The sequence below is a fragment of the Mobula hypostoma genome, chromosome 3 (assembly GCF_963921235.1).
Source record: "Mobula hypostoma chromosome 3, sMobHyp1.1, whole genome shotgun sequence".
In the NCBI taxonomy this organism is placed as follows: domain Eukaryota; kingdom Metazoa; phylum Chordata; class Chondrichthyes; order Myliobatiformes; family Myliobatidae; genus Mobula; species Mobula hypostoma.
Window position 1 is genome coordinate 168299543 of NC_086099.1, and position 288358 is coordinate 168587900.

General features: G+C 39.9%; 1 protein-coding gene across 6 annotated transcripts; it reads right to left on the minus strand.

Moving 5' to 3' along the window:
- Positions 1–15539: 15539 nt before the first annotated feature.
- Positions 15540–176535, minus strand: LOC134344378 (DNA-binding protein SATB1-like). 6 transcript variants are annotated; one of them, XM_063044067.1, is made up of 11 exons: positions 160243–160977; positions 159176–159400; positions 157490–157666; positions 156327–156453; positions 155831–155954; positions 129744–129855; positions 121417–121880; positions 104215–104424; positions 101876–102031; positions 17634–17837; positions 15540–17319 (listed from the first exon to the last, which is right to left on the minus strand). In XM_063044067.1, the coding sequence occupies exons 2-11, from the start codon at positions 159381–159383 to the stop codon at positions 16861–16863; spliced, it is 2241 nt and encodes a 746-aa protein (XP_062900137.1). In that variant the 5' UTR covers positions 159384–159400; positions 160243–160977; the 3' UTR covers positions 15540–16860. The 6 variants fall into 6 exon arrangements, with proteins under 6 accessions (XP_062900137.1, XP_062900140.1, XP_062900136.1 ...); XM_063044066.1 differs by lacking the exon at positions 160243–160977 and adding an exon at positions 175986–176535 and having other exon boundaries at positions 15541–17319; positions 159164–159400; XM_063044068.1 differs by having other exon boundaries at positions 15541–17319; positions 159164–159301.
- Positions 176536–288358: the final 111823 nt, after the last annotated feature.

Consider the following 288358-nt stretch of genomic DNA (forward strand, 5'->3'; position numbering starts at 1 on the left):
TTTCGTTGCTTCAGGTATGATAGGAGGGACAAGAGGGGGAAGTGTTGCATTGCTTGTCAGAGAAAATATTACAGCAGTGCTCTGGCAGGATAGATTATAGAGCTTGTCTAGGGAGGCTATTTGGGTGGAATTGAGGAATGGGAACGATGTAGTAACACTCATAGGGGTGTATTATAGACCGCCTAATAGGGAGCGTGAATTGGAGGAGCAAATTTGTAAGGAGATAGCAGATATTTGTAGTAAGCACAAGATTGTCATTGTGGGACATTTTAATTTTCCACACATAGACTGGGAAGCCCATACTGTAAAAGGGCTGGACGGTTTGGAGTTTGTAAAGTGTGTGCAGGATAGTTTTTTGTAGCAACACATAAAGGTACCAACTAGAGAAGGGGCAGTGTTGGATCTCCTGTTAGAGAATGGGATAGGTCAGGTGACGGAGGTATGTGTTGGGGAGCACTTCGGGTCCAGTGATCACGATGCCATTAGTTTCAATGTAATTATGGAGAAGGATAGGTTGAGATTTTTGATTGGAGAAAGGCTAACTTTAAGGAGATGTGAAATGATTTAGAAGGAGTGGATTGGGACAAATTGTTTTATGGGAAGGATGTAATAGAGAAATGGAGGTCATTTAAAGGTGAAATTTTGAGGGTACAGAATCTTTATGTTCCTGTTAGGTTGAAAGGAAAGGTTAAAAGTTTGAGAGAGCCATGGTTTTCAAGGGATATTGGAAACTTGGTTTGGAAAAAGAGAAAGATCTACAATAAATATAGGCAGCATGGAGTAAATGAGGTGCTAGAGGAATATAAAGAATGTAAAAAGAATCTTAAGAAAGAAATTAGAAAAGCTAAAAGAAGATATGAGGTTGCTTTGGCAAGTAAGGTGAAAATAAATCCAAAGGGATTCTACAGTTATATTAATAGCAAAAGGATAGTGCGAGATAAAATTGGTCCCTTAGAGAATCAGAGTGGACAGCTATGTGTGGAACCAAAAGAGATGGGGGAGATTTTGAACAATTTCTTTTCTTCGGTATTCACTAAGGAGCAGGATATTGAATTGTGTAAGGTAAGGGAAACAGGTAGAGAAGATATGGAAACTATGATGATTAAAGAAGAGGAAGCTTTGGCACTTTTAAGGAATATAAAAGTGGATAAGTCTCCGGGTCCTGACAGGATATTCCCTAGGACCTTGAGGAAGTTTGTGTAGAAATAGCAGGGGCTCTGACAGAAATATTTCAAATGTCATTAGAAACGGGGATGGTGCCGGAGGATTGGCGTGTTGCTCATGTTGTTCCATTGTTTAAATAGGGTTCTCAGAGTAAACCTAGCAATTATCGGCCTAAGTTTGACGTCAGTGGTGGGTAAATTAATGGAAAGTATTCTTAGAGATGGTATATATAATTATCTGGATAGACAGGGTCTGATTAGGAACAGTCAACATGGATTTGTGTGTGGAAGCTCACGTTTGACAAATCTTATTGAATTTTTTGAAGAGGTTACTAGGAAAGTTGACGAGGGTAAAGCGGTGGATGTTGTCTATATGGTCTTCAGTAAGGCCTTTGACAAGGTTCCACATGGAAGGTTAGTTAGGAAGGTTCAATCGTTAGGTATTAATATTGAAGTAGTAAAATGGATTCAACAGTGTCTGGATGGGAGATGCCAGAGAGTAGTGGTGAAAAACTGTTTGTCAGGTTGGAGGCCGGTGACTAGTGGTGTGCCTCAGGGATCTGTACTGGGTCCGATGATGTTTGTCATATACATTAATGTTCTGGATGATGGGGTGGTAAATTGGATTAGTAAGTATGCAGATGATACTAAGATAGGTGGCGTTGTGGATAATGAAGTAAGTTTTCAAAGCTTGCAGAGAGATTCAGGCCAGTTAGAAGAGTGGGCTGAAAGATGGCAGATGGAGTTTAATGCTGATAAATGTGAGGTGCTACATTTTGGTAGGACTAATCAAAATAGGACATACATGGTAAATGGTAGGGCATGGAAGAATGCAGTAGAACAGAGGGATCTAGGAATAATGGTGCATAGTTTCCTGAAGGTGGAATCTCATGTGGATAGGGTGGTGAAGAAATATTTTGGTATGCTGGCCTTTATAAATCAGAGCATTGGGTATAGGAGTTGGGATGTAATGTTAAAATTGTACACGGCATTGGTAAGGTCAAATTTGGAGTATTGTGTACAGTTTTGGTCACTAAATTATAGGAAAGATGTCAACAAAATGGCAAGAGTACAGAGAAGATTTACTAGAATGTTACCTGGGTTTCATCACCTAAGTTACAGAGAAAGGTTGAACAAGTTGGGTCTTTATTCTTTGGAGCGTAGAAGTTTGAGGGGGGCTTGATCGAGGTATTTAAAATTATGAGAGGGATAAATAGAGTTGACGTGGATAGGCTTTTTCCATTGAGAGTAGGGGAGATTCAAACAAGAGGACGTGAGTTGAGAGTTAGGGGGCAAAAGTTTAGGGGTAACACGAGGGGGAACTTCCTTACTCAGAGAGTGGTATCTGTGTGGAACGAGCTTCCAGTAGAAGTGGTAGAGGCAGGCTAGATATTGACATTTAAAGTAAAATTGGATAGCTATATGGACAGGAAAGGAATGGAGGGTTATGGGCTGAGTGCAGGTTGGTGGGACTAGGTGAGAGTAAGCATTCGGAACGGACTAGAAGGGCCAAGATGGCCTGTTTCCGTGCTGTAATTGTTATATGGTTATACCTTCCCCTCCTTCACCTTCTTATTTTGGCATCTTTCCCCTTCCTTTCCAGTCCTGAAGAAGGGTCTTGGCCCAAAACGTCAACTCTTTATTGATTTCCAAAGATAATGCCTGACCTTTTGAGTTCCTCCAGCATTTTGTGTGTTATATGGATAGAAATGGTTTAGAGGGATATGAGCCAAATGTAGGCAAATTAGATTAGATCAAGAAGACATCTTGTTTGGCATGAATGATTAGGCCAAAGGGCTTGTTTTTATGCTGCGTACCACAGTGACCATATGACTATAATGACCAATGTGCATTGGGCAAAATTATGAAAGTTTTCTTCTTCCTCTATGAAGAAAGGTAGGGCTTTTCTTTAAAAAAACAAAATCTAAACTTATTGCTTTAGTTTCACTGATGATTCAAAGAAAACACCTGGATGAACAATTCTGTCAATCAGTTCTGCAATTATTTCACTCATCCATACAAGATCCCAGTCTATTAGTTTGTACGTGGGTGGTTATTTTGAAACACATTTATCAGGCAGACTAATCTATTGTCCTGTTGATAAAATTTAAGACATTCAAAAATATAGCAATACTTTGATCAACAGCAACACAGAGTAGATTCATTATATACAAAATGGATAATACTAGTTACTACATAAATCATGTACCTTTTTCATATACAAGGAATGAATACTACTGATTTGGCCAGTATTTATTGTCTGTCCTTGAGATGATGGTGGATCAACTTCTTGATCCGCAGCAGACATAGATCGCTTCATTTTCTAAAGAACCGCAAAGGAATTTGAATATTGAGAAAAATATCAGTGAACATTTCCACCTTAGACCTATTGTTGCAAGGAAGGTATATGATGTCAAATTTGATGCTGATTAGGTCTAGAATACTGCCCTCAGGAACTCCTGCAGCAATGCTCTGATCTGGGATGATTGACTTCCAACAATAATCTTCCTTTGTGTAATTCTAATCAGCAGAATGGTTTTCTCTTGAATTGAATTGACATTCTTTCTTGCATCCTTTACATCAGTGGTCACCAACCACCGGGCCGCAAAGCATGTGCTACCGGGCAGTGGGCCGCAAGGAAATGATATGATTTGGCGATATGAAACGATATGTGTCAGCTGCACCTTTCCTCATTCTTTGTCACGCCCACTTTTGAACTTCAACGCACGCGAGGTCATTACCCACGTGAGGTCATCAGTGACCCAAGACGTGCAAAGGAATGGGTCCGTGACCCATTTGTGAATGTTTCCGGTGAATCTTCCATGTCAGCGTGGGAAGAAGATCAACAACTCGAGCTTGTAAATGACGGCGGGCTGAAAAGTATGTTTGACGTAACATCTCTGCCGGCATTCTGGATCAAAGTCAAGGCTGAATATCCTGAGATAGCCACAAAAGCACTGAAAATGTTGCTTCCATTTCCAACGTCATATCTCTGCGAAGCGGGGTTTTTTGCAATGAATGCAACAAAAACTAAATTGCGGAATAGACTGGACATAAGGAACCCCCTTCGAGTATCATTGTCTCCCATCACCCCTTGATGGGACCGTCTTGTTGCAGGGAAACAAGCCCAGGGCTCCCACTGATTCAGAGATATTGGTATGTTGCAATGATTTTATATGTTCATATGAGGAAAATATGCGCTGTGTGTTTAATATCCAAATATTACTTAAAATGTTATGATGCTATTGACTTAAAAGTGACTTATAATTCAGTGGTCCCCAACCTCCGGGCCGTGAAGAATGCAGTAGTACAGCAGTGGCCGGAACGCACCCAGCACATCTTTAAGAAAAAAGCCGAAATAAACAAGCTAATTGATTAGGTGCCGCCTGGCATGTAAATGTCGGCCCAGATCAGAGGCGACGCAAATCACCTCTGATCTAGGCAGACATTTATGTGCCGGGTGGCACCTAATCAATTAGCTTGTTTATTTCGGCTTTTTTCTTAAAGATGTGCTGGGTGCGTTCCGGCCACTGCTGTACGCTGCATTCTTCGCGGCAATGTATTGGCCCGCGGCCTGGAGGTTTGAGACCACTGTTATAATTGACTTATCAATATATTCATGCGAGGAAAATATGCGCTGTGTTTAATATTAAATTCGTTAGATAAACCCATTTAGAAACAAAATTGAGTGTATTAGCCACTTATAAGTGACTTATAGTTGACTTATCACCTATATTCCAGTCGTGATTAACACCCACCACTCCTCCCCACTCCCCCCCCCACCAGTCGGCCGGTCCGCAAGAATATTGTCAATATTAAACTGGTCCACGGTGCACAAAAGGTTGGGGACCCCTGCTTTACATACATGAGGAGTAAAAGTCTTTATGTATGTCTCCTTCTATAATGTGCAATGTGTCATTTATAGTAATTTGTCATAAATAGTATGTACAACAGGACAGTCAATATAGCATAGAAATACAATTGTACCAGAGTGAATTAATCAGTCTGATGGCCTGGTGGAAGAAGATGTCCTGGAGCCTGTTGGTCCTGGCTTTAATGCAGTTGTACCATTTCCCAGATGGTAGCAGTTGAAACAGTTTGTGGTGACTCAGGTCCCCAATGATCCTTCGGACCCTTTTTACGTACCTGTCTCTGTAAACGTCCTGATTAGTGGGAAGTTCACATCTATAAGTGTGCTGGGCTGTCCACGCCACTCTCTGCAGAGTCCTGCGATTGAGGGAAGTACAGTTCCCGTACCAGACAGTGATGCAGCCAGTCAGAATGCTCTCAATTGTGTCTCTGTAGAAAGTCCTTAGGATTTGGGGACTCATACCAAACTTCTTCAAATGCTTGATCAAATGCAATTTTAATGTCAGGGGCTGGCACTCACTTCTCCTCAAGAATTCAGGTTACTCGGCAATGCTTAGTCCTATGTGGAAATGAAGTCTGAATTTGAGTAGATTGTGGTGAAAGTTAATCCTAACCAATGAGTCTTACAACAGAGATGGGAAGTTATTTTCGTAAACTCTTAGGAACGGGACTCTGCACATTTGGAAAGGCAGGAATTGATTTGTGATAGTCGGCATGGCTTTGTATGGGGTAATCCAGCTTCACTAATTGAGGTTCTTGAGGAGATAACAAAGAAAACTGATGAAGGCAGATGGTGAACTTTATTTTATATATGTTTTGGTAGGAACATAGAACAGTACTGCACAATGCAAACTCTTCGGCCCACAATGCTGTGCTGACACTTTTAGCATACACCAAGATCAATCTTACCCTTCCCTTCCACTTCTTTCTTTCATCCATGTGCCTAGTTAAGAATTCTTTAAATGTCCCTTTTGTATCTGCCTCGACCACAAGTCCTGGCAGCATATTCCAAGCACCTACCATTCTCTGTGTAAACACTTACCTCTGACAGTTCTTTTATACTTTCCTCCCAACTCTTTAAAGTTATGCCCCATTGTACTAGCCATTTCCACCCTGGTAAAAAAAAAATTTCTAGCTGTCTATTCTTTCAATGTCTCTTATCTTTTTGTATACTTCTATCGTCACCTCTCATCCTCCTCCTCACCAAAGAAAACCCCTTGCTTGCTTAGTCTTTCCTCATAAAAGATGTTTTCTGATCCAGGCAGCAACCTGGTAAATCTCCTGTGCACATTCCCTGAAGCTTCCACATCTTTCCCATAATGAGATGAAGAAAACTGAACACAAAACTCCTTTCCATAGCAGTCCTGCTGAAGGATCTCAGCCCGAAACGTCGACTGTACTCTTTTCCATAGATGTTGCCTGGCCTGCTGAGTTCCTCCAGCATTTTGTGTGTGTTGCTTGGATTTCCAGCATCTGCAGATTTTCTTTTTTGTGTTTAACTTGTCCTGCCTTGTTTTAATCTTGATGGATCCAACCTGATGGCATGAACATTGACTTCTCTAACTTCCGCTAAGGCCCCACCTCCCCCTCGTACCCCATCTGTTACTCATTTTTATGCACACATTCTTTCTCTCACTCTCCTTTTTCTCCCTCTGTCCCTCTGAATATACCTCTTGCCCATCCTCTGGGTCACCTCCCCCCCTTGTCTTTCTTCCCGGACCTCCTGTCCCATGATCCTCTCGTATCCCCTTTTGTCTATCACCTGTCCAGCTCTCGGCTCTATCCCTCCCCCTCCTGTCTTCTCCTATCATTTTGCATCTCCCCCTCCCCCTCCAGCTTTCAAATCCCTTACTCACTCTTCCTTCAGTTAGTCCTGACGAAGGGTCTCGGCCTGAAACGTCGACTGCACCTCTTCCTATAGATGCTGCTTGGCCTGCTGCGTTCACCAGCAACTTTGATGTATGTTGTTGGTATTTAAGCATTTGGCCACATTGAAGATTTTTGTTAAACTCTATAATAATTTATCAAATAAAATCAAATAATAATAAATAACATGAGACCAAACAAGGTCCATAAATCAAAATTTGGACTGCTCTTTAATCACAAAAACAAGAAATTCTGCCGAAGCCTGAAATCCAAAATAACACACACAAAATGCCAGATTGGATTTCCGGTATTTGCAGATCATCTCTTGTTCACAATACTCCAAGTGTGGTCTAATCAGAGTTTTGTGGTTTTACATGGTTATTTCTTCAGTGGTTTAACGAGGCACGACTGCGCAAGCGCGTGGAGGTCGGCCAGTGAGAACAGTGATTAGAGTTTAAAAAGAGACTGCTTTATACAGCAGGTGTCAGAGGAGCGGGTGTTGGAGTAGAGGAAGACAGAGTAGGAAGACTTTGGCTCAACGGGGCTTTGGTGATAAAGGGTCAAGGTGAGGTAGGTTATCTGTTTAGAATACAGACAGAACGTATGCGTGTGAGGCCAGTTTTCTGTGCTCGGTGTCAGACGTGGGAAGTCCTGGAGACTCCCAGCCTCCTGGACGGCCACATCTGCACCAGGTGTGTCGAGCGGCAGCTCCTTAGAGTCCATGTTAGGGAACTGGAGCTGCAGCTTGATGACCTTTGTCTGGTCAGGGAGAGTGAGGAGGTGATAGAGAGGAGCTATAGGCAGGTAGTCACACCATGGTCTTGGGAGACAGATAAGTGGGTAACAGTCAGGAGAGGGAAGGGTAAGAGTCAGATACTAGAGAGTACCCCAGTGGCTGTCCCTCTTAACAATAAGTACTCCTGTCTGAGTACTGTTGGGGGAGTACCTGGGGGAAGCAACAATGGTCATGCCTCTAGCACAGAGTCTGGCCCTGTGGCTCAGAAGGGTAGGGAAAGGAAGAGGATGGCAGCAGTAATAGGGAACTCTATAGTTAGGGGGTCAGACAGACGATTCTGTGCATGCAGGAAAGAAGTGCGGATGGTAGTTTGCCTCCCAGGTGCCAGGGTCCGGGATGTTTCTGATCACGTCCACGATATCTTGAATTGGGAAGGAGAACAGCCAGAGGTCATGTTACATATTGGTACCAACGACATAGGTAGGAAAAAGGAGAAGGTCCTGAAAACAGACTACAGGGAGTTAGGAAGGAAGTTGAGAAGCAGGACCTCAAAGGTAGTCATCTCAGGAGTACTGCCTGTGCCATGTGACAGTGAGTATAGGAATAGAATGAAGTGGAGGATAAATGAGTGGCTGAGGAATTGGAGCAGGGGGCAGGAATTCAGATTTCTGGATCATTGGGACCTCTTCTGGGGCAGGTGTGACCTGTACAAAAAGGACGGGTTGTACTTGAATCCCAAGGGGACCAATATCCTGGCAGGGAGGTTTGCTAAGGCTACAGGGGAGAACTGAACTGAAGTGACGGAGGAAAGGGTGGTTGGCTCACAAATAGAGAAAGCTTGGAGACAGTGTGAGAGGGAGGATAGGCGGGTGATGGAGAAGGGACACGCTCAGTCTGATGGTTTGAGGTGTGTCTATTTTAATGTGAGGAGTATCATGAGTAAAGTGGATGAGCTTAGAGTGTGGATCAGCATTTGGAGCTATGATGTTGTGGTCATTACAAAGACTTGGATGGTACAGGGGCAGAAATGGCTACTTCAAGTGCCAGGCGTTAGATGTTTCAGAAAGGACAAGGAGAGAGGCAAAAGATGTGGGGGTGTGGCACTGTTGACTAGAGATAGTGTCATGGCTACAGAAAAAGAGGAAGTCATGGAGGGGTTGTCTACGGAGTCTCTGTGGGTGGAAGTTGGGAATAGGAAGGAGTCAATAACTCTACTGGGTGTTTTTTATACACCACCCAATAGTAACAGGGACATCGAGGAGCAGATAGGGAGACAGATTTTGGAAAGGAGTAATAATAACAGGGTTATTGTGGTGGGAGAATTTAATTTCCCAAATATTGATAGGCATCTCCCTAGAGTGAGAGGTTTAGATGGGGTGGAGTTTGTTAGGTGTATTCAGGAAGTTTTCTTAACACAGTATGTAGATAACCCTACAAGAGGAGAGGCTGTACTTGATGTGGTATTGGGAAATGAACCTGGTCAGGTGTCAGGTCTCTCAGTGGAAGAGCATTTTGGAGACAGTGATCACAATTCTATCTCCTTTACCATAACATTGGAGAGGGAAAGGGACAGACAAGTTAGGAAAGTGTTTAATTGGAGTAAAGGGAAATATGAGCCTATCAGGCAGGAACTTGGAAGCATATATTGGAAACAGATGTTCTCAGGGAAATGTACGGAAGAAATGTGGCAAATGTTCAGGGGATACTTGCTTGGGTTTCTGCATAGGTACGTTCCAATGAGACAGGGAAAAGATGGGAGGGTACAGGTACGGTGGTGTACAAGGTCTGTTGTAAATCTAGTCCAGAAGAAAAGAAGAGCTTACAAAAGGTTCAAAAAACTAGGTGATGATAGAGATCTAGAAGATTATAAGGCTAGCAGGAAGGAGCTTAAGAATGAAATGAGGAGAGCCAGAAGGAGCCATGAGAAGGCTTTGGCAGAGAGGATTAAGGAAAACCCCAAGGCACTCTACATTCTGTGGGAAGCAAGGGAGGAGATTGCTGAGCCTCTGGTGATGATCTTTGCATCATCAATGGGACGGCAGAGGTTCCGGAGGATTGGAGGTTTGCGGATGCTGTTCCCTTATTCAAGAAAGGGAGTAGGGATAGCCCAGGAAATTATAGACCAGTGAGTCTTACTTCAGTGGTTGGTAAGATGATGGAGAAGATCCTGAGAGGCAGGATTTATGAACTTTTGGAGAGGCATAATATTAGGAATAGTCAGCATGGCTTTGTCAAAGGCAGGTCATGCCTTACGAGCCTGATTGAATTTTTTGAGGGTGTGACTAAACACATTGATGAAAGTAGAGCTGTAGATGTAGTGTATATGGATTTTAGCAAGGCATTTGATAAGGTACCCAATAGATTATTGAGAAAGTAAGGAGGCATGGGATCCAAGGTGATATTACTTTGTGGATTCAGAACTGGCTTGCCCACAGAAGGCAAAGAGTGGTTGTAGATGGGTCATATTCTGCATGGAGGCCAGTGACTAGTGGTGTGCCTCAGGGATCTGTTCTGGGACCCCCACTCTTGTGATTTTTATACATGACCTGGATGAGAAAGTGGAGGGATGGGTTAGTAAGTTTGCTGATGACACAAAGGTTGGAGGTGTTGTGGACAGTGTGGAGGGCTGTCAGAGGTTACAACAGGGCATTGATAGGATACAAAACTGGGTTGAGAAGTGGCAGATGGAGTTCAACCCAGGTAAGTGTGAGGTGGTACATTTTGTTAGGTCAAATATGATGGCAGAATATAGTATTAATGGCAGTGTGGAGGATCAAAGGGATCTCGGGGTCCGAGTCCATAGGACACTCAAAGCTGCTGCGCAGGTTGACTCTGTGGTTAAGAAGGCATACAGTGCATTGACCTTCATCAATTGTGGGATTGAGTTTAAGAGCCGACAGGGAATGTTGCAGCTATATAGGACCCAGGTCAGACCCCACTTGGAGTATTGTGCTCAATTCTGGTCGCTTCATTACAGGAAGGACGTGGAAACCATAGAAAGGGTTCAGGGGAGATTTACAAGGATGTTGCCTGGATTGGGGAGCATGCCTTATGAGAATAGGTTGAGTGAACTCAGCCTTTTCTCCTTCGAACGATGGAGGATGAGAGGTGGCCCGATAGAGGGGTACAAGATAATGAGAGGCATTGATTGTGTGGATAGTTAGAGGCATTTTTCCCAGGGCTGAAATGGCTAATATGAGAGGGCATAGTTTTAAGATGCCTGGAAGGAGGTATAGAGGAGATGTTAGGGTTAGGTTTTTTTATGCAGAGTGGTGAGTGCATGGAATGGGCTGCTGGTGGCAGTGGTAATGATAGGGTCTTTTAAGGAACTGCTGTCTGGGTATATGGAGCTTAGAAAAATAGAGGGCTATGGGTAAGCCTAGGTAGTTCTAAGGTAAGGCCATGTTCGGCACAGCTTTGTGGGCTGAAGGGCCTGTATTGTGCTGTAGGTTTTCTATGTTTCTTCGTAACGTTACCTAATAGCCTTTGAACTCAATGCCTCAGTAAATGAAGGGCAACACACCAGGCGCCATCTTAACAACTATATCAATGTGCTGCAACTTTGAGGGATCAATGGGTGTGAATCCTATCATCCCTCTATTTCTCCACACTGTTAGAGAACCCTGACATTAACCCTGCTTTCTGTCTTCAAGTTTGACCTTCCAAAGTGAATCACTTCATACTTTTCTAGACGCCATATGACATGGTCTTGAATGGCAAGCTGATCCAGAAGGTTAAGGTACATGGGATCCAAGGTGAAATGGCTAATTGAATCCAAAAATGGTTTGGTTTGGTGATAGGAAGCAGAGGTAGAGTTGAACATTGTGGAGTCAAAAGTCTTTTTCTCCTCTGCTGGGTTTTCAAAAGTATGGCAACATGATTGAAAGTTGAGGGGAACTCTTTTAAACACTGAGGGTTTGAAATCTGAAACGTGCTGCTAGAGGAGCTGATAGAATCAGAAACAATTATGTTAAAGAGGCATTTAAATGGATACTTAAATTGGAAGGCATAGAAGAATACAGTCCATATGCAGGCAATTGGGATTAGTGTGGACATGGTGGGCTGAAGGATTTACAGAACTTAGAAAGTATTCAACCAACCCCCACCCCCCACCCGGAAATGTTCATGTTTTATTGTTTTACAACATTGAGTCACAGTGGATTTAATTTGGCCTTTTTGACACTGATCAACAGACAAGACCCTATCATGTCAAAGTGAAAATAAATTTGTCTGAATTTATTACAATTATTAAACACAAAATATTTGATTGCATAACTATTCACCCCCTTCAAGTCAGTATTTAGTAGATGCGTCTTTGGCACCGACTACAGCCTTGAGTCTGTGTGGATAGGTCTCGGTCAGCTTTGCACATCCGGACACTGCAATTTTTCCCCATTCTTCTTACAAGCTCTATCAGATTGCATGGGGATCATGAGTGAACAGCCTTTTACAAGTTCAGCCACAAATTCTCAATTTGATTAAGATCTGGACTCTGACTTGGCCACTCCAGCATGTTAACTTTGTTGTTGTTAACCATTCCTGTGTAGCTTTAGCTTTATGCTTGGGGTCATTGTCTTGCTGGAAAACAAATCTTCTCCTAAGTCGCAGTCCTCTTGCAGACTGCATCAGGTTTTCCTCCAGGATTTCCCTGTATTTTGCTGCTTTCACTTTACCCTCTACCTTCACAAGCCTTCCAGGGCCTGCTGCAGTGAAGCATCCCCACAGCATGATGCAGCCACCACCATGCTTCATGGTAGGGATGGTGTGTTTTTGATTATGTGCAGTGGTTGGCTTACACAAACATAGCATTTAGTCTGACGGCCAAAAAGCTCAATTCTGGTTTCATCAGACCATAGAACCTTCTTCTGGCTGACTAGAGGCTCCCACATGCCTTATGGCACACTCTTGCTGAGATTTCATGTGAGTGTTTTTCCAAAGTGTTTTCTCTTTGCCACTCTCCCATGAAGCTACGACTGATGAAGCACCCCAGGCAATAGTTGTTGTATGTGCAGTCTCTTCCATCTTAGCCACTGAAGCTTGTAACTCCTCCAGAGTTAACATGGGTATCATGGTGGCCTCCCTCACTAGTCCACTTCTTGCACAGTCACTCAGTTTTTGAGGATGGCCTGTTCAAGGTGGATTTACAGCTGTGCCATATTCTTTCCACTTCTTGAAGATTGACTTAACTGTGCTCAAAGGGATATTCAGTGAGTTGGAAATTTTCTTGTATCCATCTCTTGACATATGCTTTTCAATAACCTTTTCGCAGAGTTGCTTGGAGTGTTCTTTTGTTTTCATGGTGTAGTTTTTGCCAGGATACTGACTTACCAATGGTTGGACCTTCCAGATACAGGCAATTGAAGCACTCTGAATGCACACAGGTGATCTCCATTTAACCAATTACATGATATCTAAAATTAATTGGCTGCACCAGTGATGATTTGCTATGTCATATTAAAGGGGGAAAATACTTTTGCATTCAATTATTTTGTGTTTTATATTTGTAATTAATTTTGATCACTTTGTAGAGATGTTTTCACATTGACACGACAGAGTCTTTTACAGTTGATTGATGTCAAAAAAAGCCAAATTAAATCCACTGTGATACAATGTTGTAAAACAATAAAACATGAAAACTTCCAAGGGGAGTGAATACTTTTTATAAGCACTGTACATCACTATGATGATGAACATATTACTAAAGGGCAAGTACCACTTCAGGGCACAATTGCCAAAACCTTTCATCGCTTACTAATGACTAAGAATACACTAATTGGATGGGAATTATCTGGAATGATTAAGTCTGGCATTTTATGGACTGGACAATTTTGGACAATCTTTCAAATTGTTAGGTGGATGCCAAAGTTGTAATTGTACTAGATTAGCTTGCCTAGGCACAGTTCTGTCTATCTGTCTGTGTCTTGTTTTATGGCGGTACACAGACAGACAGACAGAACTGTGCCTAGTTATTCTGGATTTCTTTAACAGCCTTGTTATGATATGTGGCAATTATAAATCAGTCAATCATTCACCAAGCTTCAAAACCTCCCTCTGCAACTAGATCCTCGACGTTCTTATTGGAAAACCACAGTCAGTGCAGGATAATATTAACATCTCCTCCTCACTACCAAATCACATAGGCACACCTCAAGGATGTGCACATAGCCCGCTGCTTACAATCTCTACCCTCATGACTAAGTAGCTTAGCACAGCTCAAACACCATCTATATATTTGCTGATGACACCACTGTTGTTGGCATTTCCAGTGCACAGAATACAAGAGGGTTCTGGACTCAGCCAGTTCAATCATGGGCACAAGTCTCCTAGCTATCGCGGACATTTTGAAGAACCGCAGCCCCATCCATTACTAAAGGGGGTTATAAGGTTAAAGGTTAAAGGTTTATACACCTTTGTGTTACACACTTCAGGGAGGTTGTACACTTTTGCAGTACATGCTAGGAGGATGCAGGGTGACTTGGATAGGTTGGGTGAGTGGGCAAACTCATGGCAGATGCAATTTAATGTGGATAAATGTGAAGTTATCCACTTTGGTGGCAAAAATAGGAAAACAGATTATTATCTGAATGGTGGCCGATTAGGAAAAGGGGAGGTGCAACGGGACCTGGGTGTCATTATACACCAGTCATTGAAAGTGGGCATGCAGGTACAGCAGGCGGTGAAAAAGGCGAACGGTATGCTGGCATTTATAGCGAGAGGATTTGAGTACAGGAGCAGGGAGGTACTACTGCAGTTGTACAAGGCCTTGGTGAGACCACACCTGGAGTATTGTGTGCAGTTTTGGTCCCCTAATCTGAGGAAAGACATCTTTGCCATAGAGGGAGTACAAAGAAGGTTCACCAGATTGATTCCTGGGATGGCAGGTCTTTCATATGAAGAAAGACTGGATGAACTGGGCTTGTACTCGTTGGAATTTAGAAGATTGAGGGGGGATCTGATTGAAACGTATAAGATTCTAAAGGGATTGAACAGGCTAGATGCGGGAAGATTGTTCCCGATGTTGGGGAGGTCCAGAACGAGGGGTCACAGTTTGAGGATAGAGGGGAAGCCTTTTAGGACCGAGATTAGGAAAAACTTCTTCACACAGAGGGTGGTGAATCTGTGGAATTCTCTGCCACAGCAAACTGTTGAGGCCAGTTCATTGGCTATGTTTAAGAAGGAGTTAGATATGGCCCTTGTGGCTACAGGGGTCAGGGGGTATGGAGGGAAGGCTGGGTTCTGAGTTGGATGATCAGCCATGATCATAATAAATGGCGGTGCAGGCTCGAAGGGCCGAATGGCCTACTCCTGCACCTATTTTCTATGTTTCTATGTTTCTATTTATTTACCTCAAAACTTACAGTAATATTTATCTTGCCCTGTACTGCTGCTGCTGCAATTTCATGATATATGTTAGCGATAATAAACCTGATTCTGAATTCACATGAATACCGCATTCTAAATCACACATCATTCGTCTTAAATGTTTAACATGCAATCTCAGTCATAGGTACTCAAAGTTTAAGCTTCATTGGGAATGGTAATGCAGTGCAAGTTGTCTACTGGAAACAATGCACAAATCCCACCTTGATTTGCAGTCAACACTCAGTAAAATTTGTTATCCTTAATTAGCATCAGCTTGAGTCCATGGTCTGAATTTCTCTTTTTGTGGACTGATCCTGCAGTCAGATTTAGAAACGCCTCAAGCTTTGGAAGTGCATTATATACTTACTGTATAACATTATTTTAAGATGGAAGTATTCTTTCAATTAGTTATGTTAGGGGATAAAACAATGTAAACACACAAAGATTGACACAGAACAGCAGAACATGTGTAATCAAACAATTATACTTAAAATATAATAAATAATGAAGAAAGATGCAATAAATATGCTTTGTTATTATACAAAGATAGTTTAATTGTGCGATTAACAATTAATAACCATCCCCTTCTGAACATTTTTGCATAAAGAAAAACCGTGATATGCTTTAAAAAAACATGGTCAGATTTAACAAAATAATTTGTGATCTCATAGTTCCACATAGCAAGATAACTCAGAGAAACAGATACACGTAATCTTCTTACAGAAATTTATACTGAAAAAAGCTTCAATCCATTGTAAACTGAAGGAAGACACATTGCAAAACATCTATTTTTGTGTTAATTTTATAAGTTATCTAATGTATTTTATTTTATTGACCTATGTTCATTTGCATGATGGTTTAACATTGATATAGAAAATTGCATACACCATAAAGAGTGAAGCCCATGGTATGAATTGCTTTGATAACATACAGCAGTTTTAGGCAAATTTTAAAGCACAATTTTTCAATTGAAACTTTTAAGACACTTTGTATCACTGCCCATCAAAACACATTTATAAATAGAAAAAGTCAGTATGAAAAAGCACAATGTTACATGTAACAGAAACTTCAAAAAATTAATTACATCATGAGGCTAAGTTTTCCGAAAATAAATAGTCTAAATTACACAATTTTTTCTCAAAAAAAAGTCGTGTTTCACATTTTAAAATCAGGTAATGACAAGACTCAAAGTTACAGTGATTGCTCTCTTGCAGAATAATTGAATGATGGCAGTGCCATATTACACAAGGCAATTATTGGCATATTTTCCATTAACACTGCATTTTGCAGTGAGCAGTTTCTTCCTTTTATTTGTAACTTTTGCAATATATAGATAAGCACGAAGTTTCCTCATTCACAAATTTGTTATTTCTAAAAGGCCAGATTTTTTGTGTGAGTAGCAAAACATAGACTGGTTTAATGGAGAACTGAATCCGGAGTGTTTTATCCATTCAGAACTGGTTAATCTGTGATTATTGGTGGAAAGCTCCTGAATCAGCAATTTACGTCTGACAGCCAATACAGTTACAAACATGAGACAGTACCAGTTTCCTCTCTTGGTACTTTGTACAGAAACTGCCACTAATCAGTAAACAGCAGTTACAAAAATGTTCAAGGCAATCCCAAATGCTTCATATGTAGCTGTTAGTTTGCTTGAACAAAGTGAAAATTTCTAGTGCAGTCTGCATTATCCACAAGAGAATTGTTCAGTCTTTCAATGGGATTCTTTATCAGTTTTTTGTGCAAGTTTGTAAAGACAAATTGGTCTTTCTGATGAATAATGCAGGGAACAAGATGATTTTTTTTTCAAATAATTATACATCAGTGGCACAGTTTCAAAAAGAAGCTTTTGTGATATCAGGGTCAGTCTTTTGGCTCCTGATCAGAATCTAGGTTATTTGTAGTCCCTTCTCCTGGTAAGGTCTCTTCTACTTTAACCGAATATATTTCTTTCGAACTTTTGCCTCCCTCGCTTTCTTCTGAGTCCTCAGAGTCCTCCAGCAACTCCTCTTTTTCATACTCTGCCACATCTACCTCCAGACCTGCATGGTCTTTCAGTTTGCCATGATGCTTTAGATGATAGCGTTGGTTCTGAAAGAACTTGATAATTGTATACTTGGGCAGGTCAAGTTGAGCTGACAGAGTCTGAATTGCCTCTTCATCAGGATACAAACCCACATCCTGTATAAAGCTCTGCAAGATGCCCAGGGCTTCTACGGAAATCTTAGTGCGAGACCTGGGCTTGTGGCGACTGTCATCTTCTGCTTCTGCTGGTGTTGACGTTGGCTGTTTTGGTGCAAGTCGTGGCGCTGCTGGTTGCGGCTGTAGGCACAAAATAATCAGTAATCCCGATTTGCCATTGCACCTTAGTATATGGTTACATTTTAAATAACAATCAAGAAAATTTGGTACAGATACAATTACTACTCATGCAAAGTGTAATGGCATGTTTTTAGAGACTCGTTTGTTAAATAGAAATTCAGTATATTACCAATGATTTCTACACAAAGATATTTACCTGAAATAGTGAGCCTCATAAGGATACACAAGCAACCTTCATGAAAAAAAACTACCTTTATATGATATCCCTCTTAATTTGTCGAACTATATGCTGCAATTGTACAAGGTATACCAACCTGAACTGGTTCTGCAGAAACATGCATGATGTGAGATGGTCGGTCTCCATGATGATGAAGCACATTGCTTTCCTGCTCGTAAATGGTATCTCTCTCAGCCTGAGGAAGGCTCAAGAACCTCCTAATCATTGATAGGTTTTCCCAAAGAGTCCGATTGTCTGGTGAAGGGTCTTCTTTCCAACGCAGAAGCTCACATAGCCATCCCTTGTGAATGAAGTGAAAATATAACTTCACAAAACATACCAGAGAGCAAGCAATCATACAGCATGGTACTTAAATACAAGACTTAGATTTATAGAGAATCTTTCAATTTCTTAGAATCTCCTGAAACATTTTAGAGCTTAAAGTGCTTGTTTGGAGTATACTTATGACTGTGATATAGATAAATGAGTTAGATAACATATAAAAAGGAAGTTCCCAGGAGAAACCAATTACATGATGTAGAAAGAGAAAATGCTGGAAATATTTTCTACAGGTCAGGCAGCATCAGTAGATAGAGAAACAAAGTTAATATTTCAGGCCTGATACACTTCATCAGACCTGCTGTTTCCAGCACCTTCTGTTTTTCTTTCAGATTTCCAGTTTTTTTTGTCAACTCCAATAATGATTATGGGCTTAAGATATTGCTTCATGCTGCTTGTTTATTTACACGACTGCTGTTTGGCAGCTAGCACTGACCATGGAACCCAATGGTTACATACTTCTGCAGGTAACAAGATTGTAACTAATTAGTATCATTTAAAGTTAGTTTGCACGAAGCTAAAACAGACTGCGGGTCCTCAAAATGAAGTTCATTGTTGCATGCAGGTTCACAAAATCTGGAACTCACAGAATCATAGAAAATTCATGACACAGACGAAAGAGGACATTTGGCCCATTATGTCAATGGTAGATAGAAAGGAGCTATTTAAACTAATTTTGCCTTCCAGCACTAGCTTAATAGGCATACAGGTCATTAATGGCCATTTTTAAAAGCTTTTGCCTCCAACATCCTTTCAGAAGCTGAGTTCCAGAGCCATCACTCTAGTTTAAAAGTGAAAACTTTGAAATTTGTTTTCCCACTAATTGCTCTACCAATTATTTTAAGTCCATGTCTTTGAGATCTGGTTCGATTTATTCTAGTGCAGTCACCCCGTAATTTATGCACCTCAGTTATGTCTCCCCTCAACTTTCTCTTTTCCATAGTAAACAGCCTAAACTCATCCAGTTTTTCCTCATTAATACAATTTTCTATTCTTGGCCATTTCTTCTAAATTTCAGACTCTCCACTGCAGTCACATCTTTTCACTGGGGCTTATTGAGGAACAGCTCTAAATTGGAGACAGAAAGCTCTAAGAATGTCTGACTGAATTCTAAGGTAAAATCCCTTTTCTGATCTAAGAAAAAAAAAGATGATGTTGGAAATTTGAAACAAATCAACAATATTGTGATTAGTTAATTGGTCCAGGTTTAGTACTTCAGGCTGCAAACTTCGTATCAATTCTGGGAAAAATTAGAGGTGAAATATGTTTTAAATTGTGGGAAGTGGGAGAAACAAAACATAGGAAGACTTGCGATGAGGAGGTAGGCATGAAAAGTTAAATGACAAAAGGGAGCGGGCGGTGTTAGTACCTGGTCAGCAATTGCTTCCAATGGAGGCCACCGGGTGTGAGTTCTGAGTCACGGAAGGACTACTCGATATTCTGAGATTTATGTGATTGGATTGTACTTTATATCAGTCTCCTTTGGTTTTTCAGCATTTTATTTCTTGTGGCCAATTGGCGGGTGGGTGATCTGTTAGTTCTTTGTGTGTGTAGGGGGGTGTCATGGATTTTGATGATACTGTCGCTGTCCTTTTATGTGACTGAGGGGGTCGGTGATTGTTATTGTTGCTGTTTTTTTCTGCATGGAAGGGGTTGGGGATTTGTTGCTTTTGTCACTTTTTTCTGTGGGAAAGGGGTGGGGGATTTTGGTGTTTGCGAGCTTTGTTTCTTTTTCTTTTCATGCTGAGGGGAGTATGGTCTTTCTGTATTTTATGGCTATCTGAAGAAGACAAATATCAGAGTTGTATTGTATATGCACACTTTGAACCTTTGAGTGATTGTAAACATGGGAAAGAAGATGGTAAAGGGATTAGAGGAAGGTAAATTCAAAGAGAAGTAAATTGGAGAAGCCAAGTAATACCTTAGATCCTCATTAGAAAAAGCCATGAATGCTGAAAATAAGAAATACAGAACTTGCAATCGCTGATTATCTGAAATTATTGAACTCACTGCTGAATTGGGAAGGCTGCAATGTGCCCAGTTGGAGAAGGAGACGTTTGATCTATTTTCTGATACTGGTCGTGGTTAAAAAGTTTTATTTGGTGCAATTCTGTAGAACTAGCCTAAATTTGTGCTCATATTTCAGGATTTAATCCCTGCAATACTGATTCACTGCAACTTGGAATTATTGCTAATTGCTCAACATCAAGCAACAACCAATAGTGAAGTTGAAATATTCCAAACAAAGTTAAGTTTGCTATGATTAGAATTTAAAAATTCTGAAGAAAGTAAATATTTTTTCATATAAGAACAGAGCAATAAATGAACACCAGCCCAAAAAATCTTGATAGACAAACCAGAATATTTTATGATCTGGCTAGACAGCTGAATTTCCTCAGGAATGTGCCTTCAGAGATTTACTCTGTCCCAAAGGGAAATTTCAGAATACTGAGTCTTAGACCAATTGTTCTGTGTTTCCATAATGAAAACACTTGAGGAATCAAACAAGTTGCAGAACATTTGACATTTATTATGAACAGATTCTCGTTCCATCCCTGCAACATTACCTCCAAAGTCCTTTTAGTGTGTTTTTCTGATGCTGAAATAAGTCTCTCGTTGAATTCATTTGGAAGAACACGAGGCCAATTGGGAGTATCTGGGTGGAAATAATATCACGCTAATTGCTTCAATCAAGAAGACTGCAACCAGTTTTGGTCACCCTATAGGACATTTGTCAAGATTTTACACAGGATTACATTCTAGTAAATCTATTCTGCACCTCCCCACAGTTTTGTAATCAGTCCCACACAAAACAGTACAGAAGTTGTAGATGCTCTCCAAATGTCATATGGACACAAGTCAAGCTCAGATAAGGAGAAACTAAAATCATGTAGTTAAGTGAAAGGCTGACATATTCTCAAACAAAAGAAAGGCTAAGCTGCTGTATCACTGCATTCTCTTTCAGATGCAGTCTTGTAAAATTTGATTATTTTCAGTTTCTCGTTATCTTTGTAGATCAGGCATTTGGAGACCAACAACATAGATGGAAAAGCATGTTTGATTCTCGGCATCAGTCTGGGAAAGAATGCCAAGGTTGAAAATCGGGGAAAGACTGCAGAAAAAATCTATTAGATTGGGATCCACTGTAAGATTTCAACAATCTTACGATCGTACGGTACCCAGAACTGGGTAGACGTCAGGATGACAGTAGTTGCATAGTGTAACTTCATCAGTTGATATTCCCAACTGGCCTGGTTTTATTTCAGATGAGTTCAACTACAGAACTATTCCAACATCAGAAAAAAACTTAAAATTGTTTGTAATAAACAACATTACAGAATAGGAAAGGAATAGAAAAATAAACTTAATATTTAAGGCCAAATGTAGGTTTTAAAAGTTAATATTTCTATTTTAAATGTTTATAGAATGAATGACTTTCTGTGAACTACTGAGCAGAGATCAATGTCCTCAGCAATAATTACTTGTTAAGATGTATAATGTCCAGCTGAGTTTTCTGTTTCCCAATATTTTGTCAAGTTCCATCATATAGTTTTAGTAAAGAGAAGTTTTTCAAAATTACAAGGAGAATAACAGCACATTATATAGGAAATAAACTTCAATGTAGCAGAACCAACCTAAGTACTTCTTCAATGGATGAGGAAAGGATCCAAAGGAAATACTAAAACAAATGCACAGCTTGCTCAGAGAATTGCTTCAAGAAGGATATTAAAACAGGAAAAAAATATGGCAAAAGACCAATATTTATGAAAGGAATTCCAGAGGGATGGACTTAAGAAGCTGGTGCAGACGAGGTGATAGTGGATTGGAATGCTGTACAGGAGTGTGGAGTCAGGTGTTGGGTGTTATGTTAGTGATGGGGACAGGGCCATTTTGGGGTTGTGGTAATGCTTAAGAGATTACAAAGATGTGGAAGAGTGAGGTTACTGAGCTACTTGAAACAAGGGTAAACATTTTATATTTGAACTATGAAGGAACTTTTGTCAATGTAGTTCAGCAAGGAAAGTCATGGATCAGCACAATTGGGATTAAAGGTGAAATAATATGAGCGGAGTTTTGAATGAGGAAAAATCATCTTGGGTTTAAGAAGTGTAATCCCACCATAAGGGGTGCTGTAGTTGTAGTGAAGGTGATGGAGGCATCATAAATTATAGAAAATTTGGGACAATGGTTGACAAGGGTGATGTTACAGAGATGAAGGTTGACCAGTGACGTTATGGAGACAGAGGATCAGTTTAAGTTTGAAGGTAATTTAAACTCTTGTCCAGCTGATGCAGAGGGAAAGGAATGAAAACATTTATGTGGATGAGGACTGACGATAACGGCTTCAGTCTTTCTAATGCTTATCATGAAACTGCAATTCAACCAAGACATTTTGTAACTCAGGCTTGGAGCCTGACAGCCAGAGGCAGTGACAAAATTACTGCAGTCCTGAGGAGATTCAGTTTAACAGAATTAACATTAGAATGGAGTGTTTATATATCCTCTATCCATAGATACTGCCTGGCTTGCTGAGTTCCTCCAGCATTTTGTGAGTGTTGTGTGAGTAAAATTCTCCCCACCACTGAGCACACCTACATGAAACGTTGTCTCAGGAAGCAGCATCCATCATCATGGACCCCCACCACCCAGGGCAAGCTCTCTTCCTGCTGCCTGCATCAGGAAGAAGGTACAGCAGCCTTAGGACTCTCACCACCAGGTTCAGTAACAGTAATTACCCCCGACCATCAGGATCTTGAACCAAAAGGGTTAACTTCACTTGCCCCAAAATTGAAATATTCCCACAGCCAATGGATTCACTTTCAAGGACTCTTCATCTCATGTTCATGATATTTATTACTTGCTTGCTTGCTTATTTATCTATCTATCTATCTTTTTTATTTGCACAGTCTGTTGTCTTTTTCACACTGGTTGGATCGCCCAAGTTAGTGAGGTGTTCATTAATTCTATTATGGATTTATTGAGTATGCCCACAAGAAAATGAATCTCTGCGTTGTATATGGTGACATACATGTACTTTGATAATAAATCTACTTTGAACCTCAGAGTTTAATACAGACAAGTGTAAGGTGTTACACATTGGAAGGTCAAATGCCAAAGGAAAATATACAGTACAATAGATGGTAGGACCCTTAGGAGTACTGATGAATAGAGGAATCTTGGGGTGCAAATCCATTGCTCCCCAAGAGCAGCAACACAAATGGATAAGGTAGCAAAGCATGCTTACCTTCATTAATCAGAACATTGAGTATAAAAGCTGGCAAGTCATGATGCAGCTGTATAAAACTTCGGTTAGACTACAGTTGAAGTTGTGTGCAGCTCTGGTTGCCACACTGCAGGAAGGAGAAGGTGCAAGAAAGGTTCACATGGACATTGCTTAGATTGGAGAGTATTAACCATAAGGAGAAGATGGACAAACTTGAATTGTTTTCTCTGGTTCATTGCAGTCTGAGGGGAGACCAGACAGAAGTACTGTATATAAAATTATTAGAGGCATCGATAGGGTGGATAGTCAGAGCCCTTTTCCCAAGTCGGACATATCAAACAGTAGGGGGCAGCTCTTTAAGGCGAGGAGTGGGGAAAGTTTAAAGGAGATCTACAAGGCAAATTTTTTTTAACACAGAGTGGCAGATGCTAGGAACACCCTGCCAGGTAGGTGGTGGAAGTATATACAACTGCAATGATTGGGGCACTTAGAAAGGGATATGAATAGGCAAAAGATGAAATCAATATTAAGCTGTAAGGTTAATCTGAGATATTGTAGGAGAACACTGACAAATTTAGGTAATGACAGGAATGTGGTAGGTGCAATTAATAAAAGAGGAATATGCTGTTGAGCCCTTTATGCTATTTTAGTAGATCACAGCTAATCTCTACCTCAGTTCTTTTTACTCGTCTGTTTTCCTTATCCAGTGCTTATCACGGACAAGACATGAATAGAACACCTTAGAGAAGGAATGGAAATAAAAAGTAAATTTCTCAGAGATGGAAGAGAAACAAACAGATCATAGGTCAAAAAAGGACATTGTAAAAGTAAACGCAACTGTTCATTTTTTAAAAAATGGGCTATTTGTTAGATAATGAAAGAACTGAAAAGATATTGGCTGTTGACAATTAGTGTTCTGTGCAATCCTGCACAGAAGAATTACCAGCATTGAGTAGAAAATGTAAAGTAAATTTGTTGGTACAACATCACAGTATGTTGTACATCAGAGCAGCCATTATTATAAGAATATTCCTCAAACACTAAGATGTATTTTCTGGAATAAAACAGCAGTGTTAAGAGAAAGGTCCAAAGTCAAGAAAGGGCCTAAGTGGTAAATAGTGAAACTTGGTGAAATAACAAGTAACAGACGGACACCAGTGCAGGATTAAGTATATTGCTGCCGTGAGAGATGAGGATTATACTTCCAAACAAATAGTTAATTAGGGGAAAATTTACACCAATCATAATACTTAAGAGGAATTAAATGTTGCTGTAAAGCATGAACTTTCAAAATACCAAGAGCAACCAATTACAGTTGATAGCAGTTCAATAACAAAATGATAGAATTTTTTACTGAAATACTTATAATTCTATAAATATCAAATGCTTTCACCTACTGTATTATTCATTTAAAAAATCTTTAAATCTTATGTTGAGGAACTTTTCAAGATTAGCAATAAATTATATTATTTAACACTATAACCACTTATCCTTTTAATTTCAAATGCTTGTTCTACTGCATGATACATTTGACAGAAGTGCAGAGCTACAAATGAAAACATCACACAAAGCTTATACATCTTAATAAAAGGCATTCATAGGACAATTGTGAGGCCATTAATAACCGTGATGTAAATCCAGGTTCAATAATTCCTTTCAGGAGGCCAGACAACAGAAGAGCACCCAGTTCAACGGATTGTATAATTAATACATCCCCTCAAAGGAGAATTATCCTCCTCCCTAGAAAATAACTTACAGAATGCACAATGTACAGTCTGTCCTCAACAGTGATTAGTGGAATAAAGTAATCAAAATCAAAATGGCATATTTAATTATTTACAATTCATTTTCTTTTGTTGTGTATAGTGAAACCTTTAACCACTGCATTTGAAATATGCTATCTAAATATTAAGTCTCCCAACTTTAACCTACATTGGGAATTGAGGAATTGGCGGTTCAACTATGAAGCTGTCACAACATTGACAGCTGGAGGCCAGAAAAGTTAACTCTTATGCGTCAGTATTACATGATTGCTGGTCTGGCCATGCATTCAAAAGAATCTAATCTCTTTGGCAGGCAGTCAACACCTTCCTTGAAGTGTGGTTGTAATTCTTGAAACTAGATTTCAATGTCAAAGTAATTATTCTCAGTAATAAATTACTGAGATTCTATTAAATTTGCTGATGGTTTGCTGAAGATCTACAGGGAGCTGGTTCAGGAGAGGATGGAGTTTCAGTACTAGTCTCCAACATCTGTATCCTTGGGACAACAACCTAGTAGACCAGGCTAGCACCTAGAGAACTCAAATTAACCATAGGCTAAGACCTAGTACTATTGAAAGTTGCAAAATTGTAAGGAAAGCAAACACTGTAATTGGTAGTTACCAACATCCAAGAGTGGATTGATTCCTTTAAAATGACATGGTGTTCCTTCAGTTCTTTAATATACAAGGGGATATTAACAACAAATTACTCAAGAATACTTCATAACTCCTTTTTTTTTACATGGAGCCAGTTCATCCAGCATGGTCTCATTCAAAATTTGGCCACAAGTTTTTCTTGTCTCTGTCATATGCATGTGGATTGCTTTTAATGTAGGAACATGTTTAATAATTTTATAAGAACAACAATGATGAGTATCAATACTTTTCCACTCAGCTTCGTTCAACACTTACTTCACCTGTCGTTACTACTCTTCTTAATTTCATATCCCTCAACATATAAATGTGAGGAGAATAGAATAGACGGTCGGTGCAGTCTTTAGAATGCAGACCCAACAAAGCAGCAAGAATATTTAAAATTAAATAATTAAACAAATCTGGAATATAACAGAGCTTTACTATTATTAATGGTGAATATGAATCTAGCACAAATTTCCTATCCAGCTCAATAAGGTTAAAGTGAGTACCAGAACAGAGGGCATACTGAGTACAGTATAAACTCACACAGAACAGTAAAAACCCATCCAGAATCCAACCTGCCCACAACTTTGCTGGTGCTAGATGGGTTGACTTTGGTAACCATTGGATGGTAGCCCACTTAATACTCCAACACTATCTTAATTCACATTTTGTAACTGTTACAGAGCAACAGTTCCTGAAGGTTGTCATAGCCTAGGGTGGGCTGGGGTGGGGGGGGGGAGGGGGATGTTGGTGAAGGTAGGCTCCGACTCCCTACAAAATCCTCCCAATGGCGTAGCCTTTGACAACCAAGTCCAGTCCGGCTTCTAGCCTTCATGTACAGCTTAGCAATAAAACTTGGTAGAACCGTTTCTACTAAATGGAGGATGGGCAGAGGCAGACTACTGACACTTTAAAACTAGTCACTTTGGGGAGATGGGGTTTGTCAGCTGTGGTTGGCAGCTTATCTAGGAGAAAGAAAGCTCTGATCCAAAACCTTTGCTGCCTTGTGGCTATACCCACTCATGGGGAAGGAAAGTTTCGGGAGTAAACCCTGAGGAAAAATCCAAAGCTGGAGTCCCTAAGGCAGCCCTACGTTGAATTCAGTGCTGATAGGCAACTTCTGCGATGCCACTGGTGCAAAACTGTATTGGTCTCTGCCATTCATCAGCTCCATAGAGAGGGGAATCCTGCTATATGGGCAACAACTTGCTCTCCATATTGCACTGCCCTGGCTTGCATATTGACCACATAAACAGCTAGGTTGAAATATCCATGGTTAACCCTGGCCAACAGAGGGTCTACATAGTAGTACAACAAGTTTTCAAGCAAACACTATAAGGTTAAAGGGAGCACCAGAATAGGAAACCCAGTGAGTTTAATGGGATCACAGGAAGCAAAGCCATACTCTATGCAAGAAAATATGGCAATCAGAATCCCAGTGTGTTATAAAGAGTACAGGAATCAGAGCTCTGGTAAGGCTGTGCAGGAACTATGGTCTGGAATATTAAAATGAACACAGGAATAAGTACATAGAAAACCTACAGCACAATACAGGCCCTTTAGCCCACAGAGTTGTGCTGAACATGTCCCTACCTTAGAAATTACTAGGCTTACCTACAGCCCTCTATTTTACTAAGCTCCATGTACCTATCTAAAAGTCTCTTCAAATACCCCATCGTATCCGCCTCCATCACCATTGACAGCATCCCATTCCACGCACTCACCTCTCTCTGAGTAAAAAACTTACCCCTGACATCTCCTCTGTACCTACTCCCAAGCACCTTAAACCTGTGTCCTCTTGTGGCAACCATTTCAGCCCTGGGAAAAAGCCTCTGACTATCCACACAATCAATGCCTCTTATCATCTTATACACCTCTATCAGGTCACCTCTCATCCTCCGTCACTCCAAGGAGAAAAGGCCAAGTTTACTCAACCTATTCGCATAAAGCATGCTCCCCAATCCAGGCAACATCCTTGTAAATCTCCTCTGCACCCTTTCTATAGTTTCCACATCCTTCCTGTAGTGAGGTGACCAGAACTGAGCACAGAACTCCAAGTGGGGTCTGACCAGGGTCCTATATAGCTGCAACATTACCTCTCGGCTCCTAAATACCTGGTGAACCAAGTCCTGAATCACTGTGATTTGCAATCAATTGATTAACAAATGATTGTTGTTTTACTATATTTCATCCTTGTCTTTTTGGAAGTAAAATTTGCTGTACTCACACAATATGGCCTTTATTTGATTCAAAACTCTATAGCCATGTGCTGACCCTCTACTGTCATCTGAAATGGCCCAGCATATCATAGCTGTACAATTGTAAAATTGTACGTAGCTGTAAAATTGTATAATGAACAATTGGTAATGAATGTGGTAACTGGCTTCAGATTCATCAAATACAAAAATATACCAAGTAAAACCAGAACAACAGGAATTCTGCAGATGCTGGAAATTCAAGCAACACACATCAAAGTTGCTGGTGAACGTTCACCAGCAACTTTGATGTGTGTCCAAGTAAAACCAGATTGGGGCCATGTGAGAGTTTGAGCAAATCACAAAGGCAGACTATTTCTTGCATTCAACTGGTGTTCAAACTCTCTACCATTGGTTCTTCATGCCTCATAAATCTGACAGCCCAAGCAGAGATGATTGTTTACACTCAAGGAGTGATGGGGCTGGGAAGTCCTCAACAAATGATTGTAGACTACATGAAACCTTCTTCCCATTATCTCTGGCCCTCAGCTGATAAGTCACTAATCGTTGCTCTGGATATCTTGGAACCAAAGGTTGTATAAGCACAAAGCATGCAGTGGTGAAAAGATCCATCAGCAAGTGTAGCCTTTTAGAACCACTCCAGGTGAAGCTGGCAAACTGCTGGAGGTCACTGCTGCCAGACTGTGAGGGAAAACTGACATAGCCTTACACTCACCAACCTAGTGACTCAGAAGCATCTGCCCATGACAGTACTGGCAGAAATATTTGCATTCATCTTCAAACACAAGTGATGAGTGGATATATCCGGGCCTAAAACCAGCCTTCAGCTAATTTGGTTCAGCCCTTGCTTCGAGAAGCAGTCGAGCACACTGAATAGAGCAAAGGCTATGGGCCCTAGAGCATCCCATCTGTAGTGCTCCATGTTTGTGCCCTAGAACTAGCTGTACCTCCAGCAAAACTGTTAGTCAGTTACAGCACTGACATCCACTCAACAGAGCTGAAAAGCACCCAGTGAGAAACATAATTGGTCAAGGCTTGGCTTGTTCTCTGAGTGAAGACGTGAGATTTTTAACATCCAAATGGGAAGTCAGAAAGGGCTTTGGTTTAACACTGCATTAGAGAGACAACACTTCTTTTGTACTGTATTGCAGAGTTAGCCTAGATTTTTGTGCCAAAGTTGCTAGAATGGCAAAGCAGGAATCTGACTCAGGTAAGAATGTAACTAGCCGAACCACAGCTGATTCTCAAAAAAAGGGACCAAGCAGCAACAAATTAATAGCTCTCCTGCCTACTCTCAATAATCAGAAAGGGATGAAGGGTGTCATGACACCCGAAGGTGACAACCAAAGAAAGTGGTGCTTATTCCTTAATAACTAGCTGTTTGGATTTGACTGATGAGCTCATGCTTTATGTCCTACTCTTTTCAGCTCCTTGGTAAACAATACTTTCTACGTCATAAGGTCTTTGGTGGAGACGTTTACTGATGATTGCAAACTGTTCAGCGATCTTCACGCTTTCATGGACAATTAAACAATTTGTTGCCATTTAAGTGCCATCAAATGCCCATCTCCACCAACTTGTCTTGACATTCAATGACATCAATCATATGCTATCAATAAACTGAGTATTACCATTGACAAGAAACTACTGGACAGTTTTATATAAATATAAAAACAGGCCAATAGCTTTCAACCTGCAATGAAAATCTCATCTCTGACGTCCTTAAGCTACAAAGTAAAAACTAGGAGTTCAATTAGTCTGATGAAGAGTCTGGAGCAAAACATCGACTGTTGTTTTATTTCCAAAGACGCTGCCTGAGCTACTGACCTCCTCACCTCCTCCAGCATCCTGTGTGTATTACTCTATGATAGAATACTTCCAAATGCCTATATAAATGTACTTCCATAACACTTCAGATATTTAATACCATTCACAACACTTACTATACTTCATAGATCAGGAGATGCATATTTAGACCCCACTATAAATTTTAAATGAAATTACTGGAATTGAAAACACTGGAATTAAATATCTGGTCTCAATAATGCTGGTATGGAGTTGTGGTAAAACACCATCAGGTCCATTAGGAAAAGGAATTTACACAGCAGACTCGTATCTGATTTGAGACCAATGTGGTTGATTTTTAACTTTGTTTCTCTTTGTGCCCCATTCAGAGAACCTAAGTGCCCACTCAGTTCATGTCCATTTAAAGATGGGCAATAACTGGTGGTCCGGCAACCCTATAGATAACAAAAACTCTACTTGAATGGCATTCTGAGAATATCTCCATAAATGGCTCCAGTATCTGACATTTAAAAGATATGTTCCAGAGACTACCAAGTTCTTGGCCTTCTCAAAGGACAAAGCAACTCAGCAGGTCAGGCAGCAGCTATGGAAGGAAGCAAACAGTCAATGTCTCGGCCTGAGGTACTGACTGATTATCTCCCTCTGTAGATACTGCCTGACTTGCTGAGTTCCTCCAGCATTTGGTGTGTTGCTCAGTATTTCCAGCATCTGTGAATTACAGGAGTTCAAGGATGCACCATGCCCCAATATCCTCTTAAGACAATGAAAAGTAGATAGTAAATGCTGAGCATGCCACCAAAGCAAACATTACATAAAAGAAATTCAAATTCTAGATTATTCATACATAACGACATGCTAAGAATATCAAGTTTGAAAGTTTTGGTTCTCTAGCATTGTGAGGAAGAAATACTTCCTGATTCCATCAACACAAGAGATTCTGCAGATGCTGGAAAATCTTGAGCACAACACACACAAGATGCTGGAGGAACTCAGCAAGTCAGGCAGTATCAATTGAGAGCAATAAACTGTTGACATTTTGCGCATAGACCCCGAAAAAAAACTAAAAAGGGGGCAGAACAAGAAAGAGAAGGTGGGGGAGGGGGTGCAAAGTGGCAGGTAATAGGTGAGACCATGTGAGGGGTAGTGGGTGGAGGTGTAATGCCTTATATTCTGTCTGCATAGCCTTCAACCTATCAACAAGTGAAATAGCATTATAGTTGGCTCACCAAAATGCCTTCATTGATTCCTTTTCAACTATTGTTCAGCTAATCATTATGGCTGGATCAAATAAAACAATTTAAGGCCACAAATATCTCTGCCAAACTCCTCACTAATCTAGGATGAAGCTGGAATGCAATTATAGCTCTTAAACCCTCCATCATAAATAAATGTGATCAGTCACTAAAAATGAAATAACCCCATCAAATACCTCGAGCTTCCCTGATTTAAAATGATGACCTCCAGCTGGCCAATGACATATCCTTTGTGATTCTTTCGTTGCTTGTGTCATAATATTCTCTGTGCAACATCCAGCAGTAAATTTTATTTAGAAAATGTTAATTATGGTTAGGTGGAGAATACCATTCATTCATTCATTTATTTATTTTAACAAACCTCACCCATTGTCTTTACTACAGAATACAAGATAGGCAGAACTCAGCATGGATTCCTTAAAGGAAAATCCTGCCTGACAAACCCATTACAATGTTTTGAGGAAATTACCGGTAGGCTAGACAAGGGAGATGCAGTGGATGTTGTATATTTGGATTTTCAGAAGGCCTTTGACAAGGTGCCACACATGAGGCTACTTAACAAGATAAGAGCACATGGAATTACGGGAAAGTTACATACGTGGATAGAGCATTGGCTGATTGGCAGGAAACAGAGAGTGGGAATAAAGGGATCCTATTCTGGTTGGCTGCCGGTTACCAGTGGTATTCCACAGGGATCAGTGTTGGGGCCGCTTCTTTTTACATTGTACATCAACCATTTGGATTATGGAATAGATGGCTTTGTGGCTAAGTTTGCTGATGATACGAAGATAGGTGGAGGGGCCAGTTGTGCTGAGGAAACGGAGAGTCTGCAGAGAGACTTGGATAGATTGGAAGAATGGGCAGAGAAGTGGCAAATGAAGTACAATGTTGGAAAGTGTATGGTTATGCACTTTGGCAGAAAAAATAAACGGGCAGACTATTATTTAAATGGGGAAAGAATTCAAAGTTCTGAGATGCAACGGGACTTGGGAGTCCTCGTACAGGATTCCCTTAAAGTTAACCTCCAGGTTGAGTCGGTAGTGAAGAAGGCAAATGCAATGTTGGCATTCATTTCTAGAGGAATAGAGTATAGGAGCAGGGATGTGATGTTGAGGCTCTATAAGGCACTGGTGAGACCTCACTTGGAGTACTGTGGGCAGTTTTGGTCTCCTTATTTAAGAAAGGATGTGCTGACGTTGGAGAGGGTACAGAGAAGATTCACTAGAATAATTCCGGGAATGAGAGGGTTAACATATGAGGAACGTTTGTCTGCTCTTGGACTGTATTCCTTGGAGTTTAGAAGAATGAGGGGAGACCTCATAGAAACATTTCGAATGTTAAAAGGCATGGACAGAGTGGATGTGGCAAAGTTGTTTCCCATGATGGGGGAGTCTAGTACAAGAGGGCATGACTTCAGGATTGAAGGGCGCCCTTTCAGAACAGAAATGCAAAGAAATTTTTTTAATCAGAGGGTGGTGAATCTATGGAATTTGTTGCCACGGGCAGCAGTGGAGGCCAAGTCATTGGGTGTATTTAAGGCAGAGATTGATAGGTATCTGAGTAGCCAGGGCATCAAAGGTTATGGTGAGAAGGCGGGGCAGTGGGACTAAATAGGATAAAATGGATCAGCTCATGATAAAATGGCGGAGCAGACTCGATGGGCCGAATGGCCTACTTCTGCTCCTCTAACTTATGGTCTTATGGTCTAATACAAATTCCATTTTCTATCCACTTCTGTGTGACAACTCTCTGGAGCTGTTTCAGCTTTATGGCTTTGAAGAAAACCCGACTAAAATTCCTTTGCGACAACTATTGACTACTTGCCTACTTGTCCCCTATCTAAACCTTTGTGGTAACGCAATGGTCATTCTTAACACAAGCGCTTTCTTCCTTCTGCTTTGAATGTACGTATCCCTACCTTGTTCCACCTCTCAAACGGTATCCTGCTTGCAATCTTGTTTTCATACTGCCCTTTTTCACTTCTATACCACTTGATACTGCCCTCTCTTAAGGAAATCTGCTACTGAAATACTTGCCCATGTTTATGTTGACTATTCTAAGGTAAACCTGGTTAGTTTCTATTCCATGACTTTGTGGAAGTTTGAGGTCATCCAGATCTCTCTTGCTCTGGTCCTAACTCAATCAAAGATCTGCTCATCCATCACACCAGTGTTTGCTGTCCTTCACTGGCTTTTGACTAATCAATTTTGAGTTCTTATCCTTGTTTTTAAACCCCTCCATGATCTTACCTATCCCCATATCCGTAATCTCTTCCAGCCCTATAACTCTCCAGGAAAACAAATTTCCTCTAATTTTGTCCTCTTGATCAGCCCTGAATTTTACTGTTTCATTATTGGAACTCAGCCTGGAGTAACTAAGGTCCCAGTTCTGGAATGCCTAACTTAACTCATAACTCCTCGGTTGCTTTTCTCTCTCCATTTAACTACACCCTTATTTCTTAACTCTTTGAACAAGATTTTAGTCACCTGCTCCTTATATCCTTGATATCAAACATGTTTCATAATAGTAACAGGCAGCACCTTGCATCCATAAATCATGTTTTTGGCATTAAAGGTGCTATATCAGTACAAACTGATATTTTGATAATCTGTCTGTGTGTATATAATTTTCTGGTTCCAGGAAAATAATTTACCATGTCTCCTAACTTAATTTTAACTACAAACTTAGACACAGACCACGTCAACAGAGTTAGTAATACATTTTGGCTCAAACTAGCTACTCAGATGCCCCGAAAGAATTTTAAGAATGCATTTTGATAATGTCTGAATAAGAGGCACAAAATTAATTGATCCTGACTCTTAATTCTTTTACTACTACAATCTTCACAATGGCAAATAGTGCCTAGAATTCAATTGATTTAGACTTTTCAACATTCCCTGGAGTCTTCATTAGATTAGAAAAAAAAACAAATTGGAGGGAAATAGGAAGGAGACAAAATATCAGCTGAACATCTGTCATAGGAAAAACATTGAAGACTATTATTAAAGATGTTGTACAGAGCACTTTAGGAAGTTCTACCTAATCAAAGTCAACGTGGTTTTATGGAAGGGAAATTGTTTTTGACCACTTTATTGGAGTTTTTTGAAATAACATGTGCAGAGTTAGGAACCAGAATCAGAATCAGGTTTATTATCGTTGGCAGGTGACGTGAAATTTGTTAACTTAGCAGCAGCAGTTCAATGCAATATATAATCTAGCAGAGAAGAAAGAATAATAGTAAATAAAATAATAATAATAAACAAGTAAATCAATTACGAATATTGAATAGATTTTTAAAAATGTGCAAAAACAAAAGCACTGTATATCAAAAGAAAGCAAGGTAGTGCCCAAGGATTCAATGTCCATTTAGGAATCAGATGGCAGAGGGGAAGAAGCTGTTCCTGAGTCACTGACTGTGTGCCTTCAGGCTTCTGTATCTCCTACCTGATGGTAACAGTGAGAAAAGGGTACTGGAGGTCCTTAATAATGGACGCTGACTTTCTGAGACACCGCTCCCTAAAGATGTCCTGGGTATTTTGTAGGATAGTACCCAAGATGGAACTGACTACATTTACAACCTTCTGGAGCTTCTTTCGGTCCTGTGCAGTAGCCCCTCCATACCAGACAGTGATGCAGCCTGTCAGAATGCTCTCCACTGTACAACTATAGAAGTTTTTGAGTGTATTTGTTGACATGCTAAATCTCTTCAAACTCCTAATGAAGTATAGCTGCTGTCTTGCCTTCTTTATAACTACATCAATATGTTGGGACCAGGTTAGATCCTCAGGGATCATGACACCCAGGAACTTGAAGCTGCTCACTCTCTCCACTTCTGATTGCTCTATGAGGATTGGTATGTGTTCCTTTGTCTTACCCTTTCAGAAGTCCACAATCAGCTCTTTTATCTTACTGACGTTGAGTGCCAGGTTGTTGCTACGGCTTCCACTAGTTGGCATATCTCACTCCTGTACACTCTCTCGTCTCCATCTGAGATTTAACCAACAAGGGTTGTATCGTCAGCAAATTTGTAGATGGTATTTGAGCTATGCCCAGCCACACAGTCATGGGTATATAGAGAGTAGAGCAGTGGGCTAAGCACACACCCCTGAGGTGCGCTAGTGTTGATCATCAGCGAGGAGGATATGTTATCACCAATCCGTACAGATTGTGGTCTTCCAGTTATGAAGTTGAGGATCCAATTGCAGAGGGAGGTACAGAGACCCAGGTTCTGTAACTTCTTAATCAGGATTGTGGGAATGATGGTATTAAATGCTGAGCTGTAGTCGATGAACAGCATCCCAAAATAGGTGTTTCTGTGGAGAGCCACTGAGATTGCATCTGCCATTGACCTATTGCGGCGATAGGCAAATTGCAATGGGACCAGGTCCTTGTCGAGGCAGGAGTTCAGTCGAGTCATGACCAGCCTCTCAAAGCATTTCATCATTGTAGATGTGAGTGCTACTGGGCAATAGTCATTAATGCAGCCCACATTATTCTTCTTAGTCACTGGCATAATTGTTGCCTTTTTGAATCAAGTGGGAACTTCTGCCCGTAGCAGTGAGAGGCTGAAAATGTCCTTGAATATTCCCGCTAGTTGGTTGACACAGGTTTTCAGAGCGTTACCAGGTACTCCATTGGGACCTTCTGCCTTGCGAGGGTTCACTCTCTTTAAAGATAGTCTAACATCAGCCTCTGAGATGGAGATCACAGGGTCATCAGGTGCAGAAGGGATCTTCACAGCTGTAGTTGTGTTCTCCCTTTTTAAGTGAGCATAGAAGGCATTGAGTTCATCTGGTAGTGAAGCATTGCTGCCATTCATGCTATTGGGTTTCGCTTTGTAGGAAGTAATGTCTTGCAGACCCTGCCAGAGTTGCCGTGCATCTGATGTTGTCTCCAACCTCCTTTGAAATTGTCTCTTTGACCTTGAAATAGCACTCTGCAAATCATACCAGGTTTCCTGATACAGACCTGGTTTCCCAGACTTGAATGCCACAGATCTAGCCTACAGCAGATGACGTACCTCCTAGTTCATCCATGGCTTCTGGTTTGAGAATGTACAGTAAGTCTTTGTAGGCACACACTCATCCACACAGGTTTTAATGAAGTCGGTAACAACTGCAGCATACTCATCCAGGTTCAAAGATGAATCCCTGAATACAGTCCGGTCCACCGATTCAAAGCAGTCCTGTAGGTGCTCCTGTGCTTCCCTTGTCCATACCTTCTTAGTCCTCACTGCTGGTGCTGCAGTCTTCAGTCTCTGCCTATACTCAGGGAGTAGAAGTACAGCCAGGTGATCAGACTTCCCGAAGTGAGGCCGTGGTATAGCACGGTATGCATTCTTGATGATGGTGTAACAATAGTCCAGTGTGTTGTTTCCTCTGGTATTGCAAGTGATCTGTTGATGGTAATTGCTTAGGGATTTTTTCAGACTGGCCTGGTTAAAATCTCCCAAAACGATGGTGAAGGCGTTAGGGTGCGCTGTTTCGTGCATGTTGATCCCCTTGCGCAGATCATCTGAAGCCTGGCTGACATTGGCCTGAGGTGGAACGTATACCGCTACCAAAATGACCCCAGAGAACTCCCGTGGTAGGTAAAAAGGATGGCACTTTACTGCTAGATATTCCAGGTCTGGTGAGCAGACCTGGAACAGCACTGATATATTCGTGCACCAAGAAGAGTTGATCATGAGGCATACTCTTCCCTCTCTGCTTTTGAGAGACTCTATAGACCTATCCTGACGGTTCACTGTATCCGGTACAGAAGGGGTTAACCAGGATTCTGTGAAACAAAGGACATACGCAGAGACTGCACGTTCGCCAGCAAGGTAGTTGGTTTCGGGAGTTTAAAACCCCGTTTCCTTAAACACACTGTATCCCTGATCTACACCCGCGCTTCCTCCGAGGTGTCCTCTGTGGGCACTTCCCACCACATCGGTGTTGTTTCCACCGCAGCAATAGTTCATTTGAACACATTAAGACATCTTTGTTGATTGTATTGACCTTGGAAGCAGTTGTGCTTTTTATCTCTATCAGGCGGAAACAGGAATATTTAATCGTATCCATTGAGAGTACTGCTGCTACTCGAGTCGTGCCTAGGCACCCCAGAAGTAAAACCAGAGGATGCTCTATACTTAGTGCTCTGGAAGGCATTTAGTATGGTGCTGTTACAGAAAATAAAATCTCATAATGCAACAGGTAATATTTTGGCATGAATACAAAACTGAAGGCTAACAAGAAATAAAGCTTAAGTGTAAATGGTCGTCTAGTTTTGAATAGTATGTCACAGTGATCAGTGCTTGAACCACAATTTCTTTACAATTATATAAACAACTTGGCTGTAGCAGCCATGAGGATAGTTGCTACTTTAGTGATGTCACAAAGATAGACAGAAAAATAACTCAAGAAGGGGACATAGGGAGGTTACAAAGGGATGCAGACAGGTTAAATGAGGGTACAAAGATCTGGCAAATTGATCCAAGCATGGGAAAATATAAAATTGTCCACTAAGGCAGAAGCCTTCTTTAAGGAAGAATGTTAAATGGATTGGAAACAGTTCACAGAAGATTTACTGGACAAATACTTGGAATCATGAGGAAAGGCTGGAGTGTAGACGAGGGAGGAGGGACATTAATGAAGCGTTTAATGAAGACTTTAATGAAGTCTTTCCTACCACACATACTTCCATCATCAGGAATCCCCATTGCGCAGAAGATGCACTCTTCGTGATACTGCCATCAGGAAGAAAGTACAAGAGTCTCAAGACTCACACCACCAGGTTCAGGAACAGTTACTACCCTTAACCATAAGACTCTTTGAATCACAGAGAACAGCTTCACTCAACCTCGCTTGCCCCATCATTGAAAAGTTCCCACAACTAATGGACTCACTTTCAAGGGCTCTTCATCTCATGTTCTCAATATTTATTGCTAATTAATTAATTATCATTATTTGTTCTGTTACGTACCCCGTAACTGGGTTGCCAAACCAGCAGAAATGGATCACTCAGTTGGAGTCTGGAGTACTAGAACTAAGAAAGTTTTATTAAAGAAACAAGCAACACAGTAATCGAAAGGATAATAAATGCAACAGTTCAGCGATGATAAACACACATGTGCACAGAATTAAGATAACAGCATCAATCAAGCTCTATCGTTGTCTAGGGGTAAATGACCAAATTTAAAAGTGACTCAAAGTTCAGTCCAGTTAGTAGTTCAGTCCGCAGTAATCGTTGCCATGGCGATGGACGTGGGGGGAAGAGAGAGATAGAACAGGAACAACTGATCATTCAGAACGGCTTCACTCACAGACCGGCGAGATGGCTCACAAGCAACTTTTGGGCGGGTCCTTGGTGATGTCACCTGAGGTCACCGACTGTGACCCCTCCTCCAGATGTGGTCGATCCTCTGCAGTGAACCCGGCACCCAGGCAAGGGCGGACACACACCGGGTTCCCGCTGATCGTACCTTTCCACCCTGGTCATTGTCTGGTACTTCTCACCCACTCGTGAGAGGCGCACCGCTTCCAGGGTCTCGTTACCTCGGGTGGCGTGTGTCTTAGCGAACCGGTCCCTTTTTATCCCCCTGCTGGGGTATCGCCTGTCCATCACTTCAAACAGTTCAGGGTTCAAAGGGGGAGCCGCTCCAGACAGCTCTCTCTCTCCCACGTCCCTTCATTACACATCTCCAGACGCTGCTCCATTGTTCCTTATCTCTCCTTCCCCTGAGGGCAGGTGGCAGACCACTTGCTGATGTCACTGATGCTAACCCAGGCCAGCAAACATCTTAATTTTATGTGTATTCTCATCACAGTTCCTTTTCTATTTGCACACTTTGTTGTATTCTGCACTCTGGTTGAATGCCCTAGCTGGGTGGTCTTCCATTGATGCTGTTACGGTTATTATAATATAGACTTATTGAGCACGCCCAGAAGAAAATGAATCTCAGGGTTGTATATGGTGACAAGTCAGGTAGCATCTGAGAAAGGTCCCAGCCTGAAACGTTATCTGTTTACTGCCCCCAATAGGCGGAACCTGTTTGGTTGCCTTCCTCCAGCATTTTGTGTGTGTTTCAGATGAAATGATGTTTTTTCTCTCTCATATGTTCAAGAATCTTCAGAATACTCTTCCTTAGAGCGGAAGTGGATGCCACATCTTTAAATATTTTTCAGTCAAACCAGGTGTGTACATGATAAGCAAAGGGTGATGAGGTTGTGGGTTGTGGATTGTAGGTTGATGGAAATGGAGTATTGATGTTAGAATCAGATCAGGCATGTTTCTGTTAAATGGTGGAGCTTCCCTTAAGGGTCTTTTCCTGTATGTAAATCATACATTTATTTGTGTTTTTGAAAACGGAACAAAAACCTTTAAGTAGTGAGAAACCAATCTTGGCATACTGTAGTTTTGTCATAAACAGCATTTGAGTCCTAATGTGTCACAAACACCTACTTGGTGTAATCACATTGGTAACTCGTGTCAAGAGTTTCCAATGCTTGAACTATGCAGTCAGATTGCCAGCAGACAGAAATGCAGTGGTAAATACTTTGCAGTGATTTTAATTACCTGCCTACCACATTCTTATTAGATAGGCAGAGTTAAAATAACCCCTTTAGTATGCAAAATATATGGGTTAATGCTACTGAAAAACTGGCAAAGAAATTGCAAACATTTTATGCTAATTATTATGTCATGAAATTTCAAGGTCTATAAATTTTCTGTTTGTAGTTGGTCAAGAATAACACTGGCATATTATGGAGTTTATATTGCTGCTGCTGATGAAGATTTTTTAATATCGTTAAGAAAACCAGCTAACAATGTACAGACCAATATCAGAATCAGAATTAGGTTTATTATCACTGACATTAGTCAAAAAATTGCAGGTTTTGTGGCAACAGTACAGTACAGGCATAACATATTACTATAAGTTACAATAAATAAATACTGCAAAAGAGTGGACTAATCTGAAATCTGATGGCAGAGAGGAAGATGCTGCTCCTAAACATAGAATTTGGGTCTTCAAGCTCCTATATCTCCTCTCAATTGGCAATAATGAGAAGAGGGATTGTTCTTGATGGCAAGGATCCTTAATGATGGATGCCACCTTCTTGAGACACCAACTTTTAATACATCCATAATGGTGGAGTCTTATGCCTATGATAGAGCTGCTCAGACTACAACCCCCTGGAGCCTCTTATGATCCTGTGCATTGCACTTCCATACCAGGTGGTGATGCAACCCATCAGAATGGTACATCTGTCAAAATTTGCTAAAGTCTTGGACAACATACTAATCTCTTCAGATTCCTCATGAAGTGTAGCCACTGGCATGTCTTCATCATGATTGTATCAATATGGTGGGACCAGGTTAGATCCAGACATGGTAACATCTAGGAACTGCTCACCCTTTCAACCTCTGACCTCTAAGTGAGAATTGGTGTGTGTTCTCATGACTTCTCCTTCCCGCAATGTTACGGGAAACCTGGTTTACAGGTTTGGTGAGTGGGGGCAGAAAACCCTCACTAACAGTAAGTAGGTTAGCTATCTATTTACATGACAAAACATACACTAATATTCAGTAAACCCTTCAAGCTAAACTCCATTACAAATATTCATCTAAGCTGAGTGCTCGAAGTGGCAAGACAAAACAGACACTAAGCATACACACAGTGGCAAATACTTACCTAAAGTATGCACCTGGGCCCTATGCACTGCAGCACATGTCCCCCTGTCTACTGTATCCACACACCCTCGTCTACCTGGTCCACAACGACCCGAATGAAAAATAGAATTCACAGCTACTGTGCGCTAGATTTAAACCCTACTGGCGCTGTGATGTCATCAGCCAAACATAAGCTAGTGGGAGGGGCTGCAATGCTTCTTACAAGGGCTAGTCCCTGCCTCCCACAGGGAAGTGGATTTTGATGAGCAGTTAAGTTAAGACACTTACTGCAACATGCAATCCACAATCAGTCCCTTGGTCCAGCTAATGTTGAGTGTGAGGCTGATTGTCTGACACTACACAACCAGAGGATCTATTTTCCTCTTGTATGCCTCTGTATCACCATTTGAGACAGTGGTGTCATTGGCAAATTCATAAACGCCATTTCAGCTGTGACTTGCCATACAGTCGTGTGTAGAGAAAGTAGAACAGGGGGTTAAGCACGCATCCTTGAGGTGTGCCTGTGTTGACTGTCACTGAGGAGGGACGACAGCAATGCAGGATTAATATGTACAATATGAAGCAAGAAAGCATATTCCAAAGCTAATGGATGATGGGGGAGAGTGTTTGGGAAAAGGGACTTCACAATGTGAATTTTAGTAAATAAATTAATTCTAGAAGAAATAATTATTTCAGTTTACCATTGCCATTGTTTCAAAAATGATTATGAAAGCAGTATAATAGGAAAGCAATATGTGAAATGTTCTAACTGATAGCACTAAACATATCTCAGCACAATGTTCTCAACATGCCGTAGTCCATTAGAGTCAAAGGAACTAAATTTCAGAAACGGAGTCAACTTGTTGCCATTGTCACACCACACATTTTATTCTATTCATTGAGAAATAGTTTAAGAAGTGGGGTATCCTCAATGTATTAATATGTGAAATGTGCAGAGAAAAATCACAGAGTTTGCTCAGTGTCCATGCAGTTCATGAGTTTCCATTATATTCATCGTTCCTATTGTGTAATCCTCTAAACTGTTACATTATGTGATTCAATCACATGAAAGCAGGAAATCGTTTGCTGGAAAGGAAGTGTTCCTGGGCTAAAGGCCTGGATGCCTGATATTTTGACATTTTATGATATTTTTCAGTCCCTTTATAATGGAGCTGATTCAATTTTTTGACTTCAGAAATGGGTGAGTACCGTAACCTGCATGCTTCCAGTTCAGGATATTTCCAAAGGTGATCAACAACGAGGTGGCAAATGAATTTGTGGGTCTATATCCACAAGGACACCTGAAGGGTTAGTTCAGGATGATGGGCTGAATAGTCTACTCTTTTTCTTTTGCTTGAATTATACATTCAGTGGCCACTTTATTAAGTACACCTATACACTGGCTCGTTAATGCAAATATCTAATCAGCCAATAACGTGGCAGCAACTCAATGCATAAAAGCATGCAGACATGGTCATGGGGTTCAGTTGTTGTTCAGACCAAACATCAGAATGGGGCAGAAATGTGATCTAAGTGACTAACCGTGGTGTCAGATGGGGTTGTTTAAGTACCTCAGAAACTGTTGGTCCCCTGGGATTTTCACGCACTAACAGTCTTTAGTTTACAGAGAATGGTGCAAATTACAAACAAAAATCATCCAGTGAGCGGTAGTTCTGTGGGTGAAAACACTTTCTGAATGGGACAGGTCAGAGGAGAATGACCAGACTGGTTCAAGCTGACAGGAAGGCAACAGTTACAGAAACAACCATGCGTGACACCAGTGTACAGAAGAAGTGGATGGGCTACAGCAGCAGAGGACCTCAAACATACACTTAGTAGCCACTATATTAGGTACAGGAGGTGCCTAATAAAGTGGCCACTGGGTGTATGTGAACAAACAGCAAGGAAATCTGTTACTCATAGGTAATACACTGTGAAATGAAAATAAAAACTTTGCAGTCAAAGAAAATGTTTTGTTGTGTGGAGAATAGTATTCTTAACATCCCAATCCCAAGAACAGTTTCCACATAAACTATGGCTCAATAAAATTGAGCCTGAGTTGTCCCAATCTGGTCCTCAGCCACTATTTATCAAAACCCTGGATTTTTGGGGCCATGCTGCTCGAGCTCCATGTCAATGCTAGTGTGTGAAATATTTGTTATCATTTGATGAATTTTAGGACCAAAGACAAAACAAATACAAATGTAATGAACAAATGTATATCATTTATCAAGTGACATGATGTTAAGTTTTGGTTTCTTTGGCCTTTCCATCACAGCATCTTTTACATTTTACCTTAGACTCAATGTTTTCCAGTAAAAACTCTTATTTACTTATCAAGATAAAACCCATTGAAGTTGGTATTTTTATAACAAGCCCAATGTAGATTTTACAGTCTATGATCATTTTAATCTGATAGGTAATATAAGCCTACAGTTCCCACCCTTGAAGTACACAACCGCACAACTTTAGCATCAATATTTACTCAAAAATGTTCAGCAAATAAATAACTGGATGTAATTTAATCTGCCTCTAGACTGGCTCATTGGGATATATGCAATCATTTTGTTTTAAACTGGTATTTGGAAGAGAACAAATGCACTCTTCTTTGTATCATGGACAATATTTATCTTTCCATCAATACCAATATTACTGGAGTCATAGGGTTGAGGATGGGCAGTTGATATACAAATTGATGCAGTGTGCAGTGAGACTGTAAAGATGATAACATGGGAAATTGGTTAGTCTTGGATCCTAAGACAGGGAATTGTAGAATGCCTGCGAGATGGCTTTTTAGAGCAGATTATGATTGAGCCCATTACGGGAAAGGCAATTCTAGATTTGGTGTTGTATAATGAACATGATTTGATGATGGTATTAATCCATTATTTCTTCAGGATCCTGGCGATCCTTCCAGAAACCGTGGAAATATAGGGAAGACAGGTGGTAGTGATGGGTTCCTCCTTGTTGTTAGGTTTCCTGTTTTTTTTGTTGGCCCTTTTAAGGACCCGATTGATCTCCTTCACCTTGTAGCCATTCTGTAAAAACATTGTGCATATCGTCTTACTTCCTCATGTAGACTCTCTGGGCCTGAAATAGCTTTCACATGGTTAATCAAAGTAGAAAGAACTGCTCTGTGTTGGAAGACATGATTGTGGCTCTTATTGTTGAGGTATAAGTCCTTGTGAGTGGGTTTCCGAAAGACACCATGTCCGAGGCACCATGTTTCCGTCATGTTAAAATGTCCGGGAGGCAACCATTCTTCTCCATTTCCATTGTAAATTGAAAGTTTGGATGTATGCTGTTCAGATGGTCGTGGAACTGTTGGAGTGCCTGGAGTTCATAAAGCCACACCACGAGGGCGTTGAACTCAAAGCCCTCTCCTCAAAGTCCTTCATGTAGAAATTAGCAAAAGTCGATGACAAGGGCGATCCCATGGCCACTCCGTCCATTTGTTCAAAGTAGATTTCCTTATAGAGAAAGTATACTGATGTCAAGATGTGTTCAAAAAGGTCAATGGTACCCTTCTCAAACCTTGACTAGAAGAGGACCAAGCTTTCCTTAAAGGGAACTCTCGTGCACATGGACTCCACATCAGCACTGACCATTATGTCCTCTAGAGTCAGCTGGATGTTGGTTATTGGTTATCATAGGTATAAATAGCATCGGCCTAGACATGCTCAGGCTTCATCCCTGATGAAGATGCCAGAGTTCATCATCGAAAAGCTGGTTATAGTCGATACCTGTATCCTGCTGGAAACCCGAGAAGAGTTTTTCCATCAAACATGCTGGGAAAGCACTAGATCCTTTTTCAGAAAGACACCCATTTAGAACAGAGATGAGGAGGAATTTCTTTAGCTATTGGGTGGTGAATCTGTGGAACTCATTGCCATGGACAGATGTGCAGGCCAAGACATTGAGTATACTTAAAGCTGAGGTTGATAGGTTCTTGATTAGTCAGGGCGTCTAAGGTTACGGGGAGAAGACAGGAGAATGGATTAAGAGGGATAATAAATCAGACAGTGCAGACTCGATGGCCCAAATGGCTTAACTCTGCATCTATGTCTTACAGTCTTATTATGTACATCCATCATTAACTTTTGTGTTGTTACTGAGGTTTTACTTGAGTAGATATTTGTGTCTGTTCCTTTCATAAAAATGCACTGATTTTTTATTAGATACATAATTTTCTACTGTATATTCAAGAGCTAAAGTTATGCATTTACTTTCAACAGCATGTTCTTTGTGATTTGCTACTTTTTTTCACATCTTTCATTAGAACATAACAGTATCTGAAATAGCTCCTTCAGCCAGCTCTCCCTTGGCCAAGAGTACGGCTGGCTGACCTGCTTTTAGTCTTAGCTCCAAATGTTGATTTTAGTCTAATCCAAAAATGTCTTGAATAGATTTAATGAATCAGCATCTTGAGTAAAGACCCCAACCATTCACAGCACTTTGAGAGAAGAAATTTTGTCTCATCTTTATTGTAAGTGTTTGACCCCCTTCTCCTCATTTTAATACAAATCTTCCTGTTCTGGACATCCTTGCCAGGATAAGCATTTAACTTTTCAAGCCACGTTAGAATCGTCAACGATTCAGTGAGATGACCTCTTAGTCTTCTGAACTCCAATGTATGAGATCCCATTCTCTTTAATGATTCCTCATGAAGACTGATCTCCCACATCCCAGAGTGCTTAAGGAAGTGGCCCAAGAAATAGTGGATGCATTAGTGATAATTTTTCAAAACTCGTTAGATTCTGGACTAGTTCCTGAGGATTGGAGGGTGGCTAATGTAACCCCACTTTTTAAAAAAGGAGGGAGAGAGAAACCGGGGAATTATAGGCCGGTTAGCCTAACGTCGGTGGTGGGGAAACTGCTGGAGTCAGTTATCAAGGATGTGATAACAGCACATTTGGAAAGCGGTGAAATGATCGGACAAAGTCAGCATGGATTTGTGAAAGGAAAATCATGTCTGACGAATCTCATAGAATTTTTTGAGGATGTAACTAGTAGAGTGGATAGGGGAGAACCAGTGGATGTGGTATATTTGGATTTTCAAAAGGCTTTTGACAAGGTCCCACATAGGAGATTAGTGTGCAAACTTAAAGGTCATTATACACCAGTCATTGAAAGTGGGCATGCAGGTACAGCAGGCGGTGAAAAAGGCGAACGGTATGCTGGCATTTATAGCGAGAGGATTCGAGTACAGGAGCAGGGAGGTACTACTGCAGTTGTACAAGGCCTTGGTGAGACCACACCTGGAGTATTGTGTGCAGTTTTGGTCCCCTAATCTGAGGAAAGACATCTTTGCCATAGAGGGAGTACAAAGAAGGTTCACCAGATTGATTCCTGGGATGGCAGGTCTTTCATATGAAGAAAGACTGGATGAACTGGGCTTGTACTCGTTGGAATTTAGAAGATTGAGGGGGGATCTGATTGAAACGTATAAGATCCTAAAGGGATTGGACAGGCTAGATGCAGGAAGATTGTTCCCGATGTTGGGGAGGTCTAGAACGAGGGGTCACAGTTTGAGGATAGAGGGGAAGCCTTTTAGGACCGAGGTTAGGAAAAACTTCTTCACACAGAGAGTGGTGAATCTGTGGAATTCTCTGCCACAGCAAACTGTTGAGGCCAGTTCATTAGCTATGTTTAAAAGGAAGTTAGATATGGCCCTTGTGGCTACAGGGGTCAGGGGGTATGGAGGGAAGGCTGGGTTCTGAGTTGGATGATCAGCCATGATCATAATAAATGGCGGTGCAGGCTCGAAGGGCCGAATGGCCTACTCCTGCACCTATTTTCTATGTTTCTATGTTTCTATTACAGGAATTAACCTAATGAACCTGCACCACAGCTAAGGTAGGAATATATTTCTACAACCCATCTATTTTTTACAATCATTTTTATTCTATAAAGGATACAAATGGATTGCTCACTCTGTCCTCTTGCAATAAAGGTCAATAGTTCATTTGCCCTCTAAATTACTTGATGTTCTTGCATGCTAATTTTGTTTATTGTATGGGTAAGAGTGACCATAATATGGTGGAATTCTTCATTAACATGGAGAGTGACATAGTTAATTCAGAAACAAAGGTTCTGAACTTAAAGAGGGGTAACTTTGAAGGTATGAGACGTGAATTAGCTAAGATAGACTGGCAAATGACACTTAAAGGATTGACGGTGGATATGCAATGGCAAGCATTTAAAGGTTGCATGGATGAACTACAACAATTGTTCATCCCACTTTGGCAAAAGAATAAATCAAGGAAGGTAGTGCACCCGTGGCTGACAAGAGAAATTAGGGATAGTATCAATTCCAAAGAAGAAGCATACAAATTAGCCAGAGAAAGTGGCTCACCTGAGGACTGGGAGAAATTCAGAGTTCAGCAGAGGAGGACAAAGGGCTTAATTAGGAAGGGGAAAAAGGTTATGAGAGAAAACTGGCAGAGAACATAAAAACGGACTGTAAAAGCTTTTATAGATATGTAAAAAGGAAAAGACTGGTAAAGACAAATGTAGGTCCCCTGCAGACAGAAACAGGTGAATTGATTATGGGGAGCAAGGACATGGCAGACCAATTGAATAATTACTTTGGTTCTGTCTTCACTAAGGAGGACATAAATAATCTTCCAGAAATAGTAAGGGACAGAGGGTCCAGTGAGATGGAGGAACTGAGTGAAATACATGTTAGTAGGGAAGTGGTGTTAGGTAAATTGAAGGGATTGAAGGCAGATAAATCCCCAGGGCCAGATGATCTGCATCCTAGAGTGCTTAAGGAAGTAGCCCAAGAAATAGTGGATGCATTAGTGATAATTTTTCAAAACTCGTTAGATTCTGGACTAGTTCCTGAGGATTGGAGGGTGGCTAATGTAACCCCACTTTTTAAAAAAGGAGGGAGAGAGAAACCGGGGAATTATAGGCCGGTTAGCCTAACGTCGGTGGTGGGGAAACTGCTGGAGTCAGTTATCAAGGATGTGATAACAGCACATTTGGAAAGCAGTGAAATGATCGGACAAAGTCAGCATGGATTTGTGAAAGGAAAATCATGTCTGACGAATCTCATAGAATTTTTTGAGGATGTAACTAGTAGAGTGGATAGGGGAGAACCAGTGGATGTGGTATATTTGGATTTTCAAAAGGCTTTTGACAAGGTCCCACACAGGAGATTAGTGTGCAAACTTAAAGCACACGGTATTGGGGGTAAGGTATTGGTGTGGGTGGAGAATTGGTTAGCAGACAGGAAGCAAAGAGTGGGAATAAATGGGACCTTTTCAGAATGGCAGGTGGTAACTAGTGGGGTACCGCAAAGCTCAGTGCTGGGACCCCAGTTGTTTACAATATATATTAATGACTTGGATGAGGGAATTAAATGCAGCATCTCCAAGTTTGCGGATGACACGAAGCTGGGTGGCAGTGTTAGCAGTGAGGAGGATGCTAAGAGGATGCAGGGTGAGTTGGATAGGTTGGGTGAGTGGGCAAACTCATGGCAGATGCAATTTAATGTGGATAAATGTGAAGTTATCCACTTTGGTGGCAAAAATAGGAAAACAGATTATTATCTGAATGGTGGCCGATTAGGAAAAGGGGAGGTGCAACGAGACCTGGGTGTCATTATACACCAGTCATTGAAAGTGGGCATGCAGGTACAGCAGGCGGTGAAAAAGGCGAACGGTATGCTGGCATTTATAGCGAGAGGATTCGAGTACAGGAGCAGGGAGGTACTACTGTAGTTGTACAAGGCCTTGGTGAGACCACACCTGGAGTATTGTGTGCAGTTTTGGTCCCCTAATCTGAGGAAAGACATCTTTGCCATAGAGGGAGTACAAAGAAGGTTCACCAGATTGATTCCTGGGATGGCAGGTCTTTCATATGAAGAAAGACTGGATGAACTGGGCTTGTACTCGTTGGAATTTAGAAGATTGAGGGGGGATCTGATTGAAACGTATAAGATCCTAAAGGGATTGGACAGGCTAGATGCGGGAAGATTTTTCCCGATGTTGGGGAGGTCCAGAACGAGGGGTCACAGTTTGAGGATAGAGGGGAAGCCTTTTAGGACCGAGATTAGGAAAAACTTCTTCACACAGAGAGTGGTGAATCTGTGGAATTCTCTGCCACAGCAAACTGTTGAGGCCAGTTCATTGGCTATGTTTAAGAGGGAGTTAGATATGGCCCTTGTGGCTACAGGGATCAGGGGGTATGGAGGGAAGGCTGGGTTCTGAGTTGGATGATCAGCTATGATCATAATAAATGGCGGTGCAGGCTCGAAGGGCCGAATGGCCTACTCCTGCACCTATTTTCTATGTTTCTATGTTTCTATGTATGACACCCAGATCTCTCTGGACACCCAAATTTAAAAAATAATGATATGCTGCTCTTACTCTCATAATACTCTGCCCAAATTTAGTTTGCATCATTTAGATTCTAGCTGTTCATCAGCAAATAACACCTGGTTTAAATTGGAAGTGAAATTGTCAATCTGTAGTTTGTTTTAAAATATTAGATACTGATGTGAGATCATTCTGCAAAGGCTTCCTTTGCAATTCTTTCAGTACAACTTAAATAAAATAAAAATGTCTGCCTCAGAAGGGTAAACAAACTATTTGAGCACTTTAATGCAAGCAAAAGAGCTAAGTTTAGTGACCTGCATCGCAGATCATCAACCTGTATCAGCATGTTGCCATGAATGTTCTGTGTATGTGCGTAAGCAAGCATGCATAAAGATTCAAATTGAACAGTGCAGGGAGCTGGCAGAATGGTATAGCTCTGCAGTTTGACGAGATATTGGTTATTGTCCAATTTTATTGAATAACCAAATCTATGCAAACAATCAACTTGTTGCTTTCAATCAGCACTTGATTTAAACCAAATTAAAGTGTTTTAATGGCTTCAAGCCCTTCTTACAGTTTCTGCTGCAATTATAAGATTGCAGAGAAACAAAAATTTTGATATTTTGCATAATGCTAGAATAAAATTCTTCTCCAATCACACAGTTTAGCTACTATTTTGTTGTCCACCATTTGTTTTCCATTGTAGTATGTCCAACGTGGCAAGCTGCATCATTGAGAAATATTTGTTGTGGACTGTGATTTCTGGCATCACACAACATGCAGGTAAAATCTTTTTTAATACTACATTCAAAAGAGAAAAAATATGCATCCCATATGTTTATTCAAGTACCAGAGATGGCAAAAAAAGTGTTATAATTGGTCCTGCTTACAGTATCTCAGAGGACTGGATTTCCTTCACTGAATTTATCACCAGGATTTCTATTTTTCAGTTCATTGATGTTATGGTACAAAGTCTGCCTAATTTTCCTCATAATATTTTCATTGCATAAGATCTGCCAGCTTAATTCAGGGCTTAGATAAAATCTGGGCCAGGATTCACAATCAGAAGGTAACTTTCATGCAATATAATGCCTGATACCGATCACCTGAGAAAAGTAAAGGTCCAATCATCACACTTAGGTTTAAAGTTTTATCATTTATTCTGATAAAACATGCAAATTCCCACTCTGAGTGGGCTGGGCTGTTTAAATCAGAATTATTTGTATGTTATTATTTATTTATTTAGAGATATAACAGTTACAGGCCCTTCTGGTCCATGAGCACGTGCTGCCCTGTTACACCCACGTGACAAATGAACCTACTAACCTGTACGTCTTTGGGTTAGAAAGTTAATTAGTCACATTTTGTATGTGCCCTCTGATTTTAATGCAGCACAGAGAAGCTGCTTTTCTGCCAGTACCTCCAGGCCAGCTCAGGAATGGAAAATAAATAGTGAGCCCGCAAGTTCAGCTTGGCTGGCTGAGCAGTTCCCCTAGTCTGCACGCTGACAACAAGGGGCCCAGATTTTAGGCCCTGATGATGTGAGGAAGTGTACTGGAAGCAGGCTGGCCTTGCAGTAATTACGAGTTATCCACCTTTGAGGACCGTCCCCTGATACATGATGTGCACTCCAAAAGCAGAGTGGTTTCAAACATGATTCTTAAAGGGGAAATACATCACGACTAAGGCAAATTCCCCTAAAGTTTCTCCACAAATCATCAGCTCATAATTTCTATCCATAGTAACAGCTTCAACCTGCCACAGATTTATCATTGATCGCATGATTTCTCACTGACAGCAATGAGAAATCATAGTTATTCAATCTATTCCATGTAACATCAAGAAAGGCTGAGTAGACTGAACATTTAAAGTTAAAGTCTGTCCCGAGCCTTCTGGCCCATCAGGCTGGTGCTTATGCCGGTTTCTGTGGCGTGAAGCAACTGAGAGTACGAGACTCCCCCCCGCCCCCACGGATAGGACGCCAGTCTATTGCGAGGTTAACCCCCAGCATTTGCCGGTACCCATTTTTAGTTGGGTGGACTGGAGCAGTGTGTGGTTAAGTGCCTTGCTCAAAGACACAACACGAGACTCGAACTCATGACCTTCAGATCGTGAGCCCAACGCCCTAACCACCTGGCCACGCGCTACACAGACTGAACATAGTGACGACTAAAAACATTACCCTACTTACAGTACTAAGAATTAGTGCACCAGAAATACATGAGCTTCCAGCCAGTCTGTTCCAGTACTGGCATCAATTTGGCAACGTGGAAAATTGCCTGGAAATGTCTTTCCCACGAAAAGCAAAGCAAATTCAGTCTGGTCATTACAGTTCGATTAATCTACATTCAATCAAAGTGAAAGAAGGTGGCATGAAAAGAGCAATTACACACAAATAACCTGCCCAGCAATGTTTGATTTGGGTTGCCAGGACCACTCATTTCCTGACCTCATTAAAACATAAAGCTGAACTCCAGACGTGAGGTCAAAATGAGCTGCCTTGACACCAGAACCACATTTGACTAGATATGACATCACAGGGCATCGGAAATTGGTGAAAAACTTCATTTTCTGGTAACATAATTAGCACAAAGAAAGGCAGAGGTTATTGGAAACCCAGCTCCCAGTCATCTCTATAGTTGCTGTTCAGAGCCGTGATATGAGTCTGCTTTTCTGATGATCATCACTCCAGGAGACAGTTGCTGATGATTATACGTTGTATATTTCCACTTGCAAAGCTGATTAAGTAGTCTGTACCAGCATGGACCCAGACCATGATGTCATCCAGGCTTGTGCAGATAGAAGGCATGCAATATTCAAGTCACACAGATGTTGTGCCGCAAGGAGAATCTAATCACATCCCCTTGAAATGCAATGGCATTCCAGTCACTAAATTCTCCACTCTTAACAGCCTGGAGACTATTGTTGACCAGTGACTTAATTTGATGGCTGCAGGAGAGTATCAGAGGCTGGGTATCCTCAGGGTAACTGATGACCCACGTACTGGTTTGCCAAGATCTTCCCATTGACACTTAACAAATGTAGCACCAATGATACTCAAGTCCTAACACCAACCGAGTGCACAGCAACCCTATCTTGATTGGTGCTTTAATCATTCCTATTTTCCACCAGTGGATCACTGTACCTACAACTTTATGTATAATCTACAGGATGGGCTGTAGCAACTTGCCAAGGCTTCTTCAACATCCACTCCTGGTGATGTAAATCCTAGGACAAGGACAACATGTACATGGGAAAACATGGCCCTACAGGTTCCTGACCAGTTACATAGCACTCTTTTGGGGCATACATTAGCACTCCTTCAGTATTACTAGGTCAAGATCCTGGTGTTAGTATTGCAGTATCCTGAATGTCACTTTGGGAGCAACTTCACCAGTTTAAAGTTACTGAGACACAAGGTAATGCTAATTAAAATGTGTCTGTATATATGCTAATCAAGATCCACATATTTCCTATAATTCAGCAGTTTTAGTTTCATATTGACACACATGATGAAACAGATTTCATAACACCATGCTTTTCACAACCATTTTAGGAGCCACTAATATAGAAGTTTCCTCAATAGGTTTTAGATCCTGCAGGATTTGTCTGCACTGGATCCTAATCACCAAGTTCAGAAAAGTAGTTATGAAGTAATGCAATGACACTACATTTCCCATCTGTAATTTAAAGTTCTCTTCTGGAACTTAGCAGAACAGCTACACTGGATACTCTACCATTATCTGTGCACTCGAGAGTCTAGTCAATCTTCTGGTGGGTTTATAGCAGGCTACAAAGTTTTACTTTAATTTCCAAACTTTTTGCTCCAATCAATCGGATCAGCCCAAGTTCTTCACCTTCTTCCCTATGAAATTTCTGATTGTCCTGATGGATTGTTTGGGGAGCATCAGACACAAAAGCATGATCCTGAAGAAGGCTTTTTGATCGGGGATGACATTATTAAGCAATAGAGTTTAAAATTATTTTTACTGTGGTTGTAGAACCTTGCAAAAAAACTAAGCTATTGATGCCACTTCAGTTCCCTAATAGTCTCCTGACCCCACGGCTCACTTCATCATATCCTCTCTCAGCAGAAGCTTGCTCCTGGAGAGAGGCACCAAGTGCTGCTGCTTGTCCACCTGCAGATGCTGTAGCAGAGCTCAGCACAGTAAATAAATAGATCAAGTTATTTGATTGCTTTGAAATTTCTGCTGATATAAGCTAATGAAATGGAGGAAAAGAAGGAAACAAAATTCCTAATAATTCTTTTCATTGACTTAAAAATTCAGATTGCAAAGCGTAATTTTACAAGAATATTAAAAACCCAGAATTTAAAGCACAATCCAGAATGCCAGTGCCAGGTCTTTGAAAAACCTATCTGATTAATACCATTCCTCCAGTCTTTCACCCACATCCTTTTACATTTTTCTTTTTAAAATATTTATTCACTTCCCTGTTAAAAGCTATTATGACTGCTGCTACCATCACTATTTTTGGCAGGACATTTCATGTCTTAACAACTCGGCATGTAAGACTGCTTCTTTGTTCTTTTGCTGATAATTTATGCCCTCAAGTTATGTACATAAGGACAAATGGAAAGAGTTCATTAAAAATTCTCCTTAATTTTAAATAACTTTTCTAGATCATCTTTTTCTCATTTGATAAAGAAAACTCATATATTTAGAATGTTTTCATTACTATAACTCCAAATAATACTATAAACCTACTTTCTTACCTGATCAACCCACACAAAATGCTGGAGGAACTCAGCAGATCAGGTAGTTATCTAGGGAAATGAATAAAGAATCGACTTTTCGGGCCTAATCCATGGTTTGACATGCTTGTTATGTACACCACTCTAAACTGGGCACAATATTCTAGCTGTAGCCCAATCAATAATTTATGTGGGTTTAGTAGCCTCTCTGTCTTTTTGTGTTTAACTGTCTTGTTTTTCACAAACTCAGACACCAAAATTGTACGTCTGCAGTTGCCCAAGATTGCTGAAACTTGACAATAATTACAGGGGTGAATGGACAACTGCCAGCAAAACCTGAAACCTCTGGGTCATTGACTTATCAAAATGCTAATCACTACTGTAACTGCTTGTTGAGACACTGAAATCATTTTTTTGTTCATGGCATGCGGACATCACTGGCAAGGACTACATTTAGTATCCACCCAGCATGACACTGACTTGCTTTCTAAGTGCTCAACAGTGAATGGGCCTGGAGCTGATGAACTACCAGAGGAGCTTCTATTTGCTGTGTGCGATGGGCTGGGTGGATACAATATAAATTAGGATTACTGGTTGACCCAGTTGTTCTAATGCCTGGCTGCTTAAGATTGAAATCCTGCAAGAATCGGTCTTGAGGTGACTCCCTTGTCCACTTATCCCTCCCCAAGTACTTTACCCTGCAACGATGACAGGTGCTACACCTTCCCCTACATCGCCTCCCTCACCACCATTCAGAGCTCAAGTAGTCTTTCCAGCTGAGGCAGCAGTTCACCTGTTAGGGTCATCTATTGTATCAGGCACAGCCTCCTCTACATCGGTGAGACCCAATGGAGATTGGGGGACCACCTTGTCGAGCACCTTCACTGTCCTCCACAGTAGGCTGGATCTCCCACTGGCTACCCATCTTAATTCAACTCTTTTTACATTCTGACCTGCCTGTCCACGGGCTCTTCTACTGCCATGATGAGGCTAAACATCAGTCGGAGGAGCAACGCCTCATACTCCGTCTGGGTAACCTCCAACCTGATGACATGAACATCAATTTTCTAACTTCTGGTAATTACTGTTCCCCTCCCTCCTTCTCTCCTTTATCCATTCCCTAGTTTGGTTATCCCCTCATCCCTTCTCTTCTCCTTACCTGCTCATCACCTCCTTCTTTCTTTCTTCCATGGACCACTGTCATCTCTTATTAGATTCCTTTCTCTTCGGCCTTTAACTTCTACCACCTTTCACCTTCCAGCTTCTTACTTCATCCTCCCTGCCCACTCCCCCCCCCCTCCTGGTCCTACCTATCATCTGCCAGCTTGTACACCTTCCCCTCCCCATCATCTTCTTATTTTAGCTTCTACTCTCTTCGTTCTGAGTTTGGACAAAGTGTCAGCCCAGAAACTGTTCATCCTCCTCCATGGATGCTGCCTGATTTGCTGAGTGTGTTGCTCAATATTCCCAGCATCTGTAGAAACTCTTTGTGTTTAAAATTGGAAGTGCTGGGATTTTGGGATCTCAAAGTTTCATGTAATAGTACATTTTTGAAATTGTATTTCTCTGTACACATAGTTGCAGGGCATGGTGATAATATGTTATCTTTGGTAACACAGCAGCACGATTGACAGAACTCTTCCAGGTGCTGCTAATTAGTCTAATGATCATACAACTTTTATGCTTGATAAGACTAGCATCACACCATTTGCTTCTAGAAAATTAGAATCAGCTTAAATACCAGAAACTGTCGGCAATTACAGAACTTTAACTGTTACAGTACTTAAGTAGTTAAATATAGATTTAGGCAGTTAACTGAAAAACAGAACAGAGTGTTTTTTTCCAACTGGAGGAAGATGAGTAATGATCTCTCGATATTGGTGCCAGGGCCATTGCCTTTTTAAAAATTCTATAATAATGACCAAGACTTATTTCTAATCATGCAGATAACTTAAAAGTTGCCAGCATTGTGAACAGTGGTGAGGATGGTGGAACAAAATGTAAACAAGCTGGAAGCATGGGCAGATGTATGGCAAATGAAGTTAAAACACTGTCTCAGCCTAAAATACAATGTTATGCACTATTGTTAAAACAGTGGGAGAATGTTCCCTTTGGTGAGGGGATGGAGGATTTGAAATCACAGGTATAAAAGATTGGGGAAAGAGAACAGAGATGGAATGAGAAAACAAAACATTTTAATGCAACATTAATGTTAGAAGTTGGAACGTACTACCTGAGATGTGATGAAAGCGAGTTATATCATGGCATTAAAAGGGTGAATGAGTATATTACAAAGAAATTTGTAAGGCCACAGATAACGGGCTGGTAGGTCAGCTAGAGAGCTGTTCTTGTTGAGAGCTAGTGAGTTTGAATGATTTCCTGTGTTGTAACTACTAGTTATATGAATTTTGTGTGGCTGGAAATCTATGGTATTTTGGTGCAATCCTGCTGTAATACTGATGGGAATTCACCAGTGAGGTCCCAAAATAAGGCCTAGTCCTGGACACTTCACTGTACATTTAATTTGCTTTTTAAGAAAAAAGTACCAGATTAAATATATTTCACTGCCTGAAAAAGCTAAGTTTCAATTTAGTAACTTGTAATGTATAAATATTTTAATAATACTGCCTATTTATAGACTATCCCTACTTTATGCCACAGCCCAAGCCATTCCTCCTCCTTGCACTGGAAGCTGAAGACCATTTTATTTTTATCAAAAAAAATGTGTCACATGTACATTGAAATAATAAAACAGCGAAGGAAATGTGTCATTTGTATCAATGACCAACACAGTCCAAGGATGTGCTGGGGACAGCCCCCAAATGTCACCATGCTTCTGGCCCCAACATAACACACCTACAAATTACTAACCCTGATCGAGACACTTTGGAACGTGGGAGGAAACCCGTGGTGTCATGAAGAGAATGTATAACTCCTTACAGTGGCAGGAACTGAACCCTGGCCGTTGATCGCTGGCACAGTACAGTATTACACTAACCACTATGCTACCACGCCACCCAAAATTACTATCATAGTTAATAGTCACTCCACAAACAGGTAATAAAGTCACGCAATTAGCAAATTTTCTTTGCCCTCTCCATTCTCCTTAAGTATAGGGCTTGACATCTAAAATATTAGTGCAGAACTACTGAAACTAATTTACAGTGCTGACTTATGATCCACCTCTTTGTCTAACCAAAGTGATCAGTAATTAATTGTGACTGATTCTTAATCACTATCATTCTGTTGGACGAACAGCAATTAATTACTGATCACTTTGGTTAAACAAAGAGGTGGATCATCTTTTTAAAGGCTTATCTGAAAATTTGAATGACACAAAAATTGGCTGACATTTTGACATTTGTCCTAGCAAAGAATTCTGTTTTTAACTTGTTCATTTTTCTTGATTAGTGAATTGTTGGCAAGGCCATTAATTATAAGCCATCCCTAACTGAAAAGCCGGTGTGAACTGGTGCCTTTACAGCCACTGCAGTCCTTCTGGGAAGGGTACCTTCCGCAGTGTTGTTACTTAGGGAGTTCCAGGATTTAAACACAGCAATGATAAAGGGCCTGCTATATATTTCCAAATGCAGATGGTGGACAACTTGAAGAAGATTTCTGATTGAATAGGAGGTTTAGTTCAAAAATAGAATAATGGTAATGAGGGAGTTATCTGATGGTTCATGTTACACTTCATTATGGTTTATAGTCTGTATCAAATACAAAATGTTGGGGAAATGTTCTATTTATTTTTCAAAATCTTGATTGAGCAGAAGCACTCCATTAGAAAAATTGATTAAGATCATTAGGCTATGTGTTGTGGTGTATTAAATTTTGTAAAATATTGCATGAAAGTCTGAATAGCTCCAAGTGACGCTTTAACCCTGTGTATGCTCGCAGCAGGTAAGATGTCAAGGTGGCTCTACCAGTTAAACACTGTAGGATTAGTTTAATGTGGAATGTTTGCTGATGGCAGCTGGAGTCTCTCTTGGCCTCAGGCACCGGTGGCATGAGACCAAAAGATCAAAGGCTTTGTCTTTTGTGTCTCGCAATGCTTGCAGATTGAACCCCTATTTATTGAGGCACCTTTCACTCGGTTCTTGGGACTCCACCTCGACCGAGGGAGCATGATCGGTGCCTAGGATGGCCCCAGGGTGATTTCACAAGTCGGAATCCAGAGTTCTCCTAACAGCAACAATTGAGTCCTCTGACGACAGCAACAATGACGTGAAGACTATAAATTGTGAGTCTTGAAGTTGTTGTGACTTACTACATAGTATTTTGTGTGGTTTATTTGTGCTTTCTTTTTTATGATAATAAATTAGGCTTAAGTTACTTTGTTGTTGTTCTACGTTTATTTCCCTATTTCCTGGATACTTGTGTTGCTTGGGGCTTTTGGATCTGATCAACCCAGCCCATTACAGGCTAAAAACAAAGTAGTCCTAGATTCATGTTTCTGACAAAAAAAAAAATACATGCCAGTTACTAAGCGCCCTTGTGTCTCATTTGCAAGTTATTTGCATTTATGTAGAAAGTTATAACTTCAGTTTCAGGTTCCTTAAGGTTGTTGTAGCCAGGGGTGGCAATGGGGACAAGCTCCCACTACCTATTAAATACTTCCAATGGCATCCACCTCAAATAGCCTCTGACAACCATGTCCAGCTCCTGGCCTTCATGTATAGTTTAGCTACTAAGCCCGGTAGAACCGTTTCTACTGATAAAAGAAGGGGCAAAGGTGGGGTACTGGCGCCTTAAAACCAGATGCTTCGGGCAGATGGGCCTTGTTAGCCATGGTTGGCAGCTCATCTAGGAGAAGGAAAACTCTGATCTCAAACCTCCACTGCCTTGCGGCTATACCCACACATGGGGAAGGCTTCAGACGTCAACCCCAGCGGAAAAATCTGGAGCTGGAGTCGCTAAGGCAGTCCTACGCTGAGTTCAATGTTGACTGGCAACTCCTGTGATGCTCCTGGTACCAAACTGTATTGGTCTTCACCGTTCCTTTGGGTTCATCAGACGCAAGGAGAGGAGCAACAGCTTGCTCTCCATATTGGACTGCCCAGGCAGTATCTAGACAGCTAGTATCGGCCGCAGTATCTATGATCAACTCAGACCAATGGTGGCCCTCACCTCACCATAACTTCAGTAACATGTTTCAATGTAATTCATTTGATTAACTTTTCTGAAGTGTCGTATCTATAGCTATGCAGGCAAATAAACAGCTTTATCACATCAGTATTATGGTGCATCAGGAGTGAACTTATAGGAGCACATACTTACAAATGCAATAATTTTAGGGAAAATGATGAATAGACAGTATTAAAGGCTCTTTGTCTGAATGCATACAGTATCTGTAACTAGAAAGATAAACGGTTGACACGACAGACACACTGAAATAAATGGCTGTGATCCAATGATAACTACCAAGAGGTGGTTATGATGTGTCCAAGGCAGGGAATTAACAACCTAGAAGGGCAGGCATAAGAAAAGGAGGTGGTTTCTTTTTCTTAACAAAGGATGAGATTAGTACAGTTATAAAATGGAAATCAAATACAGTTATAAAATGGAAATCAAGATGCAAAATCAGTTTGTGGAGAGCAGCTACAAAATGTCAAGAGAAAGAGGCTGCTTGTGGGCCCATCATTAGCTATGCTGTAAGATTGAATATAAATATAAATCAAGAAATATTGGGAATGTGAGAAAAGTACTGCTATAATCATGGGAATTTTTTTATTATGTAGCCTGGTCATCAAGTTAGCAAAGACATGCTTGAATATATGTTGAGAGATTATATTTGGGATGGGACAAAATATTGTGGACGCAATGAGGGAACGGGCTACAGACCATCCCTGGGTAACAAAACGGGTTTGTGTTTTTTTTTTCCAGATGCCCATAAGTTGAAAATTACGCAAAAGTTACTTGATGTGCTGACTATACCTCTACAGTATTGCAATGAATGGCATCAAAAGCACAGAAAACAAGTAACAAAGAAAAATTATTAAAAGGCGGGGGGGGGGGGAGGAGAGGAGAGTGATATATATACACACATAATAAAACAAACTAGTTCTCACAATTCCCAGAAATAGTCAGATGTACATACACAAAGCTTCTGAATTTATAGTCTATATGGCTGTCCATAAATTGGGCATTCTTAACCCAGTTCAATCTAGATGTATGTAATGTGACAGGTTTAATCAGTTTACTGACCTACTATGCTTTTGGCCCATCAGATCCCTGCTAGTTCCCAACAGAGCAATTCTCTCCGTACTATTTTTCTTTTCTTTCTTCCCCTGTAGCCCTGCAGCTTACACTTCTCAGTTACATGTCCATCAATTCCTGTTGGAATGTTCTTTTTCTTTACTAATAGCAAGGGGGGCAAATTACAATACCCTCAGGCACATTTTAAGATGCAGGAGGAAACAGGAACATGTGGCAAAAACTCATATGTTTTGAAGGAAAATGTTGTAAATTCCACACAAACAACACTCAAAATGAGCACTGAACATTGATCCCCAGAGTAGTGAGGCAGGATTTTAAAGTAAACTATCTTTTACCCTTGGGAAAGATTGATCATACCATGACAAAAGTTCACATTGAGTGTGAAGCTAGTACCTTAACCCTGAGTATAGACTATTACAATAACAAGATAGAGCTAAGGTGGACTGGGAAAATACATTGAAAGGTAAAACTGTAGAAAGGCAGTGGCAGTAGATGAAACTTAAATAAACATTTAATAACACTTGGTTAAGAAATATTCAAAAGAAAAATAAAGACTATGAGAATGATAATCCATCTGTTGCTAACAAAAATATTGAGATGGTACCAAATTGAATGAAATGCTCTGAAGATTAACAGTATGCCAGAAGATTAGGAATAGTTTAGAACCAGCACAAGATGAGTACAAAAGAGAAAATGAAATAATGAGAATAAACTAGTAAGTATACATAGAAAAAGAATATGGACTTTATTAAAAGAGGAAGAGAGTAGAAAAAGTAAGCCTTGACCCTTAGTAGATGAGACTAGAGAATTATTGATGGGAAATAAAGAAATAGCAGAGATATTATACAAACATCAGGGGGCAAAGGGAGTATGAAACTTAAAGTAATAATAATGCTAATAAAAATATTAAGCAAAGTAATGGGATGCGTATCCTAAAATAAGTATCAATAGAGACAGTGGATACAATGGTTATGATCTTTTAAAATTTCCTTCATTCTTGGAAGTCCCAGTGTATTGAAATAAATATTCCAGAAAGATAACTTAATTGAAGCATGTAAAATCCTGAGGGGTCTTTAAAAGAAACCACCAAGTTCAGAAACAGTTACTACCCGAAAACTATCAGGCTCCTGAACTGGTGTGGATAACTTCACTGACCACAACTCCAAACTGATTCTGCAACCTGCAGAGATCTCTTTTACAGTTCATGTTTTCATTATTATTATTATCACACAGTTCATCTTCTTTTTCACATTGGTTGTGTGACTTTACTCAAGTACATTTTTTTGTAGATTCTTTTGTATTTCCTTACTTTTCCTGTAAATGTCTGCAAGAAATGAGATAGCAATGTATTAGGAAGACCTCCTCTCCTTGACCAATAATTATTGGCTTGAAGGTAGGCATTCCTAGGATAATGTAATGCCAGCTTCCATATGATACTAGAAATGGAGAACAGCATGTACGGTACATAGAACAAAATTATCCTGTGTGGGACAAGTGAAGAAGTGGTGTTCAGGCACTAGGTAGATTCATGACTGGAAGTGCCTCATCTAACTTCTGGAGTGACATCAATGACCTAGAAATAGTCATAACTGCACTTTATTTCAAGGCTAAAAATAGACTGTCAGTTGTATAATGCAGAAAAAGCAGAATTAAGCGATTAGAGACAAAAGTTTTCTGTTTTACTTGGATTTGCAGGGATTTTTAGGTCACTGCTACAAGCAATGAAGAATATTATGCTTCAAGGGTCTCTGGCACTGAGCCTGGCGCTGTTGTGCAGGAGGGAAGGAGGGAGAAGAAGAATGCAGTGGTCATAGGGGATTCCATAGTCAGGGGAACAGACAGGAGATTCTGTGAGCCTGATAGAGATACCCGCCTGATGTGCTGCCTCCCAGGTGCCAGGGTACGGGATGTCTCGGATTGGGTCCAGAATATTCTGAAGGGAGAGGGTGAGCAGCCAGTTGTCTTGGTACATATTGGTACCAACGAGGAGAAGGGAGGAGGTCCTGAAGAGAGATTTCCGGGAGTTAGGAAGGAAGCTGAGAAGCAGGACCTCCAGGGTAGTAATCTCAGGATTGCTACCTGTGCTACGTGCTAGCAAGGGCAAGAATAGTCGGATCAGGCAGATGAATGCGTGGCTGAGAGACTGGTGTAGGGGGCAGGGCTTCAGATTCTTGGATCATTGGGATCTGTTCTGGGAGAAGTATGACCTGTTCAAAAAGGACAGGTTACACCTGAACCCGAAGGGGACCAATATCCTGGCGGGAAGGTTTAATAGAGCTGTTAGGGAGGGTTTAAACTAATTTGGCAGGGGGATGGGAACCGGAATGATGGAGCTGAGGAAGGGGAAAACAGAAATAAATCTAAGATAGTGAGCAGTAAAGATGTCAGGAAAGACAGGCAGGTGATGGGGCAAATTTGTAGCCATTGGGATGAGTTGCAGTGCAATCAAAGCGAAAAGTACCAAATACTGATCTTAAGGTGTTATACTTAAATGCACACAGCATAAGGAATAAGGTGGATGATCTTGTTGTACAGCTACAGATTGGCAGGTATGATATTGTGGCCATCACTGAGATGTGGCTAAAAGATGCATGTCTCTGGGAGCTGAACGTCCAAAGATACACGGTGTATCGGAAGGATAGGAAGGTAGGCAGAGCAGGTGGCGTGGCTTTATTGGTAAGAAATGATATTAAATCATTAGAAAGAGGTGACATAGGATCGGAAAGTGTAGAATCTTTATGGGTTGAGCTAAGAAATAGCAGGGGTAAAAGGACTCTGATGGCAGTTATTTATAGGCCTCCAAACAGCTGCAGTGATGTGGACTACAAATTACAACTGGAAATAGAAAAGGCTTGTCAGAAGGGCAGTGTTATGATAATTGTGGGGGATTTTAACATGCGAGTGGATTGGGAAAATCAGGTCGGCACTGGATCTCAAGAGAGAGAATTTGTAGAATGTCTGCAAGATGGCTTTTTAGAACAGCTTGTTGTTGAGCCCACTAGGGGATCGGCTGTACTGGATTGGGTATTGTGTAATGAACCGGAGGTGATTACAGAGATTGAGGTGAAGGAAACCTTAGGAGGTAGTGACCATAACATGATTGAGTTCACTGTGAAACTTGAAAAAGAGAAGCTGAAATCCGATGTGTCGGTATTTCAGTGGAGTAAAGGAAATTATAGTGGCATGAGAGAGGAACTGGCCAAAGTTGACTGGAAAGGGACACTGGCGGGAAGGATGGCAGAGCAGCAGTGGCTGGAGTTTATGTGAGAAATGAGGAATGTGCAAGACAGGTATATTCCAAAAACAAAGAAATTTTCGAATGGAAAAAGGATGCAACCGTGGCTGACAAGAGAAGTCAAAGCCAAAGTTAAAGCAAAGGAGAGGACATACAAGGAAGCAAAAATTAGTGGGAAGACAGAGGATTGGGAAGTTTTTAAAACCTTACAAAAGGAAACTAAGAAGGTCATTAAGAGGGAAAAGATTAACTATGAAAGGAAGCTAGCAAATAATATCAAAGATGATACTGAAAGCTTTTTCAAGTATATAAAGAGTAAAAGACAGGTGAAAGTAGATATAGGACAGATAGAAAATGATGCTGGAGAAATTGTAATAGGAGATAAGGATATGGCGGAGGAACTGAACGAGTATTTTGCATCAGTCTTCACTGAGGAAGACATCAGCAGTATACCGGACACTCAAGGGTGGCAGGGAAGAGAAGTCTGAACACAAAATACTCTGCAGATGCTGGGGTCAAAGCAACACTCACAACATGCTGGAGGAACTCAGCAGGTCGGGCAGCATCAGTGGAAAAGATCGGTCGACGTTTCGGGCCGGAACCCTTCATCAGGACTGTAGGGGGAAGGGGCAGAGGCCCTATAAAGAAGGTGGGGGGAGGGTGGGAAGGAGAAGGCTGGTAGGTTCCAGGAGAAAAACCAGTAAGGGGAAAGATAAAGGGGTGGGGGAAGGGAGGCAGGGAGGTGATAGGCAGGAAAGGTGAAGAAAGAATAGGGGAAAACACAAGGGGTAGTAGAAGGAGGCGGAGCCAAGAGGGAGGTGGTAGGCAGCTGGGGGAGGAGGCAGAGTGACATAGGGATAGGGGAAGGGAGGGGGAGTGAATTACCGGAAGTTGCAGAATTCTATGTTGATACCAAGGGGCTGGAGACTACCTAGACGGTATATGAGGTGTTGCTCCTCCAACCTGAGTTTAGCCTCATCATAGCAGTAGAGGAGGCCATGTATGGACATATCTGAATGGGAGTGGGAAGCAGAGTTGAAGTGGGTAGCTACAGGGAGATCCTGTCTGTTTTGGCGGACGGAGCGGAGGTGCTCGATGAAGCGGTCCCCCAATCTGCGTCGGGTTTCACCGATGTAGAGGAGGCCGCACTGGGAGCACCGGATGCAATAGATGACTTCAACAGACTCACAAGTGAAGTGTTGCCTCACTTGGAAGTACTGTTTGGGGCCCTGAATGGTGGCAAGAGAAGTGTGCACAGTCACAATTACAACAGAGAAATTACTCAGGAAGCTGAATAGTCTCAGGGTAGATAAATCTCCCAGACCAGATGGAATGCACCCTTGTGTTTTGAAGGAAGTAGCTGTGGAGTTTGCAGAGGCATTAGCGATGATCTTTCAAAAGTCGATAGATTCTGGCATGGTTCCGGAGGACTGGAAGTTTGCAAGTGTCACTCCGCTATTTAAGAAGGGGGCAAGGAAGCAAAAAGGAAATTGACATCGGTGGTAGGGAAGTTGTTGGAGTCAATTGTTAAAGATGAGGTTACGGAGTACCTGGAGTAAAATCCTGCCTGACAAACCTATTACAATTTTTTGAGGAAATTACAAGTAGGCTAGACAAGGGAGATGTAGTGGATGTTGTATATTTGGATTTTCAGAAGGCCTTTGACAAGGTGCCACACATGAGGCTGCTTAACAAGATAAGGGCCCCTGGAATTATGGGAAAGTTACATATGTGGATAGAGCGTTGGCTGATTGGCAGGGAACAGAGAGTGGGAATAAAGGGATCTTATTCTGGTTGGCTGCCGGTTACCAGTGGTGTTCCACAGGGGTCCCTGTTGGGGCTGCTTCTTTTCACGTTGTACATCGACGATTTGGATTATGGAATAGATGGCTCTGTGGCTAAGTTTGCTGATGATACGAAGATAGGTGGAGGGGCCGGTAGTGCTGAGGAAACAGAGAGTCTGCAGGGAGACTTGGATAGATTGGAAGAATGGGCAGAGAAGTGGCAAATGAAATACAATGTTGGAAAGTGTATGGTTATGCACTTTGGCAGAAGAAATAAACGGGCAGACTATTATTTAAATGGGGAGAGAATTCAAAGTTCTGAGATGCAACACGACTTGGGAGTCCTTGTGCAGGATACCCTTAAAGTTAAGACCATAAGACCATAAGACCATAAGACAAAGGAGCAGAAGTCGGCTATTCGGCCCATCGAGTCTGCTCCGCCATTTTATCATGAGCTGATCCATTCTCCCATTTAGTCCCACTCCCCCGCCTTCTCACCATAACCTTTGATGCCCTGGCTACTCAGATACCTATCAATCTCTGCCTTAAATACACCCAATGACTTGGCCTCCACTGCTGCCCGTGGCAACAAATTCCATAGATTCACCACCCTCTGACTAGAAAAATTAATTTGTATTTCTGTTCTGAAAGGGCGCCCTTCAATCCTTAAGTCATGCCCTCTCGTACTAGACTCCCCCATCATGGGAAACAACTTTGCCACGTCCACTCTGTCCATGCCTTTTAACATTCGAAATGTTTCTATGAGGTCTCCCCTCATTCTTCTAAACTCCAAGGAATATAGTCCAAGAGCGGACAAACGTTCCTCATATGTTAACCCTCTCATTCCCGGAATCATTCTAGTGAATCTTCTCTGTACCCTCTTCAACATCAGCACATCCTTTCTTAAATAAGGAGACCAAAACTGCCCACAGTACTCCAAGTGAGGTCTCACCAGTGCCTTATAGAGCCTCAACATCACATCCCTGCTCCTATACTCTATTCCTCTAGAAATGAATGCCAATATTGCATTCACCTTCTTCACTACTGACTCAACCTGGAGGTTAACTTTAAGGGAATCCTGTATGAGGACTCCCAAGTCCCGTTGCATCTCAGAACTTTGAATTCTTTCCCCATTTAAATAATAGTCTGCCCGTTTATTTTTTCTGCCAAAGTGCATAACCATACACTTTCCAACATTGTACTTCATTTGCCACTTCTCTGCCCATTCTTCCAATCTATCCAAGTCTCTCTGCAGACTCTCCGTTTCCTCAGCACAACTGGCCCCTCCACCTATCTTCGTATCATCAGCAAACTTAGCCACAAAGCCATCTATTCCATAATCCAAATCGTTGATGTACAATGTAAAAAGAAGCGGCTCCAACACCGATCCCTGTGGAACACCACTGGTAACCGGCAGCCAACCAGAATAGGATCCCTTTATTCCCACTCTCTGTTTCCTGCCAATCAGCCAACGCTCTATCCACGTATGTAACTTTCCCGTAATTCCATGGGCTCTTATCTTGTTAAGTAGCCTCATGTGTGGCACCTTGTCAAAGGCCTTCTGAAAATCCAAATATACAACATCCACTGCATCTCCTTTGTCTAGCTGACTGGTAATTTCCTCAAAAGATTGTAATAGGTTTGTCAGGCAGAAATTTCCTTTAAGGAATCCATGCTGAGTTCTGCCTATCTTGTGATATGCCTCCAGGTACTCTGTAACCTCATCCTTGACAATCGACTCCAACAACTTCCCAACCACCGATGTCAAGCTAACAGGTCTATAATTTCCTTTTTGCTTCCTTGCCCTCTTCTTAAATAGCGGAGTGACATTTGCAATCTTCCAGTCTTCCGGAACCATGCCAGAATCTATCGACTTTTGAAAGATCATCGCTAATGCCTCTGCAATCTCCACAGCTACTTCCTTCAGAACACGAGGGTGCATTCCATCTGGTCCAGGAGATTTATCTACCTTTAGACTATTCAGCTTCCTGAGTACTTTCTATGTCGTAATTGTGACTGCGCACACTTCTCTTCCCTGCCACCCTTGAGTGTCCGGTATACTGCTGATGTCTTCCTCAGTGAAGACTGATGCAAAATACTCGTTCAGTTCCTCCGCCATATCCTTATCTCCTATTACAATTTCTCCAGCATCATTTTCTATCTGTCCTATATCTACTTTCACCTGTCTTTTACTCTTTATATACTTGAAAAAGCTTTCAGTATCATCTTTGATATTATTTGCTAGCTTCCTTTCATAGTTAATCTTTTCCCTCTTAATGACCTTCTTAGTTTCCTTTTGTAAGGTTTTAAAAACTTCCCAATCCTCTGTCTTCCCACTAATTTTTGCTTCCTTGTATGTCCTCTCCTTTGCTTTAACTTTGGCTTTGACTTCTCTTGTCAGCCACGGTTGCATCCTTTTTCCATTCGAAAATTTCTTTGTTTTTGGAATATACCTGTCTTGCACATTCCTCATTTCTCGCATAAACTCCAGCCACTGCTGCTCTGCCATCCTTCCCGCCAGTGTCCCTTTCCAGTCAACTTTGGCCAGTTCCTCTCTCATGCCACTATAATTTCCTTTACTCCACTGAAATACCGACACATCGGATTTCAGCTTCTCTTTTTCAAGTTTCACAGTGAACTCAATCATGTTATGATCACTACCTCCTAAGGGTTCCTTCACCTCAATCTCTGTAATCACCTCCGGTTCATTACACAATACCCAATCCAGTACAGCCGATCCCCTAGTGGGCTCAACAACAAGCTGTTCTAAAAAGCCATCTTGCAGACATTCTACAAATTCTCTCTCTTGAGATCCAGTGCCAACCTGATTTTCCCAATCCACTCGCATGTTAAAATCCCCCACAATTATCATAACACTGCCCTTCTGACAAGCCTTTTCTATTTCCTGTTGTAATTTGTAGTCCACATCACAGCAGCTGTTTAGAGGCCTATAAATAACTGCCATCAGGGTCCTTTTACCCCTGCTATTTCTTAGCTCAACCAATAAAGATTCTGTACCTTCCAATCCTATATCACCTCTTTCTAATGATTTAATATCATTTCTTACCAATAAAGCCACGCCTCCCCCTCTGCCTACCTTCCTATCCTTCCGATACACCGTGTATCCTTGGATGTTCAGCTCCCAGAGACATGCATCCTTTAGCCACATCTCAGTGATGGCCACAATATCATACTTGCCAATCTGTAGCTGTACAACAAGACCATCCATCTTATTCCTTATGCTGCGTGCATTTAAGTACAACACCTTACGACCAGTATTTGATACTTTTTGCTTTGATTTCACTGCAACTTTATTGCACTGCAACTCATCCCAATGGCTACAAATTTGCCCCATCACCTGCCTGTCTTTCCTGACATCTTTACTGCTCACTATCTTAGATTTATTTCTGTTTTTCCCTTCCTCCGCTCTGTCATTCCGGTTCCCATCCCCCTGCCAAATTAGTTTAAGCCCTCCCTAACAGCTCTATTAAACTTTCCCACCAGGATATTGGTCCCCTTCGGGTTCAGGTGTAACCTGTCCTTTTTGAACAGGTCATACTTCCCCCAGAACAGATCCCAATGATCCAAGAATCTGAAGCCCTGCCCCCTACACCAGTCTCTCAGCCACGCATTCATCTGCTTGATCCGACTATTCTTGCCCTCGCTAGCATGTGGCACAGGTAGCAATCCTGAGATTACTACCCTGGAGGTCCTGCTTCTCAGCTTCCTTCCTAACTCCTGGAAATCTCTCTTCAGGACCTCCTCCTTTGTCCATCATTGGTACCAACATCCAGGTTGAGTCAGTGGTGAAGAAGATGAATGCAATGTTGGCATTCATTTCTAGAGAAATAGAGTATAGGAGCAGGGATGTGATGTTGAGGCTCTAAAAGGTGCTGGTGAGACCTCACTTGGAGTACTGTGGGCAGTTTTGGTCTCCTTATTTAAGAAAGGATGTGCTGACGTTGGAGAGGGTACATTCACTAGAATGATTCTGGAAATGAGAGGGTTAACATATGAGGAACGTTCGTCCGCTCTTGGACTGTATTCCTTGGGAGTTCAGAAGGATGAGGGGGGACCTTATAGAAACATTTCGAAAGTTGAAAGGCATGGACAGAGAAGATGTGGCAAAGTTGTTTCCCATGATGGGGGAGTCTAGTACAAGAGGGCATGACTTAAGGATTGAAGGGTGCTCATTCAGAACAGAGATGTGAAGAAATTTTTTTAGCCAGAGAGTGGTGAATGTATGGAATTTGTTGCCATGGATGGCAGTGGTGGCCAAGTCATTGGGTGTATTTAGGCAGAGATTGATAGGTATCTGAGTAGCCAGGGCATCAAAGGTTATGGTGAGAAGATGAGGGAGTGGGACTAAAATGGGAGAATGGATCAGCTCATGATAAAATGGTGGAGCAGACTCGATGGGCCGAATGGCCGACTTCTGCTCCTTTGTCTTATGGTCTTATTTATTGAGTCACAGTGAAGGACAGGCCCCTCCGGCCCTTTGAGCCGGACCATCCAGCAACCCCTGATCTAACCCTAGCCTAATCACAGGACATTTCACAAGGACAAATTAACATACTGAGTGGTATGTCTTTGGACTGTGGGAGGAAACCAGAGCACCCAGAGAAAACCCACACATTCTACAGAGAATGTTCTACGTTCAGAATCCTTCCAGATGACCGGAATTAAACTCCGTACTCTGAGAACATTGGAAATTAAATGGGACAGCTGTATTTTCCCAGTGCATGACAACTTATGTGTGTTTAAACATGTCCTGGTTTAGCAGGTGCACCGCAATGTCAAAAGGAAAATGTCAAAAAGAAGTTTTACAGTATATAGGAAACAGAATTCAATTACAACAAAAGTAATCCTAAAATATGGGTACACTGATGAACCATGGAAATAATTAAATCCTATGATGGGAAGTAAACCAACCACATTGATTACATACAAGAAAAAGATGACTAAAAAATTCCAGTCAAACAAAGAAACCATGTAAAAGAAAAAATGAAATTGTTATGTGTGATAATAATTTACAAGGAATATATTGTGAATCAATGAACACCAGAATATGAATGAAAATAATATCTTGCCATATTACTGAACAGCCACATGATTGCACCCAATATTAAATAACCTACAAGAGATTGGTCAGAGAAAAATACTTCAATATTATTCTGCCGGTCCTTATTTCAAGAATGAGTGAAATTATAAAATTTACTTCTGACGTTCTCCTCAGGAACTTTGTCTTGAAGATGGTACTTTAACTTCTTGTGATGTTAAATGTTAACATTCCAAAGATGTTTGAAAAACTATTTTTACCTGATATTAATATCTTAACTCATGCAAAATAAATGTTTATGGATAGATATGCAGATTCTTGGTTTTCATATTTGTACATTATAACTGACTTGTATTTGGAGCCCTATGACCAGATTGGATGTTCTTCCACATATATCGCAGGAAGAGCGATCTAATAACCTTTTTGCCATGAGCTAGCAATTATTAGCTAGACCTTCCTGTGATATATGCAGAGTGGATAGCTGTTGTCTTCAGGCAGCCTGCCAAGACATGGCCTCCTTAATGGATAAATTTAAATTTTATACACTGAAATAAAACTCAAATGGCATTGTGACAACTAATATTATGCTCAGACATTCTCTCATGCACAAAAAAGGGTTATAAATAGGTCTCTTTAGAGGAGTCACTAAAAAGTACACGGCACATAATGGAAAATAACACAGCAAATTGAAAATCCAAGAATGCATAACTAAATTTAAGCTTGAAAAGCTACACTGAAATATAAAATAATTTCTGCCATGATTCCTGCAGTGAACCTTAGGATTACAGTTAGTTGATTTTGGTTAGAAACAAAGAGGTTTTCCAAAATGCCCAAATTTTCTGGAATTGGACCAAAAGAAGAAAAGATGATGACTCTAAATATTAGCTGATGAAACCATTCATCGGGAGTATGTCATTTGCTATGTTGAGGTGGATTTTTTTTTATACCTGGGATGATTCAATTGACTTACACCAAAATTTCTCAGAGGCCCAATATTGAACTGACAGCATTTTAAAAGAGCTCAAGTTTAATGACAATCTGACAAAATATTTTAAAATGTACTAAAATTTGCTAACATTTATAAATGTACAAAATGATACACACTTGCCAATGAGCACATTTCAAAGAGATCAGAGTCAAATGATATGAAGCAACTTAACAACTTTGACAAGTAGTGCAACCATCTAACTTACATGTTCTGAATCTCTTTAAAATTTACATTCAGAGGCACTTAATTTATCCTCTCAGGGTTGAAGGTTGTTGTTAAATATTAGACGCCCAAGACTGGTGGTATATTGCAAGAATTGGTTTTGGGACTTTTGTTGGGACTGAATGAGACTGAAGAGGTAGGATTAGTTGAGTTTGCAGATAACATTAAAACCATCAACTTTAATAGTGAAGAGAATCATCTTCTGTACAAAATGATATTAATCAGTTGGTAAGGTGGGTCGAAAAATGGCATATGAAATTAACCTTGAAAAATGTGAGGTGATGAATTTAGACGTAACTCGTCATGTTTATATATAAAAAATGAATGGTACGTTTCTCGTTAGTACTGAGGGACAAAGGAATCTCAGCATATATGTCCAGAATCGCTGAAGTGGATAAAGGTGTTTAGGAAGACGTGTGGACACTTCCTTCTATTAGTCTGGGTGTAGAATGTAAGAGCAGGGAAGTTTTGATACAACTCTATAAAATATTAATTAGGCTACAGCTGGAGTATTATTTGCAGTCCTGGTCACCACACTAATGATTTCACTAATTAGGCTGCAGAGGTAATTCACCAGAAAGTTGCCTGGGAAGGAGTGTTTCAGTTGAGTGTTTCCCTTGGTGGATGCATCTATAACATGAGGCAAAGGTTTAAGGTAAGGGGTACGGGAATTAAAGGGAATTTGAAGAGGAATTTTTTTCATCTTGTGTGTGGTTAAAATCTGGTACACACTAACTGAGGTGTTAGAGGCAGTTTTTTTACAGCCTTTAAGTTATATTTAATGAGCACTTGAAACACCTTGCATAGAAAACCATGGGGGTGATGGTAGGTGGGGCTGAGGGTCTACTTGACTCTCTGACAATATGAATTTATCACGAATGACAGTGGATGCCATGCTATTGACCTGGATTTTCAAAACAAAAGACTAAACACGAGAGGGCTGTTGTAATGCAAACAACAGGAATTCTGCAGATGCTGGAAATTCAAGCAACATACATCAAAGTTGCTGGTGAACGCAGCAGGCCAGGCAGCATCTGTAGGAAGAGGTGCAGTCGACGTTTCAGGCTGAGACCCTTCGTCAGTACTAACTTATGATCTCCCTCCTGGCACTTATCCGTGTAAGCGGAACAAGTGCTACACATGTCCTTACACTTCCTCCCTCACCACCATTCAGGGCCCCAAACAGTCCTTCCAGGTGAGGCAATACTTCATCTGTGAGTCGGCTGGGGTGATATACTGCGTCCAGTGCTCCCGATGTGGCCTTTTATATATTGGTGAGACCCGACGCAGACTGAGAGACCGCTTTGCTGAACACCTACGCTCTGTCCGCCAGAGAAAGCAGGAACTCCCAGTGGCCACACATTTTAATTCCGCATCCCATTCCCATTCTGACACGTCTATCCATGGCCTCCTCTACTGTAAAGATGAAGCCACACTCAGGTTGGAGGAACAACACCTTATATTCCATCTGAGTAGCCTCCAAACTGATGGCATGAACATCGACTTCTCTAACTTCCGCTAATGCCCCACCTCCCCCTCGTACCCCATCTGTTACTTATTTTTATACACACATTCTTTCTCTCACTCTCCTTTTTCTCCCTCTGTCCCTCTGAATATACCTCTTGCCCATCCTCTGGGTCCCCCCCCACCACTCCTTGTCTTTCTTCCCGGACCTCCTGTCCCATGATCCTCTCGTATCCCTTTTGCCTATCACCTGTCCAGCTCTTGGCTCTATCCCTCCCCCTCCTGTCTTCTCCTATCATTTTGGATCTCCCCCTCCCCCTCCAGCTTTCAAATCCCTTACTCACTCTTCCTTCAGTTAGTCCTGACGAAGGGTCTCGGCCTGAAACGTCGACTGCACCTCTTCCTACAGATGCTGCTTGACCTGCTGCGTTCACCAGCAACTTTGGTGAGGGCTGTTGTAATGTTTGGGATTTCTGAAAACTCAGTCAGTTTAAAAAAACACAATGATTAGACAAGCTGTACTGTACTCCACAAATTTGTCTGCTTTAAAGCAAACACGCTGCTTATCTGCCTTTGTCTGTCAGTATCTTGCAATACTGGCTTTTGCACAAAAGTCATTAGTAAGGCAATAAGGTAGGTAATCTGGTTAGGAACAGTTTATGCACCTGGAAATACACAACTTCTCATCAGAAATACCCTGTTTCTTCACAGGATATGCCATGGGTGTCCTTGCCTATAGATATGCCACTGAAATCAGTGCAGTGCCAACAAGTCTTTGCTCAAGAATTCACCACTACTAGCATCAGAAGATGTGGCTGGTGAATTGAATTTATAATACCATGATAACTAATAATTATTGCTAACATCTCTGGTTTTGAAAATTTAATTTTTATAAATGTCTCTTTACTTCAGAAGCTAATTAGCAATGAAGATTAAAAAGAATTCCATTTCTGTTCTTTCTGTATAGTTATAGATTAACACATAAATATAGTGTAGAAATAGGCTCTTCAGCCCATTGCGTTCGCACTTACCATCAAATACCCGTTTTAAACTTGATCACCTTTTTGAAAAATTCTCCCCACATTCTCTAAACTCTCCACAAATTCTTCCACTCACCTTCACCTGAAGAACAATTTACAGTTGCCAGTGAACCTACCAACCCAAACGTTTTTGGGAAATGAGAAGAAACTAGAGTCTCCATAGGAGACTAGTGCAGTCACAGGGAGAATGCGGAAACTCCACACTGATAGTACCCGAGGTCAAGACTGAACGCGGTGACTCTGAAAGCTACACCGCTATGCCACACCTAAGCTTTCCCAATCTTTATAATGTTAGACTTCATAATTTATTACTTTTTTTTTGATACTGCCTGTTGCTTGGGTACAGTTGGTATCTTTTGAGGACTGAAATGCAATCTGATATCCATATTGATGAATAAGTTACTGGGCTTCAGCTAATCTACTCCAAAGATGATTGGAACAGGCAGCGCTAACAATATTGTTTTGGTGTCTGCGTAGTCTGTTTGAATCGAAAGTTTCACCTCTCTTTATGTCTGAAAGCTGAACATGCATAAGTAATTTTGTCCGTGCTTTTTAACGAATTGTCAAATCCATGCACATATGTTGCTGACTTAGTTATTCAAATAGTTAGGAGATCCTATTGATCACAGATAACTTATGACATAGATGGAAGCACCCAGGCTATCGCAGTCACACTGGGGGAACAAAGTACAACCCACCCCAGATTCAACTTTCAGCATTGGGTTTACAATCTAGCAGCTCCTTAAGTACACATCCAAGTAGAGGATTCCAGTTAACTGGCATACATCAGTACATTTTAACCCAATAAAGCGGCAGCCCCATGATAGCTGAAATATCACGGAAATAGGTTAAAAGATATAAAAAGATAAACTACTATTTAACTGAGTAACAAATTATGCATTTAAATGAAATACAGAATAAATTAGATCAGTCCCAATAATTTTTCAGTTCTATCAAACTGTGTACTAGTTCCTAATAGTCATTGATGGAGAAATTCATTCAGCATGCACTGACATTTTTATTTTGATTAACTGTATGTAAGGGGGTTTCAACTTTTATGTTACTGCGGAGGCTAATTAAAATAGTGTCTTTGTTATGTTAATGCGGGGAATGCGGCTTTGTTGTGTTAAACGCTGAGAAAGTTTGTGCTAGCTGCTTGTTTTGGTTTAGAGGGTGATAAGAGGGTGCTATTAACCAATTGGGATAGTTGTTATGGTTTTGGTGTATTTGAAGATACTGTATGCGCGGGGTTTTGGGGCAGAAGGCGGGAGAATGAGACAGAGGATGGACGATGTGCTGTGATGTCCGCCAATGGGGTTGGACCCCGAGGAGGGCGTTCGGCGAGGAGACGGAGACGGACTCGTGTTGAGTGTCTGGTCGACCACCGTTGTTGGTCCCAGGCGGCCGGTCGAAGTGGTCCGAGGAGTCGCGGGGTGAAGAAGGTGGTCCTTGAGCTCCAACTGTTTTTGTGCACGAAGAGATTGAACTTTGATAAGTGTGGCGCCTTTTATTTTCCTTTTATATTTTATTCTCTCTTAATTATATAGTTCCAGTAATATCTATAAACTGTAAATCATTTAATCGTATCTGGTGTATTGTCTGTTATTTGGGTGGGGTGGGGTACATCACACAGCATCCACACATACGAATTACCCAGTTTGCCGGGGCCGAGGGCTGTTTTCCTAGACGACAGTGAGCCGAGCGACCCTGAGGGTGGTCGGGGGGGGGGGGGGGCTACATGTAAATGATCAAAATAAGCGCAGACACCTAGTGCAAATAGTGGACTGCCTTAAAACAATGCTTTCTCTAATGACCTCCTTCAAATCTTCACTTTCATTGTAACATTCAGGATGACGGTCAATCCTTCAAATTTTTTAGTTTCAACTTGTTGAAGTGCTAAATTGTTTTAATTTCACTCCCTGTACTCAAGCCTGAATGCTTGAAACCACAGTGAGCAAATCAGTTCCAAATTGCTTACTGTTTGTCACCCACCAACTATCAGTGACAAAATCACCGCTTTTTGTATACACATACGCAAATGACACTATTTAAAAATTGTTTGCTCTAACAAGCACATGACATGCACCCAACTAACACTGGTTAAGAAATGTTTGGTAACAGTCTCCTAACCGAATTAAGAAGCATGATGTCCCAAATAAACAACGGGAATCCTGGCTAATCTCTTGATTTGCTTTTGTTCTTTGAGAATTGTCCCAAATAGGTGGCTGCATTGATTAACTGATAGTCCAATTAACTAGAATCCATTTCTTTATTTCGCTTCTAATTTTTTGATCAATGATTAAAATTTAAGTCTGCTTATTTTTGACTGTTCTGCTAAAGAAACCAGCCCTTTATTAGTTTACCTAGGCCCCTAGATTAACTCTCCACTCAGCATTCTTCATTCCAAAGAACATCACCTGCAGTCTATCCAATCTTTTCTTGGGACTAAATTTTCCATTCCCTACCACATTCTCAGAAATACTGTTGTGCATCTTCCCCAATGTAATTATAGGTGTCACAAATACTCAAGCTGTGGTAATAACTGTGGAATAATAAAATATTCCTATTGTATGCTGTGTTACTAAAGGAAAGTAATATTGTGTCTCCTTTAACCACCTTATTGACTACTCCTGCAGAGGTCCATGGTTATAGTCCCCAGTTCATCTGTCCCTCCACACTATTCTACATCCAGATAAACTGTGACTAATAAACAGTTCCTCCAAATCCATGAGATTAATGGAGTTCGGATTCGTTTTTCCTGACCAAAAAGGTCTAGGTGTGTAACTTAGTTGCATCGTCTGAGAAACTTATAAAAAGTTAATTGGAAAATAATTTGGCATATATGTAAATGTAATAAAAACTGAAAATAAAAATAGGAAAACTACTTTTCATCAGAGCATATTGTTTTTCTACCATCTTCTGTTTTTATTTCAGATTTCCAACTTCTTCAGATTGTATCTTTAAGAATATTGTCTGTGTATAAATAATATCAAAATAAAAAGATTCAGCAAAGTTATAAATGGGTTACTGTAAGGCAAAAAGATGATTCCTGGTATTTTAAATTCTGAAATACATGCAGATCCAAAGGATAAAAAAAAACATTTTGAAGTCTGATAAAATGAATTAAAAATTGAGCCAGATAATTTATTACTTTGAGCAAATGGGCACGTGCACCCTAATTCCAATGATGTGAAAATAAAGAAAACAATTTTTCTTATTCTGTGCTTAGGGAACAGGAGACTACCTACTAGGATTTTGAGATAAATAGTTCTTTTTTTAATGAAGAACAACGAGCCATATTGTACATAACTGACATACCATCTCTATACTGATTCTACTGAAAACCACGACTTCTGGACCACGACTTTTCATGAACTGGAGATTGGGTATTAGGCAGTAAAAGCTGAGGTCCTGCACCCAGCATTGACTTGATGTCACCTGACTGTTCACTGCTCTAAAAAGCATCTTGCACAGTTTTTTAAAATTATTATTATATTCATAGCTATTTAAGAATAGTCTGATTGACTAAAAAAAATCAAGATGTTTTAAATTATGTAAAAATCAAACAACAAATTAGGCCAAAAATATTACATTATATTCAAATAAAGACAATTAAATAATGAACTTAAAAATAGCCACCTTTCTTGTGCAAATCAATGATTCAATTCACATCAGACATAGCTGTCATAGTGCTTATGGATTAGAAGTGACGTGCATTCAGTCCTTTACCTGTGTCCAGACCATTTTAAAATTGTCACAGCCAGTGTGTTGTGTGTTAAATTCATCTGCAGTAAACGTGCTAATTAGCTGACAGTGTTTGTATGATTTTAAACCAATATTATCACGTAACATTGCAGCAATTTCAATATTAGGCATTCAAAGTAAAAAAATAATAATTTAGGTTTTTATTAGTTGGGGGGCAGGTATGAAATATTCAAACCAAATAATTCAAACAGCTACATTTAAAAATAAAATTGTAACTCTGGAAGTCAATATTTCAGATGATTGCAGTTACAATTTTCTGATCTCACTGTCTATGAATTTCTGTAATCATTATCCACCTGCTTAAATTAACATGATGCCTTTAAAATGAGCTGATTTATTACAATGGAACTATAGATAAACTTTACATGCCCCCTAAGGTACCCTTTACATTAAATTATTTTAAGATTTTAAAGCCTTTTCAGCTTTGAAATCTTATCAGAGCATCAAATCCAAAATTCATTTGCCTTTTAATACTGTGCAATGATTTTCTGTTGCTGCGTCTTAGTACCTCCACAGAAATTCTAAAATAGTCAGAATTAATGGCAAGACCATATGAACCACCCATAAATGTTTGATTAAGAGTTGATTTATAATCTCCACTGGGTTTCAGTTACTACTTATATTCTTAAAGCCAGCACTTTGATGAAATAATATTTATTGAGAACAGTATTACTCCAGTATAATTTTAACATGCACCTAGGGATACAGCTAGGCTTGAAAAGTCAAGACCGCTCATACTACTGAATATAGTGAATTCCAGTTAATTTGCCCATCAGTTAATTGGGACAGGCTCTTTTTTGAGAAACCTTTTAAAGAACAAACACTAAATTGAGAAGATAACCGGAATTCCCTTTGTTTATTTTGTCACACTGTGCTGCTTAATTGGGGCTGGAGACTGTTGCCGAACAGTTTCTAACTAGCATCAGTAGCGTGTGCTTGCATAGCCACTGGACACCACACCGTGCTTAGAGTGAACAGTTTTTTAATAGTATCAGTTGTGTGTGTTTGTGTTCAGGAAGCAGCAATTTTTGTCACTGATAGTTAATGAGAAATTAGCAGTAAAGCAATTCAGAAGAGTTTTGCTCACCACAATTTCAAGCATACAGGTCAGCAGTGAAAATGAACAATTTCAGTACTTTGACAAGTTGAAACTGAGAAAAATTTAAAGGTATCAACAATCATCCTGAACGTCATAATGAAAATGAAAATTTGGAGAATGCAATTGTCGACAGCATTGGATGAAGGCAGTTTATTACCTGCACTAGGTGTCTGCACTGATCTTGTTCATTTATATTCAAAAGATCGTGGTGCAGATTAATTCTTCCGTTGTTAAGTATTAGGAACTAACACACAGTTTTATAGTTCTGCAGCCATATTGGGAGTATTCTCATTTGTTCCATATTTCATTTTAATACATAGTTTGTTATTCAGTTTGTCTTTTTTTTGGTGAACGCAGCAGGCCAGGCAGCATCTATTGGAAGAGGTACAGTCGACGTTTCGGGCCCAGACCCTTCGGCAGGAATAACTGAAGGAAGGGTCTCGGCCCGAAACGTCGACTGTACCTCTTCCTAGAGATGCTGCCTGGCCTGCTGCGTTCACCAGCAACTTTGATGTGTGTTGCTTGAATTTCCAGCATCTGCAGAATTCCTCGTGTTTGTCTTTTTTTAATACCTTTTTAACTATTTCCATGAATCTTTGTCTAATTGAAGCAGCCACTAAATTGGGCCAAAATGTACTGGTCTGATGTGTCCCAGTTAAATGGAATCCACTGTATGTGGAGTCCACTATTTGTAGATTCTTTGGTAGTAGAAATCAATGTGCCAACTATTTACTAAACGGGGAGAAAATCCAAAAATCTGAGCTGCAAAGGGACTTGGGAGTCCTAGTGCAGAACACCCTAAAGGTTAACTTGCAGGTAGAGTTGGTGGTGAGGAAGGCAAATGTAATGCTAGCATTAATTTCAAGAGGTCTAGAATATAAGAGCAGGGATGTGATACTGAGGCTTTATATGGCACTGGTGAGGCCTCGCCTTGAGTATTGTGAACAGTTTTGGGCTCCTCATCTTAGAAATGATGTGCTGGCATTGGAAAGTGTTCAGAGGAGGATCACAAGGATGATTCTGATAATGAAAGTGTTATCATATGAGGAACATTTGATAGCTCTGGGTCTGTACTTGCTGAAATTCAGAAGGATGGCGGGGGGGATCTCATTAAGAACTTTCAAATGTTGAAAGGCCTAGACAGAGCAGATGTGGAAAGGATGTTTCCCCTGGTGGGACAGTCTACGACAAGAGGGCACAGCCTCAGCATAGAGGGGTGCCCTTTCAAAACAGAGATGCGGAGAAATTTGTTTAGCCAGAGGGTGGTGAATTTGTGGAATCCATTACCACAGGCGGCTGTGGGGCCAGTTCGTTGGGTGTATTTAAGGCAGAGCTTTAAATAGGTTCTTGATTGAACACAGCATCAAAGGTTACAGTAGAAGGCTGTGAAGTGGAGTGAAGGAGGGGAAAAAAGTTTCTGAATGGTCCATGAACTTGGGAACACAATCTCATGATTTTTGCTCTCCTTTTACACTAATGTTTATTATTGTAATTTATTGTGTATTTATATATTGCACTGTGCTGCTACCACACTAAAAAACAAAATTCACAACATGTCTCAGCAATAATAAACCTGATTCTGATTCAGTGAATATAAAGATGAGGCAGACTGATTAACTAATGAGGCAATGTACTCTAATTACTTGTGCTCTGAATTTCCTGTGATAGTAAAGAAAAATCCTGTCCTTATCTTGACTATTTAAAGGGGAACACCAAATGTATTTGAAGAACCCAGATTTAGTAGTTAAAAGCTGTTTTGGAAAACAAACAATTGATTGTTAATGTTATTAGTACACACATTTAGCGGCCAGAGTGATCTCCAGGAACAAATGGAACCTGCGTGAAAAAGGTCATTGTACTCGCAGAGGCGCGTTACTGACAGCAGCACTGTCCTGAACCTCTGCCCTCCTGTTGCTGTTTGCTGTTCTGTTGTGAAGCTGGGTGCCTGGAACCTGTCATGCATCCAGTAACAAATCACCCATGGCTGCAGATGGACAGGCCAGCTCTGTGGGCTGGTGTTGTGTAGGGTGAGGGTTGCTGCCATTACTCAGTGCTGAGATGTGGCCTCGGGATAGTACAGCTGGCCAGCATGTTGACTGGCCTGCACAGGTTTTTCTGTGGTAGCAAACTGAGTAGTCAGTGACCACCACAGCCATTGTTACCATTGAACAATCTCTGGGCTGAGGACAACAGGTGAGATGGCAACTTCCAACTTCCAACAGGAGGCCTTAACAGACTGTAGGATTCGGGCTGTCTGCAACATGTGGGGGTTCAGCCCCAGGAATGGTCTATGGTCAGAGTGTAACTGTGAGCCCCACATCCCAATACTGAGCAGCTGCCCTACTAATCACCAGCCTTCACTGGCAACTGGTCCACACCAAGCCACTGGGCAATTCACTGGAACACCAGGCTTTGCTCCAGCGCAGCAGCAGGGAGAACAGGGATTCCCGCGGGGCTCGAGGCACAGCACCAGGCAGCTTAAGTGCATCTTTTTAAAGTACAGCAGGGGGAAATTATCCATGAGTATTTGGAGTAGAAGATGAAGAACAGTGATCTGTGTGTGGTGTCAGATGTGGCACCGGTGTACTGAGAAATAGAAACTTCTCCATTTCCTGCGGCGAGATAAAGTATGATACAAATAGATGCAGAACAAAGAAAACATTTTTCTTTAGGTTCTACACAAGAAGGAACTTGAGCCACATGTTATTAAAAGCAAACTGGCAATTGGTGGGCATTATGCTTATACCCATGCCATTCGTTCAAAACCACAGGAAAATGTGGTCCTTGACTATGTATGAAACAACTCTGCAGACCTGTAAGTGGGACTTTGTAAACATCTTTAAAACACATGCTACAGCTGTCCCCTGCTTTTCGAATGTTTGCTTTATAAAACCTCACTGTTACGAAAGACCTATATTAGTTACCTGTTTTTGCTAACAGAAGGAGTTTTCACTGTTATGAAAAAAGGCAGCACGTGCCCCGAGCAGCCAAGCTCCTCCCCCGGAACTGCATTCTAGCCGGCATTGCTTAAACACGTGCCTGTGAGGAGCTGTTAGCAAGATGAGTTCTAAGGTATCGGAAAAGCCTAAAAGAGCTCGTAAGGGTGTTACACTTAGCGTAAAACTAGACATAATTAAGTGTTTTAATCGTGGTGAACGAAGTAAAGACAAAGTGAGTTTGGCTCGTGGAAGCTGACGAAGATGATGTTGAAGAGGTTTTGGCATCCTATGACCAAAAACTGATAGAAGAAGAGCTGATGCAATTGGAAAGGAAAGGATAACAATTGAAACCGAATGCAGTAGTGAACAGACCAAAAGTGAAGTCATTCCAGGAACTGAAAGTGAAGCAACTGCATGAGATTTTCCCTGCAATGATTGCAGAAAAGTACGACTTTAATTTTGAAAGGGTACGTAGGTTTAGCATATTTGCAAGATGGTTTGAGTGCTTACAAAGAACAGTATGATAGAAAAATGCGCGAGGCTAAGCAGTCAAGTATACTGTCGTTTTTCAAGCCTTCCACATCAGCCACAGCAGATGACGAACCTCGACCTTCGACATCGAGGCAGGCAGACGTAGAAGAAGATGACCTGCCTGCCCTGATGGAAACAGACGACGATGAGATGACACCTCAGTGACCCACCACCCCAACCTCCAGGCCGCGGACTGATGCTGATCCACAGAGAATGCAACGGTAGCTGGGACGCACCCAACTCATCTTTAAGAAAAAAGCCGAAATAAACAAGCTAATTAATGAGGTGCCGCCCGGCACGTAAGTGTCGGCCCAGATCAGAGGCGATGCTCTGGGCAGACATTTACATGCCGGGTGGCACCTAATTAATTAGCTTGTTTATTTTGGCTTTTTTCTTAAGGATGTGCTGGGTGCGTCCCAGCCACCGCTGCATCCCTGCATGCTTCGCGGATCGCTATCGGTCAGCGGCCCGGAGGGTGGGGACCACTGCACCACCCCAACCTCCGATGACTCAGCCTAACACACCATCCTCGGCGTGCTCAGCCCTGTCTTCCCGATTCTGGTAAGTGGTATTACACTGTACATACATTATTTCTACTTTATATAGGCTGTGTATTTTTGTGTTATTTGGTATGATTTGGCAGCTTCATAGCTTAAAGGTTATTGGAGAGAGTGTTTCTGCCGAGAGCGCTTGCATGAGATTTTCGCTATGGAGAAGAGTGCGGCAATGATTGTAGGAAAGTATTTCTACTTTATATAAGCTGTGTATTTATCATATCATTCCTACCTTTACTATATGTTACTGCTATTTTAGGTTTTATGTGTTATTTGGCATGATGTGGTAGGTTTTTTTGAGGTCTGCGAAAGCTCACAAATTTTTCCCATATAAATGGTAATTGCTTCTTCACTTTACGATATTCCGGCTTACGAACTGTTTCACAGGAACCCTCTACCTTCGGATGGCAGGGGAAACCTGTAGCTATCTCAATATTTTTATTAATATTGATAACCGAACATACAGAACTCACCAACAGCTATTTCACTAGTTTTTCATGGCTTTTTCTAACTTGGGTCGTGATCCAGGAGCAGATTCTGGGAAAGCTGCACTGTACTATTGGATTTAACGTTAACACCCAGTGGTGGAGTGTTGTGAAAGAGTTGCTGGCAGGAATCTTGGGACCTCCACATTCTGATAGATACAGCATGAGTCTATCTTGAACACAGAAGAATGCCTACAGCTTGTCATGGAATTAGGCATATATGCTTGATATTTATTGTAGGCAAAAATGTGAGAATGATTCATTTCTTTACCTAGACAAGATTATCTCATTAAATAGGGATATACTTTCTAGTTACATTTATCACTGCATTTAAAAGATGAAATGTAAGGATATTTTTCATTCAATGGTATTTTAGTTCACAGACCCTTCACATTTGATAATTGGTCTGGAAAATAAAAAGAGTATGTTGAGAAACAATTTTAATTCAATGTTCATGATGCTAGATCCAATACATTGATCCAACCAATTTACATTAAATTAATATTATACAATATTGAGTAATTGCCATCTATTTGGGAATGTTTCATATTCATAATCAAATAGTATCTTTGTTATCCTTATTCTTCCATTTGTGTGTATTTTACAATGAACTGTTTATCAATTTTATTTAGGTTAATATACAAAAAGGACACATTTTCCATTATATACCATGATAGTGGATACAAAACAGCCTCAGTTGAAGGGAATTTGGGCTATGTGGAATGATTTTCTTAAAAGAAAACTAGCTTCGAGAAGTTCAATTAAACATCTATGGAATGCCAGATACAAAGATATAGAAAGACTTAACAGATTGCAATCCTTCTTTAGTAAATGCAATAATTCACATTTCAATGTGAATAATATCTAAATGCAAATTTTCAAAACATTTGGCAAACTGAAAGCAGCTATTCTAAAAGTTTGACTTTATTTATACTATTTCAGACTTCAAATCATACAATGTCAGATTAAACCTGTACTTGAGGAAGTTGCTCACTGAGACAGAGTTGGAACTTTATTTTGACTTTTAGTACTTTTTTTTTCTCTTTACTTGATACACCTTTCCAATACACAAGAAAAGGACCATCATGTCATAACAGTGCCAATCTATGCTGACTGCTTATTGACCCCAACTGTAAAAATAAAAGTTCGTGTTGCTATGGCACAAAAACAGCTTTACATTGATACTAAACTTGGTGCTGCAAGTACCCTTGGTTAGATTGTGCCGGAGCTGGACATTTTGAGTGTTTAAAAAATTCCTGACAAAATTTCAAAATGATAAAACATCATGACAAAGGCATGATACAGCTGGAAGTCTGCGGAACAGCAGGGGCAATGTTTTTCCTTTTCTGTTCAGATACAGCAGCAGTCCCCAACCACCGGGCCGTGGACCGATACCGGGCCGCAAAGCATGCGCTACCGGGCCGCGAGGAAATGATATGATTTGGCGATAGGAGTCAGCTGCACCTTTCTTCATTCCTTGTCATGCCCACCGTTGAGACATTACGCATGCGAGGTCATTACCCGCGCGTCATCCATGTCAGCGTGGGAAGAAGATCAACTCCTCAAGCTTGCAAATGACGGCGGGCTGAAAAGTATGTTTGACATAACATCTCTGCCGGCATTCTGGATCAAAGTCAAGGCTAAATATCCTGAGATAGCCACGAAAGCACTGAAAACGTTGCTTCCATTTCCAACATATCTCTGCAATGAATGCAACCAAAACCAAATTGCTGGACATAAGGAACCCCCTTCGAGTATCGCTGTCTCCCATCACCCCTCGATGGGACCATCTCATTGCAGGGAAACAAGCCCAGGGCGCCCACTGATTCAGCGATATTGGTGTGTTGCAATGGTTTTATATGTTCATACTGGGAAAATATGTGCTGTGTGTTTAATATCCAAATGTTACTTAAAATGTTATGATGCTATTGACTTACTTATATAACCATATAACAATTACAGCACGGAAACAGGCCATCTCTGCCCTTCTAGTCCGTGCCGAACGCTACTCTCACCTAGTCCCACCGACCTGCACTCAGCCCACAACCCTCCATTCCTTTCCTGTCCATATACCTATCCAATTTTTCTTTAAATGATAATATCGAACCTGCCTCTACCACTTCTACTGGAATTTCATTCAACACTTACTTCAAGCTCCCCTGTCCTTCCCTGATAATTGACTTATCACTATATTCATGTCAGGAAAATATGCGCTGTGTGTTTAATGTTAAATTCTTTAGATAAACCCTTTTAGAAATGAAATTGTGTGTATTAGCCACTTTGAGAGTGACATAGTTAATTCAGAAACAAAGGTTCTGAACTTTAAGAGGGGTAACTTTGAAGGTATGAGACGTGAATTAGCTGAGATAGACTGGCAAATGACACGAAGGGTTGACAGTGGATATGCAATGGCAAGCATTTAAAGATCGCATGGATGAACTACAACAATTGTTCATCCCAGTTTGAGGGAATTAAATGCAGCATCTCCAAGTTTGCAGATGACACGAAGCTGGGCGGCAGTGTTAGCTGTGAGGAGGATGCTAAGAGGATGCAGGGTGAGTTGGATAGGTTGGGTGAGTGGGCAAATTCATGGCAGATGCAATTTAATGTGGATAAATGTGAAGTTATCCACTTTGGTGGCAAAAATAGGAAAACGGATTATTATCTGAATGGTGGCCGATTAGGAAAAGGGGAGGTGCAACGAGACCTGGGTGTCATTATACACCAGTCATTGAAAGTGGGCATGCAGGTACAGCAGGCGGTGAAAAAGGCGAATGGTATGCTGGCATTTATAGCGAGAGGATTCGAGTACAGGAGCAGGGAGGTGCTACTGCAGTTGTACAAGGCCTTGGTGAGACCGCACCTGGAGTATTGTGTGCAGTTTTGGTCCCCTAATCTGAGGAAAGACATCCTTGCCATAGAGGGAGTACAAAGAAGGTTCACCAGATTGATTCCTGGGATGGCAGGACTTTCATATGAAGAAAGACTGGATGAACTGGGCTTGTACTCGTTGGAATTTAGAAGATTGAGGGGGGATCTGATTGAAACGTATAAAATCCTAAAGGGATTGGACAGGCTAGATGCAGGAAGATTGTTCCCGATGTTGGGCAAGTCCAGAACGAGGGGTCACAGTTTGAGGATAAAGGGGAAGCCTTTTAGGACCGAGATTAGGAAAAACTTCTTCACACAGAGAGTGGTGAATCTGTGGAATTCTCTGCCACAGGAAACAGTTGAGGCCAGTTCATTGGCTATATTTAAGCGGGAGTTAGATATGGCCCTTGTGGCTATGGGGATCAGGGGGTATGGAGGGAAGGCTGGTGCAGGGTTCTGAGTTGGATGATCAGCCATGATCATAATAAATGGCGGTGCAGGCTCGAAGGACCGAATGGCCTACTCCTGCACCTATTTTCTATGTTTCTATGTTTCTATGTTTATCACCTATATTCCGGTCATGATTAACACAACTCCCCACCCCCCAACCCGCACTCCCAACAGAACCGCCAAAAACGATCTGTAGAAAAAATCGGCACGTACACGCATGCGCACTGGTTACTGCACAAGGCTTCATGGTCATTGTAGTCTCTCTGTGTAAACAACATATTTACCCCTACTCCTGTCCGTTGGCAACCCTACCTCCCCCCAACTCCGGCCCCCGCCGGGTTGGCCGGTCCGCAAGAATATTGTCAATATGAAACCGGTCCGCAGTGCAAAAAAGGTTGGGGACCCCTGAGATACAGGATAGAGAAATAAGCAGAACAATGAGGAAATGATGGGTACAAGTGTTCTCTTGAATTTTCAGAAGTATTTAGGTATTTCAAGGTCCATGGCATAGTAAGCTAAAAGTATTAAAGGAAAAAAAAATTGATATTTTTAATTTTTTTAAAAAACAATTTACCTTATAATGAAATGCAACTCCCATTTTCACTTTCTAGGCAAGTTTATTAGACAACAATAGAAGAAATACTCACAAGAGTTGGGCATTTAGTCCTGAAGAAGAATCCTGCACTTTAAAAAAAAATGTCACGCTTATTGGATTCCTCAAGCACCAATTTCCTAGCCCAATGCACATATCCCTTGTTTGAATATCCAAATTTGGTTGATCTGCTTTAAAAACAATTATTGATTGAGGCTCAACAGTCCTTTGCAGTGGAGAATTCCAAAAATTTGCCACCTCTGGCTGAGGAAAAACAATCCTAAATAATGTCCTGCCTCTTATCCTCAGAATCAGAATCCTGGTTTTATGTTCCCCAGTCAGGGGTCACATTACTTTAAATTCTAGAGAACAGAACCTAGCTAACTAATCTCTCCTCTTATAGCAGATGCATTCTCCCAGGAACCAGGTTGGTAAATCATCATGCACGCTCTCTATACCAAAAATACATTCTCTTTTAGATACTCTATGGCCTCACTAAAATCTTATATGATTGTTGTAAGATATTTTTATTTCATACTCAAATTAGTTTGTAATAAAGGTGAACACAGCATGTTATGTCTTAATTGTCTGCTCCATCTGCATGTTTGCTTTCAGTGACTTCTGTTCAAGGATACTCAGATCCCTTTAATCATTAATACTTACCAATCTCTCACCACTTAAAAAAAATACTCAACATTTCTGTTTTTCTGCTGAAGTGGTTAATCCCACATTCATTTATGCTGTACTTAATCTGTTATTTGTGGCCCAATCCCTCAGCTTCTTTCAGTCCTCCTGTATTGCTTTGCATTTTCATCACCACTCACATTCCCACTTAGTTTCACGTCGTCTGCAAACTATGGAATATTACGATTTGTTCCCCTAGTCAAACTGCTGATTTAAATAATCGGTGGCAAGCACTGATCTCTGTGCTACCCACTAGTCAAAGACTGCCAAACTGAGAACTTACTTATGCATGGTCTTTGTACATTATCTATTAACTAATTTATGTAACATATCACTCTTGGTTTCATGTTCTCTAATCTTGTTAATCAACTTCCAGTTTTGAATTTATCAAAAGTTTTCTGAAAATCCAAATATACCATTTCCATTGGGTCCTCCTCATCTATTTTGCTGGCTACATTTTCAAAGAATTCCATTAAATTACTTGAACATGATCAATATTGATCAGATTCCTGCAAATCTGCTGGGGTCGCCTATTATGTCCGGTGCTCCCAATGCTGCCTCCTCCAATTTGGTAAGACCCATCATAAATTGTGGGACCGCCTTGTCGAGTATTCCCGCTCCATCTACCAGAAATGGAACTTCCCAGTTGCCAAACAGCTTTATTCTGATTCCCATTCTGACATGTCAGTCCACGGACTCCTCTTGTGCCACGTTGAGGCCACCCTCAGGGTGGAAGAGCAACACCTCATATTCCATCAGGGTAGACTACAACCTGACGGTATGAACATCGATTTCTCCTTCCAGTTAAGAAATATATTTCCCCTTTTCCTTTTCTTCTATTTCCTACTCTGGCCTCTTACCTCTTCTGACATGCGGATCACCTCCTCCTTGGCCCCCTCCTCTTCCCCTTTCTCATATGGTCCACTCTCCTCTCCTATCAGATTCCTTCCTCTCCAACCCTCTCACATTCCTACCTACCTGGCTTCACTTATCACCTTCTAGCTTTCTTCCTTCTCTTCTCTCCACCTGTTTACCCTGGCATCTTCCCACTTTATTTTCAGTTCTGATGAAAGGTCTCAGCCCGAAATGTTGGCTGTTTAATCACTTCCTTTTCTTTTTAAATCTTTTTATTAAATTTTCAAAATTATAAACTCAATAACAAAGTTGGTACAAAGAGATTGGAAAAATGTTCATCAGCATATATAAAATGAATTTTAAGTAACATAGATATAAAAGACTTCCAAACTCATAATGAGATTAAGTATTAAAAAAGAAATAAAAAGAAAAAAATATATAAACAAAAATAATCACTTCCATAGATACTGCCTGACCTGCTGAGTTCCTCCAGCATTTATTGTGTGTTGCTTTGGATTTCCAGCATCTGCAGAATTTCTCGTGTTTTCAATATTGATTCTGCCCAAATATATTATTATTTTCTAAGTGTCTTGAAATCACATTCTTTAATATAGAGTTCACCATTTTCAATTCTACTGATGTATGGCCAAAAGATCAGCAGCTCCCCATTTTCTCTCTCTCTCCTCTTTCTTAAGCAGAAGGGTCTCATCTGCTATTCTGCAGAAATCATTTAAGGATCAGTGGAATTTTAGAAGCTGATGACCAGCATCCACTTTCTCTATAGCTCTGTCTTTTAAAACTGCGACTCAGATAAGTAAGTAAATGGAGATTATGTCCTTAGGCTCAGTAAATTTTCTAGAAGTTTTTCTTTCTCCACTCATTTCATTTATTTGTCTCTTTGCTCCAGAGCTTGGCTTCTCCAGTATTACAGATTTTTTTTGTGTCTCCTTCCATAGCTAACACCCGGACCTGCTGTAATTGCCTTCCGCCACAACAGGTCTGCAGCAGATGCAATCTCACTGGCTCTTCGTTCTGCTTTGGAACACTGCAGTAACCGCAAAACATACATCAAGGCTGCTATTTATCGACTCCAGCTCGGTGATCAACACCATCATTGCCTAATCATCAAGCCCTGTACCTCCCCGTGCAACTGGATCCTTGATTTCCTTACTGGGAGACCATAGTCAGTGCAAGTTGGTAAGAACATCTCTTCCTTGCTGACAATCAACACATGCACACCTCAAGAATGGGTGCTTAGCCCACAGCTCTACTCTTTCTACACTCATGACTGTGTGGTTAGACATAACCCAATTCCATTAATAAATTTGCTGATGACCCCACTGTTGTTGCTAGAGGTTCAAATGACAAGGAGGTGTACAGAAAGAGAGACAGATCAGTTGGTCGAATGGTATTACAACTATTTCCTTGAATTCAACACCATCAAGACCAAGAGAATTCAGGAAGAGGAACACACACAAAATGCTGGAAGGGGAAGTTGGGAGAACACACACTGGGCCTCACTGAGGATTCAATTGTAGAAAAGGTGAGCAGTTTCAAGTTCCTGGGTGTCAACATCTCAGAGAATCTATTCTGAGCCCAACATATTGATGCAATTATGAAGAAGCCATGCCAAAGGCTTTACTTCATGAGGAACTTCAGATCTGGTTCATTACCAAAGGCTTGTGCAAAATGCTGCAGATGAATGGAGGAGAGCATTCTGACTAGTTACAATACGGTCTGGTGGAGAGGCCCCAATGAAAGGATTGCATTTGGTTGTAAACTCAGTCAGCTCCATCATGGCCACAACCCTCCAATGAAGACATCTTCAGAGCCAGTGACTCAAGGAGGTGACATCCATCACTAAGGGCTCACACCATCTGGGACATGCCCTTTTCTTGCTATCACCACTGCACAGAAGGTAGCACAAGAGCCTGGAGACCAACACAATGATTCGGAAGCAGCTTCTTCCCCTCCATCATCAGTTTCTGAACTATCTGTTAACATTTTGCACCATTTATTTATCTTCTGTCACTTATGTCTTTGCATAGTACTCCTGCTGAAAAACAACACAGTTGAAGTCATACAAGTCTGTGATAATAAATCAGATTCTGATAACAACAGACATGAAATTCTTCTACCATCTTCTTTCTTCCCCTGACAATTTCTCCCATTGGTCCCTCCTTTTCACATGCTTACAGAAAATCTTACGATCTTTTTACGTTTGTTACTCAAATGTTACTGCAGAGTGCATGGCATTTTGTGCACTATTCAACAGTACTGAAAAGTAATATCAACTGTTCAAGGTGGAGGTCCCTCTGTGGTGTGGAATTCTATTGCACTCTCCCATCCATTGGATGCACTAATGATCAGAAGCAGTAAAGTCAGACAAAATGCAATACGTGTTCTGCATTTTTGCTGCAATAATTGACAATGCACATAATCGATAGCCTCATATGCAGGAAAGGGTCATAATGATTGAATGCAGTCTACCCGAGTGATTCCTGTGAGCCACTCTCATGAGTCAGTCGTGGTTCCAGTTTCTTGAAATAAAAGTAAGGCCACTGTATTTCTTTGGGGAGAATGGTGAGGGATCTGTTATCTCAGCTTCTTATCCTGGCTACCCAATTCTGACAGCACAATGTACCATTATTTGTTGGAAGGGAAAAGTGCATACTTCCATATCTGATCTTCTCATAGTCAAATCACCTCTACTATTTCTAGTGATAGTACCCATTGACAGCTGTCACTTTAAGAGATACAGCTATGACAAAATATCAAGCTCTCAAGTTTGCACAGTTGATAAAACTTGAAGTGTATGATACCTTGCAATATGCATGGGGAAATCGCACCCATGTGTATTCAAGTACATTGAATTTCTAGGCCATTTTGCTGTTTCAAAAAGTTCTTGTACAGTTAATTAATGTGTAATTAACAGATAATTAATATGCAAATCCATCAAATTATTGAATACCATGGAGTGGTTCAGTGTTTGAGATAGTCTTCACATGAAGTGAACAGTAGAGAGTCAAAGGCTAATCAGCAATTGTGGTTGCAGGTCGCGGGGTACTTCTTTATCCGTACATCACTGATAATGTACACAATAACAAGGGTGTGCACCGTTCACATACTTTTTCTCAGAAATATCTGGGCCTAGCTTGCTATGAACAATACCTTACATTTCTGAAGTAACTTTAATACAGAAAACATTTCAAGACACTTTTCATAAAGAGAGGAAGAAAGGTAAAAGAGTAAATACTAGGCCATGGAAGGACATAATTGATAAGTAGTGGTAATACAGAGACAGGGAAATGGTAATGTTTTTGGAAAAGTGGCAATGTTTTGAAGGGGGGGCAAACAAAACAAAAATGAGGCATATGACAACAGTTTTGCCAGTTCAATAGAGAGTGATGAAATTTGGTGAGATCCAGAATCAGAGGAATTGAAGCTGCAACCGAAGATTTAAGACTGGAGATGACAGAACTAGGGCTGCAAATGCCTTCCTCTTAGAAGGGATCTAAGTGTCTGGACTGAATATTCTATGATAGGAAACCTGTGAGGTTCCTGAGGAGGTGAATGGTAGGTAGGCAACATTTCATGCAGGAAAGCATTTGTCTCTTGGGATTTTTCTAATTTTCTGCCATAGTTATAGAGAGGCTATGAAACTAAATATTTATCATGAATTTAGTTTAATTACACAATCATTTGTAGAATCCAAACCAAAAGATGGCAGTATCATGTGTAAATAAATTTATTGCAAATTTGTGCATTTCTACTGAGAATTATTACATAGAAAATCAATGGGTTAAACCACAAAGTCAACTTCTCATCACAGATTTCGTTAAGTCTAAATCATTAAAAGGAAAAGGAAAAAAAAAAGTTTCAAGTATTCAAAGGGTTAACTGAGATTGTCAGCTTTTGTTCTCACTATCCAAGAATTTTGCAAGATAATTTATCAAAAACAAGCAAGGGTAAAGAAAACAGTAGCATAGAAAGCAAAAGTTATAAAAACTCAGGAAACATAATTATTTGGAACATGTGGTTTGCATTTCTGAAAAATGTACAAGTTGTTTGTGGTTAAACTGTCTAATCGGCTGTTATCAACCTACTCTGCTTTCTAGATCATAATTTACTGGATATTTTAGCTACTGTGGCACATTAACTACAGAGGAAAGGGAAAGCTTATCTTTAGGAATAATATTTCCAGTACTGCTGTACTCACAGTACATCTGGTTCTTCTGTTAGCAGCAGTTAAATTGAAATATTTCACAGCATGTGTCAGAAACATGCATAATGGTAATAATGACAGATCTGATTAAACCCGAGTGCCACCAGCTCCCTGGTTGACTTGGGTTGTGCAGGTGTGACCTTCTGAGTCTGTGTGTGTAAATAAAATTAATTACAAGAAGGGGCTATGACTCTGTGACATCACAAAGCAGAGGAACTCCCAAGAGGGAAACCTAATGGAATATTTTCCCTCAGACTAATAATATAGTTCATATTGACTTGTGGTAATTAGTGGATCATTAAAGCAGTTTTCCCGAAGTATTTGGCTGACTGATCAGATTAGTGAAAATGCTCTTCAGAACAAGCCCCTGTGTGGTCTGCTAGAGGAAAAAAATATGCAACACAGCTTTTGCAAAGATGAAGATAAGCCACTGGTTCATCACACTCTAGCGAGCATGCTCAAGCCTGTAATTTTAACATGCCGGGCCTGCATAGGACTTGTCACAGATGGCAGGCTTGACAGTTCCTGTCTGTGGCCTTGATACACAACAGTTCAGCACAGGATCAGTGATATTCTGTCTCATTAGACCCATGCTAATTATCACAGCTAGTTTCAGGAGAAACCATGTGTTGAAATGGTCAATTTAAAGGAGTTTTTGCATCAACAAACTGATAATAAGGATTAGACACCTTATTATACAGCAACATGCTGCCTAAAAACTAATTTATTTTGTTAGAAGCATAGATGTTACATTAGATAATATTCAATGGAACACATATTTTGAAGCTTAAAACACGAAACCATTTTCAGCCAATATTATCTGTTTTACTAACTGCTCAGGGTACTCACCAGTTTATCTATGCCTATGCATGGAATCTGTACATTTCAGTCCAGTTCTATCTATACATTTCCCCATGAGTGTAATGCAAGACATCTTTTCTACTGAAAGAGGGAGATGTACTTGCAAACATATATGTTGGAAATCCAAGCAACATACACAAAATGCTAGAGGAACTCAGCAGATCAGAAAGCATCTATGGAAAAGAGTAGTCGATGTTTGGGGCTGAGACCCTGCATCAGGACTTGCAACATTGGAGACTGCCATGCCAGGTCTTCTTACTACCTGATGTAGTGCAAAGCTAATTTGACTCCCTTCTCTGGCAACACAGTAGAGAACTGACTAAATTTTTCCAAACTTTGTCAGTTGATATTGTGAGAAACACCCCCTGGGATCAGAATTCATGCTACTCTTCTATGGAGGCCACAGATCTGTAGTATAAGCTACAAGGACATCTACACATCAAGAATATTTATGCAAAATTAAAGACAACCATTTGCACTAATAGACGATGGACAAGTGATTCCCCTATGTAGATGCCTGAACCTCATGTCCAAATATAGCAATATCCCTTCTGGGTCCTGGAAATGAGGCTGTGGGCTTCAGCAGTATGTGGCTTACAGAAAACTCCTTACCCACACCATCAGAAATTTAAGTTTTGAAAAGCTGGAAGCTTGCAGAAAAGAGAAAATGGAGAATGCAGGTTTCTCTAGATCCAATGTAAATTTTAGCTGAGTCATTTTTGTTATCGCAATAACATCACGTTTGTGAAGCCCTTATGAAACTTCTCCTGTCAGCTAAATGTCAGACCGCAGACCAACTCTTTGGCCTACAATTCATTAGGCCCTTAACTATCATTGCGCAGTTCACCCATGCTGATTCATGCTGCTGCAATAGTACTGCGGTTTCGAAATAATTCTAGTGAAACAGCAAAAGTGTATTCACAAACATTGTTCACTAATAAAGAAAGCAGTGTTCATGATCTTCAACTCACCCTGACACAGTTGCTCATGCAGCAGGGGAGAGTAGAGGCTAAGGTATCTCTCTAACTAAGTAGTTGAGCTATAGTGTGCACACTGTCAAAAGAAGAGCTTCAAGTCACTGTCTATTCATACACTAAAGTCAACAAGAAAAAGTCCTTTATCCTCAATATCTACAAGACAAACTTGCCCCATCAATCTGCCTTCATTAAGATCCATGGCGAGCTTCCTGGAAGACTTGGACCATTTCTCAAATGTCAGGAGCCACTTCAGCACTGCCATCTTAGCGAAGAGTTCATGATGAGATTCACCATCACCATCATTAAATCAGCATTGCAGTTCTATTGCATTTGTATTTATCACTGCAATAAGTGTGTATTCGTGTGAGATACAGACAATGCATTGTAAAGAGTTGAAATGCTGTCCCTCATTGTATCTTCAAGCATTCGATTAGTTTTAATACCATGGACGGAGCACGGAAGTCATTTAGATACATTGCTAAGGCGCTTCCCTTTAATCAGTAAATTGCACATTCCTATCTTTGAGGGCCATCTACAGAGTGCCTATTGATGGAGATATTCACTACTGTCTTATCACCTAATGACCTTCAAAACTGATGCATATATTATCATTCACACTTGAGTCAAAAACATAAACGAAGACGATGTTAATTCTGAGTTGCCATTGACCACAGACGATAACGATGTACAAAACTGCTAAGGAGGGTGTTTTTTCATTGCTGGCCCAATTACTTTCCTTCTAACAATGTTGAGTAAAAAAGACAGGAACTAGCAACCCAGGTAGGAAGCACCAAGTTCTATCTAACAGGACAGTGATGTCCCCAAACTTCAATGGGCTAGATGGACTCCTTCAGATGGGGGGTCACGTGAGCCCAGGAAGGCACCTTTGTCGGCACAGATACATTGGGCCAAAGAGCCTGAAGCTGTGCTGTACAACTTTACAAGTTTATAAAAGATCAGTTGAGGTATAGGGGGCTCTGGATAGAGGTAGTACCTTTGATGTCTGGGATGCTGCTCCCTACTAGACAGGGTGGACGGGCATCACTGGTCCTCATCCGTCTCCTAAATCTCTCACGTGTTGGCTCCAAGCGCCATACCCTGGTAAACCGTTTCAGCTGGCGGGCTAAACCACGTGAGGGGGTGGTGTTAACATGGCACCACTGGGCGAATGACTTCCATGATGAAGTCACTGGCCGGGGCGGAAAGGTTCTTAGATGAACTATAACGGCCATGTGTTCATGACCAAGGCGAGCCACCTAGTTGGAGGAAATCGGCTGTGGTCAAACCTGGAGAGGGATGGGCTCCACCAGGTTTCAGATGCCCAAGACACGCCACATGATGAGCACAACAAAAAGCAACTTCATACTGGATCAGTCGCAGCCCGGGTTACCAATGACCGTGTTATCCGTCTCACACCTGGGCGGACGTGATAAATGTGCTACCGGTGATTCAACACAGAAGATCCATGGCAGAGAGAACATCACAATCGCCACATGGAATGTAAGAACGCTGAACCAAGCAGGAAAACTCAAGGAACTCACGCGTGAGATGGAAAGATACAAGTGGCACCTCCTCGGGCTCTTGAAGCCAGATGGAAGAACGCTGGAGAAGTGCATACTGAGGAAGGACATGTCCTCTATTATAGTGGAGAAGAGAACAGACATGAAAATGGCATAGGGTTCCTAGTCAACAAATCCATCAAGAATGCAGTCCTAGGATGCCAACCAGTGTCAAGCAGGCTCATGACCATCCGCCTGTGAGTAAAGCCATTCACCATCACAGTGGCACAAGTCTATGCCCCAACAACAGACTACGACAGTGAACACATTGAAGAATTCTGTAAGAAACTACAAGATGTCATCGACAAGGTGGACAAAAAAGATAATTTTGATCATTCAGGGTGACTGGAATGCCAAGGTGGGCAGAGACACACAAGATGAGTAGGGGGATCTCATCGGCCCCTCATGCAATGACACCTCCAGTGAGAGGGGACTACGCATGCTGGAATTTGCCAGTTATAACAACATGGTGCTGTTGAACACACTTGGAGAGCACAAAGCACTCCGAAGATGGACCTGGCATGCCCCCACTGGTCAACATCACCAGATTGACTACATCATGGTGCAAGGACGGCACAAATCTGGTGTGAACAGACCGAAGACCAGAACATTCCCAGGGCAGTGACCATGACCTTGTCATGATGAACAGAGTGCGCTTCAGGAGAATCAACAAGCCAGAAAACAGCCGGCTGAGGTTCGACCTTGATGAAGACCTGGAGACCACCACAAATAACTTTAGCACAGTGATGACAGAAACAGCAAGCAAGATCCTGGGGAAAAGCTGCTGCAAGTCTAAACCATGGGTCACTAACAAGATATTGGATATGTGTGACACAAGTAGGAAATTAAAGAAAGATAAAAACACAGCAGAGGGAAGAACAGAATACAGGAAAATCAACAAGGAAATCAGGAGGGAAATGAAGGAACTAAAGCAAAGATAGATAGCCATACAATGTGTGGACATTGAAGACAGCCTCTCCAACAACAACACAAAGAAGGCATTCCAACTGGTGAAAGATCTTACCAAAGAAAAACAAGCCAAAGTGAACATCATCCAAGACGAAAATAGCAAAAGTCTCAAAGAAGAAAAGGAAATAATGGAAAGGTGGACAGAGTACTGTTCAGAACTGTACAACTACCAGAGCAAAGGAGATCCAAGTGTGCTGAATGTGCAGGAATCTTCCAATGAGGAAGACTACCCAATCATGCGTGAAGAAGTTGAAGCCGTAATACGATCACTGAAGTGCGGGAAGTCAGCAGGAGTTGACAATATCCATGCTGAACTGCTGAAGCATGGAGGAGAGGCCACGATAGACATGCTTACCACCATCTGCAGTAAGATCTGGCAGACAGGTGAATGGCCAACACCTTGGACACAGTCACTGAACACTGTGCTTCCCAAGAAAGGCAATCTCCAACTTTGCCAGAATTACCGTACCATCAACTTGATCAGCCATGTAAGCAAGGTAATGCTCAGAATCATCTTGAACAGACTGAGAATTAGGCAGAAGACATCATTGCCGAGGAACAAGCAGGCCTCCGTAAGGGCAGAAGCACCACTGAGCAGAATTTCAACCTCCGCACCCTCTGTGAGAAACACCTTCAGCACCAGAGAGAGTTCTACCATGTCTTCATAGATTTCAAGAAGGCATTTGACAGAGTCTGGCATGATGCCTTATGGGCCACCATGAAGAGATTCAACATGGGGCAGAAGCTGATTCATACAATCCATCAGCTTTATGCCTAGGCAACCAGTGCAGTACTCGCTCAGGGCACCATCGGGGAGTGATTCTGTACCTCTGTAGGAGTCTGTCAGGGTTGCCCCCTCTCCCCCACTCTCTTCAACGTCTCCTTGGAACGGATCATGAGTGTTACCCTTGAAGATCATGAGGGCAGAGTCAGCATTGGAGGGAGGAACATCACAAACCTCAGATTTGCTGATGACATTGACGGACTTGCAGGAAAAGAGGACGAACTGGCCAACCTGGTCAGCCATCTTGACAGAGCCTCCACAAAGTTTGGAATGGAAATAAGTGCCGAGAAAACCAAGCTCATTGCAAATGCCAATGGTGCCATCAAAAAGACATCTCAGTCCATGGTCAGAAACTTGAGACAGTGCAGCAGTTCAAATACCTGGAGGCAATCATCAGTGATGAAGGATCAAGACCAGAAGTCCTGGCAAGAACCGCACAGACAATGACTGCACTATCCAAACACAAGACAATATGGAGGGACAGCAACATCACCATGAAGTACAGGATCAGACTCCTACGTGCATTGATGTTCTCCATCTTCCTGTACACGTGAGACATGGACCCTCACAGTAGAGCTACAGAGCAAGATACAGGCATTGGAAATGAGATCCTATCACAACATCTTGGGCATCTCATACTTGGACCACATCACAAACGAGCAGGTCAGCAAGCCCATCCAGCACTACATTGGCCCCCATGAAGATCTTCTCACAACGGTGAAGAAAAGAAAGCTGAGATGGTATGGCCACGTAACAAGATCCAGTGGCCTTGCAAAGACCGTTCTACAAGGGACCATGGAGGGGAAAAGAAGGAGAGGTTGACAGAGGAAAAGATAGATGGACAACATTAAAGGATGGACAGGGAAAACATTTGCGGTGACCCAGGCTCTGGCACACAACCACGACAGATGGAACAGACTGGTGCAAAACTTGTCATGATGGCGCCCCGACGACTCCACCAGGAGATACGGGTGCAAAGCAAGGCAAGGCAAGGCAAAAGATTAATTAGTCTGACACTTGTAAAGGAAAATAAGTGTTTTAATGTGTTGTTGAGAAAATGGTGGGATTTCACTGAAAGTTCTGACTGGGTGAGATAGGTAGGAAGTACATTCTGCCTGGCTGCAGTGTTGAGGACAAAGGTCTCAATCATAGGATGTGGTGTAATACGTACAGTACCAAAATTTGGAGAAATTTCAGCACTCCAAGAATGTTCTATCAGTGAAAGCCTGTTGAATGTACTTATGAAGGGAAATAAATATACAGCCACAAAAGATATTAGGGAATATTGTACAAAAAAAGGATCAGCAAATATTGCATCAGATGGTGGGAGACATTCAAAGGGGTTAATAGCCTACTCCTGCTTGCTTCTACTTCCTATATTTCTATATCTAAATGGTAAAGGACAGCTAGAAAATAAAAATAGGACTGTGTCAAGTCAACCTGCAGTTATAAAAGGGAAATCACAGTTGACAAATCTGTCAGAGACTTTTGGAGTATTGTAAGTATGGGAAAAACGGTGGATTTTTGGAACATTGCTTCGACTTTCAAAAAGTCTTCAATAAGTTAACACTGGAAGCTATTAAATAAAATTATAACATAATGGAAGGTGGTTAAATAATGGTTGAAATTAGGATTGTTGCAGACAGGAAAGAGAGAGTAGGAATAAATATTCACAAACAAGCGAAAATCTGCAGATGCTGGAAATCCGAGCAACATATACATTGCTGGAGCAACAGGTATATGGAGGAATTTAAGGTGGGGCATTATACAGGAGGCAGGGTTTGAGGGTTGGCACAACATTGTGGGCCGAAGGGCCTGTAATGTGCTGTACTATTCTATGTTCTATTAACTCAGCAGGCCAGGCAGCATCTATGGAATAAAATTACAGTTGATAGTTTGGCCAAAACTGGCCTGGCCTGTTGAGTTCCACTAGCATTTTGTAGGAATGAACAACTTTTCTACGCTTCCAGCCAGGTACGGGTATCAAATTTAACCAACATTTCAATGATAAACACTGCCACCTTCATCCCAGATCATGCCTGGGTATGTCTCATCTGATGGTGTTTATCCCCTTGTTGTCCATCCCTCCTGATTGGTTAGTCCTCATCCAATCAGGTTTCCACTGTCCCAGCTTGTTTACCATCGAATTCCAATCTTTACTTAGAGCAAGGCCTTTATCTTTGTTAAAATTCTTTTCCCCTAGTTTTATTTCAATGGCTTCCTTACCAGTTGGTCCCAAAAGCCACTGGTGTGGCACAATAGTTTTGTGCCGTTGAAGGCAATCCTATGGCCATTGCAAATGCAATGTTTAGCTACCACCAGTTTCTCTAGGTAACCCAAATGGAAGCATCTCTTGTGCTCCTTGATGCCAAATGTCCTAATTCTGCTCCTATGTCTTATGTTCTTATGGACTCCTGGGATGGAGGATGTCCTTGGAGGAACTATTAAGGAGACCAGACTATCCTCTCATGCGTGCTGGCATGAAGTCACGAATGTAAAATTACACAAGTCGCCGGGAAGGTTTCTGGGCAATGTACAGGTCTCTGCACACCAGAGACAGTTCTAAGAAGTGGCCTCACATCTGTAATAAATAGAAGTTAATAAAAAATACATCAACACTACATAAAGCGAAAAGTGAAGATCTCAAATATGTACTGAAAGAGTGGATTCATCAACATGTACTGAAAGAGTGGATTCATCAGCTTCGGAGCAAACATATGCTGTGTAACAACATGTTGATCATGAAACAAGCAAAGATCTATCAAGACAAACTGAAAATTGAAAGTAATTGTGAATAATCAGCAGGTCGGTTGCAGAAAATTCAGAAAAGGCACGGCATTAAATTGGCACAGATGAAAATCTAACACACTGAATCGTGTCAGTACACATACATACTGCTCACCAGTAGCAATAAATTCAGTGGAAATGATGACAATTCCAAGCTACCTCATTATATATTGCAAAATCTGAAAAATTCCAAAATCCGAAAAACTTTCAGCCCCGAGCATTTCGAATAAGGGGTGCTCACCCTGTTTGCACATTTTTAAGGAACTTGACGGGTTGCATGCAGGGATAATGCTTCCCTTTACTGGGATATCTATAACCAGGAGTTAGAGTTAAAATTTAGACCTGATATTGATGAAATCTCTTTGCACCCAAAGTCTTTTCAATTCTCATCCCAAGAGGGCTGAGGGAGCTCATTTGCTGATTATATTCAAGTTAAAGATCAACAGATTTTTAAATATTAAATGTATCAAAGGATATGGGGTTGGTACAGTAAAGAGTTGCTGGGGTCAGCTACGATCTCATTAAATGACAGAGCAAGTGCTAGAGGCTGAATGTTCAGGACAACTTTCAGCTCCCTCAACTTTTACATCCAATTAAATAAGCAAGAAGCTCTGAGAATAGATAGAAAAACTTCACTCATTCCCCTGAAGACAAAAGGTCAGCAATTCAGCAAAAATGAGCTGAAGTGTCACTTTAATTTCAAACCCAAGTCCTAAATGAAAGATTAGAATGCCACCAAGTGACCCTCCTGAATATTTTTATACACTGAGCACCAACAGTTAAGAAAAGAAAATACAAAGGCAAGGAGCATGAGATCCAAATGTTGTACTTGAGCAAGTCTCACAACTCTGAACTCAGTGAAGAGAGTCAGTGAAAAAAATTGCCATTTTCATTTAGGTTCTGATGTCAACTTAAACGCAGTCATAAATTGTACTTTAATCAAACACAAATATGGACAAAATTCAACTGGACATTGATATCAACTAATCAAGGGCATTTAACAAAGCACAGAAACTATTCATTATTCTCAGAGGAAAATGTGAAATGAAATTTACTTCTATTATGGAATAATAATCAAAAGGAGGTCATACAAAGCAATTAAATACCTTTACTCTAACATCATCAATTGTAATTCCTACTTTGTACAAGAATTACCAGTAACAGCATTGAAACATAAAAATAAAATTGAACCAAAGTTGACTTTAACGAACTACTGCTCTCTATAACTAGGGCAGAGTACTTGGCTGAACTGGTTTATCAAACTTACACAGCATGCATTTTCTGCTGGAAAACAAATGCAGAGTAAACAAATTATCTTGCTGGTTACACATGTTGGTCAACTAACCAGTTCAAACTATAACCCATCAAAAATTCTCTGTCTCATGTTAGCATTCTTCATAAGTTTTTCCTTACCTGGCTCTTTGTTGCTGCAACTTTAGCGAACAGTGCTTGGGACACTTTGGCCCTCTTCATTTCCTGCTGAATCTCATCGTAAATGGAAGCATTAATATTAAGTGCACAGCCTTCCGATTTGCCATTCCATTCAGTTGTAATGGAGGATGCTTTGACCTAGATAAAGTTTTAATCCGAGTTAATAATGTACAGGAAAGAAGTTTAAATGCAAATACAGATATTTCCCTGTGCTACTGGAGTTCTTTCACTAAGGTACAATAATAATAACTTTACAGATTTACAGGCTGAAACTCAGCATTTAGTCTACTATAATTCAGATTTTTAGGAATCTTACTGACTTGTTAAAATATTTCAGATTGTAATGTCAACTGCACACAGGCAATCACGTATGTGAATACACTTTCTGTATGACACTGGTGTGAATTACCCATGCTTGTGCTCTTCAATTACTTCTCACCCAACAGTTATTACTGAAGTTCTCAAAGTTTTACCACACAAGCCTTGGCATTATTATCACTGAAGTTTTAAAGTGATAGCTCTAGAACAATGGATTTCTTCCATTAAATAACAATGAAATTAAGTTAAATTAAAGGGCCAAAATCTACTTGAAGAAATTGAGAAGCTAATTCTATTGAAACAATGCATCAGGTAACATCTTAAAAAAAAACATAGCTAATCACTTTAACAAGGTTAATTCCCTCTTCTTTCCTCTGCCCATATTGTTGAACAATTCCCAAGTGACTTGAAGAAACTATTACATCTCAGTGTCCACTTAGAGTCATAAAAAACTTATAAGCTGATAGGCCACCAATAACCAATTACTTGTTTTATTATTAATTTTCTCCCCCCTCCTCTTGTTCTTAAGATGATGAACTTCATGACTTCCTGAATTCTCAGCAAATTAGCTTGTCTGTACATTCATGAAATGCTGAGGGAGAGCATTAGCAGATCTTCATCTGAACTCTAATTACCCACCCTTCCAGTAGAAACCAGGGAACAGTATTCAGAAATACTAAACTAACCTTTTTACCCTCTGTCTAAAGTGACAAGATCGATGCTACCACTTCCTCCACCAGTCCAGCTGAGATCAGTTCGGTAAACAGATATAGAATTAAATTTCAGATCATAGAATGATTGAGGAAATAATACTCTTTAATGTTACCAACTAGTAATGTCATGAAAATGAACGTTGACAGGGTTTAACTTCAAGAACCTCTACAATGATCACCTTTATTATCATGCATTTCAATCAGCCCATTTATCAACCTTTATATGTTTCTTCTTGTGGCTTATTTTCATACACACAGTTGTTTTAATAGAAATAAAAATATCAAAATTAAAATTTTAGAACCACCTTCATAAGTTATTTACAAGCTTGTATAAAATTTCTAATATGTGCAAAAATTGTAAAGTGTTTCTCAAAATAAGAAAAGCATACAAATTTTATATTTCCCTTATAGTAAAAATATGCTGGTTGAGATAATTATCAGTGCTGATAAAAATATGCCTATTCTCTACGATAACCCAGAACACAGAGTTAATATGTAGTGTAAGCAGAAACAAGACTACAAATCATTTGCACTGTCTTCAGAATGGTCTGAAAACAGTCATAACAATGTGGGTTTTCTCACCATTTGTCTATGAATGAATCTATCACACTGACTCCAATTTTTTTTGTTATGGAAAGTTTCATTTCTACAACTTTGGAAGCCAAGATGCTGTATCTAGATATTTTATCACGCTGGTGCAATGCAGTTTTGACTGGAGGCTCTGGCTGGATCAAACTGTGGGTCCCCTGATGCAACGGATCAAAATTTATTAATATATAGGCTGAGATGAGTAAATTGTGTTTAATGAGCTCATGGTCAGCAGATTAGGAAGCCTTTTCGTGAATATTTAATTCAGAGATGAAAGTTCACGGGGTAATCACATTTGTTAAACATCACTTCCACACCTCAGTTTCCAGTGACTCTAATTTTTAGTGCATTTCTATCCCTGATTGGTCTTTAATTCTACTGTACTGTAATAAAAAAAGTAGCAAATATTTCGAAGCTCCATTTACAATGGAGAAACTTGCGTACTGAGAGAAGGCATCAGATAATCAGGCATGGGCATTCACATACCAAGTATGTGTCATTCTTAGTTTTATGGCCATTAAAGTAATCATTGAAAATTATAGCACTCTGCAGATAAAGCACGTTGGCTTACATGCTTGCTTTACTAATTATTTCCAAGATTCAACTTTGGGAGTGGAAGATCAAAAAACTCCATATGACAGAAAAACAAAAATAGTTAAATCTATGTAAGTTTTCCTATTAATAACTTTATTTATTATTTACCTGCTGAGTACGGCTAGGAGAACTTATCAAAGGTGCAGTTCCAATCCCTGAGGCTGCGTTGAGGCTTCTCTCCCTTTCATCCTGGTAAATACGGTCCCTTTCTGCTTCAGGCAGGTTCAGAAAATTCTGCATTGCTCTCAGGTTGACCAACAAAGACTGTGAGGCAGTCTTTGGATCCTCTTCTTTTCTGAGTATTTCAGATAGTAGACCCTACACAAAGGCAAAAACCAGAACCAACATTGTTTTTGAGAACTGAACTTGACAAGAGGCAGCTACTTATTCATGCTGGAGTTACACAGTCAACCTTCAATGACAGTAAGAATACATTAATGCTCAGTTAGATACTTTGGAAGAAAGACTCAATGGTAATTCTAATTTTATAACTCTTTTCTTGCAGTACATTCCCATTTTTGACACAACAGCATACAGGAGGTCACTACACAAAACTTAAATAAAGCATGCTGTGGTGAATCTACTACTGGATATTGTGGCAAGCTAAATACAAAGGATATTACAGCAGTAATGGATGAATGATTCTGCAGTCAATCCGTCAGGAGTTCTATAAATATTATACAGAACTTCCTTTATCCAAGCAGAACTCCCAATTTATTTTAATTTACATTGTATTTTCAATTTTCAAGCAGTAAAGATATTTACCATAGATGTCACATGAAAATGTATGACAGAAGTTAAAATAACTGCTTATCAATATTTCAGAACTATCTGTACAAGATGAAGCTTCACAGATCTGGTGACTATGAAGTACTCACAATGTAAATGTTAATGTGCATTTCATTGCTATCTGTTAACAGGTGCTGTGCTATCTGTAATATCCATGCAAAAAGGAAGGCATAACTTCCATTGGGTTAATAAAAGCAAAAAAATATTTCTATACTTCAGATTTTGATACTGCCAGTGCTTGTTTTTCATCTGAATATTATTAGCCAGGAGAAAAATTCTGAAGCATTTTCTTAACAAAACATTATTTGTACTTTTATAAAGTTATCAACTTTTCTTAAGGCACAGGTATCCTATTGCTGCAAAAGTAATGCCAAGCTACTTCGAATACACTTCAGTAACTCCTAAGCAGATGCCAAATAAACCACAGAGTACTGAATCGGCAAAAAAAAGGATATGCTCCCTACAGGCCTGACTGTGAATAAAATGGCTGACTACCTTTAATGTTTATTTTGCAACAATCACTGTGCTTTCAAGCACTTTATGGATGGTTGCAGCTGAATGTATAACTATGATCAGATTTAGAATAACAGGAGAATGGTGAGGCACAGAATTTGAGTAATACCTCCAACTTATTAAAAATACAATTCATTCCCATTTGCTCTCTTGTCAATTTCATAAAATTGAAAATAACCAGCAGTGATTTCTTTGTGTACTCAAACTGATTTACAAATCAGACTCCCAGTACAGAGACTGCTGCAATCAAATTTAAATGAAAGAAAAATTACCATGATGAAACCAACTACGCAAATTCAAACATTGGATAATAGTTTTATTCCACTGTGGATTTAAACAGCTGCCCAGGCAAACAGATCCTCACACTTCACCCAAGCTTGACAATCTTTCATACAGGGTTGTGCCAATCGATTTTTAACAAACTGTAATCAATTAATCTATTTGTCCTCAAGCCAACTAGTCTGGCCATGACATCATGTGATACTGTAAGTCTTCTATTAGGTAGTTCAAACCTATTTTTACAGATCACTTACAATTCTGCGGCAACACCAATCATTCTGAAACATGTTTCAACCAGTAGATTATAAGTTTCAAAAGTAAAAAATTAGGTTAGTTGGACAATGTAATCTCTGGTAGCTAGCCTTCAGTTCAACATGAAGTATCAATAAATTGATGTACAATATATTTATCATATATTTAATTAGTTATTATGCAAATAATCCATTCCAGGATTTAATTATCAAAATTAACCATTGATACACTCCTATTTTTTTAAACAGAGACCAACCATATTCTTTCCATCATAACCTACAACTTCTCGACGTATGAATTGAGAAAAGTATATTATATCAATTTATATAATAATTTGTTAGAAAAAAATCTAAGTGCAGCATTTTGTACTGATTTTCTGATATTTTGCTTTAGAGCTGGCCAGTAAGTTAGCACAGTAACCTGAGGGGTTACTTTTGTATTTATTAGGTAGGTTTAATATTGAAGAGTATCAAAAGTAGAATTGTTGCAAGGGCTAAATTCACGTTAAAGGAGAACAGATTTCAGAATGTACTGTGACACCAGAAATCAGCATGTCAGCTCCACGCATCACTATCGAATTGCACTTGCACTGGTTTTGTTCAGATTGCTCTCTGAAATGCTTTATAAAAAGATCTTCCACATGGTTTCAATAACAACAAAATCAGTGGTTATGTTAAAAATAAATACAAAATTTCACAAGTTTGAGTACATAGTTTCAATTGCATGCATCATTTCATACAGAAACCAGTTCATGATTTCAAAATGTTTATAATAACCAGTGATTTTCCATATTTTAAACCTGGAATAAAATCAGAAATCTGTTCCACCTTTCCAGTTTTGTTTTGTCTTTATTAGTATATTTCTAGTTATCTTCCAACAAGGTGATATTACATTATTGCAAGTTGAAGGAGGAAAGTTTTAGAGGCATTCTCCCACATTACTCCAAAAATATTTTGTGAACATATCTATACTAGAAAAACCTCTGAGGTGAAGATAACTTCTGATGAATTTATTACATATGACTATTAAAATAAACTTGAGGATCTTAAAAATGATGAAAAATTCTGAACTACTAATGTCATTGAGGAAGAATTTGAAAATGCCCTCAGATTTGAAAAGAAGAATGGTATAATCACGTGAACAAATTACAGTAAATCACATGCATGAAAGCCAGAACATTGCAAAGGATTATTGACAGATTAAATGAGAGTGTAAAACTTTGGCTGATGAGGTTTAAAGATGGGGTGATGGCTCATTTGTTTTAAGTTAAAGCAAATGAAACTGGAGAATGATTCTTCCTAACTCTATGTTGCACATCTCCAACCTCCTAGATTAAGTGAGGAAGAAATATGATCAGTTTTCACTTATGTCCAAGCAACAGCACACATTTAGAAGATATGTTTGTATTCTAACCACTGAACCTACAGTTATTTATTTACGATTAGATTAGATGCATGAATCATAGGAACATACCAAGCCTAACATTACTCTGAACACATGGACAAGTGCCAGTTGAGATGTGTTCATGTGTTGAAGGGTAAATACAATGAAGCTGACTCTCTCTGAGCATATAGTTCTTTCTGGAAAGTCAAAAAATATTGAAATGTTAGCATAGTTTTGTGCACTGCACCCAGAAATAAACTGGTTCATGCTTCCTCAATCAACTCTGCATGCCTGAGCTTTTGGACTGATTTAAACATCTTGTTTGCTTTTTTATCAACTCTGACACAAACACAGACCATTAATAAACACAGTAGTATTTCTTTGGAATACATAAAACTAATTAAAACAAAATCTTTATAATAGAATAGTATAAGACTACGCTTGGGTCTACTAAAGAGAAGTTAAAGCATGTAGTGAATTAAATAACCAGTAAACTTTTTTTCCCATCTGGCGTCACATGACAGGCAGCAAGCCTATATTGGATAACTATTGATGCATGGTATGCAGATTTACTTTAAAATATGTGAAAATCAATAGCATGAAAAAATGCAAATTGTTAGTAGCCTAAATTTACTAGGCACGTACAGTGTGCCCTTTCTAAAATGTACTTCTTGGAAGCCATCCAAACTGTGTGTTATGGTAAGGTACATGTTCTAACAAGAATCAGTAGGGCAGATTTGGATCGGGATGCCTTATAATAAAGTAATGTCATTGTTTTTTTTAATTAAATACTTCTCTATTCAAGCTTCTCATTAATTACTTAGCAGTATTTTTTACTTTTATTAGTTGTTTTGGAAGACTTTTAATCTCGATAAATCGATGCTATATACAGCAGCGGTTCTAATATACTATTTTGCAAAAAAAAAGTTCCTCGAAAAGTTTCAACTTTTGGTTTATAGATATTCCTTTAAAATTGCTGAGGGCAAAATACTGAAAAGTAATCAACATAACAAAAAAAAACCCAGCAGAAACTACCAGCAAATCAGGCTGCCTCAGAAAAGTGAGTGTGTGCTAATGCTTCCAATCAAAGATCCTTCATCAGAATTGGGAAATTGAGAAAATAAGCCAGTTTTAAGATACAGCAAGGATGGAACAGGAATGTCAGTGATAGGCTGCACCAAGGTTGGTGTGCTACATGTTTCTTGAGGAATTGTCTTGTTGATAGATTAATGAAAACTATTGAAGAGAGAGAAAACCGGAGGATACATAACATCTGTGAGTTACAGGTCTGTGCAGTTAAGTCCTGGAATCTAACAGAGAATGACTGAAGTGCTCAGCCTACCAGATACTGTCCGTGGAGAGAGAGCAAAATGAATAATGATAACTCTTCAGCACACTCCTGCTTTGACCACTCTGTTCACGGCCTCTCATGCTGCTCCAGTGAAACGCAGGAACAGCAGTTCAGCTTCTATATACACACATTGCAAGTCAGTTTGTATCACCACCAAACAGTTTTGTTAATTCAGTTTACCCCTTTCCATAAATTCTGATCTGCTGAGCGTTTCCAGCATTCTCCCACTGCCTTGAGCTCTGACGCACATTTCACAGAATTAACATGTCTCTTTTTCTCTGGTTCTCCCAATTAACCTACCAACTAGATAGCTCCATCAATAGCAGAAGCACCCTGGTAAGTCTGGTCTCACCTGATCAGAATTATTCCCTTAATACTGTCCGTCCCATCCCCACCTGCTCTACAATTTTTAACAACTTTTCTTATTTTTACTAGTTTTCAACCTGAAGCACTATCTCTGTTCCTCCTTTCACAATGCTGCCTGTTTTGCTGAGTATTTCCTAGCATTTCCTGCTTTTATTTCAGATTTTCAACATTTGCATTTGCCTATAATTCTAAGCAACAGAGTCGTTTGCCATTTTGTCTATAGAAGGTTGAGGAATTTTAACGGATATATATCACTCATACTGAAATCACTTATTTTGGAAAAGCAAACCAGTGGAACACATTGAACCCAATAAGAAGTCACACTATTTGAATATTGACGAGGGAAATGGAAATGAGTGCTTCAAGTTCACTAGCAGGTGAAGGTGCCATAGCAATTACATCAGTCACTCCAAAGCCTGAAAATATTAATGTGATTTAACATGATCTTAGCACTTAACTTGGACATATTTGACTAGTGCAGTTGGCAAATAGTAACAGCGCAATTTTGCAGTCCACTCAGATCTTCGACATAAAAGAATTAACTTTGCCTCTTACTGCAGCAAAATTGGGAGTTTATCGAAAACATCTTGCCTTATCTAAATAGTTTTATTAATGTCTGCAGGTCCCCCTTATCCAGACTTTCTGAGTGGCAACAAGGTGTAAATTCCCTTAACTTGTTAATTTACCCAGTGGAAAGGGATCTTGGTGAGCACATAGCAACATACACAAAATGCTGGAGGAACTCAACAGGTCAGGTAGCATCTATGGAAATGAATAAGCAGTCAAGGTTTCAGGCCGAGACCCCTCTTCAGTACATATATACGAGCATGAAAATTTGTTATTCCTAAAAGGCGCATTTTTAATCATTGCACTGGAATCTCTGTGGTTAGAGGTGGATTTATTCTGGACTAAGGAGGACTATATGTATATACACATTCAGTATACCAACACCAAAGGCAGAAATTTGTCTCAAATTTTGCGTGAGGCTCAAACTGCAACCTTCCTTGCCATGGGCAAAGCTTTCTGTCATATTCACATTGGCAGATGTGTTTTCTTAAATTCAAACAGTGATTATATCGTAAAAGTCTTGAATTGTTTGTGACAGTATTTTTGGAATACCCTGAGGTATGAAAGGCACTAAAGCATGAGTGTGCAGTTGAGTTCATTTCAATAACATTTCATCCTATATTTTTATAGAATTACTTTCTATGACCTTTATTTCATCCAAAATCTGTAATGTGCTTTATATGTCAATACTACTTGGTATTCACCTTGAAACAATGGAATAAAATTGTGTATAACACCACAACTTATAAAATTTAAATTTGTCAAACAAATAGAAAATGGCATGAATGATTGTTTTTAACATGGCACCCTGTGATTAGTTGTAACGTGTTGACTAAATATCAATGCAACACTGCCTTCACGTCCTGTAAAAGCTATAATTCAAAATTGAATCCTCAATGGTATCATGCGGCTGAATGAAGCACTCACGTTGAAACAGAATTTATGAGTTGAATGTTAATTTTCAATCTGCTGGGAGTTGGAGAGGGTGGGCAGATGGAAGGGGTGGGATATCAAAAGCAAATTTTTCAGCAGTATTTGCTGGAATCAATTTGACCCAGCCTTAAAATTTAATATTAATTAAAGCTCCTGAGTGAGTGTGATGACAACACATGGAACTTGGTAAACACAAGAGATTCTGCAGATTTGGAAAAATCCAGAAAACACACACAAAATGCTGGAAGAACTCAGCAGGTCAGGTAGCATCCGTGAAACTGAATAAATAGTCAGCATTTCAAGTTGAGACCCTTTACCAGGACTGGAAAGAAAGGGGAAAGACGCTGGAATAAAAAAATAGGGGAAGGGGAAGGAAGATAAGTTAGCAGGTGGTAGGTGAAGCTGGTGAATGGGAAAGGTAAAGGGCTGGAGAAGAAGGATTCTGATAGGAGAGTAGAGTGGACTGTGGGAGAAAGGGAAGAGGAGGGGCACCAGGGGGAGATTATAGGCAGGTGAGGAGAAGAGGTATGAGGTCAGAGTGGAGAATAGAAGAAGAGGGAAGAGAGAGAGAAAAGAAATAAAGAGATAAAAACAATTACCAGAAGGATAAATCAATGTTCATGCCATCCAGTTGGAGGCTACAAGGAAAAAATATGAGGTGTTGCTCCTCCAACCTGAGAATAGCCTCGTCATGGCGGAAGAGAAGGCCTCATGTCAGAATGGGAAAGGGAATAGGAATCATAATGGTTGGCCGCCAGGAAATTGTGCTTTTGGTGGATGGAGTGGAAGTGCTCGACAAAGTGGTCTCCCAATTTACGGGTCAGGTCTCACCAATGTCGAGGAGGTCACATCGGGAGCACTGGATACAAAAGATGACCCTAACAGATTCGCAGATGTCTTTGGTGGTAGGAGCCCTTTGAAGATTATGGAATTTGTTGGGAATAATGTGTAGGATGCTGAGGCTCATGGAAATGGTGGGTGAGGACAAGAGGAAATTTATCCTTGTTTCAGTGGCGTAAATGAGTGGTGAGCGCAGATGTCCAGGAAATGGAGGAGATGTGGGCGAGGGTAGCATCAATGGTGGAGGAAGGGAACCCCGCTCTTTGAAAAAGGAGGACATTGATGCCCTGGAAGGGAAAGCTCATCCTGGAAACAGATGCAGTGGAGATGAAGGAACTGAAAAAAGGGAATGACAGTTTTACAGGAGACAGGATGGGAAGAGGTATCTTCAAGATGGCTTTGGGAATTGGGAGGTTTATAAAAGATGTCGGTGGACAGATTGTCTCAAGAGATGGAGAGGCAGAGAGATCAAAAAAGGGGAGAAAGGTGTTAGAGATAGACCAAGTGAATTTAAGAGCAGGGTGGAAGTTGAAGGCAATGTTGATGAAATTGATGAGATCAGCACAGGTGCATGACGCAGCACCAATATAGTCATCAAGGTAGCAGAGAAAGAGATGGGGAGTATTGCCAGGAAAGTCTTGGAACAGGTAATTTGATTCCGCTTCCACTATTTAATAATACACTGCAGACCTGAGTTATGAGAGAAGCTAAAGTGAGCAATACAGCATTAAGACTTGAAAATATTGAGAGCACACAGACTGGAGATACCCTAAAATTCAGCAATCTTTTGTTGTATGCCACAGAATGGTTTAAAGGGGCTATTAGCTGCTACTGTGAGAAAGAAACTTAACATTGATATTCTGATAACTGGAGCTTGTTACAGAATTAGCAGGAATATGTTCATGGTCCAGTATTCAGTGCTGCAGCAGATTAATGGCTCCATCATACTGAAAGAGTAGTACATTTACTACATTCTAACATAGTCTCTCAATCTGCCCTCTTCAGTCTTCTGGGGCACATTATTAAACACGTTATTATTGTAACCTCATCTCCCAATCCAGTATTTAGTCTTGTCTTTATACCATATCACGCCTTGCTCTCACTGTTATAATTAACAATCCTCCATCCATATGATCACCACATCCCTTTGCTTTACTGTATCGGCCATTTCTTTCTTTCCTTGATGGACAGAATACAAAACAACCAGAAACAGGTATTGAATAAGACATAGCCTGATGCAGCTGAAGGGCAATTGGCTCTGCAGTTAACTGTAAGGATGGAATGGAGACAAGAATATGGGGACTTCACCTCCACCTGCTGATTCTAATTCAACCAGACACACTGCATACAGCACTCAATGCATGGGTCTGAGAATGAAACTTAACTGTGCATAATTTTCTAACAACCAAGCACCAGTTTTGATCCCCACACTTCTGTTGGTTTGGTAAGAGAGGACAGCTGAGTTTTCGCTTGGTGATTTACACACCAGAAGTGAGCACAATGAGAAAATTGAGAAAGGGTTTGCAGTGAAAAGTCCAAAGTAGAGTATCAAAGAGTGTCCAAGCTCCCCTCAGTTCTCAGGTTGTCCATGATTAGGATACTTTTGCAGTAGTGTCTAAGGATGTGTGTTGCTGACAGGAATATCAAACTCACTGTACACCATGATGCAAAAGACACAAGTCCATATTAAGCCTGAATGGAAAAAAAATGCATTCCTCATCTTCACACAGTTTCGGAGTGCCAACTGTACAGAGTATCAATCATGGCAAATATGTAACTGATGCAGGTTCTAATCAAAAGAGTGCATACTGTGACTACCAACTTGAATAGAATACCTGCTACCCTAGTCTTAAGTCATATTCAGTAAAGGATTCGCCAGCTTACTGTGACTGGAAAGTATAGAAGGGAAAAAGGAACAATAGCAGTGGTGGCTCTGATCAAATTATTCCCTTCTAGAGACCAGACTTACAAAATTCTGTGCAGTTCTGATCGCCTAGCTGTAAGAAGGATGTCATTAACCTGGAAAGGACGAACAAGGACTAGGTGGCTTGAGTTACAAGGAGAGACTGGACAGGCTGGGGCTGCTTTCTCTGATGCATATAATATGCCTTATAGAAGTTTATAAAATCATGAGGATAATAAGATAAAATGGTCACAGTCCTCTTTGCCAGTACAGTATAGGGGAATCTTACGCTAGGGCATAGTTTAAGATATGAGGGAAAATACTTAAAGGGGATCTGAGAGGCTGCGTGTTATGTCTCACTAAAAGATGGTTTATGCCTGCCTCGACTGCCTGTGCCATACACCGAGGCCTATGAATTCACTGGATGGATCATTCCGCATCCCTCGGCAAAAGTAGAAGCGGGGGAGTCTGCTTCTTAATTAACACCTCATAGTGCTTGGATCTGACAGCCTGCTCACCCAGTTTGGAATATATAATGGTGAAATATCACCCATACTAGCTGACCATGAGTTCACTTCAGCTGTCCTGATGGCTGTGTTCGGCACGTGGCCAAGTGGTTAAGGCGTTCGTCTAGTGATCTCAAGGTCGCTGGTTCGAGCCTCAGCTGTGGCAGCATTTGTGCCTTGAGCAAGGCACTTAACCACACATTGCTCTAGTGTTTGTGTGAGGAGTGGCGTCCCACACAGACTTCCAAATTGTGCCTTGAAAGGCATGAAAATGCTTGACGCAGGCCTCTCATGGTCTGAGTCGATGTTCCCTCCCTTCCCCGACTGTAGACAGCAGTCTACATCCCTTCTCAGATGGATATGAGGCTTGCACTCTATGAACTATACTCTGTGGTCAACAACCCTGAAATAAGGCTATTTTCATCACTGCTGGTGACTTCAACAAAGTGTTACCATAATACTACCAGCGTATCTCCTGTGTCATCAGGGACCCAAACACTCTTGACCATTGCTGTAAAAGATGCCTACTGAGCCAAACGCAACCACACTGACTTCCTGACCAATAGATAGTAATCAGCAAGGACAGGCAGCACACCCCTGTTACTATTATCCTATACACTGGTGGTGCACAATGTGTGTCCTCAGCCCCCTACTCTCCTCAATATACAGTGTGGCCTTATTCTGCTCCGTAATCAAATTTGCAGGTGATACCACTGCAGCAGGCCGTATCTCAAATAATGATGATGAGTTGGAGTGTAGCATGGACGTGCACAGTTTAGTAACATGGTATCATGATAACCATCTTTCCCTCAATGGCAGCAACAGAACTGGTCATTGACTTTAGGAAGGGGAGCAGTGCACTTGCTCTTATCTACATCAATGGTGCTGAGCTTGAGAGCTTCAAATTCCTAGGAGTGAACATGACCAGGACCCTGTCTTGGTCCAATGACATAGAGTGTATAGTCAAGAAAGCTCACGAACACCTCACCTTCTTCAGGAGGCTAAAAAAAAAAAATGCACTTCCTTGTTGACCCTTAGCAGTTTTTATTGAGGTACCAAAGAAAGAATCCTATCTGGATGTAATGGCTTGACACAGCAAATACTCGGTCCGTGACTGCAAGGAACTGCAGAGAGCTGTGCACACAGCTCAACACAACACGAAAATCAGCCCCTGTCAATAGCTATTTTTATTATTTTTTATGGTAAGAGGTCTTTGCCACCCAATTACACCCATGTGACCAATTGCCCGACCAAACTGCATGTCTTTGGAACGTGGGAGGATAACTGGAGCACCTGGAGGAAACCCACACTATCACAGGACAGGACATACAAACTCCTTACACACAGTGGCAGGAGTGAACTCAGGACATCAGTGCTGCATTATTGTTATGCTAATCGCTATGCAACCGGACAGCCTGTTGCCTTGATAGAGCAGCCAACGTAATCAAAGACGATACCCACCCCAAACATAGAACATAGAACATATATCAGTACAGCACAGTACAGGCCCTTCGGCCCACAGTGTTGTGCCGACCCTCAAACCCTGCCTCCCATATAAGCCCCCACCTTAAATTCCTCCATATACCTGTCTAGTAGTCTCTTAAACTTCACTAGTGTATCTGCCTCCACCACTGACTCAGGCAGCGCATTCCACGCACCAACCACTCTCTGAGTAAAAAACCTTCCTCTAATATCCCCCTTGAACTTCCCACCCCTTACCTTAAAGCCATGTCCTCTTGTATAGAGCAGTGGTGCCCTGGGGAAGAGGCGCTGGCTATCTACTCTATCTATTCCTCTTAATATCTTGTACACCTCTATCATGTCTCCTCTCATCCTCCTTCTCTCCAAAGAGTAAAGCCCTAGCTCCCTTAATCTCTGATCATAATGAATACTTTCTAAACCAGGCAGCATCCTGGTAAATCCTCTCTGTACCCTTTCCAATGCTTCAACATCCTTCCTATAGTGAGGTGACCAGAACTGGGCACAGTACTCCAAGTGTGGCCTAACCAGAGTTTTATAGAGCTGCATCATTACATCGCGACTCTTAAACTCTATCCCTCGACTTATGAAAGCTAACACCCCATAAGCTTTCTTAACTACCCTATCCACCTGTGAGGCAACTTTCAGGGATCTGTGGACATGTACCCCGAGATCCCTCTGCTCCTCCACATTACCAAGTATCCTGCCATTTACTTTGTACTCTGTCTTGGAGTTTGTCCTTCCAAAGTGTACCACCTCACACTTCCCCAGGTTGAACTCCATCTGCCACTTCTCAGCCCACTTCTGCATCCTATCGATGTCTCTCTGCAATCTTTGACAATCCTCTACACTATCTACAACACCACCAACCTTTGTGTCGTCTGCAAACTTGCCAACCCACCCTTCTACCCCCACATCCAGGTCGTTAATAAAAATCACGAAAAGTAGAGGTCCCAGAACAGATCCTTGTGGGACACCACTAGTCACAATCCTCCAATCTGAGTGTACTCCCTCCACCACCACCCTCTGCCTTCTGCAGGCAAGCCAATTCTGAATCCACCTGGCCAAACTTCCCTGGATCCCATGCCTTCTAACTTTCTGAATAAGCCTACCGTGTGGAACATTCTTTCTTCTCCCTTCTCACATTGGGCAGAAGACAGAAAACCCTGAAAACTCGTACCTCCAGGCTCAAGGACAGCTTGTACCCTGTTGTTATAAAACTATTGAACAATTCCATAGTATAAGATAGACTCTTGATCTCGTTATGACCTTGCAGCTTATTGTCTACCTACACTGCGTTTTTTTGGGCTTGCCCATTATTATTTAATAGCTGGGAAGTTTCCTTTTGGAGAATAGCAAGACGTACTTTCAGGCAGCGCGGTAGCACAGCAGCTATTGATGTGCTATTAGAGCGCCAGCAACCTGCATTCAATTCTGCTGCTGTTTATAAGGAGTTTGTAAGTTCTCCCTATAACCATGTGCGTTTCCTCTAGGTGCTCAAGTTTCCTCTCGCATTACAATGACTTGCATGTTAGTAGGTTACTTGGTCACATGGGTGTAATTTGGCGACACAGAATCATTGGGCCTGAAGGGCTTGTTACTGTGCTGTCTCTCTAAACAAAGAAAAATAAATAGTTGGTAGGCAGTGGGGAGTGAGATGCTCTGCAGCTTCATTTTTAAGACAAGTACTGGTGCATATCAAAGGCAGCCATTAGACACAAGTGCACATGCACCATAATCTGATTTCTTTCTCAACTTTTGGTTTCAGTAATATTACACTTGATATTCATTAGTCTGTTGCCTCACAAATGTGTTCAGCCACATTTGAAAGGCCAATTCTTTGACTCGGAGCATCCATGCAGCAGGTCTGTTACATACTTGAAGAAATCAGGATAATTAGTCAGGCAGTAGCTATGAAGGAGAATAAACAGTCCACATTTCAGGCCGGGACCCTTCATCAGAACTGGAAAGGAAGGGGGAAGAAACCAGAATAAGAAGGTAGGGTGGGGGGAGGGCAGGTGATAAGTGAAACCAGGTAAGGGGGAAAGACAGTGGGTGGGGGGGGGTGAGTTAAGAAACCGAGAGGTGACAAGCAAAGAGGTGAAGGGCTGAAGATAAAGTAATCTGACAGGAGGGGACAGCGGGCTATGGAAAAAGGGGAAGGAGAAAGGGCACCAGGGGGTGGTGATGGGCAGGTGTAAAGAGAAGGAAGTAGGAGGGGAACCAAAATCAGGAATGGGAAAAGGGAGGATGGGAGGCAGGGAAAATACTGGAAGGTAGAGAAATTAGTATTCATGATACCCTCTCACACCTGGTGTTTCTGAAGCTCTTAATCATTCATTCACTATTGTCCTTCTCTGGGTAAGGCAAATTTCAACACAAATAGCCCAGATGGTATTGTGCCTGTGGATTGCTCGAACTGATACTTTCAAAGTAGGGAAAGTGAGCAGTTATGTTCAGGAGCTTCCACAAGTCTAATGGCACCCTTCAATATGCATCAAGCTGAGTGTCTGAAATGAAGCTGTGGAACACTGGGCAGCAATGAGTTGCAGCTGAGGGAAGCACAATCAATTTATAGAAAGATCAAATTAAGGAAATCGCAATAGTTATGTTGTGAAGCTGTGGAGTTCAATTGCCAAGTTTTTGCTCATCAGGTATTCAGACTCCATTCAGTGCTGTTGTGCTCTTGAGCCTTGGCTTCCCTTCCAAGTTCCAGGGGAAACTCAGAAAGCACATGAAGACTGTAATAGACCCATTTCTAATTTACATTTCTCTGAAGAAGTAGAATGTGCATTGACAGTGCTAACCTGCCTTTACTGTATAGGTTTCCCATGTCCACACTGACATAGATGGGATAAATGTGAAAATGGCAGGTTAGCATACTCAAATACATTGCCACTTTTGGTGAATTTAACTTGCCTCCCTCTTTCAAACCAACTCATTTGTACGAGTTAACATTCTCCCTTTCATCTTTGTCACTGTCAAATTTGCCAGAACATTGTTAACAATTTGGAGACATATACTGCTTTTTTCAGACACTCAATTACTCAATAAATCCACAATAACATTATTACAACCACTAAGTCATCAACAGGATATGTTTGCCTTTTCCCACCAAAACACCTGCCATCCAGCACAGAAGATGCAAAAACACCTCCTAATGAACATCACAGTATGCATAATTTAAAGCAATAGATAATTGAAAATCATTTCAAAGGAAATTAATTCAACAACACAGGTGACTGATAAGAACTATAGTTTTGCTTGTGTAGCCTATATTGTCATTAATATTCTTGAAGTTATTTTCTTATTGCTACCTCCAGTATATACATTACTCTAATGGCAGATGAATGTGAACTGTCCTCGGTGACTTTTAGAAACTTCTTAAATTGATCCACCACAAAATCACAGCCTTCTTCTTTAAACAGTGTAAATGCAGATCCGTCTATCTCATGTAAAGTGTTCATAAAGTACTTTTGAAAGTGATAAATCTATACCATCTTTTTAATATATAACACAGGGCACATCCTCTGTCTGAGTTTTAAATGACATTTCCTCAAAAAGTCACTTCAAATCAACGGATTTAATGAATTTAGTGAATTTACAAAATAACTGGAACCAAACATCTCAGTGTAATTATGACTTAACAGCTGGAATTTAGCCTTCTGTCAGTTAACAGCTCTCTGTCATGGGGATTTTCAGCATAAATAGGAGGGTACTCCTTTACCATGTGAAATGGAGGTACGTGCTCCACATCAAGCATGATAATTCCATTCGATTATCTAACTCACTGTAATTGTTATGGAGAATAAGTGTTCAGGACAGTTGCAATCAAATTCTTCTTGACAAAAGTAACTGATCATTCTTTGATTTACATAGAACATAGAACAGTACAGCACAGTACAGGCCCTTCGGCCCACAATGTTGTGCCGACCCTCAAACCCTGCCTCCCGTATAAGCCCCCACCTTAAATTTCCCCCATATACCTGTCTAGTAGTCTCTTAAACTTCACGAGTGTATCTGCCTCCACCACTGACTCAGGCAGTGCATTCCACGCACCAACCACTCTCTGAGTAAAAAACCTTCCTCTAATATCCCCCTTGAACTTCCCACCCCTTACCTTAAAGCCATGTCCTCTTATATTGAGCAGTGGTGCCCTGGGGAAGAGGCGCTAGCTATCCACTCTATCTATTCCTCTTAATATCTTGTACACCTCTATCATGTCTCCTCTCATCCTCCTTCTCTCCAACGAGTAAAGCCCTAGTTTGTTCTATTTGTTCTCCTTGGGGGGAATAAAGGCAACTTAGAAACCAGTGGTGGAGACTAACTAACTCATCTTGCTAAGTCCTCTGGACAACAATGAGATTACAGGTCTTGGTCTATCCTCAGGTGAAGAACCTGCCTCTTGGGGAATCCCTACACTCTCTGGGAAAATAAGAGTTTCATCTCTATTTCACATTTCAGTACCTTATGTTCAAATATTTTATTAATATTACAGCCTGTCACTTAATATAACGTTGAAGACAACTTACTGTAGTCTTTTAGCTATCGTCTGGATGTTAAGGTGACATATTTCAACTAAATTGTAAATTCTGTTCTATACAATTTGTGTACCTTTAATCCACAAAATACATGTTTGTTCTCCTATAATGGAGCAAATATCAAATTTTCTGATTTTTTAAAAAACTTATTACTAGTAGCATAATTTCTTAGTTAGCTTATTGCATTAAGAAACATGCCCCTTTAGGTTTCTATTTGGCTGAACAATCAAAATAGTTTCCAGGGGAGGCAATTACTTTCATAACCATGTAGTGCAATGGTGCAGTCAGTAAAGTACTATCTCAGAGCTTGAGCAACACATCTAGTCCTCATCTCCAGGGCTGTCTGTGTGGAGTGTGCACCTCCTGCCTGTGATCGTGTGGGCTTCCTCTGGTTTCTCCAACTTCCTCACCCATCACACAGGTGTGAGGTTCAGGAGGTTAGCTGACCACTGTACATTGCTCTAATGTGTAGGTGAGTGGTAAAAGCTGAGGGCAGTTGATGGGAGACGGTAGAATAAAATGGAATTAATACATGGTGGTTAGTGTGAAAGGGCCTGCCTCCATGATTCTACAAGCTAAACATGTTTACACAGAACAATTTTCAGTAATTCAAATCTGTAAGCAAGGCTAAGAACATTTTAGGTGTAAATATTTTACTCCTCAAAGAGAATAAGCATATCTGGCTGCTTTAGTTTTAAAAGTTTCACAGATTTAAGGCATACCCAGGTCATAGTCAGAGAGTCATAGACAGAAACAGAAGGCCATTTGGCTCACCATTCCTGCAATGACCACCTAGTAACCATTTTACGCGAATCCTACCCTAACTCAATTTACTGTCCCCACATTTCCATTAACTCTCCTCATTCTATCACTCACTCACACAGTGACAGGAATTTACAATGCTGAACTTACATACCAATCCCCATGTCTTTGGGATTTGAGAGAATCCAAGCACCCAGAGAAAGCTCACACGGAGTTATAAGAACAGTTTTTCACCAAATTGTTGTACTAGTTTTCCTTAAGCAAATAAAACAGGAAATTATTCTCTTTAAGAACATATACACCCAGTTTGAAATATGCCAACCAAGTTACAAACATTTCACCAAAACTAATTGAGATTGAAAATAGCCACAACAGAACATTTATACAACAGCCAAATTTCATGCTATCAGTAGATGAGAAAGCAAAACCTATTTTTAGCTGATTATGAAAGAATCTTATGTAAATAGTTTGTGAATTCTGTACATCATTGCTGGGGTGGCTGAGAGATACTTCTACATTCTTTCTTTTATTACACAAGTGGAAAGAGGTGGGTATTAAATCACTGAAATTGTGAAATGAGTGTTCAGTTCTTCATAGAGGAAAATTCTTGCAGTCAACATGTTAATGATATCTGTCAACATTCAAACGGGCATTGATTCTTGGTGGTGTAAGTTTAAAATTAATATACTGATTCAGGTACTATAATCAACAAAGCATCAGTGGCCTTTACACAAAAACTTCAAGAAAAAACAAAGAGCTCCCTGTTTCATCTCACATTGCAATACAACAAAATTAAGTGCTTTAATGACACAGGCTCATGACAAGGGAAAAGATGTCTTGTTTTACCTGAGTTCGGTTGAAAGCCACGCGAGCGAACACTGCTTGAGAGATTCCAGCTCGCTTCAACTCATCGCGAACCCACTGGTAGATTTCGGAAGACACTTCAGCATTTGATGAAGTCTGTTGTTCCAATGGTTTAGTCATTGATCGGTTGACAGGAGGGTGATTTAGGTATTGCTGATTTAGGGATTGCTGTGCCAGCAGTCTGTTGACAGCAAATTGTTGATTTAATATCTGGGCCATAACCAGCTGCTGGTTCACCAGCTGTGGACTAAGAGGCGCAGAGACAAGTCCAGGATGCAAATTAGAAAGTTGGGGCCTGGTTGTTGGCTGACCACCATGAGGAAGTTGAGCTGGTGATGGTGGCTGGGGCAGATCAGTACCATTCCCAGGAACTGTTTGTGCTCCAAAGTTTACATGATTTGTTCCCGTCTGAGAAATAGACAGTTCAGACATCGTCTCCATTTCAGCTAGAGCAATGAGAAAAATAGAAATGAACTGAAAATACTCAAACTAACAACAATCATTGCTTGAAAAAACTATATTTTATTAGTTTGTATGTTACATGTTAGTATGTTTTGCTGTTAATACTAGCTTGGCAAACAAAAAGAAATTGCCGTAGATGGTACAGCCTTATCAACTTTTTGCCACATTTTTTGCAGCTGTCAGCAATAACAAAATATAGCAAAAAAGCATTTAAAAATATAGTACACACGTACATAGTTCATTATGTTTCTGTCCTTTAATAATAGAAGCTCCTTTTCATAAGTGAAATGCACACATTTACTGTGGCTGAGTATTGTAAAACAGAAAATGCCTAAAATTCATTCTACCAATCACAACTCATAATCAGGGTCACACTTCATTGCCATATTTGCATGAATAAAACAAAGCACTGGAATTGATTGGTTCATAATTCATTTTCATACAATAATAGTAAAATCCAATTAAACAAACAGGAATCAATCACATGTATCAAATAAAAGTGAACTGACTGACAGTGAGGAACTTCCAGGTACATAGGACAACCAAATGAGGATGAACAGTTGAAAGACTGGAAAAGTCAAGTCATTCCAAATCCATCCACAAGGGGAAAAAAAACGACGTGTGCAATCCCTGTCAATGAAACTTGATTTGATGCTGACACGACAGAGTTTCTGCTTTGGGTACAATCAACAATTTAGCACAAACTGCACCCAAAATTGCACTTGCTTTTTTTCCCTCCACCTGTCCCCACCAAATAGTTCCTTGAGCTAATTTGCATAATATGTACACAAAGTCAAGCTTATGAAAGCAGAATGAACTGCCTTAGAATGATTAATTTCAGAGATAACAAAGGCCTACAATGTCTGCAACTGCAGCCTAGATGAAGCAGGAACATTAATGATAGAAACATATCTTGGAATGAAATAAGACATTAAGCTCTTAGAAACATTACCTCTTTCTTTTGCTACAGATGTGGCCTGACCTTCAGAGCATTTTCAGCATTTTCTGCTTTTTAAAAAAATTTGATTGCGAAGACTTTAGTTCTGTACTAAACAATTGCCAGGGAGAGAAGACAGTGGCTAAAGAGCAGAGTTTAAACTGTGGATCAAGATAATGTCCTTAGTTCCTAATATTTAGTTGGAGGAAAATTCTGCTCACTTAAACTGGACATGGTTAAGTAGTTGCACAATTAGTGGAGAAGTGAAGTAATGATGCCATAGAGCTGTGTATTACCCTTGTACAATGGAATCTGATGTCATATTTTCAGATGAAAATACTACATGAGAATTGGGAAGAGGCCAATGAGAACATCCTAAGAGACATCAAGGGGTATTGGTATGGGCACAGGAAGAGAAACCATTACTGATGATACTTTCGCTATGAATAAATTGGAAAGAATGAAACCCCTGGCAAGTAGAGTCCCAAGTCATCAGGATGACTGTGATAAGGCATTATAGGAGGATGGTGTGGTCAAACAAATGAAAAATTGAAGTCAGAATGAAAAAGATGTCAAAGATTCACAATGATCAGAGACTTCTAGTACAGAGATAGTAGATGCTTGAGGAGCTTCAGACAAAGAGTTCTGCATAATAACACCATATTTGGGAATATAGAAGTGACAGGAAGATTAGAGATGGCCAATTTTTTAAATAGATGGAGGTCACAAGGCTTGAATTTTTCTTTAGAGAAAGGTAATTATTGGTATATATGAAGTTTATACCTGTTCTTAATTTTCCAGTTGACAGAGAACTAAGTCTCAGTACACGTTCTGCTTTTACAAATTCCTATGCTCATATCAAAAAACTGAAACACAGCTATAATTATACATGCCCTAATACCCGCCACATACCCACCTCCACAACCCAATGTGTTGTCACATTATCACTTTCAAGTACAGTATATTTAAAATACTGTAGATCTATTTTATCCTACCTGAGACTGTTTTATCTTATCTTTGACAGTGGTGCTAAAAACTTTGTGAACCCTGTAGAACTTTTTCTATTTCTGCATAAATATGACCTAAAATGTGATTAGATCTTCATGCAAGTCCTAAAACTAGATAAAGAGAACCCAATTAAATAACATAAAAACATTATATTCGTTCATTTATTTATTGAGAAAAATGATCCAATATTACCTGTATTTTATTGGAATAAATATGTGAACTTCTAGGGTAATGCCTTCTATAAAAGCTGTTTAGAGTTGGGCGTTCCAATCAATGAGATGAGATTGGAGGTGTGGATAATAGAGGTGCCCTGGCCTATAAAAAAACACAAAGTCAGGTAACACACACAAAATGCTGGAGGAACTCAGCAGACCAGGCAGCATTTATGGAAAAGAGTACAGTCAATGTTTTGGGCCGGGACTCTTCAATCCTGCTTGAGTTCCTCCAGCATTTTGTTGTGTTGCTTGGATTTCCAGCATCTGCAGATTCTCTTGTTTATAATTGGATACAAAGTCAGATTCTCTTCTCAAGAAAGATCTGTTTATGTGCACTATGCCTCAATCAAAACAACTTTCCGAGGACCTTAGAAGAAGAAGGGTAAAGTTGCATGAAGCTGGAAAAGGCTACAAGATCATTTCTAAAGACCTGAGTGTACATCAGTCCACAGAAGGAGTAATTGTCTACAAATGGAGGAAACTCAGTACTGTTGCTACTTTGCTACTCTCCCTAGGAGTGGGTATCCTGCAAAGATCACACCAAGGGTATAACGTGCTATGCTGAAAAAGGTAAAAAAGAACCCAAGGGTAACAGTAAAAGATCTGCAGAAATCTCTAGAACTTGCTAAAGTCTCTCTACATGTGTTTCCTTTAAGAAAAACACTGAAGAAGAATGGTGTTCATGGAAGGACACCATGGAAGAAACCCCTGCTCTCCAAAAGAAAACAATTGCTGCACACCTCAAGTTTGCAAAAGACCAACTGGATGTTCTACAACACTTCTGGGACAAAGTTCTGTGGACAGATGAGACAAAGGTTGAACTTTCTGGCAGAAACGCACATTGCTATGTTTGGAGGAAGAAGGGCAATACACACCAACACCAAAACTTCATCCCAACTGCGAAGCATGGTGGAAGAGGCATCATGGTTTGGGGCTGCATTGCTGCCTCAGGGCCTGAAATCTTAAGAACTTTCTACAGAGGCACAATTGAGAGCATCCTGACTGACTGCATCACTGCCTGGTATGGGAACTGTACTTAATTCAATCGCAGGACTCTGCAGAGAGTGGTGTGGACAGCTAGAGCATCTGTAGTTGTGAACTTCCCACTATTCAGGGCCCGAAGGGTCATTAGGGACCTGAGTCACCCCAACCACAAACTGTTCCAGCTGCTACCATCCAGGAAACAGTACCGCAGCATAAAAGCCAGGACCAACAGGCTCCGGGACAGCTTCTTCCACAAGGCCATCAGACTGATTAATTCACGCTGATACAATCGTATTTCTCATGTTGTCACAACTGTACTTCTATGTTGTATTGACTATCCTGTTGTAGATACTATTTATTATAAATTACTATAAATTGCACGTTGCACATTTAGATGGAGACGTAACGTAAAGATTTTTACTCCTCATGTATATGAAGGATATAAGTAATAAAGTCAATTCAATTCAATTCAATAGCTTGCAATCATTGAGGGAAAAATGAATTCAAAATTGTATCAAGATATTTTACAGAAGAATGTCAGGGAAGCAGTCCGTCACCTGAAGCTTAACAGAAGTTGGATGATGCAACAAGACAATGATCCAAAATATATATCAACAACAGAATGGTTTACAAAGAAGAAAATTTGTATTTTGGAATGGCCAAGTCAAAGTCCTGACCTTAATCCTATAGAAATGTTGTGGAAGGACCTAAAGCAAGCAGTGCATGCAAGGAAGCCCACCAACATCCTAGAAATGAAAAAGATTTGTATGGAGGAGTGGTCTAATATAGGACTAATCAACAGTTACCTGAAATGTATGGTTGAAGTTATTACTGTCCAAGGGGGTCACACCAGTTACTGAAAGCAAAGATTCACATGCTTTTTCCAACAAATAAATGTAATATTGGATCATTTTTCTCAATAAATAAATGAACAAGTATAGTATTTTTGTGTTATTTATTAAATTGGATTGTCTTCATCTAGATTTAGAACTTGTATGAAGATCTGACCACATTTTAGGTATTACTTCTGCAGAAATAGAGAAAATTCTACAAGGTTCACAAACTTTCTATACACCTCTGTACACCTCTATACACCACTTGTACAAGATACTAAGAGGCATGGTCAGAGGGGATAGCTTGCAACTTTTTCCCCAGGTGTCGGAATGGCTAACACAAGAGGGAATAATTTTAAGGTGATTGTTGAAATTATAGTAGGGAAACCAGAGGTAGCTTTTTTTTTATTACAGAGAGCAGTAGGTGCGTGGAATCCACTGCCGGGGTGGTGGTAGACATACTGTAGATATATTAGGGACATTTAATGGACTCCTAGATTAAGAGCATAGATGAAAGAAAAATGCAGGGCTCCGTGGAAGGGATGGGTTAAATTGATCTTGGAGTAAGGTTAAAAGGTTAGCATAACATTATGTGGGCTGAAGGGCCTATATATTGTGCTGTACGGTTTGATATTCTATGTTATAACATAGAAGTTTACATTGCAAATGTGTTAATAGCAATTCAAATGAAACTAATTAAATAGATAATTTTAAAACACCTCGGTCCAATTTATACCCTCTAATCCCTTTGCATGAAGTTTTGGTCTTGACATCCTAAATGCAATGCCAGTAGTAACTGGCACATTTTGAACAATTTGAATCACAGATTAATACTTAGTTTGCTGTTTAAAACAAGAGCTAAATGGCAAAAATAGTGCAAGAATGGACAGATTATATCATCATCACCTAGACAATACAATACTGTTTCAAGAAACCAGAAGCCACATATCTAACTATCGAATCAAACAGAATAGTTGTCAGAAGAAAAAAGTGCCAGAATTAAGAGTGAAAGAATCCTCTAAAACTATGATAAGTCTAAAGGTAAAATGAAGAAGGACTTTAGTTATGGGGAGTGATTGGATAGGCTGGTCTTAATGGCATGATGTGATGTATATAAGATCATGAGAAACACGGGTACGGTAAACAATCAAAATCAAAAAGCATAGATTTAAGATGAGAGGAAGGAATTTTAAAGAAAATCTGAGAGCTAAATTTATTTTACACAGAGAGTGGCTGACATCTGTATAAACTGCCAGAATGGTGGTGGAATCACAATAATTATGATTAAGAGGCATTTAGTCAGACTCTTAAATAGGCAAGGCTTAGAAAGATATTGTCTAAATGTGGGCAAATGGGTTGCTGTAGATGGGCAAAATATTCAGCATTTCTTATCTTCAATGATTGAGCTGCCATGGAAAATGAATTGCCAAGAAATCTTTGGTGGACACAGTCTTAAGGAGCCAGTAAAACCAGTAAACACCAATTAAATTATGTCAATCAGCTTCAAATACTTTTCAAGTCCTTAGTTTATTAACTTATGTTAATATGTGCCACCTAAAACATGAGTTAACATTTCTCTTTTAAATATTGAATGAGTTGCTGTGCATTTCCAACATTTTCAGTTCATCAGTCACACTTCAATCAGTTTCAATGAGTTTCATCTCTGCCAGTGTAGCTATTAAAATTAAGATGTCACCTGAGTTTTCTAATAAAACTAACTGTACCATTAGATTCAGCATAATTTCAGATTTGGGGTTGGGAAATCTACAAATTCTGAACAAAACCCAGATTTAATAGTTTTAAACCACAACAGTAAATATTCAGCAAAATTCCTAAAAACAGTACAGCTTGACTGAATACTCGCCCCACCTGACACTTTAAGATACAAGTCAAAACTGACTCTGAGATTTCCAAGTATTCACAAAGCTAATTCATTAACATTTACTGTACTAACATGGACAATAGCATGTGAGAGTTACTGGGAAAAAAACAATCACAAAATCAGTATGATCCTTAAAACAAATCAAATAAAATACTCTTCCATTTGCCTTGTGTCTTTGACTGCACTAATTTCAGCTAATTTAGCTACCATCAATTTCTGAGGGCAGTGCTCTTCAGTTAATTTTTACATATTGTATGAAACACTAAAAAGCACATTGAGCCAGAAAGTCACACAATTTTCATTAAAAATAATTATTTTACCAGTAAAAATAAAAATGATTAATAGCTTCTTTGGACATTACTTAGAGTTGCTTACTTTACTTTATGAATGATGATAAACAATTATCAAATGCATTTTTCCTCTCAAACTAACTTACACAAATATCTTGAATTGACTTTTTTTCTCTGGGAAATGAATGCTGTAAACCACTGCCTCAGGGTAAAACAAAATGACTTATTATTCTCGAAGCAGCAAGAAATTCACAGTTTTTATGTCATCTTTACATATTTACCATGTGGCTTCATCTGGAACTCCAAACACAATACCAGACTGATAAAACGCAGAGCCATTATATTTGCAATGTTACTTTTTTTTTGCAGAGGTCTTACCGTGAACATCTGTGAATCAGTGATGAGCTATGTTTTGAGTTACCAATATCCATTAAAGGAGTTCTTACTGTCAGAATGTTTTCTCAGTTTTTGTGATAGCTTAGGCATACACAAAAACTATTTTAAAATTAAAACAAAGCTAGTCCACAGACTTGTAGTAAAATTTGTCACTGCTTCACTTCACATTGAAAATGTTCGTGTAATTTATTTGTTGTATGTTATGTAATACCCCTGGGGTTCTATTCTGAAAACGCATCTGCAATCATTTTTTCATCATAATTGCTGATTCCAGTCGTTAACAATGATCATTTTGGCTGTGAATTATTCTGAAAAGTGTTGCTTCACCTCTTGGTCCTAATACGGTAATTTTCCTCTTGTAGTTCAGCACTCTGATGAATAATATTGAGGCTATGAAAAATAATTACTATAAAAATATTTCAGATTTGAGATGCTCAGAATAAAACAGAAAAAAAGACAAAATTTACTACAGAGAAAATGTCATAATTTCTAGAGGGTTTTTCATTATCTCACTATAGTGTCTAAACCAGTGTTATTCCAGACCATGATGCACTTGAACTAATGCCCCTCACAATTCAACATTCTGTTATTCCACTCTTTTGGTCTCAAGGGTGCAGGATTGACAATAGTAGATAACAGAACTTATATATTCACTTTTATGCAGGTGCTGAATATAGCTATCACTAGAAGGTCAAGTACAGTGCTACTGCCATCAAAGCCAGACAATAATCCAGTCATGACAGTGGTACTGTAACGCAACCTCAGACAAGTGCTTTTATATTCAGTGCATGTGATTTCCATTGTCCAAATATGATATCTCTCAAATCATAATGGTACTGAGTATTTTTCACACTGAAATGTACACGTCAGACAATTAGAGCGCTCATTCACTAACTTGTTGTAATTACGAATATTTGTTAATTCACCTCGATCAATGATCAGTGAGAAATAAACATAGACCATTTTCTAAAAGTTAAAAAATCAAATGTTTAAATAGCCCATGGTTTTCAATATCTCAACTGAAATAATCAAATAAGACACAGATTAGCTAATAGTCATGCATAACCACAGATCTACATACAGCACAGCAAACATTTCTGTAATTAAGATCCAAATGCTTCTCATTTTTAAATAATTAAAATTTCCTGTCTTTTTATATTTAGCTAAAATGCTTTGAAGTAACTGTGCATATAGTTAGAATTTCATTTTCAAATAGATAAAATACAATATTAGACCTACATTGAAAAAGGAAGTGCTCACATTACCATCACAATGAACTGATCAGTTATTTTCCTTGCTTACCAATCATGTCTTTTGTCTTCTTAAAATGTTTATACCATCTTCCAAATTCTTGACATTTTGCTGCTGATACATTTGCATAGTAAGTGCTGTTTACAATGGAGGAAATCATACTCTGCATTTAAAGAATAAAACCTTCAGTCAGAAACAAATAAATTGAAAGCTGGTTTCAGCCATAGGTATACAGTACGTCATATGCCCAAAGCAGTGAAAATGATTAAAGTAAACATTTAGAGCAGAAACATTAAAAGCCTTAGCTCTGTCTGTTGGCTCTGAGACAGAAGATTGTGTGCTTAAGTTCTGCTGTAAAGATTTGAAAATAAAAATCTAGGCTGACACCCCGGTGCATACTAGGGTGATCACAGAACATTAAGATGCATTCACTTTTGGGTAAGATGTTAAATTCAGTTCCCTCTGATGAATTAAAGATCCCAAGACATTGCACTGAAAACCAGAGAAATTATCCTTAATGTCCTGGCCAAAAACTTTCACTCAATCAATATGGCTAAGGAAACAAATAGCTGATCTTTATCAAATGGTGTTTGCAAATTGTTACACTATTTCCTCTGTTTTAGTGTTGCTACTTTAAATTTGTAACACACTTTAGGACATCCTGCGATCCTGAAAATTGCTATGTAAACCCAAATCACTTTTAACCAAACCTAATTTAACACTGTTGCTTGAATTAACAATTTGTTTACTTTTACATGTTTTTTTTCTTCTTGGTTTTATAATTTGCTGAAAGTTGAGAAACATAAAGTAGTTTATGAAGGATGTACCAAATTCATAAAACCATCACTGTAATGGTTCCTTCTAATGCATCTTATTTTTATTTTGTTTTTATTTAGACAACCAGCACAGCAACATGCCATTCTGGGACAACAAACCCATGCCGCTCAATTACACTAATGTACACAACGGGTTATGTTACTAACCCATATGTCTTTGGAATGTGGGTGGAAACAGGAGCACCCAGAGGAAACCCATACGGTATCAGAGAGAATGTACAGACTTCTAACAGGCAGTGGCAGGAGTCGAACCGGGGCCGCTGTTGCTGTGATAGCATTACACTATCCACGATGCTGCTGTGCCACCCCTTGTCTTCACATACGACAGATGCAAATACCAATCAAAAGTAACAGGTCCCACAAAGCAATCCCTGTTAATTTGGGGATTAGCATGTTTAAATGGAGGTAATCAATTTGCTGCTGCAAAATTCTGTAATTGTGAACCCCAATCTAGCCATGCACACTTAATGCACTCAAAAGCTTTCCTTCAAAAGATCTGGCATTACAAATTTCTTGAGGGAAAAGCAAAACAGGTTAAAATCCAGATTCAAAAAAGCAGAGATAAGGTGCATCATGGAGAAGGGAGGTCAGAGACAATGGGATAGGATCTTGGTGACAGTGGAGGATTATCTGCTGCAGAGAATAAGGACAGAACATCACGGACTTCATGATCCATGTAATAATTCCAATACAATTTTCATCACTGAAATGGTGTTTTACTGTGCACATATACTGTACTTGTTGGTTGTGATTACAGTACATATCACAGCCAAGAATTTGAACTGCTTCTTCTAAATGATATGCAGGAAATTAATGCAACTGTTTATCACTCTTTCCTTTATCAGATCAGATGAACTTTACAAATAAGCTCTTCTATTCTTTTTGAAATAAATTGGAGGACTAATAAGGCATAATATTTGAAAATGTTCCAAAATCTTATTTGTTATGTCTGATTTGCAACCTGCATCATAAGCATGCAGGTAATTTGGAACTTTTATGTCTTAATATGGTATGAAGAAATGAATAAAATATAATTAAAAGATGTCAAATATATAATATTTAATATTGTAAGCTCACAGTTATTAGCCTTGTCCCCATGAGGTTTGTATTTTCATAGCACAGCTTCCTTCACTATAATCATGTTATTCTGAGGGAAAACATTATTTAAATCATGACCACAAAGATGAAAAAAAACAATATAAGGGATTGAAAAAAATGGAGTAAATTACCTTTTAGGACAGAAACAACTCATAGAACTGAAATATATTTTAAGGAAGATGAAATTCAATGCATTGAATAAAAGCTCTCATAGAAATGGCTAACACAGACATTTTAATTTATCTATAATTCCCAGGCCAAGTTTACAAACAAACGTAAATGATGAAAAGCTTCAACCGCTTTAGGTAGAATTCTTGCTACAGTTGGCAGCAGCTATTTCAATTACAGCAATTTGCAAAACATTATCGATTGAGCATTATACTGATACTCTGTCTACTGTATACTTCTAGTTCTCAAACTATTAACAGTATTGTATTCTACTAATATATGAAGCAGCTTAGTCCTTCAAGAAAATTTTAGGTCAAAAACAAACCAATAAATATTTTCAGTGAAAACAACGTTAAAGAGCAAATGCCCACAGTGACTACTTAACCTCACTGTAAATAATAATTTCATGATCAACACTAGATGTGGTTACAAATCCAGAAATAGAATGTTAAGGGCAAAATTTATTGTGTAATATCCAAAATAAAATTTAACAAAATGGAACAGACACTCATGGCACAATGGGTTATCAGGCACTGCATTCCTTTCCATTTCAGTCCCAGGGAAAACAATTATTATTTCCCTGCTGCCAGCTGTTCACCGTCACAACTGAATGAAGTTAGCAGCTTGATCTATTCCCTGAAACAGGTGATCCAAATTCACCACTGCATTCATGATAGGTCTCAGTGAAGAGGAAAACATGAATTTAATTTTTCTTGTTGATAATATGAGTTGGAGTGGGGATAACTTTTTTTCCCATTTTGTATGCACTATGATACTTTACCAAATCCTGATAGGATGGATTTCATGCCTTTTGTGGTCTCCAGTCTGAGAAACCCTTACCTATAACTGAATTCTTAATGCATGCAGTCAGTGCTTAACTTTACAAGGCAAACATTACACCTGACATAGAATGGTTATCTGCATAGACCTGAAATATCTTAAATGATAAGCAAATACAGGTAAAATTACTTGCTATTCAGCTTACACTGAAATCTAGTGTGATGTACAGGTGAATACTGCATGCTAGTATTGTAATGAAGTTCCACAAAAGAAGTTATTGAACACATGAAATTAGGGATAAATACAAGTTTGAATTAATAGTTAGTTAGTGTTAGTTAAAGAGTTGGAAAAGTGGTCTTCATTCTCAAGATGACCAGTAGAGGACCAACCACTTATAATGTACTTAAGTCATTTGGCGGAGAAGATTTCAAGTTTACTGATTACACAAAACGAAATTGAATACTAGTAGTGATGAGGATCTAAAGAGGCTTTAAGGAGTGGTTGACAGGTTATGTAAGTGGACGCAAACTTGGTAAATGGTGTACAATATGGAAAAAATGTAAGTTTCGACACTTTGGGGGGAAAAAACAGAAACACTAAGTATTTTCAAATGCTGATGTGCAAAGGAACCTGGTAATCATTGTACATAAGTCACTGAATGGTGACATGCAGATGCTGCAGTCAATTCGGAAATGTTATGTGGCTCTTTATCGCAACAAGATTTTACTAGAGTAAAGATGCCTTATTATAATTATATTGACCCTTGGTGACACCACACCTGGATTAATATGTTCAGTTTTGGTCGGCTTACCTGAAAAAAAGAACACGCTAGCTACAGGGATATATTAAAGGGTTACTGCAGAAAAATTGATTCAGTGTTTGTCTTATGAAAAGAGAATGACTAAGCAATGTATGCATTCTGTACATTTTAGAAGAATGAGAGGGAATCTCAATGAAATGCACAAAATTCTTGAGGGCCTGATAGGTGAAATATGGGAGGATGTCTTTCCCTTTCTTAAGGGGCTAGAACTGGGAGCTGCTGTCTCAAAAGAATAGAATGACCGCTTTGGAACTGCAATGAGGAGAACTTCTTTTCCACTTAAGGGTGTGGTGAATCTTTGGATCTTTCTATCCCACGGTGCTCTTAAGCATTACTCACTAATTGCATTAAAAAAGAGAGTTGATAGACTACTGGATTAAAGAAACGGATGAAATGGGGCTGGTTCAGGTAAATTGCGGTCAAGACAAATGAACCTCCTTAATCGAGATGAACATCAGAGTACTTGAGTGGGGCTGAATGATCTACCATTGCTCCTGTTTCTTATGTTCTTGTGAAATAAGAGTGAGAAATATTCCAAAAAAAAATTAGATACAATTCTAATTAAGTATTAAACTTGAAAAATATTTTCAAAAACACTGGAGGAACTCAAGTTTATTTATCACACGTACATTGAAACGTGCAGGTCTTTTTCTTTTTACAATCGCAAGTCACCGCTAGATACTGAAAATATCAAGTACTACAGGACTATCCCAATCAGTGAGTTGCTCAATAGCAATGGAAATTGACTTTCTGTGCACTGTTGGACAGCGCACAGAGTGATTATCCTGGACATTTTTACTGTGGTTGGAAGACCCTATTGGACATTGGTAACATAGAATACTGCACGTCTGGTTCACTGGTCCATTCACGAGACCAATGGTGGGGAAGCTGTGTTGTCTCAGCTGTGACATGGACGAGGCCTCGGCTGCAGAGTCACCTGTTGCAGCCGAAGCAGTGTGGGGCGCACTGTGATGCATACTTCTTTGGGGACTGACCTCTCCCATTGCTGCTGCCCTCCGGTGTTCGCTCGGTGGAAGAACAAGATGGACCGGGATAACCTACCATCAATCTAGTCATGCCACAGAGGGACTTGGGCTATATATTCTTTTTCTCTTTGTAACTACACGTTTTTCTGAAATCGTAATCATATGTACTATTTGCGCTATGTGCAGTATTCTGTTGGTAATGCATTCTACACCTTGGTCCCAGAGGAAAGCTGTTTTATTTGGCTTTGAACTGGAAAGGGTTCAAAGGAAGTTTGCAAAAATGATTTCCAGGGATCGAATGGCTTGTCATATGAAGAGTATTTGTTGGCTCTGGGCCTGTATTCACTAGAATTCAGAAGAATGAAGGGTAACCTAATTGAAACCTATCAAATGGTGAAACGCCTTGATAGAGTAAATGTGGAGAAGATATTTCCCATGGGGGAAAAGTCTAAGACCACAGAACACAGTCTCAGTATAGAGGGGCGTCTTTTTGAATCAGAGATGAGGAAGAATTTCTTTATCTAAAGAGCGGTGAATCTATGGACTCCTTTGCCACAGACAGCTGCGGAGGCCAAGTCTGTATGTATATTTATGGCAGACATTGATAGACTCTTGATTGATCAGGGATGATGGGATACAGGGAGAAGGCAGGAGACTGGGGCCCAGAGGAAAATTGGATCAGCTATGATGAAGTGGCCTAATTCTGCTCCGATATCTTATAGTCATACATTCATTTATGGTTGAAAGATAATTAAACAAACATACAGTGAAATATCTCATTTAACGAACAGTCAATGTTTCATGTTTCAATGTTTCAAGTTGAGATTCTTCACCAGGACTGAATCAAAAGAGAGGCGATAGTGAGTATGAAAAGAAAGAGGGAAAGAGAAGAGCAAGTGCAGTTCTTTTTTAAACACTGTGGAGATTTTTTTGTGTGTTGGGATGGTTTGGAAGAAGGGGGAGTAGAGTAACTACTTAATTGATAACTTCATTGTCTTTCTAACAGTTGTGGAATAGCTATTGACATATAATTAGTTGTTATCAATTCTCATAAAAGGATCCTGCATTAGGCCCGATTTATAAATAAATAAATCTGACCTAATCAGTCCACCACTATCCCTATCAGTGTACCTGACTTCGTTTAACCATGCAGCATGCCATTCAAATGTTTGCTGTTCTAAATGGAAATAAAAGATAACTTTAAAGGAGGGGGGTATTGATTATGAAAATATAAATAATACAATGCTATTTCTTTCAAAGTTGTGAAGTAAATATTATTCTATAGTGGGGTCATTAGTGATTTCAACCGTCACAATATAATTTTGCATATTAAATCCATAAGTATTATTGCTTACAACACAAGGGCTGACTGTAATGCACAGCATTTCACAATTTGGATTTACTTCAAACTCACATAAGCCCAGAGAAAGCTTTAATCTGGAAATCTATCCCAAAATAGCCTTAATGTTGGGGGGGGGGGGGGAACACCAAGTCCTTTCAATTATTGAAGATGATTACAATGAAATTTGTTGTATTTGTTTATTATTAAAGTGGCCAGTCAGTCAGAAATGTGGGCAAGATTAGAACCATAGGTTTCTGGAAGGCTGGAGCCTGTGATCTTAGTCACGCCCACATAACTGACTCATTGCTCTAAAGGGAAATGTAGCAAACTTTTACATTATAAGTGTTGGTAATTAAAAAGGAACCGGAGCCAGACTTAGAGAAAATTATATTGGGAAGCACGTTAGAATTCACAAAATGTCAGCACTATGCAAATTTGTAAGGCCTGCTTAGTTTAAAGCCATCGAATCTTTAAAAGCTCAGAAGCTAATTCTGCTTGAGCGTAAGTGATCAATTCTACAACTCTTGCAAGCAGTTATCTACTATTCCCTTTAATATTCCTTATTTCAAAAAATCTTCTGTTCACTCGACAGTGATCATATATATGACTATTTATGCACATCATAGGTCTTCCATATCATCAAACACACCGTGAAAAAGTCTTAAGGAAGTTATATAATCTCCTGCTGCTTATCATATATCGCTTTAATTTAACTGTTGAATTAGTACTCCTCCATTTTGCAAATCACTTGCAAAAAAAGCAAGGGCACAGAGTGTACTCTGAGTGGGGGAGTTTGATATCAATCACCAAGAATAGCTTAGCAGCATCAGCACCTAAGCAACTGGCCAAGTTCTGAGGGACACAACCATGAATGAACAGACAGTAAAGGAACCTGTTCAGAGGCAATCCACCAGAGTTTTCTTTCTCTTGTTGCTATTGCGATTCAATTTGCCCAAGACAGTTTTTACAGTATTGACCACCACAGTTTCCGATGAAACAAAGACCAAACTTCCCAGTGAGCTCACTCACCCTCCAACGTGTTGCACTGGATTATGAAGGTGCTGAGAATGGTATCTTCAGAATGCAGCCAGAAGCTCAAAACTAATCATCTGGGAGACACTAAGTGAGAAGCTTCTCAAAGCCAGCACAATTCCACAGCCTGGCATTTCTGCAAGCCACTATTCACTTCAAGCCAGATGAATAAATTCTTTTCAGTCACAAGCATTAAGAAAAATACACATATACTGAAAATTTGCTCAAGCTTAAAATAAAAAGTTTACATGAATGCTATGAAGCAAAGCAGAGGCTATGGACAGAATTGAATCTTGCCATGACTAATGACTTGATTAAAGGTCTGTAGTTCTGTCACATCCAATTGTGAATGGCAGTGGACAATCAAACAGCTAATAAAGACAAAATAGCACCTTCAACAATAGCTGAGTCCAGAGGATGTGAATGTAAACTACATCACTAAAATTATTTTGAAACAAAAATGTCAAGTGTTTGATCTTTCACAGACTCCTGCTTATGTCCCCACCACTGCAATGTTTGCTTTCAGGCCATGTCACTAATTCAAAGGTGGACAATATAATTCAAGATTATTTAATGTCATTTCCAGTACACAAGTGTAAAGGAGAATGAAGTAATTGCTATTCTGGATCCGAAGCAGCACAAGAAAACACAATAAGATAAAGAATGCAATAATAAAAATCACAATAATTATAAATACATATGACAGCTTATATACATAGATTAATTGTATGTCCAAAAAGTGATACTAGAAACCGGAGCATCTGTACACAAGGTGACTCACAGGAAATGATAAAGTAGTGGTTGTTTGGGGTATGGAGGGGTGGATTAGTGAGTGGAGGTGCTGATTAGACACTGCTTGAAGAAAGTTAGTGTTTTGAGTCTGGTGGTCCTGGTGCAGATGCCACGTGGCCTCCTCCCTGATGGAAATGAGGCAAATAGTCCATGTGCAGTATGGATGGGACCCTTCATGGTGTTACTTGCCCTTTTCTGTATATAATGTATGTCCTTGTTAGTCGGTACGCTGGTGCAGGTGATGCGTGGGCAGCTTTAGCTACTAGTTGTGGAGCCTTCCTGTCCGCCGCAGTGCAGTTTCTGCACCATGCAGTGAATCAATTTGTTTGGGTGTTCTCTGCTGCGCAGTTGTAAAATGATGTGAGTACAGATGTGCAAAGTCCAGGTGCCTTCAGCTTACTCAGAAAGTGGAGGCATTGGTGAGCTTTCTTGATTGTGTAAAGTGTGTTCTGCGACCATGAGAGGCTGTGTGACATGTGTACTCCCAGGAGTTTGAAACGGCTCACAGTTTCCACTGCTGTGTCAAAGGCTCAAAGGTTCATTTATTTTCAAAGCATGTGTCCATAAACAACTCTGAAATTTGTCTTCTCCAGATAGCCAAGAAACAACATAAAAGTCATTCAGAGAGGAACATCAAACCCACAACCCCGCACAAAAAAGAACATCCTGATTATTAACCCTCAAAACACCCTTCTGCTGCATAAAAACATGCCAAGAACATCGACCCCCAAAAAACCCCTCCCCAGCACAAAAAAAATCTAACAGCTCATCAACCCCCAAACTGTGTCATTGATGTAAAGATGGATGTGAGTGGTGAGAGTTCTCCTGAAATCAATAACCATATCCTTTGCCTTGTTGACAGCGAGGACGAGATTATTTGCCTGGCACCAGGCCTCAAGCTCCTCCTCCTCTGTGTAGGCAGTCTCATATTGTGGGTGATGAACCCCAGTACTGTCGTGTCATCGGCGAATTTGACAATGGGAGTATTCAGGTGCTTGGTCATGCAGCCATGTGGGAGCAGAATGTACAGCAATGGACTCAGTGCCCCTGTTGAGGATGATGGGGAGGAAGGAGCAGTTGTGCATCTTGGCTGTCTGCCGTCTACTGGTTAGGAAGTCGAACATCCAGTTGCACAGTGGTGTATTTAGACCGAGGAATAGGAGTCTGTTCACCATGGTCTGTGGGACAATAGTGTTGAACGTTGAACTGAAATCCAGAAACAACAAGTGTCCTTGTTTTCTAGAGGTGTCGGGACCAGGTATATGACCTCTGTCATAGAGCGGTTCTTTCTGTCAGTAAGCATATTCATGAATGTCCAATGTGGCAGGAAAGGAATTATTTGATATGTGCTATGACCAGCCATAAGTGGCTGCTCTGAGAGTTGTTCTGTCTCCAGACTTGAGGACAGTATCACAGACCTTTAGTAGAGAGTGCACTTCTGCATTTAGACAAGGATTCTGGTTGGGCCGTGAGATAACCATTGAAAAGGCACAGAAACATAGAAAATATGTGCAGGAGTAGGCCATTCGGCCCTTTGAGCCTGCACCGCCATTCAGTATGATCATGGCTGATCATTCAACTCAGAACCCTATACCAGTCTTCCCTCCATACCCCCTGATCCCTTTAGCCACAAGGGCCATAGATTGACTGGACAGCCAGAGACTTTTTTCCAGGGTGTAAGTGGCATAATCTTAAGGTGATTGATTGAATATATTGGGGGGGGGGGTGTCAGAGCTAAGTTGTGTTTTTTTTTAAACACAGAGAGTGGTAGAATGCTCTACCAGGGATGGTGGTAGAAGCAGAAACATCGGGAATATTTAAGGGAATTTTAGACAAGTACATGGATTTTAGAAAAATGGAGGATTATGTGGGTTAGGTTAATATTGGGGTAGACTAAAAGATTGGCACAACATTGTGGACTGAAGAGCCTGTACTATGCTGTAATGTCCTACATTCAAAGTGTTATTAACTGAACCTACTAATAACAACAAATGGTACGGCCTGCCAACATATCCTATTTTTGTCCTGACGACACACTCCAAACTAACCATGCCTTTATCCAAGCTGTTCCAGTACATCTATAACAATGGCATCTATCACCACAATATGGAAAGTTCTCCAGGCATTCTCTATTCATGATCCAGCTAATTCTTGTCCTATTGATCTGTGCCCAATCATCTGGAAAATATTGGAAGGTGCTAATTACTATTAGGCAGCATCTGTCTCATCTAGATTCCACTTGGATCAGTGGGGGACCAGAATACATTTCAGTCTTGATCCAGTCTCTTGGTACTCAAAGTAGCACTTCATGATGAAATATTAAGGCATCCTAGTAAAATATGGATAAATGAAATTGCAGAACTCCGCCATGGACGGTCCCAAGTCCAGCTGTGGGGCGGGGGGGGGGGGAGTGTTGGGCATGCCATTAACAACCTCATCTCATAAAAATCCAGTGCTACAGAAACACAAAGAGAAGCTCCAAAGACCTCATCCTTGGAGAGGAAAGATACAGCAAGAAGGTGTGTTACACATGGGAACAACTGAAAGTCTGGCCCAGGACAGAGGACTCTGGTGACCTGTTCTTGGCGGCCTATGTCCCAACAAGGGTGATAGGCTTGAGAAGAAGAAGAATGAGATTGCATGAAAAATATCTGCATTAACTGGAAACTATGATAACTGGAGTCTAATCTTCTGAGTCCTGGACAGAACCACAAGAATTCATCAGGCAAAGTCTTAAGCTCCGACTTCACCGACAGTTATCAAAGACAAACCCCCTATCACAAAGGCAGAAGTGGAGCTGCGTGTCAATGTTTGTTCCACTTAGAGTGTGAGGCAGGCCATGCCACAATGTGGAAGACCTAATCAACACATAGACATATACTGATAAGTGGCGAGTAATGTTTATCCCACTCAAATGTCAGGCAGTAACCATCTCTACAGAAGAGAACCTAACCATGAACAGGTGGCATTCCCTGACATTATGATCAATGAACATCCATTAAATTCCTGTGAACCAACATTGACCAGAAACTTAAATGGACCAGTCATATAAATACTGTGGCTACAACAACAGGTTACAGACTGGTATCCTACAGTAATCTTTTACGCTACCAGTATTGTTTTGTGATACGTAGCCTAATGGGTTGATAAAGCAAGCATTTTCATTAATGGGCCTTCTGGCAAAACGGCAGCGCATTTGGACAGAGTGACTCCTCCAGGGCCAACCAAAAGTGCTTTTTGTCTTTTTTAAACATCTTTTATATGATCAGAAGGCAACGCTGGACGTAAAGAACTTCAAGTACTGCAGCTTGACCCCATGAGCAAACTACTCTTTGGCGGTGAAGCTGGAGTTGGTGTAGTGTTCAGTCCAACAGTGAGTGATAGTCTTGACGTTTCTCTTGTGAATATAAGACCCTGTTGGACATTCGTGTTGTGAAATACTTGCAAGCTTATTTCCCCTGTTCGTTGGTGAGACAGACGGTGGGGGAGCTGTGTAGCCTCTGATGTAGCGAGGACTAGGCCTCAAGCTGCAGGCTTGCTTGCTGCAGCAGTCAAGGAGAGGAGGTGCCAGAGGCAGTGTAGTGCAGCTTCCATGGTGGGTTGGGGGCTGGCTACTCCTGCTAGTGTTGCTCTCCAGTGTTCACTCGGTGGAAGACGAGCTGGATTGTATGTGTGTTCTTCTACACACTGCGGAGACTTACTTGTTCTTGCCGAGAACATCCATGCACCATCAACTTACAGAACTCAGTCACTCAGGACTTGGGCTATATATATATAATTTTTTTGTGTGACTGTATGTTTTCTGCTTTCTTATATGTGCTATATGTGCCTTGTGCTGTGTATGACTTTTGGTATTATGTTTTGTATCTTGGTCCCAGAGGAATGCTGTTTCATTTGGCTGTTTTCATGAGTATTCATGTATGGTTGAATGGCAATTAAACTTGAACTTGAACATGACTCTCTCTCAAGTGACTATCCAGTTCTCTTTCAAAGCCACTAATTAATCCTTCTCTGCCATATTTAGAGGTAGAGAATTGGAGATCCTAAACACCTATTAGCTTTTCTTCATATCCCACATATATTTTTTTAAATCCTCGAATGCCATCTACATGACTCAAGTCTGCAAAATTCCCATCCTTCCAAATTAAAAGGACAAGCAGTTATTTAGTTACGGCCTGTAATGCCACTGGCATTTAGGGCAGCAATAAAGGTCCTCCACCTCCGTCTGTCCTTGACCATCTTCTCTATTGTGCCCCAGGTTTCACAGGTACATTTAATGTGTCAGGGAAATGTATACAATATACATCCCCAAATGGTTTTTCTTTGCAACCATCCACAAAAACAGAGCAGTGCCCCCAAAGAATGGATGACCAGTTAAATGTTAAAACCCCAAAGTACGCCCAGCTCCCCTACCTCCCTCGCGTAAGTGGCAGCAAGCAATGATCCCCTCTCCCCCCACCAGCGCCATTGACCCTCCTAATTCAGGTGTGGTTCAGGATCCTCATTTCTGCCTCGATGGTACAGTGCCAAGTTGTCATTAGTCTTTTGCCTTTCCTCTGCCCTTCAGAGTCCAGTGAAGTGCTGCCTTGAAAATGGAGTTGGTCTCTCATCTCATCACATGCTCAATCACACTCCAACATTTCCTCACAATGATTATAGCCATGTCCTCGTGGACAAGGCAGAAGGTTTATGTGAACTTTTCATCCAAGTCGCATATCAGCCGGACTTGGAAATATCACTAACTAATGACTTCTTGGACAATAATCTGGACCTCTACATTTAACAATACTGTATAGTGGAAGTTCCTTCACCGTAAGTTTTACAATGGTTGAAGCAGGTAACCCACTGCTTTCTTCTTTTTAGGGATGGTCTAGTGCTGGCCATGCCAGTGCTAGCCAGAGTCTGTGATTGAATACATTAAACAAAAAAAACATCAGAATCTTTTGGAAGTAATTGTGAAAATGTAGTAAAAATATCCAACTCTTCATGGATGGTGATAGATTCTGGGTATTTCTGTTATGCTATCATATTAATTTTAGAAAATGAGAGCAAGATGAATTTCAGTTATGAGACCACATGAATAAGATGCATCTATTTCTTTTTGAAAACCAGAGATACTATACACATCCAGCTCTACGCTGCATTCAAGATTATAGAACTGGCAACGCTTCACTATCTAAACTTACTGTTCAAACTTTGCAGTGCATTGTCTAAATAATTTTCAAGATTTAAAACTTCAACTTACATTGAAGCATCCATCCTATTTGTATATTAAATATGTGATCTGAAATATCCTATTTTATACTAAAATATGCTAATCTGTAATGAATTTTCCTTCATATAAAATTCAGTCAAAACTTTAGCGAACATTTTTGCTTAATTTGATATGTTTTGTTCTGCACTCTAATAACACTGGCTTGGCACATAATGTCCCAAGGTTCCACCAGACTAAACAAAACCACGGGCCAAAGTTATTAGAATCCAGAGAAGCATCAAAAAAAAAGGGCAATGTCCTAATCAGAGTATGTTGCAACACAACAAATTAACAAAATTTATCACTGGAGATTAATTGACTATTAGTGAACTAGGTTTTATTATATGTTGCTCTAATTAATTATTATAAGGAAATCACAGATACAATGGACATTTTCATGCTTCTTTAGGTTCAAAAACCTGGGTGAAGAGGTTAATTATTGATGTGCAGTAATTGAGTGACTCAGAATTTTTTTAATGAACCACTCCAAGATTCTTTTAACATCATCCTTCTGAAATGGTGGGTATTAAAATATAGATAATAATGGTCTAATGACTGTGAAATATTCATGCCAAACAGAGAGTTGTTTTTTTTTATGTATTTCCTTAACGTATTTAAACTTATTCCAATTCAGAAGAAGGTCATCAAATTCATGCCAGTTCGCAGCAAAGGAATCCCATCAGTCCCACTCCTGTCTCCATATCTCACTGTACCCCTGCAACATTTACTCTCTCATTGCCCCATTCCTCCACATTTGATCCTTTGAACTTGCCTACGCTAAGGAATATTGTACAGTTGACAATTAACCTACCAGCATAGTTTTTGGAATGTTGGAGGAAATTGGAGCAAGGAGAGAAAATGCAAACTTCTGACAGACAGAAACCATGCCACCTAGAATGGAACCAGGAGTACGAAACACTAACCACTGCCCACCAGGCCACTTTATCATACATAAAATTACACTAAAATCTGTTTCTTTACATGCTGAAACCAATAAACCCACTTAGTGCTACGCAAAGCAATTGATGAACATTTGAGAACACAAGTAAAAGCAGAAAATATTGGAAATCCAGAGCAGATCAGGCAGCATCTGTGAAAAAGGAGAGTCAAATACGTTTCATCTGATCTGGGTAAACAGAGAAAACAAGTTGGGTCGAAGTTGCAGATAGGGTTGCCGGGTGTAGGGACAGATAGCCAGTCGAGATAACTGTATGAGTCAATAAGCTTGTAATAGTTGTTTGTCAGTAGCTTACATCCCAGGCTGGGAGAAAGAGATTTATATATAAAGGGAAATATCAGAATGAAAGTGGGTGGAAACTAACAGCAAAGGGAAGGAATTGAGTTTTATAGGAGCATAGAAAGCAGCATCAATATTATTATTTATGCATTGGAAAAATAATGAGGGAAAGTCTGAAGAGAACTAAAACACAAACTATTCCATGTATCCCACAAAAAGACAGGCATGTTATGGGCTGTTGTGAATCAGAATCAGATTTAATAGCAGTGGCATATATCATGAAATAGGTTGTTTTGCAGCAGCAGTACAATGCAATTCATAATAAAACCTCTTACAATAAGAAATACATTTTAAAAATAAATTAGGTAAGTAGCGCAAAAAGAGCGCAAAGAATAGTGAGGTAGTGTACATGGGTTCATTAACCGTTCAGATATCTGATGGCGGTAGGGTAGAGGCTGTTTCTAAAATGTTGAGTGTATGTCTTAAGCTCTTGTACCTCCTCCTTGATGGTAGTAATGAAGAGAGAGCATGTTCTGAGTGATGGTGGTCCTTAACAGCAGATACTGCCGTTTTCGAGGCATCACCTTTTGAAGATGTTCTCAATGCCGGGGAGGAGCGTGCCCACGATGGAGCTGGCTGAGTTGGCAACTTTCTGCAGCTTTTTCCAATCCCGTGCAATGGCCACTCCAAAGCTGATGGTATATCTCAATGCCTTCTTGGTATCGAGATAGCTGTGGAAATCTGTAGGCAGTAAGACCTGAAAGGTTTCTGACTAAGCTCTTAGGTATTACTAACACAGCAAGGTTCTTTTAATCTAATTCTTGGAGGAAGATAAAACTACCGATAAATATCCCAGTGACAAGAATAAAGAATTTTGTTTACATTCCAAAATGAACACAAAGCAAAGGGTACGAGGAAAACAGTATGCTGATGCTCATGTGAAATTAAGAGATAGATACATATATACCTACTCTATTAGTTCTCAGGAAGTTTCATTTTAAGTAAAGACTTAGAATTGAGAACGGTGATGTGAATATCACTTACATTTAAAAGACATTTTAATGTTTTTTTGTACTTTAAAAACAAAATTAAAATTATGTTTTTGTTCAGTTAAATTGTTACCAAATATTTAGCTTTGTAGTCAAAATAAATAGGGAGTGTTTCTTAAGCACAAAAGAAATACAACTAGTAATTTGTGAATTCCAATTAGCTGTCTCCTTTTATACAAGCAAAACTTGTTCTGAGGAAAACACAACAATGTTAACTTATGTATGACTGTTACATTTCAGCTTTATTCCGATTCAAATCCTGAGGAATGTGTTTCTCAAAAACATATTTTTGTCCTACTACTGAATTTCAGAAAAAAAATTTAAAAACATACAATGGATGGCCTTGCAATGAACAATTTATGAACAGCTCTGTTGAGTGTAAAACTGCTACGGCACTATGCTCAAAGAGGATGTTCAGAAACATGACTGTACTGTCAGTTACAACACCTATCAAATAAGAATTTGCATGACAACTCCCAATGTCAGAGCAGGTTTTAACTATAGGGAGAAACATGTTTATCATCTGTGACTCCTGCCTGGCTGGAACTTTAACTGTGCTGTTAAAGACAGAACTCAGAATGTGCCCAGATACTTGCTAATGAAAACAGCTTCCTAAAAGTGATCAAATTAAATTGTCTGACAGCAGAAAGAGGGCGTTTCTGCTTCCTAAACAATTAAGCTAAGACCAGATACGTTTACAAACTACTCAATTGATCTCTCGAGCACTATACACTCCATATTTAAGCCAATACTGGACTTCCAGTGGTATGTGTTAACCTGCATATGAATTTGCAGCAGGAGCAAACCACCCGGTCCCACAGGTGTACTCTGCTATTTATTAAGATTGTGGTGACGCGATTGTCATTTCAACTCTGCAAGCTGTTTTGTCCCCAGTAATTTTTCATCCATTGCTTATCAAGAATCATCTACCTTTATCATAAAAATATTCAAAGACTCTGCTTCCATTGCCCTTGAGGAAGAGTTCAAAGGCTCACAAACATCTAAGATAAAAATAAATCATTCATCTGAGTTAAATCAGCATGACCCTTTTTTAAAGCAGTGATTCTCCCACAAAGGAAATATCTCATCCACCCTTAACAAGACTCCCTAGGATTTAGAAGAATGAGAGGCAGCTTGATTGAAAAAATACAGCCCCCTTAGCATTTTCCATGTTTCAATCAAGTTGCCTCTAATTCTTCTGTATTCCTGTGGATACAATTCTAGCCCACCCAACCATTCCCTATAAAACAAATTTCTCCTTCCAGGTATTAGTTCAGTAAACCTTCCCCAAACTGATTCTGATACATTAACATCCTTGCTTAAAGAGGGCAACACTGTGCACAGTATTCCTGATATGGTCTCACTAATGCCTACGTAACAGAAGCAAAATCTCCCTGTTTTTGTATTTAAATTATCCTTTCAATAAACAATAGCATTCTGTTTGCTTTCGTAACTACCTGAGGGACCAGCATAATTTTGTTTTATGAATAAGGCCGAGCAGCACCCAGATCACTGTACAACAAAGCTCTATCATTACTCACCATTTAGATAATATACTTCTTTTCCAGAGAAAACTGACAATTACACAATTTCCAGTACTATACTACATTTGCTGGATCTATATCCATTTGTAGTATTAATTTGTCTTCTTTCCAACTAGCTTTTTTAAATGCCAGTAAACTTATTAACTATACCTTTGTTACCTATGAGCAAGACATGTATAGACCGTAAAAAGATGAGGCTACGGCACTGATTCCTGTGACACCCTATTGGTTACATCTTGATATGCTAATAAACACTAATTTAGGCCGACTGTGTGTTTCCTGTTAGCCACCCAACCTTCTGTCCAGACTATCATGTTAACTCTGCAGCACAAACTGTTATTTTCCACAATAACTTTGATATAGCAACTTTTCATACACCATCTAACTTCTTCTTGTAGCTAATACTCACTAATCCAGGCAACGTCTTGGTGAACCTCTTGTGCATCCTTTGTAAAGCATCTACATCATTAGCACATTCTTCAGTTTCCCTTTAGCCATCACATATGTTCCTTCTTCAAAGAACTCTAATAAATTAAACAAATGTGATTCCCCTTTCACAAAATCATATTGACTTGCCTGGTTACTCTATATTTCTCAATTGGCATTAGTATAATATCTTTAATTATGGTTTCCGACACTTTTCCAGGACAGATGTTAAACTGCAGTTTTCTCTACTTCCTCCAACCTCCTGCAATTTTATTTTGAAATAAAGGAATTGCATTCACTACCTTCCAATTTAATGGAACTTTCGGAAGTGTAAAATCTAACACATCAAATATTTCACTAGTCACTTTCTTAAGACCTGAAGAATGCAGAAGAAAGTAATCTGACCTATGACATCTATGCCAGCCCTCAGAGCATTCCCGGCAATTCCATTCCTTCACTTACTCTCTCAGCAACACGTTGATCTTCATAGTGCTTTAAATCCCGCCAAAATTCCTACCAGACACCTACATTTGGGCAATTTACAGTAACCAATTAACCAACCATCAAATACATATTTGAGACGCGGGAGGAAATTGGGACATCCAAGGGAAACACCTACAGTAACAGAGAGAACGTGCAATCTCAAAATCAGGATCGGATTTACTATCAGCTGCACATGTTGTAAAATCTGTTGTTTTGCAGCAGCAATGCATTGCAACACATAGTAATAAAAATAACCAATTACAGCAGGTATATATTAAAAAAATAAAATAAATAAGTAGTGCAAAAAGAGAGGGAAAAATACTGAGGAAGTGTTCATGGGTTCACCGTCCATTCAGAAATCTGATGGCAAAGGGGAAGAAGCTGTTCCTGAAATGTTGAGTGCGTGTCTTCAGGCTCCTGTGCCTCCTCCTTAATGGTGGCAATGAGAAGAGGGCATGTCGTGGATTACAGAGGGTCCTTAATGATGGATGCCACCCTTCTGAGGCATCACCTTTTGAATATGTCCTGGATGCTGGGGAGGCCAGTGCCCGTGATGGAGCTCGCTGAGTTTGCAGCTTCCTGCAGTTTTTTCTGATCCAGTGCAGTGGGTCCCCTCACTCGCCACCCACCCCACCCCTATTCCAGACAGTGATGCAACCAGTTAAAATGCTTTCTATAGAACATCTGTAGAAATTTGCAAGTGTCATTGGTGACATACCAAATCTACTTGGCCTCCTAATGAAATACAGCCAATGCTGTGCCTTCTTTGTAACTGCATCAATATGTCAGACCCAGGATAGATCCTCAGATATGTTGACACCCCAGAACTTGAAACTGCTCACCATTTCCACTTCTGATCACTCAGTGAGGACCGGTGTACATCCCACTTCCTGAAGTCCTTGATCTTACTGATGTTGTGCAAGGTTGTTGCAGCAACACCACCCAACCGGCTGATCTCCTTATCACCATCTGAAATTCTGCCAACAATGGCCGTGTCATCAGAAAATTTCTAGATGGTGACTGGGCACAGCTCAAACACTGAGTCATGGGTGTATAGAGACTTGAGCAGTGGCCTAACTACGCACCATTGAGGTGTGCCAGTGTTGGTTGTCAGCGAGGAGGAATTGTTATTTCTGATCCGCATAGACTGTGATCTCCCACTGAGGAAATCAAGAATCCATTTGCAGAGGGAGGTACAAAGGTCCAAGGTTTGGAGCTTGTTGATTATAATTGAGGGTATGATTGTGTTGAACACTGGGCTGTAGTCAATAACAGCACCCTGACGAGAGTATTACTATTGTCCCAGTGATCCAGGGCCAACAGGAGAGTCACTGAGATTACATCCGCTGTAGACCCATAATGGTGATTGGCAGATTGCTGTGGGTCCAGTTTCTTGCTTTGGAGGAAGTTGGTTCTAGCTATGACCAACATCTCAAAATACTTCCTCACAGTAGATGTGAGTGCCACTGGGTGATAGTTGTTGCAGCAGCTCATCCTACCCTTCTTGGAGACTAATATGTTGTTACCCTTTTGAAGCAGGTGGGAACTTCTGACTGCAGCAATGAGATTGAAGATGTCCTTAACCCCTACCAAGTACACCATCAGGGCCTTATGCCTTACGAGGGTTCACCCTCTTGAAAGATGTTCTGATATCAGCCTCTGAGACAGAGATCACAGGGTCAACAGATACTGTAGTTATTTGCATTGATGAAGTTTTATTATCCCTTTCAAAGTGTGCTTAAAAAGTGTTGAGCTCATCTGGTAGTGAAGCATCACTGCCATTCATGATGAGGTTTCGCTTTGTAGGAAGTAATAGCTGGCAAACTCTGCTGGAGCTGACTTGCATCCGATTCTGCCTCTAACCTCAATCAGACTCCACATACACATGATCAGGTGTCAGGTCTGAGCTAGGATCGCTGCCTCTGTGAGTCAACCTGCAGCTCCAACAATCTGCTCAGCACCATTTCTCAAGAGATTTTAATTTTCCAGAGTTCCTTACCCCCGTACTTAATCAGAGAGCTAGAAAGCAGTGAAACAGGCCTTCAGGCCCAAGTTCAAGCCGCCACTGTATCTATCTACAAGAACACCACCTACCTGTACTCTTCTATAACCTGGCAATTGAAGAACTAAATGTTATATTCTCTTCAATTAGCTTGGACTTAGGATGAATTGTCAAATCAATGCCAATCTAATTGTGAAATCCTATTACGCTGACAGTAAATTTGCAGGGGAAAACCTGAAGGCCTGCTACTAGAAACAAATTAAAAACTCTAAAAACTCCCCAGGCTCTACAGCTGACTCACATCCACAAATAATGCTTTGGTAGTTGCCACCAGTGATTCCAATTAACCAAACAAGTAACCGTATGTATTATAGATCAGTCTTAACCTACTGTCCTCTCTAATTTTATGATTATAGCAATAACTTAAGGATAAAAGTTACAGAGACAGGTTTCATGGATATTTTACCCCCCGACAGCAAATTGTTAAGTAGTCTTCATTACTGCATGCCAAAATTAAGTATATCTACAAGGGGTGATTGATAAGTTCTTGGCCTAAGGTAGAAGGAGTCAATTTTAGAAAACCTAGCACATTTATTTTTTAACATAGTCCCCTCCTACATTTACACACTTAGTCCAGCGGTCATGGAGCATATGGATTTTGGACCTCCAGAAAGTGTCTACAGCAGGGGTGATTGATAAGTTCATGGCCTAAGGTAGAAGGAGATGGGTTATACAGCTCTCGTTACATGCACATGCAGTTCAACTCTTTGAGTGATTATTCAGAAAGTTTGAAGTTAGTAACTCATTAAATTAAAATTCTTTGTAAAAGCCTGACCCCATACACTGTTCCAATTAGGCCTAATGCAAAACCCGAAGAAGAAAATTGTTTTTTTATTTATCTAGAAGGTTTACAGCCTTTCAGACTCAAAAGCAAATTAGCAAATAAAGCTTAGGTAACACCATGTGCCAAAACTGGCCAATACTTACAACAGATCATCAACCCGAAACATTAACTCAGTCTTTCTAGTATTTATTTTATTCTAAGAACTTCAGTATTCTGCATCTCTTAGCAATTTTTCTCTGTCCCACCTGGCCTCATTCATTTCTTTCTACTTACATCTTCTCCTGACACATCAGTTGCAACTAACAGGTCACTAATTCTCTCAGCACCTTTTCAGTCAATCCGTTCATCCTGGCCACCTTTTTAACCACACCCCCTCTCCTTTCTCAGCAAATCAAAGTTGTTTTCATTTCTAACCTTACCCTGCTCTGGTGGAAGTTCATCTTAAAATATAACTCTGTTTCCCTTTCACAAATGTTGCCTAATTTGCTGAGAATTTTTTTTTTGCATTTTGTTTTAATTTCGTAATGTCAAAGGTAGGTGAGTAGACTCCCTTGGCAGAAATATGTTCATTGCTTGAAATTTCAGGCATGGATGTTACTTGCTACTTATCTGACGATGTTCAACAATTATCTGGATTCTACTCGATACACGTATAGAATGTTGTCTGTATAATTTGCTGAGCAGTAGTGAGTGAAATTGATCACTGTACAACCATTAACATCTATGTAAATCCCTGCCTGGTGATTGATGAAGCAGCTGAAGATTGTCAGAGCCATGACTGTGCCTTAAGAAATTCCAGTAGTGACTGGGATGGTTGACTTCCAAAAATCAAAATGATCTTCTGTTGTTTGAGGTATGAACATTTTCTCCTCAGTGTCCCCACTTCGTTTTAACTAGTAGTCCACAATGCCAAAGTATTAACTGTCACTCATTTCAGCTCTGATCTATCTTGGCTATGATGAGGTCTGGGGGTCAAGCTGACCAACAGAAATCCAAGAAATGTCTTGAGGGCAGTGAATAGCATCATTGAAGAGATTATTGCTTAGCAGTGTACTTGATAGCATTGTTGATTGCATGTGCCATCACTCTGTGGATGATTGAGAGTAGACTGACCAACCTTTTCTTCTGTTTGGGTAGCCTCCAACCTGATGGCATAAATATCAATTTCTCCTTCTGATACCCCCCACCTTCTTCTTTTCTCCACTCTGGCGTCTTACCTCCTCTTACCTCCCTCTGGTGTCCCTCCTCCTTCCCTTTCTCCTGTGGTCCACTCTCCTCTCCTATCAGATACCCTTCATCTCTAGCACTTTACTCTTCTCAACCACCTGGTTTCAACCATAACCTTCCAGCTAGCCTTCTTCTCCTCCTCCTCCCCTTTTAATCTCCCCTTCCTTTCCAGACCTGAAAAAGGGTCTTGACCTGAAACGTTGACCGCTCATTTTCATGGATGCTGCCTGACCGGAAAAGTTCCGCATTATTTTGTGTGTGTGTGTGTGTGTGTGTGTGTGTGTGTGTGTGTGTGTTGTTTTGGATTTCTAGCATCTGCAGAATTTCTTGTGTTTATGGGCAGTAATCAGTTGGATTAGAATTGTCCCTATTTTTGCAAATAGGACAAGCCTGCACAGTTTTCTACATTCAGTACTATAGATGCTGTCTGCCTTCTAATCTTTGTTGCATTCAATGCTATCAGATATTTCTTGATCGATATCCTATGGAGTAAGTAACATGAAGATTGGCTGAAGATTAGCTTCAGAATGAAGCCCAGATAGATTATCTACTCAGTACTTCAGCTGAATATTTTTGTGAATACTTCAAACTTTCTTTCAGCACACACGTGTTGGGCCTGTCAACACTGAGGATGGGATATTTTTACAGCGCCTTTCTTTTGTTAGTTGTTCAATCACCCACAAGCATTAATAACCAGATGTAAAAAAGGCTACAGAGTTTTGATTTGATTCATCAGTTATAAGAGCTCTTATCTCTATCACATGCTATTTTTGCAGTTTCATTTCATTTCTAAATATGCCTGGTGTTCTTTGCAGTGTGCCCCTCATCGAACCTGGACTGTTTCCTTGGGCTGATTGTAATAGAAGAGTGAAGGGTACGCTGGAACATGAAATCACACATTTTGGTGTGCTCTTCTGCTGCTACTGTTGGTCTGTTGTACCTCATAGTTTTAGTGCCACACATTACAACGAAGTGTGTCCTCAGTGTAAACAGCCTTTGTCCCCACAAGGTCTACAACTACAAATACTGTCATAGATTGATACAACTACTTCAGGTGACTCAGGAGGATATAGTGAAATATGCTCATCCCTCAAGTTGATTCACTCACTATCTGCAACAAGCAGGTTGGTAGCAATATCCTTCAGCACTAAGCGGTTCAGTCTGTGGTGGTGTTATCGATCCACTTGGGGTAACGGCAATGCCGTTCTCACACAATCAGTATCCTTGCACTTTCAGTGCTTCTTCCGACTGGTGATTAGCATGGAGTAGCAGAGCTTCATCAGTTCCCACAGGTGGCAGATAGTAATCAGGAAGGGAGTGCTTATTACCCGTTTGACCACATGCCATGAGATTTCATGGGACTTTTTCCTTCTGTATCTGTTCCAAAGTGTCGCCTTCTCTGAGGGATTTATCCTGTGCATAAGGAAGACATGTTCATGGAGTGAGATGGAGGAATCTGGCATATCACCAGGACTAATGTCTGGCTATGACTGGACTAGTTTGTGCAACAGCTCTCCTTGTTTTAACAGCAGTGCCCAGATGTTTGTAAGCAGGACTTTGTGTGAGTGACAGGAGTCAGACTGACCTTGCCACATCCACATTTGGCGCTTATGTTGGTGATGGCAGGTCTAAGTTTTTTTTTAAAAAAGTAGCTACAGTACAACTAAGTGGTCTACTACTATTTAAGAGTTAACCAAAGGATCCAGAATTACTGAAAGACAGGATTCCTCCCATGAAGAACATTAGTGAACTTGGTGATTGGGCTTAAAGACAATGCAGTGGCCATCATAGTGATGACTAATTTTTGTTTTTATTCCAGATTATTGATTTGAAGTTGAATTCTGTCAATTCAGGTTAAACTCAACTTTATCACCGTACATGTAAATTCTACATATTCACAAATTTGCAAGGAGGAAGAAGTATAGGCTAACCAGGTATATAGAGTTTTAAAATAATATATTAAGAGATGAGATGAAAAAGAAAACAGAAACTAGCATTCATATATTGTGACATTAAAAATTTCTTTAAGTGCTTCACACACGAATTGCTTTTTATTTTTCGGAGTGCATTAGCTGTAGTCATGTAGCCATACAGAACACCCATCCCACAAATGGCAAAGGGAATAAGTAACTAGCTAGTCTGTTTTTGTACTTTTGCTTCTTATTATGAATGAATACTCATGACTATTTGGCATCACAGAGGAGAATCTCTTATATGAATTATACTGGGCTTTACTATGGGATTGTTAATACAGTGAGAGGAGCATTGATGAACCACAGCTTTAATTATGCACCACCCCTTCAATACTACACTGGTGAGTCAGCCTTCTTATATATTCAAGTCTTGCACAGCGCTCAAGTTCAGAGCTTTCTGATTCCGAAGTGAGCAACATAAACAGTATCTTAAACTATTTTATGACTTGTGATATCTGTGCTTTTAGTTCCTGATGCAGAGAACCAATGAATTGTGGCAATTGCAACACAGCCTTGACCTTTCACAGCATTTTTTCACACATTGTTATGAAAGGTAATCAACCCAAAATGTGAATTCCTTTTCCCCTACACAGATGGTGTCTGATTTGCTGTGTATTTCTAACATATTCTGTTTTTTGCTTAAGATTTACAACATCTGTGTTTTTTTTTTGGCTTTCTGATCTTTGGATGTTTGGCTCAGTAATTGAGGTATCTATACTTTACGCTTGCCACTGCAAATGTGAGATCTGCACTTCAGGAACTGGTGCTACAAGCACTCCCATCTACAGAGATATAAAAGCTGCTGAAGCATAATTGATATATTAATTAAAATGATAAAAAGTAATTTCTCTTAATATATGTTAATATTGTGGCTACAGCTATTAGTTGGATATTTCAATTTAAAACTTGATGAAACATTCATAAAGTGCTTTTGTATTGAAATAATTGCTATTCCATACAATATATTTTTAGAATTTACGAACTTAAATTACAGATTTAAATCCATGTTGCCAAACCCAAAGGCAAAAGGATAGATGGATATCAACATAGGCTTTATCAGTATATTGAGCTGAACTGCTACCGATGGCTATGTTTTTGAAGCTGTGAGGGAAATTGTGAGGATTGGATCTAGGTTATTTCTTTACCAAATTGGTATATTTTGTGTATGCCTACATTTTGTCCTTAAAGTATATCAGGCATTCCATGTGTTATGGATATTTTGCACATAAATTTTTACTTTATTTAAATATTGAAATTTCATCTTTTGCTTTAACGATCAGCTTGTAGACTGTACACAGAAAAACATTGTAGAAATGGTAGTAATACGTTTTGTACATAAATAAAAAAGCTAAGTTATAAAACAAATGTGCTAAACTCTTCTTTCAGTAGCAGATGTTTATCTAGCGTAATGACTAGTCTGGAAAGGATTCTAAGCTTTATATAATGAGCATGGGTGTGAATCCAAAATTATTCAAGTCTTCTGAAATCATTTAATCTGTACAAAAAACCTTGACTTTATCTGTCACTCTTTAGAAAGAGAAGCACAGCACTGTCAGAATTTTGCTACTGTTACATCAAATGATATCTTCCTGCAGAACATGTCATTCCATTGCAATGAAAAACAATGTATCTGACATTAACTCATTGAGCAATGGAAGACTTCTACAACAGCAGGTTTTAAAAAGTTTAATTTTATGAAAAATAAACAGTTAAGTGATGAGAACCTTGAAAATCTAATTGAGGTGTTCATTACACTCAGATTATAAATTAAAACTTAGAGCCCCAAAATTACAGGATTGCTTTCCAGTATCCACCATTTCATTCAAATTGCACATTGTATTGAATTTTTCAAAGACAGAACATTTTTAAGATTCTAGTTACTTTCCACAGTAATTTAATGTCAAACTCCTTAAGATTGTTACTTCAGTTTAGGTATCATTATTACTAGTTTACAATGAACAAATCTCAGAAGATGATGGGAAAATTCCTTACAATGTACAACAGGAAAACCACAAGTTCCCAATCATGAATATTACTGATTAATTTATAAACACTTGCAATTCTGACAGCTATAAATCATAGAAATGCAAAACCTTTGAACATCTGAAAGTGTTTTGAAAATAAGATTTATACATTGCTGATTTTGGTGTGAAAGTTGCAGTCTTTGATAGATTTAAATAACAAGACTTCAGATTTTATTCATTACTACTCTTTCTAAACTACTTTACTAAAGCCCTTTAAATACCTGGGAGAGGGGGCATTCTTTTGCCAGTGTGCTCTGGTTCATTTCTTTCAGTAGTTCCTTCAGAGCATTTCTGACGGTTGTGTGTGTCCACTGTTCAGGTGGCAAGTCTTCCAGTTTTGGGCAACTGCATGATAGAATATATCATATAAAGGGGGAAAAAAATAGGACATTTCAGGACTGATTCCTGGTGCAACATTCCTTCAAGATAGACAGATTTCATTTGGCACATCAAGCAGATGCATCTAGAGATTGCTCTCAGTCTCCTGATTGTTCTGATTAGTTAATTACTTTATACAACACATCTGCTGTATTGATGCATGAATTATACATCAGCTGCATGTGGCGACTATTATTTCTTGTTACTTCTACCTTCTTGCTCCAATGCGTTTGGTAAAATAATTCAGGCATTTAGAGATTTGGAAGTTAAAGACAGACATGAAATAATAATGATGCCATGCAATCATCAAAGCCAAGGGACTTGCATGTTGTCACTAACCTGTGCAACTGAATTTTCAGTGTGACCACATGATACACATCCTGCAGCATGTCTGCTACTGTGGCATCCGGTGCATCTGTCACATACGAGAGAGGGACTGGATTCCATTTCCCAACCTGGATCAGGCCTGTGATAGGCAACATTAGGTAGAGTGAGTAACCTCAACTGTCAATTTCCCTGGGTATGATAATACTTTTAAAAAGGCAATATATTACATTTCTTAAATTATTTTGATCTGATTTAAAATTACTTAAGATTTCATCAATCATGTTTACATGTAAAAAAATTTCAAAAAAGTGCAAATTTGCCACAATGAGTGATATAAATGATTTGTTACTCTTCCTCTACTCCCATTAAATGGCTCAAATATACTTAACAACTGTCATTACTGAGAGTTGTTTTGCTGTACTGGATATAAATATATAAGAGTCAAAAGAAAATTAGTTAAATGATGAAAGCAAAATAAATTGAAATATTTTAATATCAAAATGTTAAAAATAGAATTTGCTAGTATTAAAATATAAAAGATTGAAAATATGTTCAAAATGATTTATAATGTTTTCCTTCTGTTTGGATTATCAAAACTTACATGAAACACAAAATAATTTTCATCTCAGCAAAAAAACAAAATGAGTTCTTCATAAAACAACAAACTCAATATTTTGTATATACATGCATCATAATAATATTCTGCATGGACAAAATCATTTGTTTGATACACAGCACCAAAACACCAAAATAAATATTTATTGTTCCTTCTTTATGACAAAATCATAAAGGGTATTTATCTTTACTTCAAATAATTCCACTAAAATATGGATTTTATGTAATAAATTTCATTACTTTTCTATTACTGTCTCAAATTGTTAAAGAAGCAATTTTAATGAAAAAAGGCTTAAGGTACATCTTTCACGTGTAATATGTGGTAGTTTTCATTATTTTCAAGTTTCTGAAATTGAGCATCATTTATTACTGAACTTTCTTTGGGATTTGCCATTTGTATTAATGCATTTCATCTTCCGACATGTATCTAAACTGATTTTTCATCATTACACATGAACATAATTAATATTTGAAGTGTGTTAATAATTGATATCAATATTCCTGAGCAAAAAGAAATAATACATTATTCTACATCAGGGAGTGAGTGCAGAACTATGTACCTTTTGCCTGCGCTGCAGAACTATGGGAATATCCAAGAGAAAGGAGTGCCATCTCCACTAGTTGGTTAAACAGCATGTCCTTCCGTACCAGAACAAACTCTGCGTGTTCTTCTTTACTTTCATACTCAATCGGACTTTCAAAGTGTTCCACCACACAGAAAACAGGGAGCATATTTCCTACAAACAATAAGACATGTCATATATATTTTCATAGTACATAGGATGTGTAACTATAGTTTCAATGTGATTTACAGGTACCAGCTATATGTTATGGACCACTAAAAATGCATTTTAAAAACACTTTGTATCAAACTAAGCATATTTATGAATCAAAATAGAAGGTGCTGGAAACACTCAGCAGGTCAGGCAGCATCTGGGGTAAAAAGATGTCATATTGGCAGCTTTCTCAAATGTTGTCTCACCTTCTGAGTATTTCTAGCATTTTCTGATTTTTTTATGATTTCTAACAATTCTTTGAAGTTTGGTGCATGTGGATTACATGTAATGCATTTGAGGAATCGCATAGTCATGGTATCCAAAAGCTATATCTTTTGAAATAAAACTTGTTGGTCTAGTTACCTCTTTAAATTACAGAATGTTTGATAACTACAATTTTTATTAAGGAACCAATTTACATCTGTTCCAGATCATGCATTACATAAAATTATATCTTGTCTTTAAAATATTATAGCATTAATCATTATTGCACTTGAGAGTGATATGCAAGATTAGTCCAATTTTCTCTTAGAATATATAATATCTGATAAATCTAAAATTGCTTGAATTGTTTAGGACATTGACAATATATGTCATTATTAATTCACTACATTTTTCCCCAAGCAGTCAACATCTTCCTTCTTTTAAAGAGGATAATCTTTAATGATCTGTTGGTGCTCTGTATTATTAACACTTGGCAGAATTTCCAGGACTGGCAACTTCATAACCTTCTAGCATTAAAGCAGTAAGTGATGGTCACTGATCAGTTCTTAAAATACTCAGTGTTGTACATGTGAAAAGCAGCATGAAACTTTCACATTAGCTTTATGAGTCTATGTAAACAACACATCTGCTGTAAGATGTACTCAAATATATAGAATCCTTGTCCAAAACTGTACTAGCATCACAGTCTGCAAATACCACATAAAGCCAGAGGCAGGTGAGTTCTTCTACTCAGGAATTTATGGTGCTTATAGCATTGTACGGAACATAAGACTTTGATTCTGCTCCAGTTCTTGATGGTAAATGTTAATACACTGTTTGAAAACTGTAATAAATTTATCCTGGCTTCCTTTATACATCTATGCATTTGGCTAACAATCAATAAATAGGGTAATCATAAGCAGAGGCCAAGGAATTTGCTGAAGTGCCTTTTTCCAATTCTAATAGATAAAGATCTAACAATACAGACTGCTGTGTCCATTCATTTCATAAATAATACATTCCTTGTTGTCTGCAAATAGAGGAAAACTAAATGATTGTACCATAAATGTTATGGCAGTTTGAACAATAAATTCTCCTGCCTTCAAACTACTTTATTTTCATAAATATACTGGCATGTGAAAGGACTGCATACATTTATACTGTGCTCTGAAGGAAATTTGCTGTGCTTTACCATGGGAATCTTTAACCACCTATATTTCTATACTAGTGAAATCAGGTTGCACACACTGGTACCTTTTTTATTACCGATTTTCACCAGCTGGCCCGTGTGTTTGAGTGAGCCTCCAGTCACTTTGGCACCCATGCTACCCAGTCTGCTGCGGGTGGAGAGACTTCCATTCTGCTCCAAGCGGGGGATCTTAGCCGGGGGACCTTTAGGATCAATGAGATTGTTGTTTTTTTCTGAATTCTCCTTCACTTGCACTGTTTCACTGGGGTTTTCCATGCTCACCATCAACTCTCAGAGATAACCTACCAAGTTTAAAGAAAACCACTTCAAGATATTACTGAGGTCAGACTTGACAACAAATATAGAGGATTAATGTGGAATCTCCAGATTTTCTAACACCAACTATTTTATTTAAGAATTAAGATCTCTGAAACTTTACAGCACAATAAGACAAAAGAAAATACCAGCCCTTCAGAAAAGGTTCCATGGATGTCAAAATGCAAGATCATCTACATTATCTGAAACTGAAGCTGCTAAAGTGAAAATTTTGTCATCTTAAAGTAAATGCATCCTCAAACCACAGAACATTCCGTAATACCAGAATTCACTTCCCAAATGTTGGTGCCAATGCACAGACTTCAGGCCAGTGTACATCACAAAATGAATGGTCACATCTGAAGGTGTTACAATTTTTACTTGGTACCGGGTATTTAAAATTATAACTGAAAGATAAAATAGCTATTGCAACATAACATAACATTAGGATTTCTACTACTCTTATCTTTCATGAACTACAGCAAATTCCACTTTTCATTGACCACTGTGACATAGGATTATTTCTTGAGAAGACATTTTCATCCCAGCATTGCATTGCTAACCAGCAGCCCAGTGCCTTTCAGGCAAATATTGCACTATCTCATCTTCTGCATACTTTACAACTTTTTCTGCGCTACCAATTCCGTGTGTTTTACAAATTCCACTCCAGGATTTCACGTTTACACTTATTTAGAAAAAAAAGACAAAGAAACAAACTAACCAAAGCTGCCTGGGTATACACACACACACACACACAAAATGCTACACATTATCGGGTGGCATTTAAAAAAAACTACAAGAAATATTTTTTTGATCGCAAGTAACTCACCCACTCCTATGCGCAGAGCTAAAAGCCAAACTTCCAAGGCATAAGAAAAATAGCAACTCTTCGCTTCGGACTCTTCATGAAAACTAACAGCCGGACGGGTTGGATTCTGGATAGTATTTAGCTCCCAAATATCCACTCTCTGACTCTCTCTGTCTTTGAATGAGATGTTTAAAAGAGAAGAAAAAAAATCTTCGCTCTTGGGGTGTTGAAGGACAGGGGGAAAGTGTCTGATTGGGCGGGGGAGGCGGCTAATCTTAAGGTTATAAAAAAAAGGGACAACTTGGGACGTGGGAGTGATGTATATTGTTTTCAGCACCAAAAAGTCAGTGACTTTTTGTTGTTGCTACTGTTAGAAAGTCCAGTCCAGGCTGTGGGGTTTGGTGGCGGTAGCTGGCTGGCGGCTGTCTCTGCCTGGGCTTTTTTTTTCTCTCTCTCTCTCTCTCTCCTCCTCAGTCAGGACGGAGCCAAGCGGCTTCACATTAAATTATTAGTTGCTCTGAGACTCATCACTCCCCTCCTCTCCCCTTCGCTTTTCTCCTCTCAGTGGTGAGAAAATAACCCTTCCAAACATCCCGCTCTCAGGCACCGACACTTCAACCGCCCTCCGGACTGCTTTTCGATTGCATCACGCCTTGTAACTGTCAGAGTAATTTGTTGAAGAAAATAATAATAAAAACAAGGGAGGGGGTGGGAGAGAGAAAGAGAGAGAGAGAGAGGACAATTTCCGGCAGGCGCGCAAGAATTTTTAATCAGCTTGATTACTGTAAGACGGCTCTGCATTTATTACAGATAATAATACCACATGATCAAATAATTATAGCACTGGCTCAGCCTCAGGGCTGGAAAAGAGGAGGGGGGGCGAGTCAACAACAAACAGGAGGAGCTTTTTAACTCGTCACCGCATGCTATCGGCACTGTTGGTGTGTGTCTGTAAGTAAGAGGCGGGTGGAGGGCTGGTGGGACCAGGAGACGATCTTGACCGGAGCAGGAACAACATCGAACAGACAGTCAAATGCCAACCGGACTGGAAATTATTTCATGCATCAAGACATGATAGGGTTTGTTCCGCGGGAGGCGGCCAGATGGATGCTTTACACACACACACACACACACACACACACACTTGCACCTGCACACGGACATAGATCTAAACATACGCGCAGTGAACGGTAATCTGCATGAAGATGCTAGATACGCATACATAAAAAGGTATACACGTGTTTATCTTTGCGTTCACTTATTATAATGTGTATGTGCAGGTGTGTGAGATTAAAATGTACATTTTTAAAAGTCACGTTTGCAGCATTTTTTCGGGCTGCTTTAACTATTTGCTTGTACTTGGGTACAATTCCCCTGTTACTCTTTTTCTTTAACTGACAAGACATTATGGTTTGGACCATAAGACATCTCCACGGCTGTTATCTTTGATCCGCTGACTAATGTGTTTGCTCTGTGACAGTCTTGCCCATTTTTCTTTTCTCCCATCCTAAGAAGGAATACTTTGCGACCTTTCACTAATGCATGGCAAAATTCACCCAGCCAGGCAGGCATATTTAAGTTGAAGCTGATATTTAAACTTGCAGCCATTTAACTTGCACCCTGTAATTACATTTTAAGCTTTTTTTTGTACTGCGTATATTTACCCATGTCAGATAATTACCCTATAAATGAGAGGTGGAATCAACTACTGTGAAAACAACTTTTATTTCATAGAGTACTGACCTATGGGAAAATCTAACCGAAATAGTAACTGCAGTTAAAATACATAGGAGTTAATAAAACTTTAGTTATGACTAAGGACCTACCAACACTTCACAGTCAGCATTAGTCAACTATGTTAATATTCTATGTTGAATTATGGAGAATAATTTATTTTCCAAGATTTTTAAAATCACCTTCAATTTGCTGGTTTAAATACTGGTAAACAGATGAACAGAACAGAGAGGGATCATATGTTACAGGGTGATCTTGAGTGCTTCTTTAAGTTACTGTACATGTATAATAGATTTCATCATTCATACTGAAGGGAGCAGTGTTGTCAAACAAGAATCTCCTCTAATATGCCTCATTGCCTTAAATAAAGACAGAAAATGGTGCTAATACCCGGTGGGTCAGGGCTCACCACAGTGCGAGACTGGTTTAATGAATTTTTCCTTATTTTCTAATTTTGTCATGGTATTACATAGATATGTCTAATTAGTCACTGTAAGATAAACTTTTTAACAAGATTAAAATTAATCAACCAAAATTGTTAACTCTGTCCACAGGTGCTTGACTAGCTGAGTGTTTCCAGCATTTTCTGTTTTGCTGCTGATTTTTAGTACCTGTAGTATTTGGGTTTTTGTTTTCCAGTACTTTGAGGGTTTCAGAAAAAAATATGCAGAAATAAATGTTTTAATGGATAAATAAATGACATTTACATGGTAGCTGTACAAAATTAGGACAGACTCGAAATATTCATCAGGACAGTCACCAACTGTGGTGTGAACTTATCCATTAACATTTTAAATTTAGATTTCATCTAACATATTTGCTCTCTGAGCAGATGGTGATTGGCCAGTTGAGCAGTTTTTGTATATGTTTCAAGGTTTCCAGTCCCACAGAGTTTTGCATTTATTTTAGAGCTTTGTTTTAAATGAATAACAAAATTAATTGAAATTACTTGGAATTTGATTTCATTTATATACCTGAATTGCATGAAAACAAATTTAGAGTCATTGAGCAATACAATGGAGATGCAGGCTCTGGCCAGTGAATCCATCCCAATTTTCTTCATTCAGTCAATATACCTTTAAGCTTTACCTCTGTGTGTACCTATTCACGTGCTTCTTAAATGATACTATGGTACTTGTCTTGACCACTTTCTAAAGGGGTTCCTAACCTGGGGTTCCTGGACTCTTTGCTTAATGGATTTGGTTCATGGCATAACAAAGGTTGGGAACCCCTGCTAGAAACTCATAACATATACTCAGCATCCTCTGTGTGAAAAAGTTGTCTCAAGATCCTTTTTAAATCTTTTCACAACATTTATATCTCCTAGTTTTGGGCCCCCATATCCAGGGGAGAGATCGCCTTATTTAAACCCCTCATTGTTTCTGAAGACCTCGTCTGGCCATCCTCTCCCTACAACCCAGTCCACTGAGTCCTGGCAACATCCTTGTAAATCTTCCCTGAATGTTTTTTCCAGTTTTGTCTTTCCCATAACAGGGTTACCAAGTGCAGACCTTTTTTATATTATTTGAGGTGGTTTTACTATCAAAAAAACCTTAGGATGAAAGATTTTTGGTGACAGCTCTTCCTTTATTCTATATCAAAATCTTCAACAAAATTGATTTCTATATATTTGGAAATAATGATATGTGGATGGCTGTTGTCAGTTCTAAAAACAGATGTGAGAGTATATACCATCATGTTGCAACTTTCCCTCTGTACTTCTCATTTGATGTGTAATCTTAAATTATTTTACGTTAACGTCTGTTTGTAAATTTAGGTAACTTTTTTTTTCCACCATTGAATACTTGCCAGGTTGCAGGATTATCCATGAGGTACAAATGAATGCATTCACAATATAGGAAAATATTCCAGAAGTGGAACTGTGAACAATTAAATCATGAATAAACTGTGTAAGTGAGAGCCACACAAGGAATAAGTTGACACATATTTAATATTCAATTTGCAACTTATTAAGACCAATAATGAGCACTATGTACTGACATTTAAAAAAATGTCAATAATTTATTTCAGCTTTAAAATAAGGTATCTGCACATTTAGCTATCAAACAAAAGTGAAATAAAATATCAAAGAAAATACTCAGTGGCCTTGGGATTTCATGAGGCAAGTAACCCTTGTGTTAGGTTAATTGATGATATTTAATCCCTTGGGGGCTACTTGCGGGACATAAATTAGGATGTGTTTAATTACAAACCAGGAGTTAAATGTGGGAAAAATTGGCACTCTCTGACCAACTTAATCTATATGGGGAAGAAACAGAGAGGGAGTCATTACACCTGACAGACAGAAAACTAGGTATTTACAAAGAGACAAAACACCATTTAGTGGAGACAGGAAATAATTACACATAAACATGACATGCCTCGGGCCTGATATAACATACAATGCAACTTGCAGAATGGGCTTCAGCCAAGTGGATTTTTTAACCCCTAACATTCTGGAAAATCTCATTACAACTCATTGCAGCCAAAATATCTAGAAACCTTCGATGGGATACCTACATCATGCATTTAGTTTTTAAAAATCACACATAAGCCTCATGAATAAATTAAAATATTTTCAAGATCCAAAATTGTACAATGTCATTTCCAGTACATAAGTGTAAAGGGGAACCAACATAGTGTTACTCCGAAGCCAATGCAGCACAAAGAAATAACAATAAGATAAAGAACACAATTTAAAAAAAATATATAAATATATTTTCTCCAGCTAAATTCACAACTTACTTTAAAAATATATTTACTAAAATCCAGGAACAACAAATATTTGCAAGTCAATATACATAAAAGAGAAAAAGCATTGATTTCAGATGACATAATTACTGATATTGTTATTGATCGAATTCTAACAGGTCACGGTGATGGTATCATTTACTACTATTAGAAAAGGTACAGCAAAGTTAAAGTTCAGGCTTGTGTTGATGATCTACAATATCACAGGTCCTGAATAGACACCTAATGGTTTATGATTTCAGATATTTAGAGGAATTGTGAAAACTATGAGAAATAGTTGTTCTTACCCTTGGTCTGAGCAGAGGCTATGGGATAGTTTCGCAGGCTCAATGGGCTCAATTCAGCTCCTATGAATTATAATAATGGAGCTGAAATTGGGATGGGGTAAGAGTATTAAAGGCAATATTGCGACTGAATTACTCACTATCATTGGTGGACCGTTGAGGAAGAAGTCAGGAGTTAAAGGATATAGTGCAATAGCTGAACTGGAAAAAAACATTGCTGGGGTAGGATAATTGGAACCAGTTGACCCTGGAGAAGATATTAGAATAAGACTGCAAATGTTGATGGAAGTGTAGAGGTAGCTAACATCTTGGATTAGTGGAAATTCTAGGGAAATTGATGCTGGGAGGCTGTCAGCTGATTATTGAAGAAGTTGAGCTTTGAGGTGATGAGAGTATAGACCTGGATCTCTGAAGAAAATAGAGAAAATTCTCTCATCTTAGAATAAAGGGGCTTGTTAAAAAAAGATATGAAAAGTAAGTATCAAAGGATTTAGGTATTAAGTTTAGGCAGACAAGCTCAAATGTAATTAGCCATCCCAAATTACCATTACGATGGATGCAGTGAGCTAAATTCTTCATTCACTCAGCGCATTCAAGGTTCTCTTGGAATGCCACAGCAATTAAATGCGGATGCTGGAAATCCGAAAACAAATCAGAAAATGCTGGAAGAATTCAGCATGTCAGACAACACCAAGAGACAAAGTTAATGTTTCAAATCTTTTGCCTAACATGTGTATGTTATCATTTTCTGTTTTCACTCTTGAAGTACTGTTGTGTTGCGACAGAGTTGTGGATGAATTGGAAAACAACTTGTAGATGGTGGTGCTGCCATGTATCTCCTGCCCTTGACAGAGAGCTTTGAAAGATGCTGTTAGAGATAACTTGGCATGTTATTGCAGTACATTTTGCAGTAGGATTTATGCAACCTGGTTTTCCTACATGGTTTTGAGCTTCTTGGCTGTTGTTGGATGTGCCTAACAAGGGCAGACTATTTCAACACTATTTAAATAGTTATTAAATTATTGCTTAAACTAGATGGCATTACTTGGTCAATCTTAAATATTTAAATAGAATATTGTTTTGTTACTTAGTCCACTTTTTTCTGAAAGAGTGGTTTTGTTGTAACTGTAGAGTATAGCTACGTTCATTGTTGCTGTCAGAAGAAAAGCACTTGGAAGTACTTCTTACAGGTGTCAATAAATTAAGGTAACCAATGGTGTGTACCCTGGCTTGTTTTCACCTCTTTAAAGTGAGCTCTCTGTCAACTATAGCTCTCTGCCTTTCAATCCTGTTTGAACAGTTAAGTTCAAGAAGGACATTGTCAAATCCAGACTATTCTTTGGACATCTGAACTGCCTATATGGAATAGTCTCAGGAGGAAAACTATTAACACTTGTAATCACATAACATACATTAATTTGACAAGGAGTTCCTTTGGTAACCATATCCTGATATTTTAAGAGACCGAGCATTTTTTCCCCTAATCTATAGCTCATTTTCAAATCAAATAAAGTTAATCTTTTTCAGCACATACACTTGATTATGCCAAAGATACTTAACATATTTTTTAGACACTAACTTACTTCCATTCATTTTACTGAAGACAATATTAAACTAAAATAGTTATTTTAATGACGTAGATAAGTCAATTCATTTCTTTAGTTATTCAAATAAACTGGAAAACATATAGCTCCCACATACAGTACATACTATGTAATTAGCACAAAACTTAACAATAATACGTTTCAAAGCCAATCTTAATGTGCAGTCTGTGCAAAACAAAATTAGTAAACCAAGGTGAAGTGTTTCACTTCTTAAAAAAATCTTTTGATTGCTCCAGCAAGGATTTCTATTCCTGCTGCACTTGTCACAAATTATATGTAGTGATTAAACAGCAAACCCCAAACTAAATGAACATTCAGTCTTTCTTGTTCTTAAAATTAATCATCAGCTCTTTACATAAATTTCAGATAATATGAATAAACAAGGCAATTTGGGCCACCTCAATACATCTATGCAGAAGCAGCCAGTATTGCAGATTTTGTTGAAATTTTTCCAGGTTTTTGTTTCCATACGCAGTTTTAGAACTCTATATAGCTGGCTAAAAGACTCCATTGAATTTGTTTCCATTTGATCCTACTCTCTCATGGTTGTCTTCTATGTGGACTGTATCAGACTTTCCAAGGAAAAGTCCATCTTAAGTATTAGTACGTAGATGTTAGTGATCATTACTAAAGTCATATGAATTTAATGGAAACAACAGGAATGTCCTGACGAAAGGTCTCGGCCTGAAACGTCGACTGCACCTCTTCCTATAGATGCTGCCTGGCCTGCTGCGTTCACCAGCAACTTTGATGTGTGTTGCTTGAATTTAATGGATTTTGCTTTCAAATGAGTCACTTTTATTTCTAGAAATATTAAAAATTAATCAAATTTGTAATCCTGGTCAATTATTGCAATTTAATGCAGGGGAAACAGTATAACAGAAATACTGTTTATGGGATTGTCAGGGAGGAGGAAAGCTTTAGATTGCATAAAGATACATAGCATCTTTTTACTTGGGCAGAAAGTGAGAGATGGAATTTAAATTAGAAAATCGTGAGGCCTTGCATATGGGCAGGTGCAGCTTTTCAGAGGAATATGTAAAATGGATGAAAGTTGATAAATATGGAGAAACAGAAACCTTGGAGTGTACGTTCACAGATTTCTATGTGTAGTAGGATGGATATACAGTACTATGCAGAAGTCTTAGGAACATATAAACAGTTAGGGTGCATAAGACTTTTGCACAGTATTGTATTAATTTTATGTATTGCACTACAATGCCGCTGCTGCGAAAAGCAAATTTCATGACATATGTGAGTGACAATAAACCTGATTCTGATATGGGTCTCTATTGTGGACTGAGAGTGGGAAGGGGGCAGGGAGAGGGGAATCATGGTTGGGAAAGGGGGTAGGGAGAAGTTAGAGAGCGGACATTCTGTAATGATCAATAAACCAATTGTTTGGAATCAAATAAACTTGCCTGGTGTCACAGGGCTGGGTGTGTCTGCACCCCCACTACCCCACCCCATTCCTGGCATACCTTCTCTGCCACCTGTCCTACACAGTCCTGTGGTACTCCACCCTTACCATTTGCAACATCCTTTCTTCCCACCAGATTGGCAACACTTGTTCTCCGCTCCATGTTGACAAACACAGTACTGTGCAAAAGTCTTAGGTACCCTAGCTACATATGTGTGTGTGTTTTTCTAAGACATTTGGACAGTACTATACAAGGCACAAAGAATACATAAGAACCTAAGATGCTTTGGCTAAATCAAAGTAAAGAATAAAAGACCAAGTACATTATGCTAAAATAATACAATATTTCGAGGTTTAGAATTATGTGTGCTCTGATCATGTTATATGTGAGAGGTAATTACAATGGAGAGGGTGCAGAAGAAATTCATGAGGATCATGCCAGGACTGCAAAATCATGGAAAGAATGGATAGGTGGAGTCTTTTTCTTTGAACAGGGGAAGCAAATCAGACATATAACTAATTATATGGAACTATGAGAGCCCTAGACAGAATCAATAAGAAAGGACCTTATTTCCTTAGCTCAGAGAGGTTAAAAAAGGCATAGATTTAATGTAATTGATTGAAAATTACAGAAGAGGTGAAATTTCTTGTTAATAAGAGGATAATTGTGGTCTGGAACTTAAAGAATTGTAGAGGCAAAAAAACTCCCATATTATTAAATGTATCTGATGAATACTCAAAGAGTAATGATATATGGGGCTTCAAATCAGATGCTGGAAACGGAAATTAGATTGGTGAGATTGTTTTCAACATGCATGGACACATTAAGCTGAATGGACTGCTGTGTGGTAAAATATATGAATCAAGCACAAAGGCGGTAAATGACTCCGGAGATTAGGTGAATTTAATAATTTGTTCATATCAACATGGCGGGAAGAATCATTTAGTGTTAGCTGAGGCATTCTGGAGAACAAAACACCCTCACAAATTAGCGTCAACATGAAGATCAGTAATAGATGGCCAGAAGGAAAATTAAAACATAGTCTATAATATCCACCAATATCAAGCGGAGAAGCATCTCTCCACTGCAAGTGTACAAATCAGAAATAGAACAAGTGTGTGAGATAGTCAACAGATCGGATAGCATTTATGGCAGGAGAAACAGAGATGATTCTTCATATTAATAACATTTTATTCCCCTTTCTGTATCTCCTGATTTACACTATTTTCTGTTTTTATTTCCTATTGAACCAAAGTATGATTCTTCTGTTTTCTATCCTTGAGAGCATCTACATCTATCTTTGTCATTAAATATCATCACCATTGCTGAGTTATACAACATCAAAATTCTGAGGATCACTTTGACCAGAAACTCAGCTGGATCAGCCACATAAATGTCATGCCTACAAAAACCAGGTCAGTATCTGAGTGACCTGTGGCAAATGACTTGCATCATGATATCCCTAAGTCATTCCATCGTATTTATAGAAGACTCTCCACTTGCCTAAATGTATGTAGCAGCAAAAACTCTTAAAAACACTCAATTGCATCCAAAGCAGGCTGCTTTGTTGGCATCCCATCAACCACCCTCCACTACTGGTGCACAGCGACTGCAATCTGTACCATATATCAAATACATTGCAGTTATTCACTGACAGCACTTCCCAAATCCGTGAACTCCCCCATCAGAAAGAAAAGGTCAACAGGTGCTTGGAAATGCCACCACCTGCTCGTTCCCCTCCAAGTCGCACACAATCCTGACTGGAAAATATATTCTCGGTCCTTTATCGTTGCTGTGTCTAGATCCTGGAACTTTCTAACTAACAACATTTTGGGAGCACATTCACCAGAAGGACAGCAGCAGATTATGAAGGAAGCTCATCTGAAAAGTAATGTCCAATGGCTGAAAAATGAATTTAAAAAATGCTCTTTCATATTTATAACATATTTTCATTGACCTTTTAATTGCAGAATATAGAAACGTTATGAAACAGGGAATATCCTTTTGGCTCTATTTGGTCTATGAGACTTGAGCCACTTTCCAACACTCAGTCCATGGCCTCATAGAGCATAGCATTTCAATTGTTTATCGTGGTAGAGTTTAAATCATTGAAACCATGGAAGTGGACCTTATAGCAGCCCTCATCTGACCTTTAGTGATCTTTTCAGCCTCTGATTACTCAAGCTGTCCCTCATAGTTAAGGGAATATTATTTTTCCTCTCATAAACCAATACAACTCAAGTAATCTCTACTAAATCTTCCCTTTGCATTTTGAATCAAATTCTTCAAGGTTACAGAGAGCATATTAAAATACTGCACCATACACTCTTTCATTTCTGCTTACTATTTTCAACAATACATTGGTTTGTTACCACATTGAAGCTGATTTAGCATGGGTGTGCAGATCGGTTATTTGTTGTGATAACATCTCTGGGTCTCTAGGATATAGCAGTAAAGACCACAAACACATACCCAGTTCCTTAGCATTCCAACCATATTGTGGGTTGTGAAGTGTATGTTATGTATGCAACAGTCTTAAATCTTTATGCATTGAAATCCTGATTATCCATTGGGAATCTGGCATCAATATTCAAAGGCTCAAATCATAAACTAGATTCTAGGTGCCAATTTGCTTAAATGCTCACTTTTAGCCTATATATATATATTTCTTTATTTTAAATTAAAGGCCATATTTGAAAATCAGACAGCTGATAATAATTGGTCACAACCTGGGTGCTACATCAACATGGATGAACTGAGAGTGATGGATGCTGTAAAAAAAAAATCAGGAATAATTTTACTTTAATTTATTATAAATAGAAATTTAAATCCTTGTAATAGATGGTATAACTAATGTAGTTAACATAAAATTAAGACCATTACCTGTTATCTGAGTAAATTCTACTTACAAAAAATTATATTGAGTTTTGAGGTACTCTTGAGTTTAAACCTGCTTGCAATTTGACAACGGAACCTCACAAATGCCTTCATTTTTAAAATTCTTTGATAGAGGTTTAAGACACCTCCACTTCCTACAGAAGTCGTGCACTCTATGCCCTTTATGTTTTGCGTCACCTCAATATTTGATGACACTTGTTTTCCATTTTCTTATACAACCATACCACATGCTATTGTAGAGTCCTGGTCCAAGTACTGGAGGCCCAGGGCTTGGAGTCCTGCCTGTGTATGTGAATGGTAGATGGGTGGGTGGGAGAGCTAGAAAGGGACCTTTGCTGTCATCATTTTGTTTTGTTGTTGTTCCTGCTTGTGTTGTTCTGCTCAATATCGTGGGGATGCTATATTGCTGCTTGAAGTGAGGCAACACGTAGGCATTCCCATTACTTCCTTTTAGGGGTGTTACTTGTTAATGCAAATGATGTGTTTCACTGTATGTTTCAATGCATATGTGATATATACATCTGAATATACTGACCACTCTGGGTGAATAAGTTGCCCTTTAGGTTCCAATTAAATTTATTTGAATATCCTTTTCCAATACCACATCCATTCTTTCCTGTCAATTGCCTGTGCCTAATCCAAGGGAATGTTTCTTTTTCAGTGTTACATCTCCTTTATTAGACGAAAAGCAATTCAATTTTTCTGTCCTTTCTCCTATAGCACATTACTTCAAGTACTTCAGCCAAACTCTTGCTCATCTTTTTGCGTTCTACTGCTCCCTGACCCTTCCAGATCATGTTTTTGACTTTTTCTAAGATTACACGATCTCAGACACTAAATTTTGATTTTACTGTTGGACTTGCTTTCCAGCATTCTGAATCCAAATACAACTTAGTCTTATTTATTTTTATTAATTTCAGTGATTCTTAAATTTTACTTGTCCCCACTCCCCATTTATTTTATTTGATCCTTTTAAGATTTCACTTCTTGTTTTCAGTTCAGGTAATGACATATATTTAACCTGTCATTTCTTCTTTGGAGAAGCCAAAAGACCTGTTGAGTGTTATTCTGTCCTTTTCTGTTTTAGCAGATTCAAAATTAAGTTATTGGTACACTGGTAAAAGCTGAACATTGTGCCTGAATAATAGCACATCCATTCTTAGTTGTATTTTAAAGACAAGTTCTAACTATTCCAATCCCATTTTGAGGGTTGTTTCAAAAGGCCATCAGTTTGGGCTGGAGTGTCAGCTATCCTTTAATTTATTTACTTATTGAGATACTGCACGGAATAGGCTCCTGCATTGCTTTGCAGCTCGCCGCCCAGCAATGCCTGGCTAACCCTCGGACAATTTACAATGACTAGTTAACCTACTAAGAGGTACATCTTTGGACTATGGGAGAAAACTGGAGCATCTGAAAAAAACCTATGCATTACGTGGGGAGGATGTACAGATGACGTTGGAGTTGAATTCTGAACTCCAATGCCTCGAGCTGTAATAGCGTTGTGCTGCTACGCTACCGTTTACTCAAAATGTTACCCATTCTCTGGTGGAAATACAGATTCTTTCATATTTTGTCCATTTCCTTTAGTCTGTTACGTTTACTATTTATTGTCTAAATGTTTTTTTTATTTTCCTTATTTTTCCACATTTTGGGTCTTTCTTTCCCATCCAATCTATTTTAAGGCTCATTTTAGTTATTTTTTCTCATGTCAGTATCTTGTGGCTTATTCATTGCAAATCAGGCTTTAGGACAACTCAACACACAATCATCTACTGCTAGGAACAAAATCTATGTCCATCCATCACTGGAACAGAATCACTTTACTGTCGCTTTGCCCACATTTTAATTTAATAAGTAGAAATTGAAACAGCCTTGAATTATCATTGAATTCCTGCTTCGATTTCTGTGTAGGTTGGTACCTGTAAATATATAGGTGTATTAACATACAGGTTCAGATGCAGCATGGGCTGCTTGAAGTTTCTTAAACATGGTTATCTGCATTCCATCAAATTGTCCTTTGACTGGTGTTGCTGTAATAGTGCTGTGGTATTATCACCTAAAAGAAATATATAGTACTAGCCACCAAAAGAGTACAATGAGGAGGGGCTAAGTAAAGTAGGCCTGTATATTCTAGAGTTTAGAAGAATAAGAGGAGTTCACACTGAAACTTACAACATTCACGCAGGACTTTACAGGGTGCTTGTTTCCCCAAACTGACGAGTCAAGAACCAGGGATCACAGAACAAGGGATAGGTCATTTATGACAGATGAGAATTTTCTTCAATCAGCTGCTAGTAAATCTTTTGAATTCACTGCACTGGAAATGGTAGCGGTTTAGTCATTGTGCTTATTCAAAACAAAAATAAGATAGATATCTGGATATTAACAGAATCAAGGGATATGAAAATAGTGGAGGAAGATAATGCTGAGGAACATGGCATTATCATAAATTCAAGAACAGATTCAAAGTGTTAGCCAACTTTTTATATTCTTGTTTGTTTACCAGTAATTATGCAGGCCAGCCCAATCAGCAGAGTGACATCTACAGTATACTGTATGTAAAATTTGCAGTAATGAATTTGCTGTTTTGTTCATGTCTGTATTGTGTTCTAAAGGATGAAAATAACATAGAGGTACTGTACATGCTTTATCAGCAAATCCAAAGTACTAGCTTTTGTACTGAAGTACTGATTATGTTGTGCATCAAGATCTGGGAAATTTTCACCTAAACCCATGGCCTTTAAGCAACCCTGATTAACACATTACCATCATTATGACTTATATAAGAATGAAAGTTGGCAGTGTCTTTCTTAATCCTGTCTTTTACCCCAACATCAAAAGCATCCAAATATGTACAATGTATCACTTTGAGCAATGTGCCTTCCTGAACAATGACTCACCAAGGACAATGTCAAAACATGGGCAATGCTTCATCACAGTCAATCTCTCCTTACAAACAATATTTTACCATAGTGTTTGTTACATTTATAGACAGTGTTTCTTGCTCTATCATTTAACATGAACAATTGCTGACCATGATCACTTTTTGCCAAAAAGAATCATTCACCAGAAATAATCTCCCACAATTGAGAATGCATGACCATTGACATTGCCTCACTAGGGACAATGTTTTGCTACACACAAAACCTTACCATGAACAATCTCACTTGATGTACAAGCTCACCATGAACAATCTTTTCTCTGGGTGATGTCTTACCATGGACATTTCTTGCAATTGACAATGCATTACTTGGGCAATATCTCACCATGAACAAACTCCTATCATAGGTAATGCTGCTCCATGGGCAGTGAATCACCCTGAACCATCTTTCACCATAGCCAGTCTTTTACCATGGACAGTGCCTTACCATGAGCAATGTCTCTAACCAAAGACACCATATATCACCAGGGGCAATTTCTTATCATGGGTATCATTTTGGCTTGGAGCACTCTTACCTTGGCTAGTGTTTCACCATTCCACTGAGAATCTCTGGTGATGGACAAAATTTCACCATGGAGAGTGCCCCACCAAAGACAACATCTTATCTTGGACATTCTGTGGACATGGCCAATATATTCTTGACAAAACCTCACTGTTGGTTGGTATGAAAAGTTTCTTTCTGTGGACCATGCACCATAGACAAATTTTTACCATAAACAATTCTTCACAGTAGGTGATTTCTCACCATTGGCAGCATGTCACACTGGACAGGGTAATAAATGCTGTGGCAATCTTTTGCCATGAACAATGAGAATCTCTCACTATGAAAATGAGATAGGAGTAAAGGGAATACAGATTAATAGGCCCCATAACCATTCATTTCTGCACCTCTGAAAAATATTCCTGTTTTCAAAGAGATTCCAGTTGCTTGGTTTAAGAACTCTGTTTTGTCTTGGGAATGAGGAAACAAGGCAAAAGCAAAGCTGCAGCGTCTGGGATCAGAGATTGTGACAACCCGGTCTGTGCAGGAGTGCGGTGGGCCTCGAGGGAGAGATTGCAGTAACCCATGGACAGGGACACCTCAGGTAAGGATCAAGCAAATCAAAGCAGATGAACAAACAGCCAATAAACCTTGCAGGCTGGTTCTAACGTCGACTGCATGGGAACAACAGTTGTCTAAAGGGGAACTAAAATTGATTGGGAAAGAGGACAAAGTGTCGCCGAATTAATCTGGGAGAACGGTTGTTTACCGGATGTTTCTCTTGGAAAAGCAATGAAAAAGATTACCGAGGCCAGTTTTGTTTTATTTCGCACGAATGTAATGATAAATATTTTGTTTAATTTGAGCGACAGTGTGGCCGTTTCTATGTTTGGAATTCAAAACTGGATGAAATGGGATTAGGTATTATTTATGCTTTCGATGGGCTAGGTTAGGTAAAATGTTGGATCAATATTTGGTGGTTTTATTTAAAAAATACGCGAACAGTATACGACACAACGTTTCGTAAGATAATTTTGGCGCTCAGATCTTAGCGGAGTGCTGACATAAATGAACACTCCGCCAGACAATGTTTAAAGGTAGCGTCTACCTGTCGGTAAATATAACCTGATGTATGGCACATCCGAGTTTGAGAACTCAACAAACACAAGGTAGTTAGTTACCTGTTAGACTTTTCACGGCTTCGTTCCTGAGCGATGCATATTTTTATGCACTTGCAATATCGCACATGGTGATCCTGCACGGAGACCTAGTACGCACTCACGATATCGCAGCAACTACAGAGTATTTCGCACGGACCAATACTATTGACTCAGATATGGAATTATAATTTGTCCCTATTCAAACTCAGTGCTTACATATACAAAGATGATCTAACAAAGGTAAGACAATTAAAGGTTAGGGTCTGGTTTAAAGTATGTAATTACGTCCACGAAAGAACATCCCTCACATCAAGTGTTTTCTTCAGGTTAGCCTGTTCAAAAGTAAAAGTGCTTACAGCTCGTGTCAACTCGCAATAGCTGAGTACACAATCGTACACACACACTTTTCCCAGCTGTACAATCTATTACATTGAAAACGATTTCTCACAGATTAACGTGGTAATTGTCGCTACAAAATCACCCTCACCACAACTCCACGTATAGACAGCCACAAATCACAAGGCGCTCTCCAACAAAGGTAAATAACAAAGCTCTGTCGGGTGAACAGGATCGTCGCCGCATTTAAAGTTCCTGCTTTCTCCCTCTACAAAACAAAACGTGCAGCAACAAACCGGGGCGACTGCTCTGCTTTCGAGTCGATTGGTATGAAAAAATGTGCCCGAAGTCCTGGTACTTCAAGAACTGATCTGCGAAAACTTCTCCCGGATGAGCGTCTTGTGCGGTAGAGTTCACAGGAGATTTTGAAAAAAACGATCATATCAGTGCGGAGTAAAGTATGGGACGTGTCTGGTACAGTTTATTAACAGGAAATCAGCCCGGCAAAATATGCAAACACTTCCAGTTGTCGTTATTTGTTGAATGGAGGTGAACCGCAACAGGAAAAGGGCTGACGTTGCCGATCTTTCGGTACAGCTATCCCGAGGCAGGGCCACCTTTCACAAGGTGGGAGAGGAAGGAGAGGGTTATTCTTAACCCCCGGGGCTGTCACCGCCATTCTCCGACCCCGCACTGTTAAATCCCGCAATGATTCAAGTACTATAAACACATCCGCACCAAGCAGAAACCGAAACTAGCGAAGATTGCCTATTATTTTAGGTGGGGCAGACGAGCATCGCGTTATGTACAAGGGAAATTCGCCCCTCAGATGGAACAAATTGCGCCGGGCTTGAAACGCATATAAACAAATAAAAGACAAAGGGTCGTGTTGTTCACTCTGTGGTTTAATTTTGAAATGATCTGTTGCAAAGCGAGTGCATTTCTCATCTGGGCAACAGCGGGTTCCTGTAACCTTATAACACGAGTTATCAGTTCAAGACCCGAACTTGAAATTGTTAGTTAAGGAATGCGTAAACTGCACACACAGACGGAGGTGCGATGCAGCAGATCCCACACATGAAAACTGTTATGTGTTCAACGATATTTTCTCCACTCTTTGCTTATTTTTACTTTCTGTTTCCTCCCAATGATAATAACCCCTGAGATTAGTATCATTAGGGTAAAAAAAAATCAAAGAGGGCCAACTGCGTGCAGGTATTAGAGAAGCTCGTTTTAATCTCTTTACATTCTGCTCAGAAAGTTCTTGAAATGCTGGTTTTGAACACTGACCTCATTGAGGACCCAGTCTGATACGATCAAGTTGTCTTATCAGCGCGTTTGATACATGAACGTCATGTCTCCGTCAATTTCTAAGGCGCTGAATTCCTCTTGAGATCACGCTGGTGAAAGCATTTTATTTGTTTGCATCTCTGCTTCAAAGCACCACAATAAATTCAGATGGCCACCAGGTTTGTTTTAGCATCTGTCTGTCCATTGATCACGCCAATGATTCATAAACCTCGACCTCATTTTTAATAAAGTGTACCTTCCATTTTTTTCCTCATTAAATTATCAGTAGAGATTTCTTATTTAGCTCAGTTTAATGGGAATGCTGAATAAAGTTGGCACATGTACAAGAATAGAAGGCGGTATAAAGGCTCGAACGATAGTCTGATAGAACTTGTTAGATTTACTATAAACTGTTGAGGTCATTTGTTAATAGCCGGAATATTAATTCCTGGCATGTTAGAGGAAGCGTATTGATCCTCGGCAGGATACGTACTGTTTCATTTGGGAGTGGTGGCTTGTCGCGAAAAGCACAGAAATTAGACGACATTGTGATTTCTGTGCGGTTTAGAAAAATGTTTGGTATTTCATAAGTATGGACAACTAAATCGTGTACATTCTGTTGTTTTAAAACATTTATCAACCTGCAATTATTCGTATTCATTCGGGATTATACTTGTATCAAATTAACACCAATTGGAAAGAACTTTACTTTTTATTTTTTTACATTATTCAACCTGGAATATCGGAATCAGAATCCGAGTCAAGTTTATTATCACTGATTAAATGGCTGAAATCGAGGTACGATAGTGCAAGGGTTATAGAGACATGCTATGTGAAAACACTCCACAGAGTACTAGATTTACATATTTCTGGAAACACGGTGTGTGGGGATTGATATTTGTTTTTTTTCATATTCTGTTTTCCTTGGAAGTTTTTCTGTCTTGTTAATTATTGGTGCATAAATGGAGAAATTTATTTTTCACATTTTCCTTAAGATATAATTTACCTTGCGCGTCTGGATATGTCCAAATCAAGAAATAGTTACTAATTCATTCAGTAAGGCGCCAATCCACAAACATTTCATTAACAACCTGGCGTATCCCAAGCTTCTTAAATTTTTTAGAGTTTAAAATCATGTTATCCGATTTATGATTCCACTCAAAGCGGTCGTACCCTTTTCAAGTATATTCTTCAAAGTGAATGAGTAGAATGGTAATGAAGTGACCACTACCTTTTGAAGGAATGGCTATTTCAATTAAACACTGATCTGCAGCTATAATTCTGATGTCCCATTCAAACTGTTTTGAAGTGATATATAATTTTGTGTTAAAGACTAACAACACATACTTCTAACAGATGCATTTGATAAACATAGATTAAATGGAGATTTGACCAGGTGCTCTTTTTCAGATTAAACTGCCGCTAACCCCAGCGAGTTTGTCCACTTGGTGGCGCAGTGCAGAATTACCCGGCTACAAATTCCCAATAGACCAAGTGGAAAAATAACAAATTTATATTTTCATGATCTGTCCCATTTTACAACATTTGTGTTATTGGCCACATTATGAAATTACCTCGCATCCCTATTTTAATGTAGATCTGTTGTTCACCAAACAAAACGTACGCCTTCTATATTATAGTCAAAACATGTAGAAGGTGAATGAGCCACGCAAATAGATTGCAATTAATACAGAGCTTTTTTATGAAAGAAGTGACATTCTGTAATTTTAGAGTCACGTGAAAAGGTCTAAACTGGCAGTGTGTCCCAGTATTCGAAACCTTGTGTCTGTTCAAAGCACACTTCGTCCAAATCCCTAAAAGTTTCAAAGAGTGTTTTAATGCTGTTTTTCTTTTGTAATAAGATATAATAAGATCGCTTCAGTTAATTGTCTTCAGTAATTACTGAGGCTGAGAGTCAATTAAAGAACATATTTTAAAATGTTTAATTTTTATCATATGCTCTCAAAGTATTGTATTGATTACGAAGATTTGATATTACTGAATAAATAAAGTGGGGATTTATGTAAATTATGAAATATTTTAAGTATGTTAAAAATTAATATATTTGCTTTAAAAAGAAAGTAAAAAAGATGCTCATGAGACATTTAAGCAAACCTGGTTAAAACAAGTTAACAGCAAACGCTCTAATGTGCATTGGTAGAAACATTTCATAGTATTAGGCTATCCAAAAACAATTTTCAATTAAAGACTGATCTGTAGAAATCTAGTCAGAGTGTAAGATTAGAAAACATGGCAGCTAATTTGCAATCCATATCCCAAATACATATTTTAAATGTCTTTTGGTGTTGGTTGAGGGATATATGTACACCATAATACTGGGTAACTCCCCTGTTTTTCTTCCATTCAATAGAAGCTGAAAAGCCAACATTAATTTCAACTTAGATAGTTCCCTCACAAAAGTAATCAATTTTAAACTCTTGCAAATGATAGATCAGGATTATTTCACTATGTTTTCTTTTTTCCATGTTGCTTTCAACAGTACCATTACAAAATATAATCAGACTGATTCAGTGCATTTTACCTGCAAATTTGTTGGTCCATCATTGCATATAATTATTTCTTATTTTGTTTATTTCTGAATTGGTGTTTGTTATAGCCATGCTTTAAAGTAATCTGTAATTCATTACCTTATTTGGTGTAAATCTCATTTTGAAAGTTGTAAAATAATTATGATGCAAATGAATTTCTATGTGTTCATTTATTTGATTGAATAGTCTAAATTTCTTCATTGAAAAGTGAAATAAAACACAAAGAACAGAAGGTGATTTAGTTATCCCCTTTCCCCTTCATTCACCTCCTTTTCTCTCACACTATATCCTATTAGTCCTGTACAATTATGTTCTGAGTTTCCAAGGCATTTACTGACTTGCTATACTTGTTTCTTTAAGAATGTATTTCATGGAGCAGCTCAGAATCCATGTTGTAAGCATGTTTTTTGCATTTCATTCCAATATTTTCTCTGTTACTTGTAGCTAAATTCTCCTGGTACTTCATAGAAATCTTTTAATAAATTCATCCAGTAGATACCTGAGATGTTCTTTTCGAGTCTCAGAGGTTTAGCCTGAGTGTGGGTCTGAAAACAGAATTGGAACGAACTCAGTTTAATTCAGACTTCAAAAGTGTGTGTACATGAACCAGGCAGATTATCTAAAGTAGAACACCGAAAGAGATGTCAATATAGTACTAATGGAGGAGCCGTTTTTCAAATCAGATATTAAAGGTTGATCTGCTCTTTTACATGGATATAAAATAATATTGACACTGTTTTGAAGAAGATCAGTAGAGTGAAATCAAGGATATAATATTTTGATCAACATAATAAAAACAGATATCTGGAATTGTATGAGTTTGCTCTATGCAACCTGCAGCTGTGTTTCCTATATTAGAACACTGACTACACTTCTTGACTGGTTGTAAAGTTCATTGGGACAACTTTTTCTTCTTGCATTCCAATAGAAGGCTCACACCAAAAGTTAGAAATAGTTGCTTTAAGAAGCCTTGAGATCATGAATGAGATTACAGAAATCTAATTATTTGTTATTTTACTTTTCTTTATATAACAGTAAGACCAATATAGTTTCAACTGATTAGTCAGCTCTCGGTTACATAACCATCTAATTAGCACCTGGCAGTGACCTATTTAGAGCTGCCTATAAGTTTATTGTAACTCATGACCTGAAGAACAGATGGTGGGTGGAAAGAGTACAGGAAATCCAACAGTTTGCTGATAACCATGACATGCATTGATTCTTCAGTGCTGTCAATACCATCAATGGCCCAAATACCCAAGGTGCCATCCCACTGAGAGCCTAGAGTGGAGTATTTCAAAGACAGTGGGATGTCAAAACTTGCTGGAGGTGGACTACAAATGTCTCCTTAATTAGTGTCTTAGACATGAATACCCTTTACACCACTATGATGACATTAGTGCAACCAACCCCAAGGTGCAAGCAGCTGACAAGGTCATACATTGGCTGAAAAACAACCAGGCTTCGGGAGCACACAAAGTCCTCACTGATGTATTAATCATAGCAAAAATATAGTTCTGACACAAATTCATCACCCTATGTCCTTCACTTGTAAAGAAGGTCGTATTCCAATTGATCTCAGAGAAGCTATAATCATAACCATCTTCAAGAAAAGAGACATCTGCTATTTTTTGTGTTTAAAAAGAAGTCTCCTTGGGTGTCTGTCACAAGCAAGTCACTTTAAACTTTAACAGTCTTCTCCCAGAGCTGCAATATGGCTGCCATCCATCAAGAAGTAAAATGGATTTGATCTTCACCATGTGATAAATCCATGAAAGTTGTAGCAAAGGATACCGATCATTACATATGGATTTTGTTTTTAATTACTCATATGTCTTTGACTTCACTCTTATTGCCTGTCCTCTGGAATTTGTGATGACTCTATGTTTGCTACACAAACCTAATCCAAGTGTGCTCTGAGTTGATGTGTGATGACACAGCCTTGTTTAAGAAGTAATGGCAGAATTTTAGGTCAATGTTGCCAGTGCTGATGACAGAACTTACACTATATGTATATATAGAAGACAAAGGTTTTCTACCAACACCATCACCAATACTACTCCAAGACAATGAAGATCCATTATGAAAAACCTACACTGATGAAAAACATTGATCAGTTTCCATATCTCAGAAGCCAGCTCTCAGCAAAGGAAGACACAAATAGTGAAATTCATCTTTGCCTCTAGTACATCAGCACAGTCTTCAGCCACCTGAGTAAATAAGTGTTCAATTCTCAGCAAAAAACTCATTGGCAACTGAACAGCAGTGGTGCCCACGCACATGTATAAATTGTAGACATGAACAACCAACAGAAGACACCTTAATGTACTTGGTAAAAACCAGCAACATTGTGTCTGTGAAATCCACCAACTTCAGCAGCAGATTATGTGAACAATGTCAGCATCCCAAAATGAGGCAAAATGGACATCAATATCCTAGGATAGGACCCGACAAAAGTGGATTGGGATCAGAAAGAAAAGGAAGCAAATCACGAATATAGGCAATTGGAATTGAGTGAGCCTTTTGAGGGGCATGAAGTGTGTAGGAGAGCAAGGAGGAGCTGTTAAATATCTTTGGAAAGTAACATTAAAGGGAATCCCAAGATTTGCTATATCAAGAACAAAAGGATATCTAGTTCCTTAGGGAGCAAAGGGGGTAGTCTGTGTGTGGAGATAAGGGACATAAATGAAGTGCTGTGTATTCAGCAAAAAGAAGGACATGAGTGATAGTGAGTACAGAGACAGAAACTGTAATAGTCTTGAGCACAGCAGTGTTAGGCAGTGGAGATGTTAGATATCATGGACCACATGTTGGTTGATATATCTCCAAGGTTGGATGAAATCTATGTCAGGGTCCTATGGGAAGCAAGGGGACCTAATGGTTTTTTTTTCAGTCTTAGTTAGTGACAAGTGATGTTCAGGAAGAAAGGGGGATAGCTAACGTTGTTTCTTTCTTTACTAGGGGCAGCAAGGAGGTAATTACACACTGGTAAGCCTCATATCAGTGGTAGGGAAATGATTGGATAAAACATTGTGGGATGGAGTTTACATACATTTGGCAAAGTAATGGCCAGGCAGGGATAGCTAACATGGCCATGTGTGGGGAGAAACCTGCCTTATTTGATTAACTTATTCTGAGTCCTTTTGCTGTGATGGAGACAGGGTGATGGAATTGTCTGAATGGAATTTAGTAAGATATTTGACAAGGTTCTGCATTTATGGCTGGTTCAGAAAGTTAAAGCACATAGGCTACAAGGAAAGTTTGCTACCTGGATCCAAAATTGGGTTCGTGATAGGAGGCCGAGAATGATGCTGGAATGGTGATTTTCTGATGGGAAGACTGCAACCAGTACTGCATCACGAGGATCAGTGCTGGGGCCCATGTTGTTTTTGATGGACATTAATGACTTGCATTGAACGTAGGAAGAATGATTAATAAATTTGTGGATGATACAAAAATTGCTGCTGTTAATTGTTAATGAAAGGTTGTCTAAGGCTACAGCAAGATAAAGGTCAAATGGAAAATTTGTTGAGGTGTTGGCAGGTGAAATTTAATTCCTGGAAGTGTAAAGTGTTGTGTTTTGGGAAGCCAGATAGAGATGGAATATATGCAGTGAATGGTAGGGTGCTGAGGAACATGGATGAACAGGAGGACCACAGTTCCCTTAAAGTAGCAACACAGTTTAATAAGGTGGGAAGGAAGGCAAATGATGTGCTTGCTTTCTTAGATTGGGGAAAAGAACATAAAAGTTGGGAAGTTGTGTTACAACTATATAAAACATTGCTCAGATCACCCCTGCATTATTGTATCCAGTTCAGATTGCCACACTATGGGAAGGATGTGGTCGTGCTGAGGAGAGAGCAAAGGAGATGCGCCAGGATGTTGTCTGTACTGGAGGACTGTGATTATGGGGAGTGGGTAGACTGGGCTTAATTTCCCCGGAGCAAAGGAGGCTAACGGATTACCTGACAAAAGGTATATATAATAATAAGATGCAAAGTTTTTAAAAGTTTTTTTCTTCTATTCTTTCTCCCCAGTTGTGCAGAGTTTTTAAAGATGCAATTATTATAGGTAAACTACCACAATCATTTTACGGAGCCTCTACTTCCTTAATTAAAAAAAAATAAGGATCCCACTGAATGTGCATCATATAGACCGATATCCTTATTGAATGTTGATTCAAAAATTTTTTCTAAAATATTAGCATCTAGGTTAGAAAAGGTATTACCTCAAATTATTTCTGCGGATCGAACTGGATTTATTAAAAATCATTATTCAACTTTTAATATTAGGATATTAATGAGTATTGTTTATACTCCTTCACTGAGAACTCCAGAATGTGTTATTTCATTAGATGCTGAGAAAGCTTTTGACGGAGATGAATGGCCATATTTATTTAGTACTCTTGAGAAGTTTAATTTTAGTCCGATATTTATATCCTGGATTAAACTGATATATTCGCTTAGCTTCGGTTTTGACTAATAATCAAAGATCTCCCTTTTTTCGATTATTTCGTGGTACTAAGCAGGGTTGTCCTTTAAGTCCTTTATTATTTGATATTGCTTTAGAACCTTTAGCAATTGCTATTCGAGATTCACCAAATATTTTTGGTATTACTCATGGGAAAGAGATACATAAGTTATCATTATATGCAGATGATTTACTATTGTATATTTCTGACCCAGAAAAATCCATTCCTGCAACTCTATCCTTGTTGGATAAGTTTAGTAAATTTTCTGGTTACAAACTGAATCTTAATAAGAATGAACTTTTTCCATTAAATATGATGGTTCCAAATTATAAATGTTTACCATTTAGATTAGTTACTGATTACTTTACCTATTTAGGAGTTAAAATTACTAAGAAGCATAAAGATTTATTAAAGGTTAATTTTTTACCCTTATTTGATCAGATTAAAGGTTTGTTTTCTAAATGGTCACCAATGTTTTTGTCATTAATTGGTCAGATCAATGCTGTTAAGATGATTATTTTACCTAAGTTTCTGTATTTATTTCAAGCATTGACAATTTTTATCCTGAAATCTTTTTTTGATAATGTTGATTCAAAAATTTCCTCATACATATGGCAGAATAAAAATTCTAGACTAGGTAATAGATATTTACAGAAGCCCAAAAAGGAAGGTGGCTAAACTTTAGATTCTACTATTGGGCGATTAATATTCGTTATTTAAAATTTTGGACATGGAATTGGGACACAGTTTCAAGTCCACAATGGGTCAATCTTGAATGTAATTCTGTTTCAGGATTTTCATTGGGTTCTATTCTAGGGACCCCGCTTCCTTTTGACTTTTCTCAACTGGACAAACAAATGGATAACCCAATAGTTAAATATACTCTTCGAATATGGTTTCAGTTTCGTAAATCTTTTGGATTGAATCAATTTATTTTAGCAAGCCCTATTGTAACCAACTTTCTTTTTCATCCCTCTTTTTTGGATCAAGCCTATCTGGTCTGGAAAACAAAAGGTATAATACATTTTTCTGATTTATTTTTAGATAATTGTTTTATGTCTTTTGAACAATTATCTAATAAATATAATTTACCTAGATCCCATTTTTTTTAGATATTTAGAGATTAGAAACTTTTTAAATACTGTTCTTACTACCTTTCCGATTTCATATTCTACTGATATAATGGAAAAAAAATTGGATTTAAATCTCTTTCAGAAAGGTTCAATAGCAATTATTTATAATATGATAATGAAAATAAATCCAGATGTTTCGAATACAATTAAGAATGATTGGGAAAGGGAACTTAAGCTTACCCTTACCTATTGAGAAATGGCAAAACATTTTCCAACTAGTTAACTCTTCCTCTATTTGTGTTAAACATGCGTTGATACAGTTTAAAGTTGTACACAGGGCTCATATGTCTAAGGATAAATTAGCTCGTTATTATTCTCATATAAACCCTGTATGTGATAGATGTCATTCTGCGATAGCTTCATTAACTCATATGTTTTGGTCTTGCCCTTTATTGAAAAAATATTGGGACGATATCTTTAATATTATTTCAACTGTCTTGAATATTGATTTACAACCTCCTCCTATTACTGCCATCTTTGGTTTACCAATGATAGAAAAACATCATTTGACCTCTTCAGCTTGTCAGATGATTGCTTTTGTTACACTAATGGCTAGAAGATCTATACTACTGAATTGGAAAGAAATTAATCCTCCTACTACATTTCATTGGTTTTCTCAAACTATGTCTTGTTTAAATCTAGAAAAAATTAGAAGTGTCATTTATTAAATTTGATGAGACTTGGAGACCATTTATTCAATATTTCCACATGATGTAATTTGACCCTTTCCAGATCTACTTTGTGATTTCAATACATGGGGAGAGGAGCGGGAGTGGCGACACTATTGGTTCTATCTGAGGTATCACAATAGCCCTTTCTTTTTCTTTTTCTTTTTCTTTTTCTTTTAGTTTGGGTAGATTCGTTTTTTTCTAATGGGATATATATATATTTTTTCTTTTTCTGCTTTTTTAATGATATTTTTGTATTTCTATGTATACTTTTTATATATTCTATTGCTAATTTGTGAGATTTTGGGAGGTTTACTAACTGTGTGTTACTTGACTGTATACTTGTATAAAATAATTATTTTTGATTAATACAATCCCAATCTCTCTGTACTTATTTTTTATAATGTGTATGATGTTGAAATAAAAGGATTGAAAAAGATGCTAAGGTAGGGCTGTTAATCAGAATATTTTTCCTTGATAGGGCTATGAAGGAAAGGGTATATATTTAAGGTGAGAGGAATGTGTTTTATAGGGAATTTGAGAGGAAAATTTTTTAAAGTGTCATTGATATCTCTTACTACCTCTTCTTTCAGTTAGTCCTGACGAAGGGTCTCGGCCCGAAATGTCGCCTGTACCTCTTCCTAGAGATGCTGCCTGGCCCGCTGCATTCTACCAGCATTTTATGTGTGTTGATTGATGTCTAGAACTTGCTGCCAGAGGAGATGATGAGAATCAGTTGCATTCACTACACTTAAGAAATATTTAAATTGGTAGTTAATGTAGTTTAATGTACTTTACTGTAGTTGGGTAAAAGGTTTGACATGAGTTTTGAAGGCTGAAGGGCTTATTTCTGTGTTGAGCAACTCTATGACACTTCATAGGCCACATTTTAAATTAACCATCTGGGATATGGCCACATCATTTCCTTTAACTTATGACAGCAGATAACATTTACATAGCTCTGTTCTATCACACTACATCTCAGTAAAATTGGCTGAGCGTGTAACACTGAACTATGGATGCTGAGACAGAGGCTCAGTCTTAGACTTGCGCCATGCTGCTTATATTGAGGCTCCTTCTCTGAGTTCTGTCTGCTCAAGCACATTTTGATGTCATTGAACATAACATTTGCAACTAATAGTGTAATTAGGCAACAGTTTTAATTTTTTTTAATTTTGTCTTTGAAATATTTATTGATCTACAGTACTTTAAAATGACATCTTGGTATTGTTTGATGAACACGGGTAAAAATGAGTTTTATAAAAATAAACTTCAAATCACAACAACATGATATTAAATGATCAAAATTAACTGCTAACTAAAGCCATTATTAGTAATTAGATTTGTGTATAGTGGTAACTTCCTATGTGCTTTATTTGAATCCAAACATTTCCATATATGTATATACACACACACAGCATACAAGGTTTCTTCCTCTTGAACTTTCCACTTAATATTTTGCATTTCTTTAATTGCTTGAAATAGAGCACATGGAGAAATTAATACAGTGGATTTCAGTTAATTGGGCCATTGGTTAGTCAGGGCAGCTGCTTATTTGGGGCAATTCTTAAAGAACAGAAACTAAATTGAGAAAATAGCTAGAATTCCCTTTGTTTATTTGGGACACTATGCTGCTTAATTGGGCCAGGAGACTTGTTATTGAACAGTTTCTAACTAGCGTCAGTCGCATGCACTACACTGTGCTTAGCAATAGAGTCAGTTGTGTGTGTTTTTGTATTCAAAAAGCAGTGATTTTTGTCATAGATAGTTGGTAAGAAATAAGCAGTAAGACAATTTGAACTGTGGTTTCAAGCATTTGGGCTTGGAGAAGCCAGAAACTGTGAAAATGAAATTATTTCACTACTGCAACAAGTTAGGAATTCTGGAGAATTTGAAAGTATCAACAACCATCAATCATCTTGAATGTTACAATAAAAGTGAAGATTTGGAGGATGCAGTCATTGACGGCATTGTGTGAAGGCAGTCCATTATCTGCACTAGGCGTTTGCGCTGATTTTGTTCATTTACAGTCAATCAACAGAAGACAGCAGATGAATTCCTCCATGGATAACTAATAGGAACTAATACAGTTTTACAGTATAATACTGTAAAGGTATTAGTAGTGTTCTAATTTGTTTCATTTAAATCCATAAAATGTTACTCAGTTAAATGGTAGTTTGTCTTATTAAACTTTTTAATTATTTCCAGGAAAATATGGCTAATTGGGGCACCCATTTAATTAGACCAAGAAGTGCTAGTCCTGATGTGTCCCAATTAATCAAAATCCACTGTTAGTTGCCTGTTTGTTCTGAGCAGGGTTGTGTGGGGGACAAGAATCAAACTGCGGAAGGAAATCGACAGGTCAAGCTTGAGTTTTTGCCAGCAGTTTGCTTTTGCTCCAGATTCAAGAATCTGCAGTTACCAATGTGTCTATTGAAGATGGATGCTTATTTACAAACCTAGCACAAGAAATAGTCACAACTTGTGTTTCACTGAATCAAATTTGCACTTAAAGTTCTGTTCAGAAAACCTGATGGCAGAGAGAAAGGATCTGTTCCTAAAACATTGAGTGTGTGTCTTCTGGCTCCCGCACCTCCACTCTGATGGCTATAATGAGAAGAGGGCATGTCCTTGGGGGTGAGAGACCTTAATGATGAACGCCACCTTTTTCGAGGCATCGTCTTTTGAAGGTGTCCTCAATGCTGGAAGACTAGTGCTCATAATGGACTTGGCTGAGTTTACAGCCCTCTGCTGCTTCTTCCAATCCCGTGCATGGGTCTCTCCACACCAGATGGTAATACAACTAATTAGAATCCACTCTACAGTACATCTGTAGAAATTTACCAAAGTTTTTGGAACATATCAAACTTAATGAAATATAGCTGCTGGTATGCCTCCAATCATCTCCTTGGTCTCAATGACACTGTGCAAAGTTGTTATTGCAACACCAGTCAATAAGGTGATCTATCTCACCCCTGCACGCCTCCTCATCACCATCTGAGATTCTGTTGTGTCATTGGCAAATTTATACACAACATTTGTGCTGTGCTTAGCCACACAGTCATGGGTGTAGAGAGAGTGGAGTAGTGAGCTAAACACATACCGATGTGATGTACCAGTGTTGATTGTCAGTGAAGAGTCGATACTCAGTGTTTTAGGAACAACTTTTCCCATCTATATTGTAATATATAGAAATTTTGATGTATTGCAACAAAACAACACATTTCACAAAATACATCAATGATAATAAACTTGATTCTGATTCTGATTCTACAATACCACTGCTTTAAAAAACACTCTAGGCATCATATAACTGAGGATTGACCAAAGTTATGACCACAGAAGTAGATTATAAGGGACATCTATAAAACAGGCAGAAGTGGATGGAATTAGAGTGGGAAGTCCAAACCTTGAGGTAGTTTTGGCTGAAGCACCAGTGTCCCATTTGCACATGATATTCAGCTGCCATTGATGTCAACTGGTTTTAGCAGCTTTGTGCTTGCCTTCTATGATTTCCTTAAATTAATTAATCCAGAGCAATTATTGTAATTGTTATTACAGTATATCCTTTATTCATTGCAACTATTAAGGAAATGCTCACTGATAGCATATTGCCCTTAAATGCTAGTCTGAGAGAACTCCTCATACAGGATAAATATACTGATTCCAATTTTACATTTGGTTGAAATGTGTAAAGAAAAATGACACACATTAATTAATACACAAATTATCCTGCATCCTACATAAGAGCTCTATCATTAGCTTCAAGAAAATATCATGTCACACTTTACCTACCCGTGAGTTTTATGAAGTTGCTCCAATTGCACATTAATTGTCAATTTAACTTGCCATGGAGAGATAAGTCTGGTAATTAGAAGTTTTTTTTAATGGCAAGATAGTTGATAATGACTTGAAGCAATCCTTCCACTGTTTTTTTCCTTACTGCATCTCTTTTTAACCTCGGCAAATCAATTTTTTCTCTTCCTCTCTTTAGAATTCACGCACCTTAATTCACTCTGTTTCTGAGTTCTTCCATTGAAGAGTTTCAATCCCTAAACCGTATTGATGAATATAAAAGTCTACTCTGTTCATCACTATGATATAGATGCTCTCTTTTCCTCGTGCATTGCATCTTCCAACACTTATTTGGAGCTGGTGGAGAAAGTCTAACTCATTTCCATAGTATACAATTTTTTGCTCCACCATATCCCAGGCCATTAGCACAATTGTCCAGCCTTTGCCCCACAGTGAGATCAAAGGACTGGACAAATAAACTGGAATGCTTCAATCAATGCACTGCCAGTTTTGTATGAAAATAATACCCCCTTTTCTTTAATGCTTTTCTGACAATACTTTAAAGATTTACTTAATCTGACTAATAACTTTCTGTTTTAACCTCACCTGGTATATTAGTAGAAATTGGAGTGAACCTTACTGGAAATACAGCAGCTACAAAGCAACCAGAAAATTCAGGAGACTGAGATACATCACAAGTTGCTAATCCCTGGAGCTTGTTGCTTTGCTGTTTGCTTTGCACAAGTAACATCTTGCTTTTAAAAGCTGCCCCTCCGCTCCCAATATCATTAAGAAACTACTGTATTTGCAGATTAATTTCCATGAAATCACCGCAGAAGATTATTTCCAATCATTTGCACTCCCTGCTTTGTTGTTTGGTACCGTTAGTTAAGAGTATACATAGAAAAACAAAAAGATAAACAGTTTTGCACTTGTGTAGCATGCTTCATCCCCTCACTGAGGATTTTGTAAAGCAATTTACTGTATTGCAGCACTAAAGGAATGTTGCAACATAGGAAACACATCAGCAAGTAATGAGGAGAAAACTGCCAGACCTCACTAGAGTGGGAATAACCAGGGTATCTCTTATTCTTGAACATTGGTGTTAACAACCTGGCTCTTCTTAAAAACAATGACGTGGGATCTCTTTTGTCGAACTGAGAAATCTGATAAATCTAACCTCTCACCTGAAAGACGACACTGTCATCAATGAGGCATTTCCTTGGTTCCACAGCGGAGCTCCAGACTAGGCACACAACCTTCTGACTTGAGGCCACCGAGCAGTAACGGCTGATATTTTCATCCCTCCAATCAGTTAGCTCTTGTCTCACCTTTATAAACTTGGCCTTCTTGGGATATTCCAGCACAAATACACATTGCCTTCAAACCGCAGCAGAGAAATTTTACAGTGAATATTGTGAGGTATTTCTCTCCAGCAAGTACATACTATGCTGCATTTATGTGAGAGTACTAAAGAGGAAATGGCCTCTTATGCCAGAAAATGATTAATGTGACACTTCTTCTTTGTCTTGGTTGCATCAACTATCATTTTGTAAAAGTAAAAAATAAATAAATGTTTCATGTCATGGCGTGTGATGAAATTAGAAATAAACCAGAGTGTGGTGATGTTTCCCAGTGTTGCACTATCGATGCACCTGCTGTCCAAAACAAGCGTGGTACGTGAAAGTGATACTTCCTCGCTGGCTTTTGCTGAGTTATAATTACCCTTAGTAGTTTCAGCACTACCTGATCAGAGCTCTGAGTACCTCTGCACATTTACAATTGTATACCATGCAATGTGGTAATTGAAGTTTCAAGCGGCATATTGTATACTGATTTCACCCAGGTGCACACATTGAAACCCAAATATACAGATCTAACTAAACAAAACGTGCATCAAGTTCTTCAGCAAACACCTCTCAAATCCTATTATTGTGGTGAATTTCTTCTGCACTGTCATGCTGATCTAACAACACAGTTTATTTGATTGGTACCACATTCACTACCCTAAATATTCATAACCTCACTCTATTGTGGAATATACTTCAATTACTCACAGTCACTACTTGGATATCCTCTTGACCTTAACCCAAACAAAGCAGATCATTTGATCGACACCTTCTCCAGCATTTATATCTTCATTTCGAATAGAAACATTCCGAATGTTAAAAGGCCTGAACGGATTAGATATGGCAAAATTAGTTCCCATGGTAGGGGCACGACTTCAGGATTGAAGGACAAGAGGGCACGACTTCAGGATTGAAGGACATCCATTTAGAATTGAGATGCGGAAAAATTACTTTAGTCAGAGGGTGATGAATCTGTGGAATTTGTTGCCACGAGCGGCTGTGGAGGCCAAGTCATTGGGTATATTTAAGGCAGAGATAGATAGGTTTTTGATTAGCCAGGGCATCAAAGGGTATGGGGTGAAGCCAGGGAAGTGGGGGTGACTGGAAGAATTGGATCAGCCCATGATTGATTGGTGGAGCAGACTCGATGGGCCGAATGGCTTACTTCTGCTCCTATATCTTATGGTCTTATGGTCTTCCTGCCACTACCACAAGATTTGGCTGTGGTGTGTAGCTTCATAAAGATGGACTGCGCAACTTGCTAAGATCTCTTTGACACTGCCTCCTATGACTTGGCTACCTGGAAGGACAGATGAAACAGATCCAAGGGGAAGCTACCAGTTACTAATTCCAGGTTCTGCTCCAGGTGAAGCATTGTCTTGAAATAGAGGTAAATAGCTGATCCTTCAGGGTCAGTCCTGGAGCTACCTTAGCAGAATCTTTAGATAAGGTACATCACAGGATGTTCCAATATTCCAATATTATCAATGCCCATCTCCGTTCAAATAAAACGCGTGATCCGTATAGAAATTCAGAGCTGGAATCTCATTCACCTTTCCTCTGTCTGCATTTGTAAAATCACACTGCGCAAGGGAAATTAAGATCATTCTTCCAGGTATGGTGCAACATTGTACTCCCTCACTCTTCACACCATCCACTAATAACGCAAGGTGCTGTGAGAGAGCTATCGACCAGCATATTTTGCTGAGGCAAATGTTCCAAACCCCCACTTAGAATTGAAGAAACTGTGGTAATTCATAAGTATCCAGGAGCACATTAGATTTCCTGAAGCACATGGCTGTGTGCATCTATTACTAAATTGGACAAATACATGCATGGACGTGGAGATTTTGGTTCATCAAAGTCAGAGGTGTTTGAGAAACAAGAACTCAGAAATATCACAAAACTCTTGGTTACCAGGCAGCAGTGATTCCTGTCCTCCAGTATGCTTCATGGGATGCCCAAGAGCCTGAATCACAAACCTTACACTACTCCACACACACAAACACACACACACACACACACACACACACACACACACACACACACACACACACACACACACAAACTCACACAATCTTACACACAGATAACCAAGCACACACGCACAAATGGTTTGAGCACGTCTCTGTCAGTACCCCTATTTATTGCTTCCTGGTCATTTGCACATCACAACTGAAAATGTCCTCATTAATAAACCTTTTGTTTTAGAAGACTGAAGTGCAGACTCCAGTATTATTCCAAGTCACAATAGATGCCAAGCAATTACCACTTTTACCTGTGCATTTCAAGATGCTGGCATATCCTCCATTTTCTATTGACTTATCAAATTGTTATGATCCATATTTTAAAAGATTTAAGCTGATCTTCCCTAAACCTACAGTTTCCCCGATTAAAAAATATCTCCAGCTCCTCAAACGTTCATTGATAAATAAGAGCCTGATCTGGTTGGTTTGGTATCTTGCCATATGGTGTATTTATGCGTAAAGCAACCAGAGATAATTGTGCCCAATTTGTGTCAATATTTATGTAAATTTTGTGACACATTTATGGTATAACAAGAACATCAGTTTTCACATTCTATTCTTCCAACTTGCCACTAGAAATGAGGCAGAGTGGGAAATAGGGAATATATAAAACATTCCACCATGAAAAATGATCCAAACATAACCTAGTAGTTTGTTTTACCTCTTTTGCTTTCTTCCTTCACAGTAAATTGTAGCTATCTATAAGCATGTGCATATTTCTGGATAACCTTGACAACAGATGTTTCAATGCCATTCTAAACTATGGGTATGGTATTTTACTGCATTAATTTCTAAATACAGAAGGAAATCAGATTTTTTAAACAATGTTTATAAATTATCTCTCTTTATCTCTCTTTCTGAATGTTGCAGGGCTTTCTTCACTGCCTGTTTAACTTGGTTAATGAAAAGAAGATTAGGCAGGTGTATAGAGTTTGAGCGATCTGCTCCATCTCCAAAATAGCAGTCAGCTCTGGAACCCGGTGCATCCAATCAAAGTGATTGTTCTTAGTGTATGGAGTTGCACAGGGATACATGATTGCAAGACTCGAGGGGGCAGAGGAATTTTTGTGTGATCAAGTGAAAGCAAGTCCCAGGTTTTTTTTATTTCATTGACTTTAGCAACAGCAGACTCCTCTTCATATCAAGGGATTCGTACATCTGGAATTCACTCAATGATGAGCTAAAGGAGGCAGAACAAATGAAATCACTTCAAATAAAACTAAGTGACTGAGTGAAATATATAAATAAGCTTCCTCACTCACGTCAGGTCACGATGGCCAATGTTGTCCTTAAATGGGGTTAACTTGTACAGAAATGTGAAGATGACTGATTTGACATTGATAATATTCACATCAGTTCCTTGCAATTGAAGGTTAATTCCATTAAATTTTATGGAAAAAAATCTGACAAATAAGCAATGTCATGCCGAATATTCTTGAATTGGTTACTGCATGAAGCATTTGTGTCTTCAAAGAACGGTTTCAGGAAGTGCATAAAAGCATCTCAGGCAGTTTCCTTTTGAGAGCCATCTGACTTCTGTGTGCAACTGCATGCATTCCATTAGTTCATCATTCTTCGATCAAGCTCTCAAAATAGTTGAGAATTTGGGGGGCATGGGACTTGATTTTCGTTACTTCTGTGATAACAGTACAATGATTTGTGCAACCAATCACTTAAGGTTTTCTGTGACAAAATATTGACTGTGAATTACATAGTATATGATAAATATGTTAGGTACAGCTTTTTTCAATAAATAGTTCCACAGTGTCCTGTCATTGATGGTGCCCCGTCTGTTGCACAAGCAAGAACGTTGGTGATTTGAATATCCTTCTTTTTAAAAAATTGCTCCACAACCCGAAATATTGACTCCTGCTTCATTTCTGCTTCTATTGCCCTTGCAAAGAACAACTCTTGAACCAAGCTTTCATCTTTTATGAAGAGAATATAACCAGAAAGCAAAGATATGGCGCCTGGCAAAGTTGACATCCATCTTCTGTTGTTCTAAGTATGTTGCATGTGTCTTTCACTTTCTCAGATATTTGAACAATTCACCTTTGAACAGAGTTGTCACTGAGAGGAATTGCTTTAATTATATGGTCTGGTGACTTATGCAAAACTGTACTCAGAACCTCTCTTACTGCTGGCAGAATCAGTTCTTCTCCAATTGTATGGGGCTTTCCAGATTTAGCAATGAGCAATGAAATGTTGTATGAAGCATGCAAATCATCACTGTTTTCTTGTGAAGTGCTGGCAAACATGTTTTGAAGTGTTTTCTATTTCTGAAAGTTTTCCCAAAGTGACTTAAAATAAGCCAAGTTTTTATTTGCTTATCAGTGTATTCTCTTCAAATGTTCAAGGAGCCTGGATGGTTTCATTGGCTCATTTAAAAAAACTTTTTCACACAACAGACACATTGGCTGCTGTTGGTTGCTTGGTGCCAGTATAAATCCATATTTCAGATACTCCACACTATACTGTCTACACTTCTTTTTCGTTTGTTCTGTTTCTGCCATTTTTGTTATGGATTAATGGGCATGGTCAGTCCCCTAATGTTTATGTCCAAACTCAAGCACTGAAATCAATAAAGTGGAAAGTTATATCATCATCATAGCAAAAGGAAAACCTGACTCTCTGCCTGAGAGTGCATAAAATGGGCAGCAATATCTCGGTTGGGCCATGGGGTAGAGAAATGCAGTCAAAACCATTGGAAAGGACATATTATGAACTTTACCCCATTGACTGTCATACCCTAATTCACAGGAATTACATCACTATGTGATTAAAGTATGGGAATCATGCAAGCTAACACTGTACTACAGTAGTGAATGGCAATAATGCTTGGGCTGGGTCTAGAAATAACACAATCTCTTCAGTCCAGGTTTCACATGATATGCCAAATTCAGAAGTGTCATGGTTGTTTTCAACAACTATAATGTGCTTCGAGCAAAGTCTAAGACACCAGTGGGTTTGCAAGAGATGGGGTGATTACGTGATCATTGTAATCAAATGTGAGGCAGTGAGAATCAAATGCTTGTAATAAGTAACTCAGTTCTTAAATTAAACCTGTAGTCCCTCAGCTGCCTCCTTGCTATTGAGGCCCCCATCCATCGCCTTAATCTTTTTCACCCCCTTGGAAACTCGCACCACCCTGTGGTCAACGATATTGCCTACTTTGGGAACCACTGGTATAGGATACGCAGTTCACTTTAGCATCAAATACGATGTCCCATTTAAGTAAAGATTAACTCCGCCTGAGTGAGAGACAGAGGAATTGAATCTCAGCTTTTTTCTCTCCATGTTATTCGGAGAAAGAATCCTTCCAGACCGTTTATCAATGTTAATCAATGCTTTTATTAGTTGAGGTATTGAGTTCAAAAGTCTAGAGGTTATGTTGTAACTTTATAAAACTCTGGTTAGGTCACATCTGGAGTACTGCATATAGTTCTGGTTGGCCTACTGTAGGAAGGATGTTGAAGCTTTGGAGAGGTTGCAGAAGAGGTTTACTGGAATGCTGCCTTGATTAGAGGGCATGTGCTATCATGAGAGGTTACACAAACTTGGGTTGTTCTCTTTGGAGCCACAGAAGCTGAGGGGAGATCTAATAGAGGCTTTTAAGATTATGAGAGGCATAGATAGAGTAGACAGTGAGTATCTGTTTTCCAGGTTTGAAATGTCTAATACCAGAAGCCATGGATTGAAGGTGATAGGTGGTAGGTTCAAAGGGGATGTGAGGGGGTAAGATTTTTACTCAGAGAGTGGTAGATGCCTGGAATGTGCTGCCTGGTATGGTGGTAAGGCAAATACATTAGAGACTTCTAAAAGACATTTAGATAGGCACATGGATGTGAGGAAGATGGAGGGTTTTGGACATTCTGTAAATAAGAGGGATTAGTTTTTGGGGGTTTTGATTTTCTCTTTAACAGGTTTGACGCAACATTGTATGCCGAAGGGCCTTTCCTGTGCTGTTTTGTATGAATGTTGTGATATTCTGTATTAATAGCAGATGATATATAAACAGTATCACACTCGATAAGAACCTCCAGTAAATAGATATTGTTTAAAATTGTTGTATAAAAGTCATAGTGGATTGTTTAATGGTTCACTGATATAAAGATTACTTAAATATCTGCAATGCGAAAATCCAATTTGTAGTTTGTAATACACCTGTGTTTACTTACATTATGTATTAAGAAACTAATTAATAGAAATTAATTAATACATTGTTCAGTTTTTTGGCTTTATGGGATTTTGCAAAATATTGTGTGATTCAGTATGGAATACTGAATCTCAGTATACAGAGTCAAGATTTTGCCTTTTGAAATATTTGCGTTACAGCACTGGTCCAGATTTTGGTCTGTCACATGGAGAGTGTAGGATGGTCACTCATTGTTATTTGGTGGGGATAATCCTGACTTATGAAGATCTAGTCCCAATATCATATTGAGTGACCCCTGCATAATATCTGTCCCTTTATCTCCTTTGGCCCTTAATGTGGACAGTGTTGAGTTGTCTGTGCTATGTGAAACATTACTGACAGTAGCACTTGAAAGCAAAATGTTATCTCCAGAATAATTTAGTATTTGAAAAAGTTAAACATATGGTCAAGAGCCAACTCAGAATCTTGTGGCAAGCTCCTGAAGGTCAAGTAGAGACCTAAGCAGGTCTCTAACGCCGGCTGGGCCACACCTCCTTTATGAGAAAATGGACATGTTCTGTGTTGTGTAATTTAATACTTCAGTAATATTTGAGTAATAACACAATTTCTTCAGTCCAGATTTTTCTTGACGTACCAAGTACTGAAGTGTCGCATTGCTTTTCAACAACTTTTAAGCATTTTGAGCAAAGTCTGAGACAACTCTGGGTAGCAAGAGGTGATCATTGTAATCAATTTTGAAGCATTGAGGATCAAACACTAATAATAAGTAATTAGCTTTTTAAATTAAGCATGTAATCCCTCACCTGCCCCCTTTGCTACTAAGCCCCCCCCCAACACCCTCTTTATCTTTATTGCATCCTTAGAAACTCTCACCACTCCCAGAATAGGTGATATCGCACACTTTAGGAACCATTGGTGTAGGGCAATACTTTGCACCTGGTGATCATAATGCCTTTAGTTTCAAGATAATTATGGAGAAGAATAGGTCTGGTCCTTGGGTTGAGATTCTAAATTGGAGAAAGGTCAATTTTGATGGTATCAGAAAGGTCTGGCAAGTGTGGATTGGAACAGGTTGTTTTCTGGCAAAGGTGTACTTGGTAAGTGGAGGCCTTCAAAAGTGAAATTTTGAGAGTACGGAGTTTGTATGCTCCTGTCAGAATAAAAGGCAAGGATAACAGGTTTAGGAAACCTTGGTTTTCAAGAGTTATTGAGGACCTAGTTAAGAAAAAGAAGGAAGTACAGAGCAGGTATAGGAAGGAAGGAGCAAATGAAGTTGTTGAGGAGTATAAGAAATGCAAGAGAACACTTAAGGAAATCAGGAAAGCTATAACGAGGCATGAGGTTGCTCCAGCAGACAAGGTGAATGAGAATACCAAGGGCTTCTATGGATATATAAAGAGCAAAAGGACAGCGAGGGACAAAATTGGTCCTCTGGAAGATCAGAGTGGTAATCTATGTATGGAGTCGAAAGAGATGGGGGAGATCTTAAATGGATTCTTTGGATCTGTATTTACTGAGGAGATGGAAAGCAGGTCTAAAGAAGTGAGGCAAAGCTGCAGAGAGGTCATGGACTGTATACAGATTGCAAAGGAGTTCATCTTTGCTGTGTTGAGGCAAACTAGGGTCGATAAATCCAGAGGACCTGAAAAGGTGTTCCCTCAGACTCTGTGGAAGGGAAAGTGCAGAAACTGCAGGGGCCCTACCAGAGATTTAAAACATCTTTAGCCATGGGTGACGTTGCTGGAGGATTGGAGGATAGCTAATATTTTTTTATTGTTAAAGAAAGGATCTAAGAATAATGCAGGCAATTATAGGCCAATAAGCCTGACATCAGTAGTGGATAAGTTATAGGACGATATTCTATGGGGCCACATATATAATATTTAGATAGACAGGGACTGATTAGGGAAAGTTAGCATGGCTTTGTGCATGGTGGATTGAGTCTGTATAATTTTTTAGAGTTTTTTTATGAAGTTACCAGAAAAGTTGATGAGGGCAAGGCAGTGGATGTTGTCTACATGGACTTCAGCAAGGCCTTTGACAAGGTCTTGCAAGAGAGGTTGGTCAAGAAGGTTCAGTCGATTGGCATTAAAGATGAGGTAGTAAATTGTGATGTTGGCTTTGCGGGAGAAGCCAGAGAGTGGTATTAGAAGGTTGCTTTTCTAACAGGAGGCCTATGATCTGTTATGTACCTCAGAGATTGGTACGGGGTCCATTGTTGCTTGTCATCTATATAAACCATCCGGATGATAATGTGGTAAACCAGATCAGCAAATTTGCAGATGATACCGAGACTGAGGGTGTAGTGGACAGTGAAGAAGACCATCAAAGCTTGCACTGGTATCTGCACCAGCTGGAAAAATGGGCTGAAAAATGGCAGGTGGAATTTAATGCACACAAGGAAGAGGTGTTGTACTCCAGAAGACAAACCAGGGTAAGGCTTAAACGGTGAGTGGTAGGGCACTAAGGAGTGCATTAGAACAGGGGGTTCTGGGAATACAGATCCATAATTCCTGGAAAATGCTGTCATAGATACAGTAGAGAGCGCATAAAGAAAGCTTTTGGCACATTGGCCATCATAAATTGAAATATTGAATAGAGTAAAACACACAAAATGCTGGTGGAACATAGCAGGCCAGGCAGCATCTATAGGAAGAAATACTTCTTCCTATAGATGCTGCCTGGCCTGCTATGTTCCACCAGCATTTTGTGTGCGTTGCTTGAATTTCCAGCATCTGCAGATTTTCTCGTGTTTGCGTATTGAATAGGGTATTTAGGATGTTATGTTGAAGTTGTATAAGATGTTGGTGAGGCCTACCTTGGAATATTGTTTTGCAGCTTTGGTCACCTACCTACAGGAAAATGTCAATAAGATTGAAAGAGTGCTGAGAAAATTATGTATTTATTTATATATTTATTGAGATACAGCGTGGAGTTGGCCTTTCCATTCCTTCGAGTCACCCCACTCAGCCATTTCAACCCTAGCCTAAACACGGACCAATTTACAATGACCAATTAGCCTACCAACTGGTACGTCTTTGGACTGTGGAAGGAAACTGGAGTAGCCGGAGGAAACCCACGCAGTCATGGGGAGAACATTCAAACTCCTTACTGGCAGTGGCAGGAATTGAACCCCTGTCGCTGTTACTGGAATGCATTGTGCTGACCACTATGCTGCAGTAACAAGGATGTTGCCAGCACTTGAGGTCCTGAGTTATAGGGAAGGGTTGAATAGGTTTTAGGACTTTATTCCCTGGAGCTTAGAAGAATGAGGGGAGATTTGATAGAGTATTACAAAAATATGAGGGATATAGATAGGGTAAAGGAGGCTTTTTCTGCTGAGCTTGGGTGAGACTACAATGAGAGATTATGGGTTAAAGGTGAGAGGTGAAATGTTTAAGGGGAACATGAGGGGGAATTTCTTCATTCAGAGAGAGGTGAAAGTATAGAATGAGCTGCCAATAGAAGTGGTGGATGTGGATTCAATTTCAAAATTTAAGAGAAATTTGGATCAGAGGGCTATGGTCCGGGTACTGCTCAATGGGACTAGGCAGATTAATATCTTCGCACAGGCAAGATGGCCCGAAGAGTCTGCTTCCGTGCTGTGGTGTTCTCTGACTCTATCTGTGATAATTCCAGAAAAGTGCTACAGTGCATAACACAATTTCATTTGCAGCTCAGATTTTCATAGGCTCAAGCAGTACAGAAGCAGAGCCTTTGGACAACCAAGTCTGCACTGATTATCAACCGTCCACTGCACACACTGAACTAATCCCTTTATGTACAACCAGCGTCCCCAGCATATCCCATCACTCACCTGTGAACTAGCAGGAAATTTTATCGTGGCCAAGCTAATGTAAAAACTCTCACGTCGTTGGGATGTAGGAGGAAACTGAAGCATGTGGTGAAATCTCACACAGTTGCAGGGAGAAAGTGCAAACCACACACAGGTCACAGCAGTGATCAGAATTGAATCTGTCAGCTGCAACACTGTGCTGTCCTCGTTCATTGTCTGGAGTTAATTTTCAACTTCATCGTGCAGCAATCAACCTAATGGGGCAGATTGCTGACTTGTGAAGGGAATCCCCCACTTTAAGAATGCAGATTAATGCAAATAGGAGATGGTCATTGGGCTCTTGTACTGCTCTGCCATTATCACCACCTCTTCAACCTCAGCACCACTTCCCTGACCTGACACATGTCTCTTCATACCCTCAGATCTGTTGACTTTGGACTTGAATATATCAGCCTCCGAATCTGCCTGAGTGGATAATTCCAAAGTTTTACTGCTCTCTTGGGCAGCAGGCCAGAGTAGTGGACTCAGCCCAATATATCACAGGCACATTCCTCCCAACCACTGGCAATGTGTATATGAAGGCAACATCCATCATCAAAATCTCCACCTTCTAGGTCCTATCAAGTTCTTGCAGTTACCATCAGGCAGGAGGTACAGAAGCTTGAAGCCCTACAGCAGCAGGTTCAAGAGCAGCTAATTCCCTTCAACCACTCAATACCTGAACCAACTTGCATTACCCTAACCATAACCACAGTATAGCAACACTTTGACCACTTTGCACTACAAAGGATGATTTGTTCAAATTGTTCTTTTTTCTTGTAATCTTTGCGTAAAATTAATGCTTAATTTATAGATTTCTTGTGAAAGTTGAGTATCTGATACCATGTGCCCATGATGCTGCTGTAAGTATTCCATTGCACCTAGGTGTTCATGCACTTGTGCATATAGCGGTAAATTCGCTTTTGACTTTGATAAGAATTTTGTATGTTTAATGAGATTACCTCTTTCACCTCTTAAAAACTCACCAGCACAGGATCGGTCTGCCAATCTGTGCTCAAAAGGACAATCCTAACACTCCAGAAATCAATCTGGTGAACTTTCACCGCACTCTTCTGTTGGAAGTATATCCTACCTTATTTAGGCAGAACAGATGCATACACGATATTCTAGGTATGGCTTCATCAGTCCCTATATAATTGCACAAAAAATTTCTACTCTTGTACTCAAATATTCTTGGAAATAAAACTAACATATCATTTGCCTTCCTAATGGGTTGTTGTAGCTGGATGTTAATTTTAGATTCAGATTCAGATTTAAATTTGTTTATCACATTTACATCGAATATACAGCAAACTGGGTTGTTCACGCTAACAACCGGCACACCCAAGGATGCACAGGAGATAGCCCACAAGTATTGCCGCCTATTCTAGCACCCACATAGCATGCCTGTAACGTTCAGCAAAACAACGCAGGCAGCAGCAACGTTAAGTGGTCCATGTGCTAAGATACACATTGAATATTGACACCTGGCAATCTCAGATCGTTTAAAAAACTACTTTTATTTGTTTGACCAAAGTGGATGACCTCAGGGTTTTCCAGGTGATAGTTCATCTGCCATACCTTTGCCCATCCACTTAACTGAGCCACCTGCTACTGAAGCCTCTCCACATCCAACTCACAGTGACACCAGCTTTGTACCAAATGAAGGGATCACGTGTGATACTAGTCTGTGACTAGTAGGAGGCCCCAGCACTGATCCTTTGACTAGTTAAAGTTCCAAACTCAATTTCAACTGGTGAGTATGATGGTGGGTTGCTAATTCTGTTGTCTTAAATGGCTAAAGCAATAATTAATCTAGATGTTTTTGAGGAAGAAAGCAAGAAAGGATAAAAGAACTTGGTAGATTTGGGTTTGTTTTGCAGCAGGCGGAGAGAATGCTCCTGAGAACTTGGTAGGTTAACTGGTCATCGTATGTTTTACTGTGATCAGGCTACAGTTAAGTCTGGGGTACTGTGCAGCAAGGCTGGAAGGGCAAGAAGGGCCTATTCTGCACTGTGTCTCAGCAAACAAATGATATATCGATGAAACATTAAGAGAAAAGAGCTGAACGGATCTGTGTGTGATCAGTAAAGAATCTGCAGATGCATTCAGACCTTTTGCTGGGACCTTCCCAGTGTGTAAACCTGTGAACGTATCTGTAAATACTTGCCTTTGATTTTATTGCAGGCAATCAATTGTTTCCTGTTTCTCTGGTTGGAGCCAATGCCTGGGTCAGTAAATTAAAAACCAGTCTGCAGCAGTTGTACCTGTTTATCGTTAAAAAGATCCTGTTGAAAAGTGATCAGACAAGTTTGTCAATTAATATGGAAATCTCTTGAATTTAAAAGTGCAGATAGGCTACCTGCGAAGAATGACCACATGAAGATACCAAGGAAATCTTGGACTCAAAGTACCAGTTTAAATATGACAATAGAAAATTGTTAATGCATTAAAAACTGAATTAATACTTCACACAGAGGTTTTGGCAATGCCAACAGATAAATATCAAAACTGACAATAAAATCTATATTACTTCTGTAGATTCATTGGTTCTAATGAAAACCAAGATTGGTATTAAATTTCTCTCTAAAGTTAAGAGCTGACTCATTGAAACTCCCAGATCAGCCTCCTTTGGCTGCTGAAATATGCATGTGTTTGATATTGTGAAACCGTGTTACGTCTTTGCATTTACAGTAGTATGGCTCATGATTCTAAAACAAGTATCAAAAGAGGAATAAAAGGGGCCATGCTCTGAATGATCCCCTTCGCTGAGAGAATGTGATGCGAGGCACGGAATTGTATGCAGCATGTCCTGATTATGTCTGGTGTTACAGCACTGCATTTGTGATGTGTTGTGTGATATGTAGTACGGCTGTTGGCAGAAAAGATGAGCAGCACAATCTTAGATTCGCAAAGATGTGTGAGATGGAGCTCATTTGTAAGAGTGAGATTTAAGCAGTGCCAGAAACAGTTGAACTGAAAGGTCACAAGGCAGACACATTCTGATGCCATGAAACCAGTGAGAAAATGAGATCTGGCTACTGATCAGAAAAGGAGAGAAACTGAACAAATCAAATGCATGAAACAGCTCACTCGTGGCATGATGGTGGGCCTGCTATGAGTGACCATGAAAGAAAAATTATCTGGAGTGCAAAGGAGATTGGCCTCGGCAGTTCAGTCAGCTTATTGAGCCATCTGTTTACAACTGGAATGACTGGTTCACTGAAATAGAACACAACCTGCATATTCCTCATAATGGAACGCTGATTGATGCGGAAGCACAGCATGCTAGTGCCTTTACCAGCAATATTAGTGTTTCTCAACTCTTTCGCAGCACACCAGGAACCTGGAAACGTTGTGAATATTCAAGAAAGATGACGTGCTTATTAAAATACCGCCACACTTGAATTTAAATGAAATGAAAAATTCTGTTGTAGTCTCAACACAACGACCTTTGTACAGGAGCTTAATAGCAGTGCCACTCTGCCCACTGATATTTACTGTTGCAATGGGCATAATGTTTCTTAGCAATCAGCTGCAAACCATTCCTCAATAAACTCACAGTAATGATAGTTATGAATACTGAATTCATGAGTCAAGGAAACATAACATGGTTCAACAGTTGTTGCTACTACGGGAAACACCACAGAGAGATTCTCACGTGCAAAATTCAAATATTACATGTAATACACAACTATATTTGATTTTAAACCAATAATCTAATTGGGAGGTTCGGAGATACTTCAATAAAGTAACTGAGCCTTACTCTTGTTGTTTATGTTTTACATGGCTGTTGGTGTCTGTCATCTTACAGCATTCTTCCATTTTAAAAACTGTGATAAAATAACCAGGTTAAATGTACATAACACTACTTAATGACAGCTTCAGTATAGCACATTGGTTACTGTGATGATTCAAAAATCTCAACACTTAAAACAATCTATTGAAGTGGGAACCATCTTGCTATTCTAGACTATGCAAATATATGTTAATGATATGCTGTAGTTGAGACCTTCAAATTTACAATTTGCATATATATCTAATGTGTGTATTGTATTACCTTGGCTAAAAGGTAAAGATATCATCTGTGTCGAGGATGGGAGTGACTTAGGACACAATGAATAGATAATGCAGGCTGACACATCAATTCAGCCCTCAGGTAGTTTTTAACAACAGGTTTATGAGATATTAGAACAGGCAGGATAAGGATGACTCCATTATCAATGGGTTTATGAGATATTAGACAGGCAGGATAAAGCTGACACGGGGTTAATGTGACTCCTTGGTTTGGGAGTACACCAGGGCTAAATCTGTTAAATGTACCAGCGGAGACTTATTACAACACAACATGACAGGTTTTGTGCAGGCAACCTTTTTAGGAAAGACATGTTTATAATTTCAATGTGATAATTGCTTACCAAGAACAATATTACTTTAAGATTAGAACAGCGGGTATACTGAGGTCCATAACTTCCCAGAAGGTGCTGGTAAGTGATAGCGCGGGTGCATTCAACTCTGGCCGAATGGCTGAGACCAAGTGTGCAACAAACTCTGAACTTCTTAGTTACTTTCTCAAGTAACCTTAGGCATAAATCATAAAAATTTTAATTGGTGTTTTGTTGAGAAGGCATCAATTTAACTGAGCCAACTTTTCAGAATTTTATTTTCCATTTTCCAAACTTTGGAGATGCCAGATGGTTGTTTGCACTTTGCAGCTCTTCACACCCCATCACCATGGCTGCGGATGGGATCTAGATCAGGACCATGTTGGGCCAGTGTACAAGGATCAGGGACAGTTTTAGATTAGTCCTCACACAACTCCAGCAGCACAGTAGAGTGGCAAATCATCAGGGGGTTCTGCTGACAGGAACTCACAGTGTACACAGGCAGGCCCCTTTGCAGTTTAATATTAAGGAGGTAGTCACATTTGTTGGCATTGTTAACAAATTTCAAGACACATGCTGGTGATAATAAACCTGATTCTGATTCCAATTCAGTACATTGGAATATAATCTCCTGCCGAGCAGAGCTGATGGTAACCTGTTACCTTTAGCTACTGAATTGACGCCTCCCTTGTACTCTTTGACCTAAGATGATTGTAGAACTCTGCAGCAGATTCGATGAGTGACAGGTGCATTGTTTTCTAGGGTGACTCAACGCCTCAACTTTGCCACACTGAGGACAGTCAGAGAGAGTGGGTGCTTGTGCTTGTGGCTCTGGCAGACTCCTCAAGGCACGTGTGGCTACCCACTCCCCCATTGATCACCCAGCGGTGTTCGTACACCAGATGGTCTACCCCACTATCAATGAGCAGTTAGTCTGTAACCACAATAAGATCCTTCCGCAGGTGTGTGCGAGATTCTTGGGCAGCTGCCATGAAGCATTGGCCCTGCAGCAATCTACTCTCTCTGATCTCTTTGCACCTCCAAGCGGATTTACTGGCTGGCTGCTCAAAAATAAGGTATAGCCCATTAAAGAAAGGTTGATAACACCTGTGAGGAATCCAAATAAAGAGCCACAGAAGATGTAGAACTAAAAGCAACTGTTGACAAGTTCTGTCACTGAGAAAGGTACTGCATGCTGAGGATGCCTAGGCAGATCTGCAGGTACCATTCAGTGAGTATTATTCAGTGTGTTTAGAATGATGGTGGACTGCTCTGCATAACATAATTACTATCATGGTTGACAGCAATGGAATCAGAATCAACTTAATATCACTGCCATATGTTGTGAAATTTATTGTTTTGCGGCAGCAGTATATTGTAATATATAATAACAAAAATACAATAAATTCCAATAAGGACTGTACATAAAAATTAGGTTAAGTATGTAGTGCAAACAAATTACTGAGGTAACTGTCTCCAAAGCCATCGTTGACCTCCTCAACTCTGGAGAAGTCCCATCCCCTGCCATTAAACGCAATAGTTTCCTTAGCCCTCACTGCTCACTTCTACCTCCTATCCAAGATCCACAAACCTGGCTGTCCATGTAGGCACATTGTCTCTGCCTGCTCCTGCCCCTCTGAACTCATGTCCTCATACCTTGACTCCATTCTATTCCCCTTGGTTTACTCCCTTCCCACCTATATCTGTGACACAGTATGCGAGCTTGATTTCAATGCTTAAGAGAAGCTTGGGTAGGTATGGAGGGCCATGGTCCCACTGAAAGTCAATGGGAGTAAATGTTTTTGGCATGGACTAGATGGGCTGAAGGGCCTTCTTCTGTGCTGTACTTCTCTATGACTCTTTGACACTTCTCACGCTCATTGACTTTCAATTCCCAAGCCCTGGCCACCTCATTTTCACCATGGATGTCCAGTCCCTATACACTTCTATCTCTTATCAAGAAGGCCTTAAAGCTCTCCGCATTTTTCTCAATAAAAGAACCAACTCCCACCACCCTCCTCCGTCTGGCAGAACTGGTCCTCATGCTCAACAATTTTCCCTTCGACTCCTATCACTTTCCAAAACTCAAGGTGTAGCCATGGGCGCATGCATGAGCCCCAGCTATGCTTTCCTCTTCATTGGCTACATTGAAGAGTCTATGTTCCAAACCAAATCTTTCTCTGCTGTATTGACGACTGTATTGGTGCTGCTTCATGCACCCATGCTGACCTCAGAAACATATTCATCTTTGCCTCTAACTTCCACCTTGCCCTTAAATTCACTTGGATAATTTCTGCCACCTTCCTCCACCTTTTCAATCTCTCAGTCTCTGTCTCTGGGCACAAAATGCCAATGACCCTCTTTTATATACCTACCGATTCTCATGGTTATCTTGGATATAGTCTTCCCATCCTGTCTCCTGTAAAAATCCAATTGTCTTTTCTCAGTTCCTTTATCTCAGCTGCATTTGTTCCCAGAATGTGGCTTTCTTTTCTAGAACATCAGAGATGTCCTACTTCTTCAAAGAACAGATTTCCCTTCCTCCAAAATTGATGCTGCCTTCACCTGCATCTCCTCCATTTACTGAACACCTGCACTCACCCCATCGTCCTGCTGTCTTAAGAGTTCCTTGTCCTTACCTACCACCCCATGAGCCTCCGTATCCTTTCCTTTCTGGTCCTGAAGAAGGGGCTCCGCCCAAAACGTCGACTGTTATTTCATTTCTATAGATGCTTCTTAACCTGCAGAGTTCCTCCGGCATTTTGTGTGTGTTGCTTGAGTGAGATGATGTTCATGGATTCATTGTCCATTCAGAAATCTGATGGTAGGGGGAAGAAGCTGTTCCTGAAACACCGAGTATGTGTCTTCAGGCTACTCTACCTCCTCCATGGTGGTATCAATGAGAAGACATGTCCTGGATGATGAAGGTCCTTAATGATGGACGCTGCCATCTTGAGGCATCGCCTTTTGAAGGTGTCCTTGATCCTGCCCATGATGGAGCTGGCTGTTTACAACTTTCTCCGCAGTGGTAACTAACTACCAGATGGTGATGCAAACTGGAGTCAATAAAGCCTCGTTAAATGAGAAGTAGCAGGAGAAAGAAGAAGGAAAAAATGAAAAGGGGGCAGTGTCCTTGTTATTCAAGAAGCCCCCATCACATGAAGAGATTCTTGTTGGTACATCGCAGATACATTACTGTTGCTCTAGATGTCACTTGTTGGCCCTCACGTCTTGCCAGTTGTAAGTCAACATGTTGTAAGAATTGTCTCTACTTCTTGCTATTTTACCCATTTGTGAATCATTGGGTGAAGACTCATGTACGATGTCACAGGGCTTGAGGTGGGTTTGAATCTTGTGATAAAGACAGAAAATGTTGGAAATGTTCAGCATTTTGAGCAGCATCTGTGGAGGGAGGGAGGGAGAGAGAGAGAGAGATTTACTGATACCCTTTGATGATCTTTTACTATTTCTAATGTTTCTCCTCGCTGATCTATTGAATGTTCCCAGCATCTTCAGTTTTTATTTCAGATTTCTGACATCTGTCATTTGCTTTCCTTTTGATTCCTGTGGTGGTGTACCCACTGACTGAGTAATCTTCACAAGGATGGAGGAGTTGCTGTGCACTTGTCTTGTAGCGCTATTGATGATTCAATGGCTGATTAAGGAAATGAATTTAAAATGTCAGAGAAATTGAAAGATTATTGAACAAGGCAGTTCCCGGTTGCTGTATGTAATGCTCCTGGATGAGGTAGGATTTTGCCAGCAGGTATCCCCTTGTTCTGAGGCAACCAGTTATCATCAGGCTTGTTCCTTTAGTGGATTAAAGACTAAGGAGCTGGTGGTAGACCTGAGGAGAGCTAAGGCACCGGTGACCCCTGTTTCCATCCAGGGGGTCAGTGTGGACATGGTGGAGGATTACAAATACCTGGGGATACGAATTGACAATGAACTGGACTGGTCAAAGAACACTGAGGCTGTCTACAAGAAAGGTCAGAGCCGTCTCTATTTCCTGAGGAGACTGAGGTCCTTTAACATCTGTCGGGCGATGCTGAGGATGTTCTACGAGTCTGTGGTGGCCAGTGCTATCATGTTTGCTGTAGTGTGCTGGGGCAGCAGACACCAACAGAATCAACAAACTCATTCGTAAGGCCAGTGATTTCATGGGGATGGAACTGGACTCTCTGATGGTGGTGTCTGAAAAGAGGATGCTGTCCAAGTTGCATGCCATCGTGGACAATGTCTCCTATCCACTACATAATGGACTGGTTGGGCACAGGAGTACATTCAGCCAGAGATTCATTCCACTGAGATGCAGCACAGAGCGTCATAGGAAGTCATTCCTGCCTGTGGCTATCAAACTTTACAACTCCTCCCTTGGATGGTCAGACACCCTGAGCCAATAGGCTGGTCCTGGACTTATTTCCTGGCATAATTTACATATTACTATTTAATTATTTATGGTGCAAATGTAACGAAAACCAATTTCCCTCGGGATCAATAAAGCATGACTATGACTATGACTATCTCCGTGTGAAATGACAGGGAGCCATCTTCAGACTCTGTTTCTCTCTGAGGATCAGTGATCTTCTCTGCTGGGATGGAAAGCAACCCAATCAGTCTGATTAACTGAATGAACAGATAGATGGAAACCATTTATTAATGGTGGCTTTGAAGGTGAAGAATAATATGGCACAAAGAAAAAGTTGAATGTCTGTGGTGACTAGACAAATTGGGAGGTATTTGGACACAGAGGGACATGGGTACTTGGTGGCAGAATGAATGTGCTGAACTCATACAATTCTGATTGATGTTGTCTGAACAAAGAGGCAGCACTGAATCCAAAATGAAGTTCATTTCTAGCCATAACTCCTGGTATTAGGAGAAAGCATTTACCTCTGATCATCAGAAACATACTGTGCAATTGGGTCCTAACAGCCAGCACTATGACATGAAGTTATGACTTTGTAGCTAAGTACAGCTCCAGTGCCATTTTCAAGTTTGCTGATGACACCACTGTCATAGGCCGAGTCAAAGGTGATGACAAATCAGCATATGGGAGGGAGATTGAAAATCTGGCCGAGCTGTACCACAAAAACAACCTCTCACTCAATATCACAAGACCAAGGAGCTGATTATTGACTTCAGGAGGAGGAAACTGGAAGTCCATGGCCGGTCCTCATCGGCGATTTGAGGTGCAAAGGGTCAGCAACTTTCAATTCCTCAGTGCTATCATTTCAGAGGACCTGTCCTGGGCCCAACACTTACGTGCAATTATGAAGAAATTAGGAGTTTGTGAAGATTTGATATGACATATAAACTTTGACAAACTTCTAGAGATATGTGGTAGAGAGTATATTGACTGGCTGCAACACAGCATAATATGGAAACACAAAAGCCCTTGAATGGAAAATCATACAGAACGTAATGGATATGGCCTAGTCCACTATGAGCAATGCCCTCCCTACCATTGAGCACATCTACATGGAGTGTTGTCACAGGAAAACAGATCCATCTTCAGTGACCCCCACCATCCAGGCTATGTCTCTTCTCAGTGCTGCCATCAGAAAGAAGAACATCAGGACTCACATCACCAGGTTCAGGAACAGTTATTACCCCTTAACCATCAGGCTCTTGAACTAAAGGGGATAACTTCACTCATCTTCACTTGCCCCATCACTAAAATGTTCCCACAACCTGTGGATTCACTTACAAGGATGCTTTATCTAATATTCTCAATGCTTATCACTTAATTATTTATTATTATTATTTCTTTCTTTTTGTATTTGGACTGTTTGTCCAGTTGGTGCGGTCTTTCATTCATTCTTTCATGTTTATAATTGTATTATGGATTTATTGAGAATGCCTGCAAGAAAATTAATCTCTGGGTTGTATATGACGACCTACATGTACTTTGAGATTTGAGCTTTGAAGTTAAAAGTCAAAGAATCTGAGAGTAGCCGTGGAATGTCTGCAATCCTGTTACAGGATTCTTTGTACTGCACAACCAGTTCAAGAATCCATCCAATGTGCTTACAATATGCCTTTAAGTAATGGATTGAATTTAATTAGTGTCTCTTATGATCTTGTCTATTTAGCTCATTTGTGATCTTGTTGACTTTCAAAAAGTGTATTAGAGAATTTTTCAGGTCTGTTAGCAATGGTGACACATCAACCGTCTCCACTCATATTGGCAAGATAAGACATGGAACCTGTCGAATGTAAAATCGTCCTTGGGGTATTTTCACTGATCAAGAACTGATTCTGGCACCTTGGTCATCATTCAAATTAATGGCACCAAAAATTCATCATGGATCCCTGTAGATGCAAATTGGCTGCTGAATTTACATACACAACAAAGCTACTTAATTCATTGTTTTTGAATCACTTTAAAGATATGAAAGGCATTTTATAAATGCAGACTGTTTCAGAGATCGTAGTCTTAACTTATATCTATTTTCAAAGTTAATGTGATATGGAAAACGTTAATAAACAGTGCATTTATCCGTTCCATTTGTTGATGCACTTTTTCAATATGGGCAATGTTCCATCAATAACTTCTATCTTTAGTTTGAGGTCTGTCAGTGGAGGAAGCTCAAACACTTTTGTGTTAGGTATCCTTTGCTTTTGGCTTTGGCTGACCTTCTGTAGTAAGAAGTTAGTGGTTATTTTATTTTGGAAATGTCTTTTACTTATGGGTGTTTGTAGGTATTGACTCTCTGTGGGTGCTATTACCAAATACCAGATATTGTTTTATGTTAAGAATTTTATCCAGTCAGATACTCACCTCTTTTTAGGTGTCTGGGGTTGGGTGGGATCCGGGATCAGCCATGAAAGAATGGTGAAGCAGATTCGATGGGCTGAATGGCCTAATTCTGCTCCTATGTCATATGGTCTTATGGAGTACTTTTATTTATTGTTGGGTCATTTTCAATGCTGCGTTGTTAATGACTTTTTATTGTCAAACTCAGTTTTTCAGTTAATTAGTGAAGGCAGTTTATACTGTTGTTTACTATCGGCTAGACTAGATTAAATGAATAAAACAACTCATGAGCACACATAAATATGCATCCTGCAATTGTTACTGAAATTATGTTGATAACATTAAGCAAAACCCTTTGCATGTATGAGGTAGAAAATGCAAACATGAATAGGTATTACTCTGATGGATTTTTTACCAGATATTTCCTAGCAGGATTAATTGAAGGCCATGGCTTTTGGAAGGATAATTACATATCACCTGCCCATTTTTCATACAAGTTTGAGAACTCATGAAGAAATGCTGTAGTGGTATATAAGCAGGAAAGATGGACTTATATCAATGAAAGTAAAAAAGTTATGCAAGTTATTTATGTGATCTCTTCTCAGTATGGTTAGAATCCATGGATGCATTGTACGTATATTATCTTTACGTCACAAAGAACCACTGAAAAATGTTTTGACAAATGACAATGCAACATTCACTGAAAAGTATTACCTTCAAACCTTTAGGGAAACAAAATTAGTTCCATTGTTGAAAATTGCAGCCTGTGGCCTATTTCTGTTGCATAATGCATCAACTTATTTTATACCTCCTTTTTAAAAAACTATTTTTATTACCTGATTGTTTTATGTTAATGTCGCTGTTTGGGTGTGGTCTTTAATTTTCATTTTCTGTGGAAATATTTTTACCAATTGTGTCAACAGCCCTGCACATCTTAATCTAATTGTGCCATTGGGTGTTGTGCATTGCTGTCGGGGTGTGACAGTGATTACACGCTGACGTGTCTCGGCAAGTTCTTTGTGGAAGGAGAATGACATTATATCAGCACCTGAATAGTAAATCACCCGGCATGCAAAAGGCCCCAAGGGTATTACCAAAATACCAGCTTCACCTAATAGTAAAAGGAGGGACCATTAACTGGAAAAGAAATAATTGATTCCAGTAAAATGGCGGTGCACTCAGAGCATAAGTACTGCAGAAGAATCCCATTAGTGAATTACTCAATAGCGATTGAGGTGGACTTATTGCATCCCACTGTGTTTACCCCTGGACTTGTGCGTGCTGCTGGTTGTTCTGGATGTTTTTATTGTGGCCACAGGTCCCTGTTGGACATTGGTAATGTAGAATACTGCCCGTCAGCTTCACTGGTTCCTTGGTGAGACCAACAGCAGGGGAATTGCCTTGCCTTGGTTGTGATGAGGACTAGGCTAAGGCCGTAGGGTCACCTGTTGCAGCCAAACAGGAAAGGAGATTCTGAAACGACGTGCGGGGGCCTCTGAGCAGCCCGCTGGAGTCTGTACCTGGGCTGGGGGCTGGCCCCTTAATGGTCGTTCAACTTGCTGACACATCGCAAGAAATATCATTGGGAAAATGATTACGATGTAATCAGCAGCCATAACAATATCCCAAGGAGTGAATGCATTGAAGAAGGGGGTAGTTGCTTAAGCAATTCAAAAGTATTTTAAAGGGTGTGTCTTCCTTTGGACAAGACAACCTTATATTTCATGTGATCCTTTTTGACCAATCAACAGCTGTTGCCCTTTTCAGACAGGCAACAAGACAAGGCTGTTGTCTTTTTTCACCAAAAGGCAAAATAAAATACTAGTATCATTTAAAAGAACTTTGTTTCAAGTTTTTAACGGATACACTGTATTTAAATGGTGATGACAGGCTAACTATTTGAAAATAGTTTTATTTCATGGTTAATAATACATTATCATGTGGATTAATCAGTGAACACAGAGTAAATTAAACGTTGGTCATTAACTTATGGTGCTTATCTTTCTGCTTTGTTTGAGACATCTATATCTGTTCCCAAAAGCAATTATGAAATTGAAGCTCGCTCCTAGCCAGTGGTGTTAAAACTATGAATCCAAACCAAAGATTTTATTTATCAAATGCCCTTTTCTCTATTCTCATTTCTTCAGGTGATCTGAATAATTTTCTTAGCTACTTTTCTACCTTTCTCTGCAGTAGACCCATGTAGCTTTGCGCTGGGTCACCGAACTGAAGGGTCCGTATCCATTGATGAGATTTCAGTGTGAGTGCGGTGTTTTAAAGTTGGAACATTACTGCTGGCTGATCATAATCTCACCCAGCATGCATCACTAAATAATATCAGGAATATGAGTGTTAGACGATATTTGCATCCTCTAAACCAGAGGCGTTGTCAGGATCATGAGCATATAATTCTAATGAAAAATAATTGCATATGCTTGAATAAATAAACTGTTAGAAATGTTCAGCAGGCCAGGCTGCATCTGTGTAAGGAGAAGTTGAATCCATATTAGACTAGAAAAGAGCTAATGATTCTAATAGACGGGTTGGGATTAACCAATGCAGCACAGACAAAGGAGAGGAATTGAGTTTAACTAAGCACAGGAGTGCTTTGTTTGTTTCTTTTTAATGTAACTTTGAAAAAATGGATTTCTTTTATTACTGATTTTACTTATTTAAAAGTACATCCCTCCTTGCTGTTTCCTCCTTTTACTTCCCTTTACCATTGTTCTTACTTTCATTAAATAAGCCTCCTGAAGGAATGATAAATGTATAAAGGAAGGCAGGTCTATAAATAACTATCTCTCTAAATTATGTCAAAAAGTTCCAAAGCTCTCGGAAGCCATTGAAACGCATCTGAGATTCAGTCACTCTGTGATATAGGAATGGTCCTTGCAGTAAGTACCGTAAGCAACAATGTGATAATGACAACTTATCTACTTTAGCTATGATAACTGAGGGAAAAGTATTGTCTAGGATGGGGGGAAAACTCTCCTGTTCTTCAGAATAGCACATCTGATAGCACAGACTGGGCCCTTAATTGACCTCCCTACTAAAAGACGGCACCTTTAACAGTGCTGCTCACCTTCAACATTGAATTAACATATTATCCTAGATCCTTTTTTTGTGTGGAACAGGACTTAAGCCTTCCAACTTATCGTTCAGGTGTTACCACACATCTAACTAAATTCAGAGTGCCACAGTACAAGATGATATCGAAACTGTGATAATTAAATTAAGCTAACAAGTGTAGATAATTTCCATATGTGATAAAACAAAATCTAGTACTGTATTACTGGAAGATAATAGGGTCAGCTTTCCAGCAGGTGCCTCTGTCTAGAACAAGCTACAAAATATGGAAATTGTGCCTTAAACTTCATTACGTGGGAAGGATATGGCAAGGAAGGAGAGAATGGCTGTTCAGGGACAGATGGTATTTACAAAGGAATATAAGACTATAAGACGTAGGAGTAGGATTTGTCCACTCAGCCTATCCAGTCTGCTTCATCATTCTATATGTCTGTTTTATTATCCCTCTTAACCCTATTCTCCAGCCTTCTCCATGTAACCTTTGACGCCCTGACTAACCAAGAACCTATCAGCTACTGTGTCAAATATACTCAAATGTACAGCCATCTGTGGCAATGAATTCCACAGATTCACCACCTTCTGGCTAAAAAAATTCCTCCTCATCTCGTTTCTAAATGAACATCTCTTTATTCTGAGGCTACGCCCTCTGGTGCTAGACTCACACACTATGGAGAGTATCCTCTTCACATCCACTCTGTCAAGGCCTTTCAATATTTGATAGGTTTCAATGAGTGCCCTCTCATTTTTCTAAACTCCAGCAAGCTCAGGGCCAGAGCCATCAAATGCTGCTCATACGTTAACCCTTTCATTCCCGGAATTATTCTGATGAACCTCCACCGGACCCTCTCCAACGGCAGCATATCTTTTCTTAGATAAGGGGCCTACAACTCCGTGCAGTCCGACAAATACGTTATAAAGCCTCAGCATCACACCCTTGCTCTTATATTCTAGTTCTCTCGAAATGAATGCTTACATTGCATTTGTCTTCTTCGTCACTGATTCAACCTGCAAAGTAACCACTATGGAATCCTGCACAAGAATTCCCAAGTCCCTTTGCACCTTTGATCTTTGAATTATCTTCTCATTTAAAAATAGTGTCTGACGTTGTTCCTTCTACCAAAGTGCAAAATACATTTCCCTAGTCTATATTCCATCTGCCATTTCTTTGCCCATTCTCCCCATCTGTCCAAGACCTTCTGCAGGATCCCTGCATCCTCAACACTACCTACCCTTCCACCTATCTTTGTATCTTCTGAAAACTTGGCCACAAAGCCATCAATTCCTTAATCCAAATTGTTGACGTATAATGTGAAAAGAAGTTGTTCTAATACTGATTCTTGTGGAACATTACTAGTTATGGGCAGACATCCAGAATATTCCCCCTTTATTCTGAATCTTTGTCTCCTGCCTGTTAGCCAATCTTCTATTCATGCTAGTACCTTTCCTGCAATACCATGGGCTCTTATTTTGTTATGCAGCCATCTTGTCAGAGGCATTCTTCTGACTCTTCCTTGTCTATCCTGCTTGTCATTTTCTCAAAGAATTACAACAGATTTGTCAGGAAAGATTTCCCATGCTGACTTTTGTCTACTTTATCATGTGCCTCCAAGTACCTCGAAAGCTAATTTTTAATAATGGATTCTAATATCTTCACACCCACTCAAGTCAGGCTAATTAGACTACAATTTTCTTCCTTTTGATTCCTTCCCTTCTTAAAGAGTGGAGTGACATTTGCAATTTTCCAGTCCTCCGAAACCATTCCAGAATCTAGAGAATCTTGAAAGATCATGACTAATGCCTCCACAGTCTCTTCAGTTACATCTTTCAAAACCCTGGGGAGTAGTCCATCTGGACCAGGTGACTTATCTACCTTCAGACGTTTCAGCTTCCCAAGCAGCTTCTCCTTAGTAATAGTGTAGGTTTTCACAAATAAAATGGCAGAGGCAAAAAACTAAAACAGAAAGCATGCTAGAAGCCCCTTACATAATTACCTCAGGATAGGTGCAACAGAATTAAATTTTACTGAGGAGTGTGGAACGCTGTTGAGAGGCCAACCAGGAAGTCATGGCATCAGGAATAAAATCACCTGGCACCTGCAATGGCTGCCCGCATACCAACTCTGCCACGGACGACTGCAGCTCCTTTTTTGGAGCAGTTCTGATCCCCAGCAGGACCCACGGGAGACAATCATGCCAACACTTGTCCATCAGGAAAGCTCTCAAAGCAGCTTTTAAGGAGCAGTGAACCTGCTCATATTGGCCATTGGACTGTGGGTGATACACTGTGGTATGATATAGCCTAATGCCGAGGTTTTGGGACATCGCAACCCAGAGGTCTAATATGAATTGGGGACCATGGTCAGAGGAAATATCAGATGGGATGCCAAACTGAGCAACCCAGGTGCTGTTGAATACTTGAGCCACAAATGCCACTGTCGTCAATGCCAGATGCTAAAGGGACGGCCTCTAGCCACCCGTTGGTATGGTCTACCTGGGTAAGGAGGTACGTGAAACCACGGGAGTGGGGGGAGGAAAAGGACAAGAAGGTCCACATTGACATGGACAAACTGTCGCTCGGGGACCTCAAAAGATGCCAATGGCGCCTGAACATGCTGGTTAATTTTTGCCTGTTGGCACTCCACACAGGCTGTGGTCCAATCACGCATGTCTTTTCTAACTTTAGTGCAACCTGTTTTCGTGAGGCCTTCCGGCTTGGATGCGAGAGACTACTTATGGAGTCAAAAACAGTTCACCTCCAGTTGGCAAGCATGATGGGGCAAGGGCGACCAGTTGATACATCACCAGGAGAGAAGCCCCAGCATCCCCGAACTTAATGTCAGTCGACCGCAGGCCAGTGTTCTGCAAGGCTGGACCTTTGGGTTAGTAGCCTGGTTGGCTGCCATCCCGGCATAGTCAACCCCTATGTTTATGTCCTCAATGACTGGCCGTGAGAGGCAATCAGCCATGGCATTATTTTTCCCCTTGATATGTTGTATATCCATTGTGAACTCGGATATCTAGGCCGGGGCATTGCCACTGTGCAGACCACGGGTCTGATGTTTTGGCCATCGCATGCGTGAGGGATTTGTAGTCAATGAACACTATGAAATGGCTTCCCTCTGGAAGAAAATGAAAATGGCGGACAGCCAGATAGACACCGAGAAGCTCACAGTCAAATGTGCACCTGCTGAAGAAGGCGAGCAGCTGCCACATGCCTCAAACCAACTGTTCGTGCACAGCACCCACAGCATAGCATCAGTAGTAATGTCTATAGGTGCATTGGAGGGTCACGGTAGGGTCACATTGGAAAGAGCTTGTTTGGTATCATCAAGTGTCTTGATCATGTCCGCTGACCAGTCAAGCACGTGATTAGGGGTATTGCCTATAAGTGCACTATACAGGGGAAACATAAATTCAGCAGCTTGCGGAATGAAGCAGTCATATATATTCACCGTGCTTAAAAACTGTAGATTTTTTGTAGCATGGGGCAGTGGGAAATCCATCATAGCTGCTACTTTTAATGAGAGATACAATGGCCAAGAAAGTCAATGGTTGGCAACCCAAACTGGCATTTAGCAGGGTTAATAATCAATCCGTGTTAGCTAAGTGCTTGAAATATATGCGGAGATGAGATACGTGTTCAGATCCGTATGCACTGACGACAAGTATGTCATCCAGGAAAATAAAAAGAAAATATAAGTCTGTTAATGCGAGTCCTTCGGCTGTTGGAAAGTCTGTGCTGCATTATTCAGCCCAAATGGCATGTGCAGAAACTCAAAGAGGCCAAACGGGGTTATCACAGATGTTTTGGGAATGTCCTATGAGCACACAGGCCCCGAACTACGTCGACTTAGGAAAAAATTTAAGTTTCAGGCGAAACATGCTGAAAAGTCCTGTATGTGTTAGACTGGGTAACGATCAGGTGTGGTGGCCTTGTTAAGGTGTCAGTGATGGACACGTGTGCAACCAGCGATGGACTGAGCAGTCATATGGAGGGGTGAAACACGGGCTTTTCGATTGGTGTGCAATGCCAAGTCTTTCCATGTTGGCAAACTCAGCCTCATGCAGTCCAGTCTACGTGCGCGGGCTTGGACTGTAGTGGTGAATGTGGGCTTGGTGAGGTTTGGAAATTCACCCAGCAGTCGAGTAAATTCACGTGTGATGGTGCATGCGATTGACAAAGTTGCTGCGGGGAACTTACTGGGGTAACAACAAAGTCCTTGAATCCAGAAGCCAGCAGCTCATAAGATTGACTAATAGTCCTTGGGCACACAGGAAATCTGCACCAAGCAGAGGTCTAGCCAAATTAGCCAGGATGAAGTCCCATTTGTAATGTTGCCCACTGAAGCAGAGTGTCACCCATCGTCTCCCATAAATCTGTATCCTTCTGCTGTAGGTGGCCTCTAGTGAGTTTTCGTTGTTCTTTGCCTTCTCATCAATAGGTGATGCTGGCAGCACACTGACTTGAGCACCCATGTCACACAGGAAGTGTCGGCCTGAAAAGGTGTCCATAATGTAGACAATGGTAGGCATTCCTAGCAGCTGGAACTCATGGTGTTCACTGACTTCTGATGTCCTGATGCGCTGGCACTGTCCAAACTGCAAGGCAGTTGGCACTTCCTAGCATTCGCACCAAAGCGATTGTGGTAAAAACACAAGCCTGGTGTTGTCTGTTTCACAGCTGCGGATGTCCTTATGTTGGGGGCCTTGCTGACCGGGCTTATCGAGGTAGAAAAGGAGGAAGAATGATGCACCACTGCCTGGCTGAGTGTAGACTATCAGCTATCTTAGCAATCTCCCTATAGTCCTTCATGAATGCATTAGTCAGGGCTAGAGAACTGGATCAAGCGTTTGCTGCATGAATATTTCTTTAAAAATAAAACAAGGATGGTGATTTCCCAAGATTGATGGCATGTGGTTGATTAGATCCGACAGCTTAGCATCACCAAGACCGGGTAAGGAGACTAACTGTTTGGCACGCTCAGACTCTGATAGTTGAAAACTCTGTAAAAGGTGAGTCTTCAGCAATTGGAGTTTATCATTTTCAGGCATGGAGCTGCTGAATGACGCTACCATATAGAAATACTTGCTGCAGTCAGTGGAGATTTCTTGCAGTGTAAATTCAGCCTCAGTTTATATAAACAAAGCAACGGCAGTTTGCTCCCAAAACTCCGGCAGTTTCAAAACGACTGCATTGGTTGACATATTCAATAACTCTAGAATCATCCTAGAGCATTGGGGTCACCAAAGCAGATATTCACAAAAAAAAATGAGGCTTTTTATGCTTAAGAAAAACAATAGCAACTCATTTGTTGAATATCAAAAACTGAACACAAAGTGCGGTAAAGGTCCTTTACGTAATTACCTTACCATGTCAGACCATCCTCTTAAAGTAAACCCCAACCCAATGTCTGTGGTTGTGAACTCTGCATCTTTCCACTAATTACATTACTCTCCAATTGCAACTACACTCACATCTGCCCCTGACCTTTTGAAGTTCTGGCATACTATCGGTGTCTTTCAGAGTGAAAACTGACAAAAATACTTGTTCAGTTTGTTTGACATTTCTTTGTCTCCCATTACTACCTCTCAAGCATCATTTTCCAACAGTCCAATTCACCTTTATTTTACTCTTTATACTGTATAGCTTTAAAAAAAAAGGTATCCCCTGTGTTCTTATTGGCTAGTTTACCTTCATATTTTCTCGTTTCTCTGCTTATGGCTTTTTTAGTTGCCTTCTCTGGTTTTTAAAAGCTTCCCAATCCTCTAATTTCCCATTACGTTTTGCTATATTATATGCTCTCTTTTGCTTTTATGCTTCTTTGGCTTTCTTCATCTTCTTCATCTTTGGGATGTATGTATCCTAGCCTTTCAGATTGTTCCCTGATACTTCGCCCATTGCTGCTTTGCTGTCATCCCAGCTCCTTTCTCATGCCTCTGTAACTCCCTTTATTCCACCATAATACATCATACGATTTGTACCAGCAGGCCAACCTCCAGGGCACCATATAACATCAAAATATGTAAGCATTCTGCAGGTTGCTCGGGATTGGGAAATGGACGTGGACCTGGGAAAAAAGCTTGTGTTTCCCCCAGACATTGCGGCTACAACACTCCGGCCAGATGTGGTCCTGTGGTCCACAACAGTCAAGCTGGCATATGTTGTGGAATTGACAATCCCATGGGAAGGTGGTGTCAAAGAAGCTTATGAGGAAAAAGACCAAGAACTCTGAACTGGCAACTGAAGCTGCCCAGAATGGCTGGAAGACCAAGATTTTCCCTGTAGAAGTGGGATGCAGGGGATTCGTTGCTACATCTACAACCAATCTATTGAAGAAGATGGGGGTGAGGGGTCACTCCCTCCAACAAGCAAGTCCTTGTCAAACTCAGCAGAAGAAAGCAACAATTGGATTTGTATTAAAAGGAAAGACAGCAACTGGGCTGCAAGATGAAGACAGGAGGGTATGGAACTGAGGGGTGTGTATCTGGGACACCAGGTAGCACCGTTGAGCCCTCTGGAGACATCGTAGGCTTATCAATGAAACGTCAAAGAAGGAGGGTTCCCACCTGATGACCTCGATGACATACCTACCCTCCCTCCTTGTCACCACTCCAAGCCCACTGCCAACATCGAGAGTGCCGACTTACCATAGGGATTGAAACATCAAGTCCTAGTAGCTCTACTCTACTGATTCTTCCGACTTTACCTTTTCTCTCTCAAACTTCAGGGTGAATTCTATCATTTTATGATCTTGACCCCCAAAAGTTCCTTTACCTTAAGCTCCCTAAGCAAATCTGGTTCAATACACAATACCCCATCCAGAATTATCTTTCCCCGAGTTGGCTGAACTACATGCTGTTCTAAAAATCTACCTTATAGCATTCTACAAATTCCCTCTCTTGGGATCCAGCACCCAATCTACCTGCATATTGAAATCCCCTATGACTATCATAACATTACCCTTGTTAAATGCCTTTTCTATTTCATGTTGAAGTTTATTTCCCACATCCTGACTACTGTTCGGGGGGGGGGGCTGTATATAACTCCCACCAGGGTCTTTTTACCTTTGCAGTTTCTTAACACTACCTAGAAGGATTCTACATTTTTCGATCCTATGTCACCTCTTTCTAAGGATTTGATTCCATTTTTTTTTTACCAACAGAGCCATCCCAACCTGTCTGCCTACTTGCCTGTTCCTTTGATACAATGTACATCCTTGGACCTTAAGCTCCCAACTATGATCCTCTTGCAGCCACGACTCAATGTTGCCCATAACATCATACCTGCACATCTCCAATTGTGCTACAATGTCATCTATTTTATTCTGTACACTCCATGTATTCAAATATAACACCTTCAGTTCTGTATTCATCACACTTTTTGATTTTGCCCCCTTGTTACGTTTCAACTCATCCCACTGACTACACTTTAGCCCAATCATCCGCCTGTCCATCTTCACAGTTTCTGTACAAATTAGTCTCACTACCATCAAATTAAAAATCCCATAAATAACTTTGGTAAATATTTGTACCTAGCGTTTAACTAGATAATAGGACATAAAATAAAACAGCCTGAACAATGCAGAGATAATGAATCATTAATAAAGTATTATCATAACTGTCAAATAGATTTTAATCCAGAGAACCAAGTAGTTATTTTCAAACTTCATGTAGGAGGGAAGATAACATACTTTGAATAAAAATACCAGCTCCCTGCCTGCTATGTTCTGGACAGTGGACTTTTTAAGTAGCTCATTTGGATCTTAATGCCAGAGTTTAATGTATAAATAGAAGGTAAATTTGCAACAATTTTAAAAGTAATTTTATATTTTTTTATCAAATCAAACCTGACATCTAAAATGTAAAGGTTCTCCAGTAGATAAACTTTTCTCAAACCTTCGTGGAAATACATTGAGAAAACCTGTACTTATTTTAGTTAAAATAGAAACAAACTAATAAAAATGCAAGATCTATCATTAGCTGAGAAATAAGTGGCAAGAAAAAGTGTATTGGGATCATGTTTAATGATGACTTAAGCTAATTTTGGAGTGCTTTGTTTCCAACATGTACGTTACTGTCCCATGAACCAATAGAAGCACAGGCAGCATTATAGTCCTCCTCTCCAGAGGGAGGTATACTTTAAAAGAATGGAACTTTCTCAATAGGCAGCTGCTCGTTTATATTTCATGTACGTTCAATTAATCCCCGAAAACTTTCATCTCCTTTGCTTTCTCAGTTTTAGTCACCGGTGTTGTGTGATCCATAGTAAAACTGACATCATTCATTGGTCTGACTATTAAATGCCGCATCTTTTAACAAAATTTCCCTCGATCTATAGAAAATTCTGAAAACCATTGTTTAGGTATTTAATGATTAATGGAGTAATAGGTCTCAGGAAGACAGCAAATTTACACAATTGAAGGAACTTGTTTTGTTTACGAATTTGTTTGGCCATTGTGCCTTTGCCAGTTGTAAAAAGAGCAAAATAATATAATGTGATTTTCCAAAACAAATTCTATAGTCATGGAGACCATATCTTTCTTAGTGCTCATTCTAATGATAATTAGTGTTTCTGCCTTTACTGCACTTTGAAGTGGTGGGTTCCACCCTCTACTACCCTCTGGTTAGACAATTCCCTCGTCTTTTCTCTGATCTTTCTACCAATTAATTTAAATCTGTGTTACTTGGCTTTCAACCCATTTAGTATGGAAAAATATATCCTTCCCTTATTCTTTATAGGCCAGTCATAATTTCTTACAGCTTGATTAAGACGCTGGTCAATTTTCTTGTTCCAAAGAAAATAATCCTTATTTAAAACCAAGGTCATATAAATGACTGGATATAGTCTGCATTGTGTACAGTTGTAGCATAACCTCCCTGCTCTTCTATTTTATATTTTGTAAAGCATCTATATACTTTACTAGTCACCTTATTATCCTGTCCTGACATATTTAAGGATCTGTTAACATACATTTTAAGGTTTTTTTGTACACTCCACACTACTCTATAACCAGTTACAAACATGTTTACTATTACCCTTTCTTTGCTGTCTCTAAACCAATTTAATTTCCCCTTAGATCACAGAAGCATATTTTTGACTTTCTGCAACATGGGATACTGTATTATCAAAAGCCTTCTTGAACTACATCAAATATAGTGCTCTCATTGACCACCCCCCCATTACCTCTTCAAACAACTAGATTGAGTTTGTCAGACATACATTTTATTGTGAAATCCACACTGATTGACCCTGATTAATGTAATTTCTACATGGTATTCCCTGAGAATTGATACAAATTTTTATTTACACCAGCAATATTAAACTAACTGGACAAAAAAATGGTGTTAGCAATCTGTGCGCACTCCTGTGGCCAGGGAAGATTGATAATTGATGCTTAGAGCCTTCAGTTTTTCTTCTCTTGCTTCCTTTAACAGTTTAGAATAGATCTAATCCAGGTTGAATGAGTTACCCAGTTTTAAATACTCTAAATGCCATAGCTCTTCTTCTTTTACTGTGTCAATTTCGCAAGATTCAACACTTGTTATCATAAACTACAACTGGATCATCTCTTATCTAAATAAGGATATATGCAAAGTATTCTTACTGACATCTTCCTCTTCTAAGTAAACTTATCTTACTGACTCCTGATGAAGGGTCTTGACCCGAAGGGTTGACTGTTTACTCTTTTCCATAGATGCTGCCTTGCCTGCCGAGTTCCTCCAGCATTTTGTGTGTGTTGCTTGGATTTCCAGCATCTGCAGGATTTTTTTTTGTCATTATTGGTATCTCATATACCCTTCTTTTTCCTTAATTATGTTCTTTATCTTTATGTACAAAAACATAAAGTTTCATTTGACAGGAAATTTTGTTCATATGTAAGGGAGAAGTCAATAAATAGATATAAATAGATATAAATGCAGGGTAGGAAGAAACAACAAAATAGGAGAAGTCTCATGCAAAATGCATGAATCATTTTGAATAAATGTCTGTTTTTGCAGCTTAGATTCTATGTAATTCTAAGTAAAGCGGTTTTGAAATCTAAAATTTCCATAACCACAGTAAATAGATAACTGAATGTTTATATATAAAACATTTCACAGAAACTGTATGAAATACTATGCAGGCACAGGTGTGTTGTACAAGTAATCACTATTCATTTTGGTGTGTACATTAATGGATAAACAACGTTGATATACAGCTTCACATTGTCTCCCTCCACCTCTCAATTTACAGGATTGGGAATGTCTCACTTTTCATTGTCAAGAGCCATTATCTCCAATGGGTGCAACTAGCTCTTCCCCTTTTCCTGTCAATCCACAAGGGTGGAGGCACTTCATTTCACTAATCTCCATCAGTACCCATGGTCCTCCCCTCAGTCCTTTCCCACAAGAGATGGCATATTATTCTTTTATCCAATTATCTAGAACCCCAAACAGTGTTTTGGGTGGAGCAGTGGTACTTTTGTTCAAACTTGTAGTTTTTCTAATTTCAAATGCATTTGGTGCTCACAATGTAAAAAGATCCTTTCATTTTGAAATCAAATACTGAATGGCTAAATGCTTTACAGAACATGTCCATTCAGTGCAGAAAGGTAAGCCAGGCTTCCAGTTTACTTGTCATTTTAATTTTCTCTCACTCTTCCATTCTGACTTCTTTATCCCAGTTTCACATCCTTCCATACACTTTGCATGTAGATTCACAAACAACACTTTATCTACCAGTCAGAATACTGGCAACCTCCCAATCTCAAAGCTGTGTTCAATAGTTTTACATAATCAATATTCCAGACCTTATTTCAGATTTCCAGCATTCTTTCTAGTTTAGTTTAATAAATTCAGAGGTAGCACAGTGGTACAGCTAATAGAACCTTACAACTCCTGTGGTTTGGATTCGAGCCTGACCTCTGGTGCTGTCTGTGTGGAGTCCCCACGTTCCGCCTGTGGCCATGCTGGTTTCCCATGGATGCTCTGGCTTCCTCCCACATTCTGAAAACATGCCAATTGTTCAAAGGTTCAAAAGTTCATTTTATTGTCAAAGTTTGCATGTACAGTGCACTCTGATATTTGTCTTCTCCAGATTGCCATGAAATACAGAAAGACCATGGAGTTGAAAAAAGAAAAGACATCAACTCCCCCCTGCAGTATGAAAAAGAAATGATATAAAACTCGCAGCCCCCGAAATTGTCCATCCCCTCTCCACAGAAAAAAAACAGTGACAATTACAATCCCCGACACCTCACTCGCAGAAAAAACAGCGATAATAACAATCCTCAACCACCTCATCCGCAGAAAAAAAGAGCAACAATAACAATCCCTGACCCCCTCACTCACCGAAAAAATACAGCAATAATAATCCCTGACCTCCTCACTCGCAGAAAAATGCAGTGATAGTAGCATCAAATCCCACAAACCCCCTCCTACACACAAAAAATTATCAAATCACCCCAATCAATACAAGAAGGAAACCACAGAAAAACTGAAGGAAACCAAGATAGAGCAGAGTCCAACGATCACATAAATCCCTGAATATTGGAAACATCTTTTCCCCTGCATATGAGGACAGTGGCTGCAAGAACTCAGTTCTTCTGTAAAGAGTGACCACTGACCCGGATTCGACCAGCACCGATCCAGGACTGAACGTGCCAAACCGGCTGCTGACCCCGTATCTCTGGTATTTTCCACGAGTCAGTTTGTGTTCTTGATCTTTTTCAGCCCACCCTCTTCTCTGATCTCCATGAGGCAGCTCTCTAGACACAGCAGTGCTGAATCCTTTGATCGAGTTCCAACCTGTATGTCACAGGCTCCAACAGTTTCTGTAACACAAACAAGACAAAAAGAACAAGCAGAAGGCATAGAAAAAGTGAAATAATTGATGAGATTTGCTATCTGAAAGATGTCGCCTGAGGAATCATTGTTCACTGGTGCCATCTTGACGGGAAGTTAGGTCAGTGGTTTCTGTAAGTTGCCCCCAGTCTGTAAGTGAGAAGTAAATCTGGGCAGAGGAATGTGAGTGTGGAGAGAATGAAATGGATTATGATGGAAGAGTGTAAGTGGGCTCTTAATGCTCTGCACAGATTCGATAGGCTAAAGAGACCATTTCTATAATGACTAGCTTTATGGCTCTAAGACGCTATACTAAAATTATTCTGCATTTTCACCTCCTCCAGGTTTTTGTTATGTTGTACTGTCACTCCTTTCATAAGTTAATTTCTCCTTTTAACTAAGTGCATAATTTTAGTGCATAATTCTGACAAATTCAAGTATTCCTGTTCTCTCTTTCTTTTCCTCTGTGACTAATTGGATTTGTTAACATTCAAATATTCATAGTTCTAAAGAAAATTAATTGGTCCAAAATAAAAACTGATTTTCTTGCCACAGATCTTGCCTGACCTGCTAAGCATTTATGGAATTATCAGTATTTATGTTCAGAAGGCCCAGGTCCAATTCTCCCTTCCAAAATGGTTTGTCTCAATTTATTGGAACAGGTTGGTGGCCAATAATTAATCTGTTATCTTTCACAGATACCTTGAACTATATCTCCTCCTACAATGATCTTTTCCATCCCCCCACTTTCTCCATCTTGCTTGCACCTATCTAAATGTTAACACTTCTTTTTCTTTGCAACTGAAGATTTCATGCTGCTGCAGTTAATTGGGGCATCAAGCATGTCCATCCCTTTCCTGCACTTGTGCTGTCACTCGTTGCTCTTCACGTCATCACCTTTCATCCCATTTGTGCCGACGCTTGTACCAACAATTTATCCATTACCATTTCCAACACCTCCAGCAAAATGCCGCCATCAAACACATCATTTTTTTTTATCCCTCTTTCAGATTCTCTGTGATCTCCTTGTTCACTTCACATTACCCCTCTTATGTAGCAGTCCCTATACAAACTTTGAAAATGTAGCATCTGTACCTTTACTTCTTCTTTTCTTAATTCTAAAAATTCTCTCTGGTTCAAGTCAAGTCAAGTGTATTGTCATTTAACTCTATATGTGTATACCGTCAAACAAGACAATGTTTCTCCAAAACAGGGTGTAAAGCACAGAAGTGCACATAACACACAATAACTTAGAAAAGTAAGAATAAAACCTACAGATGAATTATGCATAAAAAAGAGTAAAGTGCATAAATTAAATATTGTAAGGTACCAGAACAGATTAGCCACTGACACTTGCAATGCGATGCGGCTGGGAATTCAGAAGCCTAATGACCTGAGGGAAGAGGCTGTTTCCCATCATGACTGTTCTTGTCTTTATGCATTGCAGTCTTCTGCCTGATGGTAGAAATTCAAAGAGGATGCTGGATGGACGGGTGGGATCCTTGATAATACTGAGGGCCCTGCATATGCAGCACTCCTGATAAATGTCCTCGATGGATGGTAGGGAGACCCCTATGATCATCTCAGCTGCTCTCACAGTTCATTGTAGGGACTTCCAGACCAATGCTCGGTTGCTTCCATACCAGATGGAGATGCAGCTGTCAGGACACTCTCAATTGTGCTCGTGTAAAATGCAGTGAAGATGGAGTGTGTGGGTGCTCACTTGCTTCAATCTCTTTAGGAAGTGGAGGCACTGCTGTGCCTTCTCGATCAGGGAGGTGATATTAAGTGATCAGGTGAGGTCATCTGTGATGTGAACTCCCAGGAACGGAGCACTTAACTCTCTCTGTGGAGGAGCGATGTATTCGCAGAGGGGGATAGTTCACGTGCACCTTCCACAATGATTCCCTTGGTCTTCTGCATGTTCGTATCTTCTAGGCCCTTTGTAGTTTACTTACTTACTGAAATTCAAAGTCAAATGCCAATGTTGAGTTTATTGTGATATGCACAAGTACGTGTCTGCACAGGTGCAATGAAAAACTTACCTGCAGCAGTGTCACAGGCACATGGCATCAGATTAGCAGCATTTACAGGTAAAACATAAATTAAACAGAAATTATACACAGCTTTTACAAGTAAGAACAATTAGAACAAAGAATCTGATGTACAATAAGACAACTTGACAACATCTACTGCTCTATCTTTGTCAATCCCCATTGAACACCTCATGGAAGAAGTTTATGAAACGTAATTTCCCATGCAAAGCCATGTTTACTATCTCTAATTATTCCTTGCTTTTCCAAATGCAGATAGATACTTTCTCCTAGAGTCTCCTTCAGTAACTTCTTCACCACAAACCTTAGGCTCATTCTCCTGTAGATTCTTGACTTGACTTTGCAGCCCTTCTAAAATAAATGTATGCATTAGCTAACCTCACATGTTCCAGTACCTCACCTGTGGCCAACAATGATACAAATATTTCTTTGCCAAGATCCTGATTATTTCCCCCTACCTTTCTACAGTGTCCCAGGCTATACTTGTTCAGGCCCTCTGTATTATCACCTTTATGCACAGTAAGACTGTAATGTGGATATGTTTCAAGGCATCACTATTCTCTACCCTGAAATCCGTAGCTTCCGTAAGTTTTTCCACAGTAAGTACAGATGAGAAACATTCTTTTAAAACCTTGCCCATCTACTGTGGCACCACACAAAGATGACTACATTGGTCCTTAAGGGGCCTTATTTTCTCCCTAGTTTACCCTTTTTGCTCTGAATATACAATAAAAACTCTCACGACTCTCCTTTATTTGCCCAAACTATCTCTTGTCCTCTTTTTGTCCTCTTATTTTTCCTCTGAAATTAAGCTTGGAGAACTGATTCTGTGATGATACTCTCACCATCTGGAGCAGTATGTGCTGAATATTATCGGAGTTTTATTCCTCCTATAATCCCTCTATCCTCTGCTGAACTGTGAGATGGTTGGTGGGAGACACTAGATCCTATTTCTTAGACACATAGTAATTGACTCATCAATTTAAGCAGGGCTACAATGGTACAGTACTTAAAAATTATTCTTTAGATTAAATTGAGTTTTATGCTCTATATCAAGACTTTTAACTAGCTTATTGTTTTTGCATCTTTCATCACTAATCCTTCACAAAACATTAAAAGGATATCTTTTTTCTTTAGTTTTCATTAATTTTCACTGCTTCAGTTTAGGGCCCTATGCAGTGGCTAATTTCTGTTACTTACAGTCAATTCTATTATTTCTATTTGGTAATACTTCTATCATATTTAATTATGATATAGATTAAGGCGCCATAAGATGTGTATCTGATTCCATGCCACATTAAGAGTCTTATCCTGTTGAACAAATTGGCGCACCAGTATGTTTGACCCCACTGGAAATTCAGTAATTTTCATAGTAGACACACCAGATTGTGAGCCATTCAAACTCAGCACTCAGTCTCCCTTTATAAATGCAATAAGGTACTTCCAGGGACAAACAGGTGCATGGATAGAATATGCCTTGTTTCTAAGATCACTTATTTCAAGTGGCAAGAACTTCACTCTTGGGATTGTATCAAGCCCTAACATTTCTGGGAACCAAAAGTACCAGAAAGATATATCATACTGGCTCACCATATCTGAGGTCTCAGGAGGTGGGTGATTCTTAATATTTTAGTCTAATAACGGACAGCCATAGACATTGGTTGGGCCACTTGGTAGAGACTGCGGATGTTGGAATCTGGAATCATAAGCAACCTGCTGGTTGAGCAGCATTCTAGAGGGGAAAGGAAGTGTGACATTTGGGGTTGAAGCACTCCTGATACAGAGTTTTTAACAACTCCTTTCCCCCACAGATTCTGTTCAACCCAATGGCTTCCTCCATAAGATGTTTTTTGCTCCCAATTTTGCCATCAGTCTGCTGGAAATATGGTGTAAATTAAAGGTCCATATTTCTATAGAAATACAGAACTTATATTCTCCTTTTTGCAATTATTCTACCATAATTGATTGATGGCTATGTCTCTTTAATGTACTATATAATTGTTGCACGTGTCTTTATGCATGTTTTATTTATGTATTTTGTCTTCAGGAAAATGTTAAAAATTAAATCTGTTTTCCAATTAATTCTGACATTAAATGTAACAGACCATTTACTTATTATCAAATGCAGCTCTATAGATGCATTTGGATACTAAAGCCTGTTTTACCCTGCAGGATCTAAAATCTGTGTCTACGTTGAATTGAATAAAAAGAAATAATAATTTAGCTTCCAACTGTGCTTTATTTTTTTTTCTGAAAAAAAACATGATTTACCTGTTAGAATTAATGGGTTTGAGGCATATTTGTCTGAGAATGTAAACTATAGACCCAATGTTGTGAAAAAAAATCCCGTAATTCATCTTTCATATAATTAAGAGACGTCAACTGAGAATAAACCTGATTCTGTAAAATATTGTGATACTGTAAGAGCAGGCTCATTTTGAAGATGGTGAAATCCAGATTTTTTTTGCCACCTGCTATAGGCTAATTAAGTCATTTAAAATTGGTATCCAAAGGATGGGTTTTAGAGTCCCAAACAACTGCAAATACTGGAATCTGTAAGGGAAAAAAAATCTGCTGGAAGAATTCAGGGTGTCAAGCAACATCTGTGAAGGTAACAAAATGGTTGACCTTGTGGGCTGAGGCCCTCCATCAAGACTAAAAGTGCAAAGGGAAGTTAGCAAGTATAAAGAGTTGAGAGGGAGGGGCTGGAAAGTGATAAGTAGAATCAGACGAGCAGACGATTATTTGGCAGATGGAACCAAGTAAGGGACGGGATAGGAAACAAGGGAAAAGAAATCTCCTTTGGAGAGGTGACAGGAGAAGGGGAGAGGAGGGAATGGGAAGGGGATAAAGGGATGTGGTTTGTCTGAAATGAGGAAAGGTTTCACATTGATTTGACTATACACTCTGTGGCCACTTTGTTAGGTACCTAATAGCCCATCCACTTAAAAGTTCAATGTGCTATCCATTCAGAGATGCTCTTGTGCACACTACTGTTGTAATGCATGGTTATTTAATTTATTGTTGCCTTCCTGACAGCTTGAACCAGTCTGGCCATTTTACTTTGGCCTTTCTCATTAACAAGGCATTTTTGCCCACAGAACTGCTGTTCACTGGATGTTTTTTTGTTTTTTTGCACCATTTTGCTGTAAACCCTAGAGACTGCTGTGCATGGAAGCACAAAGAGATCAGCAGTTTCTGAGATACTCAGACCACCCCATCTGGCACCAAGAATGAATCCACTGTCAAAGTCATTTCTTCCCACTCTGATGTTTGGTCTGAGCAACAACTGAATCTGCATGCTTTTAGATATTTGCATTAACAAGCAGGTGTATAGGTGACCCTAATAAAGTGGCCACTGAGTGTATGTCATTGGAATAAGTCAAGTGATTTTCGAATATAGTTGCTACTGGTTATTCCTACTTTGGTGGCAACACTCCACCTGTAACAACTACTTCAATCCACTTTGATCCATGCTTCCTTTTCCCAAACCACTGCAGATCCTTATATTATTTCTTTAGACTTTTCCTCTGTTATCTTAAAGCTATGCTCTCTAGTATTTGACATTTCTACTCTGGCAAAACAACTCTGATTATCTACACTATCTATGGTGCTCATAATTTAAAATACCTCTATCAAATCACCACTCGGCTCCCTTTGCTCCAGGGAAAACAATCCTAATTTGTATAATATTTTCTTGGAGCTAATATTCTCTAATCCAGGCAACATCCTGGCGAACCTCTTTTGCAGCATTTCCAGGTCCTCTATATTCTTCCTGTGCTGTACTGACTAGAGCTACACATAGTATCCCAAATGTGGTGTAATGGAAGTTTTATACAGCTGCAACATGACTTTTCAACTTTAATGTTTAATGCATTGATTAATAAAGCCTTCTTTACCACCCTATCTACTTGTGCTTCCATTTACAGGGAGCTGGGGACTTGCAAGATCCCTGTGTACACCTCACACTTACTGTATATGGATAAAATTCCATTTGCTATTCCTCTGCCCATATTTCTCACTAATCTATATCTGGTTCTAATCTTTGACAAATTATACTTTATACTTTATTGTCCCCAAACAATTGATACTAGAGCGTACAATCATCACAGCGATATTTGATTCTGCGCTTAGCGCTCCCTGGAGTACAAATCGATAGTAAATATTAAAAATTTAAATTGTAACTCATAAGTAGAAAATAGAAAAGGGAAAGTAAGGTAGTGCAAAAAAACCGAGAAGCAGGTCCAGATATTTGGAGGGTACGGCCCAGATCCGGGTCAGGATCCATTCAGCAGCCTTATCACAGTTGGAAAGAAGCTGTTCCCAAATCTGGCTGTAGGAGTCTTCAAGCTCCTGAGCCTTCTCCCGGAGGGAAGAGGGACGAAAAGTGTGTTGACTGGGTGTGGCGTGTCCTTGATTATCCTGGCAGCACTGCTCCGACAGCATGCAATGTAAAGTGAATCCAAGGACGGAAGATTGGTTTGAGTGATGTGCTGGGCTGTGTTCACGATCTTCTGCAGCTTCTTCCAGTCTTGGACAGGACAACTTCCATACTAATTCCTCAGCATCCACATCTTTGCCAAGTTTTTTGTCATATATGCACTTACTAATCAGCCTACATATTTGTCTAAAGCTTTTCCATACAGTATATCACAAACATAGAGGACTCAGTATTGATCCTTATGGGATATTACTGTTCTGAGATTCCCAGTCAGAATAACATCCCTTTGCCGCTGATTTCTATAGCCAAGAGTCCATAGATCTTATGTGCCTTAATCTTCTGGATCAGACCTTGTCAAAAGGGACCTTGTCAAAAACTTGATTTAAGCCCGTGTGGCCAATATCCACTGCTCAATTCACATCTATCAGCTTTGCAACTCCTTGAAAATGTAATCAAGTTTGCGAAATGTGATCTTTCCTGCACAAATGCTAACTATCCCTAATAAATCCATGCTTTTTGATATGCGTGTAATTTCTATCCCTATGAAACTTCACCAACTGCTTCCAAAATGCTGACCTAAGGCTTCAGGCATAAACTTCTTCCGTTGGCGTTGAGTGGTCTGAGGCTCTTGCCAGTGGTGCTTTTGTTTTTAAAGTACTTAGGACATAGAACAGTACAGCACAATACAGGTCCTTTGACTCACAATGTTGGCCTGCTCTAACCTACTATAAGGTCAATCTAACCCCTCACTCTTAGCCCTCCATTTTTCTTTCATCCATATGTCTATCTAAGAGTCTCTTCAATGTTCTTATCATGACCCCTGGTAGTGCGTTTCACACACCTACCACTCTCTCTGTAAAAAACTTACCTCTCAAGTTCCCTCTATACTTTCCTCCAATCATCTTAAAATTAGTCTCCCTTGTATTAGCCATTTCTGCTCTGGGAAGAAAGTCTCCGGCTGACCACTTGATCTATGCCTCTTACCATCTATCAAGTCACCTGTCATCCTTCTTTGCTGCAAAGACAGAAGTCCTAGCTCGCTCAGCCTACTTTCATAAGAGATGCTCTCCAGTCCAAGCAGCACCCTGAAAAATCTCCTCTGCACCCTCAAAAATATATGTAAATATATGTATAAAATGCTTTGGGATTCTTAATCCCTGTCACCAAGGACAATTTATGGCCTCTCATAGCCCTTCTGATTCCCTGTTGAGAATAGTCACATTGGTCAGATGTCACAATTATCTGTGGTGAAGCAAAATCCAAAACTGAATCACAACCTTCAAGGGAACAACACTGAAAGGAATGTGCTAACTCATGAATAATCATAGTAATTCACTCAGGCTACAAAATAGTGAGATATTTATTCAATTTGAATTAAAACATTGGCCATTATGTCGGATTTGTGCAGAACAGATTTAAAATAATTCATTGAATTTATGAAACCCCGCTTAAAGATTTATATGGATTGATCTCTTATACTGCTCTGCTAGTAGTAGTCTCTCCATGTGACGTGATTGTATAGACAATGGTTGCTTTCTTGATTTACTCTGCCTCCCTTCCTCTTTGCCTCTTCCATTAATTATCCTTTCATTCTATTGTTGCATGGTGACTCGCAACACTGTACTCATCAAATTATACAGGGATATGAATGGATGTAAAAATATTCCTTTGCATTAATCTGAGTACGATGCTCATTTTCCAGATTTCTTTCCAGCTTTTTGTTTCTGTATTTCTCTCACTAGCTGTTCACAAAGCATAAACAATGTAAAGACATTTTTCTGTGTTTTTCAACGATTTTCACTGATTTATTTTGGGAAGGGTATAACATCTGCCTTCAGTCTCATCCTATCCATTTAGTTATTCTCTCCTCTTCACACTGGCATTAGAATGTGATTTGCTGTGTGGTTGTACATCTTCACCCTGAGTGCTCTATTTTGATTTCCTCGACTTAATAGCCTACCCAAAAATAATTAAATTAAGTCAGGAATTTAAGCACAGCTCCAAACAGCTCCTGTCTTTATTCAATTATCTTTCTCCCGAAAATGCTGTTTATTTAATTATTTTTCTTCAATAGATGTGGTGGGCTGAAAGACCTGTTTCTATCTATACAACTCTTTGACTTGCCTATTGTGCAAGTTAAAAAAGAACTGAATGCAGAATCGTTGTAAGTGGCTGGGAAGATTTTGTTAGAATGTATACAAGATTTTAACTTTCATGGGCTGGGTGAGGGGCACAGATGCTCGCATTTGAGAAAACGCATCTTTTGCAGAATAGTTGTTTTTTTTTCCAGAGAAGGTATATTTATATGTGATATAATTCTTATGAAGTGCCAAGCAAATCAATTTTGGTGAGAAAGGTGTACTTATTTGACAGTTAATTGGGAGGTATCACATCTAAAATGAGAAGTTTCTTTTTAATCTTAGAGAATGGTGAACATCTGGAGTTCTCTACCCTGGAGAGCTGTGATAACATAGTTTCAAAGGTTGATAATATTTTGGAATATAGAGAGAAAAGGATTATAAAGATCAGGCAGGGATATCGTGCTAAGTTCAATATTAATTCAGACTGGATCTTTTTAAATGACATAAAGCTGCAGTGGTCATTTAGTGTACTCCTGCCCCTATTTTTTCAACACAAAAGTATTATATCTTGGCAAAAGTTTGGAGTTCTTCGTTTCTTTAGGAATTTAGAACAGGTCTTTGAAAACGAAGTAGCAAATTATGATTAACAATGTGATTGACTGCAGGAGGCCAATGAAAGCCGAGCAGAATGGGCAGGATAGGAAGGATGGGTAGATAATATACACAATAATATGTGTTGGAACTAAGGAAGAGAGAAGAAAATGCACTTCAATGGTAGAATTTAAAATTGAATAAAGGAACAGATGGGCCATAATGGTGGCAGTGTTAGAAGACAAGGCCAATATAATACTGAAGCGAATCATTAATTTTATGCTGAGAAGCATGAAATACAAATGGAATTAAAAGAGAAGTTAGAGAAAAAAAATCAATACACAAGGGCATTTAGAATGTGGAATTCTCTGCCACAGACTGGTGTTGAAACTGAGCTCATAAATTCTTTTCATATGAAATTAGATACTTATTTGATGAAGACTTTTAGATGATATTAAGTATGAACAGAAGAATGGGATTGGCCAGGATGGTTCATGTGGAATGAAATAATAACACTCTTAAGGCCATAACTGTCCAAAAAGCTTGTATTTGCTCTATAACATTCTATGCTATCGTGACTCTATAAACTGCAATTCACTCCATTTATCAACAAAGTGATCTATGCAGTTTCATCGAGCATCTGTTGCAATGATAGCTACATCTGAGCACTTGTTTTCTACATTTGGTTATGGACTATCTTAAAAGTTAGCTTATTTTACAAAGATCCTCTTTTACTCATGGGTATTTGTAAGTTAATTTGCAACACTGCTGTTCATCAGCCATGGAACAATGGGACGAAGTGTGAGGGGGCTGATGTGAATCTCTTCTGCTTCTCTAGACCAGAATGCTATACTTATGCACCATTCCTTGGCAAAGGCTTAAATTAAGTAGATCCTGATTCAAGGTGAGATCAGGAGCTATTAAATTGTATAGCAAGCTCGAGAATTAGTTTGGCATTCATTTCTTATGTTTGCAGTTTCTTAAATACTATGAATTTAACCCAAGTTGCTTCTTGGCCTTTATAGTATAACCTTGCCCAGTGTGCCGACTTTCAATTAATTAAATTCTTTTTAATGGTGAATCCTCTATCAAAATAAGCTTGGTGATTAGCTGAAAAGATAAGATAGATAATCATATGCTTAATTGTTGAAAGAACAGAATAGACAGATACTTGAAAATACGTTATCTGCAAATACTCTTGATTACATATGAACATAAAAAATAGAGACCAGGAACAGGCCTCTCAGCTTCCAGGCCTGCCCTTCCTTTCAATGTGGTCAGAGCTGATACCTCAATACTGTCCATAGATGAGTGTAGGGCCAGGGTCATGGTGTCAGAATAAATTTCCATCAAGTCATCCTTCATTATGCTGTATTCTAGGGAACAATGATGCAGTATGGTCAACCTCTTCCTATAGCTTAGACCCACTAGTTCAGGCAACATCCTCATAAATCTCGACTGAAGCTTCTCCAGCTTGACAATGTCTTTCCTATAACACGGTGACCAAAACTGTACATGAAAGTGCAGTCTTACTAACAACTTATATATCTGCAATTTATTGTCCATACTCTAACTCAATGTCCATAAGACACAGGAGCAGAGTTAGCCCATTTAGCCCATTGAATCTACTCCGCCAGTTCATCATGGCTGATTTGATATTCCTTTCAACCCCATTCCACTGCCTTCTCCCTGTAAACTTTGGTACCTTTACTAACCAAGAACTTATCAACCTATGCTTTAAATATACCCAATGACTTGGCCTCCACAGCTGTCCATAGCAATGAATTCCACAGATTCACCATCCTCTAGCTGAAGAAATTCCTCTTCATTTCTGTTCTAAATGGATGTCCATCTATTCTGAGGCTGTGCTGTCTGGTCCTAGACTCCCTCACTATAGGAAACATCCTCTCCATGTCCACTCTATCTAGGCCTACATATTTTTAAACTTCAATGAGTACAGGCCCAGAGCCATCAAATGGTTCTGATATGTTCATCCTTCCACTCCGGGAATCATTCTAGTGAATCTCCTCTGGACCCTCTACAATGCCAGCACCTTTTCTTAGATAAAGTGTACAAAACTGCTCACAGTACTCCACTTGTGGTCTGACCAATGCCCTAAAAAGTCTCATCATCACATCCTTGCTCTTATATCCCAGTACTCCTGAAAGGAATGCTAACATAGCATTTGTCTTCCCTACCACAGACTCAACTTGTAAGTTAGCCTTTAGGGAATACCGCACAAGGACTCCCAAATCTCCTTGCGCCTCTGAAATTTGAATTTTCTCCCCATTCAGAAAATAGTCTACACCTTTATTCCTTCTACCAAAGGACATGACTATATACTTTCCTACAATTTATTCCACGCCACTCCTTTCCCTATTTTTCCAATCTGTTTAGGCATTTCCTGCAGATTCTCTGCTTCCTCGACCCTAGCTACCCGTCCATTCACCTTCCGCAAATGCAAACATATGATGTGAAAAAAAGCAGTCCCCACACTGACCCCTGTCGAACACCACTAGTCATCGGCAGCCAATCAGAAGAAGCCCTCTTTATTCCCACTCTATGCCTCCTACCTGGCAACCTATCTTTTATCCATGCTAGTATCTTTCTTGTAATATCATAGGCTCTTACCTTAAGATGAGGTAAGATGCCTCATCTTATCAAAGGCCTTCTGAAATCCAAGTAGACAATATCTACTGACTCTTCTTTCTCTACTATTTCCTCAAAGAATTCCAACAGATATGTCAGGCAAGATTTCTCCTGAAGGAAACCATGCTGACTTTGGCCTATTTTATCATGTGTCTCCAAGTACCCTGAAATCTCATCCGTAACAATTGACTCCAATATATTCCCAATCACTGAAGTCAGGCTCTCTGGCCTATAATTTGCTTTCTTCTGCCTTCCTCCCTTCTAAAAGAGTGGAGTAATATTTGCAATTTTCCAATCCTCTGGAACCATTTCAGAATCTAGTGACTCTTGAAAGAGCATTACTAATGCCTCCACAATCTCTTCAGCCACCTCTTTTAGAACCTGGGGTGTAGTTCATCTGGGGTGGCTTATCTACCTTCAGATCTTTCAGTTTCCCAAGTACCCTCTCCTTAGTAATTGCAGCTGTACTCACATCTGCCCCCTGACACTCTCAAACATCTGGAATTCTGCTCATGTCTTTCATAGTGAAGACTAGCGCAAAATATTTAGTAAGTTTGTCTGCCATTTTCTTGTCCCCAGTTACTACCTCTCCAGCTTTATTCTCCAGCAATCCGAAATCTGCTGTCACCTCACTTTTACTCTTTATATATCTGAAAAATATTTTGGTGTCCTCTTTATTATTATTGGGTGGCTTACCTTCATATTTCATCTTTTCTCTCCTTAAGGCATTGTTTAGTTGCCTTCAGTTGTTTTTTAAAAGCTTCTCAATCCTCTAACATCCTACTAATTTTGCTATATTATATACTCTCTCTTTTGCTTTCATACTGTCTTTGACTTCCCTTGTCAGCCAAGGCTGTATCTCATCGTCCCTTTAGAATACTTCATCTTTCGGATGTATCTATCCTGCGCCATCCAAATTGCCCCAGAAGCACCAGCTATTGCTGCTCTGCCGTCTTTCCTACTAGTGTCCCCTTCTAAAATAAGAGAAGATCTGCAGATGCTGGAAATCCAAGTAACACACACAAGATGCTGGAGGAACTCAGTGGGTCAGGCAGCATCCATGGAAAAACGTAACGTCAACGTTTTGGGCCAAGACCTTTCGGCAGGACTGGAGAGAAAAAGATGAGTAGATTTAAAAGGTGGCAGGAGGGGAGAGAGAAACATAGGTAACAGGTGAAACCCGGAGGGGGAGGGATGAAGTAAAGAGCTAGGAAGTTGATTGGTGAAAGAGATACGTGGTCGGAGAAGCGGGAGACAGATAGGGGAGGACAGAAGGCCATGGAAGAAAGAAAAGGGGGGAGGAGCACCAGAAAGAGGCAATGGGCAGGCAATGAAATAAGGTGAGAGAGGGAAACGGGGATGGGGAATGGTGAAGTGGTGGGGGAGCATTGCTGGAAGTTTGAGAAATCGATGTTCATGATCAAGCTGGAGGCGACCCAGATGGAATGTAAGGTTTTGTTCCTCCAACCTGAGTGTGGCCTCATCATGACAGTAGAGGAGGCCATGGATTGACATATTGGAATGGGAATGGGATGTGGAATTAAAATGGGTGGCCACTGGAAGATCCTGCTTCTTCTGGCAGACAGAGCAGAGGTGCTCGGTGAAGCGGTTTCCCCATCCACATTGGGTCTCAGTGATATACAAGAGGCTATACCGGGAGTACCAGACTAAGTATATGACCCCAACAGACTCACAGGTGAAGTGTCACCTCACCTGGAAGGACTGTTTGGGGCCCTGAATGGTAGTGAGTGAGGAGGTCACCTACCACCCCACGCCCTACAAGCTTCCATGTCCAGCCATCTCGAATGGGATTCCACCACCAGGTACATATTTCCCTCCCCCCACCCCCCACTTCTTGCTTTCCACAGGGATCACTCCCTACTTGACTCCCTTTTCCATTCGTCCTTCCCTACTGATCTCCCTCCTGACACTTATCCTTGCAAGTGGAACAAGTGCTACACCTGCCCCTACACCTCCTCTATTCCTACCTTTCACTTTCATGAGGATGTAAGATCAAAATGGCAAATGTCTTAGACCTTAGATAACCCAGATATATTGTAAGTTTAGTCAAAAAGAGAAAAAAGAAAGCAAATGTAAGATTTTGGAAGCTGAAATCAGACATAACTATTGTACAAAGAAAGCAGGAAAGAACTTAAACCATGAATTAACAGGGCTGAAATCGGCCATGATATATCCTTGGCTAGTAAAATTGAGGAGCCTTCAAAGAACTCCTTTAAGCTTGTCAAACAGGGCCTGCTGTTCTTGAATTTATGCTGTTTCTGCCTAATGGAATCACTTCTATTCTGGATTCTTGTTCTTTCTTCCTTAATATTGTTTCAAACATTTCTCTCACTACAGATATTGAGCTAACTAACCTATAGTTACCTGATTTTTCACTAGATTCTTCTTTGTGCCGTGGCATGTCATTTGTTGTGATCCAATCAACTGGGGCCGGCCCAGAATCTAGAGAATTTTGATAAATTTTCACAAACATCTCTACTATAGCTTCCACCATTTTTCTTTCAGTACTTTGGGATGAATCCCATCGGGACCAGTGGACTTGTCTATCTTTGGACCACGACTTTGATAATCTCTACCCCTTTAGTGACAGTGATTGTCTTGAGGTCCTCCCTTTCCATCGCATCTATTACATCTCTCTTTGGCATGTTAGACGTGTCCTCCACAACGAAAACCAGCATACAATGGTTGTTCAAGGCCTGAATCATTTCCACATTACCTAATATTAACTCCCCTTTCTCATCTTCCAAGAGACCCATATACATTTTAGCAACTTTTATCACTTTATATAATTATTATAACTTTTACTACCTGTTTTCGTATTTTGTGCCATTTACTTTCATAATCTATATTTCCTGTTATTATTGCTTGCTTAGTGGTTCTTTATTGCTTTTTAAAGTTTCCCCAGTCTTCTGATGTAACACTCTGTCTCTCGGCTGCATAAGTCTATGGAAGACAATCTGTAGCCCCGCTAAACATGTGAGATTGAGGTGCAAAACCCTAAAACCCCGTTTGTGTGGATGCTGCGAAAATTGTTACCCTGTTACAAATCAGTACCATGAAATAACAGACAGTGCAGCATATGCAATTAAACGATTTAGCTTTACAACTATTAATTTGACTAAAGGGTTAGTAAAGAAAAAACAAAAAGAAAAGGCCTATTAATGAAACAGTTCAATGTGCACATGTTGAAGCTCACAGTTTTCCTTTTGCCGATCCTCCATCGATTTCCCCTGGGCTTCGTCGACTCCTGGTCCCATTCCAAGTCCACTCCTTTCAGGCGTCTGTGACCTCTCCTTTCTGGCATCTTCTTCCTTCTTCTTCCGCCAAACAAAAGACCCAGATCACCTCGGTGTCAGGCACATAGCATGAAAACACACTCAACACACATAAAAGTTGCTGGAAATGCAGCAGGCCAGGCAGCATCTCTAGGAAGGGGCACAGTCGACGTTTCGGGCCGAGACCCTTCGTCAGGACTAACTGAAAGAAGAGCTAGTAAGAGATTTGAGAGGGGGAGGGGGAGAGAGAGTGGAGAAGGGAAAGATGTGCTTAGTGGTGGGATCCCGTTGGAGGTGGCGGAAGTAACGGAGAATTATATGTTGGACCCAGAGGCTGGTGGGGTGGTAGGTGAGGACAAGGGGAACCCTATTCCTCGTGGGGTGGCGGGAGGATGGGGTGAGAGCAGATGTGCGTGAAATGGGGGAGATTCGTTTGAGAACAGAGTTGATAGTGGAGGAAGGGAAGCCCCTTTCTTTAAAAAAGGAGGACATCTCCCTCATCCTAGAATGAAAAGCCTCATCCTGAGAGCAGATGCGGCAGAGACGGAGGAATTGCGAGAAGGGGGTGACATTTTTGCAAGAGACAGGGTGAGAAGAGGAATAGTCCAGATAGCTGTGAAAGTCAGTAGGCTTATAGTAGACATCAGTAGATAAGCTGTCTCCAGAGATAGAGACAGAAAGATCTAGAAATGGGAGGGAGGTGTCAGAAATGGACCAGGTAAACTTGAGGGCAGGGTGAAAGTTGGAGGAAAAGTTAATGAAGTCATCGAGCTCAGCATGCGTGCAGGAAGCAGCGCCAATGCAATTGTCGATGTAGCGAAGGAAAAGTGGGGGACAGATACCAGAATAGGTTTGGAACATAGATTGTTCCACAAAGCCAACGAAAGGCAGGCATAGCTAGGACCCATACGGGTGCCCATGGCTACACCTTTAGTTTGGAGGAAGTGGGAGGAGCCAAAGGAGAAATTATTAAGAGTAAGGACTAATTCCGCTAGATGGAGCAGAGTGGTAGTAGAGGGGAACTGGTTAGGTCTGGAATCCAAAAAGAAACAAAGAGCTTTGAGACCTTCCTGATGGGGGATGGAAATATTTAGGGACTGGACATTCATAGTGAAAATAAAGCCGTGGGGGCCAGGGAACTTAAAATCATCGAAAAGTTTAAGAGCGTGAGAAGTTTCACGAACATAGGTAGGAAAGGATTGAACAAGGGGGGATAAAACTGTGTCGAGGTATGCAGAAATGAGTTCAGTGAGGCAGGAGCAAGCTGAGACAATGGGTTTACCTGGACAGGCAGGTTTGTGGATCTTGGGTAGGAGGTAGACATGGGAAGTGCGAGGTGTGGGAACTATAAGGTTGGTAGCAGTGGATGGGAGATCCCCTGAGCGGATAAAGTCGGTGATGGTGTGGGAGACAATGGCCTGGTGCTCCTTAGTGGGATTATGATCGAGGGGTAAATAAGAGGAGGTATCTGTGAGTTGTCGCTGTGCCTTGGCAAGGTAGAGGTCAGTGCGCCAGACTACGACATCACCCCCCTCATCGGCGAATTTTATAGTAAGGTTAGGATTAGTGCGGAGGGAGTGGAGAGCAGAGCGTTCAGAAGGAGTGAGGTTGGAATGGGAACAAGGAGTGGTGAAGTCGAATAGGGTTCCCCTTGTCCTCACCTACCACCCCCCCAGCCCCTGGGTCCATCATATAATTCTCCGTTACTTCTGCCACCTCCAACGGGATCCCACCACTAAGCACATCTTTCCCTCCCCCACTCTCTCTGTTTTCCGCAGGGATTGCTCCCTACACGACTCCCTCGTCTATTCGTCCCCCCCATCCTTCCCCACCGAGCTCCCTCCTGGCACTTATCCTTGTAAGCGGAACAAGTGCTACACATGCCCTTACACTTCCTCCCTTACCACCATTCAGGGCCCCAAACAGTCCTTCCAGGTAAGGCAACACTTCACCTGTGAGTCGGCTGGGGTGATATACTGCATCCGGTGCTCCCGATGTGGCCTTCTATATATTGGCGAGACCCGACGCAGACTGGGAGATCATTTTGCTGAACACCTACCCTCCGTCTGCCAGAGAAAGCAGAATCTCCCAGTGGCCACACATTTTAATTCCACGTTCCATTCCCATTCTGATATGTCTATACACGGACTCCTCTACTGTAAAGATGAAGCCACACTCAGGTTGGAGGAACAACACCTTATATTCCGTCTGTGTAGCCTCCAACCTGATGGCATGAACATTGACTTCTCTAACTTCCGCTAATGCCCCACCTCCCCCTGGTACCCCATCTGTTACTTATTTATTTAAATACACACATTCTTTTTCTGTCTCTCTTTTTTCTCCCTCTGTCCCTCTCACTATACCCCTTGCCCATCCTCTGGGTTTTTTCCCCCCCTCCCCCTTTTCTTTCTTCCCGGACCTCCTGTCCCATGATCCTCTCGTATCCCTTTTGCCTATCACCTGTCCAGCTCTTGGCTCCATCCCTCCCCCTCCTGTCTTCTCCTATCATTTCGGATCTCCCCCTCCCCCTCCCACTTTCAAATCTCTTACTAGCTCTTCCTTCAGTTAGTCCTGACGAAGGGTCTCAGCCTGAAACGTCAACTGTACCTCTTCCTATAGATGCTGCCTGGCCTGCTGCGTTCACCAGCAACTTTTATGTGTGTTACTTGAAATTCCAGCATCTGCAGAATTCCTCATGTTTGCGTATGAAAACACACTCCCCTCATTGGACAGCTCATAATCCAAAGCACCCATTATCACTAACCATAACCCAAACACAGAATGACCATTACATTAGCAGTGAAACCTTTCCCAGGGGGTTGCACTGGTTTCCTACTATTCTTGTCAACTTTATATATATATTTGGTTTGATGCCTCCTTTAGTTTCATTTGTTATCCGAGGATGGCTCTCCACACCCTTAGCATCCTTGCTTTTAACTGAAGTACTGTTCCATTGCTGAGCACTGAGAAAAATCTCTTTGAAGGTCTTCCACTGTTCCTCAACAATCCCACCATTTAGCCTGTGTTCCCCGTCTATGCATTCCCATCTACCTGCCATATTAATTTAAACCTCTCCAACAACCTCGGCAAATAATCCTCTAGGATATTAATCTTTGGACTGCCTAGGTACTGATCACCCAATTTGTAAAATTTTGATCTCCCCCAGGACCCGTTCCAATGCCTGGTCTTCCTGCACTATTACTTAACTCATGTTGATTTGGTTTAATTATATTGTCCTTCTCTAAATTAATAGTTATTTCTTACTTGATTATCAACTCCGACATCTTGTGATTAGTAAATGTTAAACTAAGGGGCTAATAATTACCCACTTTTTGTCTTAATGCTTTCTTGAAAAATAGAGTCATACTAGCTGTTTTCACATTCTGATTGTGGACTTCAAAAAAGATAAGATGAGACAAACACACACCAGTTCTCATAGTGGGATCAGAAGTGGAGAGAGTGAGCAATTTCAAGTTCCTGGGTGTCAAGATCTCTGAGGATCTAACCTGGTTGCAACATATTGATGCAGCTATAAAGAAGGCAAGACAGCTGCTATATTTCATTAGGAGTTTGTAGAGCTATGGGATGTCAGCAAAAACACTTGCAAATTTCTACAGATGTACGGTGGAGAGCGTTCTAACTGGCTGTATCACTGTCTGGTATGGGGTGGGCTACTGCACAGGATCGAAGTAAACTGCAGAGAGTTGTAAAATTAGCCAGCTCCCTCATGGGCCTTAGCTTCCATAGTATTCAGGTATTCTTCATGGAATGGTTCCTCAGAAAGGTGGCATCCATCATTAATGACCTCCAGCACCCAGCATATGCCCTCTTCTCATTCTTACCATCAGCAAGGAAATACAGAAGCCTAAAGGCACACAGTCAGTGATACAGGAACAAATTTCTTCCCCTCTGCCATCTGATTTCTGAATGGACATTGAACCCATAAACTCTACCTCACTACATTTTTCTGTAAAATCACAGCTTTCTTTTTCTCTCTATTATCATGTAATGCGTTGTACTGCAGAACATTTTACGACATATGCTGGTGATATTAAACCTAATTCTGATTCTGATTCTCTGTGTTAGAATTAAATGAATTTTGAAAGACTTCTACCTTTTCAAAACTCATTATCTCCCCTATCTCTGCAGTCAATTTGCTTAAAACCATCAGATGCAGGTCATTGGGTCCAGATAACTTTTCTGCCTTCAGTCATATTAGTTTTTCTAAAGCCATGTGATTTCTTCCTGATAGGGATTACTACAAAATTTTCCACACTATTTGAAACTAGCCCATCAGATAGACTTATGATATTTGCAGAGCCCTAAAGGCTGATCTGCTGTTTCCTTGTTTCCCATTATTAATTCCCCAGTTTCACTTTCTGAAACTATCCTCTTCCTTCTTATGTATCCTTGCTGTTTATTTGATATTACTTGCTAGCTTTTTCATATAATCAATTCACCCCTTCTTATTTACTTCTTAGTCTTTGCTGTTGGTTTTGCAAAATTCCCAGCCCTTGCCACTGTCCTCGATTCAAGGAGCTCCTTGATCTCCCTTGTTACCTCTAGCTGGTTCATTTTCTCCTGAGATCTCTTTCTAATTGGGATCAATTTCTGCAGAGCACTATGATCTAGTTATATATGTATCTGCTGCTGCTTATCGACCTACCTACCCCTTAGCCAATATACCCGGTCTACCCCAGACAGCACCACCTTTGTAATTACTTGTAATTATTGTAATTACTCTTATCTGAGTTGAATATATCAGTTCTGAGCCACTGATGTTCACACACGAACTGTGCTCAGAATTTCACCAAATTGTGATCTCTGTCCCCTAGGGGATGTTTAGCCATAACAACTTTTATTAATCCTATCTCATCACACATGACCAAATCTAGAATAACCTATACCAGTTAACAACTGATGGTGATTTGCAGATGCTATTACTGTAAAATATCTATGAACATGAAACGTGCTGTTTCCTCTATCTCTTGGTGCTGTGGTCCTATTGTGACAGCACGTCATATAGTGTAGCTCTTTCTCAAACACGATAACAGCTTCACAAAATGTTTGGAACATTCAGCTTGTAGCAAGTCTTAGAAGTCTCAGTGTGTAAATCGTCAGTGGTAAATAAACCTTCACATTCTGCAGAGATTACAGTTATTTTCTGAGTACAGGCAACCCCAACATTACAGCCATTTGGGTAATGGAAATTCACCCTTACAGAATTCACAAATCAAATTTCAAAGTTCAAAGTAAATTTATTATCAAAGAACATATCTGTCACCACATACAGCCTTGAGATTCATTTTCTTGCAGGTATACTCAATAACTCTATAAAGGCATCCGTTAGTCTTGCAAGACCATGGATCTGCATCTGGAAAGTCTTCACTCTCCAGGGCACAGGCCTGGGCAAGGTTGTATTGAAAACCAGCAGTTGCCCATGCTGCAAGTCTCCCCTCTCCATGACACCAATGTTGACCCAATGGCATTAGGATCCATATAGCTTGGCACCAGTATCGTCGCAGAGCACTGTGTGGTTAAGTGCCTTGCTCAAGGACACAACACATGTTGCCTCGGCTGGGGCTCGAACTCACGACCTTCAGGTCACTAGTCCAATGCCTTAACCACTTGGCCACGTGCCTACATTGATTTATTATCAATGAATCTATAATAGAATAATAATCACAATAGAATTAATCAAAAACCACACCAATTTGGCGTTCAACCAATGTGATAAAAGACAATAAACTGTGCAAATACAAAAAGAAAGAAATATTAATAATATATAAATATTGAGAACATGAGATGAGGAGTCCTTGAAAATGAGTCCATAGGTTATGGAAACATTTCAATGAGGGACAAGTGAGGTTGAGTGGTTATCTCCTTTAGTTCAAAAACCTGATGGTTGAGGAGTAATTACTGTTCCTGAACATGGTGGTGTGAGGCCTGAGGCTCCTGAGCCTTTTTCCTGATGGCGGCAACCAGAAGAGAGCATGGCCTGGGTGATAATCTCTTCTCACTGCTACCATCAGAAAGAAGATACAGGATCCAGAAAATCAGTACCCTGAAACAAGACAATCACAGAATTGAGGTTAAACATAAATAAATAAATCAACATAAAATTTATTTTTGTTCAGCTTGCTTTTCATGATGTATGCATAGATGACATGGCTTCATGTTAAGGAGGTTGCCTTAATTGTAGAATCTGGATCTTTGCAGACTGATGGAAAAGTTTTATAAAGATACAAATTGTAAAATATTTGATTCAGTTAAGTACCTCTCTGATTGCTATTTAAGATGTTGTTTGAAAACTGCAGAGTGACCAGATCTGTGCTCCAATGAAAGCATGAACCTCCGGAGCTGAGAAATATCACCCGCTCACTGCTGCTCTGAGCCTTGACCCCTATGATCATAACCCCTTTTACCCCTGATTGTTTGTCTTGTGGCATTTCTCTCCCACTCCCTTTAGTCAATCTGGTAAATTGCATCAGGATATCTATTTACTGCCTTACCATTTGACCAAAGTTTACAGACTAGATTAGTTTCTAATCACAAGGACCAGTTTGCTGTCAATATAGGCAGCCAACCAGCTTTCTCTTCCAGCCAGTCACTCAGAAGTCACAATAGACCTTGTTATCTGTATTTTTTTTCTGTGCTGTGGGAAGTTTGCTTCGCCTGTAAGGTCAGCACCCCACACTTCCTGCTTTAGCGATGTCTCACATTAACGTGATACTTTTCTAATAAGCCTTGATGACAGCTGAGCCTTTCCTGTGCACAGCTTGTAACAGGTTTGGTGTTGTTCACTTCCTGTTCTACAGAGATTACAACACATTTACAGGATAGTTCCAAAAGCACTGTAAATGCAAGGACAGAAAATACGTGGAATATACAGAAAATCAAAGAAATTGCAAAAGATTTGTGAATGAATTCAGTAGAATAGAGTTCTATAATTTAACACCTTGACTGAAATACAAACAGTTATAGTTATCACCATAATTATTTATTTTATTTACACTTTCTTTATTTTTTGTCTTTTTAGTTTTCGTCTTAGTTGATGAGTAAATTCATTGAACAAAGCTACCACTGTTGTTATCTGACCTGCTAGCTCAGTAAGGAATTGATTATATCAAAGGCTTTTAATAACTAGCAATTAAAGGATTAAAAGCTCCTTGATTTAAATACAGCAAAACTACAATAAATTACAACTCAGGCAATTCAACAGTGCGTGCCGTAGACTAAATACAAAGTAATAGAACAATAGAATCATTGATGGTTTGTTCAGCCATTGTGGCTGTGTAGATCTTTTTGTTACAGCAATACAAAACTACTCTGGTAAGCAAAACATCAGAGCATTGGCCTGTCACATCCGCCAAGGTATTCTGAATGAAAGTGAAGACACGACTTGCTTCTCACTTCAGAGTAATGTATCTATCTGGTCCTCCTGGTAATGAATTGTAATTCAAGGAAATGATCACTACCATGTGAAAAGCATTTTCAAAATAAAAATAAGTAAATCTATGTGTGACTGTACATAACCATGCTTGACAAAATGTTTTGATTCAAAGAAGAGGAAGGCAACAATGATACATCATCTTCTAATAGTTTTGATTTATTGTCAAAGAACTTAACAAAATTTTTCTTTAAAAGTATCCCATGGTTTCTCTCTGATTCTATGCCAAAACATTCTACTTGCAAACAACCAGCTGAAAAGCTGTTTCTTTTCACCTCACTCCTTAATCTTTTGATGACAATCGTAAAATGGTGACATTCATTTTTGACATTCAGAACTGAGAAAATAATATCTTGAATTCACCCCATCAAACACCCTTCAAAATTCCAGAAAGTCTTTCAGAAATTTTCTTTTTCTTTCCTCAGTTCCAGTGAAATATACAGAGAAATATTTTGAAGTTCAAAGTTCAAAGTAAATTTATTATCAAAGTACTTACATGTCACCATATACAACCTTGAGATTAATTTTCTTGTGGACATATTAAATAAACCCATAATAGAAGCAATGAAAGACTGCACCAACTGGGTGTTCAACCAGTGTACAAAAATAAACAATAATAATAAATAAATAAGCAATAAAGATTGAGAACATTAGATGAAAAGTCATTTAAGTGAGTCCACAGGTTGTGGGAACATTTCCAGGATGGGTAAGTGAAGTTGAGTGAAGCTATCCCCTTTGGTTCAATGGCCTGATGGTTGAGGGATAATAACTGTTACCGAACCTGGTGGTGTGATTCCTGAGACTCCTGTGCCTTCTTCCTAATAGCAGCAGCGCGAAGAGAGCATGACCTGTGTAATGGAAGCTACCTTCCTGCGACAATGCTTTAGTAGTTGTGCTCAGTGGTGGGGAGAGCTTTACCTCTGATGGACTGGGCTGTTTCTGCTACTTTTTGTAGGATTTTCCATTCAAGGGCATTGGTGTTTCTATACTAGGTCATGATGCAGCCACTCAATATAATCTCTACCACTCATCTATAGAAGTTTGTCAAAATTTTAGATGTCTTGTTGAATCTTCAAAAACTCCTAAGGAAATAGAGGCATTGCTGTGCTTTCTTCATAATGCACTTACGTGCTAGGATCATGGACCTCTGTTTTCCTCCTCCTGAAGTCAATAATCAGCTCCTTGGCCTTCCTGACATTGAGTTGTTGTTATTACACCAATCAGCCAGATTTTCAATCTCCCTCCTATATGCTGATTCATCACCACCCTTGTTTCAGCCTATGACAGTGAAAGATACTCTTATTCAATGTCGGGAAGACCAAAGAGCTGATTATTGACTTCAGGAGGAGGAAAACAGAGGTCCATGAGTCCAGCACAAATCTATAGGATTTCCTCCTTAATTTCCTTTGTCTAGTTTTTATAGCTTGGATGTAAACCATTATTGATAACTGTAATTTTGACTCAGTTTTGATTATTTCTCTTAAGTTTGACATTTCTGTGGGATACTTTTATTCCTGTAAGTTTTACGTAAATACAATGTAAATTGCATGGCAACAATATATTGAGGGTTCTCAAATATTCCTCATTGATAGTCTGTTTTTTTTTCTCAGCAGAAAGATGAAATCACCATTTATAAAGGACAGATAATATCAGACTGAATGGTGAAAACGTTCTGCTTCCCGCAGTGCAAAAGGAGAGCAGGGGTTCTCCAACAAAATGTTTTATTGTGTAACTATAGAGTCAAAGAGGAACCAACTTGTTTCTTTCTGTGCATGGTATTTGTATATTGTCTACCTTAGATCCATTATAACAGCCATTAATCAACATACTTAGCATAATGTGCAAAAATATTTGATGTGACTTGCTTAATCAATTGTTCTGTCAATTTTTTGGTATCCCTATGTCCATAGTGACCATAGAAATGTGTGGTAAATTCTCTGCTTTCCAATTGTTCACTGAAGTCTCAACTTTCTGACTGATTTATAAAACTGTGACCTTTTATCTGCATATATACTACCAAGATGATTTCTCAGTTCACATTTGACAGATACAGTGTATTGTTTCCTATTGACTTTCATATTAAATGGAATCACAGCCCATCAAAAACATATTTCCTGAGAATTAGATGCTTTGGTATCTAGCTGTTTACAAGTGGGACCCTGGCAAAATCTATCATCTTAAAATCACTTCTCAATTCTGGACTTGCTGCTTAAGTCCACCTCCCAGGCTTCACTTTGTCGTCCTCCCCTTTGGAAGTGCTGCCTCAGGGAAATGTAAATTTTGTATCACTGAGTATATTCAAGGCTAATTTACAAGATAGTGTAGAGTGTGGGCAGATTATCTGATTTACTCTTCAGTACTTCTGTAATTCTTTGTTCAGCACATAAGAAATGAACTGATCAGCCTTTCCTCGTTGTGGGTAAATGATCTTAAAATGGCTGCTCACAACTCATGGGCAACAAAGATCAGTGACTATATTATTAGACCAGAAACCCAGTAGCTGGGAATTCGTATAAAATTAAAATAACTCTAGAATAAATGTCAACTATGTAGACCGAGGAACTCTGTTGTAATGTGACTCCAAAACTGGAGCACTGGTTTATGTTTTACAGATCACTAAGTGTCCTAATAAACCATTTGGTTACTACCAACATTTTCTCATGGACAGTTAAGGATGGGCAATAAACAAACACATATTGTGAAATTGAAAAGGAAGTAAACCAAATTGATCTCTCACAGATATTTCCTTTGTTCTCTTCAACCCTCCCTTATCTCTTCAGCATTTCAAAGTTTAGAAACAGAATTAAATTATCAGATTGATTATTATTCATTGCAACCAAGCTAAATTAGAGTCTATGACTATGACAGCAGTGGTCAGACAAGGGAAGGAGAAAGCACAAAGGCAAACTAAGCATCCATCATAGGTCACTTTAGAGCTAAGCCTAAGCACCTTTGCTCAATCACACTTGTACATTGAACAGCCCACAGACCAATTTTCTCTGATTAATCCTAGCATCTTCCTGTAGAGTGGCAAATTCTACCTTTCACTTATTGGTTGCTATTTTATGCATAGTCCCTAATTTTAGAAAATGCACCAATGAAAGGCATACAGAGCAATGACTGATGCATATTGGAGATGAATTAGAGGGAAGGGTTAACATTTAGCAGGAATTGGTGGAATGGCCACCTGTAGAAAACCACACTGGATTTTCTTAACCATTGACTTTGGGATGGAAATTCAGGCAAGATCGACAACTGATTGTCAATTTAATGCTGGCATTCATCCTGTGTGAAATTTAAAATGTATTCCAATGGGACAAAAAAAAGGTGCCAAACAAGAGTCAAGTAACACAAAATAAGCTGAAAGTACAAAATAAACTGGAGGAATTCAAGTATGGAAGCAAAAGAGAGATACAAAACCAAAAACAGTAAAGACAGGATGACAGGTAAATCAGCATTAATGTTCTGAGATTAAAACATGCACCTATTTAATGTGAAACACCAAATACCATTAGACACATGAATGCAAACTCTGCCACTGGATTAGAATGAATTTACAATGTTATCAATTCAGTGAAAAACATGGATTGTTTGGATCACATGTCACCAAATGTGGAAGGTATTACTGCAGTTTACAGCTGATATGGACATCCTTGCCCTCTGCACATTTTAACCTCTGTGACAATTGAAACCTTTCAACCACTAGTTTTATTCAAAGATGTTAATTGGTCTACCATCCATTTCTGTTATTATCATGACTTTCCAGCATTTGCAGTTTTACCTTTTAACTTTACCATTTTAATCTTCATCAGCATCATGAGAAGCACTACAGGAAATTCACACCTACGAAAAAAGCCGTGGCACAATTCTAAATAACTTTCAGAACTTGTGATATGTTTCAATTGTTTCATTATGAATAGTTAATAAAGAAGCTATGATGCAATCACTAGAGCACAGCTAATTAGAGCCATTGCCTCACAGTGCCAGTGGTTCAGTTCTATTCCTGAACAGGGCTCCTAACAGTGTGGAATTTACACAATCTCATGTGGCCACGTGGGCTTTCCTCTGGTGCACTAATTTCCTCCATTGTCTCAAAGGCAGCTGGTTGGGAGGTTAATTAGTTACTGTAAGGTGTCCCTTGTATATTGGTGAATTATAGAATCTGGGTGGGGTGGGGGTACTTATGAGAATGTGAGGAGAATTAAAAAAAGATTAACATAGGATTAGTGTAAGTGGGCTGAATGGCCTGTTTCCATGCTCTATTTGACTCTAAAGGAAAACAATACATTTGTGAAACAGGTACAGAGATCATTTGAAGGCATGGCTTTCTCCTCTCTGTGTCACATGCCTGGCTCTTACTTTTCCAGGAAGATTACCTGGTTAATACTCTTTAAAATACTGTCTTTTCACTTCTTTCTTAAGACATTCTTATGAAATTACAAATGAACTTCTGAATGTCAAATAAGAAACTTGGTACCCTCAATGAGATATTCTTATTAAGATTATCTCATTGCTGTTAGACCATAAGACAAAGGAGCAAAATAGGCCATTCAGCCCATCAAGTTTGCTCTGCCATTCCATCATGGCTGATCTCGCATCCCACAATGCCATAAACCTGCTTTCTTGCCATTTCCTTGGATACCCTGACTGATTAGGAAACTATCAACTTCAACCTTAAATATCCCCATGAACTTGGCCTCCTGCAGTCTGTGACAGAGCATTCCACAGATTCACTGCTCTCTGGCTAAAAAAATTCCTCTTTACCTCTGTTCCAAAAGTTTACCCCTCAATTTTGAGGCTGTGCCATCTAGTTCTAGATACTTCCACCATAGGAAGTATCCTCTCCACGTCCACCTTATCTAGTCTTTTCAATATTCAGTAGATTTCAATGCATTCTTCTAAATTCTTTTAAATGCATTCTTCTAAATTCCCCAGAGTACAGGTCCAAAACTGCCAAATGCTCCTCATATGTTAACCCCTTCATTCCCGTAATCATCTTCGTGAATCTCCTCTGGACTCTCTTCAACGACAACATTTCCTTTCTGAGATATGGGGCCCAAAACTGTTGACAATACTCCAAGTGTGGCCTGACTAGTGTCTTATAAAGGCTCAGCTTTTATATTCTCCTTATATCTCATTGCTTTTATTTTCTATTCCCCTCAAAATAAATGCTATCACTGCTTTTGCCTTCTTTACCACAGAGTCAAATTATAAATTAACCTTCTGGGAGTCTTGCACAAGGACTCCTAAGTCCCTCTGCACCTCTGACATTGGAACTTTCTCCCCAGTTAAATAATAGTCCACATTATCGTTCCTTTTACCAAAATGCATTATCGTACATTTCCCAACACTGTAAAAATATCCAGATTCCAGAAAATATCCATTACTAAAAATACTCAGATCCCAATTATTAGTGTAGACTGTATTTTCCAATGTCAGCCTAATGGCAATAAAGTAGAATTTAAAAAATCTAAGCATGGGGAAAAAATGAAGGGAAATAGAGACATGGATGAAAATTAGAAGTGTCAAGAAAGACATCATCATCATCATTAAGAAAGACAAAGGTACTAAATAGGAAAAGAAGTGAAAAGCAGCCCAGAGTAGTAAATAAGGACGTCCCCCCATCCCATCCCATCCCATCCCAGTTCTACAGTCAAATCAATGCTGTTCCGCTTTTTAATGGTACTTGTTGTTTTGACTCTCCACACATTTAAATTTCCTGGAATAGTTCAGTACAGAGCAGCTGTTAGCCCTTAACTCTGTTTCTCAAATCAAAAGCTTTGTTCTCCAACATATTCTGGACCTCCAGATAATGATGACTTCTCAGCTATTTCCAATGGCCAATAATATAGATTGAATATTAATTTAACAGCTGTTGCTTCAGATCAGGTTTTTGCCTCATGGGTTGTAGCTGTTTACCTCATAATAGCTTGACCTTCAATTGTGTGCGTAATAAAAAACATCTGTATTGATTTATATCAGGTAGCCTAAGAAATGAGGCCTCAGAAATCCATTATTCTCTCCTTTTATACTCCTGCAACAGAAATATTCCTTTTCAATTTTCCTTTATTATTCAACTTGATCTGTTTGACAGTCTCCTAGTAATAACCGTTACCTGCAAGTCTCTTTAGAAAAGGCAATATTTTTTAGATTGTTTTCTTTGTTTCTGATGAATAGTTGCCTTCATTCAACACAGGAAAATCATTAAGGTGGGATGATGTCAACTACACTCTGAAGGGATATCAGCAATCATCTAGGCTTTTTAGGTGTATTAGTCGGTTAGTTTGTATATTTTCTGTCTACTATTTTAATTAGTGATTTTCACAAGCAGGTGGTCAACGTGTGAAAATCTAGAACATTTAACTGTACATGGCTCTTTTCCACAGGAGCAGGTTCTGGAGTGTCTGGTAAGAGAAGCTTTAAAGGTAGAAAGAAAGGATAATTAAGCAATGAAGTTGAGAAAAAAATTGCCTCATTTAAAGTCATCAATGTGAAACCAGATTAACTTAAACTGATGGGCTTCATTGATGAGCACCTACATAATCAAGCAGAGGTGCTGGCAGCTTCCTAACAAAGATTAAATCAAGAAAACAGTTCTTCACAGAACTGCAGCTCAGAAGAAAGTACTATCAAACTAACTGCCTTCCTGGGCAGATATTTGTCCTATTCACTTTCCAAATGATATCGTAAATCCCTCTGCTCCATCCACAAACCCTGATGACCTCAGTTTAATGTCTCGTCTGAAAGGACGCATCTCCAACAGCACACTTCCTCAGCAATGCATTGGAGAGTTAGTCTAGATTATACGTTCAAAGCTCTGGAGTGGGACTCACAGTCTCCTGACTCAGAGGCAGCAGTGTTCCAACCGAGCCACAGATGACATTCAATTCAGCCGCAGCTGACAAACCTCTTAAAAGAAGGTTGAATTTGCTTCTTGGCAATTGCTCAGTTAAACTGTTGTAATGTAGCGATTGTGAGAAATGTGACAGAAGGAAGCCGCCATCCAAAATGAAAGGTTCTGATGCAATTTTGTAAGTTCAGACTGGCAGTTCTCACTATTCCAATAGTTACCTTGCAAGTTATCTTTAACACTTCACTTGTTCTGTGCTTCCATTACATGATTGGTACTTTATACACTCCAGCTGATATTGATGGTTAAAACTTCAGTTTAAGAAAGCAGATTTCTCACTACTCCTTTTACAGTGAGTGGTAAGGAATCTGCTTCCTTAAGGGACCTTTAAATGCCTTCACATGAAGGAATTTCAGTCACGGCTCCTGTGGCCCTTCACATCAAAAGATGAAAGCTGCTGGAAGTCACCAAAATGTCACCAAATTTGTTGCAGGCACTTTAGATTTCGAAGACTTCAGTTATCCCATCAATAACTTACCTGCATCTTATTCAGAATATTTTCTGGAAGATGCACCAAAACAAGGAGTAACTTCATATTGACTTCATGTTTGTGAAGTGCATGCAGAAAGTTCACAGTTTAATGCAGGCAAGTGTGAGATGTTGCATTTTAGGTCAAATGTAAAGTAGAAAGTATACCGTTAATGGTAAGATCCTTGTGGCTTTGAGGTACAAGTCCATGGCTCTCTGAAAGTGGCCATGCAAGAAGATTAAAGTGGTAAAGAAGACATACTTGGCTTTATCGGTCAGGGCATTGAGCATAAGAGGAAGGAAGTCATGTTGCATCTGTGCCTGGGTGATGCACAAAGAGATCCAGATAAAGTCTTTGTATCAACACATTCAGTGGGAAGATTGCAGAGTGCACTTGGTACTATTGACAACAACTTGAATTTCAAGCTGTGATCTGTAAGATCGAGATGCAGGGTGCAAACACTTCTTTGTTGCCTCACCCGTGGATTGTCCAGTCTAGTCTCATCCATGTGCTGATCTTCCACCTTCAATACAGGGCTTCATGGGTTCATCGAGTCATAGAGCAATGCATCATCGAAACTGGGTCTTCAGTCCCTCCAACTCTCCATACTGACCAAAACACTCATCTAAGCTAGTTTCATTTGCCTGCATTTGGCCAATATCTCTCTAAATATTTTCTCTCTCTTTCCCTATCCAAGATGCCCCTAACTCTTAAATGTTATTGAACCTGTCTCAACCCCTTTCTCAAGCAGACCATTCCGTATACGCACAAGCCTCTGAATGAAGAAGTTGCTCCTTAAGTCGCTTGCAATTCATTTCGCTCTTGCCTTAAATTTAAGTTCCCTAGCTTTGGTTGCCTTCCCCTGAAAAAACAGACTGTGTATCCCTCATGATTTGATAGACTTCAACAAGATCAACCAGTGTGCTCCAATGCTGCAATGAATGAAGTCCAAGCCTACTTAACTTCTCCCTGTGGCTCAGGCTCTTGAGTCCTGGCAACGGCCTTTTAAATCTTTCCTGCACCCCTTCCAGCTTCATGTACTGAAAATGTTGCACAACCGCAATGTACTATACCAATTCCTATACTCAGTGCCCTGACTGATGAAGGCAGCATGCCAAATGTCTTCTTCATCATCCTCTCTCTACCTGTGATGACACTTTTAGGAAAGAATGTACTTGTACCCTAGGCCTTTATTTTCAATAATTTACCCCAAGGCTCTAATATTCACTCACCTGGTTTGACTTCCAAGAACGCAGCATCTCCTACCCATTGGAATTGAATGGCATTTGCCATTCCTCAGTCCGCTTATCGGGCTGATCAAGATTTCCCAGTGATCTTTACAAACTTTTTCACTGTCGACAATATACCCTATTTTAGTTGGGAAATCCATGCCCATGCCCATGCCCAAAATTGCAGATTTCCCAGAGCAGCTGAATTTCTAGGCAGAGCTTTTTGAAGAGTTAAAATCAAATGCAGAGGAAATAGCATTAATAGTTTGTTGCAGTGAACTGGACAGCCTTCTTCCTCCAATCAAATCCCATGGGCTTCACAGGGGTCCTGCTATGCTACTCATGTCAGCGTTTCTGCTCTTATGGTATTAACTCCTTTTAAGAATGGAGAAACAGGTTTTTGGTGGCTGTTTCAAGATAATATTTGAGGAAAATTTGCTTGCAACTTAATTTCTTAGTATTCCATTTTAGTTAGGTTAGTTCACAAACTGCACAATGGCTGACAAATACCATAGAAAACATATTCCTGGAGGATATCTTTGTAAAAGAGTTGCTGATACTGGAATGTATGCAGACACAGATGATCTACATACATGGAATAATTAGCTGAGATTCATAGAATGACATCATCCACTTACAGTATGTCTCTCTGTGCTAAGTTATACATGGGCCTCAGACATTTATTCACGTATCTCTCAATAGGAAGCTGTTGTGCACTCATTAGTTACAATTACTCAATTGTGATTGACAGTTATTGATAACTGTTAATCGCAATTGAGAAAACTGGCCCTAATTATCCATTATTAGCAATTCCCAGGACACTTACATGGTGTAGATTGATATGGGGCTTTAAAGCTTATCAGAATAGTTACCTTTGATCTTGCTTTCAACAGGGCACAACAATTACTGGTGAAGGTATGAAAACAAGAACAAGCAACAAGTACAATAAACCCCAACCCACAGCCCTTGGCATGGCCAGGAAATATCAACATCAACAAAGAGTAACACCTGCTCATTCTGACATAAATGGTTGATTTTAATGCTTCAGCTTTTTAATATGTTTTACAATCATATGACTCTACATTCTTGATTAGCGTCACTCTGTCAGCCAAGGGGTTAAATTTTCCAGGCCTTGAAAACGGCAGAGGGATTGTGATACATGGTTAACCCATTCACTGTAGTGTGTGCTATGTGCCAGCTTACCGCTGCCCCATTACAATGATTTCAGCATCCAGTGCTGGAGTCTGTGAGGAGAAAGGGAATAAAACTGGGAGAGGCGAAGATGGTTAAGGGTGGCCTGCACGCCTTGAGCAGGAAATGGAATGTGGCTGGAACAGGTTCTGTCAATGGTCCAGAATATGAATCTTATCTGGGAAACAATAAAGAAAGGTCCAATGTGGAGGGAGTGGGATCCAATAATTTTTGATGGTGGAGACATATCCTGCACTCTTAGGATTGAAGCAGTTACTCTAGACATATATATATGGAAGACAGTGGAAGGAGATATTTGTGGATGTGCATGGCATGTGTCAGACTCAAAAATTTGGATGATAGAAGCTCAATAAACAGCCAAGATCAGTGAGGACTGCTGCAGGTAGCATTTTCTATTGTTTGCTCTGTACGCTACAGACACAGCTCAGTGTAACACTCAGGACTCCCAAACCACAGTCTCTGTGCTAAAGTATGCTCCCAACATTCATCTTCTCCTCTGGCCCCTCACATCTTAATCAATCCTGCAACCATAAATGCCGTATAACCCAAAAAAGATTGCAGAGCTCTCTCTCATGCACTTTCCTCCCTCTTGCATGGCAAGGGGCTGTACAAGTGGGCCCTGCAGAAGCTAAATGGGAGAGACGGCTTTATTTAGCTGCCTCAAACAAGAGAAAATCTGCAGATGCTGGAAATCCAGGCAACATTTACAAATGCTGGAAGTACTCAGCAGGCCAGATTTATTTACTTAGCTGGCCATTTTTGAAGCTAACAGCAGCCAGATTGAAACCTTTAAAGATGTTAATATGCATATATCCCTCTCAATTCTTTCTTCCATTCAACTAAAAGTATACGTAGGTTTGCATGCTGCACAATGGTGTGAACAAAACCCTCTTAATTTCCTCAAAGCAAACCTCCTCTCCACCAAACTTGCAGAACATGCTGAACCTGATCTCCTTTTCTTTATAGACACCTAGAAACTTCGTTCTGGCCAGACGATGGAGGAACAGTAAGAACGGCCACTGGATATTGACACTGCATGCACATCTGAGAAGACCGTAGAGGCAGGGTATGCACCTGGTGAGAAAACAGGTATGAGACAGATCTATAGTAAGGATACCACCAAAGATTATAGTCCCCTCAGTTTTGTGTAGTGGATCTAGATAATGGCTTAGTTGATGGCAGGTTGCTGATAAAATGGTCCCCTTTGAAACTTACCAGAAATCTGCTAAAGGATTATAGTAGAGTACTGCACAAGTTTGATGCAAAGCTTTACATCAAAGTTGTCCCCAATCCTCCTGCCATGGAAGTGGTAACTAGTCTTTTTCACTGACAGCTAGTATTGCAGTTTCCTTTATGGCACAAACAGCAGATGTTCTGTAAATTCAGGTTGCTTTCATCAGGGCTTTGAATTGCAGTTTACAAAGATTATCGGCTCTCCCAGCAAAACAACAATTCTTCCAGAAAAGTTTGTCTCAAGGGTATGGCAATGGCTTCTTGGATCCACACATCCTGGCGAGTGGTTAATTCTTGGTGTTCTCTCTCCTGGAGGGATATGGAGACTCTGCCACTGATGTCATTTGTAATTTTGATTGATAAAATTCAGTTTATTGAAAGAATCAAGGGTATTGTTATGAAGCAGGAACCATAAGACATAAGAGTGTAATTAGGTCATTCGGCCCATCAAGTCTGCTCCGCAATTTGATCATAGCTGATTTATTTTCCCTCTCAAACCCATTCTCCTGCCTTCTCCCTGTAATGTGTGATGCCTTTACTGATCACGATCCTGTCACTTCAAGCTTAAATATACTCAATGACTTGGCCACCACGGTCACCTGTGGCAATGGATTCCTGAATCACTACCCTCTGCCTAAAGAAATAACTCCTTGCCTCTGTTGAAAAGGGACATCCTTCTATTCTGAAGCTGTGCACTCTGGCCCTAGACTCTCACCAACTGAAACATCGTCTGCACCTCCACTCTATCTTTGCCTTTCAATATTCAATAGGTTTCAGTGAGATTGCGCCCTCATTCTTCTAAACTCTAATGAGTACAGGCCCAGAGTTATCAAATACTCCTCATAGATTAACCCTTTCATTCTCAGAACCATTCCCATTAACCTAATCTGGACCCTTTCCAATGCTAACTCATATTACTTAGATATGGGACCCAAAACTGCTTGCAATATGGGAACATAGTGCTTATGATAGGAAATCCACAATGTTTTGTTTAATATGCGAGCAGGTGAAGGAACCAAATGGCCTATGCTTGTTCCTATTTCTTATGTCTGGCAGTTGAAAAGAACTATTAGCTCATGATTTCGCAACATACAGCATTTCATCATGAACCTCAGTAACCATCTTGAGTACTTTGAGGTCCTTCTGGAGCATCCATGTGGCAGAACATGGCCATGCTCTGCTTTCCGATATCAAGGGGCAACATAACCATCAATGTATGTGTGCTGTGCTCGTGTGAATGGATTGTTAGTGTACTCATAAACCATTCTGTCAGCAGATTGGGCTTGCTGCTGAGTAACTATCCATTAGTTTGTCCCCTTTGCTCCAGTATAGTCAGCCAACTGAGCTGCTATGGAATAAAGGCATTATACATTCTTGCCTGGGATTCATGTATTGGCCTGTATAAATCACTGCTTATGATCAACACCAGCTGGACTCGAAGGGAATGGAATCCCTCTTGGTCTCATTCTAGAGCAGAGTTGATATCTGATACCTCATAGCAATGCTTGATACAGTATTCAGAGACATTTTGCATGCAGTCCCACCAAATGGAATGGTTTCTCTACTAGCTGGTTTCTGGCAAGGGGAAAATGAAACATAAACACGAGGAAATCTGCAGATGCTGGAATTTCAAGCAACACACATAAAAGTTGCTGGTGAACGCTGCATGGTTGTTTATCTTTGAACACACAGCCTAGGCAAGATCCTTTACACAACAATTGGTGGCAACTACAAGATAATGGAATTATTTCCAACACCACCTAGGAAGTAGATAATTGATTTATTGGTAAGCCTGCTACTGCACAGTCCAACACTGAACGAGGTCCACTACTGAACAGGGTCTTGCGCAGTCAAGTCCTTCCTATTACATAACTTGCCAATGTATGCAATGGGAACACATCGAGGAAATCAGATAATTCTAACAGAAGTAATGAGCAAATCCGCAGTCACTGCACTCCAACGCCATCTTGTTATCCCTAGAACTAGGCTCATGAAGGAGGCCTGGTGCAGGAGAGGAATCAAAGTCAGGAGAAGGGGAGGAGAATCAGGGAGAATGATCAAGGCCTTTTGATAGCTGGGATATCATGTTGAGGGCCTGCAGCTGGTGTGATCACCAGTCATGGTGCAAACATGTATGCAGTGGGTTAGGTTCAGTATGCAAGAGATTAGCTGGGCTGGTAAGACCGAAGAGGTAATTGGTTGGTGCCGTCAGTTAGTGGGAATGTTTGTGTGGTCAGTGGTCAGTCTAGTCAAGTTGACAAATTGATAGCAAGGGGAGGGGAACAGGTCAGGTGATAATTGTCCGCTTTGCGTGATAAGATGGTGCTTCCTCTGAGGGGTCGACATACCCACCTTAAAATTAAACTGGGGGATATTTAGGCAGGGCTCTGCACAAAAGGATAGGAGCTCTGCCAATGAAATTGTGGGGTTCCTGCTGGGGTCTCTGAAGAAATACATAAGAAATACTGGGTAAAATTCTGGGTTAAAGCTGCAGTGGTTTGCTTCAGAAAGTTCAATTTTTATGTTGCTTTATGTGGAAAATCTGGGCCACCACCTACAGTAACTCAGAACAGACAAAATGCTGAGGAATGCAGTAGTCAGTATCATCTATGCAGGAAAATAAACCGTCAACATTTCAGGCCGAAACCCTTCATCAAGACCTAACTTAGCAGCTGCTCTTGAGTATTCTTTAAAAAAAGTCCCAACACCTCTGAACAATCTCCGTTCCCATCTAACTGCTCTCTTTTCCTTTGCAGTTACTAAACGTCGATGAGCAGCCAGCAATCTCCAGCTTCGGATTATTTATGATTTTCGCTGTCAAGGTAAGGAAACATTTGGCCCTGTTGCTTGGTGTTGGGCATACCCTATCAGTTGACACACAGACCTTGTCCTGGACGTTGTGGTCACCGGTAACCTTGCAGAGGCTGGATGCCTTGGCTTGATCATTTGTGACACAAAGACCGACAGGCACACTAACTTGACACAATTTATCTTGAGGCTGGCATCAAGTCATGCTATTCATAACCACATGATCAATTGTTTTGTCATGCACGAACCTTTTCTATTGTTATATAATAATTCATGAGGCTCAGGAAGGAAGTGAGCTCTTGCCATAAAAGGAAGTCCAGCCAGCTAACACAGGGCAGAACTTATGCAAGGGGTACTTTGAACTGCCGATCTTTCACATGTTAAAATTAACCCTTGCAAATCACAAAACCCACAATGTAAAGAGCACCAAATCTTCAATCCTCCTTTCAACTGAAATCTCGAATTATAGTTTTCTAAAGTTTGCATTGACAGACTTTGATATTGTTGGTTTATACCCAGTTTGTGATCAAAGATGTCTCAAAATAGGTCTTGTGCTTTTGACCCAGTTGAAATTGTTTTCCTGCTGTATTTCTGTGTTTCTTTGTAGGTAATTTTCTCAGACCTCTCCATAGGAAAGCTCTTACTTACAATGTTTCAATTTGTGCCTTTACCTATACAACAATTCACAATTGATAGTAAAAAGGTAATTTATAGCATGCTCATGGATTGAATAGAAAACTTTCACTATGTTTTTGTTTATCGTTTGCTTGCGTTTGTGGCCGTCTTGAAGAGATTATGTTAAGTTTTGAACAATTATTTTTATGGGGTTTTAAGAATCAAATGCTTTGTGTGAGAATAGAGTCAAATCAGATTCCTTTTGCTTGAGGATAACAGTGAACCTGTTGGGATTTTACAATGAGTTAACAATATTGGTCTGAGGAATTACCATGTAAATGAGGCCTGTTGGATAGGGGTGGAGTAAAGATGGTGGGCAAGGGTTGCTATTGGACCAAAAGACATAAAACAGAGCAACAAAATATAGTAGATTCATGATAAAGATTGATTGGGTTTAGATGTTAATATTTGGTTACAAACAAGAGAAAATCTGCAGATACTGGAAATCCAGAGCAACATACACAAAATGCTGGAGGAACTCAGCAGGCCAGGCAGCATCTATGGATGAGAGTACAGCCAACATCTCTCATGCCAGACCCTTCAACAGGACCCTTAATATTTGGTTAATATTGCTACTCTTTTGAATGGGATAAATTGAAAGATGTCAATCTACAAATGTTAGATGCGTCACTTTTTGACTTACAGAGTTTGGGGGCCTGCTGGGGAATATCATTGGAATCCAACTGGAAGTTTGCATGATAATCGAAGAATGAAATCATCTCGTGGAATTTAAAAATTTCCACTCCAGATACTTGGAGGCACATCTTTGCTTGAGCTTTGAATGTGTTCCACAGTTGCTCTTCTGCTGCTGCTAGAAGATCCATGGAAGGCTCAGTTTTATGAATGGAAAGTGCACCTTCTGCAGTAAGAAAAAACGAGTATGGGACAGGGTCAGCCTTGTGGCTGGAACTCGGCTGGGAAAGGGGCCCGGAGCTGGCATTTGAGTGTGACCAGAAGTGTGAGCAAGTGTGCAGCCAAGAGCCAGAGTTTGGCTGGATTCAGGAACTGTGCAGCATGTGCCTGGGGATCAGGGTAGGTGTACCTAGAGGATGAAAGGGGAAGTCAGGGTCTTGTTGAAGACAGAGCTCTCAGGAGTAGGTGAGGCAGCAGATATTTGAAAGGAGGTTCAGGCATAGGAGCATTACCGATGGGGGGGAAAGCAATGCGGAGCCAGAAGAAGATAGAAGCAGATGGGGAGCGAGGGGGAGGGGAAGGAAAGGGAGACGAGAGAGGTAGTATTCATATTCAGTAGCATCTATACTAAGTGACCACTTTATTAGGCACACCTGCACGCCTCATTGACACAGATATCTAATCAATCAATCATGTGGTAGCAATTCAATGCATAAAAGCATGCAGACATAGTCAAGAGCTCAGTTGTTGCTCAGACCAAACATCAGAATGGGGAAGAAAAATCATCTAAGTGACCTTGACTGTGGAATGATTGTATGTGCCAAACAGTGTGGTTTGAGTATCTTACAAACTGCTGATCTCCTGGGAATGTCATGCACAAGTTCAAGTTTATTGTCATCTGACTATACATATATACAAGCAAATGGAAGAATGTTCCTCCAGACCACGGTGCACCTACAAAACCTACATCACACACAGCCCATAAAACAAAATATTACCACAAGTAAGTTAATCAAATGCATATAGTGAACATGGTAGGTAAACAGTACAATAAACAGCTCACTGTCCTAGTGGTAAGACATTGATGTTGGTGTGTAATCTGTCTCACAACCTGGGGGAAGAAGCTGTTACCCAGTCTAGTAGTCCTAGTCCTGATGCTTCTGTACTTCCTTTCTGATGGTAGTGGGTCAATAGATTGTGGGATGGGCTGTAGGGATCCTCAATAATGCTTCGGGCCCCTTGTCCGCAATGCTCCCAGTAAATGTCTGAAATAAAGGTGAGGGAGACTCCGATGATCCTCTCAGCAGTTTTTACTGTCCTCTGTAGGGTTTTGCAGTCCAATGTCTTACAGCTCCTGTACCGCACAATGACGTAGCCTGACAGGACTCTCTTGATGGTGCTCCTGTAGAAAGTTGTTAGAATAGGGATGGGGAGCCTTGCAAGCCTCAATCTCCTCTAAAAGTGTAGATACTGCTGTAACTTCTTGACTAGAGAGGAGGTGTTGTGGGTCCAGGTGAGATAACCAGTTATCTGCACAGCAAGGAATTTTGTACACTTCTCTCTCTCCATGACAAAGCCATTGATGTGAAATTGAGTGGTTGTCCTGTGCCTTCCTGAAGTCCACAATAATCCCTTTTGACATGTTCAGATTGAGACTCAGATTGTCGTTCTTTCACCATTTGATAAGCCTCTCTACCTCCTGTTTGTATGCCAACTTCTCATTGTTGCTGATGAGACCACACACTGTAGTATTACCCACAACCAATGTTCACAGTGTTATTTATTTATGTTTTAATTGCACAATTTGTTTACTTTTGCACGTTGGTTGCTTGTCAGACTTTGCTTAGTTTTTGGGAAATTCTACCGTATTTCAATATTTTTCTGTAAATGCCTGCAAGAAAATTAATCTCAGGGAAGAATCTGGTGACATACGCATACTTTGATAATAAACTTACTTTGACTTTGACTAAATCTTCTATCGCTCATCATAAATCTGTATTTATAAATACCCATAACAAGGAAGGAGTGGGGAAAGTTAAATCCGGTGGGTTCTTTGTCCTGACAAAATACCAGGAGCTTGGCCTTGTCAAAACCAGCACTCTATTTTCCTGGAGAACGGTCAGTGGAGCATCTGCCTCCAGTCCAATCACTGTCACAATATCATCAACCTATCAACAAGGATGTCCAATTTTGCTCTGAATTCCATCAGCCAGGCTCTAAAACAATGGCTGAAATGTTGGCACCAGAAAATCAATGTTGAAGGTTTAAAGGTAACTCTTTTCAGACCGAATCTCATAAGGGAACTGTAGATTTCCAACTACACAGGAGCTACAAAACTTCCACAATACCTGGATTGTCCTGAAGTCCACTGTAATTAGTATCTGTGGAGTGGCCCTAGAAAACATGAACCACAAAACTAGAACTAAAAGTTGGGTGAGACTAAAACTAGGGGTCATAGGTTAAGATTAAAAGATGAAATGTTTAAGGGGAACATGAGGGGGAACTTCTTCACATAGAAGGTGGAGAGGGTGTGGAATGAGCTGCCAGTGAAAGTGGTGGATGCAAGTTCAATTTCAACAAATAAGAGAATTTTGGATAGTTACAAAATGGGAGAGCTATAGAGGGCTCAGGTGAAAGTTGATAGGACTAGGCAAATTAATAGTTCAGCATAGACTAGACAAGCCCAAAGGCCTGTTTCTGCACTGTAGCATTCTATCACTCTGTGACTCCGTGCTTTCTCCAAATCCGGAAGACAACTTTTAGTGAAGACGGTCAGCAATGATAAAAGTTATCAATGCCTTCAGTGCTTCAGTATCTCTTTGGTTGATTGAGGAAAAGGGTTGTTGAATATCAAGGCCTTAAACGTACACAAATGTTATGGTTTACCAGACAGTTTACCAGAACACCTGCCATTCTTAGTGCTTTAGAGAACTGGGCTACCTGCACCAAGAACCAAAGGATAATGGCTCTACAGAATTCACGGAATGGGTAAGCAACCCATCATCAGTGTCCTCTCTCAGGTCAAGATCTTCAACATTGAGTGAGGATCAAAAAAATACAGATTCTGGAAATCCATAAGCAAAGCAGAAAATGTTAGGAATTCTTCAACATGTTTGGCAGCACCTGTGGAAAGAGACACAGAGTTATTGTTTCAGCCAAAAACCAGTCATCTGAACTGTAAAAGGAAGATAAAACAGATAAATTTAAAATTACTTTTTTATTCACATTTAAAATTTTTTTTGTCCCAATTCTAACAAAGGATTTCAGAACTGAAATAGCTACTCTGCTTCTCTTTCCACAGACACTTCCTGACCTGACGAGCTTTCCCTGCATTTCCTGTTTATATCGGCGAAACGATGATTCCCCTTTTTCGTTCAGTGGACTCTGTTGGGCAAGACACATAGATTACAAGCTGGACACCAGCCTTCCAAAATGTGTGTTCTGTTCTGGGCTTCTTCAGAGGAAGAGACTATTTGACACAGAAAGATTCAAAGGTGTTCTGAAATCATAAGTCTCATGTAGTATGGCAACATGCCCTTTGGCCTACTGAGTCATAATCATCAAATGTCTATTCACACTATTGCTATTTTCTTTGAAAAAAATTACAGCGTTCCCACCAACTCTTGGGAATGTCTGGCCCATGATTGTTGAACATGGCAAAGGAGTACTTAGGGTGATATTGAGAATTTTGAGCCCATTTATTGGTAACGGAAGGAGTGTATACCTCACAAAGTAGTCACTGGACCTGCCCCACCGTGGTAGAGTCTTCTGTTCCGCATTGGCTTCATCAGTCACTTGTAACACATAGAACCAGAGACGAAGCAATCACCCTTGATCTAAGGATATGCTCCAGTGCTCCAATACTGAAGGCAGCAGATCAAACCTAGGAGGAAGAGTAAGTATATGCTTTTTGGTTCATATAGCCATGCCATTGGTAAAATGCTCTCTTCATCTCATTGGATATATTGTTGAAGGACAAACTGATTGGATTGAAAAAGGCAAAAATATTGTGTTTTGTTTTTTTTACACCTGTGTTTTTCATTGAATTTCATTGCCCATGATTGTTCTGTTTCAATCACCCATGAACAACGTACCAAGATCCACATAAATCGGCCCTGACTTTCATCTTCGGCGAGGTTCATGAATAATTTTGAGGCTGTGCCCTCTAGTTCTGGATACCCCACCACAGGAAACATCCTCACAACATCCACCCTACCTAGTCCTTTCAACATTTGGTAGAATGAATAAGATGTACAAACAAAACATTAATTCTCAAGCACGTGACTTTCTTCATCTAGCACAGATCACAGGCTATAAAGGAACTCAATACCAAATCCATATCTATGAAATAGATGTCACAGGGATATACTCTGTAGTATTTGTCGTATTCTAGTTAGCATAGTGATATGAATGTAAGATTCGGGTGTCTATAAGCATACAAATGATGATTAGCTGCAAAACTTCCAGTATAAGAGATAAAAGCTCAAGATTTTAATTCTATTTATGTGATTCCTTACTGCAGGCTGACTTAGAGATAGAGATCATAAATATATAATTTTTTTAAAATTTTGCCATTTCCTATTTTGATTCTATTCCATAGCTTCTTCCCAATTCCATTTTGTCATGACAACTTTGTGAATATAGTTGATTGTGTTGGTCAGCAGGTGACAAAGACATAAGAACCTCCACCAAGCTCATGGTTTGAGGTATGCAAAAATATGGTTAACTTTTAGGTGGCACTTCAAAGTGCAGCAGAAATGTCACTAGCTTGATAGGTGAACCGACATCAGCATCCAATCCCCAACAATGAGGCTGTCATTGAGGTTACAATGATTACCTCTCAATAGTAATGATCAGTTAGGCACTGAAAAGAATCTGTATTTACTGACAAGTATCTTAATTGGTTCAGTTCACAAGCATGTGAATTTACACAACTGAATACCTGTATGCAGACTTACGAGGTTTCCCTGAGCCTCCATGAAAAGTCAAAGAAGAGAAAAGGTAATCCCTGGGGAAGAGGTGCCTACGCTGGTCAGACATTTCTCCTGGTCCACATCTGCAATGTTTAGTCTCCAGAGAGTTGTCGCTGCCTGTGCACCCGAAATCCTTCCCTCGTCAGATCAATCTCTGATGTTTCCGTTTTGTTGGCTGAAGGTCACCTGATGACCCTTGTCAGCTTCTGATTGGATGTAGCCCAGGGCTACAAGCAGTATTGCTTTATAGTTCACCCTTCAGCTTTGTGCCTCACATGATTTCTTTTGTTCTGCCCAACTCAGAATGGTTCAAATCAGTCTAACTTGCTCACCCAAACACTGGACCCAGACGACCTGATCACAGGCTGTTCCTTCCGCAAGCCTGCCATTTTACATAATAGAACATAGAACATAGAAAAGTACAGCACAGTACAGGCCCTTTGGCCCACAATGTTGTGCCGACCCTCAAACCCTGCCTCCCATATAAGCCCCCACCTTAAATTCCTCCATATACCTGTCTAGTAGTCTCTTAAACTTCACTAGTGTGTCTGCCTCCACCACTGACTCAGGTAGTGCATTCCACGCACCAACCACTCTCTGAGTAAAAAACCTTCCTCTAATATCCCCCTTGAACTTCCCACCCCTTACCTTAAAGCCATGTCCTCTTGTATCAAGCAGTGGTGCCCTGGAGAAGAGGCGCTGGCTATCCACTCTATCTATTCCTCTTATTAAGCAGCTTTTTATCTGAGAATGCTCTCAGGTTTAGCAGATCATTAGCAGAAGCTCCTGGCGTCCACATTCAACTGCTCTGATTAAATTATCCCAGGTCAAAAATCAATTTGACAAACAGTTCACAAAATGGCAGCTGTAAGGACCGTCTCAAAAAATAGCCACTCCATTCCTTCCAAAACATGCCAAAATAAAGACCTTTGCTTCGTCTGTTTGCACTGTCCTTGCCTCATTACTGTTTACTGACTTATAGATTGTAGTTCTTTCTGTCTACCACTTTGATCACACTCAACCAGCTTTGCTGGGCAGACCACATCCTTTGCATCAAAAGGCTAATATGGACAATATTTAGCAATTCATCTTTGAGACTGAATGAACACACCACAGTCGTCACTGACTTCATCAAGATCTGTGTGGACAAGTGTGTGCCTTTGAGAACTTACTAGACATGCCCAAACCAAAAGCTATGGATGAACCAGGAAGTTCATAGTCTGCCGAAGGCTAGATCCATGGCATTCAAGACTCACGATCCAGAAATATATAAGAAGTCCAGGTACAACCTACAGAAGGTTGTAAAGACAATTCCGATTAATGAAAATAAGTCAGAAAATGTGTAGCTCGGGTGGTTGATGTTTCAACTGAGTTGCTCTCTGATCTTGGCAATCCATTTGCAAATGTTTTGTCATCATATAAGGAGACATCATCAGTGTGCTGTTTATTTGTGGTGTGTCCTCTGAATCCTTGGCCTTTATAGACTTAACAATCAGCTGATTGTCCATCATTACCGAAACTCAGTTGTCATGTAGGGAGGGGGTCTCATCGCTGATGGGTTGCATGGCAAACTCTGTGCGTTATGATCTGGAACTTTGCCTGCATTGGCTAATAAATAGGATCAAAGTCTACATACCCCTTTACAGAATAGTTTGTGGAAAACCATGCTATTAAGAAACCACTTGCATGCCGCGTGTTTGCTTGCTCATGACTTTCACTGATGCCCAGTCGAATTTGTGCTCCTCTCGCTTTTCATAGTCATAGTCATAGTCATACTTTATTGATCCCAGGGGAAATTGGTTTTCGTTACAGTTGCACCATAAATAATAAATAGTAATAGAAATAGAAATAGTAATACTACTATTAGTAAATAGTAAATAGTAATAGTCATGGACATAATAAACAGTAGTAGAGAAATAGTAATAAACAGTTAAATAGTAATATGTAAATTATGCCAGTAAATTATGAAATAAGTCCAGGACCAGCCTATCAGCTCAGGGTGTCTGACCCTCCAAGGGAGGAGTTGTAAAGTTTGATGGCCACAGACAGGAATGACTTCCTATGATGCTCTGTGCTGCATCTCGGTGGAATGAGTCTCTGGCTGAATGTACTCCTGTGCCCGCCCAGTACATTATGTAGTGGATGGGAGATATTGTCCAAGATGGCATGCAATTTAGACAGCATCCTCTTTTCAGACACCACCGTGAGAGAGTCCAGTTCCATCCCCACAACATCACTGGCCTTACGAATGAGTTTGTTGATTCTGTTGGTGTCTGCCACCCTCAGCATGCTGCCCCAGCACACAACACCAAACTTGATAGCACTGGCCACCACAGACTCGTAGAACATCCTCAGCATTGTCCGGCAGATGTTAAAGGACCTCAGTCTCCTCAGGAAATAGAGATGGCTCTGACCCTTCTCGTAGACAGCCTCAGTGTTCTTTGACCAGTCCAGTTTATTGTCAAATCGTATCCCCAGGTATTTGTAATCCTCCACCATGTCCACACTGACCCCCTGGATGGAAACAGGGGTCACCGGTACCTTAGCTCTCCTCAGGTCTACTGGGTAGAGACGAGGGAGAGTTGGCCATGTCGCTTCACAGCCAGTTGATGTTCATAGATCATTGAGGAGAGTACTCTATAGACAAAAAGAACAAACCAAGCTATTGGACAAAACCAATGTGGTCTACAAAATCCAATGTGGGGACTGCAGCAAATATTACATCAGCCAAACCAGGAGAAAACTAGATGACCACTCTGATCTTCTAGATGACCAATTTTGTCCCTTGCTGTCCTTTAGCTCCTAATCTATCTGCAGAAGCACTTAGGGTTCTGCTTCACCTTGCCTGCTAGAGCAACCTCATGCCTTTTTATAGCCTTCCTTATTTCCTTTTTAAGTGTTCTCGTGCATTTCTTATACTCCTCAAGTACCTCATTTGCTCGCTCCTTCCTATATCTGCTATGCACCCCCTTCTTTTTCTTACCCAGGGTCTCAATATCTCTTGAAAACCAACATTCCCTAAATCTGTTATCCTTGCCTTTTATGCTGACAGGAACATACAAACCCTGTACTCCCAAAATTTCACTATTGAAGTTCTCCGCTTACCAAGTACACCTTTGCCAGAAAACAACCTGTTCCAATCCACATTTGCCATTTCTTTTCTGATGCCATCAAAATTGGCCTTTCTCCAGTTTAGAATCTCAACCTGAGGACTAGACCTATCGACTTCCATAATTACCTTGACACTAATGGCATTATAATCATACAAGATGGAAAGTCTTCCCCTACATGAACTGCTGGCACCTGCCCATCTCATTTGCTATTAGAAGATCTAGTATCACATTCTTTCTCATTAGGATTTCTATATACTGATTAAGGAAACTTTCCTGAACACATTTGACTAGCTGTTTCACATCCAGCCCTTTTACTGTTTGGGAGTTCCAGTCAATATGTGGAAAGTTAAAATCACCTACAGTACCATTACAACCTTACATTTCTTGCAACAGCGATCTCTCGACAAATTTATTCCTCTGAATCCCGCAGACTGTTGGGTGGTCTATAACGTAATCCCATTAGCGCCATCAAACCTTTCTTATTCCTCAGTTCTACCCAAGAAGCCTGATAAGATGAGCTCTCCAGTGTGTCCTGACTGAGCACTACCATAATATTTTCCATGAATAGTAATGCCAGCTCTTGCCCTTTAATTGCTCCCACCCTATCATGTCTAAAACAACGGAACCCCATAACATTGAGTTGCCAGTCCTGGCCCTCCTGCAACTAATAGCTACAATGCCATAAGTCAATGTGCTAATCCATGCCCAAAGCTCATCCGCATTTCCTACAATACTCCTTCCACTGAAATATCTGTAGCTCAGAACATTAGTCCCACCATGCTTGACCTTTTGATTCCTGACTTTGTATGTAGGCTTAACAACGTCTTTCACCACAACCACTCCACTATCTGTTCTGGCGCTCTGGTTCCAATGTTTCAAGGATGTTCTCAAAACCTCCTTACAAAAATGTCACATCCTCACTGACCTATACGAATCACCGGTCACCAAATCATTGGCCGATCGAATCAGTGAAAAAGCATCCAGTAAGATACCAAGACTCTGAGTTTTTCTGAAGGGATCATATGGAGACCAAACACCAAGATTCAAAGGAACATGAAATGAGCCAACCAACCAACCAACCCACAATCCCTGTGAAATACTGCCTGTGGCAGAGTCTGCAGACCTGCAGGGAACTCATCATACCCTTCTGAATCCACTGAAACGTAGTGGAAGAATCAACCTCAACCCCACTCTATTGCCCAGAGATATTTTGCTCGAGGATCATTTAAACAAATCAAATAGTATTGTATGCACTTATTTTGTAGAACTTACTGATTAAAATATCAAACTTAGTAAAAAAGTTTTTAACTGTTGAAAAATAGCAATGAACTGAACAAAAATTAAATGAACTTGCCTTGAGTTTTTTCAGATGCTTGTTTAAAGCAAACTGAAGTATTATGTACTCTAATAAAAACAGAAAGTTCTGGAAACACTCAGCAGGTTAGATTACAGCTGTGGGTGGAGGCACAGAGTTTTAAGTTGAAGAACCTTTATCAGAAATGGAAGGAACCTTTTCAGTTCTGATAAGGGATCTTCTACTTCTACCATTACGTCTATTTTTCTGGTCTAAGAATGTTCTGTTTTTATTTTATTTTGGATTTCCGGCAACTGCAGTCCTGCCCCAGTGGGGCTAAGAGGATGAAAATTTATCTTAATTTATAATCAAACACAAGTTAATGTATTAAATATAATCCAGAAAGTATCAGATCTGGTTTAAAGGCTAATGAGATGAAGAGATATGAGGAGAAAGCAGGAGCAGGGAACTGAAATGGAATGATGGCCCCTCATACAGCTGAATAGCCTAGCTCTGTTCCTATTTACTGTGTTTCTTTGAACTGTCCAAATCCTAACAATAAAACTGTAAAAATACTTTTATTTAGATTGAGTGAAATACAAAGATTTCACCAACAAAGAGTATTAACTTATCATCATCCATGCAGTTCATTCTCAATACAAAAAAGGAAGAATGTTAACTTACAATTGTTGTCCTTACATCTGAACTTAAAGTTAAGATTGTATTTCTTGATTGACTTGTTGAGTTCTGCCAGCAGTTTATTTTTTTGTTCTTCATCTTCCATCCTACCCACCTTCTTGTTCAACAGATCGTCTTTTTGTTCACTGTATCTCACTGAAGGCGAAATACAGTCACCAAACACACCCTTGTCCCTTTTGTCATTATGAGTGCTCTTTTAGTCCACTCTTTACTTATTGCAGCACTAACTCCCTTCATGTGAGAGTACAGAAAGTACAGAATCTAAACTTTCATATCCTCACTTTCCACTGTCATCTTTCCTTTCAGGTAAAATTTTGATTAATTCGTGCTCCTCTCACTTTTGTACAGTGCATTCTGTGTTCACAATGCTGCTTTCTCAACTAGAGCAGAATGGGTAAGTGCTTGGTGGCAACTTCACCTGAAGTGAGATACCAAACTTTCAGCCGTATGTCAACTTAGTCCTCCACCTCAACTTTGCTTGCTCTCCAACAGTGAACTCAATGTAAACAGTGTCTCATATATAATTACACAATTAACACTGACTTAATCAAATTCATTCCTCAGTCCCCTTTTATCCTCAGACAGCTTTCAGCAATGATGTTGCTGTTCCAACAAGCACCTTCTTAAGCCCATCTTTTCGTTCTCTACAGTCCACATTCACATAAAATATGTAACTGAATTAACTCCATTTACTAGCCATGGTCTAACCTATTGTCCCAACAACTATTTTTTTGTGTGGTACAAACATAAAATTCATCACTTAATTTCTGACTCACCATGTTTCCCTTTTGTTCTTTCCTGCTATCCCCCTTTACATTATCTCTAATAATGTATAAAGCTTAAATTATTTGCTTAAAATTTAAATAAGGCCTGTTTAACTAAAATAAAAGGCATGGTGCCATTGGTCTGACAAATGATTTGTTTGAGAGACTGCAGGTGCAAATTTCAGTTCCATTGGGGAAGACAAGGTGTCATCCACTACTAAACTGATAACTAATAATCAAAAGCCATTCCTTCTCATCCTTAGCCATCGCAAAGCTCACAAAATCCAGAAGGGGTGTTGGAGGTGAGTGCTGACTGGACAAGGATTGGCTACAGAGACTGGTAAAGACTAAGAGTGAAGATAAGCTTGAGGTCAGTCAGAACATTATTTGGCTTTTAGATTGATAGCAGCTGGGAATTGGAGTGATGGTCATGTGTATTGGAGGGTGTCCTGTGGTAGAAAATCACTAGTCAGCAGTGTTGTATGTTGTACATTAGTTCAGTGAGCAGATATGGAGAAGAGTGAAACAGTAGGTTGACCCTTGAGGCTTGCAGTTGTGTGTCAAATGGTCTGGGCTGTGGTATTAGTTGCCAGAGAGACTGTGGTGAGAGCCTGGATGGGGGACTGATGGGGAGATGAGCTGTAAAATTAAAAGGGATCCTTTTGAGTTGTGCTTCCAGCTCTATATTCCAAGGCTTTAGATGTGCACGAGGCAGATCTTTACATAACATATGTGTTTCTTCATGAGTGACAAGTGATACTTGTTGCACAGAATGTAAATCCTGGGGAAGCTGTCCATGCCTGCAGACATACCTTCGGGGGATTACCATTGTGTTCATGCAGATTCCCCTCTGTATTAGTACATTAGGTGTCTAGATGACTTGGAAAGGAAATAGTTTTATGGAAACTCTGGTTAAATGCATGAGTTTCCTATCTGATGATGTATCAAAGATATCCCATTCTGAGTAAAAATATATATCACACAATCTAGATCCTGGGCAATTCTGAAATGCTAATAACATTCTCTCTCCATTGATACTGTAGAGTGGTCATGGCACTTAGTTTGATTTCCTGCATTCATTATGTGTTTGACCTCTAATTCCTTAGTAAGCCTCAGAGTTCAAAGATACTTTGGAGCAGGCAATCAATGCTGACCTTGCCAGCAATACCTAGGTTTTTAAAATATTTTGCTTTTGTATTATAGTTTTCTGTCAGCTATTACCATGAAAATCACATTATTACAAGTTGTACATTTCAAAACTGCAGGTTTCTTGCTAATTGCATTAATGAATCAGAAGGTAGAATGAAAAACAGGGAATTCTGCCTTTTAAAAAATACATGGAGTAATATTTAGTTCACTGACATAATTTAGATGGCAGCCTATAACTTCCTCACAAGGACATGGATTTGGTCTGGCTCAGTTTAAACAGTGCTCGATAAAAATAATCAGCTTATGTTTTTGAAATTTACTTTGAAAACTAAAACCATCAATGAAGATTTTAGCCCCTGAACAACATTAAGGGAAGGAAACTAATGTGAAAATGAGAAAAAAAGATGATATTAGAGATTTAATTTTGACAACTGCTTCTATTACTGAAAGAAATGAAAAAGGAATATTTAATTAAAAAAATACTTACCCAGATACTGAAGACTTAAAGCTGAAAGATCAATGCCAATAGCATAATTGTTGTGGTCTGTGACTCATTCATATGATCATTACTTAGAGTTAATAATTTTTTCATATTTCTTCTTTTACTTTATACCATGTAATCTTGTTCCCAATTTAATATGATTTCACTACAGTGCAGAAACACCACGGGTGTATTTTATTAGTTTTAATGAGTTCTTTCATTGAGCAAAATGTGAATTCCAGACAAGGTCTGCCAGCAATGTCTATATACAGGCCTGAAAATCTGTGTATGGCCGAAAGTCACCTGATATTGTTATTTGATAATGTTTGCTTTCTCTGCTGCCGGAGAGGTTTTAGAGTCATGCAGCATGGAAACAGGTCTTTTGGCCCACCAGGTTAGTCCCATGGTTATTCCATATCACTCCTTATTATTTTCATTTTGTTCTTTTTGTACTTGCAAAGTTTGTGTCTTTTGCACTCTAGTTGAACACCCAGTTGGTATAGTCTTTCACTGATTCTTTTATGGTTATTATTCGATTATCGATTTATTGAATATGCCCACAAGGAAATGAATCTCAGGGATATATATGGTGACATAAATGTACTTCCATAATAAAGTTACTTTGAACTTTGAACTTCTTGATTTTCCATATTATGTGATGAAGCGATTCATCATGATATTCTTGTGGACAATTCGAAACTGGAAACAGGTGGTGGCATTGAAAGCAAGTGAGGGGGTATTCTGTGGTAGTATTCAGATTTGTTCAATTTTTTGTAATTTTTACAAAACTAGGCATGAGGTTATCTTTCATGCTTATAAAACTACCTTGATTTACCACCGTGTACCCACTTTCTGTTTTCTATGAGTCCATCCAAACCTGAAATACATAAAGATAAGCTGTCTCCATTGAATGTACTGCTTCCTGTACCATACATTCTTGTGGAACAGACATTTGAATGATCAATTCAGCCATCAAGAGAAGGACAAATAAATGGCAATTAATTGTATTTGTTTAGCAATCCGGTTGGATACCTGAAACTACATTCTTTGTTTTCATAAAGTACCTATGAAGAGCAATTAAGTGCTCAAAAGTTTTGTGGTGTATTTGTTGAGCAGAAGTGACACAAATCAGGTTTGACAAGTTGTGGACGCAATTAACTATACTTGCACTATCTATAAGTAGTAGTTGCCTATAACCTGAGAGTGGAATGAAGGCTTCTGTTTGTGTGAAGACATTTTTTCTGTTTAATTTTGTCAGAAGAAAATCAGCTGGTTGAAACGCATAATTGACCTAAAGATTAAAGAAACTAAAATATTTCCAGTAACCGAGAATATATGTATTTATACATATTTGTGTAGTGAAAGTAAATAAAACAAATAAGTTATAATCGTAATTTACCAGACAAGTTGCCATTGCTGTGAAAAAGTCTATTCTTATGTTTCACATCCTCCATATCATTCATTGATCACAACTAATAAGTATGATAAATACTTCTTTTATGTTTACCATATAAAAGCTCTGTAATTTCTTTTAAATCAGTTTACCTACTTCTGCAATGTAGTGATTCAATCCATTTTCAAAAAGTAAAAGATTTAGAATAAATTGACAGTGGATGGGTGCAAGAAAACAACAATGAAAAGGAAGGGAAAAAAGGCAACAAGATTTGATGAGGCAAATAGCCGCAGAACATGGAAATATTTTTAGACTGGACAGAACTAAAACAAAAATAAAAGAAGGTCCAAGATATGTTTCTAGTGCATAGAGCTGTTCTGCACAGTACTGACCTTCCATTTTGCCAACATTTTAACCTACTCTTAGACTAATCTAACCCATCCTCCCACAGATCCCTCCATTTTTCTTTCATCCATGTGCTTATCTAAGTGTCTCCAATGTATCTGACTCTACTACCACCTCTGGCAATGCATTCCACACATGCATCACTCTCTGGGTAAAAAAAACACATCTCTGATTATTCTTTATTGACTTTCCTCCAATCATTTTAAAATGATGTCCCCCTTGTATTAACTATTTCTGTCCCGGGAAAAGGTGCCTGGATGTCCAATTTTCCTGGCTAAAAAAAAAAGGACAGGAATGGTTTCTAATATACCTTGTTACAGGTTTTCATGGAAGATTGGGGAAGGAAGAAAGGGGAGGTGGGAGACTGTGTAGAATATTGCAGTCGTGGAGAGGGGGCTTACTAGATCAAGGACAGAATTCACCTCTTCAGAAAAAAAGAAATAATAGAACTGAGATTACACAACTGGGATTGTCTTATAGATTGCCAACTAGTGGGAAGGATAATGAGCAGCAAATTGGAAGTGAAGTTGCAAAGATTTGCAAAAGAGATTCAGGGCAGCTTTCTTGATCAGTACATTACTGGACTGGGAAAGGTAGCATTACTTGATGTGGTTCTGGGAAACGAGCCAGACCAAGTAGAACAAACATCTAAGAAACTATCGTTATAATATTGTAAAGATTTAAGATAACCATGAGAAAGAATATAGCCCACTTCAAGATCAAAACAGCTGATTGGGGAATGGTCATTTTCAAAGTGATGAGAACTGCAGTCAGAGCTTGGCAGAGAAAACTGTAATTGAACAGTAGGTCTGGTGAAAGATCATTAGCCCTAGATTTTTACTCTTTTGTTTTCTAGGGCTCAGGAATGGGCTACAGAGCAGAGAAAATTGCAGCGCCCCAACCATAATCTTCAAGTCATATGTAAATTCCAAGGTGGTGGCTGAGGAATGGAAAATTGCAGATGTTACTAGTTATGTAGTAGTTATAACTATATAGTTATATAGTTATAACTAGTTGCTAGTTATCTTAACTAGATGGACTAGTTCCTGAGGATTGGAGGGTGGCTAATGTAACCCCAATTTTTAAAAAAGGAGGGAGAGAGAAACCGGGGAATTATAGACCGGTTAGCCTAACGTCGGTGGTGGGGAAACTGCTGGAGTCAGTTATCAAGGATGTGATAACAGCACATTTGGAAAGCGGAGAAATGATCGGACAAAGTCAGCATGGATTTGTGAAAGGAAAATCATGTCTGACGAACCTGATAGAATTTTTTGAGGATGTAACTAGTAGAGTGGATAGGGGAGAACCAGTGGATGTGGTATATTTGGATTTTCAAAAGGCTTTTGACAAGGTCCCACACAGGAGATTAGTGTGCAAACTTAAAGCATACGGTATTGGGGATAAGGTATTGGTGTGGGTGGAGAATTGGTTAGCAGACAGGAAGCAAAGAGTGGGAATAAACAGGACCTTTTCAGAATGGCAGGCGGTGACTAGTGGGGTACCGCAAGGCTCAGTGCTGGGACCCCAGTTGTTTACAATATATATTAATGACTTGGATGAGGGAATTAAATGCAGCATCTCCAAGTTTGTGGATGACACGAAGCTGGGCGGCAGTGTTAGCAGTGAGGAGGATGCTAAGAGGATGCAGGGTGACTTGAATAGGTTGGGTGAGTGGGCAAACTCATGGCAGATGCAATTTAATGTGGATAAATGTGAAGTTATCCACTTTGGTGGCAAAAATAGGAAAACAGATTATTATCTGAATGGTGGCTGATTAGGAAAAGGGGAGGTGCAACGAGACCTGGGTGTCATTATACACCAGTCATTGAAAGTGGGCATGCAGGTACAGCAGGCGGTGAAAAAGGCGAATGGTATGCTGGCATTTATAGCGAGAGGATTCGAGTACAGGAGCAGGGAGGTACTACTGCAGCTGTACAAGGCCTTGGTGAGACCACACCTGGAGTATTGTGTGCAGTTTTGGTCCCCTAATCTGAGGAAAGACATCTTTGCCATAGAGGGAGTACAAAGAAGGTTCACCAGATTGATTCCTGGGATGGCAGGACTTTCATATGAAGAAAGACTGGATGAACTGGGCTTGTACTCGTTGGAATTTAGAAGATTGAGGGGGGATCTGATTGAAACGTATAAGATCCTAAAGGGATTGGACAGGCTAGATGCAGGAAGATTGTTCCCGATGTTGGGGAAGTCCAGAACGAGGGGTCACAGTTTGAGGATAGAGGGGAAGCCTTTTAGGACCGAGATTAGGAAAAACTTCTTCACGCAGAGAGTGGTGAATCTGTGGAATTCTCTGCCACAGCAAACTGTTGAGGCCAGTTCATTGGCTATGTTTAAGAGGGAGTTAGATATGGCCCTTGTGGCTACAGGGGTCAGGGGGTATGGAGGGAAGGCTGGGGCGGGGTTCTGAGTTGGATGATCAGCCATGATCATAATAAATGGCGGTGCAGGCTCGAAGGGCCGAATGGCCTACTCCTGCACCTATTTTCTATGTTTCTATGTTTCTATGTTTCTATGTTACCCCTACTAATTGTTGATCCCCCAGCTTGGCTCATTTTCCAGAACCACATGATATTGCAAATGAGTGCTGTTATCCCCTTTTTTTCAAGAGCCTGATGGTTGAGGGATAGGAACTGTTCTTGAAGCTGGTGGTGCAAGTCCTGAGGTTCTTATACCTTCTAACTAATGGCAGCAGTGAGAGGAGGGCATGGCCTAATTGGTGGGGATCTCTGATGATGGATGCTGCTTTCCTCTGACAGCATTTCATGTAGATGTGCTCAGTGGTTGGGAGGGGTTTCCCTGTGATGTACTGGGCTGAATCCACGACCTTTTTGTAGGATTTTCTGTTCAAAGGCATAGGTGGTTCCATACAAGGCCACAGTGCAGTCAGTCAATATACGCTCCACCACACATCTGTTGACACTTGTCAAAGTTTTGGATGCCATGCCGAATCTCCACAAATTCCTAAGGAAGATTGCAGAGAGACATTGATAGGATGCAGAAGTGGGCTGAGAAGTGGCAGATGGAGTTCAACTTGGAGAAGTGTGAGGTGGTACACTTTGGAAGGACAAACGCCAAGGCAGAGTACAAAGTAAATGGCAGGGTACTTGATAGTGTGGAGGAGCAGAGGGATCTGAGGGTACGTGTCCACAGATCCCTGAAAGTTGCCTCACAGGTAGATAGGGTAGTTAAGAAAGCTTATGGGGTGTTAGTGTTCGTAAGTTGAGGGATAGAGTTTAAGAGTCGCGAGGTAATGATGCAGCTCTGTAAAACTCTGGTTAGGCCACACTTGGAGTACTGTGTCCAGTTCTGGTCGCCTCACTATATGAAGGATGTGGAAGCATTGGAAAGGGTACAGAGGAGATTTACCAGGTTGCTGCCTGGATTAGAGAGTATGCATTATGACCAGAGATTAAGGGAGCTAGGGCTTTACTCTTTGGAGAGAAGGAGGATGAGAGGAGACATGATAGAGGTGTACAAGATATTAAGAAGAATAGATAGAGTGGATAGCCAGCGCCTCTTCCCCAGGGCACCACTGCTCAATACAAGAAGACATGGCTTTAAGGTAAGGGGTGGGAAGTTCAAGGGGGATATCAGAGGAAGGTTTTCTACTTAGAGAGTGGTTGGTGCGTGGAATGCACTGCCTGAGTCAGTGGTGGAGGCAGATACACTAGTGAAATTTAATAGACTACTAGACAAGTATATGGAGGAATTTAAGGTGGGGGGTTGCATGGAAGGCAGGGTTTAAGGGTCGGCACAACATTGTGGGCTGAAGGGCCTGTAATGTGCAGTGCTATTCTATGTTCTATGTTCTATGTAGAGGCACTGCCGTGTGCTCTTTGTAGTTGCACTTATGTGCTGGGCCCAGGCCAGGTCCCCTGAAATGGTAACATCCAGGAATTTAACGTTGCTGACCCTCTGATGGGGACTGGCTCAAGGACCTCTGATTTCCCTCTTCTGAAGTCTATGATCAGTTCCTTGCTCTTGCTGATGTTGAATGAGAGGTTGTTGTTAAGACAGCACTCAGCCAGATTTTCAATCTCACTCCTGTATGCTGATTCATCTCTACCTTTCCACACCAGTGGTGTCATTAGCAAACTTGAATATCACATTGGAGCTGTGCTTAGCCACACAGTCATAGGTGTAAAGCGAATAGAGCGGGGAGCTATCAGCGCACAGCCTTGCGGTGCACCTGTGCTGTTGGAGATCAGAGAGGAGACATTGCTGCCAATCCAAACTGACAGGTAAGAAACTCAGGATCCAATTGCACAAGGAGGTATAGAGGCCATGGTGTTGGAGCTTACTGATTAGTTTTGAGGGGATAATGGTAAGGAATGCTGAGCTGTAATCAATAAAAAGCATCCTGGTGAATGTATCTTGCCTGTCCAGATGCTGGAGGATTGAGTGACAGGCCAATGAGATGGCAACATGCACAAAATGCTGGAGGAACTCAGCAGGCCAGGCACCGGTATGATTGAAGCCTGCTTGAAGCAGGTGGGTACCACACATTGTTGAAGTGAGAAATTAAAGATCTCAATGAACACACCTGCCAGCTGGTCAGCACAGGTGTTTAGCATGCGGCCTGGTACCCCGTCCAGTCCAGCTGCTTTCGGTGGATTCACCCTCCTGAAGGCAGCCCGCACATCAGCTTCAGGGACCGAGATCATAGGATTACTGTGGGTCCACAATGGGTTCTCCATTTTCTGACAGTCAAAGCGAGCATAGAAGGCACTGAGCTCATCTGGAAGTGAAGCCCTGCTGTCTCCCATGTTGCTTCGAGCATCCTTCATTTATTCAAGTTTGGGTCAAAACCCTGAGTTCCTCCAGCAGATTGGTTGTTGCTCTATATTCCAGAATCTGCAGTCCCTTGTGTTCAACTTTTGAGTGGGAAATGGTCTTGAAATAATAATTTGGAACAAAATTACCAGACAATTGGATTGCATAGTGAAAGGCAGCATGAATTCATTGAGGGGAAATTGTGCCTAGGTCACTTCTGGAGTTTTTTTTGATGAAGGAACAGAGAGAACTGATGAGGGAAAATTAGTTGATGTGGTGTGTATAGATTTTCAAAAGGCCATGATAAGGGACACCATAATAGGCTTTTCATCAAAACTGAAATTTATAGAATAAAATTGAAGCTGGCACGATGAAGAAAAGAAAACAAAGATAGTAGAGGAAGGTTCTTACTTTCTGAAGGGAAATATATAGCGGAGTTCTCTAGTGGTCCCTTGCTTTTTCTTGCCATATTTTAAAGACTTAGCCTTCAGTGTTCAGGTCACAATTTCCAAATTTAGAAATTACACAAAACTTGAAAATGTTGTGAATTGTGAGAAAGATAGTACTAAACTTCAATGAGTTACAGGCAGATAAGAAGGCTGCCAGTTGGGTGGCGATAAAACTCAATGGTGAAATATATGAAATATGACATTTTTGTCAGAAGAAAGAGAAGAGGCATTATAAATGAGAAGACCCACTACTAAAAGGGGCCCAAGAACAGAATGTTCTGGGAGTATATTGTTACAAGTGGTTGAAAAAAGAAGTTAAAAAGTACATATGGAGTCCTGGGCTTTTAAGTCAAGGTGCAGATTTCAAGAGCATAATGAACCATTCTAAAATGGTATTTCCACCATATCAGTGTACTACACAGCAGAAAAGATATATAGCTGCAGAGAGAATCCGGAAGAGATTTACTAGAATGGTTCCAGGGAAGATGGTAGAATGGAAAAGCTGAGATTTTTCTGCTCAGAACAGAAGACATAGGAAAGGGGTAGAATAGGTGTATTTTAAAGCATAAAGAGTAAACAGACCATACAAATTCCCATTGACAGAAGTGTCAAGACCTTGGGGACATGGAAAATGAATCAAAAGTGACCTAAGGATAATTTTTCCCATACTGAGCTCTAAAATGCAATGGCAGAGAAGTCGGTGGAGGAGTTTTGAGCATTCAAAAGAGATCAAAATAAATGCCATAAGAAAAAAAGACAATTGTGGAGCTGTGGGGGCGAGAGGAATAATGGCATCAGTTGTTCTGGTCATACATGAAGCCAAAATGGACTGAATGATCTCTTTCCACGCTGTCATGTGGCGACAATGATAAAAAATGATATCTGCTTTAATTGCTTAACAATTAAAATGGAAATATATTAAATGATTAAAAAAGCACAGAAAAGTACCACAGAAGAGTTCCTCCAGCATTTGGAAAGACAAGAGAAAATCTGCAGATGCTAGAAATCCAAGCAACACACACAAAATGCTGGAGGAACTCAGAAAGCCAGGCAGCATCTGTGGAAACGAGCACTGTCGACATTTTTGGCCGAGGGCCCTCAGCAGGACTGAAGGAAAAAAGCTGAGGAGTAGATTTAAAAGGTGGGGGGAGGGGAGAGAGAAACACAAGATGATAGGTAAAATCTGGAGGGGGAGCAAGGGAGTATAGAGCTGGGAAGTTGACTGGTGAGAGGAGACAGAAGGCCACGGAAGAAAGAAAAGTGGGGAGGAGCACCAGGGGGAGGTGATGGGCGAGCAAGGAGGGTGAGGATGAGTGAGAGAGGGAAATGAAAAAGGAGAGGGGTGTTGGGGGGCATTACTGGAAGTTTGAGAAATTAATGTTTATGCCATCAGGTTGGAGGCTATTCAGATGGAATATGAGATGTTCCTCCAATGTAATTGTGGCCTCCTCATGACAGTGGAGAAGGCCATAGACAGACATACCAAATGGAACTGGGAAGTGGAATTAAAATGGGCGGCCACTGGGAGAGACCCCGCTTTTTCTGGCGTAGGTGCTCGGTGGAGCAGTCTCCCAATCTACGTTGGGTCTCACCGATATACAGGAAGCCACTCCGGGAACATCAGACACTGTGCGTTGCTTTGATTTCCGCATCTGCAGAGTTTCTCTTGTTTATTCATTTATGGAAGACAGTTACAAGTAGTAGGGGAAGCACATCTTGTAGAGGATTTGTCTTATCTTGCAAGTAAGAGGATTTTCACATGCTGTTGTTCAAATGAGTCACAAATAGTTGTCGATTGCAACAACTAGTTAGCTTACAAGTAACTAGTGTTATAATAGATAGATAGGTACTTTATTGATCCCAAAGGAAATTACTGTGTCACAGTAGCATTACAAGTGCACAGATAATGCAATTATATAAATATTAGAAGAGAAGTAAGAACGAATAAAAAATAAGTTACCTCGAACAGTTTAACAGGAGGGGGATCATCAGTTCCCTGGCTATAGGTTGACTCATTATAGAACCTAATGGCCAAAGGTAAGAATGACCTCATATCGTGCATTTGGAGCAGCGCAGTTGTCTTAGTCTATTACTAAAAGTGCTCCTCTATTCATCCAAGGTGGCATACAGAGGGTGAGAAACATTGTCCAGAATTGTCAGGATTTTCTGTAGGGTTCTTTGTTCTACCACAGCCTCCAGTGTGTTCAGTTTGACTCTTTTAATAGAACCAGCCTTTCTAATCACTTTGTTGAGTCTGTTGGCATCACCAATGTTGATGCCATTGCCCCAGCACATCACCACATAGAAGATTGTACTGGCGACAACAGGCTGGTAGAACATATGAAGGAGAGGCCTGCAGAGTAGAGGTGACTCTGACCCCTCTTGTACACAGCCTGTGTGTTGGTTCTGCACTCAAGTCCGTCAACCAGGTGCACCCCCAAGTACTTGTAGGTACTCACCACATCTACTTCCTCACCATCAATAGTAACAGGGAGCAGTGCAGGCTGAGTCTTCCTAAAGTCCATCGCCATCTCCTTTGTCTTACTGATGCTGCGCTGCAGATGACTCAGCTGTCTCCATTTGACAAAGTCCATCAATCCCACTGATAGGAGTTTTTAACAACCAAGCAGAATAATTTCTTACAATTTCTTCAGCATATGAATAAAGTTTTTATTTAACTGCACATGCTGACTTTAGCTAAAAATATTTGATAAAAGTTGTGATTGTTATGTTTGTGGCTGACATGAAATTTAGTGGAGTGATAGAAGGTTGTTTAATGGTGCAGTGGGACATAGTTCAGCTGAAAAATTGGGCAGACTCGAGGGAGATGAAATTTAGTTTGGAGTAAATCTCAGGAACCTCAGGAGCAGTACTATTTAGGGGGCTTTGAAGTGCAAGTCCATTGTTCACTGTAAATGACAACACAGGCGGGTACGCTAGTGAAGAAAGCATTTTGCTTTCACATTGAGAATAAGAACTGAGATATGTTGTTGCTTTACAAAACATTGGTTGAATCATATTTGGAGTATTGTGTACATTTCTGGTCGCCACAGGATAGAAGTGGTATCAATACAGAAAGAGGCTGAAGAGATTCACCAGAATGTTGGCCAAAAGGGATGTTTTTAGTCATAAGGAAAGATAAACTGGGTTTATACTCTCTGGAACAAAAGGAGGTGAGGTGTGACCCAAAAGAGGTTTATAAAATTATGAGGGAAATAGATAGAGCTTAAGATATAGATGAGTACAGCACTGGACACTGGTATTGGGCCCACGATGTGGTGCTGATCTTGCTATGATGGATAGGGCAGAAGAGTCTAGAACCAGGGAGCGCAGGTTTACAGTAAGAGAGAAAAAAATTCATGGATACATTTTTCTCACAAGTGTTGTGTATATATGAAATGAGTTGCCAGAAGAAATGGTAAGAGCAGATGCAATTACAATGTTCAAAATTCTTTTGGACAAGAATATGGATAGGAAAATTTAGAAAGGGATGGGTCAAGTGGAGGCAAATGCAAACAGCTCAGGAAGACATCTTGGGCAACAAATTGGGGAAAAGGACCTGGTTCCATGATGTTTGACTCGATGACTGGCACGACTCTAGCACAAACAAGAGAAAATCTGCAGATGCTAGAATTCCAAGCAGCCCACACAAAATGCCAGAGGAACTCAGGAGCATCTATGGAAAAGAGCAAACAGTCGATGTTTTGGGTCGAGACCCTTCATCAGGACTGGAGAAAAAAATGAGAAGTCAGAATAAGAAGGTATGGGGAGGGGAGGGAGAAAGATTCTACCATCCTGACATGGAATAAGTCACTCTTTCTTCCCTGTCACTGGGTCAAAATCTCTCCAAAACAGCATTGTAGGTATTGACACCTCAAGGACTGAAATAGTTCAACAAGACAACCCACCACCACCTTCTCAGGGCAATTAAAGATGGGCACCCAAGTGCTGGTTC

Bases quoted from the DNA above. Each gene is read 5' to 3' on its own strand.
- LOC134344378 (XM_063044066.1), bottom strand. From the start codon at position 159,383: ATGGTGAGCATGGAAAACCCCAGTGAAACAGTGCAAGTGAAGGAGAAT. The intron at 156,454-157,489 runs GTACATAGTTCT...TGCCTATCACAG, and splicing joins TTCTGCAGCGCAGGCAAAAG to GCCTGATCCAGGTTGGGAAA. The intron at 155,955-156,326 runs GTTAGTGACAAC...TCTATCATGCAG, and splicing joins CTGAAAATTCAGTTGCACAG to TTGCCCAAAACTGGAAGACT.